Raw genomic sequence first — 288,358 nt, forward strand, 5'->3', positions numbered from 1 at the left:
TTATTTCTAGAGCCACAGCCATCAGGAGGAGGTATTTTCGATACTTTGCTCATTCTCGAATGTCGTCACTGTAATTGCAGTGATAAATATGTGGCTGGTTTCCTTGGACGACACCGTCTGGCATGCAAGGTGAGTGGCGGAGGTAGCCTGTGACTGGAACAAATGAGCATTTACGGCTTAAGGCTCCCATGAGCGCGGGTACAAAGAAACATTCCAGCTGGCCGGTTAATCGGTTCATGCCTGCAACTGAACGGGCAAGTCCTGGCGGAGGCGCGCTCTGGATAGCTGAAAATCAAACTATTACTCAGTATGCAATGGGCTGTCCCCACGAACGCGTTTTTGTATGTATTCTCGGTAGAAAATTCAGCAATTCAGTATGAATCACTGCCAAGTATTGGCGCTAGATGTGTTGATAACATCCTAATTCCTACCACACCAATCATTCCTGGATGCCCTACATGGCTGGGGGTGGTGCATTCTGACATACATGTGTGTACACTTAGGCAACTAGAGCTGTGTGACTCTCTGGCCTAGGGCGCTGTGTGTCGACATGGGGACGTGAGCGTGTGGTATGTACGAGTGTTTCAGCAATCTCCATCATCTACCCATGGCAACTGTTGCTACGGAATGGAATGAGTTTTAAGTGTGTGGTGTTTACTGCTTCTCAAAACAGTCCAGTGGACTCTGCCTTGAGGCAGAAAGGTGGCAATGGTATTTGTTGTTGGTACTGTCCCATCACATAGTACTTTTCTTTCTCCTCCTCCTCCTCCTACTCCTCCTCCTGCTCATTCTTCGCTGAAGCTGACAGAATTAACTTAGGAGTTATATAGTGCTCTGAAAACCTAATCGCAACATCAAATTTCCGAGTGATCAATTTTTCGTTTCTGATAGTGGTATTGCCAGCACACACACCAGTACAGCCCCTCCCACAAATTGTTTAAGGAGGTAGTTTGCAACTGAGCCGCAATTTGAAATTTTTAGCTACCTCTAGCGTAATGGACTTCCTAGTAACTGACATTACTGTGCCAGCCTCCATCAATAGGAGGCAAGTGAAAAAAATCCAGTAGGATAGTTGCAGGAATCCTACCAAATATTCCAGTCCTAGTATCCATCCATAGGATCCAAGAAGAAACTGTCTCACACAAATGATATCGATTTAATTAATTAGTCAATCAATCTAATAGAGTGAAGGAATATTTCCAAGGCATTCACAGCTAGGGAGGTTTACCAGGTATCCACTACATTGTTCAGATGGTGTTAGTGTGGAACACGACAAACGCTATCTACTTCTTGAATGTCTTTATTCCATCCACTACTGGTTTCCATAGCAGAGGTAATGTGAGAACTAAGGGATGTGCTGACTACCAACAACAGGTCCGCATGAGTAGCGAGGGGGACAAGGGAGAGGGATGGTAGGGTGTAGGGGTGGGGGGACATATTGATCTGTACATTGGTTCACAGAAACAGGGTGCAGGTACTTGTGAGGGAGAGGAGAAGAGAAAAGGAGAGAGGGAGAGCATGTATTTTGACAGGAAGTTGTCACGTATCAATATCCAAAAGTAGCCGCCACCTGGTGTTCTGTTTCTCAAGCGATTACCGCAGCTGGCTGCTGTGGTTGCAGTGCGCACAGGGCATGGATCCGGCAGTGATGTCCCGACAGTGGTGTCGACGCTCGTGTACGCCTCATGGTCCCACTGATGAAGGAGCTACTACAGGGACGAATGGCGCTTCTGGTCTTATGCCACAGGTGCAGCGCAAGTTTTTCTTTCCCAGGAGAAAGTAACCGCAACGTAATTACGTTTGGTGAATGTTTTATGTTGACGGCATTGCTTGTGCCATTGGAAAAAAAAGACGCGAATTGTTTAAATATTCCACACACCGCCTTCTATCCCACAAAATGTTTAAATAAACGATATACCACAGACTGCAATCAATTTCCCGACAAATTATTTAAATAAATAAATAAACTATATTCCATATAATGCCTTGTATCCCATAAATTGTTTAAATAAACAATATTCCACACATTGCCTTGTACAGCAGAAATTGGTTAAACGATATTCCTTACACTGTAACGATTTCCCGCCAAATTCTATAAATAAAGAAATAAACTATATTACATACACTGCCTGGTGTCCCATAAATTGTTTAAATAAACAATATTCCACACACTGTCTTTCCATCGGGCGCTGATAACCTCGTTGTTGTGCGCCCTAAAACGCTACTAATCATCTAATCTGTCTTTCCACCACAAACAGTTTAACATGGCACAGGGTAGGTTTCGGATAGGATTAGGATAGAGCTTGTAGGTGGATCCACCAGAGTGTAATTACGTATTAGAACATGTAGTTGCTGGATGTAAACTTTTCCCAGCAAATAAATGAGAGTTTCAACCCCTGAAAATTTAATTTTATAAATAAACAGTACATCCTCTGCTACGTAATTGAATTTCCTGTCATGAGATCCTTCCTCTTCATCACAGATTGAGTCCTTTTCCCACCAATTTCCGGATGGGGGAGGGGTGGGGTGTTGAGGGATTACTCAAGAGGGGATGGGTTAATTAATTGATCAAGTTAATTACTTAGTCAATTAATATGATATAAAAAGTATGCTTGTATCAGAGAGAGGGAGGGGGATTGGAGATTTCCCAGAGGGGTGAGGGGAGAAGGAGTGGGAGGGTGGTTCTCAGAAGGACAGATTATTCCCAATAGGTCATCAGTCAACCATCAGGGATCTCAAATCACTTAGCACAACAATAGGTTAAGGTCATGAATCAGCCAGGTTTATTCCTGAATGTGTGCTTACCCCTGATGTAGGCACCCCACAGTGTGGGTAAGAAGATACAGTTACCCTCCACTGTCGGTGTTTGCCAGAGCAGGATGAACTGATACCCCCAACCAAGTCATAAAACCCTGGTTACTCTTTTGAAATCCCGTCACGTTGCGACGGCACTGCTCCACAGTTAGAAGGCTGTCTAATCCTCAATCTGTTACTGACTAGGTAGAGAGCTCTCACATCGAGAAAAATAGCACAGTAACTTACAGAGGAAATTCACAACCATACAGAGTATACGCCGACTGCACGAAGAAATTCAGAAGCATAACACCTACAATTCATCGATGTCGAATGCCAGTCCGTGAATATCCTCCTGTACATGTCCAAATCTCCTTTATCGTATTCGTATGATTACACTGCAAGAAATACGAAAGTTTAATGGTGTCTGAGTCTTCATTGACAGTACTGTGTCTGTCTCCCTCTTCGCTATTTTTATAGCATCCAATGGAGTAAAACTATGAACTATACAAAATGCGCAAACGTCATCTGGTAGAGAACTCAATAAGATTTTACCGCTTCTCTCTCTTCGAATATATCGGAAACAAATATCGTCTATGTGTTGACATCGATCACAGTTGGTGGTCCAAAAGGTGGTGGTCCCATTAAATATGGACGTGCCTGTCCACTGAAGCAAGCGGTCAGTGATCGAAGTTACGTCCATGGACCTGTGTAAAATTTTATTCTCTGTAAGGGAACAAGACCCTATCGCACAGACTATCCATCACAAGAAGAGGGCTCTTGTGTTTTACTTTCAAAAACATTTTGATACGCGTTTTCTTGCCCTAACACAACGAACCAGTGTATGACTAGAGCTGTGTATACAGCCATACTTTTAGTTTTTCTACCATGACTTGGTTTCTGTGTCAGGGGCTAAACTGACATTAACTTGTTCCGAACCATTGGCTCTCAGAGGAAGCTCGACATCGCAAGGTGTAAACTATGATGCTCCCACAACACACAGGATGGTTAAAATAAAAGACAGAGGCGGTATTTCTTATTGACTAAACTGTGGATGACAACGTAACATATGGAAACTGGAAGAGTTTTTGGCACTGTGGAACGTTTCCAAACAGCTCTACAAAGGTGATTGAATCTCATCTTCTACAGTGATTGGGTAGCAGATGTTTTTGTGTTTCGTTTTAGAAGAGATCCAGAACGTTGATTCCTCATAGAGGTGCTGCTATTGCAACCCAAGTATACCGATCACTGTTTCAGTGTCCTAGGTGGTAGCCACCCTGACTTCCAAATCCTTGGACACTACGTCTTTCGTTTTTATGTCATACAATGCATAATCGCATGTGGAAGAAGGTGTTATTCTGCAAGTGTCAATTCCACCGGTAAAAGAGTGGAATGCTTTTCATACACCCGAGGGAGCACGTTAAGTACCGTTATCCCTCCACATTTTTGTTGTGGTTTCATCAATATTACGAGTTTTACATCAATTTCCCTAATATCACCAGGTTCTCCGTAATTTCAACGCATTTTTACCCAATTACTCGATGTCCATCCACCACTCTCGATGAGTTGTCACGTGAACAAAACATATCATCGGGTCGACCTCGTGACGCTATCAGCCAATGCCATTTCAGCATGGTTCTCAACTTCTGTGTCATTGCTAAACCACTACCTCCATTACTTTGCGGCCTTCATATACATGTAGATACATCGCGAACCCTGTTACGCTGCCTGCATCACAAGACGCAATACAGTTTGGTAAGGTTTTATTACGATTTGCCATCTCCCCCGTACGTGGATGGTAGTCACAAAGCACTCTCGCATTCATAGGATAAAGTCGGCGTTTGAAAGATCTAGTATTCTGCCCTCTATTTCGAAACGAGTCGCCCTTTCGGTCTCCGGATGTCACCATGGGTGTTGCGACGTTCTGCTCTCTGTAGATGCGTGCTTACTGAGAAGATTAGCATTCCCTGTTGGTGTATGGCAGATACGAGCCCGATACATTTGAGAGTGTTGTGGTGATATAATAGACAGTTAGAAGAAGAAGAAGAAGAAGAAGAAGAAGAAGAAGAAGAAGAAGAAGAAAAGTATGGTTGATGAATGATGGAGCTCCAGGCAGAAGGAGTCTGAAACATTTTACGTAAATCACGTGTGCTATCAGTTCTGTAATATTGTTCCAGTATTTGGGTTTCATACCAAGAAGGTACTGGAAAACGGCGGTGTCTGACATGTGGAATTACGCGGCATGCTGCACTAACTCCGTCAGCAGAACACAGTCTCTTCCACACACAACAACTGTCATACAAATGTATAAACAGCGTTTGCAGCAGCTCAAAATCCCCTGTCCCTAACAGAATTACTGCAGTTATGAAACTGAAGACTCGATTTATGGACAGAGCGCTGTGTGAATCGATCCATTCTATAGTTGTCATGGTTGAATGTCGGAGACCACATAGATCGCGGAAACACATTCGTAGGTCAACAGGGCACTCACACCCCAGCTGCCGGTTTGGGGGAGCCCAGCAGCTGCCCACGCCTTAATCCGGAAATGCCCATTCACTCCACTTGCGCCACGCCACAAGTCGCGGCCAACAAACTGGTCAATGTGCCTCGCTCTATCGACTCACCTTTCTCTGTATCGCCGTATTTAATGCAAGTGGTGATGACCATCGTTCGACACTCACAATCCATTGTTCCACATTGACTATCATTCAATCCCTGAGGCGTCACACTTTAAACAATTGTTCAGACCTCATGTTATTACTACGATTCCAAATTCGCATACAGTGTTGGATGCTGTCGATATGTCTCATGATCTCAGAGGCTGATTCTAGCCGTAGGCTGAAACAAAAACGTGATAAATAGTACTATGTTTCTTTTGGCCATCCGGCTGTAAGACACACCAGTTCTCTTAATAATTATATCCCCTCAACGTAGGAGGATGTATCTCACAGACTCAGTAACTCAACAGTGCCACCTCTAACGTCGTGAAATGATCTGACAGGACAACAACGAACAAATGTCAGTATAGCTGCACATGACTAAATGAAGTTACACATTAGACTTGTGTGAATATAAACTATTACCATTAAAACAACACACAAAACCTACGCAGTTAACAGTCATCTAACCTTGCATAGGGTGTAGTTGCTTGACTCACAAACATCTGTATCGTTCTGACCTCATCAGCTTGTGTGTGGTGGCATTACAATCGGAGCTACATGTGGGTGTTGGGAAAGAGTAAAATTCAATACAATCCACGTAACGCAAGATGAAACCGTCCCCATTACTACTCCGTAACAAGTCACAGGAGGTCACAAGTCCCTTATACGAAAATACTCAGAAAATATCCCTGAACAGCCTCCGTAATGTTGTCGGCAGAGTTCTGGTTCATAATGTACACAACGAAGTTTATCAGCTTCTAGACGGTCAATATGCTCTCTGGTGGACATGGCGCAGAACCAAAGCAGTCTAGTTAGAATAACTAGAAGTATCACCGAGGAGTTGCAAATATCAGCTTAATGCTACAGTATTCCTTAGTCTGAGCAATTCATAAATTCGATGAGAAATATATACAATCCAGCACATTTCCTATATTAAAAAGAGAAAGAACAACTCAAGTTAATTACAATCTCTCTCTCTCTCTCTCTCTCTCTCTCTGTCTCTCTCTCTAACGCAACAATTGTCAAGCAAACTCATACATGCTTAGAGCAGGTAGAAGCTCTTGCTACCGATTTAGAATCAGAATGATGATCAGATTAATCATACTTAAATTCCGCAAAGAGCCATTATTTCGCTATCCTCGTAACGCGTAATCTATTACATTTGGGTACAATATTTTCATTCTTTTTAAGCAGATCCAGATGGAGCTTTATACACAGATTTATCCTGTGTCCTTTAATGTAGTAAACGCACTCGCATCCGTCATTTCCGACATATAACTACCTACAAATGTTTAACAGTAAATGCTGGTATCTTATAATCCCCATTTGCAGCTAGGCTTCTCCATACACTATGTTTAAAGCAATATGAGAACCTTGCTCGTACATGTTCTTTTTCCTGTTGGGGTTTTGTATTCATCCCTAATGGCTGTTTATTTCACTAAATACCCAAGTTTTTGTTTCTTGACCTTGACCTGATCCGTTTTCTATTTTCTTCAGCGTGCGCTTAAAGGGTGGACTATTTGTTTAATGGGGAATGGTTTAAGCCTGCTCGACACACTGATTCTTTTTCTTAAGACTTGCAGTATAACAATGCTTTTGGGTACCAGCCCTAATTCAATGACATCTGTATTAGATAGTATTATGGGGAACAACGTCCTAGAGTGGGAAAATATGTTTCTCTTGCTTTAATGTAGCACTTACGTCGTATTTGTTGGCACCAGTGTTAAGAACTTCCACGTAGTTTACAGGTAGAAGGTTAAAACTGTATGCAGAGAGAATATAGCTTGTAAGCTTTTCTGACTTGGGTGAAGGTTTGACAGCTTGCACAATGCACAGACATCATTCCTTGTAACCACCGCGTCTAGAATGGGTAGTTGCTGGTCCTTTTCTACCTCCACAATAAATTTTTAGGCAGGTGTCGTAGGAGGTGACCGAGCTGATTCACACTATGAAAGTACCATTCATAAAGCAACTAGAACGAAGCCACTTTTTAAGACGGAAAGTTAATGTTCTGTCTCTTAGGAAACTGGTGAATTTTATACCCCTTTTAAGTCGGGAATGTTCACACCAACTGTCACACTTCCAGTGTAGACCGTGCTTAGTAGTAGTGGTAGGAGTAGTGTTGGTTTTAACGAATCTCATCCAGCTCCACTAGCAAACAGAGCAATGGAAAACGAGAGTGACATAACACACGTATTTCCCATCAAGAGATCGTCTGGGAAGGTATCAAAGCAATTTTGCTCATTATAGATCAGAGGTAGGTGGGTGCAAGGCCCCAACACTAGTGTCTATCGGCTCTTTTTTCATTTACTGAGCATGTCAAAGGATCTGGCTGGGTGGGGGACTTTGTCTGTTGGCTTCTGTCTCAGGTTTCTCGCCTACAGGCTCACGGCCAAGAGACCAGCTTACCATTTCCGTCGAGTGCTAACCTCCCCTGGGATAGACAGACACTTTCATGCCGACATAATTTACAATAGCTCTTGTAGTAGGTTTTCCAGACCTGTTAGCCAATGACAGCATCTTCTGAGAGACACCCCTACAGATCAAAACAGTCCAGTTCAGTTGGATTTGTGGAGTCACCTAGTGGTGATGGCCCCGAATATGGACTGGAGGAGATATTGTAATTATTCACATAACAACAGCAACAACACGTATACATACCTATGTAGGTCGATGAAGTTGACTGTTTTTCGTTCATCTTCTTTTCTAATTCCATGCAGACCAAGCGTGATTTACTTATGTGGGGTGGTGGTGTTAGTAAATGGCGGGATACCCTCTCAAATGCAGATACAGAAGAATTTCGATTCTTTCAAGGTTTGTGTGTATGTGTGTGTGTGTGCTATATAAATAACAGCTTTCATCTGTAGATGTAATTGTAATTTTGAGGTCTGATGTAATACAGAGTTTTGCTCTTGTCTGCAGGTTTGGGCAACATATTTAACGAGACAGATGACGTCCTCATGATGATGCGGGCGGACAATGCAGAGGATTCAGCACTAAATGAATACATGATTGTGTTTAGTAACTAAAATGCCTGTATAGTAATGAGTCTCTGTATACCAAAATCTGTTATTAATTTTTTAAGTAAGACTACAGTTTAGTTAATTTTGACTCCAGTTAAATTTTATTGTCTCAGAAACTGCTACAAGCTCGTCAAGTTACATGTCGAAAGCTACTGCACTCACTTTTTTCACGGATTACCAAATCACAACCCAAGCTCCGGGATATGCATGCATGAATTTACATACTGCAGGGCATATGGCATGGCTCAAATGTATATGATTCAGAAAATTGTATTTATTTTGTTAGTGTCTAACTAATAGTTAATATTATGTGTAATGTCACTATCTTGTACAAAAAATCTCGTAATAATTGTGAAAATCACTATAGTTCTTTGTCGAACATTGAAACAATTCATAGAAGTACGAAAAGGCGTTTACTATACCTTTGGCTACCTACTTTTCGATACTTTTCGTATAAGTAAGAAACGAAGGTTACTATACTTTCTACTACCTAGTTTCGACTACTTTTCCAGCACACATAACTAAACACTGCTTTGTAAGAGCACTTTGCCTTGCCAAAAATCCATAAACAGTCTCCTATGTAAGATAATCCATATGCGTATTTTGCATGGTTGTAGTACAAATCAGCAGAAAGCGGATAGTTGGGTGCGCTGGAGAAGTAGTCGAAACCAGGTAGTCGAAAGTATAACAACCCCATTTCTTACCTGTAGGAGGTCTGAACAATTCTTCAAAGTGTAGAGAGAAAGTTGAATCGTTACAGCGAGCCACATTGACCTGTTTGTTGGCCACGATCTGTAGCGAGGCGCGAGTGGAATGAGTGGACATTTCCAGATTAAGGCACAGGCTACCTCAAGGCTCCTGTGTGAGTGCCCTGTTGCCCTACGAATGTGTTTCCACGGTTTCTGAGGTCTCCGACTTTCAACCATGGCAACTATAGAATGGATCGATTTACAGAGCGCTCCGTCCATAAATCAAGTCTTCAGTTTCATAACTGCAGTGATCCTGTCAGTGACAAGGGCTTGTGAGGTACTGCAAACGCTGTGTATACATTTTCATGACGGTTGGTGTGTGTGGAAGAGACGGAATTAGTTCAACATGGCATCTAATTTCGCATGTCAAACACCGCAGTTTTCCAGTACCTTCTTGGTATGAACTCCAAACACTACAACAATATTACAGAATTGATAGCACACGTGGTTTACGTAAAATGTTTCAAATTCGTTCTGTCCATCGTGCATCAGTCATACATTTCTCCTTCTTCTTCTTCTTAATCGTCTGTTATATCACCACAACAGTCTCAAATGTATCGGACTCTTATCTGCCACACACCAATATGGAGTGCTAATCTCATCACACACGCATTTGCAGAGATCAGGTATGACACAGCACTCATGGTGAAATCTGGAGACCGAAAGGGTAGCTCGTTTCGAAATAGAGGCCAGAGTACTAGATCTCTCAAACTCAGACTTTATCCTACGAATGCGAGAGTACTTTGTGACTTCCATCTACATAGGGGAGAGATGGCAAATCGTAATAAAATCTTACCGAGTTTATAAAGCGTTTCGGCTAAGGAACGAAATGTTTTCGCTTCCTCTCTGCTGATGGCTATTTCCTACACCAAGGAACTGTATTTTGTCGTGTGATATACGCAGTGTAATAGATTCGCCATATGTCCACATGTATATGACCCTCGCAAAGCAATGGAGGGGGGTGGTTAGCAATGATACAAAAGTTGGGAACCGTGCTGCAATGTCACTGGCTGATAGCATAACGAGATCCACGCGATGACACGTTTTGTTGTCTTGACAACTCGTCGAGTGTGGTGTGGTGAAATTACGCAAAACCTAGTATATTACGGAAATTGATGGAAAATTCGTAAAATTGCTGAAAACACAAAAAATGTGGAGGGATAAGGGTACTTACATACTCGTCTGGATGTATGAAAATCATTCCACTACTTCACCGGTAGGACTGGCACATGTACAAATACACCTTGTTCCTCGTGCGATTATGCATTGTAAGTCATAAAAACGAAAGGCACAGTGTCCCAGGATTTGGAGACTATGATGGCTACCACCGAGGACACTGAAACAGTGATCATTCACCTGGGTTCAATGGGTCTCTTCTAAAACGAAACGCCGAGACATCTGCTACCCCATCACTGTGAAAGATGAGATTCCATGACCTTTGGACCGCTGTTTGGAAACGTTCCACAATGCCGAAAACACTTTCAGTTTCCATATGTTGCCATGTCATTCACATTTAGTCAATAAAAAACAGCGTCTCTGCCTTTTATTTCAACCATCTTGTGTGTTGTGGGAGCATCATAGTTTACACCTTGCGATGTCGAGTTTTCTCTGAGAGCCAACGGATTGGAATGTGTTAATATCAGTTTAGCCCTTGACACAGGAAAGATGTGATGGCAAGAAAACTAAAAGTATGGCTGTGTACGCAACTGCAGTCATACACTGGTTCATTGTGTCACACCAAGAAACATTGTATCAAACTGTTTGTGAAAGAACAACACAAGAGCCCTTTCCTTCGATTGATTGTATGTAGGTAGGGTCTGCCTCCGGTACAGACGATAAAACTTCACACAAGTCCGTTTACGCAACTTCGATCTCTGACCGTCTGCCCCAGTGGACCAATACGTGTTTATGAGGTCACCACATATGATCAATGTCAACAAGTAGACGGTATTTGTTTTGATGGATTCGAAAAGAGAGAAGCAGTATAATCTTATTAAGTTCTCTACCAGGTGACGTTTGCCCTGTTTCTATAGTTCGTAGTTTTACTCCGTTGGATATTATAGAAATAACGAAGAGGGAGACAGACACAGTGCTGTCAACGAAGACTTGGACACCATTACATTGTCATATTTCTAGAGTGATAATCATAGGACAACGGTAAAGGAGATTAGGACATGTGTAGGGAGATATTCAATATCGATGGATTTATGGTATTATGCTTCTGAATTTCTTTGTGGAGTCTGCATATACTGCATGGTTACGAATTTCCTTCTGTAAGTTAGTGTGCTATTTTTTTCGTTGTGTTGGCTCTCTGCATATCCAGTTACAAATGGAGGACTAGACCGCCTTCTAAGCACAGAACAGTGCTGCCGGAACGTGATACGATTTCGAAAGAGTTAGCAGGGGTCTGTGACATGGCTGAGGGTATCAATTCTTCCTCCTCTGTCAAACATCGAGTATCGCGCAGAAACATACGTAACACAAACAGAAGATGTGAGAACTTTTTAACTGTGCACTACTGGCCATTAAAATTGCTACTCCAAGAAGAAATGCAGATGATAAACGGGTATTCATTGGACAAATATATTATACTAGAACTGACATGTGATAACATTTTCACGCAATTTGGGTGCATAGATCGTGAGAAATCAGTACCCAGAACAACTACCTCCGGCCGTAATAACGGCCTTGATACGCCTGGGCATTGAGTCAAACAGAGCTTGCGTGGCGTGTACAGGTACAGCTGCCCATGCACGTTCAACACGATACCACAGTTCATCAAGAGTAGTGACTGGCGTATTGTGACGAGCCAGTTGCTCGGCCACCATTGACCGGACATTTTCAGTTGGTGAGAGATCTGGAGAATGTGCTGGCCAGGGCAGCAGTTGAACATTTTCTGTATCCAGAAAGGCCGGTACAGGACCTGCTGAAATGTAGGATTTCACGGGGATCGAATGAAGGGTAGAGCCACGGGTCGTAACACATCTGAAATGTAACGTCCACTGTTTAAAGTGTAGTCAATGCGAACAAGAGGTGACCGAGACGTGTAACCAATGACACCCCATACCATCACGCCGGGATTTACGCCAGTATGGCAATGACGAATACACGCTTCCAATGTGCCTTCACCACGGTGTCGCCAAAGACGGATGCGACCATCAAAATGCTGTAAACAGAATCTGGATTCATCCGAAATTATGACGTTTTGCCATTCGTGCACCCAGGTTCGTCGTTTGAGTACACCATCGCAGGCGCTCCTGTCTGTGATGCAGCGTCAAGGGTAACAGCAGCCATGGTCTCCGAGCTGATAGTCGATGCTGTTGCAAACGTCGTCGAACTGTTCGTGCAGATGGTTGTTGTCTTGCAAACGTCCCCATCTGTTGACTCAGGGATCAAGGCGTGGCTGCACGATCCGTTACAGCCATGTGGATAAGATGCCTATCGTCTCGACTGCTAGTGATACGAGGCCGTTGGGATCCAGCACGGCGTTCCGTATTACCCTCCTGAACCCACAGATTCCATATTCTGCTAACAGTCATTGGATCTCGACCAACGCGAGCAGCAAAGTCGCGATACGATAAACCGCAATCGCGATGGGCTACAATCCGACCTTTATCAAAGTCGGAAACGCGATGGTACGCATTTCTCCTCCTTACACGAGGCATCACAAGAACGCTTCACCGGGCAACGCCGGTCAACTGCTGTTTGTGTGTGAGAAATCGGTTGGAAACTTTCCTCATGTCAGCACGTTGTAGGTGTCGCCACCGGCGCCAACCTTGTGTGAATGCTCTGAAAAGCTAATCATTTGCATCTTCTTCCTGTCGGTTAAATTTCGCGTCTGCAGCTCGTCATCTTCGTGGTGTAGCAATTTTAATGGCCAGTAGTGTAATTACACCCTTTATTACTCGATGAATGTTCACAGCAGTGTCGATCTTTTTATTTGGGGTTTTCGTGACGTGCTAAATTCGTGAAATTCATCCCTGCATTAATATTTCATGAAGCAAACTACTGCGCAAGTGTATTGGAGCATCAGATTCTATTTATAAACTGTGTGAAGCACAACATTGTTAAATATTCCAACTACTGCTGTCACAGTGTTTTGGGTGCAAGTGCATTTCGAGTCGTTTTGTGATATATTCATTTACTGAAGCGAATTGTTTGATTAACATTCCCTGCGGCTCATCTTTTAAAGCAACATTTGCGGAGTTTTGTGACATCTTCAAGATATGTGTGTGACAGTATTCCACACACTGCCTAAATTGTTTAAACTCTAGATCTAATAACTCCTGAAGCAATTCATCTTCAACGACAAAGGGAAGGCTGGGATATTTCTCGAAAAAGCGCGTGAAGTGTGCCAGAAAGGAAGTGTGCCAGGGAGGAAGACTGGGATATTTCCAACAAAAAGTGTGCCACAAAGAAAGGTTGTGATATTTCCCACAAAAGCACTCGAAGTGTGCCAGGGTGGACGGGAGCGTGGCATTGGGTCTGCTGCTGCCTTATGCGGCTTGATCTGTGCACCAGCGGATGGGAAGACAAGATCACCGGATACATTTAGCGCGATCTTATGTGCAGTGAGTGTTTCACGACGGTATTCCTTTCGCTATTGGTGTAAAAAATTGCTGCAATTGTTTAAATAAACAATATTCCACACATTGTCTGTATTGTTCAAACAGTATACAGTATCCAGCATTGCCTTGGCCCCCATTTAAGCAATATCTACGCACATTGGTTAAACAATATTCCATTACTAACATCAATTACGAGGTATATCGTGATTTTAGAAATAAATATGTAAATTGTTTAAATAAACAAGGTTATGCGCTGTAAATAAACAATATCACCCATGAAAATTGTTTAAACTGCCTTATGCACGCTATATTAGCTTAGTGTCGTGGGATCCTCCCAGTCCAATGTCCAACACAGACATAGCGAGATTTCCCGCCGTATTTCTTTCTGGCTGGAGGAAGGGGAGGGGATTACCCAGAGAGGTGGTTGAGGTGGAAGGGCCACGTTTCAACCAGGGAAAAACCATGACATCAACAGTGGGTAGGGTTAATTAACTGATCAATTTAATTAATTTGATATCAAAAGTACGCCAGAAACCATGTTTCCCTCCTACTAAAATGGCTGGACGGAAGTTAAATATAGACCCTTGTTCACGACGCCCTTTGACTCTGTAGGGGTAATTTCACTACATAAAGGAAAACACTTGTGTGGAATTTATACTGTGAACGACCACCTTTATTGTACCGCACAAACACACTTGATACATACGTTAACACGGGAAAACGAACACTCCTCGTGTCCTCCAAAGAACCCCGCTCGTCAAGAGAATCTCTCAGTGTCTTGTCGACTATCGACTTGTCACTTCCACACAGCCCCCCACCCCCCCCGGAAGTGCGGAGCACCCGGTATGGTGGGGTACTTAAACTTCACCTCTCGGCCTGCCCGAGTGCGGATAGTGCGGGTGTGGGTGCTGCTTGCTGATTCTGTTGCTGCGTTAGGCCCCCTGGTGTGGGGCTCATGTGAGACACAGCTGTCTGGTTCTGCGTAAGGTGTGGGTTCGTTGCAAGTTGTGTCTGAAGTCGTCTGTGAGACTGTCGTCGGTGCTGGCATTGTCCAAGCGGGATTTATTCGCTCAATGGAAACTTTGGTCGACTTTCCCTGGAGGAGGATATCCATTGTGTGTTTGTCCCGTCCTAGCACTTGGTATGGTCCAGTGTACGGTGGCTGTAACGAATGACGTACCAGGTCTGTGTGGAGCATGATGTGGGAACAAGTATCGAGGGACTTGTGTATGAACACTGGATGCGTGCCGTGCTGAGACGTCGGGGCTGCACGTAGTGTCTCTGCCTGCTTCCTCATTTGTTGCAAGAGGTGGGGTAGTTGTGTGTCATCTGGGAGAGGAACTGGTGCAAGGAATTCTGCTGGAACTCGGAGTGGTTCTCCGTATACCTACTCTGCCGAGGAACAATTGATGTCTGTTTTTAATGCGGTCCGTAACCCCAACAAAACCAATGGCAACACTTGAGTCCATGAGTCCTCGTGGCACATCAGGGCAGCCTTTAAGGTCCGGTGCCACCTTTCCACCAAACCGTTGCTGGCCGGGTGGTAGCTAGTAGTACGGTTTCGTTGGAAGCAGCAGAGTTTTGACAGTTGTTGGAACAGTGTTGACTCGAACTGGCGTCCTTGGTCGGTGGTAACGAAAAATAGGCACCCAAAACGAGCCATCCAAGTTTCCAAGAATGCGCGTGCAGTAGTCTCTGCAGAAATGTCCCTGATTGGTGTAGCCTCTGCCCACCGCGTGCAACGATCCACTGCCGTAAACAAGTACCTGTAACCTTCTGAAGGGGGGAGGGGTCCAACCAAGTCAATGTGTACATGCCCAAAACGTGCCATTGGGTTTGGGAATTGTCCTACTGGAGCGTGAACATGGCGTCCCACTTTGCTACGTTGACACTGATAGCAGCTGCGGGCCCACTCCCGTGTATCTTTCTTGATTGAAGGCCACACAAAACGGTCCGTCACTAATTTCACTGAGGCATTGGTTCCCGGATGTGCCAGGTTGTGAATGCTGTCGAATACCTTTCGTCGGACTTGGGGGGTGATGTATGGGCGTGGTCTAACCGTGGAGGTGTCGCACCATACCTTACATGGGCTGCAAGGGACATCCACAAGTTGTAAATGTAGGCCAGTGGACGGGTCCACCAACAAGGACTGCAGCTGCGCATCTGAAGCCTGAGCCCTTGCCAATTCGGAATAATCTAACACTGGACTTATCCCATTAATACGTGAGAAATAGTCTGCCACAATGGTTTCGGCACCATGGTTGTGACGCACGTCTGTCGAAAACTGGCATATAAACTCTATATGGCGGGCCTGGCGGGGGGAACATGAATCGCTGACTTTGTAGAAAGCTGCCACGAGAGGTTTGTGGTCGGTGTATATGGTGAATTGCCTGCCCTCAACTAAGGGGTGGAAGTGCCTGACGCTTTCATACATTGCGAGGAGTTCCCTGTCATATGCACTCCAACGAGTTTGACTCATCTGTAGTTTTTGTGAGAAGAAACTTAGTGGCTGCCAATGACCCTTCACTCTCTGGTGCAGTGCTGCCCCGATTGCGACTTGGCTTGCGTCCACTACTATGGCTAGCTGAGCTCCTGGTGCAGAGTGTGCAAGCCCCACTGCGTTGTGAAGGCTATTTTGCAGTGCCTTGAAAGCCGAGTCCATCTCGGGTGTCCATGGGAGTGGGCGCTTGCCAATTTTGTTGTTCCGGCCAAGGCATTGTTCAGTGGCGTCTGGATTGCTGCTGTTCCGGGGAGGTGGCGACGACAGAAATTTATCATCCCTAGGAACCGTCGGAGATCGTGGTAGGTTTGAGGCCTTGGTAGGGTACGCAACAACTCCAGCTTCTCTGGCAGTTGGAAAATGCCCTGAGCTGACACTTTATAACCCAGGAAGGTTACAACGGGTTCCCCAAACACGCACTTGTCCTTGTTAAGTGTAATTCCATGAGCACTAAGCCTGCTTTGCACCTCGCTCACGTGTTTCTGATGGTCAGAAACATTCTCCGAAAACACCAGAATATCGTCTAAATAGGCGAAACAATATGGTAGTCCTCTTAGTACGCTGTCTAGGAACCGTTGCCATGTCTGGGCCGCATTTTTCAGCCCAAATGGCATCACCAAAAATTCAAACAGCCCGAATGGGGTTGTCACTGCAGTCTTTGGTATGTCCTGCTCTGCCATTGGGATCTGATTATAAGCCTTACGGCAATCCAAAACACTGAATATGGATGCTCCGGCCAGTGAATGGGTGAAATCCTGTGTATGTGGCACAGGGTATCTGTCTGGGGAACAGGGAGTGTGCTCTATCGGCTGCTTGCAGCAACTCGCTTAATGGCCGGCCCTCGTAAGCAATTAAGGTTAAGCCCACCTGCGGAGGTAACTGCTGTTGCCATATGTGCAAAAGTAATGTGTCTGAGAACACGGAAGGGTCCACCATAGCACGTAAATGCCGGTAAAAGTCTGAAGGTGACCTGTCACCGCGTTTCTCGTGGTACAGGAGCTGTGATATCCGCTGATCCACAGGTTTTGTACAACGCGAAATTAAAGCCGTCTTGAGAGTGGTGTAGGCTTGTTGTGGTGAGGGTTCCATAATTATATCCGATACCACTGACGACGCACGTTGGTCCAGGTTGCATATCACTAGCGTGAACTGTTCAAAATCGTTGACTATTTGTTGCTGCACGAAAATGTTCTCCATAATAGCGAACCAAATTTCCGGACGCTCGGGAACGAAAGGTGGGGGTCGAATTTGTAACCGAGACGCGGGTGTCCCACGATCACTGGCGAACGGAAAGTGCGAAACTCGTGGGAGCGTTACCGACGCGGGTGATGAAAACGGGAGCACTTTGGGTCTGATATCGGCGTGTCCTGCGCGCTGGTTGTGCGAGGCCATGTCCTGTGGCGGCGGCGCGGGACCCGCCGGCACACGCGGCGCGGTTGGAAACGTAACGTCGTGGGCGAAGTCGGTTTGAGATGTAGGCGTCCGTGGCACTGTGAACTGAGGGTTTTGCTGCATCGTGTCGAGCTCCTCTTTGGTGTTTTGGATGACGCCGTCGGTGTCGCGGAAGAGATTCTGTGCAGACGACATGTCGATACGAGACGTCGCGGAAAATATCTCAAGAAACTTGCCTAGTGTCACACTGCTTAGTTACGGGGTCACCACTTATGTAGGGGTAATTTCACTACATAAAGGAAAACACTTGTGTGGAATTTATACTGTGAACGACCACCTTTATTGTACCGCACAAACACACTTGATACATACGTTAACGCGGGAAAACGAACACTCCTCGTGTCCTCCAAAGAACCCCGCTCGTCAAGAGAATCTCTCAGTGTCTTGTCGACTATCGACTTGTCACTCCCACAACTCCTACTGACGATGCTCATGTCAAGAATGTCAACAATATTGTGCGTGCCAGTCAAAGAATGACTGTCGGAGAGATTGCAGAAGAATGTAACATTTCAGTTGGATCATTTCATGAAGTCCTGACACATCATCTTGGAGCGTATCAGTTTGCTGCCAAGTTTGTCCCATGGCTCATGAGTGAAGACTAGAAAGACTTTCACCTCCCAATCTATGAAGAGCTGTTGGATCGCGCAAACGAGAACGAGATGTTCCTTAAAAGAATCATAACTGGTGATGAAATGTGAGTCTACAGCTATGATGTTGAGACCAAGGTTCAATCTTCAGAGTGTGTCGGGAAACTTTCTCCAAGACCAAAAAAACTCGTCAGGTCATGTCAAATGTCAAAGCCATACTAATAGTTCTCTTTGACTTTGAACGATTAGTTCATCATGAATTCGTGCCACAGGGACAAACAGTTAGTCGGTGATACCATCGGGACGTGTTGCGACTCCTGCGAGAATATGTGAGAAGGAAACGACCTGAAATGTGGCGAGACAATTTGTGACTCTTGCATCACGATAACGTACCAGCACATTCACCCCTGTTGGTGCATAACTACTGCACAAAAAACGAAATCACTTTGCTGCCTTATCCGTCATACTCTCCAGACCTGACCCCTTCAGACTTTTTTTTATTTTCAAAGTTGAAACCCACGTTGAAAGGACAAAGGTTTGAAACGACAGGCAAGTTAAAAGAAGACTCGCAGACGACGCTTCGCGAGATCCATCAGGAGGTGTACCAAGACTGCTTCCGGAAGTGGAAACGGCGCTGGGAGCAGTATATGACTTGTGGAAGAGAGTATTTCAAAGGAGAGCATACAGAGTAAGTAAAAGGTAAGCGCGAAAAAATTTTGTCGACATGGTCCAGAAACTTTTTGAACAGGCCTCGTAAATAGTTTATTTTATTACTTTTCAAAAAATAATAATGTGTACTACTCAGCCACGAAAACCTGGCCCGTTGCCAGGGAATAGTAAACTCAGGGCTGGGGCGAACGCGCAGACACAGAAATGAGGAGAAGCGGGCTATTGTCAGTACCGACAACTCACTCTCAAAAAGATAGCTTACATTACTCGTAATAATAATTAAAACAGTGGTTGCTTGACAGTATTCTGATATCAGCCAGCTTCCTGTTCCTGGCACTATGTGGGCATTATTACAGTTTATAAATGAGGCAAATTCAGGGTACTTTCCATGGAAACTCCTGAGTACGTACTTAGTTTACTTGCATATCCAAGCAAGAGCATTGAAACTCTCTTCTTCCAAAACTCTGCAGCCTTGATAGTCTTGTCATTGTGTAAAAATAGAACTTCATATGTGCAAGCAAACTCCATCCTTGGGCACATGATGAGCAGATGTCCGTGTTTCTCTGCATTCTTACTGGTGGTCACCTTCAGAGCAGCCCCACTTAATAATGTTTATTTTACATTTTGTGACTCCTGTCCTTTGTCTATTCAAAGCTCTTCATCTACTATACTGTAGAGTCATATAATCAACCATTTCAGTTGTAAATAGTTTTTATTGGTTGAAATCATGACCGGTTTTGGACAGTTATAAGCCAATCTCCAGGTGTACAAGAACATGCTTATCTTTTCCTTCCAGTATTTTTGGGGGATTCTCCAGGATTATTTCGACTAAATTGCTGAATTCTGTGTTTGTTACAGTATGCTTCACAGATTGCTCCTAAGGATAGTACAATTTATTTAAGTTCTTTCTTCTTTGCACAGTTTTTCCTCCGTATTTCACTGGCTACTTTTTGTCTAATTCCCCAAAGAGGTAACCACACTAGGGCAACAAGTTGTGAGCTGTTATGGCTGATGATTGTAGCACGTGACAAATTCCACATAAACAAGTGTACACATACATGGAGACAGAGTTAGCACAGCAGGAGGGTCCAGTGGGGGCCGAACCGTACACCCTGGGTTTGGTGTGGGGTGACGGTGAGTTGGGTGGACTGCTGTGGCCTGTTGTGGGATTGTGAACCACTGAGGGCTACGGTGGGACGAAGCCTCTCTTAGATTGCACATGTTGTTAGAGCTATGATTTACACTCGGTAACAGTCAGTAACTATCGGAAGCAGGGGTCACGGTATCATGGTTGAGTAATAGTGACTGAAACGACTGTGAAAACATTTTAATTTTTTGGTAACTCAGAACAACAGTTTTGACTTTTAGTTCATGTTTTTCTAGTTGCGTGTAATGACAGGTTGTTTTCTTTATTTGTAATAGATGTAATACTGTGGTCGCGAAATAGAGCAGTGTCTACTCAGTAATTTGCCAGATTGTTAAATCATGCCAGGAGAGAGAAAAATAATTAAAAAAGGCTTTCTGGTTCAGAATATCTGAACAGAAAAGCTGAAAAAGAAAAAAGTTTTTGAAGAAACTAAAAAACACATGAGCACTCATAAATACCATAAAGGAGATTCTCATGCAAAGACTTCAGATACTGAATCAGAAGTTCATGTGTCAACCCATATTTATTTAGATTCTGAACAATTAGACACTAAAAATATACAATTATGTATTGAAGATGACCAATTGACCAGCCCATTAAATCGTTGCTGAACTCTCTGATATTTCTCCAAGTCAAAGGGAAAATATGACTTCTGTGGTTGATGAAAGTATCAACTTACATGGAATAAAAGAATACAATGTTTCTGATGTAGGTACATGCCAAAAGCACTTAATGTGAGAGATATAGATCACATGTAATTCTCACAAGCATATCTAAGATGAAAATGGGCGTCATTTCTTTTCAACACATTACCCAAGAAAACGAAGAAACTATCAGATGATGGTGGCTAGTTTATTCAGTATTAAACAATAGAATCTTTTGGTTTTGTTGTCAACTACTTCACTTAAAGTCAACTGCTAATTTCACTACCAATGAGGGTTTCAAAAATTGGAAACTTGTAAGTGAAGCTTTGAAAATGCATTTACAAAAGGGCTAAATATGAAATCAGGTTTAAAGCAGGATTGACTATTGACAAAGAAGAACAAAAGCTAATTAAGAAAATTTATGACAGAACAATGTGCTTCAAAAATTCATGCATGTAACTTTGACTTTGGCTGAAAATAATATGGCATTTAGAGGGTTTTGGATAAATTATTTACCCCCAAATAATGGAAAATTCTTAGGCCATGTACAATAATTGGCAAAATTTGATCCCGTCATGGAAGTGCTTGTGAAATTGGCAGTGAATAGTGATTTGGCTGACCATTACTGTGATAAAAATATACAAAATGAATTAATAGAACTCATGACACCAAAAGTTACATCTGCAATACTATCTGCATGTAGGGTTCAAAGTACTGAGCAATCATAGCTGATTATGTTCCTAATATGAGCCACAAAGATCAACTTTCAATAACTATAAGATGTGCCAACATAACAGAGGATTGGATAATTATAGAATAATATTTTATTTCTTTTTTGGAAGTGGATGATACAACTGGTGCAGGTCTCATAGAAAACATTTTAAAATCATTGAGTGATTTAGTCCTTAATGTTAATGACTGCAGAGGATAGAGTTATGATAATGGTGTGGACATGAAGGGGAAAAATGAAGGCCTTCAGAACAGAATTATGAAGTTAAATCTACTAGCCTTTTTTCGTACTATGTGGATGCCGTAGCTATAATTTGGTATTATGTGATGCATCAAAATCATCGGTAAAATCCATGACCCTGTTTGGAATGTTACGAAAAGTGTTTAATTTATTTGCAGAACAGGTAAATAGATGGCAAATTCGGACTAACTATTTGAAAATATACACCCTGAAATATTTCAGTGAAACCCACCGGGAAGCTCGAATTGAAGACATCAAAAGGGTTTGTTATCAATTATGTTAAATGCACAATGCTTTAGTTTCCTTGGGCAGTGTTACCAAACAAAGTGATGCTGCGATGTCACATGAAGTGATAACTTTAGGAGGACAATTAAAAGACTTCAGCTTCATTGTTTCTCTTGTGACATGCTATGATGTTCTGTTTCAAATTAACATTGTGAGCAAAGCAAGTCAGTCGCCTTAACTGAAATTTATCGAGTTTATCGAAATCCTTGATAAATGTTGCTCTTATTTGGAAACATACAGACAAACAGGTTTCGAATAAGCTATTGTAACAGCAACTGAATTAGCATCAGATCTTGATACACAGCCATTATTTAAACCACAAATGTGACAAAGATGTATTAAACACGGACTGGGTGAAGAGGCTGTTGATGATCAAATAATTGACCCAAATAATAAATTTGAATTAGAGTTTTCTAATGCTCTTGAACAGATGCATTGGAACAGATGCAAGATTTTTCTGCAAGAAGGAGTTCCTTGTTTAATATAAAAAGTCGAAATAAAGAACAGCTAATACAACGTTATTCTAAATTACAAGAAAAGTTAAGTGTCAACTTGGAATCAGATATTGATGGGGATTTGTTGTGCAATGAAAATTTAAGCTCGCAACATTTTCTCAAAGACTATCAGGCAATGCCTTTTGAAGCCTTAAACTTTATCAAAAAGCATAATCTCCAAGTATTATATCCCAACACCTCATAATGTTACATATTTTGTTAACAATATCAATGATTGCTGCAAGTTGGGAATGCAGTTTTTCCAACCTGAAATTGATAAAAATATACTTGCAATCCACCATGTCTCAAATAAGGTGGACCATCCACTGAAAATGAACTAGCAGAAAATGTAGATTTTGCTAATCTCATCAGAGTTTGCTGACAAGAAAACTAGAAAAGTAAAGTTTTAGCTGTTTTTTTAATATCTATTTTTCATTAAATTGTTTCCAGATGACTAAAACACAATGTAAGATCATTGCTTGGTTATACTAAAGCAATAAAAACATGGTACCAATTCAAAATTAGTATTTTTCATTACACATATTATTACATAATAAAGGGTACCCAATAAGTGACTCACCCAGGGCGCCTGGATGGTTAAGACTGATCCTGAGTGAGACGACACTGGATCTTACTAATAAGTCAGTCTCACTGAGTCAAAGTGACTTCAGTCTGTTAATAATGTCACCAGGGTTTGGATATCACGTGAGCACTTCCACCCATAAGGACTCAGTAAATAAACAAGATTTCCAGGTAAGATATATGTTAGAGAGCTGATATTGCTCATAATAGGGTGTAATGGATGATCTTCTTTGTGAATATTCTGAAGATCATGTAATCTTGGTGGAACAGAACTGTGAGGTCTTAATTTTTTCACAGCTTCTTGCCAAAGGGAACAAGAATCAGCAACAATGACATCTTTCCTTCTACTCTCTCTGTGGGGTCTTCGACGATCTTCCAGTGTGCTGGTTCATTCAACAAGCTGTAAATCTTCTGGTTGTAGATCTCATGTGGTAAAAGCACAGTGGTCTTTCGCTTATCTACTGGAAGCACCATCATGTGAGGATCTTCTCGTAGTTTGTGTAGTGCAGCCCTTTCCATGGAGGAAATGTTTCTCTTCTGAGGTGGAGCTCTCGTAAGTGCAGGACATGTTCCATGTACTATTTCTTCTGCAGAATCTTAAGTAAACATCATCTCAAAGTAATCTTCCAATCACCTACAAAGACTTAGGCTCTTCTCAGTTCGGCAGAGTATGTGTCTGTTGGCCCCGACTCACCAGGGCACATTCCCAGGTATAAATAAATGAATTGAAACTTGGTAGGTATGTAGAGGAGTCAAAATACTGCAATAAATATTTTTTCGTTTCTGTCCAGTGTCACTTGACCACCCCAAGAATCTAACAATAATAAAAAATTTTCTCTCGTACTGGGAAAGAAAACTTCTGTCAGATATCTTTTAACATGGTCCAATGTTAGTTTACAAGATTTTGATGTTGTCAGAACAACATTTAGGGTTTCAAAATGTCAATTGAGAATTCTTGGTCCAAGCTTTCCATTACCTTATTTTAATAGTTTGAAAAGGATCAGTGTTTAAAAAACCATTTTGATTGTTATACCTGAGGACAAGGAACTTGTTTACCTGATGATACCAAAAAGCTCGACAGGACAGCTACGGCCATTGGACATACATGGCTTATGGTGTTGGATATACTTTGCAAGAAGATTTTTCAAATGTAGTTCTGCTGAATGATTATGTTGTAAACCTCAACATGAGAAACAATATAATCAACCTGCAGTCATTAGTTCCCTTCGCTAAGGTTTTTCAGTGTATTGATATATGTATGATACAAATCAGGATATTTAGAGAACCTCTTGCCAAGGTTCCCGAATGCTGCTGAATTTTATTTTATGTCATGCTGTCTATCATTTGTATTATGTGAAGAAATTGCGTTTATTCTATGTGCATGGTGTAAAAAGAGCGTCATGTTTCCAGGATTTCTTTAAATGCAATCATTATTATAATGATTCTGAATCATAATAATGAGTTAATTACTATTTTCATTTAACAGAATACACATAAGTGAAAACATAAACTAAAAAGCAAAAAAATCATGAATTTAAAACGTAAAATAACAATTTAAAACATAAAACAAAAATAGGTAAACAAATAATTAGAATAATAATGCATATGTACAAATGTTAAGTAGAAAATACTCAAATAGCACACTGTATTCAGATTGTCTTCCAAAAACGGTATTCTAGAAACCAGCTTTATTACACATTAATAGAAATGGCATAAAAGCTCCTTTGATTTATGTTGTAACAAAAAGTTTTTGTTTTCCAAAATTAATTAATGGTAGTGGGGTATTTGGAAAATTTAAGATTCTTATGAAAGTTGATGATACAGGTTTCAAGAGTATTAATAACATTTCAGCTTTTACATGAGACATATTTTTTATATTTCATGGTTTCGAAGATATTCACTCTAAAGTTAATAGATCAAATTACTTTTCAGGGTTTGTTTTACCCCTTAAAAGTAAAATTGGACAAAAACTAAAAAATACGTGATGCATTATTTGACTGCTCAACACACTAACGTTTCATCAAGGTCGTTTATTTTCACCTGGGAACGTTTCGTAGTATGTGGGTGGGCGCCGTGTGATTGGAAGTGAAACAGCGTGATGCCGAGTGCGGAAAACTCATGGGTCTACAAAATACCTCCTCGGGAAAACTGCAGGTCACGTGCTTGCGCAAGGCGTGAGAAGCGACTGAGGAGGAGCGAGCGCTTCCCTACGCTGTTCGCCACGTAGTGTGCTAGAATTAAAAGGTAGTCTCAACCATCTGGAGCTACTGCAGTTCTTTTAGGACCCTTTATTGTGGAACAAGAATATCTCCAATTAAAGCACATCTATATTCACCAATATGACGCTTTTAGACATTTTATTACAACAAATTCTATCAAAACCTACTGGTTTTCCAGAGGTTTACAACGCGATGGTGTTTTGAAACAACATTTATTCACAGAAAGTGAGTTAAATGGGCTACCACTTTAATTCGTTTGCTAGAATGGCTATCTACCCTTTTAATTACATACCAATACCTGAAACTAATTTCGGGGTTTCTTAAATTAAACTTACCTTGTTGAGACAGATTAATGAACACTGTTCAATATATATGTTAAAAGGTTACATGGTTTGAGCTTGTTTTTTGCTTAAAAATCAGCAAGTCGTCCCATATTCAGGGTTGATGAAGACATATTAAGTAAAATCATTGTACCACTTTTTCAGTAGGCTCGGAATTAATTCTTGCAAACTCTTTGGTCTTCTCCATATCCACAGCCCAGTCCAGTGATGGATGCAGAACTTTATACATACTTGTAAACAACTTGACATCGAGGTTGATGTATCCTCCAATAACGAAAAAGCGAAATCTCGTGTTCTATATTGTTCTATATAACGGGCGAATGTTATTGTTTTGTATGTCATGTTCGTCTCACGTGTTGTGAACCGTATGATCACGAAAGTCGATAGAATGCTCTTCCCGTCTTCGATACTACACGATCATGTCGATGCAACGTATGACAACAATATGACGTCACGTTTGCCTGGAGTCATGTGTAATGAGTGTTTTCATCTTTGCTCAAATCCCAGTGATATCTTTCTCTCTAAAAGACTAGAATGCACTTTCCAAAGATGTTGACTAGTAATGGCAGATCGTCGACGGTGGGGGTTTGTTTACATACAAGGTGTTGACAGTACACTGTTGTAATACGGTAGGTTTTTGAAGCGCTAACAGTTGCAATGAAGAAAGAAAAGACAGCCGACAAATCAAGACCATTCAAATTATAAGTATACTTTACGCGTGCCCCTACATACAGTAATATTACTTCCGGTAGAACACTGTAAATAATCTTATTTCTACCTTTACAGCTCATCAAATTGTAAGCCTTACAGGTATCAACTTCCAGAGACAAAGTATTATTGTAAGTAGGAAAAAATAAATGACTTACGAATATCAATTCGGTATACTTAAACTCCAATAACAGTGTTGTTTGTTGTTGTACAGGGATTTTCGGAACTGACCATAGTTCCATCGAAAGATAATTTAAAGCATATTAAGTTGAATGCAAAACAATGTCGCATTTATCGCGTCCTCTTGAACGATTCCTTTGAAGCCCCTTTCCAGTATTTTGATCCATTTTTGGATATTTGTCAGGGGGATTCTAAACAGTAAGTTTGCTCTCCTTCATACCTCCAGTTCACTGTGCTCGTTTCACTCACACTAATTTACTGCACTGATGTTACAGGAGAAGCCTGGAATATTTTTCTACTGCTCACCTGGCAGCTGCACAACAGATTGATCCTGATAACAATGCAGGTGAACTTATTATTAGTATCCCTCCAGAGGCTAGTCAGTTGGTTGGTGAAGGGAGAGGCCTTAGGGTTGGCATTGAGTTTTCTCTGGAACAGCCACAGGGTGGAGTACATTTCGTCATCCCGGACACTGAAGGAACATTGGCGGAGGTCAGTTGTTTAAAAGACCGCTTCAAAATATTTTCTAAGCAATGAAACTCTAGTTCATGAAATAGAATTATAGGATACACTTCTGACATATGTCTGTCATTAATTTGTTTGTTTCTTAGCGAGCAGCTCATATGTTCACATATGGACATGAGAATTCATCCCGTCTGTGGTTTCCCTGTGTTGATAGTTATGCAGAACCTTGCACTTGGAAACTAGAATTCACAGTTGATGAAAGTATGACTGCAGTATCATGTGGTGATCTTATTGAAGTTGTATACACACCAGACATGCGGCGGAAGACATTTCACTATGTACTGTCCACTCCAGCTTGTGCACCCAACATTGCACTTGCTGTAGGGTATGTAAACCATACATAAAAAGATGAAAGTTGATGTAATATATCTTCTCTGTAGTGTCTTGTGTGTTGTTATATCTAGTTAGTTTATTTGTATATTTTGAGAAGGCCATTCATCTGTACGCAGCACTCCCATGTCACATTTTCCACTGTATCCTTTCATGCTGGGGTGTGATGTGATTTATATTGCATTAGTGACATACATTATGTGAAAAAGAACATTGTCTGGGTCATTTCTTGTGTTTTATTTAAATTTCTGTTTCCAACCCATGATACTTGACATCTACAAATCCGTATAACTATTCTGTGAAGTACAGCTTGTTAGCAGGTCAAGGAGTTACAATTTTTTTCCTCTGAATCCTAACGTGCTGCATTTGGCAGTGACAGTTACTTGGATTTGAACATGATGTGCGTTACAACTTGAAACCCGCAGTCGAAATGGAACATTGCAAGTGACCCAGATGGTGTCCTTTTTTTTTAAAAAAAAGTTCAAGTGCTCATGGTTCCCAGAGACATCATGTCTCAGATACGATATACATTTACTGCCTTAATCAGTAATAGGGTTCTTACACACTGAAACAGTTTCTTATATTTCAATATGACATATGATCTGTGAGCAGTAAGAAGGCCTGTAATTAGTAGTCATTATTGCCGTTCACTTATTTTTTCTCTGATTGCTGGTAAATTCTGTTACTCTTTGTGTGTTATAACACTGAATTCAAGCTTATGGAAACAGTTAACAAGCAATGTTCAAAGCTATAAAACAGAGCCTAAATAACTCTGACAGTGACATTTAAAATAATAATCTGTTTTTCAGGCCATTTGAAATATTTGTTGATCCCTACATGCATGAGGTTACACACTTCTGTTTACCTCAGCTGATGCCCTCGCTGAAAGTTTCAGCAAGATACATGCATGAAGCATTTGAATTTTATGAGGAAACACTGGCTAATCGTTACCCATATTCATGTTACAAGCAAGTGTTTGTTGATGAAGTTGATCAAGATGTTTCTGCATATGCTACGATGAGTATATTGAGGTAATGTTCAGTTAATATACTAAAATCATAATAATTTTAGGTTTCTCCTGTGTGCAATATGTTTACATACCTTGTCACTGAATGTGAATTAACATTCTCTCGTTTTTGCTTTATTTCAGTACAAATTTACTTCATTCACCTGCAATCATAGATCAAACATATATTACCCGTAAGGCTATGGCGCAGGCTATAGCAGAGCAATTCTTTGGGTGCTTTATTTCAATGCAAAATTGGTCTGACACTTGGTTGCCAAAAGGCATATCCACTTACTTATGCAGCCTTTACGCAAAAAAGTGTTTTGGAAACAATGAATATAGAGAATGGATACAGTCTGTAAGAGCCATTTTTCAAATTACTCCTGAAATTAATGTAGTTAACTTTACAGCTTCTTTAACTTGCCAGTCATTTTATAACAAATTAATTATTAAGGAATTAGTTAAATGAACCACAATCTTATTGATTGTAATGTAGTGGTATGTAGCTGAAGTCAAATACATGACACACCCTATACTACAAAAGATACATTTTGTTGTATCAGCCAGTGGTGTAATTTGTATTATTCCTTTTATGGTATAAAACAAAGAGGGCTAAAGTGCACTTACGTTGTTGGCGAATCTTGCATTGTTTGCAGATTTTAGCAATACGTTGACGTTGGTGGTAGCCACTTGGGTGATAGTATAAAGTAGGCAATGAGAATTGCTGAATGTGGTGATTTCTTTTGACAGAAGATACAGATTGATTACACTTGTGTTTGATAAGGAGAGCACCAGAATAATTTTTACAGATCTGTTTATTGTGAATTTTAAGATTGTGCGTTGATTTTCATATATCTTTGGTCGCTAAAAATACCAAGATATGTTCACAAACTGACTTGTAGCAAAGCTGGAGGCATGGTAATGTTGGAATGAGACAGTTTAGTTGTGAGTTGATAAATACAGTGAATGTGACAGCAAAGAGCCTGGTTGTTGTGCTGGACTGATCTGCAGTATAGCCCAAGGCTTTGGTTCGGTTGGGATGTGATAATTTCCTTGTGGGTTAACAGAGCCAATGAATCCCAATACAAAGGTAAGGTTGCCATGGGTAGCGTAGCTTGAGATACACAGTTGTCATTGCAATAACCTAGTTGTGTGTCTCATTTCTGATTGTGATGAAATTTAAGAACTGTAGGAAATTACAAATGAGAACATTGGTTACCTACATCTTAATCTACCTCAATGTACATCTCAGTCATGATCTGCCATGTTGACTTCCTGTGATTCATCTCATGAACCTGTACCAGCAGCAGCATACAAGGGAAAAGCTGCCAACACCATAAGTGTCATTTATACTGCACTCTGGCTGATCATGCATTTCTGATTCTTTTTTTTTTTTTTAATGGCACAGACAGTGTGATAAGATTATTGAAATAATTCATAGCATTATATTTATGCCAACACAAAAATTAATACAGCACAGTAGAGAAGCATAGAGTTGTTTAAAATTTTTGCTTAGTCCTTACCTTCCATCAGTATATGCTTTTCTATAATACAGTGTACATCCAGCAAATAGTGGAACTGTTGGTAAGTCCACATAAGTAATTCTTGTTTTATGGTCTTGTTGGTGTGATAATGCACAAATATGACACCAGTGTGCAGAAGATTTTGTTTGCAGTCAGTATCCAACCAGTCGACAGAATATCATCCAATACTTTATATTCACTGTAAGTTTTTTGAGTATCTCATGGTGGTGGATTTTATGTGATACCTACTGTTGCAATTTTATTAAACATGGCATCTGTTAAGCCAATTTTCAGTTTAAAATGTTGCTGGTTCTCTAGGTTTCTGAAGAACACGTAAATATGTACCCCATCTTGTTGCTGACGCAGACTTACCATTGGATATCCTATTAGCAGCACTTGTAGTGGCCCACTCAAATTGGGACAAAACACTCAGAACAATTTTCTGCAAGCTTTCTTCACTTACCTGGAATCACACTTAACTTTACTGATATTGCTTGAAGGAAGACTATATATTGCTTCTTAGAAGGCAATTCAATTTTGTCTCATTTTCAGAAAAAGACAAACTCCTCTTTATTAACGGTTGCCACTTACAATTTCTGTACTTGTGATGAATATTAAAAATATTTTTAATCAGAGAATACTTAAATAGCTTATTGATATGGGCTGTTCCAGTCTAAAAGAAATTTAAAAAAGTTGTTTTATTTATTAATTTGTTCGTCCTTTGTCCATTTGCCACAGCAATAAAGGACGTGTCGGATACATTATGGAAATAATATGCATATAGAAACATATACAAAGTAGGGTAAGATTATGTGAGAATAGGGTAAGAAGTCAGCCATGGCCCTGAAGGAACCATCCCAGCATTCACCATAACAACTTGGGAAAATCATGGAAAACCTGAGTCAGGGTAGCCAGGTGAAAACCCACAATTCTCGAATGCAGGTCCACTGCATACTGCCTTAGCCACCTAGCTCAATATATAATTTGGAAAGAAGACAACAACTAAGGAGCAAACATAATACAAAAATAGTAAAATCAATTGTATAATAAGAACATGAAACTTGTTAATCACTTCTAGAAAGTATAAACACATTATATTGCACTTCTAAAAAATATAAACACACAATTATCTGCCATCATCATATCCATCACAACTTTCTTGCAACGATTTTCTACTCTGAGGAGATGTGGTGTGCTGCATCTGAATCAGAGAAAACAGGAAACCAACAGCAGGAACATTTTTGAGCTCACATACAAAGCATGAATGTTACACCTGATGACAGATTAAAAAGCAAACGAGTGCATAGATTTCAACAAGCTAATGTGTTTACTGGCACTGTAGAAACACTTCACAGCAAGAAGTGCTTTTAACTCTGCTTTGAAAGCTTTCAATCTATTGCTTGGCTACAGCAAATATGGCTTTCAGCATAACATTTGAATCATTACACTTTTAGAACCATAAAACCATTGAACTTGATGCTTTGCAAATCTGTATACAACCAGTTTTAGTCCTGCCACCAGACATGGCATTTGGCAGGAGAAATTGTTTTCATTGTCTAAACAAAAGTATTGCAATATATGTATCCTACACTAACTGAATACACAGAATGCCTGGACAGGTGAAACCATGTGGGCTCATGTTTGGTACAGTTTGTGGAGTCTTATATAATGTTAATTAGCACATTTGTTGTTTGCTTCTCCTATGTGTATCAGATGAAGTGTGAGGCCAATTGCACTTCATGATTCAGGCATGAACACAGCTTTTTCCTTGGGTCTATAGCTGTATTCAGTTATTATTAGTGGCTTTTAGAATGGGTTATGCTAAGTTTTGTTTCTTAAAACTGTGATGTGTAAATGTGAGCAGAAGGTTAAATTTGTCATGCACTAAAATTGTTACATACATTTTTAGCTTGTTTGTGAACTTTCTACATTGTGATGTGCTGCTGAAGACGGAGTTAATATGTTAATGCCTGCATTGGCTAGTGGGAACATTCATATGTGCTGATGTTGAGATCTTTTGTAGAGCTCAACATAATGCAGGACAAGTTGTTACAAATCCAAGGAAATTATTAATACAAAACATTATTTTACAAATAGTTTTGTTGTTCACGTTTTATACTTCTTGTTTACTGTTTGCTGCCACTATCTTTGTTGTGTCAGTACGTATATAATCCTGATATGCAGTTACATTAGCCATGTGGGTAAATATGTCCCGAAGATGTAGTAATTAGGATCACATTGTGTTCTTAATGAAATGTGGGATACTGCATAATTCTATGAAGTATACTATTCCCACATCTATCTGTAGTCAGAGAAGAGTCTCTGTTGGGGATGAAACTTGACAGATTTTGCAGTTTGTAACATCTAAACTTTGCAGTAGAGAACAATAACTGGATTTCCAAAAAAATAGGTGCTATCGGGGGGAGGGGCTGATAAAAAAATAACTGAGCAACCAAGAACTTTCTACTTTTTACACTAACAAATTTTCGTTACCCTTTTGTCCCCTCCCGGAGAGTAGACGTATCTTTCATATTACTAAAGGTTCAGTCTGTCTATGTTCATTTCTGTGAACAGACCTATATAAAAATTAAAGTTTTATTATGTACTTTGGATCAGAGTGCCAAATGGTTAATCAGTACTCATAGTGAGTTCACAAAACTGATGTTTTAAGTGTATCTATATACTGAAAAAATATAACATGAGAAAAATATGGAGTCCAGTGTTCTCTAAACATTTTTTGTCATCTTCTTTTTGAAAGTTACATTATGAATAAATTAATGCATATAGTCTAATAGCCCGTCTGATCTCTTCTAGTTGTGTAGTATTTGAATTGTATTTCAGGAGCTGCAAGAAGTTGTAAAGTATGAGGAGAACTTTGGAGGCATTGTGCTTGACCCAAGTCAGGCTCCAGCTCCCATTCCATCAGTTGTTACTTCTCCAGCACCACCAGTTCGGACATTAAACAGTGATCAGGGCTTTTATTTTCCCATTCGTAATCTACATACCATGTCTCCAAGATATCTTGAAGTTCTGCGCAAGAAAGCACATCTTGTCATGAGGATGCTTGAACATCGTATTGGGCAGGAACTCCTTTTGCAGGTACATGGTTTCCATAATTATTCATTAAGAGAGAAAAATTGCGTAGCAAATAAAAGCTAACTGGTGTACTGTACATCTGGGATGATCTCATTTATTTATTTCTCTACACATATTTTTATTTAGCCTACCTATTAAACTGAAGGCCACCCTTTAATAACTCACAGTCATAATTTATTAGTAAACTAAAAATTGTAAGGGAATAGTAAGTTGTAGGAGTAGTAGTATCACTTTGCAGTTCTTACAGATATCTATTAGGTGTTGGCATTATTTGTGACAACTAATATGGCACATTTATGGCTTGCTTATTTGTATACAAAACTGATACAAAATCTTGGAGCAAGTAAATGAAACAATGAAGTACACTGTACCAAGTAATTTAAAACACACATCATCTTGTGCCATTGCATGACAAATTTTGTGTATCTAATTCAGTAATTAAACAATGGAATATCTGAGATGGAATGAAGTGAAATGATTGTGTGGCATTGATGGCCAGAAGGCCCCATCCATGGGATTTTGGCCACCGAGTTGCAAGTCTTATTTCAGGCAATGCCACATTGGGCAACTTGTGTGTTGGCAGTGGTGATGTTGATGATGATGATAAGAACAACACAACATCCAGTCCATGAGTGGAGCAATTCTCCATCCTGGCTGGGAATCGAACACGGGCTGCTTGATAGGCAAACACGTTACCTTTCAGCTGAGTGGGTGGACCTGAGATGGAATAACAACAATATAAATTAGGACAGATTGCTACTCACCATATAGAGGTGGTGCTGAGTGGCAGACACATTTAAAATTACATTTAAAAGCTCAGCCACAGATGGACCTCAGTGCCCAGAGACGACAAAAGCCATGTGTGTATAAGTTGTGCTTGTATGAATGTGTGAAGAAGGACTTTGTCTGGTAGCTTAGTCTGCTTTTAAATGCACCTATCTGTTGCTCAAATCATCATGTATACGGTGAGAGTAGCAGTCTATACTAATTCCTATACTTCAGTAATTTCATAATTATGTACAGTTTTTCATTGTAATTCCTTGTTACCATCTCCAGGCACTACTTATTAATAAGCCTGTTTCAGCATGTATATCGTATACATCTACATGATTACTCTGCTGTTCACTATAAAGTGCCTGGCAGAGGGCTCAATGGACCACCTTCAAGTTGTGTCTCTACCGTTCAACTCTCAAACAGCACGCAGGTAAAACGAGCACTTGAATGTTTCTGTGTGAGCCCTGATTCTGGTATTTTATCGTGATGATCGTTTCTCCCTATGTAGGTAGGTGCCAACAAAATGTTTACGCAATTGGATGGGAAAACTGGTGATTGACATTTCATGAGAAGATCCTGTCGCAACGAAAAATGCCTTTGTTTTAATGACTGCCACTCCAATTCATGTGTCATGCCTGTGGCACTAACTCCCCTATTTCGTGATAGTACAAAACTAGTCACCCTCCTTTGAACTTTTTCGATGTCATTCTTCAGTCCCACCTGATGTGGATCCCACACCGCACAGCAGTACTCCAGAACAGGGCGGACAAGCATGGTGTATGCAGTCTCTTTAGTAGATCTGTTGCACCTTCTAAGTGTTCTGCCATTGAATCGCAGTTTTTGGTTTGGTCTACCCATAACATTATCTGTGTGATTGTGCCAATTTAGTTTACTTGTAATTGTAATCTCTAAGTATTTAGTTGAATTTGAAGCCTTAAGATTTGTGTTACTTTTCACTTAATCGAAATTTGGTGGCTTTCTTTTAGCTCTCATGTAAATAACTTCACACTTTTCTTTATTCGGGGTCAGTTGCCACTTTTCGCACCACAGATATATTGTCTAAATCATTTTCCAGTATGTTTTGGTCATCTGATGACTTTACAAGACTGTAAATGTCAGCATCATCTGCAAACAATCTAATAGGACTACTCAGATTGTCTCCTACATTGTTAATATAGATCAGGAACAATAGAGAGCCTATAGCACTGTCTTGGGGAATGCTGGATATTACTTCTGTTTTACTCGATGACTTTCCATCTATTACTATGAACTGTGACCTTTCTGACAGGAAATCCAGTCGCACAACAGAGGCGACATTCCGTAGGCATGCAGTTTGGTTAGAAGACGCTTGTGAGGAATGGTGTCGAAAGCCTTCTGAAAATCTAAAAATATGGAATCAATCTGACATCCTCTGTTGAAAGCACGCATTACTTCAAGAGTATAAAGAGCTAGTTGTGTTTCACAAGAATGATGTTTTCTGAATCCGTACTGACTATGTGTTGTCAATAAATCATTTTCTTCGAGGTGATTCATAATGTTCGAACACAGTATATGTTCGGAAACCCTACTGCAAATCGATGTTAGTGTTAGTGTAATTCAGCAGATTACTCCTACTTCCCTTTTTTGGGTACTGGTGTGACTTGAGCAATTTTCCAGTCTTTAGGTATGGAACTTTCCGTGAGCGAACGTATATAATTGCTATATATGAGGCTATTGTATCACCATACTCTGGAAGGAACCTGACTGGTATACAATGTGGACCAGAGGCCTTGCCTTTATTATGTGATTTAAGCTGCTTTGCCACACCAAGGATATCTATTTCTATGTATCTCATCTTGACAGTTGTTCTTGATTGGAATTAGAAATATTTACTTCGTCTTCTTTGGTGAAGGAGTTTTGGAAAACTGTGTTTAATAACACTGCTTTAGTGGCACTGTCATCAGTGACTTCACCGTTGTTATTGCACATTGAGGGTATTGATTGTGTCTTGCCACTGGTGTGCTTTATGTATGACCAGAATCTCTGGGTTTTCTGCCAGATTCGGAGACAGATTTTCATTGTGGAAATTATTAAAAGCATCTCGCATTCAAGTACGTGCTATATTTTGAACTTCTGTAAAACTTTGTCAATCTTGGGGATTTTGCATTCTTTTAAATTTGACATGCTCTTCTTGTTGCTTCTACAACAGCGATCTGACCCATTTTGTGTACCGTTGGGGATCAGTACTATCACTTATTAATTTATGTGGTATATATGAGGCCTATCCACAAAGTACATTACATTTTGGAATTAAAAATAAATAAAGTATTGGAAACTTTTTTTATTATATACAGATGAAAGCCACACTTAAATACTACTTTTCTACATAGTTGCCATTTAAATTAAGGCACTTATCGTAGCAATGGACGAGCTTGGAAACTCCTTCGTCGTAAAATTCGGCCGCCTGCGCCTTCAACCACGTGTTTACCTCTTCTTTTGGGACAGAAAAGGTGTGATTTTTGTGGATTTCCTGGAAAGAGGCACTACAATAAACTCTCAAAGGTATTGCCAAACTCTGCACAACCTCAGAAGAGCAATACAACACAAGCGCAGGGGAAAGTTGGGCTCTAAAAGATCTTGCTGATTCATGACAACGCCCGGGCCCACACGGCAAATGCCACTCGTGAAGTTCTTGAATCTTTTAAGTGGGAGTTGTTTCCTCATCCGCCGTACAGTCCCGACCTGGCACCGAGCGACTTCCACTTATTCCCAGCAATGAAGAAGTGGTTGGCTATGCAGCATTTTGATGACGACGCACAACTTCAAGAAGAGGTAACCACGTGGTTAAAGGCGCAGGCGGCCGAATTTTACGCGGAAGGAATTTCCAAGCTCGTCCATCGCTACGATAAGTGCCTTAATTTAAATGGCAACTATGTAGAAAAGTAGTATTTAAATGTGGCTTTCATCTGTATAATAAAAAAAATTTCCAATACTTTATTTATTTTTAATTCCAAAACGTAATGTACTTTGTGGATAGCCCTTGTATCTCTCAATTGCCGTTGATGCTATCTCTTTGAAATCATTCCACATCTTTTCTATGCTTACGTGATCAGATCAGAAGGAGTGGAGACTGTCTCTTAAAAAGGTGTTAAGAGCATTTTTATCAGCTTTTTTAAATAGATGTACTGTGCGTTTCTTTTTGATGGTTGTAGGTGTTACAGTATTCAGCCTAGCAGCAACTGCCTTGTGTTGCTAATCCCTTTATTCATCGTGATACTCCATATTTGTCTAGGATTATTTGTTGCTAAGTGGTCAAGTATGCTTTCGCAACGCTTCAAGTGGGCTGATGAACTAATTGTTCAAAATAATTTTCTAAGAAATCGGGTACAATTTTGGATGATATTTTATGCCTGCCACCTGCTTTAAATATGTAATTTTTTCAGCATATCGAGGGTAGATTGAAGTCACCACCAACTATAATTGTATGAGTGGGGTACGGATTTGATTTGAGACTCAAGTTTCTTTGAACTGTTCAGCAACTATATCTTATGAGTCGGGGGGGGGGGGTCAGTAAAATGATTCAATTAATAGTTTAGTCCAATTGTCAAGTATAACCTCTACCCATACTATTTCGCATGAACTATGTACTTCAATTTCATTGCAACTGGTTCTGATAGCAATAAATACACCACCACCAACTGTATTTAATCTACCCTTTCTGAAAACTGTTAGATTGTTCGAAAAAATTTCGGCTGAACATATTTCTGGTTTTAGCCAGCTTTCCATACCTATAATTATTTGAGCTTCAGTGCTTTCGATTAGGGCTTGGAGCTCTGGTTCTTTACCATCACAGCTATGACAATTTACAACTATAATACCGATCGTTTCTACTACTGTGTTTTACCTGCCCCCTTTTAGACAGACGTCCTTTCTGTGGTTTCCTGCGATCATCTAACCTAAAAAACTACCCAGGTCCGTGCACACAGCCCCCGCTGCCTGTGTAGCCACTTCCTGTGTGTAGTGGACTCCTGACCTATTAAGCGGAACCCGGAAACCCACCACCCGATAGCGCAAGTCAAGGAATCTGCAGCCTACACAGTCACAGAACTGCCGGAGCCTCTGATTCAGACCCTCTCAGCTCTGCACCAAAGGACCACAGTCGGTTCTATCGACAATGCTGCAGATGGTGAGCTCCGCCTTAATCTCGCAAGTAAGACTGGCAGTCTTTACCATTTCCGCCAACCACCTGAAACTAGAGAGAATCTCCTCTGATCCAAAGTGACACATGTCATTGGTACCGACATGGGCCACCACCTGCAGTTGGCTGCACTCTGTACTCTTCATGACATCCAGAAACACGTTTCCACATCCAGATAACCCCCCCCCCCCCCCCTCCGGTATGCACAAGGAGTGAACGCTGGCTTCTTTCCCCTCCTTGGCAGCCATGTTCCTAAAGTTGGAGATACCAACTACCAGCAAACCCATCCTCTGTGAATGCCCAGACCTTGCAGGTCGAGAAGCTTCCTCAGGAACAGGGTGGACGACTGCATCCAGCTCAGAGACTTTGTCAGCCACAGATAACACCCAAAACCTGTTCGTCAAATGAACCGGGGAGGCCCTACGATCGGCCCCTTGGAAAGTCTTTCGCTGTCTGCCAGAGTTTGGAATGATCTCCCACACAACCACGGGTGAGGGATCAACCACAGTATAGGCAGTACCTGGGGCGACCATAGCAGTGGACCGATCGGGTGACACATGGGACGTGCTCGACCCCCTCTCATATCCGTGTCTGACCCCCCCCATTATGCTGCCCCTTGGCAGTGGCCTCAAGCTGTGTGATGGAAGCCAACATAGCATGGAGCTGTGAGTACAGGGTCAACAGCTTAGCTTGCATCTGTACACAGCAGTCACACTGTCTGCATTCATTTTTGGACACTACTGCTATTGAACTGATAATCTAAGTGTTAATTTTTCCATGTGCTGTTATGGAGCTCAAATAAGTGATGATAGATAGCTAGTTAGTGGGTTTTTCACATTGCCAGCATTTTCTTAAAGGCAAGGATCATAAATTTATTTTGCATAGTTATTAATATGTTGCTTGTCTGCATTAGTTACCATATTGCCATGCACTGCTGTACCCCTTGACCCATTCCTGAGAATATCCCTGTGTTTTGCCAGGTGAAGCATTTTCTTGTTTTGTGACATAAATTTCTGTAGCTTTCTATTTCCTTCTGCATCTACAGCCATTTGATAAGTAGATTTTTTATCTATCTGCTTAACTAGTTTCAGTAAAGTGTAATTTTTTCACACCATTTAAGATAGGCTTTTTTTGTCAATATGACAGGTGGCAGAAGCTGTCTATGAGAGCTCAAGGGAGGATTTTAAACTGGGAGGTTATCATATCATCCCATTCTATTTCAAAGATTATCATATCATTGCATGTTATGTCTTTGGTAAAAAGGCTAGGTAATGGAATATTACTGCAATATGGATAGGATTTTGTCTTTAATGATTTGCTTGATACAAATGGTTCATAACATCTTTTTGTTAATGAAATTTGGATGTTATTAATGTGAAATCACAGCGCTGCCAAGCCCCAGTCAGTATGGAATGATTAAGAATGCTTTAATCACCTGTCTGTCGCAGTCCAAGGCAACACAGAAGAGATGGGAGTTCATGACCCCTCGTAGTTGTTACACTGCCTGTGGACACTTATGAGCAGCACCTTCAATGAGGACATACTTCAGAATATATAGCTGCCATGCCTAAAACTTAATGCGCAGAAAATATTAACGGTGTGTGTCTTTGGAATATCTGGCTGTCATGCCTACAACTCAATGTGCAAAAAATATTAACGGTTTGCGTCAGCTATCTTGACTGCAGATTGCATTTCAGAAATGTATCATACTTCAAGCATTGCAGCTATAGACCCACAGATAGATGGCACTCCTGTAGTGATCCTCATGTCTTTCCTAGGACAAATTGCCAAGCTTATGGCACAAGTCACTACTTTGCAAATGTTGTGCTCCCGCCACCAACCACAGTGCCCCCAATTGGCGAGGAGGCACATTCCATTGCCATCAGCAACAAAGATCTGTTGGCATCACAAAAATGCAACCCTCCATATGAAATGGAAATGTGTGGGGGGGGGGGGGGGGGGGGGGAATCAGTGATGGTGGCGAATGGTTCTTCCAATGGCAGCTGTTGCCTATTTGTCATAGAGCAATATATGAAGTAGCAGTTTTTAGTAGACACTGGAACTGAGGTGTCGGTGTATCCAGCTACACATCTGCCATGTCACACCTGTGATGACCACTGTCTTTTCACCACCAGTGAATCTTCAATCCAAAACTTCTGTTGGGTAACACTATTACCAGTCTAGGTCTACAACCTTAGTTTGAGTGGCAGTTTATAGTGGAGGATATGGGATACACCATCCTATGGGCCAGTTTCTTGTCATTTTATGGTCTTTTATCAGAACACTGGTGTCACCATCTCCTTGATACTACTACTAATTTAACCAGCCAAGAAAAATTATGCTGTATCACAGGTACTACAGTACCTACTATCACAGATGAAAATCCATAGATAGAACCTTTCAAACAGTTCCCAGAATTTACCAAAGTATTTGTTTGAGTTGTAAATATTTGTCATATATTGTTGTTTTTCTCTCTCTGTGGTGTGTGTGTGTGTGTGTGTGTGTGTGTGTGTGTGTGTGTGTGTGTGCGTGTGTTTGTGTGTGTGTGTAAGTACAATCTAACTTCTGCACCATTTCAGTGCAGTAATGTGTTCATTGTAAATAAGTATTATAGTAGTTGTATTACATGTTTATTACCTTATAAATAAATAAAAAAACTTTTTTATTTTAAATTCAGTGCATTAGTATTTGTAAAAGATTCTTTCACATAGTGTTCATTAAAAAAATGACGATCATTCCACTTGGGACCTGTGGAATGGTACATTAGCTTATTTGTTTGAGTTGTAAATATTTGTCATGCATTTTGTTTTTCTGACATGTTCTACATCCTGGAGGACCTCCTCACTATGGATCAATTGGAATGAAAGTAAATCTAATCTAATCTAAAAAAATACACCCATGCTAAGGTATGCAGAACACACCACGATACATAGCGGACTCACTACCCTAGAACCATCGATCTTTGCACAGCTTCATCAATTAACACCTGAGAAGTGGAGGGTAGTGAAGCAAGAGTTTTTGTCCATGTTGACAAAAGATTTGACAACCTTCAAACAGTAGTTGGGATGCACCACTACAAGCCATACCAAAGAAGAGTAACATATTGCGTCCATGCAATGGCTACCAACAACTCAATCAGAGGACAGTCCCTGACATGTGGGACACATTGAACATATTGCACACAACATACACAGCAAACACATCTTTTCTTTTGTTGACTTAGTATGTGCATATCAACAATTACCTATTGCTCCTGAAGAAATAGCCAAAATTGCCATAACAAAGCCATTTGGCCTCTTTGTGTTTGTGAGAATGCCATTCAGATTATGCAGCACTGCTCAAACTCTCCAACATTCCTGCAATTGGTACCATGCATGATTTTATGAGAGGTCCCACAGAAAATGGCTTGCCACTAGTTGTTATAATGTGAGTGACTTTGAAGCTCACACGAACTGCTGCTTCAGTACCATTTTCTTCACTGCCATTTATCTGAAAAGTATAAACACATTACAGTACATGAACTATGCTACATGTTTCAATAACTTCTGTCCTGAGAATTCTTTTTTAAACTTAAATCTCTTGGCATGTCATTCTTAAGTGCGGCCACAAGGTCTTTGCAAGCTTTTCCTTCTATCTACTCGTAATGGGCTGCATGAAAATTTGTATAATGATGCTGTGTGTTGTAATTCTTAGTAGAATTAAATACTTTATGACATACAAGGCATTTCAGATGTCCATCCCTCTCAATAAATAGAAGTGTATCCTCCAATTGAGGACCTCCATGACTGACTATAGCTGCCATTGAACATGGCTTGTTGTGTCAGCTGTAGCTTAATGTGGCCAGCGAGCAGTGAATTTGCTTTCCCCCATCAGACGGGCTCCGATCTGCTGCAGTGAGTGCTCTGGAGCGTTCCTCCTCCCTGGGCCACTGTTGGAACTGCCTGGTCCAAGAAATCTGGCTGATTTATGAAACATATTATTTATGTTGGGGTTGGTTTGAATGTTCCAACAGGTGCTCTCTCTCAAACCAAAATCCTTACAGGTTCTCTCTCTCAAACCAAAATCCTTACAGCTGCAGTCCACAATCAACTGCAATCCGCAGTCAACTATGAAGCTCTTACTAAGTCACATCACCTCGATTCATAGCTATGCACATTAATGAAGCAACCAACCAGCCTGAACCTCCAACACGTTCCAGTACTACTGACAAACATATGGATGAATTGTGATGTTTCAGTGGTGAAGACATGGCCGTTTGCCCACCTGCAGTTAGAACTGTAAGCCATCACACCTATTACACAGTTTGGCACATTCAGGAGTCTGCGGTACACTGAACGTGTGAAGTGCATTTTTGTGTTGCTGAGTATGGACAAAGATTGTAAACTGTTTTTGCACCAGTGACTTGGCCTGCCAAAGGAATAAAATAACTTGACATATCAAAGTGCCACTTGGCACATTTCTGCCACCTAATCAATGATTTGAGCGTAACATAATTGGGCTGTTACCGCCATCAGAATGTTTCATGTACTGCCATATAGCCATCAATCACTTTTTGCATTGGCTAGAAGCCTTTCCTAAGAGTAATATGAGTGCTGAAACTGTGGCAATCACATTCATTTGATGATGGAGTGCCCATTTTGGCATGCCTGTTGACTTATTGATTCATATTTGTTTAAAGTTCTCGCCACCCTCATAGACACCTAAGCTGTATTGCATATCTGTGATACAGCTCATCACTCAGCAGCTAATGGACTTGTGGAACGACTGCACCGGCAGTTGAAGGGAGAATTAAGATGTCACAATTTGCAACATTGCACAGGAGCATTTGCAATTGTGCTTCTAGGCCTCAGCACATCCATGAAGAAAGCACATCCATGTTGCTGATCTTGTATACGGCCAAACAGTATGACTATCAAGTGAAGTCCTTGAGCATACATCTAATGACTGTGTCAGTACATCTGACTTTGTCTCCATGATGCCATGAGGCCTTATCAGAATAATAATAAGATCTGCCAATAAGATAGGTGTGATAAGCAGTCACATTACAAGAATCAAAACTCTCCTATCCAGCAGCTGGAGGAGTGCTACTACAAGTTCGTAACAAAAGTAACAGTAAACCAAATGTTACCACGACTGAAGGTATCATTATTAACAATACTAAAATTAAAATTACAACCTACAAATATGCATGATCCATCTAAAATAGATATAGGCACAACTCCTTTCAGTTTATTTTTGTGACACCTATTCCAGTGCAACTCTTGATTTCTGTGTTTCTGATGTACTTGGAAATAGCAGCACGATAACGCGCATATTGATGACACCTGTAGTGTGACATGGATCAGTAACTCCTTTCACCTGTGCAGCATCCCAGCCTAGTGCACACTGAATCACTTCCCTAGCAAACCAGTGCCTACATGTAGGGTTGGAGGGAGAGTGGTGGTAGAAGACAGTACACAATCAGCATGGGAAGGAGTGATGTAGACAGAAGAGAGAATGCAAAAGGTAAGGTGGGGCACTGGGAAACAAATTAGTGGAGGTTCAGGCCAGGGAGACTGCAAGAATATAGCATATCCTGAACTCTCACGGTCACCCTGATCTAAACCTCCTTATCTTTTCCCTTCTCTTTTCTGTCCATACCACTCCTTCCCCATGCAGATCATGTACTGTGTTCTCCCATCACTCTTCCTCACCCTCCATGCAATCCAGGCTTTCTCTCTCTCTGTCCCTCCCTTTCCCCATCCCCCACCCCCTCCTCCCTTTTTTCCTGTCCTCTCCCTTACTCTCTCCCTCGTTGCCTCCCTCTTCATAACCACTTCCTCTCTTTTCTTTCCTTCTCCCCCCCTCGCCCCTCTCTCTCTTATATGCTTGACCATCTTGTGCAGCTGTTGAGCCATTTGGGGAAAGACCTACTTTACACTACCCTGCTACCTCTTTGCATTGCGCATCTTTTCCTATCCCTTCCTCACATATGTCTACAAAGGCAACTGCTTTTAATTATTGATAATAATCAATCTTGCCCCTACCGTGAATGTGTATATTTGGGTACCACCACGGTTGTGTGTGTGTGAATGGGTATCCTCTCATTAGAAGAAGAGCAGGAGCTGTTTCTGTGCACCAAGTGCCAGTCCTAAATAGTAAGTAATTGCTTTTCCCTTATTTTATTAATATTGAAATCAACTGATGAGTCATTTCTGTCTTTCTTGTTTTGAGTTCACGGGCTTCTCTGTCATATTTGTTGTTTTGTATCACTTCACCAATGGACTAAAATTCTGTAGGCAACTGCAAACATTTTTCAGTGAAGGCATTGACTGTATTGTCTCACAGTGGGATAAATGTGTTAAGAGTTATGGCAATTACTTTTGAAATAGTAAACAATCTACTTACTTTTCTCCATTTGTGTCACTTTCATTTGACTGCCCTTTGTAACACTTTGAAACACAGTGAGACAAATAACACTCTGGCCTGTCACTTTGCTTTCTTTGTTTCAGGATAGCCATTGTTTTTGTTTATCAACAATATAAGGTAAAGGTAGATTGCTACTCACTGTAAAGATGACTCATGGAGTTGCAGACAGGCACAATGAAAAGACAGTTACACATTAGCTTTCAGCCAAAGCCTTCTTCAGAAATCAGAAAAGGACACACACACACACACACACACACACACACACACACACACACACACACACACAAAATATTCATTCATACAAGCAAGGATGCTTCACACACACATGATCCCCGTGTCCGACAGTTCGGATCAGAATGCAACTGTCACATAGAATGGAAGAAGCAGTCTGGAGGAGGGCAGGGAAGGGACAGCAGAGTACAGATGGGGAGAGAGAGTGCTGCCTGGCAGAGCTCACAGGGGCTAGTTTGCCAAAAGGTGCAGTGTTGGGGGGGGGGGAGGGGGGGAGGAGGTAGGGGGGCAAGGAGGTGGGGAGGGAGGGGGGAAATGGGGAGTGAAAAAGAAGAGGAGCAGGGGAAAGGAAAGACAGGCAAGTGCGTTGCCAGAGGGCAGCACACAAAAGGGATGAGGGGACGAGAATAGGGAGGAGGTAATAGGACAGAGGTGGGGGGGGGGGGGAATTGTTTAGTGGAGTGTGTGGGGACAGTAGGTTATTGTAGGTTGAGCTTGGGATAATTTCGGGAGCCGACAGAGAATGTGTTGTAAGGATAACCCCTATCTGCACAGTTCAGAAAAGCTGGTGGTGGAGGGGAGGATCCAGATGACTTGGATAGTGAAGCAGGCATTGAAATCAAGCGTGTTATGTTCAGCTGCATGTTGTGCCACCAAATGGTCTACTTTGTTCTTGAGCACTATTTGGCGGTGGCCATTCATACTGGTGGAAAGATGGTTTGCAGCCATACCCATACCTTTATAACGTACTATGCGGTGATTGCAGCAACTGCCAATGCTCCTGCCCATATTTCCCCTTCCTCACTCCTCTTCTTTTTCCCTCCCTTCTCCACCTCTGTGCCCCATAGCCTCTCAGTGCTGCACCTGTTGGCAGTCTAGTCCCTGCACGCTGTGCCAGACAAGCTCCTCTCTTACCACACCTGTTCCCTGCTATCCCTTCCCGCCCCCTCCAGATTGCTGCTTCTGTTCTGTATGACACCTGCATTCTGCTCCAAGCTGTGGGAGATGACGGTCATGTGTGCGTGAGATGTGCATGCTTTTGTGAATGAATTTGCGTGTGTGTGTGTGTGTGTGTGTGTGTGTGTGTGTGTGTGTGTTTGCTTTCCTGAAGAAGGCTTTGGTCAGAAGCTGATGTGTAACTGTTGTTGTATGTTTTTGCAACTTAGTATGTCGTCTTTATATTCAGTAACAATCTATCTTTTCCTTACCTGAGGTACCACATTACGCTCGAATTCATATTGTTTTAAGATTTTATGATAGATGGATGTCAGTGACATTGGTCAGTTGTTTTGTTCTGTTATCTTTCCTGTAGACAGATGTGACTTGTGCTTTCTTCTAAACTTTGGCCATAGTTCTTTTTTTTTCACACAGTAGAATTCTATAGAATTGTGAGCAACAGTGGTCTTATAACATACCCCTTGGCTACACCAGAAGCTACTTTATAGAAACTGGGCCCGGAAGTTTCTCTCCAATAAAAATGACATGCTGTGGTCTGTTCGCTAGGAAGTATTCAGCTGATCTGATATTCCATACACTCATATTTTGTTCAATAGCATGGCAGGAATTTATCAAACACCTCCCTGAAGTCAAGGAACCTGGTATCAACTTGAGTGCCAGTATCTGCTACCTTCTGAGTCTCATGAATTACCAAAGTGAGCTGGCTTTCATAAATTTTTTGTTTGAGGACTCCTTGTTAATTCCTACATAGGAGATTTTTGGTCTTCGGAAAGGTTTTAATATGTGAGTGGAATACATGTTCCAAACAAAACTCCACAACAGGTTGATGCCACTAATATAGACCTATAATTGTGTACATCTCCTTGTACAACTATCCTTGAAGATGGAAATAACCTGCATATTTTTTCAAGTACTTGAAACAATGTTCCTCCAGTGATTTATGATAAGACTGCTGTGCTAGAAGAGGAACAAGTTCTTTTGCATACTGTTCATAGAATTGTACAGTATCACAATGGATAACGTTGGTGTTTTGTTAATTTTCTGTCAGAAAATCACTTATTTTGATATAATTTTGGTGTTTGCATGACAACTGAAAGGAGTAAGTGCAATTCAATCATCCTTAGTGAAACAACTTCAAAAAATGGAATTTAATATTTTAGCCTTGTCATTCTTTGATTTGGTGCTAGCATGGTCACTGAGTGATTTAAAACTTTTTGTATTTTCTGGCAGTTTGGTTGATAGAATTTTACTTTCAGATATGTTGAGTATTTTATGCATTGCTCTTCTAACACTGATTTGGCTTCATTCACATGTTGTTTGTCCACAAGGCTTTGGCAGTACTTTAAGCTATGGTGTAGCACTTTTTGCTTTCCGAGCAGCTTTCTGACACAGCTGTCGAACCATTGCTATCACAAGTCTAGTGGACATATACTTCTCTAAAGCATTTTTCACAGTATTCTTTAACTTTATGCATTTATACCGAACATTTTGCCTCAGACATGAACATTTGATGTTGGCTGCTCAGATATTTGTATCTTTTTTTTTTTTTTTTTTTAATGCACTTACTAATAAGAAATAGCTATCTACTTCAAACACTTCTCTGACTCCCTCAGGTGTGATACTATATTGGCCTTGTGATCACTGATTCCCTGTTCTGCAATAGCAGAGTCAAAAATTTTGGGTGTGTTTGTAAGCAGGAAATCTAAGACATTACACTCATGAGTTGGTTCCATGATTAACTGTTGGATAAGGCATTTGGAATGCTATTACACAAATTCATGTCTCTATTGCCGACCCAGCTCACTTGAGTCTCCTAGTCTGTTGTAGATAAGTTTACCCCTAATGCTGTAACATTATTGGGAAGCTTATGATTAACCTTCTCAAAGGTTTATTTGAACTGTTCAGCCACGATGACTCCTGAGGCATATACTAGCACCGAATAACCATGTTTCATCCATCATCAACACTTATCTTCACCCACATTATTTCACATTCAGAATCCGTGCTAACCTCGCCAAGTTGGATGCATGAATGAAGGTGGTCTATGCAGGTAGAGGTATGTAAATGAATTACAGTGTCGACAGTTCCAGTTTTCTGCTTTACACTTGAAGAAAGCGAGTATCCTGTAAATTATGTCTCTCACTTGTTTATGTAGAATTGGTCGCACACCACAATCATTGACCATGACAGCCCGCAACAGGTGGAATAAACATTCACTAAATAAGTCATTACAGTCACATATAGTGCTCACTCTGGCTATGACATTCACAGTAGAGAGCTCAGAAGCTACTGAATGCTCATCAACTGCCAGATAATGTGTGATGTCAGTTGTGCGGACTAAGTCAAACTCAACTGTCTTCATTTGGGACTCCAACTGTAGATGTTATTTACAACTATATACACAACTTCACCATTGGTGTCTAGCCTACCTATGTGATATACAGACCAATCAGAATTTAAACTGACATTGCTATTAAATTCTGATATCAGCCAGCTTCCTGTTCCTGGCACTATGTGGGCATTATTACAGTTTATAAATGAGGCAAATTCAGGGTACTTTCCATGGAAACTCCTGAGTACGTACTTAGTTTACTTGCATATCCAAGCAAGAGCATTGAAACTCTCTTCTTCCAAAACTCTGCAGCCTTGATAGTCTTGTCATTGTGTAAAAATAGAACTTCATATGTGCAAGCAAACTCCATCCTTGGGCACATGATGAGCAGATGTCCGTGTTTCTCTGCATTCTTACTGGTGGTCACCTTCAGAGCAGCCCCACTTAATAATGTTTATTTTACATTTTGTGACTCCTGTCCTTTGTCTATTCAAAGCTCTTCATCTACTATACTGTAGAGTCATATAATCAACCATTTCAGTTGTAAATAGTTTTTATTGGTTGAAATCATGACCGGTTTTGGACAGTTATAAGCCAATCTCCAGGTGTACAAGAACAGTGAGGTGCATGGCTGCTGCACACTGGGCACATTAGGCTGTGGGCAGGTGACAGCCATCTTTGAAGACAAGGTAAAGAATGATACAGTGATGGAAGATAGGGTGTATCTCTAAATTATGTCTCTTACTTGTTTATGTGGAATTTGTCACGTGCTACAATCATCAGCCATAACAGCTCACAACTTGTTGCCCTAGTGTGGTTTCCTCTTTGGGGTGCATTTTGTAATTTGCAGAGTGTCTGACCATAAAGGTATGCAGTGCGTCTCAGGTCAGCCTTCTAGCAGTAATGTCTGTTGGATGAAATACTTCCTTGACTTAAAACGAGTTGGAACTGTTCGATGGTTATAGACAAAGTGCAGTGGGTCAGTTTGTTGTTTTCCTCCGTATTTCACTGGCTACTTTTTGTCTAATTCCTGGTGGTGCTATGGCCACAAGTGGGTAAATTTTGTGGCCAGATGTAGGCCTCAGACATCCAGTGGTAACCCTGACAGTCTCATTCAAAGTGACAGATACTTATATGAACTATTAAATGATGATAAAACATTAACATTTTCTTTCTGCAATCTGCCATATTAAATGCTACTCTCTGTAATTGAGGGGACTGATATTCTTCCCTGTCTCCAATTGGTTCTGGGATAGATCCTCACAAATGCTAGCTCAGCCTGAAGCCTGCAGAGCTTGCCTTTTGGACCAGCTCAGCCAGCCACTTATAGGAAATGATAATGGGCTCTGAACCTAGTGAGGAGCTGTCATTCATGCTGACATGTGGCCACCTGCGCCCAGTGTGCTCAGAAGTGGCTGGTAGAGCCCTATATCTTGGATGAGACGGCATGGCTAGTGCACCTGGTGGACACTGTGCTTCCTTTCTGATACTCCTGCTATTTCCCTAAGCGGCTCCTTTACCTACATAATACTGGAGCTCCGGTGAGCAACAAATCCGCCCTTGGCTCATTGGTACATTCAGTATAAGAACTGCTCTGAAGAGAGCTACCAAACCAATTTTCTGTTTAGATTGTAAATTAAAGGAAACAAATCTTTAACTAGGGGAGTCTGATTACATTTAGGTGTAGGACTAAAATGAGCCCATTATAGAATAGTGACAACGTATCAGGAAAGAGAGCCTGTGAAAACAGATGTATAGCACAGTATTGTTTCTGAGTGCTGTAATTCTGTGTCATCATAAGCATGAGTGAGGTTGGAGGCAGTGGGATGTTTTAGATCTTAGCCTATTTATGTTTGCATGAGAGAAGGGATTGCTGACAAAGGTGTTCAGGAGATCAATGAGACAGGTGAAAGAACATCACTGTTAATATAGACAAGGAGAAGGTCTAACAACTTTTTAAAGTGGTGTTTGTTCTGCTGTCACAGTTTGTGATTGAAATGATGGCTTAATAAAATTCAGGGAAATAATAGGGGCAGAAAATTGTGGAACTTTGTATAGGAACAGGAATTTATCTTTTTGGTAAGTGGCGGATAATATGTACAAATGACAACAAATAGGGTGATATCTAGATATAAATGGGATTTGGAATATTGAAAAGTCTGCCTGAGAGTTGGTTTGTATCCAGAGAGAAGGACTTGTAAAGTATTTGTCGAAGTACACTTTTGATGTCTTGTACCCTCCCTTGTCATGTCATCCTGTGTTTTATTATTTCTATCGTAAGTAGTTTTAGGTTCTCCAGTCCTTCCTCTGTCAGTTGAAGAATTCACTAATTTTGAAAGCTAACATTGATCTCATGTTTTGATCATGTGCTTGCCGTGTGCTGAGATTTCTGTTATATCTCAAATGACACAAAGTATAATAGACTAACAAAAGACACATATATTTATGGCTGTAATGATCAGACTAGTTATGTTGTCCTGGCACTGCAGCTTGACTGCAGTTGAGTTACATCACTAGGACATTGGAGTCGTGTTTATGTACATACATATTTTGTTACTCTGTTAGCTTTAAGGAAAGACCTTGTCTGGAAGCTAGCTCAGCCTGATAATAGCTTCATACTTCACCTATGCTGTGAGTAATTACATTCTCTCTTTTCATTATTTATATGTGTAATAAGCTGTCTCTGTATAGCAAAAGCTGATCTCTGACAACTAACAATGCTATTGTTAACTTCCAACTATGAAGTGATAATAGCTGCTGCAATACTGACTGATTGCCTTAGCTGCCTGCACTGTGGCAGTGCTGAAATGTTGCCATTTAAACGTAAACAAAATAGCATTATATGACTAGTCGTAGCAGTTGCACAAAACAACCATGGCAAGGCCGTTTTAATTGTAGGGATTTTCTCTTGTGTTATGTCTTATAGATGTAAGTGGCAAGTGTGCTGTTATTTAAATTTATTTTTGTCGCTATGTAAATGATATTTTTTATTTGTATGTTTTATAGGTCTTCAATAAGCAGCTCTCTCTTGCATCAAATGCAGCACAACAAAAAATTGGAAGTGGTCTTTGGAGTCATATGCTCATTAGCACAAATGTTTTTGCAAAAGCTATTTTTACGGTAACAGGGAAGGATATGGCTGTGTTCATTGACCAGTGGGTTCGCACAGGGGGTCATGCTAAATTCAGTCTCAGCTTTGTCTTTAATAGAAAAAGGTGAGTAATGATGTTTTTTTTTAATATGTTCATTGTTCATATTTGTACTACTTGTATTTCTAGATAGGTAGTCTTATAATGAAACATATTTTTATTAGTTTTAAAGTAGAAAACAGATCTGTGAAACAGTAAATACGTGAAGTATTTCACTTTTTATTTTTACTATTGGTGGCTGCAACTCATATATATCATTCCACTGTTATTGATGTGATGATATTTCATTATCATTGTTGACTCTGTCTACAAATAACTTGACACTTGTGGTTGGCATATTATATTAAAGTATCATGTAATTTCAGTTTTTCAGATTGAATTATGTTGCTGTCATATCTGTTTAATATTTGTCTCTGAGTCTGTGATTGCATGCTGAATGAGTAGTTAAATATGTAAGTGTAAAGAACAGCATATTTTTTACAGGAATACAGTGGAATTGGAAATAAGACAAGATTCGACACAGCAGCGTGGTATAAGGAAGTATGTGGGTCCACTGTTAGTTACAATTCAGGAACTTGATGGGACTTTCCGTCATACATTGCAAGTTGAAGGAACTGTAGCTAAGGCAGATATCACTTGTCACTCAAAGAGTCGAAGGAATAAGAAAAAGAAGATACCACTTGTTACAGGAGAGGAGGTTGACATGGATCTCAGTGCAATGGAGTATGACAGACATGATTATGACATAATTGCATTATGATACTCTTTTAATATTAATAAATGTAGGTCATAGTAACAGAACAAAAAATGATCTGTATAAGTGTGTCTTTCACATGTGTCAATGGATAAAAACGTGGTAGAAATTGTTTAATATCTATGTAATAACTTTTAATATACATTGTGTATGTATAGTTATAGTTACATTTGAGTTATACATTCACCAGTCTTTTTCTGAAGTGCTGGGTGGCTGGCTTCTGTTTCCACACTTCACTGAATGAAATTTGTGGTTTGGCTTGTTGCGTAGTTTACAGATGCAGTCCTCCTTGGGATTGTAATGTGGTCCCTTCTGGGACATCATCTCATGGAAACCATGGGTGGCAGAATGCATATAGAAGTGGTGCAGTTGGAAGTTTGGTTCTTCAGAATATGAATTCATTGCTTTTGTTTCCATTATTTTCTTTGCTATGTCTATAGCTTTGTGCTGTCTGCCTTCAATGATGGTTTTTTTTAAGCTAGCATCTCTGGAATATTGAAACTTTGTCTGATATCTTCTATGAAGAAAGATCTGGCTTTAGCATTCTCTAGTCTCTTGAGGTTTTTCATGATCAAGTAGATCCATATTAGTTGAATTTCACTTGTAGTAGGTGGCATAACTTTGAGCTTGTACAGCATTATCTCAGTTTACAGGGATAAATTTTATAGCTTAGGGATATTGTAAATGGCTTTTGTTGCAATTGTTGCTCACTCTTGTATGTACAGACAGAAAGTGGTTTCAGTCGTTTGTAGCTTTACTCCTAAGTATTTAAAGTTGGATACTAATTCTAATACTGATCCATCACATGTGATATGGTCTTACTTTAATATTCTTCCTTCTCATCTAAATTTCATTGTTTTCATCTTTGAGCTGCTGATTTACATCTATTTTCCTAGTGTCCATTTTCTGGTGCTATCCATGGCTGCTTGTAGGTCTTCTAGACTCCTGGAAAGGATGACCATGCCATCTGCATACATAAGCAGTTTTACATTTCTTGTGTTTATAGTCTGCCCGATGTTCGCTGTCATTATGGTAAAGAGTTTCAGACTCGTCAGAACTCCTTGTATGACCTCTCTTTTTTGGATGATGTCCTGCAACATCAGTATGTGATTGTATCTTGTCACATGATATGTGCCTAGAACTGATGATTATTTCTAGTTTGTGGCTTGATTTACCTAGTGTATTCTCTAGCTTCTGGATGAGTTTCTTCTTGTATACACCCGTACTATAAAGATTGCACCCAGTGGGGTAATGGGTTGCACTAGAGTCTTCATTATTTCTTGAATGAATCCTTGAACAGCATGCAAAGCTGATCTGTGTGGAAAAGCCGTATGGATTTGTTGGGATATTACCACATGGTCTTTGTTCAGCGTGCCTTAATAGGAGTTTAGAGCAGAGTTTAAATATAACACTCTCTAAGCATCTTTCTTCATCTGCGTACCTCAAAACTTGTGATTTAAGCTTTTTACCTGTGTGTTCCTGCATTTCTGTGTTAATTGGACTTTAGTCACTACTGGAAAGTGTTTCTTAATTGTGACTTTTTCTGTTGGTAGAACGGAGGGCTGTTTAGTGCTGGAATGGGAACAGGGAAGGGTCTGGATAGGTAAATGGGTAAGGACAATGACTAACAAAGTTTGAGGCCATGAGGGTTACAGGAACGTAGGCTGTATAGCAGGGAGAGTTCCCAACTGTGCAATTCAGAAATCTGGTGTTGGTGGGAAGGATCCAGATAGTACACTCTGTGAAGTAGTCATTGAAATGAAGAACTTCGAGTTGGGTGGTGTGCTCAGCAATGGGGTCCAGCTGTTTCTTGGCCACAGTTTGTCAGTGGTCTTCATGCGGACAGACAGCTTGTTGGTAGTCATGCCCACGAAGAAAGCAGCATGGTGGTTGCAGCTTAGCTTGTAGATCACATGACTGGTTTCTCAAGTATCCCTGCCTTTGATGAGCTAGATGATGCTTGTGACCAGACTGGAGTAGGTGGTGGTGGGAGGTTGTTTGGGAGAGATCTTGCCTCTAGGTCTATTACAGGGATATGAGCCATGAGGCAACGGGTTGGGAGCAGGGGTTGTGTAGGGATGGAAGAGGTTTCGTGGGCAGCTGAATACCACTGTGCTAGGGTGTGAAGATAGAACATGCCTCATTTTAGGGCACAATGAGAGGTAGTCGAAACCTTGGCAGAGAATGTGATTCAGTTGCTCCAGCCCAGGGTGATACTGAATCATGAAGGGAATGCCAGACAGTGGGACTCTGGGAGGTGGTGGATGACTAGAGAGGTAAGGCACATCAGATCTGTTTTTGTACAAGGTTGGGAGTGTAATTACAGTTCATGAAGGCCTCAGTCAGACTCTCGGTATCTTGGTATGGAATGGGTGGCAGCTGTTGAAGTGGAGGCTGGATAGATAACCCTACTCTGAGTACTTTATTTGTGCCTTTAGTTTGCAGTTGGTCAAAGCAGATTTTTTCTGAGATTCCATTTTCCTTGAGTAACTTAATCACATCTTCTTGTCTCATACTCAGGTGTAATTTACCCACAAAGAGCCACATTTTTCATTCACCATGGTTTAATTCACTGATTTCCACTGACTTCATTCCCTTTATTTCCTGCTCTCTGTTTCTTGGTCTCCTTGGTATTTCCAAGTAGTATAGGAGCCTGTTAATAACATTTGATTCTGCCTGTTGCTTTTCATTTTGTGATTTGTTTTCTTCTTCTCTCTCTTGTTTCCTCTCCTCTTACCAGTTCTGGCTTTTCCCAATTTGCTGATTTTCTGTGGTGTTTCTTTATTCACATAGTGGTTACTTTATAATGTGTAATGTAAAGAAACTATGGAATGCATTGAGTATGACTGTGTGTGTGTGTGTGTGTGTGTGTGTGTGTGTGTGTGTGTGTGTGTTCTCTCCACTGTCATTTACCTGTACCAAAATATCAATTCAAATGTCCCAAAGTTATATAATAGTTTTTGTACACACGTGTGACCTTGTCATTTTCACTGTGTGTTACACATTTTAGTAGCTCATAATGCCTTACCTGGCAGTTTGTTCAACAACATTGCATGTTATATTTCTTAATGTGGTTGGATACCATATAAAATAGCAGGAACTGTACATTTCTGTACTTATAACTACAAATTAATGTCTCACTCCACAAAAGCCAAAAACCTTTCATGACAAGACAGTTTTTTACCTTGGGCTGTTGAGTCGCAAGCATGGACCATCCAATCTGTTCTTTAAGTTGCTGCTGTGGGCTCTTGCAAGTGTTTACACTGCACAAAGCACTCTTGTAACAGTGTGTCTTTGGTTCTTCTCAATCTAATATCAATGATATTTCAGAAAATCCAGGAGAGTCACTCTTTCTTTTAATGTCTACCTGGAAATGAGGTTTACACTGATTGAAACGCATCATACATCTTGCGAGGTCCCAAAATAGAAGTAATGAATGATATGGCAAAGAAACTACCAGCAACTAATCAAATGCAGCATCCAAGTGCAATAAAAGTCACCCACGACTGAGAAAGCAATGGTACAATCATACAGTGATCGTATTTCAAAATTATTGTATTATTTTGTGCAGAAATAAATACAAACAGTTTAGAAACTGAACTTAGGTACAGTACAGCTGTTTTCATCCCTCTGCATATTCTGATGCAACAGTTTTGAGTCTGTGCTAGTTGGCCATGATTGCAACTGTATATTTTGTAAATAAACAGCAGATTGTCAATCTGGCTGTTTAATTAACAGAGATGTCATGATCTACATTTAATTTCTGACCTCCAACCATCAAGAGGGATTTAATGTAACAATATGGACTCAATATATACGACATTACAGATGATGATACAGGTAGCCAACTACATCAGTAAACTACAGGTGATGGGAATTGGCTATATCTTAAGACATGAAGGAGGATGACATTTCATTGGAGAACAGTGAGTGACTGCAAGACTTGCGATGTGTAGGGACCAGCATCTTCTATCGTTGATAGTCATGTTTTGTGATGTGAATTAAGTATAAATGAGGACTAATAGAGTGACAATAATGTCAAGGTCACAATTAACTTGTAACTTTTTGGAGGAGGTTAGTTATCAATGGAGATCTTGGCTGAGGTGATGGAGAGGTACAAATAGATAGTGATTAAGATATCCATGAAACTCTTAGTAATGCCATGTAACTTGCCTCAGACTCGGATTTCTTAGAAAGGAACTAAATATGTGAAATGAGTAATGTAGCCTAATAAAGCAGCTAGAAATGCCAAGGAAGTACAAGATGAGTCCCACAGGACTCTGATTGCCTTCTTCAGAGAATGTCAAAACAAGACATGGCAAGAACAAGAAAACATGCAGAAAAGAAACATAAAGAAACAACAAAAGGACATGACAGTACTGGAAAAAATCACTGGATCATTGCAAGGATTGAGTATAGGTGAATTTCAGGACAAAATGGGGCAGGTACAAGGAAAAATTACAAAACCATTAGACTGGAAGGTGGAAGAATTGTCACATTCTCTAGGGAAGACTGCTAAGGAAGTGTACACATTAAAATGGCAATTGCAGGAACAAAAGCCAAGTTTCTGGTAGATGACTGATGACCTCTTTGCACAGATACAACAGCTGACTGTAGAAGTTTAGAGCAGCCATGGGCAGACTTTGGTAGCCCAGATCCTGGTTGACATAGTTACTTAAGCTTGCAGTTCGGCTCATCGCATACTGATATGAATGACACCCCTTTTCTGACACATCATGGCAACAAATTGTGTCTCGAAACACGCATTTTTCGAAGTGCATTCATTTTATGTTCACCCCATTTTCAGATGTTTACACTTATTTACAAATTGTGAGTGCTGGTTTTTACTTAGGATGTTTTACAATAGCTTCCTTAAAAGCTTCCTTTGCAAAATTCTGCAACATCATTAGTAAAGAAATGATGTGCTCAGAACACATAAATAAATGTAAACATTTGTAGAGTGAATGCGAGGTATCTTGAAATATCATGATGGAAAAATAAACGCTTATAAAAGCAACTGGTTGCAGTTAATTCATTACAAATTACCTTCAGTTTCAACAGTTGCATTGTTCTAATATTTCAACAGTGGACAAGAATTATTTGCTAGTGTTAACATGAGAAAGAATATGAAAACAAAATACAGTGTAGAAATAGTGAATTCCATTCAGCAAGCAATTAGGAATAACTTTGCAATTTTTAGTCACAGGCAGCTCATTAGACTGTTTGAAACTTATTGTGTTAATATCCACAAACACTGTTAGCAAGCATTTTAAAAATATTTTTCTAAAAATACGTTTGATGGCTGATTGCAAAGGCACGAGTTGTTTCCTGTAAAAGTAAATAAATTAAGCCATCATTTCTTTGTTCATTTTAAAAAGTTGAAGCTTGAAGTTAGTGTAGACTGGCCGTATTATACAGGAGCCAACCAGGAATAATGTGAACAACAGAATGGCAAACATGAAAAAGAGCATCATGGGTGGAGTACAGTGCGAGAACTTCAATCTCTCTGCCATGCATTTTTTCTGTGGGCCAGAATGAAACCAGTCATGGGCTGTATTCAGCACATGGGCCGCCAGTTTCTCGCACATGGTATATAGGATAAAGGAGCATGTTTAACAGATGTACTCCATGTATACATCTGCCAAAAGAGGGTCAAAGCTCACGAGCTGAAGTAAGACTAATTGCAGAATAGCATTCACGGAATATGCTATTTGAGTTGCAAGATTTGCTGTCTGAAATTATATGAGGCAATAATGATCAATGTAAAAAAGGAACTTGTTACGTTGTCATCTGGGAGTGCAGCTTTGAGTTACCTTACAGTACAACACTTCTGTAATTCCATATGTCTGGTTACATTCATCCTTCAGCATCTGTAAAAAAGATTTGCAGTCCTTTTTTGAATTTATAGATAAGAAATGTGTATATCAGTTTCATTGCTGCAATGAAGTCAACAATATTGTATTCAACATTGTATTCATATACCTGTGAAATGTTATAGAAATAAACCAATGTTTGCGATACAATTGCATATCTGTAGGACGTGGTAAAGAGCAGACAGTTTATTGAGATTTTTGATTTCATTATTGCACCTAGCAATCAGAGAAAAACGGTTGGGGGTTCCACGTGGAGGTACTGAATACTTTTGTTTAACTGCTAGATAAAATTTAATTTATTTATCACGGAAGGAGAAGCTCCCAGTGAAATAATTGAGAGTGAGGAAAAAGTTGTTTGGTCATTGTTAATGAAACACTTAAATTCTGCAAGTTCTGTTTATTTATGAAATATAAATTGTGACTTGAGACCAGCTACCATAGAGTCAAAATTGTTGCATCAAATGGCACACACAGGGTGTAATGGAGCTGCGTAATACTGTTCTATACTGTCAGTTCATCATCCAAACTTATATTTGCATTTGCAGAAATTCTTATAGCTTTTTTACGAAATCCACTGTGCGACAGTATTGTCAGTTTGTCAGTAGTGGCTGGTCTTTTCAGCACTCGGATGCTACCCTTGAGAAGCTTCTGACAGTTGCTGTGCTGTATTGTTCATTAGCTACATGCTATGACCTCGTAACTTCTTAAGAAAGACTTTGCTCACAAAATCTGTTACAAACTACAGAGAGCCTAAGGCCCCTTAAGTTCAGTTCAGTTTCACTTTTCTGCATGAATGATTATACATGCTTGACAGATACTATTGTCAAACCTGTCTGATGTAGTGGCCTTTCAGTTTAGTTAATGTAACCTCCCATATTATATTGCAGTTAGCTACCCAGCAAAGTCTGTTCAATGTAGTATAATGGTGCAACAATTGCAAATCACAGTACTTGACTGGAAGCTGATAAAAAAAATAAAAAATAAAAAATAAAATAAAAAAAAAATCTGCTGAGAACCTAGAAAAGTTCTCCATCACTGAATAATTCCTGGCAATATTGTGATAGGAAAAAGCTAGCTGGTTTCATCAGTACTCAAGTTATTTAGGTTCCCTTCTCCAGAACTAGTACTAATGAGACTTGTGGATAAAAGCCACTTTTCAAATATATGCTGCTTTTTCTATCCACCTGGACTTAAGTTAGGCCTGTTTACTGTTTCTCCTGCTTTTATTTGTTTCTCTTCTTTTACTTCAGACCTCTTTCACATGTTTCCCTTATCACTGTACTTAGCTACTGTTTGCTTCTCTCTGTCATTGTGCCCAACTGTGTCTCCTTCCTATCTGTTTCTTTCTCTTTTTTTTCTAGACATGTTTTATTATCTCATTCTGTCCCCACTCCTCTCTCTCTCTCTCTCTCTCTCTCTCTCTCTCTCTCCCTCCCTCCCTCCCTCCCTCCCTCCCTCCCTCCCTCCCTCCCTCCCTCCCTCCCTCCCTCTCCCTCTCTTTTTTTCTCTCCCTCCCTCCCTATCCTTTCCTCCTGCCCCCCCCCCCCCCCCCCACCCACCTCTCCTGCTTTCCCCACTTCCACTCTGAAGTCTGATATATTTTAACCCTAGAAGTACCAACAGAGGGAGGGGAGAGGGGTGTGTGTTACTTTATGCTCACCTTTTGTAAATACTGTACTTTAGTCGTGTACTTGATATTTTAAAGAAAATATTTATTGTTTTAAATTAATGCTTCTATCAGATTCTTTAAATGTAATTTTTTCAGTTAAACTTAATCCAAATATCGAAGTCTAACTGGTATGTAGTAGTAGATGCAACTTTTCACAACGATTGTCATATTCAATATTTTCAGCTTTTTAACCCTTCATAGATATCAGTATCTCTCTAAAAAGTATGTTGTTAATAAAAGTCAACCACAATCAACAAAATTTGAATTTTTTGTGGTTATAAAGTAACACCCTGCACCCCCTGTTGGTAGCATATCTTATCGGAGATGTGTTGGTGTTGCTAAGACAGCACAAAAAGATATTCATGGCTCTGGACCCTACATATATATCAGTAAAACTTTTGAAAATATGTTAATAAAAGTGAAAAATAGATAACAACATTTGTATTTTTTTAACTTTTTTGCGGCATATATAAACTGACACCCCACCCAACCCCTTTGTTGGTAGTATACATTATGGAAAAGGCATTTGTATATCTGGGTTCAGGACTTTCTAAAGTCAAAAATCTTTACCACACCATTGGCTGGTCGATATAGGAACCATTACAAATTATTTAAAAAAAGAAAACAGTTTTGGTTGCAAAGTAATGATTATTTAATTATGTGTTTCATCCTTATGGGGTATCATCAGACTCTGTAGCATTCTACAGATAGCATTCATCAATCTTTGTGAGATAGTGTGTGCATGTTAAACACACTAGCCTCTGCAGATGTGGCAGCATGGTCCTCTCTCTTCAGTTCTGTATAAGCTGATGTTAGCTTGTTTAAGGTCCTTACTCTATCTTGCATAATGTGATGAAAGCTTATTTTCAGAATCCTACATAATCTGATGATGCTCCAAAAGGGAGAAATGCTTTATTAAAGAATCATTATTTTGCAACCAAGATATTGCTTTTTGGGAAAAAATCTACAATTACGTTTTTTATCTTCATGTGCATCCTGTGTGGGTCTCTCTCTTTTTAAATTTAGGAAGTTATTTTATTTTTTTTACTGTTAGGAGGCAAATGTATGTTTCATGTTTTGGGATAGGATTCATTTCCTCTTAGAAAGATATGAATTGAGTGTGTAATAGTAATTAATGTACTTACAGTGCTGACTCACCTGTGTTGTGGATAAGACTGGATCCAGACATGACATTGTTGCGCTCTTGTGCAATAGAACAGCCAGATTACCAGTGGCAATACCAACTCCGCCATGAAAGAGATGTTACTGCACAGATAGAAGCTATATCAGCTCTAGAAAGATTTCCCACTCCTCCTACTCGTCTTGCTCTCACAGATACTATAGAAAATGAACAGACATATTATAAAGTACGTTGCCGTGCAGCACATTGCCTTACAAAGGTATGTATATGAGTGATTGTGTATCCTGTTATTCTTTAAAAAATATTATCTGTTACCAGTTATTTTTAAAAACAGTGAATCAGTACAGTTCAATATGACTGGAAGGTAGTTACTGTTTTTCACAGTGCTTTCTAAAAAAATTACTGTCATCGCACATTTGACAGTACAGTAGAAAGAACTCATCATCTGGTTGCTATGATTCTGATTTTGAAGTTAAATGAGGGCATTTTGAATATTCTTGTAACACCACTGTATATTTCTTAAGTGAAGTAGATGAACTTGAAAATATGATGTTTTCTCCTCAGAAATGAACTTACCTTAAAATATACACATTTGGTGAATATTGATCATTTCAGAATGATGTGATTTTCACAGTCTTACGTATTATGTGATTTTCACTGTCTTACATATTATGCCCCCCCCCCCCTCCCCCATGAACCATTGACCTTGCCATTGGTGTGGAGGCTTGCGTGCCTCAGCAATACAGATAGCTGTACTGTAGGTGCAACCACAACGGAGGGGTATCTGTTGAGAGGCCAGACAACGTGTGGTTCTTGAAGAGGGGCAGCAGCCTTTTCAGTAGTTGCAGGGGCAACAGTCTGGATGATTGACTGATCTAGCTTGTAATACTAACCAAAACGGCCTTGCTGTGCTGGTACTGCGAACGGCTGAAAGCAAGGGGAAACTACAGCCGTAATTTTTCCCGAAGGCATGCAGCTTTACTGTATGGTTAAATGATGATGGCGTCCTCTTGGGTAAAATATTTCGGAGGTAAAATAGTCCCCCATTTGGATCTCCGGGCGGGGGACTACTCGAGGACATCGTTATCAGGAGAAAGAAAACTGGTGTTCTACGGATCGGAGTGTGGAATGTCACATCCCTTAATTGGGCAGGTAGGTTAGAAAATTTAAAAAGGGAAATGGATAGGTTAAAGTTAGATATAGTGGGAATTAGTGAAGTTCGGTGGCAGGAGGAACAAGACTTTTCGTCAGGCGAATACAGGGTTATAAATACAAAATCAAATAGGGGTAATGCAGGGGTAGGTTTAATAATGAATAAATAAACTGGAGAGCGGGTAAGCTACTACAAAGAGCATAGCGAATGCATTATTGTGGCCAAGATACACACGAAGCCCACGCCTACTACAGTAGGACAAGTTTATATGTCAACTAGCACTGCAGATGACGAATAAATTGAAGAAATTGAAGAAATGTATAATAGAAATTATTCAGGTAGTGAAGGGACACGAAAATTTAATAGTCGTGGGTAACTGGAATTCGGTAATAGGAAAAGGGAGAGAAGGAAACGTAGTAGGTGAATATGGATTAGGGGGAAGACATGAAAGAGGAAGCTGCCTGGTAGAATTTTGCACAGAGCACAACTTAATCATAGCTAACACTTGGTTCAAGAATCATAAAAGAAGGTTGTATACAAGGAAGAAGCCTGGAGATACTGCCAGGTTTCAGATAGATTATATAATGGTAAGACACAGATTTATGAACCAGTATTTAAATTGTAAGACATTTCCAGGGGCAGATGTGGACTCTGACCACAGTCTTTTGGTTATGAACTGTAGTTTAAAACTGAAGAAACTGCAAAAAGGTGGGAATTTAAGGAGATGGGTCCTGGTTAAACTGACTAAACCAGAGGTTGTACAGAGTTTCAGGGCGAGCATAAGGGAACAATTGACAGGAATGGGGGAAAGAAATACAGTAGAAAAAGAATGGATAGCTTTGAGGGATGAAGTAGTGAAGGCAGGAGAGGATAAACTAGGTAAAAAGATGAGGGGTACTAGAAATCCTTGGGTAACAGAAGAAATATTGAACATAACTGACGAAAGGAGAAAATATAAAAATGCAGTAAATGAAGCAGGCAAAAAGGAATACAAACGTCTCAAAACTGAGATTGACAGGAAGTGCAAAGTGGCTAAGCAGGCATGGCTAGAGGACAAATGTAAGGATGTAGAGGCTTATCTCACCAGGGATAAGATAGATACTGCCTACTGGAAAATTAAAGAGACCTTTGGAGATAAGAGAACCACTTGTATGAATATGAAGAGCTCAGATGGAATCCCAGTTCTAAGCAACGAAGGGAAAGCAGAAAGGTGGAAGGAGTATATAGAGGGTCTCTACAAGGACAATGTACTTGAGGATAATATTATGGAAATAGAAGAGGATGTAGATGAAGATGAAATGGGAGATATGATACTGTGTGAAGAGTTTAACAGAGCACTGAAAGACCTAAGTCAAAACAAGGCCCTGGGAGTAGACAACATTCCATTAGAACTACTGACAGCCTTGGGAGAGCCAATCCTGACAAAACTCTACCATCTGGTGAGCAAGATATATGAAACAGGCGAAATACCCTCAGACTTCAAGAAGAATATAATAATTCCAATCCCAAAGAAAGCAGGTGTTGACAAATGTGAAAATTACTGAACTATCAGTTTAATAAGTCACGGCTGCAAAATACTAATGCAAATTCTTTACAGACGAATGGAAAAACTAGTAGAGTCCGACCTCGGGGGAGATCAGTTTGGATTCCGTAGAAATATTGGAACATGTGAGGCAATACTGACCCTACGACTTATCTTAGAAGCTAGATTAAGAAAAGGCAAACCTACGTTTTTAGCATTTGTAGACTTAGAGAAAGCTTTTGACAATGTTGACTGGAACACTCTCTTTCAAATTCTTAAGGTGACAGGGGTAAAATACAGGGAGCGAAAGGCTATTTACAATTTGTACAGAAACCAGATGGCAGTTATAAGAGTCGAGGGGCATGAAAGGGAAGAGTGGTTGGGAAGGGAGTGAGACAGGGTTGTAGCCTCTCCCCGATGTTATGCAATCTGTATATTGAGCAGGCAGTGAAGGAAACAGAAGAAAAATTCGGAGTAGGTATTAAAATCCATGGAGAAGAAATAAAAACTCTGAGGTTCGCCAGTGACATTGTAATTCTGTCAGAGACAGCAAAGGACTTGCTAGAGCAGTTGAATGGAATGGACAGTGTCTTGAAAGGAGGATATAAGATGAACATCAACAAAAGCAAAACGAGGATAATGGAATGTAGTCCAATTAACTCAGGTGATGCTCAGGGAATTAGATTAGGAAATGAGACACTTAAAGTAGTAAAGGAGTTTTGCTATATGGGGAGCAAGATAACTGATGATGGTCAAAGTAGAGAGGATATAAAATGTAAACTGGCAATGACAAGGAAAGTGTTTCTGAAGAAGAGAAATTTGTTAACGTTGAGTATAGATTTAAGTGTCAGGAAGTCATTTTTGAAAGTATTTGTATGGAGTGTAGCCATGTGTGGAAGTGAAACATGGACGATAAATAGTTTGGACAAGAAGAGAATAGAAGCTTTCGAAATGTGGTGCTACAGAAGAATGCTGAAGATTAGATGGGTAGATCACATAACTAATGAGGAGGTATTGAATAGGATTGGGGAGAAGAAAAATTTGTGGCACAGCCTGAGTAGAAGAAGGGATCGGTTGGTAGGACATGTTCTGAGGCATCAAGGGATCACCAATTTAGTATTGGAGGGCAGCGTGGAGGGTAAAAATCGTAGAGGGAGACCAAGAGATGAATACACTAAGCAGATTCAGAAGGATGTAGGTTGCAGTAGTTACTGGGAGATGAAGAAGCTTGCACAGGATAGAGTAGCATGGAGAGCTGCATCAAACCAGTCTCCAGACTGAAGACCACTACACCAAACAACAATAACAACGTATTATGGTAGAGAGTCAGAAATAAATTGTGAAATTTTTCAACCATCTCACATAAAGAACAGACTGGAAAAAAATTGTGCTTCAGGTGGTATAATTCCAAGTATCGGTAAGGGAAACACTTAAAATAAAATTATACTTTTCATCATCAGAACTATACATCATCTTTTTTGAAGGAAAGCAAGATTTTTGGATGAGGTTGGAAAGAAGGCAGACAGGTGACAGGTTGCTCAGACTCTATGTCTGTTATGAGAAGGAAAGAAGGTAAAGACAAAGGAAAAGTGTCAGAATGTCAAATCAAAGATACTACATTGGTAAGCACTGTGCATGTTACAGTGAAGAAAGGACAGGAAGGACAGTCTGGGAAATATTGATGGAGGAAGAGAAAATGAAAAGTGGTAAGAGTAATGCAGTTAATAAAAAGGAAGAAAGGGTGAAAAAGCAGAGAGAAAGTGGCAGGGGAATGTGTGTGTTTGTTTGAGTGTGTGTGTGTGCGCGCATGTGTGTGTGAGAGAGAGAGAGAGAGAGAGAGAGAGAGAGAGAGAGAGAGAGAGAGAGAGAGATAGTTTGGGGGGGAGGTTGTTGCTTAGTGGATCCAGGTGGCTAGTATGATAGAGATATATAGCAGGCGTGCTGTAAAGAATGCTGAGTAACTGGATGTCCCTAAGTTAGACATTTCATCTGTGTATGTTAGACATTTCATCTGTGTATGTTGATGCATTCAATCAATTAGATGATGTATGTTTCGGTGTATCGACAAGCGCCGGCATGAAGATGAACACAAGAGCAGAGAAGGCTATGAGACAACGTCAGCCAATAGCTCCTGCCAGATTTGGGCACACAGTACTAGACCTACACTAGGAGAGCACTACGATAACAGTTATTAGTGATCCATATCCATTGCTTGTATAGACACAGTATATAGAGAAAGACATCGACTTTTTGAATGTCGTCTATCGCTTGTGACACATTCTTGTAATACAAAGTTAAGTATTGTCAATCTCCTTTATTGCAGTAAAAACTATTAATGTGATTTGCTTGAATTATTGAATAACTATCCGAGAATGCAGCATCCTTTAGGCACCCTGTAAGAGACTAGTGGACAGGGAATGGAGCATTTCTTAAAGCATGTGCCTCTTTGGTAAATATATCTGCTTCAACATCAAATCCCTCAACACCTATACTAATAACCTCTGTCAAGCTTTCCTACCACAGCCACCCTAGAGAGTTTGTGGAGAAACAAATCACCCAGGCAGTCTTTTCGTCCAACCTACATAGCTCTCATTTGTGAAAACATTAGCCTCCCCACCCCTCCACCATCTACACCCTCTCCCTTGTCACCCATTTCTACCAGGACCTTCAATACTTCAATAGATTACTCTGATAGAGTGTAGACTACCGCTTTACATACAGATGGCTTCAAATGTTGACACATTGACGGGGAGCATACTAAGTAACTAAATATATGAGCGTGTGGAAAGCCAAAAATGTTCAATAGCTTCAAGACCAAATGACTTTAAGGGCTACTCAGTATGATTACAGTCCATACTGTGTGCTGTGAAAAATTCTTGAAAAACAATGTGTACAAAAGGTATGTGTATGCAATTGTAAATTCGTGATCGCAGTGTGGGCAAGTGAAAGTTTCATACAGTCCACAAGAAAACATTAGTAGCAGCAATCACTCATGTGCTTTCTATGGCACTAGAGTTCAAGTTCTTGTTCCTCACTGTACCATGGCTTAACACTACCTTCATAGAAATGAAGCTATGAATCCAATTATGCATGTGCTCACCCACAGAGAAGATCACACAACATACCCTTTTTATGGTTTTCAGCCACACTGTTAGTAACTTTCTTGTTTCAGACAAGACCTTGTACTATTAATCTGCTTTACATGTAAATGATGAAGTGGGCATCTGCTAATATAACCTCTACACAAGATGCTTCAGAGCTACTGTACTAGCACTTTTTCCTAAAAGTGATACATCCAATCCTTTTGGCTAAAATCTCTTTTAGGCAAACCAATAAAGCCAGATAGAATGCTAAACCTTAAAAGCTCAGAAAACTACTGGAAAATGAAAAAAATGAGATAAGGAACTTTAGAATTTCAAATGGGAATATGAGGAAAAATTAGTGTTGTTGAGAAGAGCTATCAAAACTGATCACTTTTTGTCTAAGTTTTTCTGGATTTGCAATGGTGTGATCATATCATCAAAAAACACTTCTTGGAAACTTGCCAAGCCATGCCACATCATACCAATAAACTAAAGTGTTTGGGAACTGTGAACACTAGAAAGGGTAACTGGCATTTTCACTTCTAGTGTCATTACTGTGGTCTAACAGGAGCCATTTTGGTGACACATTGTCAAAGCATTCTGTGCTGGTATTCAGTTTGACTCATGCCATATTTTGACAAAGAGACATTTGATATGCTTATGCTACTCCAAGAATGTCATCATAAATGCACATACATGCTTAACAACTGTTGTGGCGTAACAAGACAGCCACGCCACTCGGAAGTAGCCGAAAGGCACGCGTTAAGCTTACGCAGATGGGCGTGAGGTCTGAAACAGGATACGTAATCAATGCTATAAAGAAAAGTACGTAGCTGCTGGAATACTTAACTTTAATCCATCATTGTGGTACATCGCTCGTGACGATACAAGTGAGACTCTTTAGATACATGCAATGTAATGCTAATGGCGCCTTGCTAGGTCGTAGCCATTGACTTAGCTGAAGGCTATTCTAACTATCTGCTCTACAAATGAGCGAGGCTTCGTCAGTGTGCATCGCTAGCTAAGTCGTCCGTACAACTGGGGCGAGTGCTAGTACGTCTCATCTAGACCTGCCGTGTGGTGGCGCTCGGTCTGCGATCACTGACAGTGGCGACACGCGGGTCCGACATGTACTAATGGACCGCGGCCGATTTAAAGCTACCACCTAGCAAGTGTGGTGTCTGGCGGTGACACCACAACAACAAAGTTGTGTGACACTTTATACTGAAAACAATAACAGAAATTCATGGATGGAAAAATATGTAAAATAAGGGGAAGGCCACTTTTCTGTAGAGGACTGGTGTGTGGTGCACAGAATCACACAATAGAAAACAATTACCACTCACTTTTGAGGTCTTGCTCTTTTGCTAGTAAGAATATGCACATTCAAGCACATGGTCACAGACACCCAAAGTCTTGACACTACCACAGGTTTGGGTGCTGTGTGAATATTTCTACTCTTACTAGAAAAAGAGCATGAACTTGAAACCTAGTGTTAACTGCTTTCTATTATGTATTTTTGCACACCACACACCAGTCTGCTGTAGGTAAATGGTTATCTTTCCCTTACTTAACATATTGTATAGGGATATTTGCGATACAGTTTATTGTGTCAGTCACTATACAGAGTCATTTATCTGCACCTAGGGATACAGTTGCACAACAGAAATAAGAATGTGACATCTCAAGAAATTGATTTCTGTGCATTTAATTTGTGCCTAACTAATTTAATATTGTTTAAAAAGAAGAAAGTAAATGTTATTGGATGTGAGCTCTACATTCAGGTGGTATTATTTTTGCTATGAATCTTCTCAAAAAATTGAAACTGTATGATGATATCAGTTTCATAATTGTTTAGGAATGTGGCCTGCCAGTTTCTAAATCCTTCTGCAGATGGTTGGAGAAAAGATTTCAAAATAGTACACTTTATGTAGAGAAGTTATTCCAGCCTCAGTCAAACTAGGTGTCACACTCTGGTTTCTTGCCAGTGGTGAATATTTCACCAGCGTGTTGTATATATTTAAAATTTCAAAATAAATTGTCTCAAGTGTAGTCCCAGATATGCATGAAGCCATAATTATTTCATTGAAAGGCTCTGTGAAGCTAAAGATAATACTATTTTTATTGACAGGATATTTTATTTTAATAATGATTCTTTAAAGAATACAACTTTATCAGCTACATTTATGCGTATTACTTAAATATGTCTAACAGTACTTGTACAATTTGGTTATGAGGGGCCTCTGAATTTCCGATGAGGGTTTCATGATGTTGCGACAAAAGAAAGGAAGAGTTAGGAGAGAATGAATGATTGCTATTTGTGCTTTAGGATGTTGATGGCGAAGAATGGTTTGGAGGTGCTGTTACCTCAAGTGGTGTGTTACTTGGAACATTTGAATCCATTATCCTTCTATAATATCTCATTTGTAGTTATAGAAAAACATCATTATTTTTTTGCTGAAGTTATTCGGAACATGCTCTCCGTAAACTGCAAATTCATCTCAATTTTGAAGTGCCTGTACTAATTCTTTCATGTAGTTTATAGTTTGCTTCTCAATAAAATTTTGATCTGAGCTTTTCCTCCTGTTGGGTATTGGTGCAATGAATACTAATGTGACTGTGCAAATGCAAGTGGCTAGTGTCAACTGCCATTTTTATGTTATTGGCCACCCTTTGTTTGATACATGAGTAAACAAACTGTTTTGCACATTCAGTCATTGGCAAACATTAAAAGAAACAGGTTATACCTTGGGTCAAGCAGCAAAGGTCAGATAAATAACAACAACGAGAGTACAGAAGGTTCTGTTATAACATGTGGTATTAATATGCTGGTGAGGAAATGCTAATTTAATCAATATTATGAATATGAAATTTAAAAGAATGCAAAATCCCCCAAGATCGTCAAAATTTCACAGAAGCCCAAAATTTAGCACAAACTTCAATGTGAGATGCTGTTAATAGTTTCCACAATGAAACTCTGCCTCAAAATCTGGCAGAAAACCCAAAGATTCTGGTCGTATGTAAAATACACCAGCGGCAAGACATAGTCAATACCTTCACTGCATAATAACAATGATGATGATATTGGTGACAGTGCCACTAAAGCAGAGTTACTAAACGTGGTTTTCCAAAATTCCTTCACAAAAGAAGATGAAGTAAATATTTCAGAATTTGAAACGAAAATAACTGCCAGCATGAGTAACATAGCATCCCGAAACATCTTAAACCACTTAAGAAAGACAAGGATTCTTGTCCACATTGTATACCAGTCAGGGTCCTTTCAGAGTATGCCGATATAATAGCAGTCATATACAACCACTCACTCATAGAAAGATCCACAAGTTTGCACAAGTCGCCCCAATACCTAAAGGCGGGTCCACACTAAGGACACCGCGCCGTGCTGTTGCACCTCACGCACCGCTGTAACAGAGAGGAGTGTGCCATCCGCGCCCCGCCGCGCCGCTCCGAGGCGCGCACTTTGTTCCAGTTGGATCGTGCGCATGGTCTGAAGATGGAGCGAGCCGAAGCCCTGTCTAAACTGAGCACGCGCAAACGCGCCACTTCCTTTGATGTACCGACAACAGCCGGAAAACTGCGCGGCGTGGCACGACGCAGTGCAGCGCAGTTCGCCGTCCACACTGAGTGCTCAGTGTGGACCTGCTTTAAGAAAAGAAACAGGAGAAATCCACAGAATTACAGACTCATATCACTAACATCAATTTGCAGTAGGGTTTTGGAAGATATACTGTGCTCAGACATTATGAATCACCTCAAAGAAAGTGATTTATTGACAAATAACCATCATGGATTCAGAAAATATTGTTCTTTTAAAACACAGTTAGGTTTTTATTCTCATGAAGTAATGAGTGCTATCAAGAGGACATGTTAAATTGATTCCATATTTTTAGATTTCCAGAAGGCTTTTGACACCATTCCTCACAAGTGACTTCTAATTAAATTGCATGCCTATGGAGTATCATCTCAATTGTGCGACTAGATTCATGATTTCCTGTCAGAAATGTTACAGTTCATAATAACTGATGGGAAGTCATTGAGTAAAACAGAAGTAATACCTGGCATTCCCCAAGGAAGTGTTATAGGCCCACTGTTATTCCTGATCTGTTGTGTCTCTGAGTAACTACAGCATCATACATCCTTCTGAATCTGCTTACTATAGTCATCTTTTGGTCTCCCTGTATGATTTTTGCCTCCTACACTTCCATCCAGTTATAAGTTGGTGATCCCTTGGTGTCTCAGGATGTGTCCCATCAAGCCATCCCTTCTTTTGGTCAAGTAGTACCACAAATTTCTTGTCTTCCCAATACTATTCAGTACCTCCTCATTAGTTATGTGACTACCCATCTAATCTTCAACATTCTTCTGTAGAACCATATTTTGAAAGCTTCTATTCTCGTTTTGTCTAAACTGTTATTGTCCATATTTCACTTCCATACATGGCAACACTCCAGACAAATACTTTCAGAAAAGACTTCCTAACTCTTAAATCTATATTTGATGTTAAAAATTTCTCATCTTCAGGAAGTCTTTTCTTGCCTTTTCAGGTCTACATCTTTTTGTTTTGCTGCCCAAATAGCAAAACTCGTCTACTGCTTTAAGTGTCTCGTTTCCTAGTCTGATTCCCAAAGCATGACCTGATCTAATTCCATTACCTTTGGTTTGGTTTTGCTGTTGATCATTTTATACCCACGTTTCAATACATTGCCCATTCCGCTCAATTGCCCTTCAAAGTCGTTTGCTGCATCTGACAGAACTACAATGTCATAGACAAAGCTCAAAGTTTTTATTTCTTTTCCCTGAACTTTAATACCTACTCCAAATTTTTCTTTGGTTTCCTTTACTACTTGTTCATGTACAGATTGAATAACACCAGGGATGGGCAGCAACCCTGTTTGACTCCTTTCTCAACCAATGCTTCCCTCTCAGGGCCCTCAACTCTTATTACAGCTGCCTGGTTTTTGCACAAATTGTAAAAAGTCTTCCGCTCTATGTATTTTACTCCTGCTAGATTCAGAATTTCAAACAGAGTATTCCAGTCAACATTGTCGAAAGCTTCTCTAAGACTACAAGTGCTATAAATGTAGGCTTACCTTTACTTACTCTATCTTCTAAGATAAGTCGTAAGGTCAGTATTGCCTTGTGTATTCCTACATTTCTCTGGAATCCAAACTTACCTTTCCTGAAGTCGACTTCTACACTACTGGCCATTAAAATTGCTACACCACGAAGATGACGTGCTACAGACGCAAAATTTAACCGACAGGAAGAAGATGCTGTGATATGCAAATGATTAGCTTTTCAGAGCATTCACACGAGGTTGGCGCCGGTGGCGACACCTATAATGTGCTGACATGAGGAAAGTTTCCAACCGATTTCTCATACACAAACAGCAGTTGACTGGCATTGCCTGATGAAACATTGTTGTGATGCCTCGTGTAAGGAGGAGAAATGCGTACCATCACGTTTCAGAGTTTTGATAAAGGTCAGATTGTAGCCTATCGCGATTGCGGTTTATTGTATTGCGACATTGCTGCTCGCGTTGGTCGAGGTCCAATGACTGTTAGCAGAATATGGAAAGGCTGGGTTCAGGAGGGTAATATGGATCGCTGTGCTGGATCCCAACGGCCTCATACCACTAGCAGTCGAGACGATAGGCATCTTATCCGCATGGCTGTAACGGATTGTGCAGCCACGCCTCGATCCCTGAGTCAACAGATGGGGACGTTTGCAAGACAACATCCATCTGCACGAACAGTTCGACGACTTTTGCAGCAGCATGGACTATCAGCTCGGAGACCATGGCTGCTGTTACCCTTGACGCTGCATCACAGACAGGAGCGCCTGCAATGGTGTACTCGACGACGAACCCGGGTGCATGAAGGCAAACATCAATTTTTCGGATGAATCCATGTTCTGTTTACAGCATCATGATGGCTGCATCCGTGTTTGGCGACATCGCGGTGAATGCACATTGGAAGCGTGTATTCGTCGTCGCCATACTGGCGTATCACCCGGCATGATGGTATGGGGTGTCATCGGTTACATGTCTTGGTCGCGTCTTGTTCGCATTGACGGCACTTTGAAATGTGGATGTTACATTTCAGATGTGTTACGACCCGTGGCTCTACCCTTCATTCGGTCCCTGCGAAACCTTACATTTCAGCAGGATAATACACAACCGCAGTTGCAGGTCCTGTACGGGCCTTTTCTGGATACAGAAAATGTTCGACTACTGTCCTGGCCAGCACATTCTCCAGATCTCTCACCAATTGAAAATGTCTGGTCAGTGGTGGCCGAGCAACTGGCTCGTCACAATACACCAGTCACTACTCTTGATGAACTGTGGTATTGTGTTGAAGCTGCATGGGCAGCTGTACCTGTACACGCCATCCAAGCTCTGTTTGACTCAATGCCCAGGCGTATCAAGGCCATTGTTGCGGCCAGAGGTGGTTGTTCTAGGTACTTATTTCTCAGGATCTATGCACTCAAATTGCGTGAAATTGTAATCACACCTCAGTTCTGGTATAATATATTTGTCCAGTGTATACCGGTTTATCATCTGCATTTCTTCCTGGTGTAGCAATTTTATTGGCCAGTTGTTGTTGTTGTTGTGGTCTTCAGTCCTGAGACTGGTTTGATGCAGCTCTCCATGCTACTCTATCCTGTGCAAGCTTCTTCATCTCCCAGTACCTACTGCAACCTACATCCTTCTGAATCTGCTTAGGGTATTCATCTCTTGGTCTCCCCCTACGATTTTTACCTTCCACGCTGCCCTCCAATACTAAATTGGTGATCCCTTGATGCCTCAGAACATGTCCTACCAACCGATCCCTTCTTCTTGTCAAGTTGTGCCACAAAATTCTCTTCTCCCCAATCCTATTCAATACTTCCTCATTAGTTATGTGATCTACCCATCTAATCTTCAGCATTCTTCTGTAGCACCACATTTCAAAAGCTTCTATTCTCTTCTTGTCCAAACTATTTATCGTCCATGTTTCATTTCCATACATGGCTACACTCCATACAAATACTTTCAGAAATGACTTCCTGACACTTAAATCTATACTCAATGTTAACAAATTTCTCTTCTTCAGAAACGCTTTCCTTGCCATTGCCAGTCTACATTTTATATCCTCTCTACTTTGACCATCATCAGTTATTTTGCTCCCCAAATAGCAAAACTCCTTTACTACTTAAAGTGTCTCATTTCCTAATCTAATTCCCTCAGCATCACCCGACTTAATTCGACTACATTCCATTATCCTCGTTTTGCTTTTGTTGATGTTGATCTTATATCCTCCTTTCAAGACACTGTCCATACCGTTCAACTGCTCTTCCAGGTCTTTTGCTGTCTCTGACAGAATTACAATGTCATCGGCAAACCTCAAAGTTTTTATTTCTTCTCCATGGATTTTAATACCTACTCCGAATTTTTCTTTTGTTTCCTTTACTGCTTGCTCAATATACAGATTGAATAACATCGGGGAGAGGCTACAACCCTGTCTCACTCCCTTCCCAACCACTGCTTCCCTTTCATGTCCCTCGACTCTTATAACTGCCATCTGGTTTCTGTACAAATTGTAAATAGCCTTTCGCTCCCTGTATTTTACACCTGCCACCTTTAGAATTTGAGAGTATTCGAGTCAACATTGTCAAAAGCTTTTTCTATGTCTACAAATGCTAGAAACGTAGGTTTGTCTTTCCTTAATCTTTCTTCTAAGTTAAGTCGTAAGGTCAGTATTGCCTCACGTGTTCCAGTATTTCTACGGAATCCAAACTGATCTTCCCCGAGGTCGGCTTCTACTAGTTTTTCCATTCGTCTGTAAAGAATTCGTGTTAGTATTTTGCAGCTGTGGCTTATTAAACTGATTGTTCGGTAATTTTCACATCTGTCAACACCTGCTTTCTTTGGGATTGGAATTATTATATACTTCTTGAAGTCTGAGGGTATTTCGCCTGTTTCATACATCTTGCTTACCAGATGGTAGAGTTTTGTCAGGACTGGCTCTCCCAAGGCCGTCAGTAGTTCCAATGGAATGTTGTCTACTCCGGGGGCCTTGTTTCGACTCAGGTCTTTCAGTGCTCTGTCAAACTCTTCACGCAGTATCGTATCTCCCATTTCATCTTCATCTACATCCTCTTCCATTTCCATACTATTGTCCTCAGGTACATCGCCCTTGTATAGACCCTCTATATACTCCTTCCACCTTTCTGCTTTCCCTTCGTTGCTTAGAACTGGGTTTCCATCTGAGCTCTTGATGTTCATACAAGTGGTTCTCTTTTCTCCAAAGGTCTGTTTAATTTTCCTGTAGGCAGTATCTATCTTACCCCTAGTGAGATAAGCATCTACATCCTTACATTTGTCCTCTAGCCATCCCTGCTTAGCCATTTTGCACTTCCTGTCGATCTCATTTTTGAGACGTTTGTATTCCTTTTTTCCTGCTTCATTTACTGCATTGTTATATTTTCTCCTTTCATCAATTAAATTCAATATTTCTTCTGTTAACCAAGGATTTCTAAGAGCCCTGGTCTTTTTACCTACTTGATCCTCTGCTGCCTTCACTACTTCATCCCTCAAAGCTACCCATTCTTCTTTTACTGTATTTCTTTCCCCCATTCCTGTCAATTGTTCCCTTATGCTCTCCCTAAAACTCTGTACAACCTCTGGTTTAGTCAGTTTATCCAGGTCCTATATCATTAAATTCCCACCTTTTTGCAGTTTCTTCAGTTTTAATCTACAGGTCATAACGAATAGATTGTGGTCAGAGTCCACGTCTGCCCCTGGAAATGTCTTACAATTTAAAACCTGGTTCCTAAATCTCTGTCTTACCATTATATAATCTATCTGATACCTTTTAGTATCTCCAGGGTTCTTCCATGTATACAACCTTCTATCATAATTCTTAAACCAAGTGTTAGCTATGATTAAGTTGTGCTCTGTGCAAAATTCTACCAGGCGGCTTCCTCTTTCATTTCTTAGCCCCAATCCATATTCACCTACTACGTTTCCTTCTCTCCCTTTTCCTACACTCGAATTCCAGTCACCCATGACTATTAAATTTTCGTCTCCCTTCACTATCTGAATAATTTCTTTTATATCATCATACATTTCTTCAATTTCTTCGTCATCTGCAGAGCTAGTTGGCCTATAAACTTGTACTACTGTAGTAGGCGTGGGCTTCGTTTCTATCTTGGCCACAATAATGCATTCACTATGCTGTTTGTAGTAGCTTACCCGCATTCCTATTTTCCTATTTATTATTAAACCTACTCCTGCATTACCCCTATTTGACTTTGTGTTTATAACCCTGTAGTCACCTGACCAGAAGTCTTGTTCCTCCTGCCACCGAACTTCACTAATTCCCACTATATCTAACTTTAACCTATCCATTTCCCTTTTTAAATTTTCTAACCTTCCTGCCCGATTAAGGGATCTGACATTCCACGCTCCGATCCGTAGGACGCCAGTTTTCTTTCTCCTGATAACGACATCCTCTTGAGTAGTCCCCACCCGGAGATCCATTTCCCTTTTTAAATTTTCTAACCTTCCTGCCCGATTAAGGTATCTGACATTCCACGCTCCGATCCGTAGGACGCCAGTTTTCTTTCTCCTGATAACGACATCCTCTTGAGTAGTCCCCACCCGGAGATCCGAATGGGGGACTATTTTACCTCCGGAATATTTTACCCAAGAGGACGCCATCATCATTTAATCATACAGTAAAGCTGCATGCCCTCGGGAAAATTACGGCCGTAGTTTCCCCTTGCTTTCAGCCGTTCGCAGTACCAGCACAGCAATGCCATTTTGGTTATTGTTACAAGGCCAGGTCAGTCAATCATCCAGACTGTTGCCCTTGCAACTACTGAAAAGGCTGCTGCCCCTCTTCAGGAACCACACGTTTGTCTGGCCTCTCAACAGATACCCCCCCATTGTGGTTGTACCTACGGTACGGCCATCTGTATCGCTGAGGCACGCAAGCCTCCCCACCAACAACGGCAAGGTCCATGGTTCATGGGGGGGATGGAAATGAAGTCCCATGCTTCTTTACAGAGCGTAGGGGAACGATGTGGGAGACCCGCACCGCCTTACTAGGCACGGTCCTAATGGAGGTGGTTTGCCCTTGCCTTCCTCCGACCGTAATGGGGATGAATGGTGATGATGAAGACGACACAACAACACCCAGTCATCTCGAGGCAGGAAAAATCCCTGACCCCGCCGGGAATCGAACCCGGGACCCCGTGCTCGGGAAGCGAGAACGCTACCGCGAGACCACGAGGGCCAGTAGTGTGTCAGTTTTTCCATTTTTCTGTACTTTACAGTACAGTATTTTTTTGTACTTTACAGTATTTTGCAACCATGAACTGATAGTTCACTAATTTTCACACCTGTAAGCACATGCTGACTTTGGAATTGGGATTATTACATTCTCCTTGAAGTCTGAGGATATTTCACCTGTCTCATACCTTTTTGCACACCAGATGGAAGGGTTCTGTCATGGCTGGCTCTCCGAAGGCTATCAGTAGCTCTAACAGAATATCGTCTACTCCCAGGGCCTCGTTTCAACTTAAATCTATCGGAGCTCTGTCAAATTCTTCCTGCAGTATCATATCTCCCCTCTCATCTTCATCCTCGTGCACTTCCTTTTATACAATATTGCCTTAAAATTTATCTCCCATGTACCGATCCTCCATAGACTCCTTCCACCTTTCAGCTTTCCCTTCTTTGCTTAGGGCTGGTTTCACATCTGAGCTCTTGATATTCATGCAGCTGATCTACAAAAACAATTTAGGAGATAATCTGTGCAGCCCTCTGAGATTGTTTGTAGATGATATTAATCGGAATGAATTGTAAAATGATTTAGATGAGATATCTGTAGGGCGCAAAAAGTGACAATTCATGAAAAGTGTGAAGTCATTGACATGAGCACTAAAAAGAATGTGCGAAATTGCAGTTATTCTACAACTCAAGCAAATCTAAAGACTGTAAATCAACTACATACTTAGGGATTGCAATTATAAATAACTTAAATTGGAAAAGTCACATAGATAATGTTGTGGGGGAAGCAGACTAAAGACTGATTTGTTGGCAGAACACTTAGAAAATGTAACAAATGTACTTAAGAGTCCACTTACACTACACTTGTCCCCCCTCTTCTGGAGTATCTTTGTGCAGTGTGGGATCTGCATCAGATGGGACTGACAGAGGACATCTCATTTAGTATTATCATGAAATAAGGGAGAGAGTGCCATGGATATGATACACAAATTTTGATGGCAGTCATCAAAACAAAGCCGTTTTTTGCCACAGCAGGACCTTCTTGTGAAATTTCAATCACCAACTTTCTCCTCAGAGTGTGAAAGTATTCTGTTGTTGTCCACCTACATAGGAAGAGGTGATGAGAATAATGAAACAAGAGAAATCAGACCTCACACAAAAAGATTTAAGTGTTCATTTTTCCTGCATGCTGTTTGATAGTGGAACGATAGGGGTTGCTGCACCCTCTGCCATGCATTTAATTGTGAATTGCAGAGTAATCATATAGATGCAGATGTAGATGTAGATGAGATATATACATGTAATTTTTAGTCAGAATTAGAAATAAAAATGGTACGAAAGGTTCTATTGTAATGTATAGTACTACTATGTGGATGAGGGAATATTAGTTTACTGAATATATATGCTTTAATTTTTGGTTAGAATTAGAAACAATCCTTACATATGTATTGTGTGTTTATTGTGTATTGACCAAGGGACCTAGAAACGACGGCGATGCTTCGTTCCGCCTTAGCCCTCAGTGGTCCACAACAGGTCACAGCAGTCCATCCACCTCACCGCCACCCCACATCAAACCCAGGGTTATTGTGTACTGTATGGTTTGGCCCCCAGGGCCCCTCCCCCCTCCCCCCTCCCCCCAGGAATGTTTCTTAGCAGACAAGTCCAACCGCAAATGTTTGTGTGGTAGGGAAATTATGTTGTATGCGTATGTGGAGACAGTGTTTGTGCAGCAATTGCCTACATAGTGTAACTGGGTAGGAATAAGGGGAATCAGCACACATTCACTGAGGCAGATGGAAAACAGCCTTAAAAACCATCCTCAGGCTGGCCGGCACACCAGACCTCGACACAAATCCGCTGGACAGATTCGTGCCAGTGACTGGCATGCCTTCCCGATCGGGAAGCAGTGTGTTAGGCTGTGCGGCTAGCCGGGCAGGCTTACATATTTATAAATGAATAATTAATATTTCTCATTGTAGTCCAGTTAAATCAGTGTACCACATTATATAAATTATGAAATAAAATAAAATACTTATTTTTATATCCTGCCTGGAAGGCGGAGTGTGGATCTGCTCCTGTAAACTGAAAGGTAGGCCGAATGTAGGAAGTGAGTAGGAGCATGTGAAGTAAAATCTCAGTACTGCTATTAAAGTAAAAGTGGTTTTACTATATATCAGCACACTAAAATGTGAGAATACATAACTTTGTACTGAGGAGCACGTAGGTGCGAAGCCGGATGTATCAGAGCTAACACAGGAAAAATCTGTAGTGGCTCGCCCACTATGAAAATGAAACAATGTTGGTTGGTCGTCTACTCGGAATCAAATCGGGAGAATCTGGAGCGGCACTTGTAGAGTTGCACAGTGCTGGCTAGAGGGTGCTGTCGTCAGTGTCAGTGTCATATTGCCAACCTAAGAACTTGTGCCTACTCTGCGGCATTGTAGCTATCGATACCATACTTACTTCATTGAGAGTCTGTCTATCTGCATCGCTTTCATTGCAGGTTGTATGCTGACTTCCTGTGAATTACATGTCTTGTAGTAAAAGCTGTAATGGGTGGAAACCAAACCAATTAGACTTTTTGGAGATGAATCACTTTCTTTGACAAACATAATTTCATATTATCTCTCCTGAACTGTGATTTTATAGGGCAGGCCTGTGCAGAGATATAGCAAGATTATCTATGCCGGTCACAGCACATTTTTCTGTGACTGGAGGCACTGATTCACAGTAGTGGCCTGGTAAAACCAATCCACACTCATAATAAACAAGTGAAGACATGTTAGAGATGGAACTTGACATGTAAATAAATAAATAAGCAATGAAAGTGCCAATATGCCTGCTGCAATAAATCTTGACCCACATCTCTCTAGAGGAAGAACACCATGGGATTCGGGGGCAAGCGGAAGTACTATCTGAAGACTTCTGCATGATAGTTCTTTATGTCTGTATCACTTCTGTGTATATAAAACGTTAAGTGAACATGATTTTCAGACAAGAAACATCTTTGTCACCTAGTTTAAATATCAAAACACAAACTGCCATGTTGTGGACTCATAAAACTACTTTCAAATCTAAAGGTGAGGTAAATATGAACAATGGTGACTATTGGTCAGAAAAAAACCCTCATTGGTTATGTCAGTAAAAAAACCAGCAAGTATGTAGCATAAACACCTTATTTTCTTGATGAACAAATGAGTGATTAGTGGTATTCTGAATTTCTTCAACATGAACGGAAAGGGTTGTTAGATGTTCCATTAGCATCATGGCTGGTAATGTGGTTGCAGCAAAATGAGTGTCTAGAATGTTTTCCCTTGTTAGCTAAGCATACTTTTATTAAATCATGAAAGACATTGTCTAGCAACAGTGTCCCACAAGGCATAGGAAAGGTAAAATTAAAAAAAAGCATGTCAGTTGTTTCACGATGCAGATATACTTTGGGATATTCAAATGCACAAAGAGAGGTGTGACAGTGCTTGAAACAAGGTGAAAAGCATTTTAAACACATTTTTCCTTAAACTTAAAACTGCAATGTTGTATAATAATCTGTTATAATTGTTACAGTAGCAAATAAAATTTATTCAAAGTAAAAAATGTAAAAAAAAGAAAAGATTGTCCTGGCCATGATATTAAATAGTACACACAACTTTATTTTTATTTCCTCAAATGTTGCTCAAACCATCAGCTCCATAAAGAATTATTGATGATGTCATCAAATGACTCTAAATCCAAAAATATCCCTTTTGACAAAAAATATTCAGTTTTGAGATATCTTTTCAATGGTACTAATTTTTTCCTTGTTCTTATTTGAAATACTGAAGTTGAGTTTATTTTCTCCATTTTCCAGCTGTTTCCAGGCATTGTAAGGTTCACCATCTGATCATCCTAATCGGATTTCCGAAAATGTGTTTTACTTAAAAAAAGATTGGTTGCACCATTTCTAAGAAAAAGTAAGGGGAAGATAGGTCTGAAGACCTTGCATATACCACAGTGGTTTGAAAAGTTCTCGGAATCACCATGACAGGTCAGCACTAGCGCAATGAGCTGTTCACGTGATATTCATTGGACAGTTGCCAGTAAACATGTACCACGTCAGTTCTCTTGGAAGAGAGGTGTGGCCGTGATGTGGCTCTGTTGTTCCCGTGCAGTGATTTGCAAAGATGGAAAAAATTGAGATCCGAGTAGTGATTAAGTACTTGAAAGGTATGAAAGCAAAGGACATTCATGCCGATTTCCAGAATACACTGGGGGACTCTGTTCCTTCCTGTTCAACTGTTGCCAAGTGGACAAATGCATTTAAATTTGGTCGGGATGGTGATCCATGCAGTGGTCGGCCAAGATGTCTCACTACTCCAGAAATCATTGCAAAAGAACACAAAATGGTCATGGAGGATCACAGATTGAAAGTGCATGAAATTGCTTGTGCTTTCCAGATGTCATCTGAAAGGGTATATCACATTTTAACTGAAGAATTAGAAATGTAAAAATTATCTGCAAGATGGGTGCCGCCACTCTTGATGCTGGATCAAAAACGCTTGAGAATGGACATATCAGAACAATGTTTGGCTCGTTTTAGGAGAAACGAACAAGATTTTTTGCGCCGGTTTGTGACCACACATGAAACTTGGGTGCACTACTATGCCCCAGAGACAAACAACAGTCAAAGCATTGGAAACATGCTGATTCTCCGCCACCAAAGAAAGCAAGGACAATTCCTTCATCGGGAAAGGTCATGGCATCAGTGCTCTGGGATGTGAATTGGATTCTGTTTGTAGATTATCTCCCCACTGGGCTAACAATTACCGGAGAATACTATGCTAACATTCTGGACAAATTGCAACAAAAGATATGCAAAAAAAAGGCCAGGTTTAGCAAGGAAGAAAGTCATCTTCCATCAAGACAATGTTCACCCACACACATGTGCCTTTACCGTGGCAAAATTACACTAACTAAGGTATGAATTGTTGCCACACCAACCTTATTCACCTGATATGGCTCTGTCAGACTTCCGTCTCTTCCCAAAACTGAAAATTTTTCTTGGTGGATGAATATTCACTTCAAATGAAGAATTGATAGCTGGAGTTGACAAGCTATTTTGCAGGCCTGAAGGAAACTCATTTTCGAGATGAGATCAAGGCATTGGAGCATCGTTGGACCAAGTGCATTAATCTACAAGGATACTATATTGAAAAATAAAAGAAATTTCAGTTATGTAAGTACTTTTTTTGTATTCCATTCTAAGAACTTTTCAAACCACCCTTGTATATGCAAGTGCGTGACATCTGCTCTTCAATAAGTGTTCTTGTTGTGGCCTCAGTTCCAAGCCTGTTTAGTGCACCTCTCTGTGCTAGCCTATCCTGTGGCAGTCTGTTCTATTCATGACTACAGTAAGCTACATCCAGTTGAACTTGTTTACTGTATTCAAGTCTTCGTCTCAATTTACAATTTCCCCTCGCTTCTCCCTCCCCCTACACCTCCATTACCAAACTGATGATTCCGAGATGCCATAGGATTTGTTCTAACAACCAATACTTCTAATCTTTCTGATTAATTTGGATTGTCTCTTTTTGTCACTGTCAGGAATGTTTTGTTATTGCCCTCTGTCTTATTGCTGTACCAATTGTTGTATGCATCTTGTTGAGATTGGGTTGCATGGTCTCATTCCTAATTCCATGAAGAGTGCTTTTTTCCTTTTCTGTAGCGGGATTAGTGTTCATGCTGTTTTGATCAATCTGCTTTTGAATTGTTGGCAATTGTTTCACAGCTTTTTCTTTGATTCTTCCAAGAGAATAGTTGGATCCTGCTAATGTCAAATTTGAGGATTTGAGCCTTCTTTTACTTTGTGAGCTTCTGAGGTTTTATATAAGGGACAATGGAGAAAAAGTAGGTAAACTGTTTATTATTTCAGAAGTAATCACCATAACTGTTGAAAGATTTCCTCAGCTTCTAAACCAAATTCCACTCCAAGAATTTGGCTGTTTCTGCCCTGATTTTCTTAGATTTCTAACTTAATTTCTGCAAACTGGATCTTCTTATTCTGAAGTTCATTTTTTAACTTGTTTCTTGCCCATTTAAAAGTTAGTTTAACTATCGGGTGTTCAGGATTCTTGCATGACTCATTTGAAAAATGTTATTTGTTTCCACTTTCTGGCAGTACAGTTCAGTTCACTTTGTTTCCAGTATTTGAGTGTACAAATTGTCTTTTAACTGTTTATGTGATTCACATATACTTTTATTCATTTCTTTAGTTTAACTGCCCGGTTGATCTTTGAATTCTCTGAGCGATTCATATAAGTTGTTATTTGTTTCTTTTAATTTACTATTCATCTTTGAGTGGTTCACTTATGTTTTTGTTATACATTTCTTTTAATTTACTGTACTATCTTCTACCAATCTATTTCCCCTTTTTAAACTCTGTAACCCACCTACCCAAGTAAGCGATGCAACAGTCCACATTCCGACCTATAGAATGCCAGTTTTGTCTTTCCTGATGATGAAATCCTGTGTACTGGTCCCGACCCAGACTATTTTATCTCCTAAATATTTTAATGAAGAGGATTCCATCATCTTTAAGCCATACAGTAGAGCTGCTACTCTCAGGCAAAATGACAGCTGTAGTTTCCTCTTGCTTTGGCACTTGCCACACCAACATAGAAAGGCCATGTTTGCTTATGTTAAAAGGTCAGATCACTCAATTAACTGGAGTTTTGCCCTGCCCATACTGAAAAAGCTGCTGCTCATCCTCAGGACTCGCAGGTATGTATGGCTTCTGGCCTATGTTGCAGTTTCAGTTGCAGTATGGCTGTCTGTATCATTGACTCATGCAAGTCATCCTACATTGCCCTTTGACTCATGCAAGTCACCCTACATTGCCAAGACCTACATTGCGGTGGGGCAGGTTGCTCTCTCACTACCCTTTTAACAGTCAGTCCACCTACCTGGATAGGTTTCAGGTTGTCTGCTCTTCACTCTGCGTTGACGAAAAGTTAGCTAAATACCCACCACGCAAAAGGCCACATAACTCCAGTCCGTGGGCAGCATTTAAAAGTTAGTTTAACTATCGGGTGTTCAGGATTCTTGCATGACTCATTTGAAAAATGTCTAAAATTTCCTGTAAGCTTGTTTATTGTCTTTGAAACACAGGAAATAGCTATCAAGTCCTTATTTAATATCCCGACAGTAATTATGCAATGTTACTGACTGTGCCTGTAACAAGTTCACACCCAAAAGCAGCCAGAAGATATTTCGTCCGACCCAGTATTTTAAATGTCCTAAACAGTCATTGACCCATGACTACTTGCAAGTTAACACTGTCAGTTGTTCAATAGTCTTCTTGTACAGAAGTGCTCGCCATAACGTCTCGTAATTTGCACGAAACACGCCACGCGTAGTTTATGTACGACTTGAAATATTCACATGCGAAATGTCCTAAAATAAGTCACTCACAAAGCTCAAACTTTCTCAAAATATACAACAGTGTAGTCACTTTTCATCAACTACACGAGAACAGATCATACGTGTGGATTTATTCATTTTGGTACAAATTTGATTAGGCGATTTAACACAGGTGTTTACCGGAAGACAGTTCCTGAACAACTATCTCAACTCATAGATCTGAAGCACAAAGCCCTATTCAAATGTGCAGGAAGCACTGAATTCCTATTGGCTAGTATGTTAAGCAGCAGGTCAGATCATCTGGAGAGCTTCTATACTCACGGTATTTCTAATGTCAGCCAATCAGATTACCACAAGTAATGTGGACTAAAAATTTCATAATTCTGAAACTAAATAAAATTTAATGCAAACAAAATATAATACCTTTCCACAAAATAAATTACTAATAAATTTAATAAATGCCCCTTCTGGCTGCCTTTTGCTAATTCAAGCTCACTCGGACATACGTCACAAATTCCCCTATTACACAACTTTCTCATGCTTACATTTACATAGTTTTAATAAAATATCACATTCCCACTTTACGTATATCCTCCATTCACTCTCTCAGTCTCTCCAAAACACTTACACAAACAGAACTCAATGAAATAATAATTTTCCAATGTACTGTTAATTACACTAGAAATCTGTGGCAATGAAACTAAAGAAAATTCCAGCAATTGGATTAGATGATCCTGTCCTCTTGGCTGTAGTTTCAGTTGATACTGTAGATGAATACATTACAGTCCCTAACTAGGATTCACAATGCCAGCACAGTTATTATGTGTTTTAGGTAAAAATTCATATCTCCGAAAGTATTGAAGTTATTGATATGAAATTTGAGCAGTATGGTTTTGTTATCCAAAGAATTTGGTACACTAAGTATGAAAAAGATCAATTAATATTTAATAGTACTTCTTCAGATTCATAGAGAGTATGTGTAACATATTGCATGCAGCATTTGTCAAGTACACTGCTTGCCCGGCCCAGTAGCCACTGTCAGCTGTACAAACACGAAAAAATGATCTCTCTCCTCCTGGCTCCACAGCAACCTATGTTCTCAATGCAAAGTGACAACTTGTAATAATTTTCTACATTACAACACTTTATAGATATCTTCAGGAGTATGGTTATGAAATAAATACCTCTCCACATGATGCATCTTTTGTCATGTGGCATATACCAGTTGTTGCTGAAATGAGTGCTTGTTGTACCAAGTGTGTGTGTGTGTGTGTGTGTGTGTGTGTGTGTGTGTGTGTGTGTGTGTGTGTGTACCTGAATGAGTTTCTGGAGGGGGCATGGGGTTATTTGAAAGGATGTTAAGTGTCAGACTGGAAGTGTATTTAATGGTTAGTTAAATGTGGACAGTCTTTCTTATGAAGCCATCAGATGATGATGATGATGATGATGATGTTTGGTTTGTGGGGCGCTCAACTGCGTGGTTATCAGCGCCCGTGCAATTACCCAATCTTTGCTCAGTCCAATTTCGCCACTTTCCTGGATGATGATGAAATGATGAGGACAACACAAACACCCAGTCATCTCGAGGCAGGTGAAAATCCCTGACCCCGCCGGGAATCGAACCCGGGACCCCGTGGAAGCCATCAGAGGACTGGAGTTTGGTTTCTAAGATATTGGTACCTTGAATAAAGGGGGCTGAGTGAACCAGAGCTCCTTTCCAGTGCATTCCACTTTGTGCTCCACTGCAAAATGTTCCCTCTTACAGTCTTCAGACGTGTGGACACATCTGTAGTAATAAGCAATTCCACACCTGATTTCCTAATGTCCTTGCAAAGACCTACAAAGATAGACACCTAAAAAGATGTGCCACATGCTCATTGTGAAGTACACAAACAACTGCCTTGCACATTTTTTTTGCTCACTGCATGTCACTGGACACAGAGGATAGCATGTGCTTAAGGAACAGTCTTTGTAGGCTTGCAGTGTAGGGAAAGGTCACGAGGACTGATGAGTCATGAAGCATGTTGATGCCAGCTAATAACACTCTACAAGCACATCACACACTATTTGAGGCAATGCAATTCACTTGCTGACAGACACTCAGTAGAAGTATGGTAAAGATATTCCTATGTGGAGCATATTTATTTGTTCTAGCCCATTCAGGAAGATAAAGCAATATTCGACTGCTCCCAGTTATTACCAGACTCATTTGAGGGGCATTCCATGTGTGTGAGTGCTTATGTGGCCCCTCCATGTCACCTGACCTTAATTCCATTAAGTTCATCTGTGCAACAGCCCTCACTGAGTATTGCACACTGAGTGATAGGGATCAGGGTGGCTCCCAATGTTGGCAGTTTCCTGTGAAGCCCATGCTGTGATTCAACACTGCCATCATCAGAGTGAATTGGGGTACTGCACACTACCGAGTGGGTGTTTCTAAATCAACTGCCGAGGAGTGCTTGCTGTGTACAAAAAGAGGACAGTCAGTCAGTCACCTGTAGATGAACAATGGATAATGTATAGGCAGGTACAAAGATCAGATAGCATCACATCTCTATGTCTGTGGCATCCACTGGCTCTTGATGAGTAATTGTCAGGGTAGATGGATTTTAGAGGGAGGACAGGTACAGCAATAGGGAGAGAGTATAGTGGGGCAGATGAGCAGGGGACGAAAAGACAGCAGGAAGCAAGAGTTAAATCTTAGAAGGTGTAAAAAGGGGGTGGCAGGTAACACTCAACAGTAATGACAAAATGTGGATTATTACATTATATAACAGGAGCTGTTATATAATTAGCCACCTTTAGTAGAAGACTTTTTTTTGTTCTACACTATGAATTTTGCTCCTTTCTTTGGCATCAACTGGTGCTACAGGCATCCTCTTTCTTCTGTTTCACTGATGAAGTCTTCCATTTGTAAGGTATGCGACCTCACAGACTTGGCATCCCATTGAAATGTCATGATCATTAAAAACTTTATTTCTGATACATTTTGAGTCATCATCATCAGATAACTGTGGGCGTGCAACTTTGCTTCCGCTGTTTGCCGATAGGTGGTGACAACGATAAGTATCGGTCGAAAGAAACAGATCGCAGATGTCAGGCAGCTAGTTTGGACCTCGGTCAACATTGTTGTTGTGGTCTTCAGTCCTGAGACTGGTTTGATGCAGCTCTCCGTGCTACCCTATCTTGTGCAAGCTTCTTCATCTCCCAGTACTTACTGCAACCCACATCCTTCTGAATCTGCTTAGTGTATTCATCTCTTGGTCTCCCTCTACGATTTTTACCCTCCACGCTGCCCTCCAATGCTAAATTTGTGATCCCGTGATGCCTCAGAACATGTCCTAATAACCGGTCCCTTCTTTTTGTCAAGTTGTGCCACATACTCCTCTTCTCCCCAATTCTATTCAATACTTCATCATTAGTTATGTGCTCTACCCATCTAATCTTCAGCATTCTTCTGTAGCACCACATTTCAAAAGCTTCTATTCTCTTCTTGTCCAAACTATTTATCGTCCATGTTTCACTTCCTTACATGGCTACACTCCATACAAATACTTTCAGAAACGACTTCCTGACGCTTAAATCTATACTCAATGTTAACAAATTTCTCTTCTTCAGAAACGCTTTCCTTGCCATTGCCAGTCTACATTTTATATCTTCTCTACTTCGACCATCATCAGTTATTTTGCTCCCCAAATAGCAAAACTCCTTTACTACTTAAAGTGTCTCATTTCCTAATCTAATTCCCTCAGCATCACCCGACTTAATTCGACCACATTCCATTATCCTCGTTTTGCTTTTGTTGATGTTCATCTTATATCCTCCTTTCAAGACACTGTCCATTCCATTCAACTGCTCTTCCAAGTCCTTTGTTGTCTCTGATAGAATTACAATGTCATCAGCGAACCTCAAAGTTCTCCATGGATTTTAATACCTTTTTGGTATTTTCTTTTGTTTCCTTTACTGCTTGTTCAATATACAGATTGAATAACATTGGGGATAGGCTACAACCCTGTCTCACTCCCTTCCCAACCACTGCTTCCCTTTCATGCCCCTCGACTCTTATAACTGCCATCTGGTTTCTGTACAAATTGTAAATAGCCTTTCGCTCCCTGTATTTTACCCCTGCCACCTTTAGAATTTGAAAGAGAGTATTCCAATCAACATTGTCAAAAGCTTTCTCTAAGTCTACAAGTGCAAGAAACGTAGGTTTTCCTTTCCTTAATCTTTCTTCTAAGATAAGTCGTTAGGTCAGTACTGCCTCACGTGTTCCAACATTTCTACGGAACCCAAACTGATCTTCCCCGAGGTCGGTTTCTACCAGTTTTTCCATTCGTCTGTAAAGAATTCGTGTTAGTATTTTGCAGCTGTGACTTATTAAACTGATAGTTCGGTAATTTTCACATCTGTCAACACCTGCTTTCTTTGGGATTGGAATTATTATATTCTTCTTGAAGTCTGAGGGTATTTCGCCTGTCTCATACATCTTGCTCACCAGATGGTAGAGTTTTGTCAGGACTGGCTCTTCCAAGGCCATCAGTAGTTCTAATGGAATGTTGTCTACTCCCGGGGCCTTGTTTCGACTCAGGTCTTTCAGTGTTCTGTCAAACTCTTCACGCAGTATCGTATCTCCCATTTCATTTTCATCTACATCCTCTTCCATTTCCATAATATTGTCAACATAACCTCATTCAAACACTAGCCAATTTGTGTCTGCATAATAAAGTTGTTCTTGATTGAAAATGTCAGTTTACGAGCCTGATTCTCGTCCTTTGCGGGAGGTGTTAATGTTGTGTTTCAGTATAAAGAAAACAGTGGCTGAGTCTCATCGAATGCTCTCAAGTACGTATGGTAAGGACATTATTAGTGCAAGAATATGTCGTGAGTGGTTTCAACACTTCAAGAATGGTGATTTTAATGTCGTAGACCGGCATAGTGGTGGAAGAGAGAATGTTTTTGAAGATGCAGAATTGGAGATATTGCTGAGTGAAGAATCGCAAGAATTAGCACGATTAGTGGGAGTGACACAGCAAGCCATTTCAAAATGTCTCAAGGCTATCGGCATGATTCAGAAACAAGGAACTTGTGTCCCATGTGAGCTGAAACCAAGAGACATTGACTGGTGTTTGTGTGTTTGTGAACAGTTGCTGCAGAGGCAAAAATGGAAGGGATTTCTGCATTGCATTGTGACTGGGGACAAAAAATGGGTTCATTACGATAACCCTAAATGCAAACAATTATGGGGATATCCTGGCCATGCTTCCACATTGACGGCCAAACTGAATATTCACGGCTCCAAGATCATGCTCTGCATTTGGTGGGACCAGCTTCGCCTCGTGTACTATGAGGTGTTAAAACCAAGTGAAACCATCACAGGTGCTTGTTATCAAACGCAATTAATGCATTTGAGTGGAGCATTAAAAGACAAATGGCTGCAATACAGCGAGAGGCACAGTAAAGTGATTTTGCAGCACGACAATGCTCAACCCCATGTTGCAAAAGAGGTCAAAACATACTTGGAAACGTTAAAATGGGAAGTCCTACCTCACTCGCCGTATTCTCCAGACATTGCTCTCTCTAACTATCACCTGTTTAGATCAATGGTGCATGGCCTGGTTGACTAACACTTCCAATCTCATGAAGAAGTCGCAAATTGGATTGATTTGTGGATCGTTTCAAAAGATGAACAGTTTTTTCGATGCAGGATTCGTAAACTGCTCGAAAGATGGGAGAAAGTAGTGGCCAGCAATGGAAAATAGTTTGAATGATACATGTGTAACCAATTTGTTTAATTAAAGCCTCAAATGTTGGGGAAAAAACGGCGGAAGCAAAGTTGTACACCTTATGCATAGTAGGTACAAGTACTTACAATATGCATATGAAACCTCATATACGTGAACAATATAAGAAAAATATACAGTCTCATATGCAATTGCCATTAGGCGATATTTACAAAAGATGTTATTTGGAGACTTCACATGCCAGCCCGTATTGTATTAACATGGTGCCAGAAGGTGTTGATGTTAAAGAGTGAGACAAACCAAGACATAGCTTTTGCAATAGACAAACTAATGTAAATATTCCTGCCACATTATATCTTTTTGTTTTTTTAATTCCAAAAATGTCATTACTACAAATTTGGGGTATTAGTCGGTTTGCTGTATCTTGAATTACACAAGCACCATTCCTTTTTAGAAATGTTTCAAACTGTGGAATTTTGTTTTGAGTGCTTTGTCATTTTTTCACTAGTGTTAAGTTGCATCCATGAGGGGCACTTCCATGGGTCTTGCTCTAACACTTTGGGGTCCCCTACAGCTATCTGGACTGGATACAAAGTTCAGAGAGAGCGAGAGAGAGAGAGAGAGCTATGAGCTCTTGTTCACTCAATAGAGATGTGTTTCACAGTAGCAGAGATGTACAAGAGCTCATAGCTACTCAAGTATGCATTTTAAAGCCCATGTGTACAGGCCTTTTTTTCTTGTTTTGGTCTGTACTACGACTCTGAAAGTTGTGTACCCTACAATCTTAGCAACACCAGTACCGATACATGTATTATACTGTCAGAGGTATCAGAATGATTTTTGCTTTCGAGTGGTTCATTTCCAGACCAGGATCCCTTAACTAAAATTGATACATTTACCCTCCTCCATCAACCATGAAAGTTTGCAACACCATTTCAGAATTACCCTGTGTATATACGTTCATACAAGATGCCAGTGCCTGTAATTTTGATGCGTTATAGTGATGTTGGATAACATTTTTGGACACGAGTTCCTATCGTGACTTTGTTCCTCAAGACACCTTCTACTTCCCCTCAAAGTTTGTCAGTGTAATTTTGAAACAGCATGTAGAGGGATTTTCAGCTAGTTCTGTAGAATTAACTTGTACATGTATATAAGAAGTATTTTCAGAAGAAACGTTTTTCAGTTAGTCTCTAATGGATTTTTACAGAAGACAAATAGTGATCACTGTTTTAATATATTTACTTGCAGGTTGCAAATGCTATGGTGGCTAACTGGGCTGGTCCTCCAGCAATGTTGGCAATATTCCGTAAACTATTTGGATCATTTTCATGTCCACACATCATCCGGCAAAATAATTTTGCAAATCTACAGCACTACTTTCTACAAAAGGTACTGTAATTATTTATATATATATATATATATATATATATAATAGAGGGAAACATTCCACGTGGGAAATGTCTGCTTGTGTCTGTGTATGTGTGGATGGATATGTGTGTGTGTGCGAGTGTAAACCTGTCCTTTTTTCCCCCTAAGGTAAGTCTTTCCGCTCCCGGGATTGGAATGACTCCTTACCCTCTCCCTTAAAACCCAATCCTTTTGTCTTTCCTTCTCCTTCCCTCTTTCCTGACGAGGCAACCGTTGGTTGCGAAAGCTATATATATATATATATATATATATATATATATGCGACTCATACTGTAGAGAAACTAACTATAGTCAGTGTGTTTTTGAATGTGTTGAGATTATATAAGCTTGTAATGTTGTTGAAGATCAGTGGTGGACATGCTCCAATCATCAAATGAATCTATTAAGTTTTGAAGGTTTTCCTTGCATTGAAAATAATTTAGCATAATTCACTATGAGCTGCTTCAGATATTTATTTCGCTTTGAATATAGTGACAAGGAACTGACATTCCAATGCTTTAGAATTTATGATACATTAATTCGATTAGTATGTTCATGTTTTAATGTGTTAAAGTCCTGTGGGTTATTTTTATTAACATGTATTCATTTTACTACTGTAAAATACTATACGGGCATGTGAACATTCTATTCACCTGCTGCCTTCAGAAAAACTGACCTGTTAAAAAAAGTTTTAACTCTGTGTGTGTCTTATACTCATATCAGCTTCTTTCAGACAATACCAGTGGCAATGGCTGGACTACGAAATGCTCATGGCATTTGCCCACCTGATGTCATTCGTTTTCTCTTGGATCTATTTAAGTACAATGACAACAGCAAAAACCGTTACTCAGACAATTATTACAGAGCTGCACTGGTAGAAGCTTTAGGAGCTACAGTCACACCTGTTATATCAGTTGTTCAACAAGGGTAAAGTTACTTTTTTTAGTTTTCATAAGTTAAATTTCTTCATTTTTCTTATTTTTGTTGTGTGTCATGTTTATTTTGTAATATTTATTACTGTGACTGACTGATTCATTCATTCATTCATTCATTCATTCATAGTATTCTCTAGATCACATCATCAAGGGAGAGCTTTCATTCAAGTTTTGCAAAGCAGTTGTTAGAAATTGCACTAACAATTAACTGTTGTTTACCAGCTAAAAAAACTATTTGTAGCTAATCAAGCTAAATTGAACATAATAAAATTATTTACAAGGGAAGCCACTACTTTAAAAGAAGCTGCTACTTCCTCAGTTATGTTTTCATGACTATTTTGTCTTCTGTTGTTAGTGCAATATCTGCATGGACACATTATTTATCATAGAACAGTAGTTGTCTTTTTGTCGTAAGAATAGATGCCTGATGAAATGTGCATTATAAGAGCAATTTCGCTAATGTAAGTACTGTGTGCCTACATATGATGACTTGTCTGGAGACTGAAGAACTTCTCTATAGAAAACAACATTGTTTCCAAGTCAGCTGCTTGTTTAAAAACCAAGGTTGCTTGATTTCTTCGTGTGATACAGAAGACAGGAGAGAGCAGAGCATTAAGAAATCCTTTGATACAGTTCTATACCATTGCCTAGCAAACAAAATGTATGCACATGGAATTTCTGGAAAGATGTGTGGCTGGACTAAAGACTCTTTGGGAACAGAACTGAATCCTCAACACACTATTCTTCATTGGAAGACATCATCAAAAGCAAAATCAGTGTCTAGGACATCTCAAGGTAGTTTGATAGGATGTAACTGGCAGATAAGGCTGTTTGCAGGTGACAGTACTGTACGGGAAGGTAAAATTGACTGGTCGCTTTTATTAAATACAGAGGAACTTATAAATTATCATTGCATGGTCCAAAGATTGGTAACTGACCCTCAACATAAATAAATGTAATGTAATGTGCACAAATAGACCTTAGGGGGAAAAAAAGGAAGAAGAAAAAGAAAACCACGCTAACTGTGCTTTTGAATTAATTTATCTTATGCTGTCTCCATTGTAGATTGTTATGCAGCTGGACCCCAATGAATGTTACATTTGATAATTCATTAGTGATTAATGTCTAATAGTAGAAGATCATTTTCATTTGTTCATAATTGCACAATATGGTTCTTTGTGAAAGAAAGACTTTGACTGTTTGTTGTGAACCAGTTGTATGTAGATATGCTCAGTAATCATCTTTGCCATGTGTCATATGAATCAGTTTGGGCCCTTGACTGCTGTGCTTGTGTCATCAGTTAACATGAGTTTTTTAACAGTCCTTTAAAGTCGTAGAAATGTCATTTATGTAATTAGGAACAAGAGCCAGTTCAGTACCAAACCTCATAGAGCTCCATGTTTTATGTTCCTCCATTCATGTGACAGCATTCTCCATCCATGCAAGAGGGATGTGATGAATACTATAACATTTTAGTTTGTCCAGTAGAATTGTGTTACTCTGCAGCTATGTCTTTTGTAAGAATTTGCCCCCAAAAAAGATCTGCTGAAAGCATGGGAAATCAGTAGTATAGGATTGGTAATTATTGTGGGCAGATTGGGTGCTGCTAGCAACTAGATGTGCAAGTAATCTGTTATTAGAAGCATTCAGGTACAGACAGTGCTATGTGTGATATGACAGAGTGACAGATGAAGCATCAGCCTTGTCCAGATTTGAACGCAGCTCTCAGCAGGGCAACTTTCCAAAACATTAGTATATTTCACAGACTGCTTCTCATACTAATCAGCTCAGGGGATATGCTTGATGCCATCCTTAGTTGTAACTGAGGCTGCACTCTATTGTTGCCTGCACCCCAACTGTAATTACATGACCACCTAGGTGAAAGACCTAAATATGAGTGACATCACTGAGATACACACTGGTGAAAAATACGAGCTACCTAGTGATTTCCACACGACTGACCTGTATTTTCAGCAAAAGCTTTTGTGGCCACCCAGCTTGTGGCCTCAGTCCTGTGCGGCACATCTGGGATGCCATCAAAATACTATGCATACCTCAGAACCAATTATAATCTATCTTTGTGGGTTGTGGATTGTCATTGCCTAGTCCCTGAAGTCAATTGAAAATGCATTACTCGCCATCCAGATGAAACTGGGTACTACACATTACTGCGTAGGTGTATCTAATTCAGTTGAAGACAATATCAAGTAGCAGAAACTAATAGTGAAATGTCAAACAACACAAAAATGTTGTCAATGACTTTTTGTTGATGAAAATAAGTGTAATCTGAAGTTGTGGAGTACCTTCAGTTATACAGGGTGTTACAGAAAGGTATGGCCAAACTTTCAGGAAACATTCCTCACGCAGAAATAAAGAAAAGATGTTATGTGGACATGTATCCGGAAACGCTTAATTTCCATGTTAGAGCTAATTTTAGTTTCGTCTACCTATGCTCAATGGAGCACGTTATCATGATTTCATACGGGATACTCTACCTGTGCTGCTAGAACATGTGCCTTTACAAATGTGGTTCATGCACAATGGAGCTCCTACACATTTCAGTCGAAGTGTTCGTACGCTTCTCAACAACAGATTCGGTGACCGATGGATTGGTAGAGGCGGACCAATTCCATGGCCTCCACGCTCTCCTGACCTCAACCCTCATGACTTTCATTTATGGGGGCATTTGAAAGCTCTTGTCTACGCAATCCCGGTACCAAATGTAGAGACTCTTCGTGCTCATATTGTGGACGGCTGTGATACAATACGCCATTCTCCAGGGCTGCATCAGCGCATCAGGGATTCCATGCGATGGAGGGTGGATGCATGTATCCTCGCTAACGGAGGACATTTTGAACATTTCCTGTAACAAAGTGTTTGAAGTCACGCTGGTACGTTCTGTTGCTGTGTGTTTCCATTCCATGATTAATGTGATATGACGAGAAGTAATAAAATGAGCTCTAACATGGAAAGTAAGCGTTTCCGGTCACATGTCCACATAACATATTTTCTTTCTTTGTGTGTGAGGAATGTTTCCTGAAAGTTTGGCCGTACGTTTTTGTAACACCTTGTATAATGGTGTGGTGTTGTTCATTTGTAAGAGTGCAGTTTTCTGAACTGAAGAAACTGCTCAGAGACATTTCTGTTGCCTGCATTACTAATAGATCATTTCTCATCAAAAGAAGCAACCCAAATGTTTAAAGCAGCTGGTAATTGGTTAAGAAACATTTTGCTGAGTGCATCTAGGTTACATTGAAACAAATCCAAGTAATAGACTATTTACATTACTGTGATGTTGCAACCAAACATTGAAACAAGCCATTACTCCCTGGAATATGTCAACAGAAATTGACACATTTATCTTTTTGGTCAGCTCATCCAGTGTTGGAGAAATGTTACTGAAAAATGTGTGTGCCCAAAATGAGTGATGCAGATGTCTAAGTATTTATCAAGAAGTGTGAAAATGACTAAGTGTAGTTGGGCTGTTCCTTGCATTAGTCACAACCTGTCTAATGGATCTGCCAACACTTGTAAATAGTGGTACATTGAATGAAAACCATTAATTTGGTTCAGTAGTAACAGTTCTTTTCTTCCTTGACGAAAGGTTCAGTAATGCCAGTTGCTAGATACTGCAGCCCAAATAGCGTTTATTAAACAATATAATGTCGTGGCTAGTTTTCATAGTACAGTACATGGACACACACACACACACACACACACACACACACACACACACAAATTAGATGCTCTGGCCCACATATCGTAATTCCTTTTATCACTCCTTTACTGCAAGGAAATGTGCTACACATCCTAATACAGATCCCTCTGTCAAATCACCAGGCAAGTGTGTATAAACAGGGTTGTCAGAAGCAGTCTGAAAAGAATAAGAGGAGGGAGGACAACTGGAAGAAGAAGAAGAAGAAGAAGAATAACCCAAATGTATGGCATTCCTGTCATATGCAGGGCTGCCAGTAGCCAATATCGTGAGAATAATGGAGAAACATTAAATAACGACCGTTTTGCATCCAATGCAGAAAATTAAGGATACGCTTGGCTTGACCAAAGACCAGCTGAGCCTGTATGGTGCTGGTTATTTATAGTATTGAATACAAAAGTGGGATGCAGTAGATTGGGCAGACACAACGATGTGTATCACAGCTCCATACAGAATGCCTCAGAAACACATTCATAGCATCAACGAGGAACACACTGGTGATTTTGAACAAATGAAGAAGCTATGCAGAGCCAGCGAGTTCCGGGACTCATTTGTCAAAGAGGCAGTAGAAATATATCTGTACAACAACGTAATAAACTGGAATAGTGGATTTCAACTCAGCACAACATGGGGTTCTGCAATTATGAAAGTACAACAGGAATGCTCCATTCTGAAAGCCGCAGAGTGTCTGCGGACAGAATGGACAGACACCAGGGTCCAACACCTGCACAAGGGCTACACCACGTTCCTCCACTGCCAGCCATGCTGTGTCCCCCCATTCCCAGTGCTGCACCTGCTTCTGGAGAGGTGTGGTAGGCCTGCTCACAGGAGATGTTAGTGGTCCACTTGCTGTATAGATATGCAGAACACAGCATCTTGGCATTTTGACTGAATCTGATGGGCATGATACTCATTGGAACATTTCTTTTATATCTTCAAATTTAACGCATATTTTGGACAACAACACATATAAGTCACTGAGTAAGTTGACCTGTGTACAAGTCGGCATTCGATTAAACACTGAGTCTCCGTCTAGCGGCCGCTGCTCGGCTGGCCGCTTAGGTGGCGCAGCTGCTGCGTGGCTGGCAGACAGCGCCGCAGGTAGAGGACGTGCGTAATTGCGCGGCGGCACTTTGAATAATCGGCGAGTCACAACAATTTCAACAAGATGACCCTACCATTTTGTTGATCACACGACAAGTTTTTATCAACCAATATTCACTTAAATTGTATTTTAGTGTACTGAAACAACAGAGAAGTGGTACAGTCTAATTATAATTTACAATGTTTTCTCAGTATTTTGGAATTAAGTTTTTTTTACCACTAGATGGGAAATTGTACAGTGAGAGGGGGACACAACAAAAAGCACATTTCATCTGCAGATCATAGATCAGGCAAGGTTACGCAGTGATGATGGAGGAAGGCAGTGCAGATCCCTCTCTGACCATCCAGATTTAGATTTTCTATGTTCCCTAAATTAGTTTAGGCATAAATTACTTTAGGCAAATGTCAAGAAGGTTTCTTTGAAAAGGAGGCAGCAAATTTCCTTCACCATCCTTCCCCAATTTAAGCCTGTGTTTCATCTTTAATGACCTCATCATTAAGGACATGTTAAACCTTAACCTTTTGAATTTCCTCCTTTGGTAAGCGCTGGCTACAGAAGCATATAGATAGCAACAGTAGATTAGGTATATTTTTGTGAAAAATACACAGGCTAGTAGTTGAAATATCACAGTATACCAAACAATACACAGTTAATATCTTATAGTAATGGGCAATGATATGGCATTTCAGCTTATCGAATATTCCATTATGTTCTGCAGCTTGTAAAAACCTATTTCTCTCCTGTCGCTGTGTGACTAGGGCCTCCCATTGGGTAGACCGTTCGCCAGGTGCAAGTCTTTTGATTTGATGCCACTTTGGTGACTTGCGCGTTGATGGGGATGAAATGATGTTGATTAGGACAACACAACACCCAATCCCTGAGCGGAGAAAATCTCTGACCGAGCTGGGAATTGAATCCAGGCCCTTAGGATTGACATTCTGTCATGCTGACCACTCAGCTATAGGGGGTGGACTCTTTCTCTCCTGATGTTCATGTTTCCAATTTCTTCCTTACCTTGTCTTTTTTCCTATCATGAAGCATCTCACCCTTCACCCTTGACTTGTCTTATGTGTGAAGGAGATCTGATAGGATATACACATGTCCATTTGTAGTAGTTGCTCTTTGCATACTTTGGAATAAGACTTCATTAATCATACTCATTACTGATTTTACCATATTTAAGTGTAGTTTTAGAATTCAGGTCTGCACCATAGTTGCACTAAAATCTTACAAATATTTTTACAGAGCTCCAATTACAGCTGATTCACTTTCTTCAGATACTAAACTTGTTTTGGAGGAGGTTACAAGATGTTTGAATCTTGAGAAACTTCTGCCATGTTATAAATATACTGTGACAGTTGCCTGCCTTCGTGCTATTAGAAAACTGCAAAAATTTGGACATCTGCCCAGTAATCCCTCACTCTTTCGAAGCTATGCTGCATATGGTCAGTTTATTGGTAAGTACCACAAAAACAAAACAAAAAATTAAAAATAATTAAGAGTAACAAAAGGACAGTGTACATAAAGGAACAGATATTTATTATAGAAGATGAGCAAGGGATCACATTCACATAAGCACAACTCATACACATATGACCATTGTCTCTGGTGACTGGTCCAGCCTCAGTGACCAGAGACAGTTGTCATGTATGTGTGAGTTATGGTCGTGTGAATGTGTGTTTCTAATTGAGAAGATGGCCTTTTGACCTAAAACCTAACTCTATAGCAGTCTTTTTGTTGCACCTGCCTGTGATTCAGCATCTGTTCTATATAGTAAACAGCAATCCGTCCTTTTCATAATATTGTCATTATTCTATCCTGGATTTTCCAAATGCAGAATAAATGTGTATAAACTGTGGCCATGATAAGTATGTAAAAGTAAAGTAATAAAAAATGGAAAAAAACCACATTGGTTTAACATCAGAACAGTGAAAAGGCCAAAAGACATCTTTCAACTTTTATTTCCACAACAATGAATTATTTATTTAACTTTTTTTTCCAGCAGACATAATGACTTTTCCTCATTTCTTCTGCTTTTGACAATAGTGTACTAAAATTTGCTGAAATATCTTGATTTCATGGAAATTTCATGAAGAATATCTAGAACAGCATGAGGGGTCAGTTCACCTCTGGTGCACTTCATGTTTAGAATAATTTAGTTCTCATAATTCCAAAGGTTCTTGCATTGCATTTTGCTTTGATCATTAGTTGTTGTCCTGAATGATGTTAGGTTTATTGTCAGAAAAGTTCTATGCTGGACATTGTGATGTAACTTTTCAATTGTTTCTAATATGTTCCTGTAGTTTCTCTCCTCATTGGTTAGATAGTGTTTTTTGGCCTGTAACAGACATTTTCAATCATGTTTCGTCAGTGCATTCCAAAGAACTTGGATATTGAATCAAAAAGTGTGTTGCTAGATTCAGGTGGTGATTATCTGCCAGAATCAATTGATGATGAAAGTAGCAAGACTAAGGAGAAGGTATACCATCAGTAGGTGTCTCCCCATCTCAGTTCTTTCCAGAACATTCTCAGGCATCAACTTGTGCAGCAGTGAACATGGCAGAGAGATGGAATCGAGGTGAAGGTTGCTAACATGTACCATTGCCTGGAAAAGGGCTGCTTTGAATTTTTTGAAGGAAAGAGGATGGCTCACTGCATATGTCTTCCACTGCATGGATGAATCCGACATGAGTATTTTCCAACTTCTTTTTGATGAACCAATGCTTTGTATCATAAAGAAACAGACAGAATCAAATGCTCATAATGAAATAAAAAGTATCACTTATCATTGGAGGAATTGGAGATAGCGATTGGTATCATGTAAGCCAGAGGTGGTTTTTGTGCTAAAGGTATGTTGTTAGCAGTGGCAGATTTATATGTAGGCCCACTAGGCACGGTCCTAGGGGCGGCACCTTAAGGGGGCAGCATTTTGAGCTCCGTACTCATTTTAACCTTTTATGTTTTAAAATGACTGTGCTTACAAATGACAAAAATTTTTAATATTGTTAAACAACTTGCTAGTTTAAATAAACCTTAAGAACAAAATTCGACAATACAAGCTTGGAAATATACCTAGGTTACTTGGTGACTGAATGGAATTTTAAGATTGGGTTTCTGTCTGGTGTTATCTTCGTGATTGTTCAAAATATTTTGAAGTAAGCTGTCAGGACAGCAATCTACAATACAATGTTTCAAACATTATTATTTTGAGAATGTCGGCTTCTGCTTAACCCCACCATATTTTCCCTGTGAAAATACCAGGACCCCTCAAAAGCTGTGATAAACTAATCAGGAGTTTCTTGAATACTGAAACATGTGCGGGCCTCAGTATGTAAAACCAGATTTTACTTAAATTTCTTGTAGGAATTATGGGGAAGTATCAAGTCAACCCTCCATTACTGTAATTAATTTGAAAGCTCTGTGGTCTTCAATATCTGAGCTTTGATTTAATACACCCATTTAACAAAACGTGTTGATACTGGGAATGTTTTACATTTTTAAATACATGTTTGTACGAAAAGAACATAAGCAGAATATCTAATAATGTGTGAAATACACTTCACAACAGTTTAAAAATTTATTTATTTATTTACTTAGTTACTTGTTTTGGTGAAAAAAGAAGAAGAAACCAACTTTCGTTTGTCTCATTTACTGTGCTGCAGCCTGCACGATATCGAAGTTCCCACTCTGTGCAATCAAATAGTACATGGCATTGCAAATTTTATATTAAACTTCTAAACTAAGCTTTTTTCTTCAAGGAAAGGTTATTTTTATTTTATGTTGGAACAAAAGGTGCATTTGCATGTAGACATAACAGCAGTGTTCACACAAATGAGAACATATTGCATCAACTGCCAACAAGACTACGTAAACTTTGTAGTCTGTCGTCTCTGCCGACAGAAACCTCTAAAATGTTATAAGAATAAGTGGGATAAGAGTTGATCCAGCACACCTCACTGCAAGAAACTGCAAAAGTTATTTGCTTTTTAAATTAGAAAGACAACGTCAAGAATATTCAAAACATATTTGCGTCCTGGCTAAAATTCCGGCAACGCGGGAAACAGAAGCCCAAAAAGGGACTCCCATTTTCTTTACAAGATATTTGAACAAAAATGTATTTTACCATAAACTTTTAAATGGTGAATCAACTATGTGTGATTTTCTTGTATACTCCTGTAGCACCAGTGCTGTTTTTTGTGCACCATGTAAATTGTTCAGAGGTAAGGCCACAATTGCTACTAATGGTGTTGCAGATTGGAAAAATATTTCTAATATCTTATCTCATAATGAGAATTCACTTGAATGCAAAAATTCGGAGTTATCACTCGTAACAAGAAAAAAGTCACTTGGAACACTAGATAATCATTTCTAGTCATATGTTGAGACAGAAAAAATGTACTAGCACAGTGTGTTGGAAAGGTTGTTTGTGGTAGTGAAGAAGCTAACAAGTTGTGGACTTCCCCTACGGGGACACATTGAAAGATTCCATTCATTACATAATGGTGAATTTATGATGTCTCTTATAGCTGAGTTTGATCCTTTTCTCACAAAGCACATTGAACGATATGGAAATCCAGGGCAGGAACATACTAGTTATCTTTCTTCAGCATTCTGTGATGAAATAATAGAGCTTCTTTCTGAACAAATAAAGAGAATTATCATAAGTGAAATAAAACAGGCCAAATATTTCTCTATAATAGTAGATTCTACTGTAGACATTTCACATATTGATCAGTTTCAGTATCTTTCATATTAAGATATGTGAACGAGAATGGTGAATGAATCTGTTGAACGTTTCCTTCTGATTTTACCAAACTCGGTACACAAATCCGAAAACTTAGCTGTCCGGTCTACAAATTCTATTGATTTTACTGAGTGTAGAGGCCAATCATATGACAACGCAAGCAAAATGTCAGGAACCTACACTGGTTTGCAGGCACGCATTAAAGAACAAAACTCGAAAGCGCATTTTGTGCCTTGTGCAGCACATTCTTTGAATTTAGTCGGCACTAGTGCTGTAAGCTGTTGTCAGGAAGCATGTTCATTTTTCAGTGTAGTTGCAAAACCTTTATAATTTTTTCTCTGCTTCTACACAACACTGGGATAAACTTCTTTCTTTCATCAAACCAGGAAGCAAAACGGTAAAAAGTTTATCAAAAACACATTCGTCAGCAAGAGAGGAAACGTGTGTAAGTCTGTATGAAAACTGGGAGGGTGTTATCAATGCCCTCACACATATTGCTAGTAATACGTTTGAAAAACCAATTGTGCGAAATGAGGATTCAGCTTTATTGAATCAACTCAGCAGTCTAGAAACAGTATTCGTGATGACAGTCTGGAAGGACATAGTCCAGAGATTTAATTGCGTAAATCTGAAATTGCAAAGTGTGAATATTGATACCAAAATAGTGCATGAATTATATGAATCACTTGTAGGATGTACTGCATCTATTAGTGGCATGTTTGACTATTATGAAAATAAATCCATGGAGATTGTGGCTGATATAGACTATGAATGCACCTATAAAAGGTCACGAAAATGCAAACTTCATGACGATGAAGAAGAGTTTTTCTGACTGGAAGGGAAAAATTTAGAGTCGAAACATTTCTCCCAGTACTTTACAACTTGTATGCTGAATTAGTGGAGAGGAAGGAAAGATATAGAACACTGTTGGACTCCTTCACAGTTTTTGGTAACCTTAAGAACAGTTCACCTGACAATATTGCTGAATGTGCAACAAACTCCAAGTGTTATATGACACAGATTTAGAGCCTTCCTTCCCTAGTGAAAGTGTACATTTTGTGGTACTTTTGAAATCTTCTGATATTATTGATACATCAGTCAAAATGAGTAAATTTTTACAAAAAGGGAGGTTACAGTCGGTGTTTCCAAATGTTGACATTGCTCTTAGAATATTTCTATGTATGGCACTTACAAATTGTTCACCAGAATGCTCATTTTCGGGTCTTAAAAGAATGAAATCATACCTACGTTCTACGGTGTCTGAGGAGAGATTGAACGCTTTGTCGACTCTTCTCATTGAAGCCGACCTCCTAACTGATAACTGCCTGAACTATGAAGATATGATCAATGAATTTTCTGCCATTAAAGCCAGACGCAAACTTTGCTGACTGGTGAGTTTGTTTATTTATTCATATTTGTTTTAAAAATTTAAGATTATAATTTGATTTTTGTTATAACTTAGAGCACGTTCATTGGATTTACAAACTATGTATTACCTGTTTATTTTACAATTGCCGATGACAGAATGTGGGGATAAACCTCGTTTACATGCAGACGTGACCGAAGGCATTCGACAATACTGAATAATACTCAAATGACTCAGGCCGCTCGGCTCTCTACAGTCAAGTCAAACTGATACTGTAGTATATTACAACTGATGTGTGTTCTTGGCGTCTGCTGAAATGTGTAGTTATCATAGAAATATACATTATCGGAGAGTACGCTCACATGAAAAAGTGTTAATAAATAACGTAGTTCAGTTCTGTCGATAAATATGTAAAAGCTTTGCTAATACCTTTAGAAAGAGCTATAGTGAGAGCAGTAGCTGCAGTACAAAACTGCTCAGCCGTTATATGGATTAAAGGTATTGTGTACACTTATTATGCAGCATCTAGCTACACAGATGCAAATGCTTTACACGTTAACTATTAGATTATAAAACAAATTTGATTTTTCCACCCTAGTATGTAAAATTATGTAATAGCAAATCCAGTTCTGTGTTGTTCATCTGTATTTAGTTATTAGTTCACGCACCGAAATCTCCATTTCATTTTCATTCCTTATGCTTTCTTATAGATTCACCTATTAATACCGAATGTGTTTTTTTTATCTGCTACACATTCAAGTTATTAGAGTGTAAAATGACAGTTTAATTTTAATTTTGTACGCATCTCTGTAAAAGTACGTATTAATTTCTAATGTATGACATGTTCGCTTCAATTTTTAGATTGTAACACAACTTATTTATTTTCGTTTTCAACAGTTTTGTGTAAAAGAACATACTAAAAGTTAATGTATAACAAAAATCCGTTGTCTCCTACATTCTCTGCTGAATGTTTAGGCCATAAAAGAAAAGTTATTTTCCTTGCATTCATTTCTGTTGTCTTCCGACAGAAGAATGTGCTAACACAATGCAGTTTTAAGTTTGTTTTATCCGCTACTGTACACCAAGTACAGTTCAGGAACCATATTACTTAGTGATTGAGCACGGCTAGACCGCTGACGCATCCTTCAAAATGACTAATAGCAGAGTTCAGAAACAGCTCACAGCACTCCCACCCAAAACAGCAATTGTGAAGTGATCAGGTAATAGTTATTATTTAAAACATGTTTTTTTGCCCGCATCTCGTGGTCGTGCGGTAGCGTTCTCGCTTCCCGCGCCCGGGTTCCCGGGTTCGATTCCCGGCGGCGTCAGGGATTTTCTCTGCCTCGTGATGGCTGGGTGTTGTGTGCTGTCCTTAGGTTAGTTAGGTTTAAGTAGTTCTAAGTTCTAGGGGACTTATGACCACAGCAGTTGAGTCCCATAGTGCTCAGAGCCATTTGAGCCATTTGAGCCATGTTTTTTTTTTGGGTGGCTGGGGAGGGGGGGAGGGCGCATATAATATGGTGTGTCCAGGAGGGGCGCAAAATTTTTAAATCCACTGCTGGTCGTTAGATGACCTTTGATTGCATTCTTTGAATTCCCATTTTATCAGAGATAAAATGCGGAGAGAGAGATTCTGTGAACTTTTCAGATTCCTACTCTTTGATGAGAAATCATCCTGAATTCAAAACACTCCTTCACTTTTATTTCTGAAATACGGGACAAGGGTGTGTGTGTGTGTGTGTGTGTGTGTGTGTGTGTGTGTGTGTGTGTGTGTGTGTGTGTGTGTTGAGAGGCCAGTGTCAGAATACCAAGACAAATGAACAGGGGGCGACAAGAGGTTCGCGAACTTATACCAGTTATTTCTGAGCCAAAAGTATCCTTTGAGAATGGGAAGAGTTACCCCAAAATATAATACCATATGTCATAAAATAGAGAGAGAGAGAGTCTGTGAACTTGTCAGATTCCTACTCTTTGATGAGAAATCATCCCGAACTCAAAACATCCCTTCACTTTTATTTCTGAAATATGAGATAAGGGTGTGTGACCAAATAGAGGAGCAAATCTCTGAGGTCATGGAACATGTCAGCACATGAAATTACAACGTAAAATAATAACAGATAAAATAAAATGTTTATGAACCCAAAAAAAAAAAAAGACAAGCCATAAGTTTATGTAAATACAATGAATAATAAGCTTAACTTTCCGAGGGACTCCTCAGTGGAGTAGAAGGAGTGACCCAAGAGGAAACTCTTCAGTTTGGATTTGAAAATGCATGGATTACGACTAAGATTTTTGAATTCTTGCGGTAATTTATTGAAAATTGATGCAGCAGTATACTGCACATCTTTCTACGCAAGAGTCAAGGAAATGCGCTCCAAATGCAGAGTGGATTTCTGCCTAGTATTGACTGAGTGAAAGCTGCTATTTCTTTGGAATAAGCTGATATTGTTAACAAGAAATGACAGTAAAATATATATACGTTGAGAGGCCAATGTCAGAATACCAAGACAAATGAACGGGGGTCGACAAGAGGTACGCGAAGTTACACCACTTATTGCACGAACCACCTGTTTCTGAGCCAAAAATATCCCTTTAGAATGGGAAGAGTTACCCCAAAATATAATACCATACATCATAAGTGAATGAAAATAAGCAAAGTAGACTACTTTTTGTGTCAAACTGTCACTTACTTCATCTACCATTCAAATAGTAGAAATGGCAACTTTAAGTCTTTGAACAAGATCCTGAATGTGGGCTTTCCACAGCAGTTTACTATCTATCTGAGCACCTAGAAATTTTTACTGCTCAGTTTCATTACTCATCTGTCCATTCTGTGACATTAGAATGTTGGGTTTTGTTGAATTGTGGGTCAGAAACTGTAAAAACTGAGTCTTTCTGTGATTTAGCATTAGTTTATTTTATAGAAGCTATGAACTTATGTCATGAACTGCACTATTTGAAATAGTGCCCAGCAAACATAAATATTTTAGAATCGCCTATAATACTAGAGGGCATATCATTTATATAAATAAGGAACAGGAGTGGCACCAGCACTGATCCATTGGGAACATCCACCCCTCCCCTCCCCTCCCCATTCAGCTGTGCCCCACTCTGACTCTCCATTGTTGCCATTCTCATCACTGCAGATAATGACCTTTTGCCGTGTGGTGTTAAAGTAAGAGGTGAACCAATTGTGTCCTACTCCCTGTATTCCCTAATCGTCCAACTTCTGGGGAAATATTTTGTGATCAACACAATCAAACGCCTTAGTTAAATAAAAAAAAAAAGGTGCATAGCATTCAAAATCTTTAGTTTAATCAATCCAATACCTCACAGAGAAAAGAGAATATAGCATTTTCAGCTGTTAAACCACTTCTAAAATCGAACTGTACATTTGATATCATATTATGTGAAAGAAAATGATAAATTATCCTTACTACATACACAGACAACTTTTTTACATCCCTCCAGCTTACCAAGAAAAGTCAACAGAAGAAAATGTCATTAGTGGAAACGATGTACCAGAGTCACCAAGAAATCCCCAACTGCACGAAGAACAGTTCTGATTTATTTTCCACAATCTGATGAACCAGAGTGCACCCTAACAGTGTACCGGGGATGAGCAATAAGAATGTTATTCTGAGCACACTACCTTTTCAAGTACCAATGAATGGAGAAGGAAAGAAGAAACAAAAATTGTTACCTTCTATAACGCCACAAATTGTGGTGTGCATGTTGTTGATCAAATGGTTCATAAATATTCAACAATGTTTGCTTGCAAAAGATGGCTGATGCATGTCTTATATACAGTATTCTAGACATGGCAACAATAAATGTGGGATCATCTACAATCAAATAACCAAAAATAAGCTGAAGAGAAAAGCATTCATTTTCCAGCTACTGAATTAACTCGTGAACGGGAAACAACATAGGTTGGGACAGGAACAAGAAAACCAATCGAACAAAGAAGCAGCTGTACGACTGGACATATGAAAACAGCAAAAGAAGTGTCAAATTTGTATGTGCTAAGGAAACAAGATCAATGACATCTGTCTGTAATGGAAAAAGTCACGTGCAGAAAAATTGTACAGAAAACACCAATAATTTGCACAAGTGTGATTTCAGTGTTTGGAAATGAACAACTGAAGTAATGAAGAAATGTTAGAAACTTTAGAAGTAGATCACAAATATCGGTAGAAATGCTATTTTTGTATCCAAATCTGTAATCTAAAATTGTTAGAACTGTGAGGTAACGCTTTGATTGAAACATGCAGATGACATACAAGTAAATGGAAAAATAAAGGTCTTACTTTGACGATGTTGTGGATTTCTAATGCAGGTCCCATTAGTGATTAAATGACACTTTTCCACTGTTCTAGGGGTGTCGCATTTTCTACTAGTCCAGTGGTAATGATACCACTCACAGAAGGTTGATAAAACAGAGACTGCTACAGCCACATTAAAAAGCAGATTGCAGGAAAACTGATACAGAAAATTTGATAGCGACATCTATATGCATAGACAGGACCCTGGTTAAAGCCTACATTAGTTTTCACAGTCAAATCCTAGTGAAAGATCGATCAGAAAATCCTAGGAAGTCCTGGTCATATAGATATATCAAAAAAAGTTTTGCATCATCCTGGTTCCCAGAACTCCTGAAGATAGACGCTGACTGTGGATATTGCATCATAGACACAGTCCCTTTAACTGTTCAGAGACGTCACTAAACCCGCCCAAAGATGTAAACAACCATGCATGAGCAGTGCCTATTAGACAGAGGGGGTCCGACAGCCAATCAGTTCCATTCATTTCACCAGGAAGGAGGAGAACGGCATGTTGTCTGTAGTTCAACCATGCCCAGATGGTCAATACTGCAGTTTGATCGTGCCTGCATTGTTACTTCGTGCCAGGAGGGGCTCTCAACAAGGGAAATGTCCAGGAGTCTCGGAGTGAACCAAAGCGATGTTGTTTGGACATGGAGGAGGTACAGAGAGACAGGAACTGTCACTCAGGCTGCCCAAGGGCTACTACTGCAGTGGATGATAGCTACCTACAGATTAAGGCTTGGAGGAACTCTGACAGCAATGTCACCATGTTGAATAATGCTTTTCGTGCAGCCACAGGATGTTGTGTTATGACTCAAATTGTGCGCAATAGGCTGCATGATGCACAGCTTCACTCCCGACATCCATGGCGAGGTCCACCTTTGCAACCATGACACCATACAGCGTCATACAGATGGGCCCAACAACATGCCGAAGGGACCGCTCAGGACGTGTATCACTTTCTCTTCAGCGGTGAGTGTTGCATATGCCTTCAACCAGACAATCGTCGGAGATGCGTTTGGAGGGAACCCGGTCAGGCTGAACACCTTAGACACACTATCCAGCCAGTGTAGCCAGGTGGAGGTTCACTGCTGCTTTGGGGTGGCATTATGCGGGGCTGACGTATACCGCTGGTGGTCGTGGAAGGCACTGTAACGGCTGTGCAATATGTGAATGCCATCCTCCGACTGATAGTGCAACCATATCAGCAGCATATTGGCGAGGCATCTGTCTTCATGGACGACAGTTCGTGCCCCCATTGTGCACATCTTCTGAATGACTTCCTTCATGATAACGACATCGCTCAACTGGGGTGGCCAGCCTGATCTCCAGACACAAACCCTATCGAACATGCCAGGGATAGATTGGAAAGGGGTGTTTATGGATGAGGTGACCCACCAACTCCTCTGAGGGATTTACACCGAATCGCCGTTGAGGAGTGGGACAATCTGGACCAACAGTGCCTTGATGAACTTGTGGATATTATGCCACGACAAATACAGGCACGCATCAGTGCAAGGGGACATGCTACTGGGTATTAGAGGTACCGGTGTGTACAGCAATCTGGACCACCACCTCTGAAGGTCACCCTATATGGTGGTACAACATGCAGTGTGTGATTTTCAAGAGCAATAAAAATGGTGGAAATGATGTTTATGTTGATCTCTATTCCAATTTTCTGTACAGGTTCCGGAACTCTCATAACCAAGATGATGCAAAACTTTTTTTGATGTCTGTACAAAGCCACTCAGTCTGTTGTGGGTCAGTGCTGTCTTTAAACTGAAGACAGCAGACAGAAAACTGGACTGTTAAATTCTGCGTTTAGAAATGTATTCACCCAAGAGCGTGCTGCAGTACCATAGACTCACAAATAGGAGATACTGATGTTACCACTCCCGACGTTGAGAAACAAAAGTCTACTTACAGTGAAAAAGCCTTGACAGAATTCCAGTTGAATTTTACATTGAATGTGCTGTAGAATTAGCTCCTTTTGTAGTTCATTTTTATTGAGAATCTCTTGCACAGCAAATAGCCCATTGTGACTGGAGGAGAGCTCAGGTTGTTCCTGTTTCAGTAAGGATAAGGACTGGATTCACAGAATTACAGACCATCTGTTGTAGGATACTAGAGCATATTCTAAGCTTAACTATTATGAAGTTCATGGGGAGAAAAACAAACTTCTCTCAAGGAATCAGAACAGATTTAGGAAAAGCCACTTCTGTGAAACACAGCTTGCATTATTCATACGCAACATGGCTGACAAAGTAAAGTCAGCTGAACAGGTACCGTCATCATCTTACAAAAGGTGTTCAACACTGTACCACTTTCTCAAGTCGTAATCAAGATATGATCATATGGAGCATCTTCACAAATATGTGATTGGTTTGATGAATATTTGAGTAATAGAACCCATTATATTATATCGGCTTGTGATAATCTTTATCACGTGTGAAATCAGACAATGGGCAACAAAATAAAAGGCTGGTATTTTGTGTAGTCTTTTGTAACTGTGGAACAAATATTATTCCAAATTATACAGAAACAGTTATTCTTGACATAAATGAAAATTTTTTCTTTTGTTTTACAGATGTGAGGTTAGCTGCATTGGATGCTCTGGTAGACTTCACTCGTGTTGATGGACGATGGGAAGATCTAGTCTTCCTTCTTGACATGATTGAGAATGACCCAGATCCTGCTGTTCGCCATCAGTTAGTTAGGATGTTAGCTGAGAATCCACCCTTTGATCGTGCTCATAGGCATAGGCTTGATAAGGAAGAACTTGTTGAGAGATTGTGGACACTAATGAAGTAAGCTAACTACTTTCTTTTTATTTATGTATCATATTTTTTTATTGCTCTCTCTTATATCTAACCAGGCATGCTTTATATTTATCATTACAATTATGAAACAAATGTTATAAGATTTATTACATGTAGCATGGAATCCAACACTTCAAAATAGTTATACAATAAAATTAATGGTGAACAACAGTAGCTACAGCAGAAAAAATGTGTAACTCATATTTCTTTGAGGAAAGTAATATGACAAAGACACATTACAGGCAGATAGACATAGGCTGTGAACTGTAGCAGCAGTGGATGTTTGGGAAAGGGGAGCAGAGTGTGATGTAATATACCACTTCAATAAAGTGACATGTTACCCAATGTTTACCTAACCAACAATCGATAACTGTGGCTGTTAAAAGTATTTTTGTTGGTTAAGTAGTTTAGAATTGCAATCTGTTTGGAAGTTTTGTTATTATGTATGCATGTAAATGGATATGGATGGATGCCACATGTCTTAAATACGGGATAATGAGGGCAGTTTTACTATGTTTCACGATACCTGCTGGCTTGGCAGTTATTCCATGCTATGGTGTCAATGCGTGGACTGTAGCGTGGTTTTCTGGCTCTGAGACACTGATGATTATACTACTGAAAGATTACATTGCCGTCGGGGAAGACATCAAGCATGAAGGGATGCAGATGGTTTGCAGCTGTCAGCGTGTCTTCGATTGCTACCACAAGACCCATGCAAGTGCAGGAGAACTTCTCCCATAGCATAATACTGCTCCCACCAGCCTGTGTCCATGGCATGCTGCACATTTTGAGCTGCCATTCACTTCGATGATGGCATTTTTCGAGACAACCATCTACCTAGTGTTGCAAAAATGTGATTTATCTAAAGAGCTGACACATTTACATTGATCAACTGTCAAATCCTAATGGTCCGGTGCCCACTGTGGTTGTAATTGATGATGTCATTGGGACAACATGCGAACATGTACGGGTGGTGTGCTGCGAAGCTCTATTTTCAATAATGTATGATAAACGATGTGTTCTGAAACTCTTGTGCTTGCACGAGCATTGTGCTCTTTTTGCAGAGATGCCACAATCACCATCTATCGTACTTTGCAGAACAGACAAGCCTCTGAATCACACATTCTGTGAAGAGTCATAGATGTCCACCTATTTAGCGCCTAGTGGTAGTTCCACTGCCCTTCTGTCTCTCTCCATATTTGAGATACTTGTTCACAGGCTTTGTGTAATAATTATCTATCCTTTGTCAAAGTCAATTTTCTCAATAGATGTCCCATTTGCAGCCTTCGTTTGTATGATCACCCGTTCATGTCTGATCCACTTATGTACTTTTGTTACTGTGTCATGTGCTCACAATGCCACCAGGTGGGCAGTGGCCGTAATGTTCTGTCTGTGTCTGTATATGTGCAGATGGATATGTGTGTGTTTACGAGTGTATACCTGTCCTTTTTTTCCTCCTAAGGTAAGTCTTTCCGCTCCCGGGATTGGAATGACTCCTTACCCTCTCCCTTAAAACCCATCCTTCCCTCTTTCCTGGTGAAGCAACCTTGGGTTGCGAAAGCTTGAAATTTGTGTGTGTGTTTGTGTGTTTTTTATTTTGTCTACCTAGCAACGCTTTCTCGTTTGGTAAGTCACAGCATCTTTGTTTTTTATATATATTTTTTCCCATGTGGAATGTTTCCCTCTATTATATACATTAGGTACTGTGGTAGAAATGACAGACAAAAATTATAAGATTTAGTGAAAGTGCAGAATAGCAACAGTTATATTCAAATGTGGTATGTATTAATAGTACTGAATATGAAATTAAGTTAAGAATGTTGTAACAATGACAGATTATGAAGGTGGACAGTGGTTGGGCTACTGCACAAATTTTTCAAACTTTCACCAACATGTAGACCTAATGATTTCAACTCTAGCTTGTAAAAATTTAATTGGCACTTTTGTCCCCCTTTTTCTAATCGGTACTTTTTGGTAGAAGCCGGCCGGTGTGGCCGAGCAGTTCTAGGCGCTTCAGTCTGGAACCACGCGACCACTACGGTCGCAGGTTCGAATCCTGCCTCGGGCATGGATGTGTGTGATGTTCTTAGGTTAGTTAGGTTTAAGTAGTTCTAAGTTCTAGGGGACTGATGACCTCAGATGTTAAGTCCCATAGTGCTCAGAACCATTTGAACCATTTTTTGTAGAAATCAGAAGTCGTCATGCATTATCGATCAACTGAATAATTAGAACAGGATTAATTTAATTTCATCCTCATTACTACAGATAAGCACCACATTTGAATGTGAATGTATCTGTAATGCCCTTTCATGAAACATTGTTACTTTCTTGCCTTCCATACTACATCAGGAATTGAGTTTTTTGCCTTTTGATAAACACTTGTTTTCATCACCATAAAATGTGCAGTATCTGAGAATTGGCCAATTGAATGAAAAAATTTCTAGTTGAAAAGTTATAGTGCATTAAAATGTGTTTTCAGAAAGTCAGAGAAAGCACTGAAAAACTTAATTATTTAGTAAATATCACCATTATCAGTTGTATGGAAATTGCATGGTTTGTGACTGTCAAATTTTTGATTTACATTCAATTTTTTTCCCAGTGTTCACTCTTGTTGCTTTAATTATTTATCACTACAATCATTCTCTGGATTTTGTTGCTCCATTATTGAAAACGTATTCTTTCTACCAGGTCTCTTATTAACCACTGCCAAATACGGCAGTGGAGGAGGCATCAGTCATCATCTCATCAGTGTTTAGTTATGTTTATCAGTAAAAGTCAGCTTGATGTCTGAATGTTTAATTCTGGTGAAAGTGTTGTGGTCGGTCTGTACATGACACAGCAAAGGAAAAAAAGGCAAACCAACATTTATTGAGAGGATTAAGATGGGAAAGGATAGTAAATATCTTGTTTTGGTGTACTGCACCACTGTTGTTGTTCATGAGAAGTGCAGGAAATCTTATTGGAAGAATTGTTATACCATAATGAGTACAGTCAAAAATGAATACTACATTTATTGATTGTCAGTTCAGAGATCTTGCCTTGAAACAGCTTATTTTGTGGGGAACATGTGTCACAAGATTATACAAAGAACAAGATGAAAAACTGATTTAAAAACAAATGACAGTATTATTGAAAGGATATATTACTGCTCAGCATATAGAGGAGATGTTGAGTTGCAGACAGACACAACAAAAAGGCTGCTATACATTAACCTTTTGCCCAAAAGGCCTCCTTCTAAGGTAGAAAACAATCACATACACACATTCATAGAGCCACAACTTACACACATATGACCACTGTTTCTGGCCACTAAGGCCACTGTGTGTGTGATGCATGTTCTCACTGGAATAAGTGAAATAGAGATTAGACCAAGAGTTTCAAACTGTTTGTGGTGACCCCCAGGGGCATCATAGCGTTACAGAGGGGCGTCATTGTTGTTTCATAAAAATAATAATTTTCATTTATTTACTTTCTGAGTAGAGGAACAACATGTGAGCTAGTAGTGATATCTAGTGGGCCGGTAAGTAAGTGTTGTTACTATAGCAGTGTCGTAGATGGCAGTCGAACCTTTTTAATTCAATAACAATCAGTTGGAAATAAGTACAAAATGTGATATTTTAAATGTATCAGGCTGTTCAAAAGATATGAATAGATGAAAATGCAGAAAGTGTGACAACAATTAGTTTACAATATAGCAGTGCCCATGCTGTTAAGAAGAATGATGCAATCTTTCTTCAGACATGTATATGAGTACAGGTTGTGACACAGGAAAGATATGTGAAAGTTTGGACCTGATTGTTAGTTGGGCATTGATAGCTAATGCAGTTTAGATGACCGCTTATGTTAAGTGGGAAACCTGGGTTTGAGTCTGAGTACTGCACATATTTTCATTGTTGTCATTCCCTTATACAGCTGATGATTGTATGTACTCGCAGTTGCAAATAACTTCATAATGGCTGTAGTCACCACGGTACCTGTGTCTTTGGATAGGCGTGCTTGACTACAGGAATGCTGCATCGGTCTTCTTAACAGCAAGGGCTGATACTGGGCAACGACTTTTAATTAAAATATCCTCCCCTGTGCAGGAATAACATAGTATGTGCACAATTGCAGGTTGAGATGCAAGAACAACAACGTATGGAAGTTTGGGCTCTGGCCATAAGTCATGCATAGATAGCCAGTGCAGTTAAGGCAACTGTTCATTTAAAGCAGAAAACTTGGGTTTGAATCCTGGTCTGGCACAAATTTTCATTGTTGTAATTCTCTTAAAAAGTTGATGATTGTACAAATTTGCAACTGTGAATACGTTTTATGTACAGTGACTTTAATTTCGGTTTTATATGTACTACTGTTGGAAATAAAGAACGACCACGGTGTTTTGTTTGTTTTAGAGTCCTAAGCACTGTAAGCACGCTTCCTAATAAAACAAAATGTTTGGAGCATATTGAGGTAGTCTTGCAAAAAAACCATAAGAATACTTTTCTCATTAGTTAAAATAAATGACCGAGTAAAAAACGAACTATAATTTTTACAAAGGCTCTTCTTTCATCTTACTAAGTTGTCTGCTGTGTACCAAAAAGCAAGAAATGTTACACCATAGCTGAAGACCTCTTTTTACCAACTGCTCTGGACATGGTGTTTTATGATAGGTTAGTCAGCTGTCATGCTACTGAGAAGTGTGCCTTTGTGACAATTAGTCATTGAATACTTGATATGGCTGATGACATTAATAATTAGTTAATTGAAAAACTCAAAGGTGAAGATTATTTCACTGCTTGTTTGGCTGAAGCTATAGACAATCACCTTGATGTACAACTATTTGTTACTAGCTCTTTTGCAAGGCAACAAATGTAATGAAGGTCTTCCTTCCTGCAGGAAAATAATTCTTGGAACAAAAGCAACAGATCTTTTTGAAATACTGCATTCCTTTATGGAAAAAACAATATTAATTGGGAATATTGTATAGTTGTGTGTACTGACTGGAGTCATTTTATGGCACATTGTTGCACCAGGTGGCAATCTCTGATCTGTAAATAGGCTCCTCATCCTATTTAGACATTCTGTTTTGTTCAGCGAGAAGCACTGGCATCAAAAGGCATAAGCCCTGTGTCAAAATTGATTAAAATTCAGCCACTTCAAAGACAATATGTTTTCAACACATGTTAATATGTGGGCTGTGAACACATTTCATCATGTTACACAGTAGGCTAATTCTCACTGGCCATCATGTGAGAACGTCTTGAAAAGGGTGTATGAACTTATAAAACTGTATTCTTATCTTGTTCAAGAGAAACATTTGATATCCAAGAAATTAATAGGCAGTGATCTTGTCCTGAAGCTGTCACATCTTTGTGACATCATTTAAAAATACCGCGCATAAAACGTACCCCTTCAAGGTAAGAGACCAAAATTTCTGCAACGGCCAGATAATGTTTCAGTCTTCAGAAAGAAATTGCTATTCTGGAAGAAAAATGTGAAGAACACCTATGTCCCACGTAAGTGTGCAATAACTACCCACAGGAAACAGGTGGCGACACTAACAGTGGAGGCTATATGAAGCATATCAGTGGGACACAATAATGCAGAAATGGAGTGGTTTATCTGATGTCCAAAAGTTCATGATCATTGACCTTTGGCCCAAGGGTGGAAGCATTTCCGAAATGGCTAATTTTCTAAACTGTTCACACGCTGCTGTGATTAAAGTATATGCAGGGCAAAATGGCGATATCCTAAACTGACATTGGGGCAACTGTGGTGCACCATAGATCATAGATAAGGGTGAACAACAGCTGTGGAGAGGTGTGAAGGCGAATAGACGTGCAGATGTTGAGCGACTGACACCACCCTGATGAACCGAGAGGCAACCAACATTATCTCCTCAATGACCATTCAGCGATAATTGCTGTGTATGGGCCCTTGCAGCAGACACCTGGTTCATGCAGTCTTGCTGACCGCTGTTCATTGGCAACAAAGGCTGAGGAATGCTTTGCGGCATTTCCTGTGTGATCTCATCATTGTGGAAGGCGTAGTGGATCAAAACAAGTATCCATCTTTCCTTGGAGACCATGTCCAGCTCTGCAGGCAGTTTGTTTTTCCTTGGCATGATGACATCTGCCAGTAAGACAATGCAATGTGTCACACAGCTCACTGTGTACATGCAGGCTTCAAAGAGAACCAGTATGAGGTTACCATACTCCCCTGCCCACAAAACTTCTTGGATTTAAACCATATCGAGAACATGTGGAACCATCTTGATGCGGTTGTTCTCATGATGGATACTCGATCGAGAAACCTAGTGCACTTAGCCACAGCACTGCATTTGGCCTTGCTCCACATCCCTCTTGGTATCTTCCAGAACCCCATTGACTCCTTCCTGCATGTCTCACAGGAGTCTGTGCTGCAAAAGATGGTCATTCAGGCAGTTGACAGGTGATCACATTAATGTGACTGGAGAGTATATTACATTTTCCCTGCTCTTCACATTGTTCTAGGAAACAGTGACCTCCAGTTGAGTGAAGAATTAAAGTCTGTGTTTGTGGCTCTTTTAATTGAACTCATTAATTACTTTCTGTGTTACTTTCCAGAAGAAGTTGATCAACATAATTAGATGAAAAATCCTTTCAGTACAGAACTTCCATCAACACTTACCACTGAAGTGCAATTTATTGATATTTCTTCTGACTTCACATTGAAATCACAGTTCGTTTTCTCATCACCGCCTGAATTTTGGAGTTTGATGAAACAAGAGTATTCGCAATTAGGTAACAAGGCCCTATAGATTTTGACGCATTTTGCAGCATCCTACTTATGTGAGGTAGGTTTTCACAGCATTGGTAGGCAACACGAAATATAGACCGCGAATGAATGTGGAGAAAGAGATGCAACCAGCAGTTTCCAATTTTGTGCCAAGATTTGAAGAACTGATGATGAAGAAAAAAGCTCATCCTTTCCATTGATTTCATTTCACGAATAAGCTGTAGTAACATTAAAAGTCAATTAAAATGTGATAGAGGAACATGGTAGATTTAAGAGGATATTAGTAAGTGCAGTGGAAGTAACTCGTGGGAGGACAAACAGCAAAAAAGATGGAAGGAAACATGTGGTGGAATGAAGAAATGAAAGATAAAGCACAGAAGAAGAATCGAGCATTTTAGGTATGATTCCAGAAAAAGGACAGACAAGAAAGAAATAGGCAAAAAGAGTGGTGACAGAGGAGAGAAGAATGTCAGTGGAAGAGCAAACTAGAATGATTGAGGAGGATAGTTAGGGCTCAGAAAAGGTCTTATACATAGTTGTTAAAAGTAATAGGTGGAATGATATGACGGACTATGTTGGAATAGTGAATAAAAGTGGACAAGATGTAGAAAATAAGGAGGTGGAACACAAGATCATGTGGAGGGAGTTTTGAAGAACTCTTAAACCCAAATGTAGATCTGGATGTGGAGGATGAAATTTAGGACAAAGAAGAAGAACTCCAAACACAAAAGGACTTGGCATGGTGAGAAGTAGAAAATGCAATGAGAAACTTGAAAGAAAGGAAGGGATCTGGTTTGGATGAGCTGAGTGTAGAGATGGTGAGAGCAGCAGCAGAGGGGGGGATGCAGTGGTTCTATTGAGTGATGAAAATTGTGTGGAAAGAGAGGACATCTTCAATATACTGGAAGAAAGGAATGATTGACCTGATCTTCAAAAAAGAGAATAGAAAACAGTGCAAAAACTGTCAGAGAATCACATTGGTGAGCCATTGTGCAAAGATATTTGAGAAAGTTGTGGAAACACAAATTCAAATTCAGACAAAAAGAGGGAAGGATGAGAGAGCAACAACGTGGGTACAGAGCAGGGAGATCTGCAGTAGATCTAGTCTACTCTGTAAGACAGCTACAGGAACACCAGTACGAATATGGAATAGATCTACTGACGGCTTCCTAGATATTTTAAAAGCATATGATAGTTCTACAGATCGGAGCACGGGCTGTCAGATCCCTTAATCGGGTGGTTAGGTTAGATAATTTAAAAAGGGAAATGGGTAGGTTAAAGTTAGATGTAGTGGGAATTAGTGAAGTTTGGTGGCAGGAGGAACAAGACCTCTGATAAGAAAAATACAAGGTTATAAATACAAAATTAAATAGTGGTAATACAGGAGTAGGTTAAATAATGAATAAAAAATAGGAGTGCAGGTAAGCTTCTACAAACAGCATAGTGAAGGCATTATTGTGACCAAGATAGACACAAAGCCCACACCTACCACAGTAGTACAAGTTCATATGCCAACCAGCTCTGCAGATGATGAAGAGATTAATGAAATGTATGATGAGATAAAAGAAATTATTCAGGTAGTGAAGGGAGATGAAAATTTAATTGTCATGGTTGACGTAGTAGGTGAATATGGAAAGGGGGTAAGGAATGAAAGAGGAAGCCGCCTGGTAGAATTTTGCACAGAGCATAAATTAATCATAACTAACACTGGTTGCAAGAATCATGAAAGAAGGTTGTGTACATGGAAGAGGCCTGGAGGTACTGGAAGGTTTCAGATAGATTATATAATGGTAAGACAGAGATTTAGGAACCCAGTTTTAAATTGTAAGACATTTCCAGGGGCAGATGTGGAACCTGACCACATTCTATTGGTTATGAACTGAAGATTAAAACTGAGGAAACTGCAAAAAGATGGGAATTTGCGGAGATGGGACCTGGATAAACTGCCACTGCCACTGCCACAACAGCAGAAAGCTCCGAGCATATCTGTCCTAAAAATTCTGATCCTGTGAGGTCAACTGATACTGTGCTTCAACTGTCTGGAAAGTCAGAAAGCAGAATGAGTTACAAATATAGCTTGTTAGGAACAAATTCTCCACCAAACAATGCAAACCACAGAAAAAACCAAATTAGCTGAACTGAAGTTGAAATAGATCCTACATTTTTACATAGTGCAAATAATTAAGCTGTGTAATTATGAAGCAGAAGGTGTCCTCTCTCTCTCTCTCTCTGTGTGTGTGTGTGTGTGTGTGTGTGTGTGTGTAAAATGTAAATGTTGAGGAAGAGCAGCTTTGGTCACATGTGAATGTGTAAAATGTGTACAACTGAAACTTCCTAGCAGATTAAAACTGTGTGCCCGACCGAGTTCGAGTCTCGGTCAGGCACACAGTTTTAATCTGCTAGGAAGTTTCATATCAGCGTGCACTTTGCTGCAGAGTGAAAATCTCATTCTGTGTACAACTGTTTTTACACTTTGCGTTTTATGAAAGGAGACCAGCCACACAAAGAAAAATTCCACTAAGGTTCCAGGTCCTCCTAACTTGAGCAGAGTAGTTAAGGAAAGAATCTTTGTTAGGAAAGCTACTTATCATTTGAAGACTACTTTTTGTACTAACTGTCCTTCAGAAAACATTCACAATGCATATTCTTCTGAAGTCTATGTTAATTGTGATCTTAGAATTGACTGTGTTTTCTTACTTTTTAAAAATTCTAGAACTTCAAAAATTTAAAATCTGATAACATTTTATTTGTGCTTATGCTTTTCAGACATTATTTTAAAAACTTGCATACAGTAAACACATAGTAAGTTGTTATCCACTCCGCTTCACAATGGCCTTAGTACCCCCCCCTCCCCCCCCCCCCCTTTTCCTCATTTCCTGTAACCCTCTCTTCCATAATCCGTATATAAATAGCACGTGGCAGAATTTTAATTTTAGTCTCACTTAATATGTGCTGATGTGATGGATTCATTCACATTTTATCAGATTTTATAATGTTTCAGAATGCTTAACTGGAATTGTTATGTATCTTGACAAAGCTTTTAATGAATTAATCACATCTAAAGGTGGCAGTCAAGTGCTGAAAATGGTAATATGGACATAGTAAATTTTAAGCTGTCTTGGACATAGTAAATTATTATATAGATGTTTTAAAGGTCACATACCTTGATCTGGCAACAAGTTAATTTTTAAAAAAATTCTCTCATGCATCGCATTCCTCTTTCTCCACTGTACAGTATGTTTCTAAATTCACATTTGCTCTTTGAGATCTGTAATATGGACAAGTACATATTATTTTGAATACAAACTCTTGTCCTATAACATATGGTTTCCATCCTGCAGTAACAAAAGGGTAAAATAATGTATTCTACTCTCTCACATCTACTTTGTTATTCTGCAATATTAATTCATTGTGAATTTCTTAATTGTCACATATACAACCAGTTGATGTGATAACAATGCCCATTACTAAAGGACAGTCGAAGCAGACAGTATAACTGTGTGACCTTTTATACTTGCTATTGTATCGTTTACTGACTTTCAACATCCTCTTCTACTGCTATACCTGGATGAGAATAACAAACTAAGAAAGACTAGTTGTATATGAGACAGCTGTCATAGCAACTTCCAGTCAGAGACTGTACTGCATTCCTACTCTTATTCTGTTTACGGTTGATGTATGACTCTGCTTCCTCAGGTAGTGGTTAATGCAGTCAATTGTAGACAACACTTGCAGCTGGGAAAGTAAATGTTGTGATTCATTTTCATTGTGTAATTCATTTTTTTGTCCAACATATTCATTATGCACAGCAGATTGTTGGAAGTTAACAGCGAAAGTGTGCAGAAAAATGTTGTGGTTATTACAAACACGAAAAGTGAACATAATAATGCATATTAACAGGAACCAATTGAAAATATTCGGTATGGAACTGTGTACCTATTGATGCCACAGCCTTCTTCTGTGTGTGAGTAATGAAGAAGCAACAGTGTCATCTTTTTCTGTTCTCGACTGCTCCAGTATCAAACACTTTGTTATTCTAATTCAGCTGTACAGAGGTCATTATAGTGGCATGCACATAAGAAGGTGCATGGTGGGACTGCATGCAGTGGAAAGGAGCATTGTACCACGTGACAATACAGTCATTACTGCCATTCTGCTTCTTACACAAATTACATGACTTGTGTGTAGACATGTAATGCTGCATACAAAAGTATTATATTAAAAAGCAGCAGCGATAGTTTTCTGAGCATATAAATTGTGCAAGGGGGAATCAGAAGCAGAAATAGCGACTCAGTCCAGCATTCACTGCCGCGTTGCCGGTTACCAGGGTAGCCAGTGGCTGGAGTGTGAAGCATGGGACAGTGACAGAGAGTACACTGGGAGTACTGTGAAGTATTCTTCATCTCTTTCTGTGCAGAGTGTATCATGCAGTCACTTTCTTCCATGTACACAACTTTAGAATGGGGCATTGCTACCAAGTTAGCTTAATGGTTGTAATTGTAATGATTACCAGAGTTGAAATTATTGTTACTCTTTCATCCAAAAGAAGAGTGAGATAAATTACTTCATTTGTTCCTGTAGCATGGAAATGATCCTTTCCAGACATGAGTTTCTGTTCAAAATGATATATTCTCAGCCTCCAGTAGAAGCCCTCAAAATGTGTAATGAGAATTAATGAAGGCATCTTGCATTCTTACTGTATTTCTTTTCAAACCATTCCCAATCACACATACCCAACCATCCAAAGATTTTCTTTGATTTTTCATGTATTTTGTACATAACATGAGCAGCCTTTGGCTACAGAAGAGTGTACAAGCCAAGTCGTCCACATTTAATCTGTATGTGTAAATGGGTGTTAGAAAGCAAAAACTCAGAGAAAAAGATTAAGAATAATTAAGAATAAAAAATATTGTGTTATTACTTAATTTACATTGTTTATGACAAAGTACAGTTTTAAATTTATTTATATTCTAGCATGCATATCTCATCTTACTTTCCATTGTTTCAACATTATTATTGGGTTTTATTTGCCTGTGAACTGCTTTATGTGTTTGTAAAATATACTGATAAGCCAAAACATTATGACTGCTACTCACTGCGACTTTGGATGCAGCCTGGTGGTGTTGCAGGCACGTGACACGATAACAAAAGTACGCAAGTGGAGCAGACACGGACAAGGGATCACCCTAGCAAAAGATATGGGCTGCAAATGGGGAAATCCATTGAGATAAGCAACTTTGACAAATGGCAGATTATTATTATGCAGAGTTTGTGAATGAGTATCTTGAAAATGACAAATCTGGTCAAATGTTCACATACTAGTATTGTGAGTATTTATGGAAAGAGATAGAAGAACAGTGAAACTACCACTAGGTGCTAAATGCTTGGACATCCATGACTCTTCACAGAACATGGGTTGTCTGCCCTGTAAAATAGGATAGATGATGATCTGTGGCATCTCTGCTGAAAGAGCACAATTCTAGTGCACACACACAAGTGTTTTGGAGCACGCCATTCATCATACATTGTTAACGTGGGGCTCCGCAGCAGACCACGCATATGTATTCACAAGTTGACCTTATTACATTGTCAGTTATGATTGCAGTGGGCGTGGGACCATTGGGATTCGACTGTCAATCAATGGAAATGTGTTGGCTCTTCAGGTGAATCATATATTTACTATATTAGGTCAACGGTTGTCTCCACAAATGCCATCATTGAAATGAACAGCAGCCTGAAATATGCAGTGTACCATGGACTCGGGCTAATGGGAGCAGTATTATGCTATGGGAGACATTCTCCTGCCCTTGCATGGGACCTGTGGTAGTAATCGAAGACATGCTGATGACTGCAAACACCTGCACCCCTTTGTGTTTGATGTCTTCTCTGACTGTGATGTCCTCTTTCAGCAGTATAATTGTCCATGTCTTGGAGCCCGAAACATGCTACAACAGTTTTAGGAGCACTGTAGTGAACTCACATTGATGTCTCGGTGACCAAATTTGCATGGCGTAAATCCTACGGAACCTATGTTGGTTGTATCGGGCAACATTACCATGTACACAAATTAGAGGCCCATTATTTACACGAATTACTTGACTTGTGTGTAGATATGTAATGCTGCATACCTCCCCAAACCTACCAACAAACTGTTGAATCCCTGATACACAGGATCAGTGATGTATTTTGTTCCAAAGCAGACAAACAAGCTATTAAGCAGATGGATGCAATGCTTTGGCTCATCAGTGTATATTTGTTTATTCTTATGAACGTGTGTAAAGTGATTCTGTTTTTTTGTGTGTGTATTCTGGTGTTTCATGTTTTCTGTGTGTAAAACAAGGGATACTCACTGATAAACAGGTGGTATTCATTCAAATATACTGGTAAAGATTTACACGAAATGCTGGAATTATATACAGAAAACAGAACAACTTGCATACATAAGAGTAAAAGTAATGTATTTTCCAAACAACTTGCCCATTGTATTATGTATACATATTTTTTTCTTTTTTTTTAAGCCCACTTGTGTTCTTCCAGTTGAGCATATTTTTATTTATTCTTCTTCCATTATACCCTGTAAACATCTATATTTGTATCTAATAAATTTACTTTATTAGTTGCATGCTGTCACATGATTCAAAACTGCGCTGCGATATTGTGGACCTTTATTACACTCTTTATGGAACTCGTCGGCCTGTGTGCCTGCCCATACCTGAGCTTGCCTCGGTCCTCACAGTAAAGCCTGAAAAAAAAAGTAGTCCTGTTATGGAGAAAGAGGTAAAACCCATTTTCTGCCAATGCTTTTTATATTTTGTGTGGCTTGTATTATAAGGATATCTTGTTTCAAAATGAGCACTCTGTGTATCTTTTTTAAGATCATTAATTTGCCTGTTGTCAGTTCATTCAGTAAAATTCTGATACTAAGTATGGCTATTGTACTTTGAAATTGTGTTTGCCAATAAATTTACCTGTTGTTTGGTTACCATGGTGCACAGAATATATGGATGTTTAAACAGGTAAAACTACCAATACAGACTGTACCATTTGTGATGGGAGGTGTACTAGAAACGCCACACCCTACTGGAGTGAAACGCAAAAGTTCATCTCCTATGAGAGAAACAGAGGTATTGACAGATGATAATCTTGGATTGGTCACTGTAGAAATTGTTTCTGGAGAAGAAGGGAGCAAAGTTCGAGTAAAGGTAATAGTAAAAGATTCATGTATTTTCTTTTATTTAAAACATTAAGGACATATCTAAGCATTTCTTTCTTTTATCTAAAGCTTTATAAAGAAATTTAATTAAAATAATTTTATGGTTCTGCAAGAGTTGGGTAGCAACCTATCATGCAATGAACACTCCATTCCAGACCTCACATGCTAGCTTTTATGTTCCTATTGTAGGGATACAAATGTTATTTAGAAACCAGTTTAAAAAAAATGCTCATTGGGGGAACATGACGCTAAGTGCATGACAGCTATTTCCACATAAAAGCTTACAGTAAGTTATATAACCTTGTAAGGCATGTACTGCCTCACAAATTGTAAGATGAATCTTTGGTGAAACCATAGTGTCTTGCTAATTGTCACCCTACTGCATTATCATTTTTGCCTTATTGAAAAGCAACTTGATGCGTCTCAGTTATGATTTCTAAGCATCAAAGTATAGAGATGCGGAACTCTTTTTGAATAAGTTGCCTCTGCTCGATTATGTTCTCCATCTGGGTGACCAGGAAAAATTCACCCTGGGAGAAGATGTATAGTCCTTGGTAGTCACTTTGCATTTCTGTGAACTCTGAAGCAAACTTTCGGTTCTCTTTCGTACCTGTATGCAAACAGTTTCTTTTTTGGTGCATGTTTATGATGAATCTCTGTTTGCAAATTGTGAACGTATTTTGGCACTCTTTTAGCATTCCTATAGGCCTGTTGTTTGTTGCTGTAGCAAACTCGTTTAATTGCATGATTTCCACCATCATACAACTAATTACTACCCCACTAGCAGCAGGATAGTGTAACACTGGCACAATATGATAAGAGCAGCACTTATGTGCCACAATACAATCTGAACAGCGGCACAACTGTTAATGTCATTTGGTCTCCATACCACAGTCTTGCAGGATATTGGTACATCATCTGCTGAAATGGTCTACAGGGAAACACTATGGCTTCTGTCAGAATTTTTGACACTACGACAATTCCCCTCTGCACAGGAACTGCAGTTTCTACTGTAATAGGTGAAACATCTAATCTCCAAGCTTCACCCTACACTGACATCCCGCCACAGAGAAAGCAACGTTTTTCTCCATGAAGACTTACAAAAGTGTTCAGATATAATGTTGAAGAAAGATGTTATTCACACCCACTTCAATTGCCTTACACCTGCTCTTACCAAGTTTTAGCATGCAATGAGCATATTCTAAAAATCCTGTACAGCAGTGAACTGACACCCATGTTGCTTGAAAGGGTAAAACTGGTGTACCTTTTACCTGCTGGCAACCTGCCAGTTCAGTCCTATTCCCATTCACCTCCTTATGTAACGAGCGACATCATTGAACTGCAGACAGCAACAGTGGTAATGCCAACATCACCTAGCCAGGCCAGCCTTCAAGTTCCACAACTTCTGATGGGTGTTGGTGCAAGTGTTGGTGAACACATTGCATGTCATTGACTTGTGAGGCAGACTTTTAGTTTCCTTTGGTACATGTATGCAAACAGTCTCTTGTTTGGTGCGAGTTAATGACAAATCTATGTTGGCAGGTTTGAATAAATTTTGGTTCTCATTTAGCATTCTTATATATGTGCTGTTTATTATTGTAACATTACTCACATATGATCACAAAATTGAATATTTTAAGTACTTAATTGAGTGGTCTGTTCTTCTGCCATTCTTATTCACTTTTAAACATATCAAAATAGTTTGAAATCACAATAAGCATTGCCACAACCTCCGCTTCTGCAACCAACAGTGCTATCTTCACCACCAGCAAGTGAGAGAGAACAAAAACAACAATAATCTTTCATGAATCCAACATAATCCATATTTAAAAGTAATCATAATGCATATATGCTGGCATATACCAAATTCCCTGTGAGTGTGGGAAGACTTATATCGGACAAACAGTATGTACCATCGAAGATCGTTGCTGAGAACATCAAAGACACACTCGACTGAAATATCCAAATAAGTCGGCGGTAGCAGAGAACTGTTTGTCCGAGAAACACGAGATGGATTATGAGCGTACCAAGATCCTGGCTCAGACCTCTAAATATTGGGACAGCGTTATAAGGGAGGCTATCGAAATTCGCACCAGGGAAGATCTTATCAACCGTGATTGTGGCTACAATCTTAGCAAGGCTTGGGACATGGCATCAAATGTAATTAAGAAGACTCTCAGCAAGAAGTACGAACTGGCGGCCAGGGCGGATGTAGCAAGCACATCGATGCTATGACAGATTCCGACGCCCACGTCTTTGCGACCGCCGGCGCCCGGGCGCGGACGGCGAAGAGAGCGGCCCGCAGGGGGAGGGGATTTAAATCGGCCGCCTGCCCTCAGGAGCTCAGTTCGTCAGCGCACCTGATGATGGCGACATGCCTGATCACCGAAATATTGTGCCCGTTGAACACTATGAACCGGCAGTATACCTGTGGACAGTTCAAGCGTGAAATTTGTTGTTAACAATCCATTTCAATTTGAGGGTAACAGAGATATTTACAAATACAACACTAGAACAAAAAATAATCAGCACATTCCAGTCATTCATTAGTATGATTCATAGAACTGGCTAGATAACATCAGGTTTGTTAATAATCTATTCATCACTCATCTCTCCCTTTACAATCAGATATTACAGTCTAACACGTTTTTGCAATGACCCCAAATAAATGATAACATTGCACAAAATTAACAAAATTATTTTTACATTTAGTACACAACTTTATCCTCAGAATAAATCAGATATTTTTATGTTCAAGTATATATTTTGGTGTTATGTAACTTTGAAAATGTATTCCAAGCTTTAGGTAGTTGAATGGCTTTCATTGTTGTTATAAACTGTTTATCAGTTCTATTGTATTTTACGTATTATTTGCCTATATCTAATCCTCTTTTGTATCATAAACCAGAAAATTCCCTAGAAATTTATCTGAAAATGATTCCATGTTTAGAACTGACGTAGGAATAACAGCTGTCAATACAATGCATGTTTGATATTTCTATGAAACAACACTAATGAATAGTTTTCTTTGATACTTTGTTGTCTGTACCCTGAGAATAATTTTTTGAATCATAATACTAAACAGATGTCATGACAGTGTGTGGTAATTTTTATGTCACTGAAAGAGGAACTCTCCAATCTTGTATCTCTGTATGATGTAGTTTGTTGGCAGAAAGTAAGAGAAAATATTGCATGTAATTCATGTAGAAACTCATTTCACATTTTTCAGTTTGCAAAAATCCTGTATGGTATGACTGCAGCAATTCTTTTGAGCAGAATTCTTGAAGATTCAAATTGTTTATACAAGTACACTTGCATTTTGTGTGCCCATCTTTTAGTAGATCATCTCATGGTAAATTACAATTGAAACAATAAGGGCTGTTGACTTTAGGTAGTTAGAAAATAACTGATTTAACTTTGCCTGGCAAGCTCGAACTCACGTAGTTCAGCGGCCTCCTTCATTGGCTGTGGAATGTGTCCCAATATTAGTCAGCTGTGCCCAATAAATTATTTATGGTGCAACAGATGTTACCAGTGATGTGTGGTTGTTGGTACTGTCGCTGCTGTCATCATTGTCTTCTGTCTTACGATTGCTTTGATGCATTTGAGCCTCCTTACTGCAGTCAAGCTGTGGTCTTTCTCTGTAATTTGTGCCCTCACACTACAGTACATTACAACATTGATGACTCCTTAATGCCTCAGGACATGTTCTATAAAACAATCCTGTCTTTTAGTAAAATTGTACCATAAATTTCTTTTATTTCCTGTTTGATTTGGTATCCCCTCATTATTTATCTGATCTACTCATCTATTCATCAGCATTGTTGTGTAGCTCACATGTCAAAAGATTCTGTTCTCTTCTTGACTGAACTGTTGTATCACCTACATTTCCTTCTACACAATGCTACACTTCAAACAAATAACTTCAGAAAACCCCTCCTAACTCTTAAATTTATATTTGATATTAACAGATTTCTCATTTTCAGAACATTTCATTGCTGTTGCCAGTCTGCATTTTGTATCCTCTCTACCTCGGCCATCTTCAGGTGTTTTGCTGTGCCAATAACAAAACTTATCTACTCCTTTTAGTGACTTTATTTAATCTTTATTGATATTCATCTTACAATCCAGTTTTGTAAAATTGTGTTATAAACCTGTGGTAATATGCGGTCGATAGCAGCGCTTCTGTCGAATCTGACTGAAAAGTGGTTTCTGAAGTAGGCTACTTTAAATAATAGGATCTGCACCAGTTTGCAGTTCAAACACTTTAATTGAACTGTGATGTTGAATAACCTACACATTATGGTCAGATATTGTGTCATCAAACATAGTTTATGCACAGATGAAATTAATCACACACTGCACTTGGTTGATGTCCTATAATGACAGTAGTTTGAGAGCAGTAGACTAACATAGACATAATTGAACACAATAATTAACATGTAGTCAATAAATCATTAACATACTGCCTAATTACACTGTCCTTCCAAGTAGGTTGTAATATCATAGCGAATGCACTATGCACAGTAAGTATAATTTGAAAATAACACAGTTCACAGTCCATGACTATTGTCACAGTTTGCAGAATGCATTATTGAAGATTAACAAAGTTCATGGGATTAATTGAAAGTTCACAATCAGTCATTAAAAACAGTCACTGAATTACAGAATGATCTGGATGCAAAAGTTAGATAAAACTCTGCACCTTCTGCAGACTGACTAAAATTACTTCTGAAATTTTCCTTTTATAAGTTTGCAATAATTAAAATTACATTCAGCTATTGTTACTTGCTGTATTTCCATTTGTTACAGTTAAAGATTTCCATTTCTGAATAACTGAATAGTGAAATAAGATTTGTTTTGACTGTGGACTTTTAGATAAAATAATAATTTCCATTAAATTATGTTAGCTATCTTTGCGAAAATATGGAATTCTATTTCAGAAACAATGCTTTAACTGTGAATGCTAATTACTCTGTAACTAAATGTGTTCAAAAGTTACTATGATATTTTCAACACTAGGTATGTAATTGCTTCATTTGTGTTCATATATTTTTGATTTACTTTATCAGGATGTTTGTTATTGGGTGTGTGTTTACACATGAACAATGATAATGAAGTGTATGTTACTGGTATTCGTGATCATCACGGTTTTGGCAAAAGGAATGTAATAAATACTAAAGTTAAGTTAGAAAAGCCTGTGGCAATATTTGAGATTTTTGGTACTGTATGCATCATAAAAATAACACTGTCAAAGATAAAAATGGTGGTAGGAAGAAAAACATAACGGGGAGAAAGAATCCCATGTTGAGTTACAGTTTCAAGATGGCATCCATTCTGACCAAATGCTCTTGCAAGTCCTTTACCATCTGTGACAGAATTATAATGTGATTGGAAAACCACAAAATTTTAATTTCTTCTGCCTGAACTTTAATCCTCTCTCCAAATTTCTCCTTGGTTTCCTTTATTTCTTGCTCAGTCTACAGATTGGATAATATCAGCTATGCAGGCTATAACCCTGTCTCATTATCTTGTCAATTAGTGCTTCTCTTTCATGTTCTTTGACTTTGATAACTGCGATGGACTTGTCTACAGATCGTAGATAACCTTCTCCTTCCTGTATTTTATCCTTGCTACCCTCTGAACTTCAAAAAGTCATTCCAGTTAACACTGTTAAAAGCCGCCTACAAATGCTCTGAACTGAGGTTTACATTTTTTCAGTGTGTCTTGTATGATAAGCATTCCCTCACATTTTCCTACAATCCTCCAGAACCCAAACTGATCTTCTCTGGGGTCAGGTTTTACCAGTTTTTTCAGTCTTTTGTAAGTAATGTGTGTCATTATTTTGCAACCATAACTTATTAAACTGATGGTTTAGTAATATTCACAATGGTCAGCACCTGCTTTCTTTGAAACTGGAATTATTACATTCCTCTTGAAGTTTGATGATATTTCACCTTGCTTATATACACTCCTGGAAATGGAAAAAAGAACACATTGACACCGGTGTGTCAGACCCACCATACTTGCTCCGGACACTGCGAGAGGGCTGTACAAGCAATGATCACACGCACGGCACAGCGGACACACCAGGAACCGCGGTGTTGGCCGTCGAATGGCGCTAGCTGCGCAGCATTTGTGCACCGCCGCCGTCAGTGTCAGCCAGTTTGCCGTGGCATACGGAGCTCCATCGCAGTCTTTAACACTGGTAGCATGCCGCGACAGCGTGGACGCGAACCGTATGTGCAGTTGACGGACTTTGAGCGAGGGCGTATAGTGGGCATGCGGGAGGCCGGGTGGACGTACCGCCGAATTGCTCAACACGTGGGGCGTGAGGTCTCCACAGTACATCGATGTTGTCGCCAGTGGTCGGCGGAAGGTGCACGTGCCCGTCGACCTGGGACCGGACCGCAGCGACGCACGGATGCACGCCAAGACCGTAGGATCCTACGCAGTGCCGTAGGGGACCGCACCGCCACTTCCCAGCAAATTAGGGACACTGTTGTTCCTGGGGTATCAGCGAGGACCATTCGCAACCGTCTCCATGAAGCTGGGCTACGGTCCCGCACACCGTTAGGCCGTCTTCCGCTCACGCCCCAACATCGTGCAGCCCGCCTCCAGTGGTGTCGCGACAGGCGTGAATGGAGGGACGAATGGAGACGTGTCGTCTTCAGCGATGAGAGTCGCTTCTGCCTTGGTGCCAATGATGGTCGTATGCGTGTTTGGCGCCGTGCAGGTGAGCGCCACAATCAGGACTGCATACGACCGAGGCACACAGGGCCAACACCCGGCATCATGGTGTGGGGAGCGATCTCCTACACTGGCCGTACACCACTGGTGATCGTCGAGGGGACACTGAAAGTGCACGGTACATCCAAACCGTCATCGAACCCATCGTTCTACCATTCCTAGACCGGCAAGGGAACTTGCTGTTCCAACAGGACAATGCACGTCCGCATGTATCCCGTGCCACCCAACGTGCTCTAGAAGGTGTAAGTCAACTACCCTGGGCAGCAAGATCTCCGGATCTGTCTCCCATTGAGCATGTTTGGGACTGGATGAAGCGTCGTCTCACGCGGTCTGCACGTCCAGCACGAACGCTGGTCCAACTGAGGCGCCAGGTGGAAATGGCATGGCAAGCCGTTCCACAGGACTACATCCAGCATCTCTACGATCGTCTCCATGGGAGAATAGCAGCCTGCATTGCTGCGAAAGGTGGATATACACTGTACTAGTGCCGACATTGTGCATGCTCTGTTGCCTGTGTCTATGTGCCTGTGGTTCTGTCAGTGTGATCATGTGATGTATCTGACCCCAGGAATGTGTCCATAAAGTTTCCCCTTCCTGGGACAATGAATTCACGGTGTTCTTATTTCAATTTCCAGGAGTGTATTTTGCATACTAGGTGGATTATTGGATTATTTTTACCAGGAATCTTACTGATTCTGAGACAATGTCTTCTGTTCTAGGTGCTTTTTTTTTCAGCTTAAAACTTAAGTGCTCTGTTAAATTCTTCTCATAACATCGGATCTCTTATCTCACCTTAATTTACTTTCTTTTTTGTTTACATAATGTTGTCTTCAAGTTCATTTCCTTTGTGTAGCTCTTCTACATGTTCATTATTTCCACTTTCATTCTTCACTTCTTCACTGCTACTGCCTTGCCATCTGCCCTCTTAATGTTCATACAGATACATCTTTTTCCCCAAAATTTTCTTTAATTTTCCTGCAGGCAGCATCTAACTTCCCTTGGGTCATTCATTGTTCTACAAATTTGTATCTCTTTGCTAGCCTTAACTGCTGTGCAATTTTGTAGTTCCTGCCAATCTCTTCTTTTAGATGTCTTTATTCCCATTTCTTGCTTCATATGCTGTGTTTTTGTATTTCTACTTTTTTTACTTAAATTCAGTTCACCATGTGTTATCTAAGATTTTTACTAGCTGTTGTCCTTTTACATATTTGATTCTCTGCAACCTTCACTATTTCATCCCTCAAATCCACCCATCTGTCTTGCATTGTTCTCCTGTTCCTTGTTCTAGTAAATCATTGTCTAATGCTTAAACTGAACTGCATACAACTTCTGTTCTTTTAACTTATCTGGATCCCATCTCCCCAATTTCCTAACTTTCTGAAACTTCTTCAGTTTCAATCTGCAGTTCATAACCAATAAACTATGGTCATAGTCCACATTTACCAGTGGAAATGCTCTGTACTGTAGATGTTGTATTGAATCCTCTGTCTTACTCTTTTATAATCTGTCGGAAATCTTTTGGTATATCCAACCTTTTCTTCATAGACAATCTTCTTTCATAATTCTTCAACCCAGTCTTAATCATGATTAAACTGTGCTATGTGCAAAATTCTACCAGGCACTTTCCCTTTTCATTTGTTTACCCTGTTCTCAGACTTCAAAAAGAATTTAGTAATTCCAGTTTCAAAGAAAGCAGGTGATGACAGGTGTGAATATTACCAAACTGTCAATTTAGTAAATCACAGTTGCAAAATACTAACATGAATTCTTTAAAGAAAAATGGAAAAACTGGCAGAAACCAAGCTTGGGTGATATCAGTTTGTATTCCAGAGAAATGTAGGAACACATAAGGCAATACTTATACACATAAGGAAATAATTATCTTAGAAAATACTAATGCAAATTCTTTACAGACGAATGGAAAAACTGGTAGAAGCTGACCTCAAGGAAGATCAGTTTGGATTCCGTAGAAATATTGGAACACTTCAGGCAATACTGACCCTATGACTTAGCTTAGAGCTAGATTAAGGAAAGGCAAACCTACATTTCTAGCATTTGTAAACTTAGAGTAAGCTTTTGACAACGTTGACTGGCATACTCTATTTCAAATTCTGAAGGTGGCAGGGGTAAAATACAGGGAGCAAAAGGCTATTTACAATTTGCACAGAAACCAGATGGCAGTTATAAGAGTCGAGGGACACGAAAGGGAAGCAGTGGTTGGGAAGGGAGTGAGACAGAGTTGTAGCCTCTCCCCGATGTTATTCAATCTGTATATTGAGCAAGCAGTGAAGGAAACAAAAGAAAAATTTGGAGTAGGTATTAAAATCCATGGAGAAGAAATAAAAACTTTGAGGTCCGCCGATGACATTGTAATTCTGTCAGAGACAGCAAAGGACTTGGAAGATCAGTTGAACGGAATGGGTAGTGTCTTGAAAGGAGGATATAAGATGAACATAAACAAAAGCAAAATGAGGGTAATCGAATGTAGTCGAATTAAGTCGGGTGATGCTGAGAAAATTAGATTAGGAAATGAGACACTTAAATTAGTAAATGAGTTTTGCTATTTGGGGAGCAAAATAACTGATGATGGTCGACGTAGAGAGGATATAAAATGTAGACTGGCAATGGCAAGGAAAGCGTTTCTGAAGAAGTGAAATTAGTTAACATCGAGTATAGATTTAAGTGTCAGGAAGCCGTTTCTGAAAGTATTTGTATGGAGTGTAGCCATGTATGGAAGTTAAACATGGACAATAAATAGTTTGGATAAGAAGAGAATAGAAGCTTTTGAAATGTGGTGCTACAGAAGAATGCTGAAGATTAGATGGGTAGATCACATAACTAATGAAGAGGTATTGAATAGGATTGGGGAGAAGAGAAGTTTGTGGCACAACTTGACTAGAAGAAGGGACCGGTTGGTAGGACATGTTCTGAGGCCTCAAGGGATCACCAATTTAGTATTGGAGGGCAGCGTGGAAGGTAAAAATCGCAGAGGGAGACCAAGAGATGAATACACTAAGCAGATTCAGAAGGATGTAGGTTGCAGTAGTTACTAGGAGATGAAGAAGCTTGCACAGGATAGAGTAGCACGGAGAGCTACATCAAACCAGTCTCAGGACTGAAGACCACAACAACAACAACAGAAGATAGGTCAAGAAAAGGTAATCTGACATCTCTAGCATTTGTAGGCTCAGTGAAAGGTTGTTGAATGGAATACTCTTTTTGAAATTCTGAAGATAGCAGGGATAAAATACAGTGAGTGAAAGACTATTTACAACTTTTACAGAAACCAGACAGCAATTATGAGAATCGAGGGATGTGAAGGGGAAGCAATGGTTGAGAAGGGGGGTGAGACACGGTTGTAGCCTAGCATTGATGTATATTGAGGAAGCAGTGAAGGAAAGAAAAGAAGAATTTGAAGTAGGAATTTTAAAGTTTAGGGAGAAGAAATAAAAATTTTGAGGTTAGCCAATGACATTGTAATTCTGTCAGACACAGCAAAGGACTTGGAAGAGCAGTTGAACAGAATGGACACTGTTTTGAAAGGAGGATGTAAGATGAAAATCAACAAAAGTGAAACAATGGTAATGGAATGTGGTCGAATCAAATCAGGTGATGCTGAGGGAATTAGATTAGGAGACAAGACACTTGAAGTAGTAGATGATTTTTGTTAATTGGGCAGAAAAACAACTGATGATGGCCAAAGTAGAGAGGATATAAAATGTAGACTGGCAATGGCAAGAAAAATAGATACAAGTTTTAGGAAGTCTTTTCTGAAAGTATTTATATGGAGCGCAGCCATGCATGGAAGTGAAACATGAATGATAAACAGCTTACACAAAAGAAAAATAGTAGCTTTCGAAATGTAGCGCTACAGAAGAATGCTGAAGATGAGGTGGGTAGGCCACATAACTAATGGGGAGGTAGTAAACAGGATTGCGGAGAAAAGAAATTTGTGGCACAACCTGACTAGGAGGAGGAATTAGTTCATAGGACACATTCTGAGAAATCAAGGGATCATCAATTTAGTATTAGAGGAAAGTGTGGGGGGTAAAAATTGTAGAGGGAGGCCAAGAGATGAATACAGTAAGCAGATTCAGAAGGATGTAAGTTGCATAGTTATTCAGAGATGGAGAGACTTGCACACGATAGAGTAACATGCAGAGCTGCACCAAACCAGTCATCAGAGTGAAGCCCATAACACTCACCCTAGTCCATGTTCTCCTCCTATTTTTACCTTTCTACTATTGAATTCCAATTGCTCATCACAGATTTTCATCTCCTTTAATGATCTGAATATTTTGTATCATAATACATTCTTTCAACCTTTTCATCATCTGCAGAGGTAGTATTATGTGAACCTATTACTGTGGTAGTCATTGGCTTTGTATCTATCTCTGCTACCATAATGCCCCCACTATGCTGTTAATAGTAGGTCGTACACATTAATATTTATTTTTCCAATTATTTGACTTACTCCTGTTTGATTTTGTGTGGGTAAATCTGTACTCGTGTGTCCTTAAGTCTTGTTGTTCCTGCCAACACACTCTGGTAATTCTCATTATATCAAACTTCACCTTATCTGTTTCTGTTTTTAAATTTTGTAACCTTCCTAACCAATTAAGGGAGCTAACTTTCTCCCCAATAATACCCAAAACATCAAATCTTTTCTTCCTGATGACAACATGTTTTTGAGTTGTCCATGCTTGAAGATCAGAATGAAGACTATTTTCCTGCAGAACATTTTATCCAGAAGGATACCATCATCATTAAACCATGCAGAGATATGTGTTATAAGAAAATAGAATAGCTGTAGTTTCCACTACTTTCACCCATTCACAGCAACAACATTGCAAGGTCATGTTGTCCGAATATTACAAGGCCCTACATCAGTCAATTATCCAGAGTGTTGCGCCTACAGCTACTGAAAAGTCTGCTGTCCCTATTCAGGAACCACATGTTAGCCAGGCCTCTCAACAGATATCCATCTGGTGTGGTTGCATCTATGGTACTGTTATTTGTTTTAGTGAGGCATGCAGTCCATCCGATCATGGTGAGAAATCATAAAATATCACGTATACTTTTACTGTAGAATACTATTGTGGGTTAATAATAGCATCAAATGTGACCTATTTAGCTCAGTAAATAATATAATGACTATAAATAACCATTTTCCACATAGCCTAACCACCTCACTGTTGCTATAGTTGTGGTAAGTTATAATATATCCACATATGAGATGAAGTTAGTCACCATTAGATATGTATAACAACACCAAGTGTGGCTACATTGAGTGTTTGTAAAGTATTTATAAAAAAATTTGTTGGAATAAGCCTTCCAAAATGTTTTGTACAGTTATATTTTTTCTGTGTTCTTACTTTCAAACATTCACTTCAGATTTGTGCATAACACCAAACAAAACAGACGTATGATGTTACTTTGTTAGCAGCCTGTGCAAGAAGTTTTATAAGGAAGCACTGCCCCTCCTGTACAATTTTCAACCCCCCTCCCCCCCCCCCTTTCCAGATACTTCTCTCTGTTACCAAATTAACTATTCCGTGATGCTTCAGGGTGTGCCCTATCAATGAAGCCATTCTTTTAGTCAAGTTTGAAAGCTTCTGTTCTCTTTCTGTCCGTACTGTTTATTATCCATGTTTCACTTCCACATACCTCAACAACATAGAAAAATACGGTGGAACCTTGCATGACGAGCATAATTTGTTCCAGAATCTTACACATAGTGTGAAGCAGTCGCTAAGTGAAACAGTTTATCCCATGTAAATTAACATAAAATACAATAATGTGGTCCACGTGGGCAAAGTACTGAAAGTTTTATCTTATTTATGACATTCATTCAAAGAAAGTTATACATACATTATCATGTACTTTATTATTATAATGTACTTGCTGCTTTGCTGTTACTGCCTCCTCTTGCTCCTGCTCCTCCCACCCTCCTCCCCCCTGAAGAACTCCTGTCCACAACTTGCTGCTGTGAAACACATTGGAACGCCATAAGCTATTCAGTGGTCATTTCTTGGCTGTGATCTTCCACAAGATCATCAGTATCCTTGTTATCCACTTGTAGTCCAGTGCTCATGGCCAAAGACACAATCTTGTTGACTACAGGCTCCACAGGTACTGACTCAAATGCCCCAGAGTCATATTTGACAACACACTCGGCCAAAGCTTCTTCCAAGCAGAAGTGAGAGTTCTCTTGGTAAACCCTTTCCATGCCTTTTCAATCATCTTGATGCGGACAACAAAGTTGAAGTGATACTTCCAAAACTCTCTGAGAGTGAGATTGGTAGCTCAGTCAACTCAAAGCAATGCTCAAAGAGAGCTTTGGTGTAGAGCTTCTTAAAGTTAGAAATAATATGCTGGTCCTTAGGCTGGAATAATGGAATGGTTTTGGGAGGCTGAAATTCGATCTTGATGAATTGAAATTCTACAATGAGGTGGTCATATAGACCTGGAGAATGGGCAGGAGTGTTGTCCATAACAAGCAAGACATGGAGTGGCAGACCCATCTCCATCAAATATTTTTTTGCCAAAGAACCACTTCATTGATCCAATCACAAAAAAGATCCCGTGTCCCCCAGCCCTTGTTGATGGGCCTCCACATCACGTTTAACCTGCTCTTCTGGCCTTTATGCTTCTTGGAGGGTCATGGAGTTTTTGACTGGTAAACAAGCAGTGCTTTCATGCACTTGAATTGCCACAGAATAGGAGTGTGACACAGCCTTTCATTGGCTTGTGACTGGACAACGCATTCTCCTCTGCTGTTACGAAGGTACGCTTCGGCATCTTTTACCGGTATAGACCTGTCTCATCACAATTAAAAACTACCAGAATCTACAAGCATCTTGAAGGTGCTGATGAAGTTCTCTGCTCCATTTGTGTTGGACATGGCTGCTTTGTCATGCCTCTCAATGCTGTGGATGCCGGTTCTTCTTTTCAACTTCTCGAACCACCCACGACCTCACTTAAACACACACTTCATCCACTGATGATCCAGGTGTCTTCTTAAAAGTGTTGGCAAAAATCATTCTCGCCTTCTCACAAATGATGTTTTCATTAATAGTGTCACCTTGCAATTGTCCATATAAAGAGCAACCTTTCGACATCATCCAGAGTACAGAACCGGTGTTTAGATACTCTTGTCACTCCCTTTGAAACATCTGTCTCCTTAATCTTGTCCTTGTTCTTGAAGATAATTCAAATAGTTGATGAAGACAGATTGTATGTGCAATGCTCACACCACATATGTGTTTTTCAATTATTTCTCTTTCAATTCTAAGGTCATTGTCTTTCTCTTATGGTTATCTTCTGGCTTTATCTTCAGGGACATTTCTATGAAGGTTATTAAAATTTGAACACAAGAAAAAACAGGGTGTGTAAGCACAAGTTTAGAAAAATGTGTGATGACAAGCTGCACTAACATGGTAGCAGAAACTGTGCTATACCCAGATTGCAGTACATGCTAAAGACATTGTACGATGCTGCTGCCGATAATGAAAGGTGTTCATATTGTTGAATGTTTCCCCTGCCACATGCGAACGGCTGGTGACGTAACACTAAATTATTGCCACTCATTATGCAAAACATCGATTGTTAAGTGAGTCTCTTTTTTTTTTTTCAATTTGTTTTGGCTGTTACGCGAACTGCGCATTATGGGAGGTGCTCATTAAGCGAAGCTCCACTGTACTGTCAGAAAAGACACTTACATTTATATTTTTTAGAAAATATGTTCTTGCTATTGCCACGCTGCATTTTACATCCTCATTACTTCTGTGGTCAGTTATTTTGCTGCCCAAATAGCAAAACTCACCCATCAATTCTGCATCTAATTCCCCATCATCATCTGACTTTATTTAGCTACTCTCTAAACACTCTTATTTTATTTTTATTCATCTTATAACCTCTTTCCAAGGCTCTACCCAGTATGTTCAACTGAGCTTTCAAGTGCTTTTGTATCTCAGCCAGAAGTATGTTATCAGAAAATTGCTAAGTTTTTGTTTCTTCTCTGAACTGTAATTCATTTTTCAAATCTCTCCTACTGTTGTGCTTGAATAGATTTCAGAAAATAATGGTTAAGCAATGTATAATAATCTTTTTTTATTCTCTTTCATTCATTCATTCAGAGTGTTTGTTTTTAGTTTATGGGTCCTCAGCAAGTCATTCATTCTTTGTGTTCCATAGAGCCCATTACAAAGGAGAACCTCCAGAGATGTGGAACTTGTCAGGGTATACATGAACAGAAGACAAGAAATTTATGTACAGGAATACCCCACACTTATGTAATAGGTGGGATGGTGGGATGTAAATGGGGGTCCAATTTTGCATATAAATACATACAAATTATGTTCGGTTGGGACCAGATACCAAAGAAAACAGTATACTGTAAAAGAAAAATGTTTAATAAAAAGTTCAACATTACAACAAATTATATTACAGTGCAGTATTATACATTGCAACAATATAAAATGAATTTATTATGCACTTGAAAGATCAGTTGAAGATACTGGGTAGTGCCTTCCAAAGAGGTTATAAGATGAATATAAATGAAATAAGAGTATAAAAGTGTAGGTCCATAAAATCTAAGTCTCATCTGATGAGAATTTTGTTTTCTTTCCATGCAAAATTTCCTCATGGCATGCTAACAAATATTTTTATTCCCCATTTTTAGCAGAAATTTGCTTTTCATTGGAGTCTATTTTGTTTAAAATTTGTAACCTATTTGCAATTTAACTGAGGCCCCTTGTCAAGTTTGCAACCATCATTTGATCTTATGATTATTGAACTGGGTCTAAAGTAGTAGATTGTTTAGTGTATTGCCATTGCTCATGCATTTCCATAAGCTTATCAATTGTCAACTGCCGATTATGTGATTCCAGCAGTTCTTGAACGTCATCACCGTACTCTAAATTTGTCTCTGCAAGATTGACCACTTCTTCAATCACATTATAAATTTGGATTTGGTGCTGATTTCCCCTGATTTTCAGTGGTGAAAAAATGTGTACACAGTTTTTTACAGTCACTATTTAAAGTTATTTGTGAAATTTCATTCCAAGATTTCCAATAATTCTCAGAGTGTCTACAATATTGAATTGCTTCCAAAAGCCTTTAACACAGAGCTCATTGTTTTATCTCAAAGCTACATATAGATGTTCAAACCATCATCTGTAGTAAACTGTAAATGTTATAATGACTCCCTGATCCATCGTTTGAAGCAAGCTGGTTGTATCGTTGTTGTTGTGGTCTTCAGTCCTGAGACTGGTTTGATGCAGCTCTCCATGCTACTCTATCCTGTGCAAGCTTCTTCATCTCCCAGTAACTACTGCAACCTACATCCTTCTGAGTCTGCTTAGTGTATTCATCTCTTAGTCTCCCTCTACGATTTTTACCCTCCACGCTGCCCTCCAATACTAAATTGGTGATCCCTTGATGCCTCAGAACATGTCCTACCAACCAATCCCTTCTAGTCAAGTTGTGCCACAAACTTCTCTTCTCCCCAGTCCTGTTCAGTACCTCCTCATTAGTTATGTGATATACCCATCTAATCTTCAGCATTCTTCTGTAGCACCACATTTTGAAAGCTTCTATTCTCTTCTTGTCCAAACTAATTATCGTCCATGTTTAACTTCCATACATGGCTACACTCCATACAAATACTTTCAGAAACGGCTTCCTGACACTTAAATCTATACTCGATGTTAACAAATATCGCTTCTTCAGAAACGCCTTTCTTGCCATTGCCAGTCTACATTTTATATCCTCTCTACGTCGACCATCATCAGTTATTTTGCTCCCCAAATAGCAAAACTGATTTACTACTTTAAGTGTCTCATTTCCTAATCTAATTCTCTGAGCATCACCCAACTTGATTAGACTACATTCCATTATCCTCGTTTTGCTTTTGTTGGTGTTCATCTTATATCCTCCTTTCAAGACACTACCCATTCCGTTCAACTGCTCATCCAAGTCTGTTGCTGTCTCTGACAGAATTACAGTCTCATCGGCGAACCTCAAAGTTTTTATTTCTTCTACATGGATTTTAATACCTACTCCGAATTTTTCTCTTGTTTCCTTTACTGCTTGCTCAATATACAGATTGAATAACATCGGGGATAGGCCACAACCCTTCCCAACCACTGCTTCCCTTTCATGTCCCTCAACTCTTATAACTGCCATCTGGTTTCTGTACGAATTGTAAATAGCCATTCTCTCCCTGTATTTTACCCCAGCCACCTACAGAATTTGAAAGAGAGTATGCCAGTCAACATTGTCAAAAGCTTTCTCTAAGTCTACAAGTGCTAGAAACGTAGGTTTGCCTTTCCTTAATCTAGCTTCTAATATAAGTCGTAGGGTCAGTATTGCCTCATGTGTTCCAATATTTCTATGGAATCCTAACTGATCTTCCCCGAGGTTGGTTTCTACTAGTTTTTCCATTCGTCTGTAAAGAATTCGCATTACTATTTTACAGCCGTGACTTATTAAACTGATAGTTCAATAATTTTCGCATCTGTCAACACCTGCTTTCTTTGGGATTGGGATTATTACAATCTTCTTGAAGTCTGAGGGTATTTTGACTGTCTCATATATCTTGCTCACCAGATGGTAGAGTTTTGTCAGGACTGGCTCTCCCAAGGCTGTCAGTAGTTCTAATGGAATGTTGTCTACACCCGGGGGCCTTGTTTCAACTCACATCTTTCAGTGCTCTGTCAAACTCTTCACGCAGTATCCTATCTCCCATTTCATCTTCATCTACATCCTATTCCATTGTATCAAGGGACAAAAATACAACTTTCATACATGGGTCAAAATTAGATTAACGGGAAGATGACCTGATGTTTTGTTGTGTAGCAGCATCATTTTACATGGGATTTGTTTTAATTGGCAATAATGTTTGTCTTCCGATATGAGGTAATGATGAAACCAATGCTCAGAAGGAGAAGCTGTACCCAAGACCTAGTCTTTGACTTCCATTTCTGGGTGTAAGCTTCTCTTTCTGATCATTCATTTGGACATCCCTTCATATGTGAAGTTGAAAGTTATTGCCAATTAAAACAAATCCCATTTAAAGTAATGCTATTAATCAACAATGCACCGTATCATCCTCCCGTTACTCTAATTTTGACCTATGTGTAAAAGTTGTATTTTTGCTACCGGATACAACCTGCTTGCTGAGGCCAGATTGTGAGCACCTGCACATAATGAGAGAAGCATTCTGGGTGGTGGGGGTAAGGAGGAGGTAGTGGCAGGGAGGGGAAGGGACGGAATGGTAGGGGTGGGGGACTGTAAAGTGCTGCTTATGGGGGGTGGGGGACTGTAAAGTGCTGCTTATGGGAGTGTACAGGGACAAGGTGGAGAGAGGATAGGGCAGCTAGGTGCAGCGGGGAGTTAGACGGAGGGCAGGGCAACTCAGATTTAGATGTATTTTTTAAAGCTCTTGGATTTTCTGAGTGATAAACTAAGAGGGGTTTTGATATACAATCACTAGCTGCATTCTCACCATCCATCGCTCTCAGCTAGCTTTAAAATCTGGAAAGTTTTTCTCTTCAGGCATGATAAAAGTTCTTTTAGGCAGCTTCTTCCAGAACAGACAAGTTTCATCTAAGTTGAATATGGTTTGGTTCATATAGCCACTTTCTTCTGTCACTGCTGTGAGTTTTTCTAGGTATAGCAATGCAGTCTGTTTATCAGCACTGGCCACCTCTCTACCTTCTGTGATGCTGTGCCAGTTATGATGACTTTTGAACTGGCTAAACCAATGATTACTAGCTTTAAGTACAGGGTGTACATAAAGTCCGGGAACACTTTCAATTATTTATTGCACAAGAACCAAACATTGTACACATATCATACATTTTCAGGAGAAACCCTGAAAGTTTTTTCTTTTTTTGTATACCGCCATAGTGTAGTTTGGTAATTTGCCGATAGTCAGCGCTAGTTGCAAACATGGTGAGTTCAGGTGTGGAGTGAGCTTTCTGTGTGTTGGAGTTCAACAAAAACAGGTGTGCTCCAGCTGTTCAACAGATGTTAGGAACCAAGTACGATAGGAAGCCACCAACAAGGAAGGCCATTTACCACCAGCACAACAAATTTGTTATGATTGGTTGCTTGTGCCTGACAAAGAAAAATGGACATCCCAGTGTGAGTGAAATGAATGTGGAGCACGTAAGAGAGACATTCATAAGGAGTCCAAAGAAATCAGTGTGTTGTGCATCCTGCAAACTCAAAATGGCTCCAATGATAGTGTGGAAAGTCCTACAACAGAAGCTGTCTATGAAACCATTCAAATTGCAGCTTGTGCAGAAGCTCAGTGATGACGACAAAGACAAGTGTCTTGTGTTTTGTTTGTAGTTGCAGCAACTGAATAGGGATGGTGATGGCATTGTTGATCACTTAATTTTTAGCGACAAAGCCACTTTTCACATTAATGGGAATGTGAACAGGCTTAATTGTCAAATCTGGGGTACAAAGCATCCACATGAATCCATTAAATTTGAGTGTGATTCCCCAAAGGTAAATATTTTTCTTGCCTTGTCACGTCGATAACTGTACGGGCCATTCTTATTCGCCAAGAGCACTGTCACTGGATATTCCTACTTAGACCGAGCAAGGTGGCGCAGTGGTTAGCACACTGGACTCGCATTCGGGAGGACGACAGTTCAATCCCGTCTCCGGCCATCCTGATTTAGGTTTTCCGTGATTTCCCTAAATCGCTTCAGGCAAATGCCGGGATGGTTCCTTTGAAAGGGCACGGCCGATTTCCTTCCCCATCCTTTCCTCACCCGAGCTTGCACTCCGTCTCTAATGACCTCGTTGTCGACGGGACATTAAACACTAATCTCCTCCTCCTCCTCCTCCTACTTAGACATGTTGCAGCAATGGCTGATGCCTCAAATGCAATCGGACTCTTCGTTCATCTTTCAGCAGGATGGGGCTCAACCTAATTTTCATTATGAAGGTCATGGGTACCTGAACACAGAGTTGTCGCGTCAATGGATCGGCCGTGCTACATAAGGGGACAGCTGTTTCATTAAATGGCCATCACAATCACCAGTTCTCACTCCGTGTGACTTTTTTCTGTGGGGACACATTAAAAAACTGGTGCATGTACCGCCTCCACCACATGATTTTGCAGAGCTCCGGGGGAGAGTACAGGAAGCGACTGCCAGAGTCAATGATGCCATGCTGGGACAGGTATGGCAAGAACTCGATTATCGTATTGACGTCTGCCGGGTCACTCATGGTTCACATATCAAATGTTTGTAAAAAAAACTTTGAGTTTCTCTTCAAAATGCAATATGTGTGTCATCTGTACAATGTTTTGTTCTTGCACAATAAATAATTGAAAGTGTTCCTGGACATCTTTGGCTGCCTTCTCAGCTTCTTCTTTCAGTCCCTCAAAAATGAGCTTACTGTGAGAACACACCATATTCTGATCAGGACACTTTTTCATTCTTACTTGATTATCACACCATAATTTTAACATTGTTTCCATTTGCATGATAATAACATGACATTTATGAATGATACTTGAATTCCAAGATTGAGCAATTTTCACAGCTTTGAGAGTCTTTTCATTGCCTTTTATAACTGTTCTGATTTTTGATTCCAGGAGATCAAACTTCTTTGTCAATTCACAGATTTTAATTTTTGCATCAAATTCTTTGATAATATTAAGTTTACATTCCAAAGAGAGTGATTTTCTTTTCTTGTTTGAGGCAAATGAATTGATTCGCTTAGTTTGAATGACATAGAACCTATCAATGACACCAGTTCCGTAGATAAGATGAGTCTGCTCAAAGCATGTCTGAACCTGTCGTAAACTGATCACTTTGTGGCCGGAGTGGGGGAATAGAGGTGTGCGACACTCAAACATGTGAATCACATAATTCCGGATTTGTGTAAAATAGGGTAGCGTGAGTCAGTGTTTAGTACTATGCTGTTCATGCTTATGCTATCTAAATTTAACCGAATAAATTAGAAATAAATCTCCTGCTTCTTCTATTGTATTACGCTGCCCAGCAAAAGAAATTAAGCACCCAGAAGACATGGTCAACATAACTTCATACACATACACACCATCAGTGGGTGTGTAAATGATTTAGAGTTGCAATTCTCAGTGAAAAGTAGAACGGCTACCAGAGTACATTACTGTTGTTCATGTTTAGTGTTGTTACTAGGCTTTGTAGGACATAAGAGGCACGAATGGCGTCAGATCTGGAGTGATCGCTGTGAAGGATATAGAAATGCTGTGTACTCGTGTGAGACAGAGTTATCAGCACCTGACAGTATTTGAAAGAGGCCTTGGGTCTCCATTTGGCTGGCTGATCGAATTATGCAATATCCAGATTTGTGGGGCATTCAGATGTGACAGTGGCCTGATGGTGAAATGCATGGAAACAACGGAGCAGGCATACTCATTGTCAAATTTCTGTTCTATCATGTTTGACCATTCCAAGGGAGGATCGCTGTATTGCACACCAAGAACTTCGAAACCCGTTCGACATATGCCTGCCATCAAGAACAAGAAATGGACTCCCCATAACGTTCTTTGTCATCCGGTACCATTGGTCAGAGTCTAGAAAAAGCATGATTAGGTTATTATTGTCCCATGGATAAGCTTCCAATAACACAACAGAAATGGCTGTGTTTGGGGTGGTGCTTTGACAGGAAGGCATGAACTATTGATGAATGAAGTCAATATCATTCAGTGGGGAATCACAGTTCTGCACTAGCCAGATGACCGTTGCCAACAAGTATGGCAGTGAACTGAGGAGAGGTCCTATTCTTCAAATGTTTTTGAGAGGCACAGCAGTGTTACTCTTGGTGTCCTTGTGTGGGGAGCCATCGAGTAGACTTCAGATCATGGCTAGTGGCCATTGAGAGAACTCTGACAGCACAATGCTGTGCCACGGGCACGCTGGCTCCTCATGTGTTGCCTCTTATGTGACAGTACCGTAGTGCCATTTTCCAACAGTACAATGCATGTCTCCACAAGGACCGTGTCTCCATAAACTACCTCCATGTGGAAGTGCTCCCATCGCTGGCAAAATTCCCAGGCCGGTCCCCAGTAGAGCACGTGTGGGACCAGATCAGTCGTCATCTCCATCCCAATACCATCATTCAGGATTCTAGGCCACCTTGCCTCAGGGCAGGATACAACAGCTTTATGATACCCTTCCCAACTGAATCAGTGAATGTATCCAGGCAAGAGGGTTCGGAACATTACAGTGATAATGGGCTCATATTGCCAAGTTCTCTGTAAATTTGGCTCAATATTATGATCATTGAAATAAAATCAAAAACCTTATCAACTCTTGAACTCTCGAAGTTTCATTTTGTTACCTGCTCCCCTTCTGGGTGCATCAATATTTTTTGTCAGGCAATGTATATAGCTGGAGTTTATCTGCTATTAGTAGCTTCATATTTACTTGATTACAATGGTACTCTTGAAAGAAAATATACACCTACACCTACATCTGCAAATACAGTCATATTCACAGCACATTACTACTTATCATAGAGGTTCACAGTGAATACTGCTACTTGCTGTGTAGCTAAAAGAATTTTTAAACCTCTGAATTTAAATATTAAAATAATTTGTAGAAAAGAGTTGCCAATGTAATACGTTTTTAATTGGTAGAGATTCGCAGTTTATTGCTTCATGTTTGACAGGAGGTTCTTGAATACTTTCCCAAAAGTACGTAATTCCATCCTGAACCTAGACAAAGAAGTGAAGTCTACATGAAAATTATTTTTGTCTTTTATTGTGACTTTATGTATCACAGTTCAGCTGAAACTGATTTTTGTCATCTGCGGCAAAAACCATTAAGGAGTAAGTTATTGGAAAGTGAGTGCAAGAATTCCAAGATTTTTTTTAAAAAAAGCTTTTGCATGTTGTATGGTTATCTATTTCACACACTATTTGTAGTGCTCATTTTTGCTGAGTAAACACTTCATTTACTGTAGGTACGCTGCCCAAGAACATTATTCCATAAGATATGTGACTCCCATTATGTGATTGTTTTTATTACTTTGTTTATTTCTGAAATACCACTTTATCTTTGAGCAGGAGTCAACACCAGTACCAAATGCTCCAGTACCTGGTACATCTAGAGCATCAGTGCCAGCACCAGGGCAAGATTCAGTCCAAGAAGGAGAAGTGAAAACAGAATATTTCTCAGATAACTCACAATCTCTTCCTGGCATCATGGGAACCCAAGGACCAGTTGGATTTGAACCAGGGATGTTCCGGAAGGAAGGAACAGAAGGTGAAAGCAAGCATCATAAATCGGATGCTGTGTCTAAGGTATGTGCCAGCTATTCTACATGTATGTAAAACTGTCATGAGAGAGAGGAGCTCACATTGGTTTGATAAATGCAACAATATGTTTTAGAAAACAGTCTGGTTTTTGATAAATTGTAATTGAAAAATACTAAAGTGCCCAAGTATTACTGGTAATAGGCAGAGGAATTGTGGAGGAGAAAATAGATTAACAGAACTTCTGAGGGGAACTTAAAAAGTGTCTAAGGAAAACACTGATAGGATTGATGTGTTAAGTTCACATCCATAACTTAGAGCGTACCTACAATTTGAGCTGGAAGGGAGAGGGAGGCCCGCAACTCATATTACAGTGCTTGCAATTAAAACTGCAACACCATGAAGGTGACACGCAAGAAACATCATATTGGCATGAAGTATACCACATGGTTGCATGTTGTTTGGTAGTGCTTTATGCCTCCTGTCAGAAATAAAAACTTTTCTCAGCATATGATGGATTTGACAGTAGTAGGGTCATGGCTTATCAGCACTGTGGTTAAAATTATATCATTGCTGCTTGCATTGGGAAGGCTGCCAGACTATCACACACATATGGAATCCAGTGGATTCAGGAGGGCCATACTCAATGGCAACCTGAATCTCAATTGCTGCACACAGCTAGTTCTCAACAGGGCAGATTTGTCCACTTGGCTGTGCAGGATCTTACAGCCACAATACATTCCTTGATTTAGGAAATGGCGTCATTTTGCAGCAAGACAAGTATCTACATGAACAGTGTGGTGAAACCTGGAGCACCAGGGATTGTCAGCATGGCTACCATCCTCACAGCTTTCCTTGGTGCACCAACAACAGCCAGTGACAGACTGGACACGTCTAGTCCAATGCCATCATTTCTGACAAGCCTGGGTCAGTGTGCATCATCATGATGGGCATATCGCTGTGTGTAAGTCCTGAGGAGAAGGAATGTTGCCAGGTTGCATGCATCATCATCATATGAGCTTAGCACATGGCCTGATGGCATGGGTTGCCATTTGGCACATAATATGATCACCTTTGATTACATAGCTGGTAACTTGGGCAGCAGGCACTCAATGCGAGTGTAGGGTGTTGTACATGGGTAGACTATTAGAACAGCCTAGGAGAGATGGAAGGAACATCAGTGACACACCAATCTAAAACAATGAAATAGGTCATCAGCCGTGTAGTGCCTTGAATATAATCAAGAAATACTGTACGACAAGATCAGCATTGTGGTGCAGATGACAAGTTTCAGGGACACTGTAATTAATGAGTCTGTCAGAACAAAGGCATCAGAAAACCTAATAAATAGGACAAAGGTTTCAAATTAACAAAGGCAGTCCAGGCAGTGAGTACACTTAAAAGCAAAACTGGCAGTAACTGAAGAAGGTGACTGGGTCAGTCACCAACTATTGTACATACAATGGAAACAACAACTTGACTGAACACTTAAAAGTATACTATTTGCACATATTACTTTGCTGTCTGCTATATGACATTCAGACATTTATAAAATACTTTCTATACTTGCATTTTTGGAGGAAAAAATTGTGAATTGAAGCTGCAGTACTCCTCAAGATTTTAGAACCTGAGTCATTAGGCATTATCAGTTTCAAAAATAATAGCAGCAAACAATCAAAAAGTTTAGAGATTTCATGACAGATGGTTGTTGGTACAGCTGCTACTAGTCATTGCCATGTCCTGGCTTTCTTGAAATTGATATTGAAATGATACTACATATGGGTGGTGGAGAAGAATGTAAGTTAAGTTTGTGAAAATCATACATAGCTCATAAAATTAAGTGCGTGTAAGTGCGTGTTGTCTGTAAGGTGAGAAGAAATGTGTGTGTGTGTGTGTGTGTGTGTGTGTGTGAATTTGCACATGCGTGTGTGCGTGTGTGTGCGTGTGTGTGCTTTAATTCATAAAAGATTTCGTGCAAGATTTAGCTAAGTTCTTAATCTTGTTTACATGCCTTTCAGTGACTCAACACCTCTACAGTTCAGTGAGTTGTTACCTTTACTCCTTGAATTATTTACATTCCATTGTGACTGCCCAGTAATGGATTTATATTTGTAGAAATGTTGACTATTGGGAATACATCATTACATGTAGGTTAGATTTCAGCCCACAGCCACATTCCATATACACTCCTGGAAATGGAAAAAAGAACACATTGACACCGGTGTGTCAGACCCACCATACTTGCTCTGGACACTACGAGAGGGCTGTACAAGCAATGATCACACGCACGGCACAGCGGACACACCAGGAACCGCGGTGTTGGCCGTCGAATGGCGCTAGCTGCGCAGCATTTGTGCACCGCCGCCGTCAGTGTCAGCCAGTTTGCCGTCGCATACGGAGCTCCATCGCAGTCTTTAACACTGGTAGCATGCCGCGACAGCGTGGACGTGAACCGTATGTGCAGTTGACGGACTTTGAGCGAGGGCGTATAGTGGGCATGCGGGAGTCCGGGTGGACGTACCGCCGAATTGCTCAACACGTGGGGCGTGAGGTCTCCACAGTACATCGATGTTGTCGCCAGTGGTCGGCGGAAGGTGCACGTGCCCGTCGACCTGGGACCGGACCGCAGCGACGCACGGATGCACGCCAAGACCGTAGGATCCTACGCAGTGCCGTAGGGGACCGCACCACCACTTCCCAGCAAATTAGAGACACTGTTGCTCCTGGGGTATCGGCGAGGACCATTCGCAACCGTCTCCATGAAGCTGGGCTACGGTCCCGCACACTGTTAGGCCGTCTTCTGCTCACGCCCCAACATCGTGCAGCCCGCCTCCAGTGGTGTCGCAACAGGCGTGAATGGAGGGACAAATAGAGACGTGTCGTCTTCAGCGATGAGATTCGCTTCTGCCTTGGTGCCAATGATGGTTGTATGCGTGTTTGGTGCCATGCAGGTGAGCGCCACAATCAGGACTGCATACGACCGAGGCACACAGGGCCAACACCCGGCATCATGGTGTGGGGAGCGATCTCCTACACTGGCCGTACACCACTGGTGATCATCGAGGGGACACTGAATAGTGCACGGTACATCCAAACCGTCATCGAACCCATCGTTCTACCATTCCTAGACCGGCAAGGGAACTTGCTGTTCCAACAGGACAATGCACATCCGCATGTATCCCGTGCCACCCAACGTGCTCTAGAAGGTGTAAGTCAACTACCCTGGCCAGCAAGATCTCCGGATCTGTCCCCCATTGAGCATGTTTGGGACTGGATGAAGCGTCGTCTCACGCGGTCTGCACGTCCAGCACGAACGCTGGTCCAACTGAGGCGCCAGGTGGAAATGGCATGGCAAGCCGTTCCACAGGACTACATCCAGCATCTCTACGATCGTCTCCATGGGAGAATAGCAGCCTGCATTGCTGCGAAATGTGGATATACACTGTACTAGTGCCGACATTGTGCATGCTCTGTTGCCTGTGTCTATGTGCCTGTGGTTCTGTCAGTGTGATCATGTGATGTATCTGACCCCAGGAATGTGTCAATAAAGTTTCCCCTTCCTGGGACAATGAATTCACGGTGTTCTTATTTCAATTTCCAGGAGTGTATATCACATAAATTAGCACTTAATCAGCCTTGTACACATCTTGAGAAAATATTACATTTGAATAGCTCAAGATTGAAGAGTGTGTGAGGAAAGAAACATATTTCTACAGACAAGAAGTGACAGGTAGCCATGCCCTTGATGTAGCCAACTTGGAGTGTCTGTGTTTCAAATAAATATTTATCATGTGTCTATGGACACTCAAACATGACATTATTTTTATGTAATCTTTTTCTTTACATGGCATTTCTGTTTCAGCTTAAGAAGAAGAAGAAAGACAAGAAAAAGCATAAGCATAAACATAAACACAAACATGATCATAAACATGGAAAAGAGAAGGATAAAGATAAAGATAAAGATAAGGACAAAGACAAGGAGAAAGACAAAGACAAAGACAAAGATAAGGATAAGGATAAAGATAAGGAAAAAGAAAAGGAAAAAGAAAAGGATTCCAAAGAAAAGAAAGAACCTAGCAAACTGAAACTTAAAGAAGAGACACTAAGTTCAGGGAGTTCAAGTCCCAGTCCTTCTGCATCAGCATCACGTGAATTCACCTTCTGAAAGCATAATATTTACATTTATACAGCTCTGATTTGTAATCTATGTTTCTCTTTGTCTCTCAGTTTTAAAGAGGTGTCTCCAGGTTTCTAAAGCAAATGTAAGAAATCTTTTAGTACCAAAGTTTTGGACTGTAACTGTATAAGATGCAGCGTTTCTTTTTTTGTTTGTTATTGTACGTACTGAATAAACAGAATTTTATCTAGATGACTAGTAATTATAGTTGCAAGTTTTATAACTTGCATATCAGGATTATCATAGTAACCTTTCTGCTGAAGTTGTGGTTGCAGACAGAACTCAGTAGACAAGGTGAGTTGTTTTTCAGAAGCTGAATTGAATGTAACAGCTGTAAACATCTCACAGTTAAACCATTCTCCCTCACCGTTATGAGCAGTCATATTGGTTTTGTATCTGAAGAGTTAAACACTTTTTTAAAAAAGTAAACAGGAAGTGAGCATCTTAAAATTTGGTGCAATCTTCTCAGTGAAATACTGATCTCAGTGAAATACTAGCTTGTAAAGAAACGTTTTAACATTTCAAAAATTTTATTTGACAGATAATGCACTTGTCTATCTCAGTCTCGCTATCAAATTCACCTGAATACAGAAAATCAAGTGATTAAATAAAGGATTTTCACATTATATTGGGCATCATATGGCTAGTAATGATGATAGTGATGGAAGCCTTACAAACCACAATAAACATAAAATTACACTACACATTCTGCTCGATACACAGGTAGGAAAAAACGCATTTCCAGTGATATCTAATAAGCCTGAATCACCTTTAAAAGAAATACAAGTTGTGGTGTCACCGCCAGACACCACACTTGCTAGGTGGTAGCTTAAATCGGCCGCGGTCCATTAGTACATGTCGGACCCGCGTGTCGCCGCCATCAGTACTTGAAGACCTAGCGCCACCACATGGCAGGTCTAGAAAGACGGACTAGCACTCGCCCCAGTTGTACGGACGACATTGCTAGCGACTAGACGTACGAAGCCTTCCTCTCATTTGCCGAGAGACAGTTAGAATAGCCTTCAGCTAAGTCCATAGCTACGACCTAGCAAGGCGCAGTTAACCATATCTGGAGAGAGTCTTACTTGTATTCACCATAGAGATGTACCACACAAGAGAATTAAAGTTAAGTATTAAAGGAGCTGCATACTTTTCTTATAGCATTAATTAGGTATCCTGTTTCAGACTTAACGCAGGACGGCGTGAGTTGACGCGTGCCCTATTCGGCCCCTTCATAATAACACTGTGTCGGCACTTCTGTCGACACACATAACATTGGCGACGAGGATGGGATCCGAACCCACGCGTGCATAGCACATTGGATAGGCAAGACACACTTGACTGTGCTCAGGAATCTTTTGAAGCTTCGCCAGCAGTGTGTCACATTAACCGGCCCGCTGGACGCGCTGCGCGGCCCGGTAACCGGCCCTCGCGCACTTCGACGCAGCTGACGCCGCGCTCTAAACCAGGTGTGCCTCGCCAGCCCACAAATGCAGTGAAATCATGCCCGCGGTGTGCTACTAGACATTCGCGTGAAAATTGCCCGTCACGCCAAGCTATTTGCTTTTACTGTCACAAGAAAGGACATGTTCAAAGTGTTTGCCAGAAAAAGCTCAGATCAGACAATCACAACCGTTCCAGGCCCTTTGCTTCGCACCGGAATCGAACCACGGACACTCAGGCTCGGGAACCTTCGCCCATGGACATTCACGTAGTTAATGCCACTCCGCCCAGTGTTACTCTTTCTAACAGTGACTGTGTTCGTCCCACAAAAAGTGTGCGTCGACGTCGACGGCAATCCCGTCACGTCGCAAGTGATTCTGTACCAGTGTCTGTTCACGTTGCACAAAACAGTCGCTCTTGTCGTCAGCAGGACAATAAACTTTTTGTAGATTTGGACTTTGCCGGACAAGTGATACCATTCCAGCTCGATACCGGAGCTGCAGTTTCATTGCTCAATCACGCCACGTACAAACAACTGGGCGCACCGCCGTTGCGTGCCGCAAAAGTTCAGCTCACTAGTTATTCAGGACAGCATATCCCTGTGTTAGGACAGTGCAGCCTTCTTGCAACATACAAGGGACAAACAAAACTTGTGTCGTTTTACGTTCTTCGTTCTTCTGCTGCAGTGAACTTGTTTGGTTTAGATTTATTTAAATTGTTTAACTTGTCTATTGTGAATCAGGTTCTCTCAGTGAACCAGACTGTGCCTTCAGCCAGTGTTTCTAGTCTATGTGAGGAATTTGCAGACATTTTTGCACCGGGCCTTGGTTGCGCTAAGAACTATGAAGCACATTTGGAACTAAAAGTCAACGCGCAACCGAAATTTTTCAGAGCGCGCAATGTTCCCCACGCATTGCGTGATGAGGTCGCAAGAACATTAAAAGATTTAGAATCGCAAGGTGTCATTGAACGTGTGCAGGCTTCTCTCTGGGCCTCACCCTTAGTGATTTTGCAAAAACCTTCCGGCAAATTGAGACTTTGCATGGACTTCAAAGCAACAGTGAATCCACAACTAGTGACTGCTACTTTTCCTTTGCCCCGCCCGGAAGATCTTTTTGACAAACTGTGCCCGGGAAAATATTTTTCAAAGTTGGACCTAGCAGATGCGTACTTGCAAATACCGGTGGACGAAGAATCCCAGCGCGTATTGGTGGTTAACACGCATCTTGGACTATACAGATTCAAAAGACTGCCATTCGGGTGTGCATCCGCCCCTGCATTGTTTCAGCAATATTTACAAACTCTTTGTGCGTCGGTCCCTACTGCAGCTAACTATCTGGACGATATAGTGATCTCAGGAAAGACAGAAGCAGAACATTTACAAAATCTCAGAACACTATTTCAGGTCTTGCGACAGAATGGTCTTCGCTTGCGGAAGGACAAATGTGTGTTTTTTGCTCGTGACTTGCCGTATCTGGGACATGTCATAAATGCCCAAGGCATCCATCCGAGTCCAGAGCACCTCAGTGCCATACAGGACTTGCCTTCACCGCAAACTTTGAAGCAGCTACAGAGTGTGTTGGGAAAAATAAATTACTACCATAACTTTATTCCGCATGCCTCTTCCCTTTCAGCTCCGCTTCATCGCTTACGCCGTAAGGGTGTTCCGTTCGTCTGGTCGACGGAATGCGAACGCGCCTTTCGCCAATTGAAATCGGCGTTGCTTTCACATACTTGCCTTACGCCATTCGATCCCCAGAAACCCCTTTTGTTGATGGTAGATGCATCGGATTTCGGGATCGGTGCTGTGCTTGCGCACAAAGATGGTTCGCATGATCGCCCTATTGCCTTTGCGTCCAAATTGCTCTCGTCAGCGCAAAGAAATTATTCCCAGATAGAGAAAGAAGCTTTGGCTCTCGTGTTTGGTGTTACGAAGTTTCACGATTTCTTGTATGGTCGTCACTTTACCATCATTACAGACCACAAACCTTTGACATCGCTTTTTCATCCGAACAAGCCTGTACCTCCACGTACAGCGCAGAAATTCATTCGCTGGTCTCTTTTCCTCTCGCAGTACCGCTACGATATCTTGTACCGGTCCACTGCTAAGCACGGAAACGCAGATGCGTTGTCCCGTTTGCCTGTTGCCGAGGATAAAGCATTCGATTCTTCCGAACTTGCTTGCATGTTCATTGATGCGGACACTGATGACGTGGTCGAATCGTTTCCGATTGATTTTCGTCGTGTAGCTACAGCCACAGCTGCAGACCCTGTCCTTGCTACCGTTTTGCGTTTTGTTACTACGCAATGGCCCTTGTCGAAGTCACGGATCGAGGATCCGATGGTTCGCAGATTTTTTGCTCACAAGGAGAGACTTTTTGTACGACGTGGTGTTTTGTTGTTGCGTTCTGATAATGATCAGTCTAGGGTCGTGGTCCCACGTTCGTTACAGTCATCTGTCTTAAAGCTTCTCCACCAAGGACATTGGGGTATAGTGCGTACGAAACAACTTGCTCGTCAGCACTGTACTTGGTTCGGAATCGATGCTGCGATTACGAATATGTGCTCTTCTTGCATGGCGTGTGCCGAACAACAATCCGCACCGCCGCGGAAATTCTTTGCTTGGCCGAAAGCCGCTTCCCCTTGGCAACGCTTACACATAGATTTTGCTGGTCCATTCTGGAATGCTCGATGGTTGGTTGTTGTCGATTCCTTCAGTAATTTTCCTTTTGTTGTCCGGATGTCTTCCACGACGTCCTCTGCCACCATCCAAGCGTTGTCTGCTATCTTTTGCATTGAAGGTCTTCCGCAGACTATTGTTTCTGACAATGGTCCACAATTCATGTCCGCAGAATTTCAGTCATTCTGCAAGGCCAATGGTATTCAACATCTGACATCCGCGCCGTTTTCGCCTCAGTCAAACGGTGCCGCTGAACGCTTGGTCCGGACTTTCAAGTCACAGATGTTGAAGTTGAAAGAGTCGCATTCTCGGGAGGACGCGTTGTTGCTCTTTTTGTCTTCGTATCGCTCTCAGCCCCGCGATGGTCGCTCGCCGGCTGAGTTGCTTCACGGTCGTCCTCATCGAACCTTGATGTCTTTGCTGCATCCGCCGCATCCGGTTCCTGTGCAGCGGCAGACTCCTGCTTTTGCTCCTGGCGACGCTGTCTTATATCGCAACTATCGCGGTTCAAGGCGTTGGCTCGCAGGGCGCATTCTTCGCTGCCTCGGCCGCGCGATGTATTTGGTTATGGGGGCCTCTGGTGAGGTGCGTCGGCATCTCAATCAGCTGCGCCTCTGTCGTCGCCTGGGTTCTGCCGCTCCCCGTCTGCTTTCAGCGACGGAGCCGTCCGGTCAGCGCCCTGGGGACCCATCTACTGGCTCGCCTCATCCCCGGGTGTTACCGACGATGCCTTCCATTCTGCCCCATGGCGTCGCGCCGCCGCAGCCGCCGCTGCAGCCGCCGCCACTGCCGCCCGCAGAGGACGCTTCGCTGCGGCCGCCAACCGCCTCCCTGGGTCACGCGCCGCCGATCGCTTCCCGTGACCAGCTGTCGTCCGCCCTGGACCTCTGGCCCGCTCCGGACCACATGGCGTCATCGCGTGTCGGATACCCCGACGCAATGGAGGTCGACCCTGTCTCATTACGGGCGCATACGCCGCATGTTGACGTGCACCCTGGAGTAGGTTTCCAGGCGTTTCCTAGCTCCCCTCGGACCGAATGGCCGGGTGCGGGTGGCACAGCCTCGCCTGTTGTTAGGCTCCCCACCTCATCGCATACGTCAACATGGGGCCCTCCCCACGGCGGGCGGAACCCTTATAACACGACCGTTCGCCGATTTGCGGGGGAGGAATGTGGTGTCACCGCCAGACACCACACTTGCTAGGTGGTAGCTTAAATCGGCCGCGGTCCATTAGTACATGTCGGACCCGCGTGTCGCCGCCATCAGTACTTGCAGACCTAGCGCCACCACATGGCAGGTCTAGAAAGACGGACTAGCACTCGCCCCAGTTGTACGGACGACATTGCTAGCGACTAGACGTACGAAGCCTTCCTCTCATTTGCCGAGAGACAGTTAGAATAGCCTTCAGCTAAGTCCATAGCTACGACCTAGCAAGGCGCAGTTAACCATATCTGGAGAGAGTCTTACTTGTATTCACCATAGAGATGTACCACACAAGAGAATTAAAGTTAAGTATTAAAGGAGCTGCATACTTTTCTTATAGCATTAATTAGGTATCCTGTTTCAGACTTAACGCAGGACGGCGTGAGTTGACGCGTGCCCTATTCGGCCCCTTCATAATAACACTGTGTCGGCACTTCTGTCGACACACATAACACAAGTCATTAGTGTAATCAGTAGTAAATAAAATTTAATAATAATAAGTTTATTGGAGACAAATAGCTATACGAGTTCAAAGTACAATGATGATAACACATGAAATTAGAAATTTTATGTATTGTGGTTTTCATATTCACTTATTGACCATGTCCTTTTGTTACAGTGTTCTATAAGGTAAGTTTTGCATATTTGATGACACAGTTGACACTCATGCATTACATTTGCTTCATGATCAACATGTTGCAAATAAGGTGGTGGAAACCAAAAATTGTCATTCTGGTGATCACATGTCTCATTTCATGGTTTTCCTTTGTCCATTTTTAGTCAGTCATGGTGCCTATGCATTAAAATTCTGGAGGTACGTCTTCCCTTTTTTTTCCCTTCAATGTAGACTTTCCAAAGCGCTGGTGTTGGGTAGCATCAGGTTTGTCCGTAGATCTTCAGTGAATAATGGTACCCTCGGTGGCAGATATACAAGTCTGGATCATGTTGTTTTGTACACTCCATTTTTTTCTGTATGTAGGTTGCCTTTGCTCTTTCTAATGTTGTTAGGTGTATCACTGTAAGATGTGGTCCAATAATATCTATGCTGTATGTCAGTATTGGGGAGATTTTGGCTCTGAATAGAGCCATTTCTGTCTCTAGACTGAGGGATGTAATGTATTCTGTTTCATAGATTGCCATTATTGCTTGCATTGCATTATCTTCTACATGTTTTGTGAAAGATTTTGCACTTGTTTGCATTGTGGTCCCTAGATACTTGCAGTCTGGAACAATTTTCAGTTTTTGCTCCCATATTACAATATCGTCTGCATATGCATATGAGATTACACTCTCCCTTTGGGGTATTATTACAGTTTCTTCCACTGCAAGGATAAATAACAGAGGACTCAGTGGGTCTCCCTAAGTACTCTGTTTGATCGGAATATTGGCTCTGGTAGGGTGAGGTTGTCCGAGATCCTTATTTGGTTCCGTCACAGTCTTGCGCTTACGATTCGTATCCATATGTTGTCTTCACTTAGGGTTTCTTAAGCCTTTTGTGAAGTTTATAAATACTACATAAAACTTTTCACTGTCTTCAAGGGCTCTCCATACTCTTTTTAGCAGGACTTCTATTGCAGTCACAGTTGGTCTTCCTGTCCTGAATCCCATTTGGCTCTCAGGGAGGTGTTTACTTTATTTATTCTGTTATTATTTTTGTGAATACTTTGAAAGGTAAGTTTTCTAGGACAGTGCCTCTGTATTTGTTAGGATTCTTGGGGTCTCCTTTTCCTGTATATTGCACTTTTACTATCGACAGTCTCTGCTGTTCTGGAATAGAGGCTGTTTCTATGCACTTAATGTAGAGTTTTGTCTGCATTGGTGTTAGTATTTGGGCAGTGTCTTTTAAATATTCGCTATAAAGTCTGTCAGGGTCTGCAACTTTTTTTGTTCTTGGTGCTGTTAATGGCATCTTTGACATCTTCTGTGGCCAATGGGACCCATTCCGTAGTCGTTTGTTTCATTGTGTGCTATCTGCCCTCTGGTCTGCCCTTTAGTCCTTCCTTATTCAGTATGTTGTTGAAGTGCATCTCCCATTCTTACATATCAGTATAACATGTTTCAGCTTGTTTTCTGGGGCACAGCACAATATATTGCCACAGAGGAAGACCGCACTGCAGTTCCTTCTCTAAATCCTCGCACAAACGAAAAAATGGCTGACATCGAAATAAGTGTCCAAGGAATAGAAAAGCAACTGGAATCACTCAACAGAGGAAAGTCCACTGGACCTGACGGGATACCAATTCGATTCTACACAGAGTACGCGAAAGAACTTGCCCCCCTTCTAACAGCCGTGTACCGCAAATCTCTAGAGGAACGGAAGGTTCCAAGTGATTGGAAAAGAGCACAGGTAGTCCCAGTCTTCAAGAAGGATCGTCGAGCAAATGCGCAAAACTATAGACCTATATCTCTGACGTCGATCTGTTGTAGAATTTTAGAACATGTTTTTTGCTCGAGTATCATGTCGTTTTTGGAAACTCAGAATCTACTGTGTAGGAATCAACGTGGATTCCGGAAACAGCGATCGTGTGAGACCCAACTCGCTTTATTTGTTCATGAGACCCAGAAAATATTAGATACAGGCTCCCAGGTAGATGCTATTTTTCTTGACTTCCGGAAGGCGTTTGATACAGTTCCGCACTGTCGCCTGATAAACAAAGTAAGAGCCTACGGAATATCAGACCAGCTGTGTGGCTGGATTGAAGAGTTTTTAGCAAACAGAACACAGCATGTTGTTATCAACGGAGAGACGTCTACAGACGTTAAAGTAACCTCTGGCGTGCCACAGGGGAGTGTTATGGGACCATTGCTTTTCACTATATATATAAATGACCTAGTAGATAGTGTCGGAGGTTTCATGCGGCTTTTCGCGTATGATGCTGTAGTATACAGAGAAGTTGCAGCATTAGAAAATTGTAGCGAAATGCAGGAATATCTGCAGCGGATAGGCACTTGGTGCAGGGAGTGGCAACTGACCCTTAACATAGACAAATGTAATGTATTGCGAATACATAGAAAGAAGGATCCTTTATTGTATGATTATATGATAACGGAACAAACACTGGTTGCAGTTACTTCTGTAAAATATCTGGGAGTATGCGTGCGGAATGATTTGAAGTGGAATTGTTGGTAAGGCGGGTACCAGGTTGAGATTCATTGGGAGAGTCCTTAGAAAATGTAGTCCATCAACAAAGGAGGTGGCTTACAAAACACTCGTTCGACCTATACTTGAGTATTGCTCATCAGTGTGGGATGCGTACCAGATCGGGTTGACGGAGGAGATAGAGAAGATCCAAAGGAGAGCGGCGCGTTTCGTCACAGGGTTATTTGGTAACCGTGATAGCGTTACGGAGATGTTTAACAAACTCAAGTGGCAGACTCTGCAAGAGAGGCGCTCTGCATCGCGGTGTAGCTTGCTCGCCAGGTTTCGAGAGGGTGCCTTTCTGGATGAGGTATCGAATATATTGCTTCCCCCTACTTATACCTCCTGAGGAGATCACGAATGTGAAATTAGAGAGATTAGAGCGCGCACGGAGGCTTTCAGACAGTCGTTCTTCCCGCGAACCATACGCGACTGGAACAGGAAAGGGAGGTAATGACAGTGGCATGTAAAGTGCCCTCTGCCACACACCGTTGGGTGGCTTGCGGAGTATAAATGTAGATGTAGATGTAGATATGGGTCTTGTTGCTTCCTCCACTAATTTCTTTCTTCTCTTGTCCAGAATGTTCTCTTCTTTTCTTGTAGAGTTTTCTTATAGGTATATTGTTCTTCTGTGTTTAGTCCTGAGGAGTGCAGGGTTCCCTGTGCACTATTTTAGTTGATGTATGCTTTCTAATACATACACTCCTGGAAATTGAAATAAGAACACCGTGAATTCATTGTCCCAGGAAGGGGAAACTTTATTGACACATTCCTGGGGTCAGATACATCACATTATCACACTGACAGAACCACAGGCACATAGACACAGGCAACAGAGCATGCACAATGTCGGCACTAGTACAGTGTATATCCACATTTCGCAGCAATGCAGGCTGCTATTCTCCCATGGAGACGATCGTAGAGATGCTGGATGTAGTCCTGTGGAACGGCTTGCCATGCCATTTCCACCTGGCGCCTCAGTTGGACCAGCGTTCGTGCTGGATGTGCAGACCGCGTGAGACGACGCTTCATCCAGTCCCAAACATGCTCAATGGGGGACAGATCCGGAGATCTTGCTGGCCAGGGTAGTTGACTTACACCTTCTAGAGCACGTTGGGTGGCACGGGATACATGCGGACGTGCATTGTCCTGTTGGAACAGCAAGTTCCCTTGCCGGTCTAGGAATGGTAGAACGATGGGTTCGATGACGGTTTGGATGTACCGTGCACTATTCAGTGTCCCCTCGACGATCACCAGTGGTGTACGGCCAGTGTAGGAGATCGCTCCCCACACCATGATGCCGGGTGTTGGCCCTGTGTGCCTCGGTCGTATGCAGTCCTGATTGTGGCGCTCACCTGCACGGCGCCAAACACGCATACGACCATCATTGGCACCAAGGCAGAAGCGACTCTCATCGCTGAAGACGACACGTCTCCATTCGTCCCTCCATTCACGCCTGTCGCGACACCACTGGAGGCGGGCTGCACGATGTTGGGGCGTGAGCGGAAGACGGCCTAACGGTGTGCGGGACCGTAGCCCAGCTTCATGGAGACGGTTGCGAATGGTCCTCGCCGATACCCCAGGAGCAACAGTGTCTCTAATTTGCTGGGCAGTGGCGGTGCGGTCCCCTACGGCACTGCGTAGGATACTACGGTCTTGGCGTGCATCCGTGCGTCGCTGCGGTCCGGTCCCAGGTCGACGGGCACGTGCACCTTCCGCCGACCACTGGCGACAACATCGATGTACTGTGGAGACCTCACGCCCCACGTGTTGAGCAATTCGGCGGTACGTCCACCCGGCCTCCCGCATGCCCACTATACGCCCTCGCTCAAAGTCCGTCATACGGTTCACGTCCACGCTGTCGCGGCATGCTACCAGTGTTAAAGACTGCGATGGAGCTCCGTATGCGACGGCAAACTGGCTGACACTGACGGCGGCGGTGCACAAATGCTGCGCAGCTAGCGCCATTCGACGGCCAACACCGCGGTTCCTGGTGTGTCCGCTGTGCCGTGCGTGTGATCATTGCTTGTACAGCCCTCTCGCAGTGTCCGGAGCAAGTATGGTGGGTCTGACACACCGGTGTCAATGTGTTCTTTTTTCCATTTCCAGGAGTGTATTTTCTTAGACTGTGTTGAACCATTATTTTTCTCTTCTTTTGTACATGTGATTGGCAGCTTATCTTAGGAGTTCTACAATCACTTCTGTTGCTTTCTATATTCGCAAATTGTCTATATTACCATTTCAATTTGTTTTATATCATCTTATTTTATTTCCCCTTTCCCAATGTCTGTTATTCGTGAAAGTGCTTCTTCCTCTTTTTTCTTGTGCTTTTTGCCATTCTCCTTGGAAATTTATTTCCAGAGGGATTTGTTTCTGATGTGGTGTGTGGTTTGGAGTTCAGAGAGGTGACATATTACCCCTGGATGAATGCAATGTCTATTGTGCTTTTACCATTGTGGGAAATATCGATATATATGTTGGGATTGTTTAATAGGATAAAGCCTTCTTCCAGTGGCTTTTCCACTATTATTTTTGGTTTGTAGTTTTGTATATTCATTCTGCAGTGTCAGTCTCCAGCAATAAGTAGTTGTTTATTACTGGCCTGTTTCATCTGTTATGTCAGTGGCTTTTTTTTTTTTTTGTTGGAAGTACGCTGATATTATTGTAATGTGTTTCGTTTCTGTCAGGAGTGTTTGTTCCTGTTTGATAATTGTAGTTATTGGTAATTCAGATTTTGTGAGGGCAGTTATTCCTCCACTGGGTCTTCCTATGTCACCTTGTTTTGCATGGAGATGAGTGCAGTAAAATTCTGTGTGTTGCCAGTTTCCGGTTAAAAATGTTTCTGTTAGGATTGCTATGCCATATCCTCGCAGAAAGTCTTTTGGAACTATGTTCATTGCACTTCTTAGACCTTCTATATTCCACAAGAGGATTTTTAAGGTTCCTACCCCTTTCAGCTTTGTTCACCAACTCTAAGTTGTGAAAAAGGATGCCAACTTTAAAGGATTTCGTATTAACTTCATTTGCCAGTTCTTCACATTTCACATTTTATTTGATTCCTTTTTTATTGAGGAATTATTTTATTGGATGAGGTGTTGTCTCAGGTTTGAACCATCCTATGTAGAGCCAAGCTGTCTTATCTGCAGCTTGTAAATTTGCATCTCGTGGTCCAACACCAGTCAGTCACCCAGGGTGCTTAGCTGGTCTCCTCTCTCTTTTATAGGTAACTTCAGTTCAGTATTCTTCATTAACAAACTTTTTCTGAGATTTTTGCCTCTAATATTGTGTCGTGGCCAAGAGGCCAGTTGTCGGAGTTACAAGTAGTCCCACTAGGTGTCGATATGTGATGGTTACCACTTTTGGTTTCTTGTATTGAGTCAACAGATGGTACCACTTGTCCCATAAAGCTGTGGTCCTCTCCCTCTGTCGCAGGGTTGTCATAGTTGCAAGTAGTCCCACTATGTGTCGGTATGTGATGGTTGCTGCTTTCAGTTTCTTGTATTAGGTCAACAGATGATGCCACTTGTCCCACAATGCTTCAGTCCTCTCCCTCTATCTGGGGGGTCGCTAAACTAACTTTCCAAAATCAAATTGTCTTTATTTTTAGCATCTTCCATGCTCATGTCCAATTTTATTACACTGAAACATTCTCTCAAGGTACTAACTGCCTTTAAGATGTCATCTTTCATCTCTTTCTTTGAGATACTTCCAATTTCCAATATATTTATCAAACTTTGTAGAGCCAATTTAACACATTTGTCTACTATGTTCGCCATATTACATCTTCCCTCTTAAATAGTTCAATAAAATTTAAATACATAAATAGAAACTACATTTTTTAATTATTTTGTCATTTCATTGTCCTTCAAACCGTAATGTTTTTCCCATAAACTAACAGTATCAAGTGATATAGTATTATTTTGCAAGAAAAGGATAATAAGAAAACACTGATCAATAAATCACAATGCCTCTCACAGTTGTGACTGAGATTCAGTTGCATATCTGTAACAACTTAAAAGAAACCCTATGAGGATGGGACCCACGGGGCTGTCAGCAGTGAATCACTGAGCGTGAACAGAAAAAGACGATGAGGAAACGGACATAGGTAGACAGTATTACAGATAAACAAAACACAATGAGTTGTACAAAGAGAGAGAGCCTGAGCCGTAACAAAGCCAAGATCAAGAATCAATGGTGTGTTATGTCAGTGAGATGATAGCATAGCAAATACAGCACTAAGTTCCATGTCACTGTGTGGCAGAACTTGCAGGGCAGCTGCGAGCTGTAATTCGCCCAGCAGAATATTATGCATCACTGCGTCGAAGTGATGCTAGTGCCGGCAGGTACAACAGCTCCACCTAGCAGCTGTGGTCAAGTTCAAAGCTCTCCAGCAGGCCTTGAAAGTTGTCTGACCAGTATAGCGAAGTCATCAATTTAAAAACTTGATGTCCATTAAATATACTCCACTTCAAAATTGGTGCTGTTTTCTCACACTTCTTGTTTTAAATTAATTAAATCACTACAGCGGAAGAATTGCAATATTTTGATAACACACTGTTGAGTACAGCTGTACCACTGTTTTTAATTCAGTGTCAGTATAATGGATTAATACCAAGAACATTAGGATTTTTCTCATGGTGTAGGTGAATGATCCTCACAATATTTTCTCGCTGGGCCATGGACTAGCAACACAAGGTCAGTGGGACACTAACAGTAAAAATCCTTTCATTTATGTTTTGTGCAATTACTTGGCTCTGACAACACTCTCCATTTATGATGTATCTCTTTAAACATTCAGTTTGAAGCATACTAATTGAAGACAATTCACAATAAGGGGACACAACAAACAGCTCAAACAGACTTTTAATGCAATTTAGAAAAACACATATTTTGATTATAGTTTCATGTTTATCCTGGGCTGACACTAAATATGTAGGTGCTCTTAGGTAGAAATTATTATGGTCTATGGGAAGCATATTTGGCTAGTAATCAAAATGTCCTGAGTCCCAGCTCTGATCCCTACCTCTCCTTAACTTTTGAATAAAAATTGTCTGTAATAGTGACAGAAGACTTACAGCACAAAGAGTAACCCTTATTCTGCCAGTGGCATTGTCAAAGAGGGTGAGTGAGTGGGCACAGGCTTGGAGCATCCTATTGCCTTTTGGGTGGGAAAACTGTCCCTGAAAGGTGGAAGAATCAGCAGTGATCACTGGCTGAGGATTCAGAGACAATGGAAACACTGTGTTAAAACACGTAATGGGTAGCCACAGAATGTGAGGTATATAATTGAAAATATGTCACACCATTTGTAAATCAGAAGAGGTCTTCCATAAACAGATCTCCTGTGCCATCTCCTCCTTTGAAATCAGTTAAACCTGTTAACCAGCCACTGATCAGCACTCCTCTGATCACCCAGTTTCACCCTGGCCTTGGAGAAGCTCAACACATCCTTCACCAGGGCTTCAACTACCTCTCTTTGTGCCCTGAGATGATATCCTGCCCACATCAGTCAAAGTTGTGTTCCACCTCCCACCCACCTTACAGAATATTCTTGTTCACCCCTGTTTCAACCCTGCTTATAATCCTGCATCCTGTGGGTCATTTCCTTGTGGTTGACCCAGGAGCAAGACTTGTCCCATACCCCCACACACCACCTCGTATCCCATTCCAGTCACAGGTATTTCATATCCCATAAAAAGCAGGGCCACATGTGAAAGCAGTCATGTTATATACAGTATTAGCTACACCGCAGTTATTGTGCATTCTATGTGGGAATGACAAGTAACCAACTGTTCAGTCACATAAATAGCCACCAGCAAACTGTGACAAACTGCAAATTTGACCATCCAGTTGCTTAACACACTGCACACCACAACACAAATGATTTCAACAGCTGCTTTGCTACAGGGGCAATTGGGATACTCTCTTCCAGCACAAGTTTCTGTGAGCTATGCAGGTGAGAATCCTCTCTCCAGCATTCCTGTGCTCTCACAATCCCTTTGGCCTCTACCTCTGCTAACCAGTTTCCCATTGCCTCACCTTAGCTTTCCCTTTCTCTTTTCTGTTCACACAAGTCCTCCCTCAACTACATCATTACCACCTTCTTCCATCACTCCCCCCCCCCCCCGCCCTCCATCTGCTTTCCCATGTGCTCTCTCTCTCTCTCTCTCTCTCTCTCTCTCTCTCTCTCTCTCTCTCTCTCTCTCTCTCCCCCCCCCCCCTCCCCCCCCCCACACACCTGTTCCCCCATCTCCAACCCTCTCCCTTTCTCCCTGTCTCCCTCTTCATCTCCACTTTCCTTCCCCTCCCCCTCCCTTCTCTCTCTTATTTGCTCTACCTTCTGAACTACTTTCATCTTGTTGTGCAACATCTGAGACATCTGCAAACCATCTGACTCACTCTATCCTATTAACCCCTCATTGCCTTGTGTGTCCTTCCCTACCACCACCTGACAGCCATCTACCCAAGCGACTGCTTGCAATGATCAGTGTCACTGTGACCCCAAGTGTGTGTGTTTTGTCACCTGTGTGATTCTGTGCGTGAAAGTGTGTATTTTTACTGGTGAAAGAGCAAGAACCCTAAAGCTAGTGTGAATACTGTTTCCTATTGCATGTTTTTGTGCACCACACATTGGTCCTCCATTGTGACTGATTCCCTTTCCCTTATTTTACATAAAAGAGGAGGAGGTATATTTGGGAAAAGGCCTGGAGACAGAAGAGACTCCAGTTGTGTTACTTAATGGTCAGACAAAGGTTCCAAAATCAGACATTGTATTGCAAAGCAAACCCAGGAGCAAATAGAGATTCAGATCACCATTTAATATGAGGTGCCATCCAAAAGTTCCCAGAATGTATGTGTACCTGGTGAAGTTTAACCAGCACACTGAAATGATGTCAGGTGGTGTCTCATACATCCTTTGAGAGTTAGTGGCTCAAATGGCTTTGTGCTAGGTTGTTGCATTTAGTCTTTATGCACATTTTCCAGTTCTTGTGTGTTGTATGTCTTGTGAAATTGATGACAGTGGTTGTCTGAGAACAACATGTGTACCTAAACTTTTTGTTTCAGATTAGAAAATCGTTATGTAAGCAAATAGCAAAACTCATCTTCTGCTTTAAATGTCTCATTTCCTAATCTAATTTCCTCAGCATCACCTGATTTATTTGACTACATTCCATTATCCTTGTTTTGCTTTTGTTGATGTTCATCGTATATCCTCCTTTCAAGATACTGCCCATTCCATTCAGCTGCTCTTCTAAGTCCTTGGCTGTCTCTGATACAATTACAATGTCATTGGCAAACCTCAAAGTTTTTATTTCTTCTCCTTGACCTTTAATTGCTACTCCAAATTTTTCTTTGGTTTCCTTTACTGCTTGTTCATTGTACAGATTGAATAACATCAGAGATAGGCTACAACCCTGCCTCACTCCCTTCTCAACCAGTGAGTCCCTTTCAGGCCCTTGACTCTTGTAATTGCCATCTGTTTTCTGTACAAGTTGTAAATAGTATTTTGCTCCCTGTATTTTACTCCTGCTAACCTCAGAATTTCAAACTGAGTGTTCCAGCCAGCATTGTCAAAAGCTTTATCTATGTCTACAAATGCTAGAAACATAATTTTGCCTTTCCTTAACTTACCTTGTAAGATAAGTCGTAGAGTCAGTATTGCCTTGTGTATTCCTGTACTTCTCTGAAACTGAAGTTAGCTTCCACCAGTTTTTCCATTCTTCTGTAATAAATTTGTGTTAGTAATGTGCAAGTATGACTTACACTTGACAGGATGCTCTCTTACAAGGAGCATGTGAAAAAGACTGTGGGCAAACTGAGGACAAGAAACATCATCATCCATAAATTGTGTGGCACTACTTAGGGCTCCACAGAAGATACGCTCTGCACATCGGCAGTTAGGCCTGTCTACTCAGTGGTAGAATACTGCGCTCCAGTATGGATTAATAGCCCGTACACAAACAGAATTGATGTGGTATTAAATGACACCATGCACATCATCAGTGGCACAATAAAATCTACCCCTACCGTATGGCTGCCAACCCTGAGCGAAATGCCACCACCACCAGGGATACGGCGAAAAAATTCTTTCTTCAAAGAATACAGTGAGATAATTAATAACCCTTAGCTGCCCATATATAATGTTACAGCTGATCTGGAGCACAGAAAACTTAAATCGAGAAGACCACCACTACTCACTACTAAAGAGATGACAACCCCCAACTTTGACATCCACAATCTCCGGAAACAACACTGGTGAGAACACTGCCCACCAAAATGCAAGGCTTCATGAAAAATGAGAAGCTGCTCAACTTCAATCAGTCACACAAAATGTGGACAACTGTAAACTGTGTGTGCATTGGCCACAGAAGAAGTGTTGACATCCTCTACAAATGGGGAAGGAAAGCAATTCCAAATAGCGACTGCACTGCTGAAAAACAAACAATCCAGCACATAGTAGAAGATTGCCCAGTTCGAGCTTACAAGGGAACCTTCATTGGCTTCCTAAAATGACTTATTAAATTGACAGCTAGATAGTTTTCACACCTGTCAGCAACTGCTTTTTCTGGAATTGGAATTGTTACATCCTAGATGGAACAGAGTTGTCATATCTGGCTCTCCCAAGGCAGAATGTCGTCTACTCCTGAGGCATTGTTTCAGCTTAGGTCTTTCAGTGCTTTATCAAATTCTTCCCACAGTATCATGTTTCCCACATCATCTGCATCTACATATATTTCCTTCAAGTTCATATTTCTTGTACATGCAATCTAAGCTTTCTCATATTTGCTTAGCACTGGTTTTCCATCTGAGGTCCTGATATTCGAGTAGCCACTTCTCTTTTCTCCTAAGGCTTCTTTAATTTTCCTTAGGTCGTATTTATCTTTCCACCAGTGAAATATGCTTCTAAATCCGTACATTTGTCCTCCAGCCATTTCTACTTAGCCATTTTTTACTTCCTGTCAGTCTTATTTTTTAGACGTTTTTATTCCCTTTTGCCTGCTTCGTTTTTATATTTTCTCCTTTCATCAGTTAAATTCAATATATCCTGTGTTATCCAAGGATTTCTACTAGCCCTTGTCTTTTTACCTGTTTGATTCTGTGCTACCTTCATTATTTCATCTTTCAAAGCTACCCACTTGTCTTGTACTTTTCCCATTCCCCAGTAGTCAATTGTTGCCTAATGCCCCCTCTGAAACTCTCAACTACTTCTGGCTCTTTCAAGTTATCCAGATCCCATCTTCTTAATTTCCTGCCTGTTTGCAATTTCTTGTTTTAATTTAGGGTTCATAACCAATAAATTGTGGTCAGAGTTCACATCTGCTCCTGCTCCCCCCCCCCCCCCCTCGCCCCTCCCCCACCCAGACAATATGATTCCTTCTGGAGTCTCCAGGTCTCTTCCACACACACACATCTTTCTTTCATGATTCTTAAACCAAGTGTTAGCAATGAGTAAATTATGTTCTGTGCAAAATTCTACCAGGCAGCTTCCTCTTTCATTCCTTTACCCCAGCCAGTCAATAGTCACACACCCCCCCCCCCCCCCCTCTACTATCAAATTCCAGTCCCCCATCAGAATTAAACATTCATCTCCCTTATCTATCTGAATAATTTATTTTACCTCATCACACATTTCTTCAGTCTCTTCATCATCTGCAGAACTAGTTGGCATATAAACTTGTGCTACTGTGGTAGGTATGGACTTTGTGACTATCTTGGCTAGGATAATGTGTTTTCTATGCTGTTCATAGTAGCTTTCTGTTTTCTTATTCATTATTAAAACCACTCCCGCATAACCCCTTTTTGACTCTGTACTTATAATCCTGTATTCATGTGGACAGAAGTCCTGTTCCTCCCAATGCTGAACTTCATAAATTACCACTATATCTAAATTCAACCTATCTCTTTCCAATGTTAAATTTTCTAACCTACCTACCCAATTAAGGGATTTAACATTCCACGCTCCGATCCATAGAACACCAGTTTTGTTTACCCAGATGATGACATTCTCCTGAGTTGCCCCCGCCTGGAGATCCAAACGAGGAACCATTTTACCTGTGGAGTATTTTACCCAAGAGGATGCCATCATCATTTAACCATACAGTAGAGCTGCATGCCAAAGAGAAAAATTACAGCTGGAGTTACCTCTTGCTTCCAGCCATTCCCAGCACCAGCACAGCGAGGCTGTTTTGGTCAGTGTTAAAAGGCCAGATCAGTCAGTCATCCAGACTGTAGTCCCTGCAACTACTGAAAGGCTGCTGCCCCTCTTCAGAAACCACACTTTTGTCTGGCCTCTTAACAGATACCTCTCCAATGTGGTTGTACTTGTGGTAACGCTACCTGTATCATTGAGTCATACAAGCCACCCAACCGATGGCGAGCTCCATGGTTCACGGCGGGGGGATCACAAAAGATAAACAGACAGATGTAGCTACGGGGAAGATAACTGCAAAGGAACTTAAGGTAACAGAAGAAGTACACTAGACACTTGCAGATCTGGCCATTCCTTTCACGTACATGTTTGTCGAATTAGGGGAAGTGCCAGATTATTGAGAGTGTCTTTAGTGTAGTGTAAACACACAAGGATTATACTTTATTAAATCCAAAGATACATTCATTTTCATAGAAAAATTAGTCCTCGTGTGTGCATATACAGTACTATCTTGCACTATGAAACACAATCCACATTTTTAGTTGTTGCAGTGATGACATGTGATGGCAATATGCTTTATCATACAATGGCTTTACAAGCATTACATCAGTACTGCATGTTTGTGATTGTTGAATAATGTACTCCAGGAAGATATCTGCAGCTTCAGCACCAGGAGTGAGAGATATCCTCATGTTCTCTCCTCCTGTGACCTCTTCTTCATCACTTTCTTCTTAACTTTTCTGTGAGGTTTTAATTATCTCTTCATCTCTTAGTGTTTGGTCATAAATAGTTGCTCAACCAACACTTTACTCAACAGCAATGGCTTTCTGCGAAGAATCTCAGTTCAACTTATCTGTAATTTCGAGTTTCTGCCCGAGTTGTAGCATGAGGTATTTCCTTTTAGAAGCCAAAGTACTGAACTGTAAAGGTGGCCACAATTTCAAACGTGTAGTGTTGTTTAACATTATAATTAACTAACAGCATTGTTGCACATGAGAATTCATTATTGTATTCATCATTTCTTCTTGAACAACTAGAGGCTGGGTATCGGCCGGATTACTGAGAGTCCAGACTACTGAGGGCTATATTAGTGAGAGTTTAGTGTACTTCAATTTACCAACAGAAGACGGAACTACAAAAATTTTAAGGAAAAGAGATGAATACGGTCATATAGGTCCCTTATGAATGAAATAAATACAAACAGCAGGGAAGCCAAGTCCACAGAAAGAATGCGAAGAAACTGCAAAAGACATGGTGCTTGGCAGAACTGTTTCAACATTCAAAAAAGCTAAACTCCTTTGGTTAAATTAAAAGCAGAGGTGTAAACACTAAGAGTTCAAGGGGAATTCCAGTATTAAATGCAGATGAGATAGCAGGTAGGGGGAAAAGGTACACTGGAAGCTTCTACAAGATAAAAACTATATGATGACATGATAGGAAAAGAAATGGGATTCAGTGTTCGTGACATAGGTGATCCAGTATTGAGGGTAAGAGTTTAACAGAGCTTTGGAAGATTTTCAATCAAGTAAGGCAGAATGTGTACACAACATTCCTTTGGAATTTCTAAATTCATTGGAGGAAGTGGTATGCAAAGAATATTCAAGTTTGTTTATAAAATTTGTAAGTATGGAGACAGACAGAGCACATGACACAATAGTCATTACAGCTCATGAATCTAAGTTGCTGACAAGAATAATATGCAGAAGAATAAAAAAGAAAATCAAGGCTCTCTAAGGTGATGATCAGTTTGACCTTAGGGAAGATAAAGGCACCAGAGGAACAGTTCCTTGTACTTGATGAGAAACAGTTCCATCATTGTACTTGATAATGGAAGCAAAACTCGTAGTATTTGTTTACCTAAGAAAAGTGCCTGAAGAAGTAAAATGGAGTGAGATGTTCTAAATTCTCAGGAAAGTAGTTGTCAACTGTAGGAAAAGATGGGTGGGCCTAATAAACAATATGTAGAAGAACCAAGAGAAGAAAAATAAGAATGGAAGACCAAGAATAAAGCACTTAGATACAAAAGGATATAAGATGGTGTTGTAATCTTTTGCCTGTACTGTTCAATGGTGCATCAAAGAAAGACTGACAAATGACATTGATGTCCTCAGTGAAAGTGAAGAAGTATTACAAAACAGATACAAAGCAGTGCAGCATGAAGTGAAGTTCGGTGGCAGGAGGAACAAGACTTTTGGTCAGGTGAATACGGGGTTATAAATACAAAATCAAATAGGGCAAATGCAGGAGTAGGTTTAATAATGAATAACAAATAGGAGTGGGGGTAAGCTACTGCAAACAGCATAGTGAACCCATTATTGTGGCCAAGATAGACACAAAGCCCACGCCTACCACAGTAGTACAAGTTTATATGCCAACTAGCTGCGCAGATGATGAAGAGATTGATGTTATTCAGATAGAGAAGGGAGACGAAAATTTAATAGTCATGGGTGACTGGAACTTGATAGTAGGAAAAGGAAGAGAAGGAAACGTAGTAGGTGAATATGGATTGGGGGTAAGAAATTAAAGAGGAAGCTGCCTGGTAGAATTTTGCACAGAGCATAACTTAATCATAGCTAACACTTGGTTCAAGAATCATGAAAGAAGGTTGTATACATGGAAGAAGCCTGGAGATACTAGAAGGTATCAGATAGATTATATAATGGTAAGACAAAGATTTTGGAACCAGGTTTTAAATTGTAAGACATTTCCAGGGGCAGATGTGGACTCTGACCACAGTCTATTGGTTATGAACTGTAGATTAAAACTGAAGAAACTGCAAAAAGGTGGGAATTTAAGGAGATGGGCCTGGATAAACTGAAAGAACCAGAGTTTGTACAGAGTTTCAGGAAGAGCATAAGGGAACAATTGACAGGAATGGGGGAAAGAAATACAGTAGAAGAAGAATGGGTAGCTCTGAGGGTTGAAGTAGTGAAGGCAGCAGAGGCTCAAGTAGGTAAAAAGACGAGGGCTAGTAGAAATCCTTGGGTAACAGAAGAAATATTGAATTTAATTGATGAAAGGAGAAAATATAAAACTGCAGTAAATGAAGCAGGCAAAAGGGAATACAAACGTCTCAAAAATGAGATCGACAGGAAGTGCAAAATGGCTAAGCGGGAATGGCTAGAGCAAATGTAAGGATGTAGAGACTTATCTCACTAGGGGTAAGATTGATACTGCCTACAGGAAAATTAAAGAGACCTTTGGAGAAAAGAGAACCACTTGTATGAATATCAAGAGCTCAGATGGAAACCCAGTTCTAACCAAAGAAGAGAAAGCAGAAAGATGGAAGGAGTATAAAGAGGGTCTATACAAGGGTGATGTAATTGAGGGCAATAGTATGGAAATGGAAGAGGATGTAGATGAAGATGAAATGGGAGACATGATACTGCATGAAGAGTTTGACAGAGTACTGAAAGACCTAAGTCGAAATGAGGTCCTGGGAGAAGACAACATTCCCTCAGACTTCAAGAAGATTGTAATAATCCCAATCCCAAAGAAAGCAGGTGTTGACAGATGCGAAAATTATTGAACTATCAGTTTAATAAGCCACGGCTGCAAAATACTAACACGAATTCTTTACAGATGAATGGAAAACCTGGTAGAAGCCGACGTCGTGTAAGATCAGTTTGGATTTTGTAGAAATGTTGGAACACTTGAGGCAATACTGACACTACGACTTGTCTTCGAAGGTAGATTAAGGAAAGGCAAACCTACATTTCTAGCATTTGTAGACTTAGAGAAAGTTTTAGACAATGTTGACTGGAATACTCTCTTTCAAATTCTGAAGGAGGCAGGGGTAAAATACAGGGAGCGAAAGGCTATTTACAATTTATACAGAAACCAGATGGCAGTTATAAGAGTCGAGGGACATGAATGGGAAGCAGTGGTTGGGAAGGGAGTGAGACAGGGTTGTGGCCTATCCTCGATGTTATTCAATCTGTATATTGAGCAAGTGGTAAAGGAAACAAAAGAAAAATTCGGAGTAGGTATTAAAATCCATGGAGAAGAAATAAAAACTTTGAGGTTCGCCGATGAGACTGTAATTCTGTCAGAGACGCTGGCCGCGGTGGTCTAGCGGTTCTAGGCGCTCAGTCCGGAACCGCGCAACTGCTACGGTCGCAGGTTCGAATCCTGCCTCGGGCATGGATGTGTGTGATGTCCTTAGGTTAGTTAGGTTTAAGTAGTTCTAAGTTCTAGGGGACTGATGACCACAGATGTTTAGTCCTATAGTGCTCAGAGCCATTTGAAGCATTTTTTTCTGTCAGAGACAGCAAAGGACTTGGAAGAGCAGTTGAGTGGAATGGGCAGTGTCTTGAAAGGAGGATATAAGATGAACATCAATAAAAGCAAAACGAGGATAATGGAATGTAGTCTAATTAAATGTGGTGATGCTGAGGGAATTAGATTAGGAAATGAGACACTTTAAGTAGTAAAGGAGTTTTGCTATGTGGGGAGCAAAATAACTGATGATGGTCGAAGTAGAGAGGATATAAAATGTAGACTGGCAATGGCAAGGAAAGCGTTTCTGAAGAAGAGAAATTTGTTGTAGATTGTAGATTGTATTTTATTGGTCCTGTTGTCTACATAGCAGCTTATGCATAAGACATTGGACAAGTCAAGTTATAAATATACAGGCTGAAAGTAATTTCAAGGCATACATATTTAAGCTTACAATAAAACACTTTACACACAAGTATTTATATAACACATTTCATAAATTTAAATATTCTTCAATGGAATAAAAGCAGTGATGCTGTAAATATGACTTTAGAGATTTTCCAAATGTATTGACCTCAGTGATAGCTTTTATGTTTTCAGGAAGTTTGTTATAGAGCTTAACTCCCATGTGAAAAGTACCTTTTTGGCACAGTGCTGTGCTGATTTGAGTCATATGTAAGTTCCTGTTTTGTCTGGTAAAGTGCTCATGTATATCACAGTTTTTTTGTAGCCTCTGGTCCTTGCCTATTACATTTAATTTAAAGAACAAAAGGGTTTCCATAATGTATACACACGGTAATGGGGGAATACCAGATTTCTTAAACAGGGGTTTACAAGAGTCTCTAGGCTTGCACCCAAACAAGATTCTAATGGCCCTTTTTTGTAGTTTAAAAGTGCTATTAGCTATTTTAGAGTTTCCCCAGAAGGTGACCCCATATCTAAGACGAGAATGAAAGTACGCATGATATGCATTCAATACTGTTTTCTCACTACAGCATGATTTTAATGAACAAAGAAGATAACATGTTTTGCTCAGTTCTGCATTGAGACATTCAATATGCTTATTCCATCTGATGTTACTCTGCAGCCAAAGTCCTAAGAATTTGGCTTCAGTACTGTTACCAACTGGTTCGTCATTGATAGAGACTGATGGGATAAACATATCCTTGTTAGGAACATTGTGGAATTTTAGAGCAACGGTTTTCTTACTGTTTATTACAAGCTGATTACTCTGTGCCCAGCTGCTAAGTTGTTTCGTGACCGTGTTTACTGTTTGCTGTAACTGTTCATCGTCGTCTCCTTTTAGTAGAATCGTGGTGTCATCTGCAAATATGATTGATTTGTGTGCATCAATATTTAAGCTTAGATCATTTATGTACAGAAGAAACAGAAGGGGTCCCAATACGGATCCTTGGGGTACACCACATTTTATTTGTTTATAGTCAGATAAGTGATTAGATACAGTTTTTAGTTTAATATTTGTGTGCTTGACGCACACTGCCTGCATACGATTTGTCAGGAAGGAACTGATCCACTTGTTGGACAGACCTCGAATACCCTATCTTTCTAGCTTTGATAGCAGAATTTTATGGTCCACCATGTCAAAAGCTTTTGACAAGTCAATAAAGACTCCTATTGTTTCCTGTTTTTTGTCCAACAGGTTTAGGATGGAATTGATGCACTCATAGACAGCAGTTGTCGTTGACCTCTTATTTCTGAATCCATGTTGTTCATTACATAGGATGCTGTTTTTATTTATAAATTTCATAAGTTTCTCATACATAACTTTTTCCAGTACTTTAGAGATGCAGGAGGAAATTGTGATGGGTCTGTAGTTATTTACATTGTCTTTATCCCCTTTTTTAAATACAGGAATAACTTTTGATGTTTTTAACACATCGGGGAAAGTGCCTGCCTGAAGTGAGCAGTCGCATAAATGTGTGAGTACTTCAATTAGGTTTGATGCGCTCTTCTTTAACATTGTTGCAGGTATACCATCAATACCTGCCGATTTGGAATTTTTTAGTCCTTTTATTGCTTTAGCTACTTCATCTTGTGAAACAGAACTGATGTACATTGATCCTCTACATGTACTTATTTTATATTCATTTGCCTGGATGCTCTTAAAGTTTGATTGTAACATATTTTCAGCAACACCTGTGAAAAAGTTGTTAAATGTGTTAGCTACTTCTAAGGGGTTTGTTACTTTTTTATTTTTATGTGATAGTGTTATATTTTTCCAAGGTTGTCTGTATTCTCCACATTCTTTTTTTATAACACTCCACATAGACTTTGATTTATTAGCTGAATTATAAATGATTTCATCATTATGCATTATTTTTGCTGCTTTTATTACTTTTCTTAATATTTTGGAGTATTTTTTATAGTATGCGCGTACTACAGGTGAGGAATTTTTTGAGTTACATATTTCATGAAGTAGTCTTTTCTTCTGGCATGAAACCCTTATTCCCTTTGTGATCCAGCTGTTTGTTCTAGAGTTTCCCTGTATGGTTAATGTTTTCAGTGGGAATGCAAGTTCAAAGAAATGGGTTAATGTATCAATGAAAGTGTCGAATTTTTCATTTATATCGTTCATTTTGTACACTCCTAGCCATTTTTCTTTCTGTAATAAGTTGTTGAAGTAGTTCACATTATGCTGATTATAGCTTCGATATGCTGTTCTAAAAGACATGTTGTTAATAATACTGCCTTGTACTTTTATGCTTAATATTTGAGCAAGATGATCACTAAAACCTGCATTGAAAATTTTTAGTGAGGTGTTGTGTAAACTCTTCTTTACTAGAAACTGATCAAGAGCTGTTTGACAAGTTTCTGATACTCGGGTAGCAGCTTTTACTTCAGCCTTTAAATTGTAGGCGTTGCAAGGTTCAAAATGGTCTCCCTATTTCCACTATTCGTGAGGAAGTCAATATTGAAGTCACCACAGATTATCAATTCACAATCCATTTTATTTACTTTATTTATCAATGACTCCATTTTGTTTAAGAAAAGTTCAAAATTCCCGGACGGTGATCGGTAAACTGTAGCAATAACCAGGTTGAACTGAGTAATTTTTATAGCTGCAATTTCATAATCCTTTTCGACATTTGCCCTAGTTAAGTCAGGTACTGTAATAAAATCTACATTATCCTTTGTGTAAATTGCTACCCCACCCTGTTTGCTGTTATTCCTGCAGTAGTAAGCAGCCAAGACAAATTTGTTTATTTTCGTATTCTGGATTAATTCTGGGTTAAGCCAGTGCTCTGAAATGCATAACACTGAGATATCATTAAGTTCATGTGTTAATAGAACGTTAATTTCATTGATCTTATTACGCAGGGATTGCACATTATGGTGATAAATTTTTAGTTCGGGTGTATTCACGATTTGGTAATTGGGAATCATATTTACAGCATCACATACCTCTAGTTTAAATTAGGAACGTCAGCAGCGTTGCATTTTCGTTCTTCTTTCTTGTTTATTTTGTTTTCCTCGCTGTTGGAAGGATGTTCAGGAAGCTGATAAATTGTTCTATCCCTTACAAGTCTGTCTTTGATTATTTCACTAACACGATCACAAACAAATCTTTTCCCATCATAGTTCAAATGCATTCCATGCTTCGTGTGCAGATTTCCATGTAGCTTGCTTATATCCAGTACATCGCACTTAGTGTATTGAGAACACAGTTTCCTTATTTTGATGTTTGTTTTCCGAATTTCTTTGTTTACACACGAATTATAAATCAGATCATGCCTATGAGGAAGTGTGGCAACTACTGTGTTTCTGCATTTATTGGCTTGTAAAAAATTCTGTAGCGTTTTCACGCAAACCTCTGCTTCATTTTTTGCCACATCGTTTGAACCCATTATACAGACGATAAAGTCATTTTCTTGCATTAATTTCGTCTGAGAGTTAATGTCTACAACATTTTTACATCCCGCTCCCGGTTTCACTACACTAGTCACTGCTATGTCGCGATTTTTCTCACGGAGCATGCTGGATAGATTCCTGCCATGACTGTCTGTTAGTAATAGTACACTACTCTTTTTCCCTGATGATCTGTGTTTGTTGTTGACATTATTTGAAAAAACGCTATTCATTTTCAGTTCACTGTCTTTTTCAAGTTCACGATCATTTGGAGAGTCGTTATCACAGTCACTTGTTTGCAAAACATGATATTTGTTTTTCTCCGAAAATGTGACATTTTTAGCAGATTTTGTTGTTCTTTTTGTAGTTGGAACACTATTTTTGTACGGCACTTTTACCCACTCGGACGATATATTACTTTTGTCTTGCATCACTTCACTTAGTGTTGGCTTCGATCGCAGATCCCGATTTTCTTTCTTGAGTGAGTCAATATCGCTTCTTAAGGAACTGACTATGAATTGTAAGCTAGCAATTCGTTCTTTTAGCGTTGTTATTGCAGTGTTACAATTCTTACAAACACCCTTTTTAACAGCATAACTATAACTATTTCTCAAGTTAGATTCACACACTTCTACACTCGCGGCCCTCTTGCAACCTAAAATAACATTTAAATCATCGAGTATAGATTTAAGTGTCAGGAAGTCATTTCTGAAAGTATTTGTATGGAGTGTAGCCATGTATGGAAGTGAAACATGGACGATAAATAGTTTGGACAAGAAGAGAATAGAAGCTTTTGAAATGTGGTGCTACAGAAGAATGCTGAAGATTAGATGGGTAGATCACATAACTAATGAGGAGGTATTGAATAGAATTGGGGAGAAGAGGAGTTTGGGGCACAACTTGACTAGAAGAAGGGATCAGTTGGTAGGACATGTTCTGAGGCATCAAGGGATCACCAATTTAGTATTGAAGGGCAGCGTGGAGGGTAAAAATCGAAGAGGGAGACCAAGAGATGAATACACTAAGCAGATTCAGAAGGATGTAGGTTGCAGTAGGTACTGGGAGAAGAAAAAGCTTGCACAGGATGGAGTAGCATGGAGACCTGCATCAAACCAGTCTCAGGACTGAAGACAACAGCAACAACAAAATGCCCCCCCCCCCCCCCTCCTCCCTCCTATAATCCGTAGTGCCTCTTCTTACATTTCTCTCCGACAAAGCTTTTTTCTGTAAGTGTTACATTATTCCTAGAGCATGGAAGATGGAAATTTACTTGCAGTCATACTGGTGGGCCAGTCCAGTCATATAGATACAACTGATTGGTTTCCTTAAAAAAAAAAATACTACCTGACATGGACAACTTCTGGCCTTCTGCTAGCCCAGCAAGAGCATGCTATCCTAGAATCTCTAAAACAGTTATAGAAATAATATATGAGAATGTTTTGTCTCCTTTTGGTAAGGTTCCCTCTCTTAATTATCGTTGTAAGCAACTTCCAGTTCATAGTACATTTTTTGTAAATGGAATTAGTCTATTACTTCACAAATTTTGAGTTAAACTATTGCCTCATGAAGTTTGCTCAGCATAGACTTCATTAGTCTGTAGCTAGTCTATGCTAAAAAAAAAAACATTTCATATGCTGCAGAAAGCACACAACCAATTATACTTTGGAAAACAATACATGCCATTATCACCTGGCAGATTTGGTGCCCAGTGGCTTTTTTATCAATAGCAGCTGTAAAAGATGATTCTTTAAAGGAAAGATTGACCTTTAATTAACTTGCTTATTCTTTAAGAGAATTAGTCTGAATGACAAAATAACTAACGTACCACTGCTAAACTACTGAAGAATTTCACTATCAACACTCATAACTGTCAAAAAGGTTAGTAACTTTCAGCAATGGGCAAATCTTCAAAAAACTCATGTTTGATGTCTTCTGTGCAGTGCATCATTCTCAGCCGGTTGCTGATTTCTTTCTTATGTGGTGATATTTTCAATGCTGGGTGACATATCCCATTGATGACTAACTGAAACCCTCAGCTGCCGACAGGTGTTGTTGGTATACCTCGATGTGGACAGCTGAAAATGTGTGCCCCGACCGGGACTCGATCCCGGGATCTCCTGCTTACATGGCAGATGCTCTATCCATCTGAGCCACCGAGGACACAGATGACTAGTGCGACTGCAGGGACTTATCCCATGCACGCTTCCCGTGAGACTCACATTCCCAACTGTCCACAATTCTACATATGTAAAGTACCTTATAGACATTTGCCCATCCACTCATTACTCGCGCACGCATTGGCGATTCCCGTAAGAGTTTGGGCAACCTGTATGCATTCGCACAGACGAAGGTCAATGGCTGGGTAGCCTTTTAACTATATATATGAAGACAGTAACTGTTCTTGAAAGAACAGATACTGTTGATGACCGTGCAGCTTTTCCCTGGAAAAAATTCATCATTTATTCCAGGGAAAAGCTGCACAGTCATCAATAGTATCTGTTCTTTCAAGAACAGTTACTGTCTTCATATATACGTATCCCATTAATTTGAAATCAAGAAATCCAAGATAAAATACATTTTTGGTTTGAAGAAATGAAGGCATTAACAGAGAAGGAGTTTGTTCATCCCTTCTTGATATATTAATGTTGTGCATGGGGTTCTCTACCGAGTTGCTGTTTTTGTTTACGCACAATATTTCGATGAGTGACTCTTCTTCAGGTGCTGTGAGTTTTGCTATTATGTGTAATCACTGCCTGGACCCGAAAAAGACTGAGCTATTGTTGAGCTTGCACCACTATTTATAGCAGAGTTTGGCTCCCCGTGCCCATGATGTCCTTTGATGCTATTTTACTTTTGCAGAGCTCACAATGATACTGTGTGAAACCCAAGTTCTGTCACCATTTTCCAGTTCTGGTGGATATGGTGACTTGTGAGATCTTAATAAATTGAGTGCCAGGCCCCAAGCCTTGGTTAAATTAAATCCTCTGTCCCTGTTTATCAGTTTTTCTGGTATATTTGTACCCCTACATATCAGCTGACAAAATACCTGAAACACATTCTCAGCGACTATGTGGGGAAGTGTGAACAGCACATTCATAACTTCACTGACTTTGTATACCACCTCAGTCAATTGTAGCTCCAAGATATGGATATTATGGTCAGTTTCGATGTAGTCTCTCTCTTTACAAGAATCCCATTATCTAATCATGAAAAGTTCAATGATTGTTTTGTACAACTCCTTATGCATGTTCTGGCATCAACTTATTACCTGTTCAACAGAAAATGTTGTGAACAAACTGATGGTGTGGTAGTAGGTAGACATTATCACCTGTTGTAGTGAACCTGTACATGGAATACATAGATGCAAAGGCAATAGAATTGGCCAAGTTGAAACCAACCCGTTTCCATCAGAGGGGATGACACATTTGTGGTCATAGCATGGTGTGGAAAAACTTGTATAATTCCTAGAACAAGTTTCTTTGCATGGCTATCACTCAAAAAAATAAAAATAAAAAACAGAACTACACTCCTGGAAATGAAAAAAAGAACACATTGACGCCGGTGTGTCAGACCCACCATACTTGCTCCGGACACTGCGAGAGGGCTGTACAAGCAATGATCACACGCACGGCACAGCGGACACACCAGGAACCGCGGTGTTGGCCGTCGAATGGCGCTAGCTGCGCAGCATTTGTGCACCGCCGCCATCAGTGTCAGCCAGTTTGCCGTGCCATACGGAGCTCCATCGCAGTCTTTAACACTGGTAGCATGCCGCGACAGTGTGGACGTGAACCGTATGTGCAGTTGACGGACTTTGAGCGAGGGCGTATAGTGGGCATGCGGGAGGCCGGGTGGACGTACCGCCGAATTGCTCAACACGTGGGGCGTGAGGTCTCCACAGTACATCGATGTTGTCGCCAGTGGTCGGCGGAAGGTGCACGTGCCCGTCGACCTGGGACCGGACCGCAGCGACGCACGGATGCACGCCAAGACCGTAGGATCCTATGCAGTGCCGTAGGGGACCGCACCGCCACTTCCCAGCAAATTAGGGACACTGTTGCTCCTGGGGTATCGGCGAGGACCATTCGCAACCGTCTCCATGAAGCTGGGCTACGGTCCCGCACACCGTTAGGCCGTCTTCCGCTCACGCCCCAACATCGTGCAGCCCGCCTCCAGTGGTGTCGCGACAGGCGTGAATGGAGGGACGAATGGAGACGTGTCGTCTTCAGCGATGAGAGTCGCTTCTGCCTTGGTGCCAATGATGGTTGTATGCGTGTTTGTCGCCGTGCAGGTGAGCGCCACAATCAGGACTGCATACGACCGAGGCACACAGGGCCAACACCCGGCATCATGGTGTGGGGAGCGATCTCCTACACTGGCCGTACACCACTGGTGATCGTCGAGGGGACACTGAATAGTGCACGGTACATCCAAACCGTCATCGAACCCATCGTTCTACCATTCCTAGACGGGCAAGGGAACTTGCTGTTCCAACAGGACAATGCACATCCGCATGTATCCTGTGCCACCCAACGTGCTCTAGAAGGTGTAAGTCAACTACCCTGGCCAGCAAGATCTCCGGATCTGTCCCCCATTGAGCATGTTTGGGACTGGATGAAGCGTCGTCTCACGCGGTCTGCACATCCAGCACGAACGCTGGTCCAACTGAGGCGCCAGGTGCAAATGGCATGGCAAGCCATTCCACAGGACTACATCCAGCATCTCTACGATCGTCTCCATGGGAGAATAGCAGCCTGCATTGCTGCGAAAGGTGGATACACTCTGTACTAGTGCCGACATTGTGCATGCTCTGTTGCCTGTGTCTATGTGCCTGTGGTTCTGTCAGTGTGATCATGTGATGTATCTGACCCCAGGAATGTGTCAATAAAGTTTCCCCTTCCTGGGACAATGAATTCACGGTGTTCTTATTTCAATTTCCAGGAGTGTATTTGTTTTGTAAATAAAAATCACCTTTCTTGCTGCAATTTATTTTATTTCTCTCAGACGTGTTTCGCCTTTTATGTTAAGGTATTAAAGCAAAAGGTGAAATGCATCTGGAAGAAATAATGAAAGCCTTAAAGTAAAAGGCAAAATGTGTCTGGGATAAATAAAATACATTGCAGCAAGAAAAGGTAGTTTTTATTTACAAAACAAATAATTACTAGAACATTTAAACTCTATCTGTACTAATATGAAATTCATGATGGAACTTGTAAATGAGGGCCACCCACCTTTCCTCAGTGTGTTAATTAAGAGAAGAATGGATGGATCCCAGTATTACAGTGTATATAGAAAACCTATGCACACTGATCTCTGTCTTCATGCCTCAAGCCATTGCTGTCCATCACAGAGAAATTTGTTGTAAAAGACTCTAGTTCATAGAGATTGAACACTTTCAGACAAGGAGAGTCTGACCAGAGAATTAAGACACCTACAAATAGCGATCCCAAGGAATGGGTACTCAGATGATCGAATTAAACAAGTGATGTAGTCAAAATCATGAACACCTGAGAAAGAGGCAGAGACTGAGGAAGAAAAGCCAAAAATATTTATCTACTTTATCCTGGCCCAGATCCATAGGCTTCTTTGGAAATGTACCATCCAGTGCATTTCACCCCGCATCGACTAATATAAAAATTTTCTTTGTAATGGTAAAAGTCTCTGAAAGGCAGGTATGTGACATGTATTATGTGGGGCAGACTGTCAGAATAGTCAAGGAGAGATGCTGGAAATACAGCATCAAACCTGACTGCAACAGCGAAGCAAATCATCTGTCACTGAGCACTTCCTTGGATATAATCATGAAACAAAATATGATGAAGCCACTATTGTGGTGCAAATGCCAAGTTTCTGGGATAATTTAATTAAGGAGTCTGTTGAAATAAAGATCTCAGAAAACAATGGAAATGCCAGGTTGGAAGACCAACAATATAAGGAAAAATATAGATTGTTACTGACTGTAGAGTTGATATGTTGAGTTGCAGACAGGCGCAACAAAAGGACTGCTAACACATTTAGCCTGACTGCCATCTCCAGTATTCTGGTCTGAGCTGTTGAGCACGGTGGTCATGTGTGCATGAGGTATGTTTACTTTGTGAATCAATGTGCATGTGTGTGTTTCCTTTTCTGAAGAAGTCTGACTGTGTAACAGTCTTTTTGTTGTGACTGTCTGCAACTCCATGTGTCGCCTTTACAGTGAGTAGCAATCTTTTTCCTTATATTGTGGATGTCAGAAAACCCAACAAACAGGGATGGAGGTTTAAACTGAAACAAGGCCTGGGTTCCCACTCTTAATTTACTAAGGTTTCACTGGCTGCAACATCCTTCAAGGCTGAAAAATGTAGAAAGAATTTAATGTTTCACACAATATCAGTGTGAGCTCTGAAAACCAAAAGAGCATCAAAGGATGTAGTGGACATCAGGAGTCAAACTTAGCTATAAGTAGTGGTGTGAGGGTCCAGCAGCAGGTACATGTAACAGCAAAACTTGCAGCATCTGAAGAACATGGCTTGGTTGCTCGTCGAAATATTGTGTGTAAATGGAAACAAAAACTAGGCAGAATGTCTAAAAGCACATTAAACAACTGACACTGAAAAAGCTGGGAGATCACATCACCTGTCTCATGCAGACTGGATGAAGAACTAGCAAATGGCCAAGTGAGGCTCACGGTCAAGCTCAGTGCCCATACTGAGTTACTTGTACCAAAATATTGCAACTGTGAAGCAATATGGTGGCCACATTGATCCATTTTACAACAACATACTGTAATCTATCACCACAAATTTTTGCAGCTTGTCCTGTAATTAACATAGACAACCATTTTGTTATTACAAGTCCAGGATTATGGAACCCAGAACCACTGACCAACACTGTCATAAACACATCAAAATATAGCACACCTGTCTGCCAGTATAGCTTTGGCAGTGACACACATACGTATGTCATGCTGCCCACTACTGTTTTTCTTTAAGGGGACTTCACCACCATGTGGTAAGAAGAAGCCACTATTCCACTGACTGAATAGTGTTTTGTTACATACTCTTTGATATTATGGTTAGTTACTAGAACTCCCATGCCAGTCTTGGCTCATAAACAAATATCATAAAGTTGTAGGCCTACATGAATTTCTCTTTTGTTTTTATTTAAAAATTGCAGATATTGTAATCAGTACATCCATTCAAAAATTCACACTTCCAAGTGTTTAAAATAGCCTTCCTTGTTTTTATATCTTCAAATTTAACACATATTTCGGACAACAACACATATAAGTCACTGAGTAAGTTGACCTGTGTACAAGTCGGCATTCGATTAAACACTGAGTCTCAGTCTAGCGGCCGCTGCTCGGCTGGCCACTTAGGTGGCGCAGTTGCTGCGTGGCTGGCAGACAGCGCCGCACGTAGAGGACGTGCGTAATTGCGCGGCGGCACTTTGAATAATCGGCGAGTCACAACACTTTTCCCCCCTTCGAAATTGTTGCACTGGTCTTGATGGAGGTGTCCTGGAGATGGCTAACGTCCATAGGCGTTGTTTGACTCGCCGTAAAGTCTCGAGGAGGAGGCTTCCCGTACGGACGGAAGTGTCCCCCATGATAACGGGTTGAGATGACAGGAGACGTAGGTGTTGAATCTGCTGGGGCCCCCTGCACCAATCTGCCCGTTGCGGCAAGTCCAGTTGATATGACAGGAGACATGGGCGATGTGTCGGCGTCTGTTGGAGGAGGAGGAGAGTAGATGTACTCTGACAGAGGACGGTCCTCCGGTTCCTGCATGGGCACGTCTCCTGGTGGCGTCCGTTCTGGTGCTGGCATCGCGATGATGGTGAGAGGGCTGCGTTGTGAGTATTGAGAGATGCCAAGATCCAGAGCATCAGGTAGAGCCAAAGGTGGTGTGGCGGCATTCGGAACAGGCGTTGCTGGCACCCGAGGCCGAAGCTGGTCTGAATGACGCACTGCAACGCCCGTGTCCGTCTGGATTTCATACAGGCGTCTGCCACGGTGTCGTAAGATGCGGCCCGGGCTCCATTTTGGCCGCCTGCCATATCCCTGCACCCAGACGAGGTCGTCGGCGGTGAACCGGCCAAGTGAAGGCACCCGCGGCCATGAGGTGGGAGGCCGCAGAAGATGAAGTAGCGTGCGGGGCTGTCGGCCATGTAAGAGCTCAGCCGGGCTGTGATCGCCCATGGGGGTGAAACGGTAAGACGCCAGGAACTGGAGAAGCGCATCATCAGCAGCAGAAGAAGTCAGAAGTTTCCGCATCTGAGCCTTAAATGTGCGGACCAGTCGTTCAGCCTCACCGTTGGATTGTGGATGGAACGGCGGGGCCGTGACATGCGTAACGCCGTGACGAGCACAAAAATCCGCAAAGTCGGAAGAGGCAAATTGAGGACCATTATCAGTAACAAGAGTAGAGGGGAGGCCTTCCAAAGAAAAAATGCGGGCCAGAGCACTGGTGGTTGCCGCGGTGGTAGGTGACGTGCAACGGACAATGAAAGGAAAGTTAGAATAGGCGTCAATTACGAGGAGCCAGTAAGTACCTATAAAGGGTCCCGCAAAGTCAGCATGAATGCGCTCCCAGGGCTTCTCAGCCGAAGGCCACAGTGACAAAGATGACTTCGGGGCAGCGGCCTGTGACGCACAAGGCCCGCAGGCAGCGACCATGTGTGCGATGTCAGAGTCGATGCCAGGCCAGTACACATGACGGCGTGCCAGAGATTTTGTGCGAGACACACCCCAGTGCCCCTGGTGAAGGAGGCGCAAGACCAAAGCACGCAAAGACGCAGGTACCACAACACGCGGCGAAGCATTGTCAGTGGAGAGGAGGATAACACCATCCCTAGCCGTGAGGCGGTAGCGCAAAGTGTAGTAGTTCCGCAACGGATCAGAAGTCTTAGCGGACGGGCTGAATACAGCGTAAAACCCGGGAGAGGGTAGGGTCAGAACCCGTAGCAGCCGCCAGCCTGTCCCCAGTGATGGGGAACCCGTCCACAACCTGCTGCTCGGCAACATCCAGGTGGAAACACAGAAGTTCGTCCCTATCGAATGCCTGATCAGGACCAATGGGAAGGCGAGACAAAGCATCTGCATTCGCATGTTGAGCCGTTGGCCGGAAATGAATCTGATAATTGAAACGGGACAAGTAAAGAGCCCAACGCTGGAGGCGGTGTGCAGCCTTGTCGGGAAGTGATGTTGATGGATGAAACAAGGAAACAAGCGGTTTGTGATCCGTAACAAGATGAAATTTTGAGCCATAGAGAAAAACACCAAACTTATGAAGAGCATAAATGATGGCCAAAGCTTCTTTCTCAATTTGAGAATACTTTTGTTGGGCATCCGTGAGCGTTTTGGAGGCATAAGCGATGGGTTGTTCCGAACCGTCAATAAAACAGTGCGCAAGGACTGCACCGACCCCGTATTGAGAGGCGTCTGTGGCAAGAACAAGATGTTGGCCAGGTCGATAAGTAGCCAGGCACGGGGCCTGTTTCAGCATAGCCTTTAATTTCCGGAAAGCCGCGTCACATGACGCGGACCAGTGAAAAGGCACGTTTTTATGCAACAGGCGATGCAACGGCTGAGCCACCGACGCCGCAGACGGTAAAAACTTGTGATAGTATGCTATTTTCCCCAAGAAAGCCTGCAGTTCCTTAACAGATGTAGGGCGAGGAAGGGCATCGATCGCAGCAACAGTGTGTTGAAGCGGACGCATACCATCCCGAGAGAGTTGAAACCCCAAGTACGTTATAGATGCCTGAAAAAATTGTGATTTCTGAAGATTACACTTAAGACCAGCAGTCTGTAAGACATTAAAAAGTGTGCGGAGATTTTGAAGATGTTCTGCAGTGGTGGAGCCAGTGACAACAATGTCGTCCATGTAATTGATACACCCAGGGACAGGGAGCAATAATTGTTCCAAGAATCGCTGAAAGAGGGCAGGGGCGCTAGCAAACCCGAATGGCAAGCGTTGGTATTGATAGAGGCCGAATGGCGTGTTAAGGACCAGAAACTGCCGGGAAGCAGCGTCGAGAGGAAGTTGATGATAAGCCTCTGACAGGTCAATTTTAGAAAAATACTGTCCTCCAGCGAGTTTAGTGAACAGTTCTTCAGGACGGGGCATAGAGTAAGTGACATGAAATGCCAAGAAATGCTGTCGAAGACGTTTTCATAATCAGACCAGTCTTCCGCCGTCTCGTCGTAAGGAGGAAAGGAGGTATAGCCAACAACGAGAAACGCCCCGCATTTGACACTGCGACGAAATCGCGAATTGCCGCTGTTAGAAGCGTTTGCTGTTCAAGGAGATTTTGCAATAGTTGCTTGACAGTAGTCATGGAACCCTGTGAGTCAACGGTGAAAAGGAAAAATCCCACCCTCGTCGCCAATTGTTAGAACTTCAAGTTTAACACATATATTTCGGAACGACACAACAACACGTATAAGTCAGAGAGTAAGTTGACAAGTAAGACATCTGTACACATTAGCATTCAAATGAGTACCGAGTCCCAGTCTAGCGGCCGCTGCTCAGCTGGCCGCTTAGGTGGCGCAGCTGCTGCATGGCTGGCAGACAGCGCCGCACGTAGAGGATGCACGTAATTGTGCGGCGACACTTTGAATGATCGGCGAGTCACAACATTTTCTTCCTTAACAACTTTTCAGTTACATTGTGTATGATGTTGGGCAGGTAAGCATTCAGTATTTGCTGGAGGTTAACTTCAAGTACAAATTTTAAATTTCCTATGCCTGAATATAACAAAATATGTGATGTCCCTTGTATACAAAGGATGAAGAAATGTACTATTATTATTTTTATATGTCTGTTTTGTTGTATTACTTTAGCACTTCTATACAGTTGTTCCGTTTGCTTAGTCCTCCAGTCCTAGATGGTAATTATTGGTACTGCTGGTAATTATTGGGTCTGGGTTTTGCATAAATACACTCTCTATCATTTAAGACTGAATATAATGCCTGAATACTTTGACCGCTCATTTTATACATGCAGTGTGTTTTCTGACAGCTTAAAATTTGTTTGAATTGTACACAAAAGGACTGAAAGTGTCGCCTAATTTTCTGAAAATTACTGAATTTTACGTATTGTAACTCCTAATGAAAATGCAAAACTTCTGTTTAGTTCTCATTTAATCATATGATTGTCAGAACTTCAGACATAAAAGCAGTTTTAACAAACTTCAGATTTGTTGTTAATTTTAATCTGATGTACAGTTTTCTGTTCATATTAAATTCTTGCACTGTGAATCAAACAATTTGTATGGTGATTTGAATGCCATCACATATTTTTAAAAGGTGTGATTCCACAGAAAATATGTTTTATCTTTAAAAGCATTGACAGAAACTATGGTCTTAATATAAACACCTTAAAATCAAAGTATTCAACATGAGGTATGAGACTGTAGAGTGATAAATTGTAATTAAATATTGGATTCTGCCATAAAATTTTTTTTTAAATTATGATTTCATAATATGTCACTGTTATAGCTATTAGATGAAAAACAATTTTAACCAATTAAAATTTTCTGTAATTCTTTGCTTTGCTAAATCAGTGTTTGTGAGAAAACATCATAACAGAAGAGTCAATGTGTGTCAATATTTGTCTGCATTTGAAGAGGACTGATATTTCTGTAGCGTTTTTACCTGAGTGTTTTACAATGTAATGTTCGCCACCTGTGTATTTAAAAATTGAACAAAGCAACTAAAAAGTAAGCTAACAGGAACAGAAGAAAATCTCTTGAATAAAATGTTTTTTTTTATTATTATTTATTTTTTATTTAGTGTCAGCAATTACAGGATTGCTGTTAATTCAAAGTTATAGTTAACTCGTTAGTAGAAACAGAAATTCCTCATCTAAAAATGGCTTTCATTTACACAACTTACCTGTTTACTTACGCTTCAAAGCATAAATCATGTAAAGGAGACAACTTGCTGTTCATTCAAAACTAGAGGGTTATTAACACATCATCATCATCATCATCATCATCATCATCTCAGCCTTTTCCCACGTCATGTGGGGTAGGCGTTGCTTTGCTGGATCCTTCTCTTCCATAAATGTCCATACAATGCATCTTCTCTGAGCCATCCTTTCTCCCATAGGTCCTCTGCAACCTTGTCCTTCCATCTCAGTTTCGATCTTCCTCTTCTCCTTGGTCCTTCGATTTCTAGGTCTTCAATTCTTCTCCCCACATAGTAGTCCCTTCTTCTCTGCACATGTCCATACCATCTTAGCCTACTTTCTTGGATCTTCTTTCCTATGGGCCCCACTTTCACTGTTCCCCTGATGTACTCATTCTTTAGTTTATCCTTTCGTGTCACTCCACTCATCCACCTTAACATTCTCATTTCTGTCACTTCCATCTTTTTCTCTCGGGCTTTTGTAATTTGCCCAGTTTCTGCGCTATACGGCATCGCAAGCCTCACCACAGACTTGTAAAGCTTTCCTTTCATTCTGCAGCTAACCTTCTTATCACACAGTACTCCACTCAGTTTCTTCCAGATCATAAATGGTTAAAAATGTCAGCACTGTTCATTGACTTAACCTCTTCATATGGCAGTGTGGCCAGACACAAGTTACTTGTGAACATCTACTTTTAAAAATGCACCTATACCACAACACAAATCCTATGAGAGTGCTGAATATTAGCAAGCTCTTGTACAGTTACTACCAAATTCTGAACTAGAAATAACATCCTGCCTAAATTATGCAGTAAATACTGGGTTTCTTTTATGTCCACATTCTGTTCTGCCTTATGCTTTGTCTATTTGATTGCTGAGTACTGTTCTGGAAAGCTCAACAACACACACACAGTACTAGTTGACAGACATCTCGGTGCACATAAGATAAAGACTGACACAGCTCTTTTTTTTTTCCTGTCTCATATTCTACCATTTAAGACACACAGTAAACTACATTCTGAGGTAGTGTAACATTCGGCCTCAGGCTAGAATATTTTTCTCTGTGTGCAGGACAATATATATATTTTTTTGCTTTAGTTGACATGGGCCTGCCATTTTCAGAACCAAATGAGGCATGAGTATTGCTTTATGTTGCCTGAAACACAAACTGGAAAAAAATCTCTGGTTATTCGAATTACAAGTGTTGTGACTCACCAATTATTCAAAGTGCCGCCGCGCAATTACGCACGTCCTCTACGTGCGGCGCTGTCTGCCAGCCACGCAGAAGCTGCGCCACCTAAGCGGCCAGCCGAGCAGCGGCCGCTAGACTGAGACTCAGTGTTTAATCGAATGCCGACTTGTACACAGGTCAACTTACTCAGTGACTTATATGTGTTGTTGTCCGAAATATGTGTTAAATTTGAAGATATAAAAATTGGCGACAAGGATGGGATTTTTCCTTTTCACCGTTGACTCACAGGGTTCCATGGCTACTGTCGAGCAGCTCTTGCAAAATCTCCTTGAACAGCAAACGCTTCTAACGACGGTGATTCGCGATCAGCAAACGCTTCTAACAACGGCGATTCGCGATCAGCAAATGCTTCTAACAACGGCGATTCGTGATTTCGTCGCGGCATCAAATGCGGGGCGTTTCTCGTAGTTGGCTGTACCTCCTTTTCCACCTTACGACGAGACGGCGGAAGACTGGTCTGATTATGAAAAAAGTCTTCGACAGCACTTCTTGGCATTTCATGTCACGGACGAACAACCATGTAAGTCTCTGTTCCTTTCTTGGATTTCACCTCAAATGTATCGGTTGTTGTCACAATTGGCTCCTTTGAAGGATTCTGCATCTTTTTCCTTTGCTGAAATGTGCTCACTTCTGTCTGTCTATTTTCAAAAGCAAATGCATGTGGTAGACTCTCGTGTTGCCTTTTGTCGTTGTCAAAAACAGCCACATCAATCCTATCGCACTTGGGCTGCTGAACATCACGGCCTCAGTCGAAAGTGTCAATTTGTTACTGACGTTCACAAAGAATCCTATGCCGATTCCATGGTATGGGATGCTATTATCCGGTCGGCGCCCGACAAAGAAGTTCGGCAACGTGCCCTTCAGTTGGTGAATTCGACTCTAGATGAAGTTCTCTCCATTGTGCAGTCTTTTGAAATTTCTTGCGCCGCTGGGGCACAAATAGAGGCATGGGGTGATGTCGGGGAAATACAACCTCTGTGCGCTGTTGACGACGCGTGCGGCGCGTCCCCGCCGGCCGACGTGGCCGCAGTGCGCTCCCACGCGCAGCCTCGGCCTAGCTGTAAATAAACCCACTAAGAAACTGCAGCAAAACCCTCGGCAACTTCCTTCATGTCCGCGGTGTTTTACGAAACATTCACGCGATGATTGTCCCCAGCGTTGGGCTGTGTGTCGCAATTGCAAAAAGAAAGGTCATGTGTCTTCCGTTCGCAAATCCGACCGCATACATGATGTTCCCGAACATGACGCTGATTCTGATTCTGTGTTGTCTGGCAATTGCACTTCTTCCCTTTCAGGGAAGTTATTCCTCACTGTCCAAATCCTGGGTCGAGATGTTCGCATGCAAGTGGATACCGGTTCTGCTGCCACTATAATTAATTCTCAGGCGTATCTTCAGCTGGGTTCTCCACTCCTGTCCCCTGTCACTCGGTAATTACGGACGTACAATAAACAGAAGATTTCTCTCTTGGGACAGTTTAATGCTGAGGTATCTTACAAATCCGTCGTTCGCACTGTTCCCATATTTGTGGTCGACCAGAGCACCGCAGAAAATCTTTTTGGTTTCGATGCCTTTCGCGTTTTTGGGTTCTCCATAGATGACTCTGTCAATATTGTCTCTGACGCTATTCCTTATGCTCAACTGGATTCCTTGTCGACGACATTTTCGTCCCTTGTTTCTCCCGGGTTAGGCCGTGCAAACGACTTTGAAGCTCATATCACACTCAAACCCACTGCTCGGCCTAAGTTTTTTCGGGCCCGGCCCATTCCTGTGGCCCTTCGTGATCGGGTAAAACGGGAGTTGGATCGTCTCACTGCTTCAGGGGTCTTGGTTCCTGTCACTTCCAGTGAGTGGTCCTCTCCTGTCGTTGTAGTTGCTAAGCCCAATGGTGATATTCGTCTCTGTGGCGATTTCAAAGCCACTGTAAATGCTCAATGACTCATCGACACTTACCCTATGCCCCGTCCTGAAGAACTGTTCACTAAACTTGCTGGAGGCCAGTATTTTTCTAAAATTGACCTGTCAGAAGCTTATCATCAACTTCCTCCCAAAGCTGCTTCCCGGCAGTTTCTGGTCCTTAACACGCCTTTCGGCCTCTATGAATACCAGTGCTTGCCATTCGGGGTTGCTAGCAGCCCTGCTCTCTTTTAGCGATTCTTGGAACAATTGTTGCTCCCTGTCCCTGGGTGTATCAGTTACATGGACGACATTGTTGTCACTGGCTCCACCACTGAAGAACATCTTCAGAATCTCCGCACACTTTTTCATGTCTTACAGACTGCCGGTCTTAAGTGTAATCTTCAGAAATCACAATTTTTTTCATCTATCACGTACTTGGGGTTTCAACTCTCTCGGGATGGTATTCGTCCGCTTCAACAAACTGTCGCTGCGATCGATGCCCTTCCTTGCCCTACGTCTGTTAAGGAACTGCAGGCCTTCTTGGGGAAAATAGCATACTATCACAAGTTTTTACCATCTGCGGCTTCGGTGGCTCAGCCGTTGCATCGCCTGTTGCATAAAAACGTGCCTTTTCACTGGTCCGTATCATGTGAAGTGGCTTTCCAGAAATTGAAGACTATGCTGAAACAGGCCCCGTGCCTGGCTACGTATCGACCTGGCCAGCATCTTGTTCTTGCCACAGACGCCTCTCAATACGGGGTCGGTGCAGTCCTTGCGCACCGTTTTTCTGACGGTTCGGAACAACCCATTGCTTATGCCTCCAAAACGCTCACGGATGCCCAACAAAAGTATTCTCAAATTGAGAAAGAAGCTTTGGCCATCATTTATGCTCTTCATAAGTTTGGTGTTTTTCTCTATGGCTCAAAATTTCATCTTGTTATGGATCACAAACCACTTGTTTCCTTGTTTCATCCATCAACATCACTTCCCGACAAGGCTGCACACCGCCTCCAGCGTTGGGCTCTTTTCTTGTCTCGTTTCAATTATGAGATTCATTTCCGGCCAACGGCTCAACATGCAAATGCTGGTGCTCTGTCTCGCCTTCCCATGGGTCCTGATCAGGCATTCGATAGGGACGAACTTCTGTGTTTCCACCTGGATGTTGCCGAGCAGTGGGTTGTGGATGGGTTCCCCATCACTGGGGACAGGCTGGCGGCTGCTACGGGTTCTGACCCTACCCTCTCCTGGGTTTTACGCTGTATTCAGAAGGGTTGGCCAGATCGCCCATCCGCTAAGACTTCTGATCCGTTGCGGAGCTACTACACTTTGCGCTACTGCCTCACGGCTAGGGATGGTGTTATCCTCCTCTCCACTGACAATGCTTCGCTGCGTGTTGTGGCACCTGCGTCTTTGTGTACTTCTGTCTTGTGTGCCTCCTTCACCAAGGGCACTGGGGTGTGTCTCGCACAAAATCTCTGGCGCGCCATTATGTGTACTGGCCTGGCATCGACTCTGAAATAGCACACATGGTCGCTGCCTGCGGCCCTTGTGCGTCACAGGCCGCTGCCCAAGTCATCCTTGTCACCGTGGCCTTCGCCTGAGAAGCCCTGGGAGCGCATTCATGCTGACTTTGTGGGACCCTTTTTAGGTACTTATTGGCTCCTTGTAATTGACTCCTACTCTAACTTTCCTTTCATTGTCCGTTACACGTCACCTACCACTGCGGCAACCACCAGTGCTCTCGCCCACATTTTTTCTTTGGAAGGCCTCCCCTCTACTCTTGTTACTGATAATGGTCCGCAATTTGCCTCTTCCGAATTTGCGGATTTTTGTGCTCGTCACGGCGTTATGCATGTCACGGCCCCGCCATTCCATCCACGATCCAACGGTGAGGCTGAACGACTGGTCCGCACATTTAAGGCTCAGATGCGGAAGCTTCTGACTTCTTCTGCTGTTGATGATGTGCTTCTCCAGTTTCTGGCATCTTACCGTTTCACCCTCATGGGCGACCACAGCCCGGCTGAGCTCTTACATGGCCGACAGTCCCGCACGCTACTTCATCTTCCACCTCACGGCCGTGGGTGCCTTCACTTGGCCGGTTCACCGCCGATGACCTCGTCTGGGTACAGGGATATGGCAGGCGGCCAAAATGGAGCCCGGGCCGCATCTTAAGACACCGTGGCAGACACCTGTATGAAATCCAGACAGACACGGGTGTTGCAGTGCGTCATTCGGACCCGCTTCGGCCTCAGGTGCCAGCAACGCCTGTTCCGAATGCTGCCACACCACCTTTGGCTCTACCTGACGCTCGGGATCTTGGCATCTCTCAATACTCACAACGCAGCCCTCTCACTGTCATCGCGATGCCAGCACCAGAACGGACGCCACCAGGAGACGTGCCCATACAGGAACCGGAGGACCATCATCTGTCAAAGCAAATCTACTCGTCTCCTCCTCCAACGGACACCGACACATCGCCCACATCTCTTGTCATATCAACTGGACTTGCCGCAACGGGCAGATTGGTGCATGGGGCCCCAGCAGATTCGACCCCTACATCTCCTGTCATCTCGACCCGTTATCATGGGGGACACTTCCGTCCGTACGGGAAGCCTCCTCCTCGAGACTTTACGGCGAGTCAAACAACTCCTATGGACATTAGCCATCTCCAGGACACCTCCATCAAGACCAGTGCAACAATTTCAAAGGGGGGAAAAGTGTTGTGACTCGCCGATCATTCAAAGTGCTGCCGTGCAATTACGCGCGTCCTCTACATCCGGCGCGCTGTCTGCCAGCCATGCAGCAGCTGCGCCACCTAAGCGGCCAGCCGAGCAGTGGCCGCTAGACTGGGACTCAGTGCTCATTCAAATGCTAACGTGTACACATGTCTTACTTGTCAACTTACTCTGTGACATATATGTGTTGTTGTGTCGTTCCGAAATATATGTATTAAACTTGAAGTTCTAACAGAAAATAAGAATTTTTAACAACAGTTCAACTCATAACTACAGTACACATCCTCATAACACTTGGTGTAAATGGCAATTCACCTGAACATTAACAATATTGATTTACTAATATATTGTTTTTAAGTTTGGTCTCACACGATATAAGCCATCCTTGAAATGATGAGCTGAGGACAAATGTTGCTTCAGAGATGACATCAAAAACTATACTTTAGTATACATCTTTCTTTCCACAGAGGATTATCAGGTGTCACACACCATCCTGACAGATTAGAAGGGTCTGTTTGGTTGCATAGAACTCCAACTGAATTTCAAAACCTGAGGTAGGTACTGACAGACTGAAGAGGTGATGTGGGTAATGACACGTCTGAAAAGGCTGTGAAGTAAGATGTTCATCCACAAAATGGTTGTGAGTCTCTTTCACAACTGATGGAAATGGAGTAACAAATGTTTTAAGATACATTGCTTGAAATACTTTTTGGCATCAGTTTGTGTCATACATTTTGTAACCAATTTCCTTATGAATTTTCTTTTCATTGTGTGCTGTGTACATCTGCCACATAAGCTGCTTGACCATTATTTCACTATGGATTGTTATGGGCTGTGTGCTATGGCACTAAATATTACAAGTGAGTTTGGAAAAAATGGACACAAACTAGTGTGTATAAAACTTGTATTCATATCCTGACAAGCTTGCCAACTGAACATCAAAATGTAGACAGAGGTCTTTTCAATCACCATTTTCATTATGTTTCATACTTCATCCTACCATATAGGATTTATGAACCTTCCAGGGAAGATAATGCATCAGAACAGACAACTATAAAAGAAATATGTTGTATAATATAACATTAAAATTTAAAACATAAGAACATCATATTTAGTGAGTTTTCTCTGCCAGATAATAATACTGTGTATTTTGTCAAACAAACAATTCAAATCAATCAATGAAAACCAATTACAACACCTTTGTGAGAGAAATGATATCTTCATCAATTCCACTCAGTACAGAGGCTCTTTTGGCCAATATCCGTAACTTTTTGGCCTCCAATTCTTTAATTTGCTGGATGATGGAGCTTTCCCATGTAGCTCTTTCGGCTTCATCTTCTTCGCGTTGCTTCTGCTTTAAAGCGTCACCATACCAATCTCAAGCATTGTGATTGTCCAGAGTCATTCTCTTGTTAACATCAAACTTGAAGACACCACCAGCTGATTTCAGACATGTCTCTGCAACGTTTCTGGATCTTTCAAAGGCATTTGACACCACTGACCATGAAATGCTGATACAAAAATTAAGCAACTATGGCATTTGAGGGCAACCAGGTGAATGGATAAAATCATACTTGTGCAACCGCAAGCAGTATGTATCATTAGGAAACTCATACCAATCAGAAACCAAACATCAAATATGGAGTGCCGCAGGGTTCGGTAATGGGGCCATTGTTATTTAATGTGTTTGTTAATGATATAGGTGTTGAGGAGGAAGAAAAGAAAATATTGTATGCTGATGACATGACAATACTAAATAGTGACCAAAATATGGAACATCTTGAGAGAAGAGCATACATATCTGCAAATGTCACAGTTCAATGGCTGTTGGAAAAAGAACTGGCTATAAATCTAAAAAAGACTATGTATGCAGTGTTTAAAAACAAGGAAAAGGCTGTAGACATGGATTTAGAAGTTGATGGAACAAGGCTGGAAGAAGTAGAATCTGCTAGATTCTTAGGTATTCTTGTGGATAATGAACTGAAATGAAAAAAAAAAACATATTAATAATGTCTGTAAGAAACTGAGCTCTGTCATACTCTTAATGATGCAGCTATCACAGTATTCAGACAAGAACCTTCTGTGTACAGTGTATCATGGACTTTTCGAACCGTACTTACAGTATGGAGTAACTGTGTGGGGAAACTCAAACAAACAAGAGACAAAACGAGTGTTCACATTACAAAAAAAAAGCAATTAGGACCATTTTAAGAAGAAAGACCTCTGAAACGTGCAGAAACTGTTTCAAGAATTTATGTATCTTAACTTTTTCATCGTTGTATATATACTAAACAATAATGTACATCACAAAAGGTAGTGAGGACTGGATTACAAATGCTGGTGTACACACCCACAATACAAGAAGGAAGAATGAAGTACGGAGCATACCCCACTGACTGGCAATGCTAGAAAAAGGACCCCAGTACTCTGGTATCAGACTACTAAGAAGTCTGCCTAAAAACCTGAAAAATAGCGTACTTCACAATGACTTTCCAAAGAAACTTAAAGACTATCTCATTGAAAAAGAGTTTTACAGTGTTGCAGAATACTTATGCCATTAAATTTGTATATTTTGTTATTCATTATCAATGATGTAAAAATGTAAGCTAAAGGTGTAGAAAAATAAGTGATAATGAATGTTAATATTTTGACATTTCCTATATTACACACACATTTACTGTACACAATGTAATCTTACAGGATCAAATAAAATTCAGTTCAATTCAATTCAATATTTGATGTATGGCTACCAATGAGTTGGTTCCTTGGTTGACTTGATAATACACTCTCTATTAATGGAAGAACCTAGCTCTACAAAGGCTTGACCATAGCTCAGAATGAGAACCTTTTGAAGAAAGCTATACAAATACTGACAGATGGTATCATCATCTAATAAGCCTCCCCAAAAGTGATCGATTCTTGTCTCAGTCCTCCTGTATCCAAAAAATACCTCCTTACCAAGAAGTTAGATGAATTATTTCTCAACTTTATCACAGTCCTTAGCACTTATCCAATTCTGTGAAGAGAATTTCTGCAAGTCATTCAACATTCTAGCCTTGCCAGTTCATGAGCTGCTATTTATCACAACTGGATCACAAAAGCTTATGTATCTACAAATGCTGTACTTCGAAGGTGACTTTAGAAGGAGGGTTGAGCACATTTTGATCAGTGTGTCCCTACTCTCAGCCCTGAAAGTTAATATATCTTTGGCAGTCATGCTTAATTTTCTGAGCTCAGATTGTACAGCATGACCTAAGTTCATGTCTATTGCAGGAATAACACCAGCTTTATTTTCAATTTTTATGACACACACTGATTTTGTGGCAGATAATACTTCAGCATTAACAACTAAGGACATCATATCAGCAAGTAGAGATGACAAACCATTGAACTGAAAGGGGCCATGGAGACCACACATTGGAATTCCCTCCAACAGGATGTGATTTGTCCTGAAACAAAGCTAAAAAAAGACACCTTATCTGGCAGTAGAGGATCTTTGAGGTATTTCAACATTGTTTGCCACCTGTAAGTATCTGTTTTAATCTTGTGCTCCTTTACTTTGTACACGTAAGTCTTTAGAAAGGAGATGATGTTTACACCCCGGTCGGTGGCATCCTTGCTTTCCAGCCAGCGCACGGAGCAAAATTTTTTAGGAAGGGCGGATTTTCAGGTTTATTAAATCATTTGTAATCAGCTCTTCTTGCAGGTACATTCTTCAACAAATTATAAATCAATCTCAGAAAAGGTACAATGCCCCAGTTAGTCTTTAAGGCTACTGTCTTGAAATTCCGATAAATTGTATGAAGACCACAAGATCCCATATCAATAAAAGTTGATTGACTGTCTTCAGATCAAGACACGAATCCTTCGAATTCCCAATTGGCATTAGGTCCAGCCATTGATACCAGAAGTATATTGGTAAGATTAAGATAAGAAGTTTCTGTCTTAAAACCATCCAATATATTGGCAGCAGTGATATGGCTTAAAAATGCAGATGCATTTCAACTTGTTTATTAACACACACAAACAGACCCAGCCTGCAGGCATGTTGGTGAGACTAGATCCGACAGGCAGAGCCCGCACTTTAGTGGTTTTGGCCAGTCGCGGAATCTGCTCGTTTGGCCAGCTACTCGCGAGTCACAGACAGCATATTGATGAAATGAAGCAGTGGTGATCAGTCCATGCAACAGCTAACTTGTGCAAGTATTCTGAGGATCAATAATAATGAGGATAGGTAGCAACTCATGGTAAAGATGACCGCTGAGCCACAGACATGCACTTGGTAAAGACAATCATACTCTCAGAATTAAATTTTCGGCCATAGCCTTTGCCAGAAAATGAAAGCACATGCAATTTCACACAATCACTCAGACACATGTCCTCCATCTTCAGCCACTGTGTCTACAGTCTCTGAGAATCAGATCCAAACAAACCATTCCTCACCTTTGCCTGCCTCTCGTCAGCAGCTGCTAGGCTAGCAGAAAGAAGTGATGTCAGCACTGAGGAGAGTGGTAGGAAGGGGAGAAGCAGTAGGAATGAGGGAGTAGGAAAGCAGTGCACTTACTCAGCTGCGTCCAGCCAGCAATAATGCATGACACCTGAGTAAACAAACCATTTCATCTACTGAGACAAAAATCAAGTTTTTCCAGCATTTTTTTTTTCCTTTTTTTCCAAATTTCCCCACCACATTTGAAATTCCTTGATTTCCAGAACTTGTGGTAACCCTGATCACTTGGTCTACCCAGATCTGTTTAAGGCAGAATTCACCCTGTTCAGTGGGGATTTTCTTTAACAATTTTGAGCTAATCCTGTTACTGAAAGGCGCCTTTGAGAGATTATGAGCGAGTAACTGTAAGGACTTAGCATGTTTATATGGTGTAGTGTTGCAAAAATTTTAATATTAAATATTGGTGAAGGAATAGAGCCTTGTATCATTATAACATGCATTTCAAAGGGTACTTTTCATTGTAGAACACTGCTATGAGAAACAAGAAGTTACAGGGCAACATTTATTGAAATATATGAAGAAAATGTAAATTAATTACAAACTATGGAATACACACACTTTATTCAACATGTAAATGTCACTACAGATACTTAGATTCAGATTATGACATGTTCGATATGCCTGCCATCGCTGACGATTTGGTGCAGACGAATAGTGAAATTCTGCATGACTCACTGAAGCATCGGAACATCAGTGCTGTCAATGATCTCCTGAATGACTGTTTTCAGCTCTCCAATGGTTTTGGGGTTATTGCTGTACACCTTGACTTTAATATAGCCCCACAAAAAGGAGTCACATGTGTTCAGATCTGGATAATATGGCGGCCAATCGAGGCCCACACCAGTTTTCGCTGGGTACCCTAAAGTGCTCCTCCAGGACATCAAACACTCTCCTGCTTCGATGGGATCAAGCTCTGTCTTGAATGAACCACATATTGTTGAAATCTGGGTTACTTTGGATAATGGGAATGAAGTCATCTTCGTGCACCATTTGGTAGTCACCGTGCCATCAAGGAATATCGCACCGATTATTCCGTGACTGGACATTACACATCATACAGTCACCCACTGAGGATGAAGAGACTTCTCGATAGCAAAATGCTGATTCTCAGTCCCCCACATGCACCAAATTTGCTTTTTGACAAACCCATCCAAATCAAAGTGGGCTTCGTTGCTAAACCAAACCATAGTCACATCAAAGTCCTGTTTGTAAATTCCGTGGACAATAGTGCTGGCTAAAAACAGCTGCTGTTCCATGGCCCTGGGGCTTAAAGGCAGACGGGTTTGAATTTTGAATGGGGAGAGCTGCCTTCAACAACAATTTGTCACAGTGTCTCCAGCGTTTCTCGATGTTTTCACCCTTTTTGGAAAATTCACATTGCCAATGCTGTCATCACGAACATTACCTGTTCTCTCAAACTTGTGAATCAATTTCTTAATTGTTAGCACACTTGGAGCAGTTGTCTTCAGCTTGAACTTGGTGACAAACTTCCTTTGAGCCACAGTTGGGCTGTTATTGCTCACATAGTAGGCCTTCACAAATGCTGTATGCTATATCGTAATATTTTTATGTGCAAATGGCTGACAAGAACAGGGTGTGTGTGCATGCACATACTAATTCCCATCATGCCCCACAGCCAACCACGCAGTTTGAACATCCTAACGCAAACCATTCAGAAGTTATGACGATTTTATTTCATATACTTTAATAATTGTCACCCTGTATTTTGTCAAAGCATATTGGTGGAGGACTGTGTTCTTACACTGTGCAATGTTTCATAAAAACTGACAAACTCTGTGGCAGCAGGCAAAAAGTTTACTATAGGTGTGTTCATGTGCGAGGTCTGACACAAAGAAAATGAGACCAGTAGTGCAGATCTATGTATTCAGCAAATATGTTTAATTAATAGTGGCTACCTTCACAGTAGGGCATTTCTGCAGGTCATTTTTCACAAGGCCACACACACACACACACACACACCACCACCACCACCACCACCACCAATAATAATAATGCAGGTGACCACACAACACAACATGGATACAGTGTCACACAAAATAGTCTACCCATTTCTTTCAGTTAACACAATGCACTGTCCTTTAACATTTAACTACAAAGCAATTATTACTGAGGGGATCTTTAGATAACCCATGCATAAGCACAACAGGACATACTTTTACCTGCAAGGTAACAACTGCTGCGGATATTCAAATGTACACATCTATCAGTCAAAATGTGAATTTTGTTTGGTCTGCAAAATAATGAGTGGCTACAAATTATTTACAGTGGCAACACACAACATTGTTGCTGAATAAGACAAACCAGTAAGCACTCTCTTGCTTATTGTGTAACTTGAAGCACCCTTCCACTTTTCATCAACCATTAAGGGAGGCTGACAAATGCCAGTCTTAGTAATTAATTCAAGCTTCCTGTGGTTTAGTTAAATCACTCCAGGTATATTCTAGGTTGGGTCTTCAAATGTAGTGGTTAGCACATTGGACTTGCATTCAGGAGGACGATGGTTTAAATCTCCACCCGAACATCAAGATTTAGGCTTTTCATGATTTTCCACAATCACTTAAGGCAAATGCCAGCCAATTTCCTTCCCTAATTTGAGCGTGTGCTCCATCTCTAATAACTTCATTGTCAACAGGTCGATAAGCACTTGAGCTTCCTCGAAATACTCCACAGCTGTTTCCTTCCCCTCATTTCCAAAATAAACTAGTTCTCTGTTTCAGTAACAATGCCAATGAGGTTGCCGTAAATTAGTGAGGGAAATTGCATAAAGCCAAAATCTCAATATCCAGGTGGGGATTTAAACCGTTATTCTCTCGAATGCAAGTCCAATGTGCTAACCATTGTACTGCTTTGCTTGGTTTGTATTTAAAGACCTAACCTAGCATACAACTGCAGTGATTTAACTAAATCACAGAAAACTTCAATTAGGTTGCTAAGACTGGTATTTGAATCAAACATCACAAATATGGCTCTAGTGCCCTAATATGATACCTCTTGTAATGGTGATGGAAAGTGGAAGGGTACTTCAAGTTACGTAGTAAGCAGTCAGTTAAATGTTTCCCTTGTAGTATATTTCTTAAATTTTGTGTGTGTTTTCCTGTTTCGAGGTTCAATCCATCATTTTTTGAAGGGCAGATGCATTCAGTCTGGAGTGCAGTGGTTGCTCACTGGACAGTCAGTTACATGGATCATTAATGCACTGGCATCTGCTGGTGCCTCATCAGGAGGATAGCAAGATGCATATCTGGGATTCTGTCTGCTTTTATAGTTTACTTCCTTAGTCTTGCTAGGATTGTGTGGATGCAGGAGAAGCTGGCCACATTTTGTGAGCAGCTGAATGCATTTTTGGCTATGGTCAGTCACTTTCAGGCTGCTGCCTCAAGACATAGTAGTGGCAGAGAATCTCGTGTGTCACAAGGGACACCTCAGATGTGACTTGCTTGGCTTTGCTCTCGAGGCACCTCCTAGAATACCTGACACGTTGGGATCTGCTCTCACTGCAGGGTGAGTGGCAGGTGATAAGGTGTTTGCGTCATTTGAGGCAGAGGTCCAATGCACAAACTGGCCGTCTAACCTCGCCCATCCACCTCGTAAGTGGATATGTGGCCCCAGCTTCAGCAGGCACAGAGAGGGGAGGGGTTTACTGGTTATTGGGTGCTCCAACATCATGTGTGTTATGGAGTGCCTTAGACTGATGGCATTCAGTGCAGGAAAGAAAGCCAATGTGCACTTGGTGCATCTGCTGGGGGCCTCATCTGAGATGTGTGGGCAGCCCTGCCTGCAGCTATCAAGCATGCAGGTTACAGTCACCTGCAAGTTGTGGCTCATGCCGACACCGACACCTGTTGAATCGGTTCTGAGGCCATCCTCAGTTCATATTGGTGGCTAGCAGAGGTGGGGAAGACTGCTGTCATTGCGTGCAGGGTGTAAACAGAGCTCACAATTTGCAGCATTGTTCCCACAGTTGATTGAGGTTCTTTGGTTAGCAGGCAAGGGGAGGGTTTCAACCAAAGACTTCATTGACTTTGTGATGGCCTTGGCTGCATATTTCTAGAACCACGTTATTGGATGGGGATTTGTACCACTCTCCTTGTTAGGTCAGGGACACACTACATGAAGGAAACAGCTTCTCGGGTAACAGAGTATTTGTGGAATTCACACGAGGGTTTTTTAGGTTAGACAGTAGTTTGAGGTACTTTGATAAACACTCGCCACTCAGTAGGCAGCAAGGGGAGTCTGACTGCATTCAGAGTAAAGACTTTTTGACTGCCAAAATTTTATCAGAAGTATTTGTAACAAAGTTCTCAAATTTTTTTGCCCTCCAGGAAAGCTCTCACATTCAAATTATTCTCGGAAACAAGAGCTGCCTGAGACCCAAAGTGGAAAGCTCTGAGATATTTAATGAGTTGTGAAATATATATTGGAAAGGCAGATTAGAGATCATGGGAGGGGGAGTATTCACTGCAGTTGCCAAAAATATTTTCTCTACTGAGGTCGGAGAAGAGTGCAACAGTAAAGTCATCTGATCACACATAACAGGTGAAGGTGAAACCAAGTTAATTGTTGGATGTTTTAACCGGCCACCTGGTTCTGCTGTGACAATTGCAGACACACTCAAAGAAAGTCTACAGTCAGTAGCACATAAATATCCAGATCATGCAATACTACTTGGAGGCAACTTTAACCCTTTCAGACCTGGTGGTCACAAATGTGTACATAAAGTTTGTTCACTAATATTTCGCTGACAAGAAATGTCAGGTGCATCCAAACCCACTGCGCACATTTGTGTATGTTTCTTTTAGCCATGCTCCAGCAGCTGCTGCTCTCTTGTGAGCAGTCTGCGAACCACTTAGTAAAATATACTCTCTGGTGTTGTCTCTCTGTGGCAAGCCATTACTTGTTGACTTTATTGCTATAATAGTCACGTTGTGGGTTTTGTTTATGAATGTTTTATGTGGTTTCCTTCTTTTGGTAACATTAGACACTCTTTCAGTGGAATTTTCAGCAATTTCATTCAGTTCTTATTTGTGTTATGTATCAGGTAAGATTAATGTACACATTTGTGTACAAGAGGTCCTTAACAGTGTAAAATAGGAAAAATAACCTAAATGTGTCTCAGGTATATTTGCATGGCTATGGTAGTTATGTGTGGTAATTTTTCCATTAATTTCAGTACCAGCAGCAAGGAGGAGAATAACTGACCTGCACATATGATTTTATTTTATATTTCTGGCTTTTGACTTACAAATATGGATAAGGAATATCTTTCTGTGGAGAAAGATTGGGACTTGATTATGGACGTAATTGAAAATGGTGGCGTTTCTGACATTAGTTTGAGTGCAGATGAGGATGACAGTGTACCACTTATTGAAAGGCAAGCTCCACAGATAGTAAAACGTGTTGGAGGAAATAAAGTGGGTGTGCGTGATGTGTGTAGAGACACCATATCTGAAGATGAAGATGATGGAGAGGTGGTGGATATGAAATGAACTTTTTATCCAATAAAAACAACTCAGAATTGAATAACCTGTGTGACAACATAATGGTCACACCTAAAGAATCCATATAATGGAAGCGCAAGCCTCCAAGTACCAATGCAGAAACATACACAGCTCCAAATTTTGAAGAATCTCTCGTGTTCTCCAATGCAATACTTCAAAAGATGTATACCAGATGATTTGTTCACTAACATGGAAGCACACACTCATATTTATGCATTACGACGACGCAAATCCTCATTCAAGCAGACAACTCCTCAAGCACTAGAGATGCTATTTGGTTTGCATATATTGACTGGCACCTTGAAATTTCCCAGATTATGAATGTATTGGAATACAGGCCTGAAGGTAAATGTGTTCTGGGAAAACATGTAACGAGACAGATTTCTAGAATTACTAACAAATTTACACTTGGTGAACGATGTGGAAAAGCCACCTGAAAATAAAGATAAATTTTACGTCAGGCCAATTTACTCAGCCACTCGAAAACGCTGCTGTGAACTTTCTATAGAAGAGAATGTTTGTGTCAGTGAAAGAATTATTCCTTTCACTGGGAAGTTTTCTGCAAAGTAGAATGTCAAGGGGAATCAAAGTCTTCAGTGAAATGAGTGGAATAGTGCATGATTTCCTTTTGTATCAAGGTGCTACAACTGAAAAAAATTTGATTAGGTCCTGCTGTTGGTTTAGAATTTTCTGTTCCACTCTCAAAAGGTAAAGGTCATAAATTATACTTTGACAACTTCTTTTCACCTTATCATCTGTTTCAAGTTCTGAAATCTCAAGGCACCAATGCAGCAGTACTGTCCGTCAAAATAGATTTGGAAAGAACTTGCCTTTTTCAGATGATAAAACAATAATGAAACAAACCAGAGGTTACTGTGGAGAAATCACTAGTACTGATGACATTACCATGTGTAAATGGTTAGACTATAGGCCAGTTGTATTGTGTTCAAACTTTGTTGGTAAAGGCTCAGTGGATGAAGTTGAGTGTTGGGACAAAAAACACTATAAATACATGAAAGTAGGAAGACCTGAAATAGTGGGAAGATATAATCATGCAATGGATGGTGTGGAACAATTTGATCAATTGATAAGCTACTACAGGGTTTTCATCAGATCTCGAAAATGGGCTTTCCGTATGATTTTTCATGCTGTTGACTTTGCCATGGTGCTAAGTTGGTTGGCATACAGATGAGATGTGGACAACCTGTCTATCCCAAAGCAGAAACAAATGAACCTTCTTTCTTTTCATATCAGGGTAGCAGATGGATTGATACTGTGCTAGAAGAAAGTGGCTGAAAAGAAGAGGGGGGCATCTGTCTGATGAAGGACTGGCTTCAGACATGAGAGTCATACCAAGAAACAGAGGAGAATTATGACCCAACTACAGAGATACAGTTTGATTCCATTGACCATTTGCCTTTGCATGATGTAGGAGCTCCAAGTCACTGCAAATTTCCAAAATGTACAGGGCGTTCTAGAATTCAGTGCAGAAAATGTAAAGTACATTTATGTCTCCAAAAGGACAGAAATTTTTTTTTTGCAGTTTCATACGAAAACTTAAAATCAGTGTTTTGACCATTGTTGTTTAAATAAGAACTGTAATTTCGCATTATTTTTATTGATTCTTCTGTTTTAAAGTGAAATAAAGAATGGCATACCTGATCCATAGAGTTAACCTCCGTAATTCATGACATGAAGCTCGAGACCTGATGAACACAATTGTTTACATTAAATATCTAGAAAACTAGAGATCGTACGAAATTATTTCTTAGAAAAATGTTGTCAGGATACTCAACCAAATGTAAAAATGATGTCTGATATTGTTTTAATAAGTAAATAAAAAATTGGGTCTGAAAGGGTTAACTACCAAGTATAGACTGGGATGTCTATGGGTTCACTGTGGGGGGACAGACACTGTCATGCGAAATGCTTTTGAACACATTTTCTGAACAGTCTTGAGCTGCTAGCTTAGCAGCCCACACATAATGGAAATATCTTGGACCTAGTAGCTACAGATAGGCCAGATATTATTGACAATGTCAGTATAGAGACAGGGATTCACAATAATGATGTCATTATAGCAAACATGGTCACAAAAGTTAATAAATCAATCAAGAAGGCTAAGAGGGTGGTGGTACTGCTAGATAGAGTGCAGACAAGCAGTCTTTAGCATCTCACCTAGAGAGTGAACTGACATTACTTAGTTCAAGTAAGATGGATGTGTATGGATTATGGGTAAAGTTCAAGCAGATCATAAATCGTGGTCTGGAGAATTATGTGCCTAATAAGTTGATAAAGGATGGAAAAGACCAACCGTGGTTTAATAATGAAATATGGAAGAGGCGAGGGAGCAGAAGCTGTTGCCAATCTCAGATCAAAAGAGAACATACAAATGACGATGAGCAAAGGTTAATAGAGATTCATGTGTCTGTGAAAAGGTCTGTACATGAAGCATACAACTATAAATGTCATACCTTAGCAAAAGATCGGACAAAGAACCCAAGAAAATACTGGTCCTATGAAAAATGCTAAGTGGGTCTAACACTTCAATTGTCCCTTGTTGACTAGTCTGGTAAGGTAGAAAACGAAAGCCAAAGCTTTAAATTTCGCGTTCAAGAAATCGATAACACAGGAGAATCTTACAAACGTACTGTCATTTGACCATTAGACAGATTCCCATATGGACGATATAGTAATAAGAATCCTTGGCATTGGAAACCAACTGAAAGTAAATAAGTCACCAGGTCTGGATGGAATCCCGATTTGATTTTACAAAGAGTACTCTACAGCACTAAACCATCACCTAGTTTGCCTTTAATATTAATCTCTTGCCCAGTGCAAAGTCCCAAGCAGCTGAAAAAAGCACAGGTGACTTCTCTCTATAAGAAGGGATAAAAGGAACGGACACGCAAAATTACAGACCAATATCCGTAACATCAGTTTGCTGCAGACTGCTTCAACATATTCTCAGTTTGAATATAATAAATTTTCTTGAGACTGAGAAGTTTATGTTCACCAATCTGCATGGCTTTAGAAAGCATCACTCATGCGAAACTCAGCTTGCCTTTTTCTTGTATGACGTACTGCGAACTATGGATGAATGGTGATGGACAGTTCCCATATTTCTACATTTCCAGAAACTATTGGACATGGTGACCCATGGCAGGCTGTTAACAAAAGTACAAATTTATGCAATAAGCTCACAGATATGCGAGTGGCTTGAAGACTTTTTAAGTACAGAACCCAGTATGTTGTCCTGGACAGTGAATGCTCATCAGAGACAAAGGTACCATCAGGAGTGCCTCAGGGAAGTGTGATAGGACTGCTGTCATTTTTCTATATACGTAAATGACTTGGCAGATGCAGTGGGCAGCAATCTGTGGTTGTTTGCTGATGATGCTTTGGTGTCGAAGTTAAGTGACTGCAGGTAGATGCAAGATGACTTGGACAATATTTCTAGTTGGTGTGGTTAATGGCAACTAGCTATAAATATGGAAAAAAGTAGGTTAATGTGGATGAGTACGAAAAACAGACCTGTTTTGTTCAGATACAGCATTAGTAGTGTACTGCTTGATAAAGTCATGTCGTTTAAATATCTGGGTGTAACATTCCAAAGTGACATTAAATGAAATGACTGTGGTAGGGAAGGTGAATGGTTGACTTCAGGCTTTTGGGAGAATTTATCGAAGTGTGGTTCATCTGTAAAGGAGACTACACATAGGACACTGATGTGACCTATTTTTTAATACTGTTCTAGTGGTTGGGACCCATACCAGGTGAGATTGAAGGACGTTGGAATATTTCAGAGGCAAGCTGCTAGATTTGTCACTGGCAGGTTCAAACAATACTAAGTGTTGTGGGGATGCTTCGGGAAGTCAAATGGGAATACGTCGACTTATTTCTTATTGCGTTGACTTCACTTCAGTTTTTTGCGGAAGAATTTGTTGTGCTAAATTTGTTTTAATAGCACCACAATTGAAGTGATGGGGGACACGAGAGAAGCCTCCACGTAGGGTGTGTTTCGCTTACTAATTTCTACACATCCGGGCGTCTACAAAAGTGTAGACGGCTAATTCTCTCATACCAGGAGAAACACATACTAAATTGATGATCTCTATCACAGTCAATCTTAAAAATGCGCATTTGAAGTAAATATATCAAATGAATCCAGTTTCCTTTTTGCTTCTTAAGAATTTGCATTTTGGAATCCGAATTTTTCCTGAATACAGTGGATTTGTTGCTTGTTTGAACTGTATTTTTTGTTACATTATCAACAAATTACGAACATTTGAATGACGCCTGTGACCCCTATAGGTGTCACACAGCAGACTTTAAAACATGATCACAATACAATCGAAGCTTATTTGAAGTAATACATCTAAGGTGGCATCATTAAGTCAGTATAGACCATGATCCTACAAATCTTACAAGGTCTTGACGTCAGGCTGTAGCTCAGGTGTGCTTAGGAGCGTCGGCTCCGAGCGGTACCTGCCGTTTCAGTGTTACCAGCCCGCACTGGAGAGGTGCCCACCTGCACCGATGCCGCAGTGAAAGTGTTAAACTTATGGACTGACTAAGGTTCGTGGACATTTATTTTTATCTGTTATTACTCTTATGTTGCAATTTCATGTACTGACGTGTTCCATGACCTTGGACATTTGCTCCTACGGAACTTGACGTGTAAATAAAAATTAAGGGGGAAAATCCCTTTTGTGGCAAAAATATTTAATTGACCTCACAAAACCTGGAAGAAATAGCAAAGAATGATTTTTTTAACATTTCATTTGAAACACTTCTTAACCTGTTGCAGACCTTATCTCATTGCTTTTGTTGGTCTTTTGGCCTGGACATAATATGTCTTTCATGACAACAATAGGACAGTTGCTATAATCAGATTCCTCCCAGAAGAATCAATGGCACCTCTGATAAAGAGGTTTTTTCAACTGCAGAAAATATTTTTAAGGATACAGAGATTGTATAATTTCTGATAGTTCTGTGCCATTGAGGTTTATCAGGGAAACAGTATTCTTAAATTTGTCATTTCTGCATCGGCACATTTTCCAAAGTGCTCGAGTATGCTCATATGCAGCACAATAAGCAGAGCAATGGCCAAGACAGTTTCTTGTAACTTCACTTCAGTTCTGTCTAAATAAAACTTGCAAATTACTGTGACATGTTGGAAAGCATTAATTTTTTTTCATCAGATGTGCTTGCTGCAAGGAAAATGTTTGTTTTCAGTTTTCAGATACCGTATTTGCAAGAATCTTGTGCGCACTTTTTTTTTACCATATAAAGTATGCACAAGATTCAATAGTGCATTAGATTTGAGTATGAACTTTAATTGTTCACTGGTATTTCTTACCTTATGTGATCTGAAATAGCAGAACATTTTTTAAACTCTAGCAAGAAAATATGGGTACAGTATCTATGAATTAAAGAAAGGAGGACGTAAATCAGCTATGAGGTTATAGAGTTAAAAGAGCTGGTATGTATTTCCAGTTCTGAATTCTGTTCGCAGGTGTCAGAACAAAACCAATTACTGCCAGGAGAGGAAATTTTCTTTAGTTGACAGTTCAAATAGAACATGAAGTTTTTGGTTTGTTTTTATTTGCTTGTTAAAATTTAGGTACTGTCAGTACATTACAATGTATTTTTGTACTTCTCGACTATGTTTCATTACTGTTGGCCTACTACAGTACTCCACATTGTGTTTGAATTAGGTAGTCACAAAATGGAAGGCAAGCAGAGAAGATTATTGTATGAAGCCAAGATTTTAATTTTTAAAATTGAGGTGCGCGCCTTACATTTGATGGTGCATTAGATTCGCGTTTTGTCATGATGGCTATGGGGAATAAACAAAGAACTGTGTCATTACTAAAAACACACGTTATACAGAAATTATTATAAGAACTGGGCTACTGGAACTGTTATAAAACGATGTATGTGTGAGAAACATTTCAATAAATTACAGTCCCAGTGATGGAAGTCTGCAATTTAACATCCAACACTGACTAAATTTATTTTCCTCTGCTAGTCACCTACTTAAGAATTACGTACGCCACTTAGCTGTTGATACGAACTGCCTCTTATTCAAAACAATGACACGTGACAATTTCTGTATGGCTTAGGTGCTTCAAATTCACGTGTGTCACTTAGGATGTTAGCAATATGCTGCACTATACTCTTGTCAAGGCCTATCAATTGAGGCAGGAAGGGCTGTACAAGCTGCTGTCATATGCATTTCTTCACGCGACAAAAATGAATAACTTTAACAATTTTTAAGAAATCTTTTTGGTGTGTGATGATGTTTGGTTTGTGGGGCGCTCAACTGCGTGGTTATCAGCGCCCGTACAATTTCCCAACCTGTGCTCAGTCCAATTTCGTCACTTTTCTGGATGATGATGAAATGATGAGGACAACACAAACACCCAGTCATCTCGAGGCAGGTGAAAATCCCTGACCCCGCCGGGAATCGAACCCGGGACCCCGTGCTCGGGAAGCGAGAACGCTACCGCGAGACCACGAGCGGCGGACAAAATCTTTTTGGTGTTGCTTAGTAGCTAAAATTTTGATAGTACATTTCTGTCATTGCATTCTTCCTGCATAAAGAATCTCAGGCTTGGTTTCAAAATAAAGGGTGATTCAAAAAGAATACCACAACTTTAAAAATGTGTATTTAATGAAAGAAACATAATATAACCTTCTGTTATACATCACTACGAAGATTATTTAAAAAGGTTTTTTTTTTTTCACTCAAAAACAAGTTCAGAGATGTTCAATATGGCCCCCTCCAGACACTCGAGCAATATCAACCCGATACTCCAACTCGTTCCACACTCTCTGTAGCATATCAGGCGTAACAGTTTGGATAGCTGCTGTTATTTCTCGTTTCAAATCATCAATGGTGGCTGGGAGAGGTGGCCGAAACACCATATCCTTAACATACCCCCATAAGAAAAAATCACAGGGGGTAAGATCAGGGCTTCTTGGAGGCCAGTGATGAAGTGCTCTGTCACGGGCTGCCTGGCGGCCGATCCATCGCCTCGGGTAGTTGACGTTCAGGTTTCATAACTAACCTTTTTCGTAGGACTCTCCATACAGTTGATTGTGGAATTTGCAGCTCTCTGCTAGCTCTGCGAGTCGATTTTCCTAGGCTGCGAACAAATGCTTGCTGGATGCGTGCTACATTTTCATCACTCATTCTCGGCCGTCCAGAACTTTTCCCTTTGCACAAACACCCATTCTCTGTAAACTGTTTATACCAACGTTTAATACACCACCTATCAGGAGGTTTAACACCATACTTCGTTCGAAATGCACGCTGAACAACTGTCGTCGATTCACTTCTGCCATACTCAATAACACAAAAAGCTTTCTGTTGAGCGGTCGCCATCTTAGCATCAACTGACGCTGACGCCTAGTCAACAGCGCCTCAAGCGAACAAATGTACAACTAAATGAAACTTTATAGCTCCCTTAATTCGCCGACAGATAGTGCTTAGCTCTGCCTTTTGTCGTTGCAGAGTTTTAAATTCCTAAAGATGTGGTATTCTTTTTGAATCACCCTGTATTAGATTGGACCATTTGCTTGTTAGACAACTGGAGAGTTACAAAAATATAAAAGCATGTTTCACATGTTTTAAACCTACCATGCACACCGCTCCATGCCAAAATAATATAGTGAATGATATTACGCCACAAATCACTTTCATTCATGTCACACGACATTCATTCATGTTATGCCTGACAACATACCTGTGTAAAATTAGGGTACAGGGTGTAAAGGTGAGTACTTTTCAATGGTATGTTGCTTGATAAAGCTTTACTTCAGTACATATTAGAAAACTATACTAAAACTTTGTACAATATACACAAGCTGCCACACAGTGCTTTATACATAACATACTTCTGACAAAAGTATATGTCACATAAATATTCACAAAAATTTAAAAACAAACTCTTCATAGCATGATCATTTGAGTGTTCACAAACAGCAAAAATAAAAAATATATTGTACAAGAAGAATACTTTTCTTACAACTGTTTCACACAACAAAGGAATGTATAAATATAAATTTATATTCACAATATGCCACTTAAGCATGGTGACATAACGGTCAATAACAGTTTCATAATTGAGTTGCAACTGCTTGTATGGAGGAACTATTCACATAGAAATCAATGGAACATCAAACAAGTCACAAACTCCTTCTGAATCACTGAGATTGAAGCAGTAGTCCTTGTCACTTGGAGGAGGACTCAATCTCACAAAAGGCCCGAAAACTGTAAAATAAACAACACACATTAGTGAGATGACATTTTTACACAGAAATGTTACATCAATTCTAAAGTTCAAAAAATCTTGTACCTTACTACAATGGATTTAATTTAAGTCTGACGGGACTTAAGACTTTAGCAATAATATTACAGACCTTTAACTGCCATATAAGAATAGTTGGCCATTGCAATATAGCTTTCCTAAAATTTATTAACTATACAATTAAACCATTTGTACTTCATACTCATAATTCAGTGACATACTAATGCATCCCCTATTGATGTAAATTATACTTCCAGTTTTTGAATGGTACACTTCTGATGAAGTTTTGGTAAAGTACATCTTAATGCTAAAGTAATAACCAGGAAACTATCACAATTACCTTACTCCAACACTATCCACAGATTGCTGCTTAGTTGTATTATCTACATAATTTTGATACTGGTTGTCAATGACAAGGCTCTAGTTCAACAAAATTAAACTTCAGAACAGAAGCAGCCTGTGAGACTGCTGAATTCTTGTTCACATGCTAGAACAGTCTGGCTCAATCCCTATAAGCAAATCCTCATAGAAGCAACTTAAAGAATGTTATTTCTGCATGCTCACTGTACATTGCAAAGCAGTGAGTAAAAAGCATATCTATCAATGTCACTTTTAGCACTGGTCACTGAGTCACAGTCATAATTTTTCTCTGAATGTACCATCTAAAAACAAACCGATAGGAATGCTGTGGGCACTCAAAGCAACATCTTGTATAAATCTGTTGTCACATCATATAGTGTACTACTTCCAAACCACAAAGAATCTTAAAACCTTGATCTCGTTCAGATTCATATCGTCATCTTAATGATTTAGACACAGGCTAAGCAAATTTTATCAACAATCCGGTGACCTCACAACATTTCATCCCTTCTTTTCATGAGTTCATCCATATCTCAGCAAACAACCTTCCTGGATATCACTCATTCCACTGTTCATTTCTGATCCCCAACGATACCTTCAATATGGCATCTACTACTACCCATTCCACAAACCCCCTCCAACGGCCATGTTAGCCATGGACATTGTATCTGTAGTCAATGAAGAATGTGCATTCTTTTTTGCACCTCCTTAAACCATATATTCTGCTGTCCAACTTCTCTATGCAGTATATTTCCAGCCACCAATCCCCAGCTCCATATGCCAAATCCCTGGGAACCAGATGCACAACTTGTCCCAAGTAGCTGCCACCATCTACTCCAGCCTTGCCACTGATGTTTCCTAAACAGCCAAAGGCAACACGATCTGTAAAGCAGACATCTAACAACTTTCCTGTAAGCACAGCAGGAAATTCTTTACATATTTTACCACAAATAACTTATTCAGCAGGACTGCTGGTCAGTGTTACACGATCAGACCACAGTGTTGTGTGACATGCTTCCCTTCATAATCACTATCACTGCTGAAGTGTCTCCTCTTTATTCATTATGGCAATTATCTTCCAGAAAGCAGTACTAACATTATTGATACGGGCCAAAAAATTCGACAAAAGATATGCTGTTTTCGCAAAATGTCATAAAATTCAGCATTTTCCCATGAAAAATGTAAACCTGAGGATGACAGTTTACCACATTTCCAACTGATAGATACTTGATGCTGAAATTGGATTTTGATTCCGCCCTTATCCCCCGTTGCTAAGATTCGCATATAATCTTCATGTGACAATTCATTTCCCACATAATGAATTATGGTTCTTGATGTGACATCAAACGAAAATACCGTACTTCTGATGAACTTGCCAGTAACAGTTTTAATCGTCGACTTTACATTTCCAGACACTTTTGCACAACTAATTGTACCAAAAATAATTCATTTTTAGAGCTCATTAATGTGGTACTCCATCAAACTGTGTACTTACATAATACAAGTATAAATGCAAAAACAGCCAAACACAAGCACTTTAGTTTTTCAAACATGTAAATCAATATAGTGTCTGCTTGATTTGCTTCTATCAGCTGACCAGTGCACAGGATACTTGACACCAAGTAATAATCACAGTTGTCGCATATAACTGACAGCAGAAATTATATCAAGTTGTGTGAGTAATATGGTTGATAGATTTTTATGAAACCATGTTCACTGGTTTTGGGGACTCTGAACCACCTCTGAATTCGGAACTCTGAACCACCTCTGAACCGAACTAAGAACTCTGGCCACAAAACTGATCAAAGAACTCTGGCCACAAAACTGACCAATCTGCCATCAGAAACTGAATTAACAAAAATGGTAAAAATAATAATGAAGCAAAATTCAAATAAATATTCTCAGTGATTTGTTTTACCACCAGAAACATGGACCCTGAGCTGTGACAGGCCTACAGAAGCAAACTGAGTAGGTGCCATGTTGATTTACGTGTTTGTGATGCGAAGGTACCATATTTATACTTCTGTACTACAAAAATATTCTGTTAAATTAATGTATCATCACATTATTAAATGTTTCGAAACGGAATATTTCTGGAAAGATTAGTTGTGAAAAAATATTGGGAAATGTAACGTCAGATAAAACTATTACCTCTATTCCAAATTTAAAGATAATTGTGGGAAAAGGAATTTTTGGTAATGAAACAGGCAAGCTTTTAAAAAAGTGAATTAACAAATATTTCAGGCAAAGGTGAAGGAAACAACACACTGGATTGCACCTTCAAGGTATGCTAACTCCTATAGTCACAGATACCCATTCAAGGCTGTGTTCACAGCCACAGATCCACAGATTTCTTTTTAACAGCCATAGGATGATCAATGACAAACTCTTAATGCTGACCTGGCACAGAATATGTTGTGTAGTAATTTCTTCATAATTCAGTGGGAAAGCAACTTTGCCAGCAGAAAATGTAAATGCTGTCAAATGCCTCATGTTGTACACTCATGCTCATAAATTAAGGATAATGCTGATACATGGTGAAACAACACAACAACAGTTTGCGGTTTAAATCACCTCGGACTATGACCATGCGGTGCATTTGACCTGCGGTCGTCGCACAGTGGCGCTGGCAGCAGTCCACATTCGCAGAGGTGTGTTGGTGCATGTCAGAGTACGGTGCAGTAAGGAAGCGTGTAGATGTGCTAATGGTGACTGTGTGTTGAAAATGGCTCAAAGAACACATGTTGATGACATTATGAGGGGTAGAACAATAGGGCGACTTAGAGGCTGGTCAAACACAGCAGGCCGAAGCGTGGGCCCTCCGTGTGCCACAAAGTGTTATCTCAAGAATATGGCAACAATTCCAGCAGAAAGGAAACGTGTCCAGGCGCTACAGTGTGAGACGTCCGGTGTACGACACCACAAGAAGAGCGATATCTCACCATCAGTGCCTGCAGATGGCCACGGAGTACTGCAGGTAGCCTTCCTCAGGACCTCACCGCAGCCACTGGAACAGCTGTCTCCAGACACACAGTCTACAGACGACTGAACAGACATGATTTACTCACCTGGAAACCTGCAAGGTGCATTCCACTGACCCCTGCTCACGGAAGAGCCCGTAAAGCCTGGTGTCAAGAACACAGTACATGGTCATTGGAACAGTGATCCCAGGTTATGTTCAGGGATGAGTCCAGGTACAGTCTGAACAGTGATTCTCGCTGGGTTTTCATCTGGTGTGAACCACGAACCAGATACCACCTCCTTAATGTCCTTGAAAGGGACCTGTATGGAGGTAGTGGTTTGATGGTGTGGGGTGGGATTATGATTGGTGTACTTACACCCCTGCATGTCTTTGACAGAGAAACTGTAACAGGTCAGTTGTATAGGGACATTATTTTGCACCAGTATGTCCGCCTTTTCAGGGGTGCAGTGGTTCCACCTTCCTTCTAAAGGATGATAATGCATGGCCCCACCGAGCTGCCATCTTGAAGGCGTACCTTGGAACGGCCTTCCTGTTCTCCAGACGTAAACCCCATCGAGCACATCTGGGATGCTCTAGGTCGATGTATCGCTGCACGTCTTCAAACCCCTAGGACACTTCAGGAGCTCCAACGGGCACTGGTGCAAGAATGGGAGGCTATACCCCAGCAGCTGTTCGACCATCTGATCCAGAGTATGCCAACCCATTGTGCAGCCTGTGTACGTGTGCATGGTGATCATATCCCGTATTGATGTTGGGGTACATGCGCAGGAAACAGTGGCATTTTGTAACACGTGTTTCGGGATGGTTTTCTCAACTTATCACCAATACCATGGACTTACAGATCTGTGTTGTGTGTTTTCCATATGTGCCTATGCTATTAGTGACAGTTTTGTGTAGTGCCACGTCGTATGGCACCACACTGCTGCAATTATCCTTCATTTATGAGCATGAATGTAGATGGCTGCTTCCACTAATTGGTAGCATAATGTTTCCAGAGATAACAGTTTTGAGTAGAGAATGACCACTGAGATACTTTTTCTTTAATGGTTTATGTTTAATGGGCTCAATATATTTTTTCCTTCAATGATTTAAACCATCAATAACGCCAATAAATAAAAATGTAACTGATAGGTATACTTTCAACACAAAAACTGGTCATAAAATAAAACCAATATTTCTTGTTCCCAATTATCAATAGTGACATGGTGTATTCACTGTAAACAGTATCCCATAGTAGTCACCACTACCACCAACCACCACCACCACCACCACCACCACCACCACCACCACACAAACACTATGTTATGAGAAAGATTATGACTTATTAAGGGAAACCCAACACCGTAATGTCAAATCATTAAATTACTCTTGGCTTTATATAAGATGATGTATGATAGAGTTGCTGATTAACCTGTAACTTATTTATGAACTTACATACCAACTGGGACTGGACATCTTTTGTGTTTGAATACAGTCTTGATATATTCCCAAATAATTTACGATATTATAAAATTAGGATACACCATACAATCAAAATTACACTGCTTTATACCAGAAAATAAACTTATTTTGATGAGGACACTAATTTGAGGTAATTCACACACTTTCTCACTTTGATCATTTCTTTTGTTTCATCACTAAGAATGACGACATTGTTCAGGTAGTTCCTGCACTTTTTTATTTGCCGCTAAATCATAATGGTTACAGTTTTGATATAGGAAATTAAATATCACCACAAATAACATAATAACAGCATTATCAGTTTCTGACGCATGGTTATTTTTCCAATCGAAATGCAACAAAATACAATACATTCAAATAATTTGTTGGAGAGTGAAATTCTATTTCCTTACAATGGCAGCTTAATATGAGAAATGGAGTATGCAGGGTTTCTATCTTTGAGGATGCATCAGAAGGTCTCAAATTCACAGCAATTTTCAGAAGTTGAATAGAACTGGCCTTTACAATCAGGATATTTTATATTGCCAGTACTGTCTTTAAACTATTTCATTTTCATTTCCTAGTGTCCAATGGAGATAATACATATGGCAACTCAGTTCAAGAACAAAGGATCTGTTTAGTCAAAACTTGACCGTCTAGTCACATATGCGCCGAGTTTATCATAATCATGAGCTGAGTTTATCGTGATCAATTAGAAAATGTTGTTGTTGTTGTTGTTGTGGTCTTCAGTCCTGAGACTGGTTTGATGCAGCTCTCCATGCTACTCTATCCTGTGCAAGCTGCTTCATCTCCCAGTACCTACTGCAACCTACATCCTTCTGAATCTGCTTAGTGTATTCATCTCTTGGTCTCCCTCTATGATTTTTACCCTCCACGCTGCCCTCCAATACTAAATTGGTGATCCCTCGATGCCTCAGAACATGTCCTACCAACCGATCCCTTCTTCTGGTCAAGTTGTGCCACAAACTTCTCTTCTCCCCAATCCTATTCAATACTTCCTCATTAGTTATGTGATCTACCCATCTAATCTTCAGCATTCTTCTGTAGCACCACATTTCAAAGCTTCTATTCTCTCCTTGTCCAAACTATTTATCGTCCATGTTTCACTTCCATACATGGCTACGCTCCATACAAATACTTTCAGAAATGACTTCCTGACACTTAAATCTATACCCGATGTTAAATTTCTCTTCTTCAGAAACGCTTTCCTTGCCATTGCCAGTCTATATTTTATATCCTCTCTATTTCAACCATCGTCAGTTATTTCGCTACCCAAATAGCAAAACTCCTTTACTACTTAGTGTCTCATTTCCTAATCTAATTCCCTCAGCATCACCCGACTTACTTCGACTACATTCCATTATCCTCGTTTTGCTTTTGTTGATGTTCATCTTATATCCTCCTTTCAAGACACTGTCCATTCCATTCAACTGCTCTTCCAAGTCCTCTGCTGTCTCTGACAGAATTACAATGTCATCGGCGAACCTCAAAGTTTTTATTTCTTCTCCATGGATTTTAATACCTACTCCGAATTTTTCTTTCGTTTCCTTTACTGCTAGCTTAATATACACATCGAATAACATCAGGGAGAGGCTACAGCCCTGTCTTACTCCCTTCCCAACCACTGCTTCCCTTTCATGTCCCTCGACTCTTATAACTGCCATCTGGTTTCTGTACAAATTGTAAATAGCCTTTCGCTCCCTGTATTTTACCCCTGCCACCTTTAGCATTTGAAAGAGAGTATTCCAGTCAACATTGTCAAAAGCTTTCTCTAAGTCTACAATTGCTAGAAACGTAGGTTTGCCTTTCCTTAATCTTTCTTCTAAGGTAAGTCGTAAGGTCAGTATTGCCTCACGTGTTCCAGTATTTCTACGGAATCCAAACTGATCTTCCCCGAGGTCGGCTCCTAGTAGTTTTTCCATTTGTCTGTAAAGAATTTGTGTTACTATTTTGCAGCTGTGGCTTATCAATCTGATTGTTCAGTAATTTTCACATCTGTCAACACCTGCTTTCTTTGGGATTGGAATTATTATATTCTTCTTGAAGTCTGAGGGTATTTCGCCTGTTTCATAAATCTTGCTCACCAAATGGTAGAGTTTGGTCAGGACTGGCTCTCCCAAGGCCATCAGTAGTTCCAATGGAATGTTGTCAACTCGGGTGGCCTTGCTTCGACTCAGGTCTTTCAGTGCTCTGTCAAACTCTTCACGCAGTATCATATCTCCCATTTCATCTTCATCTACATCCTCTTCCATTTCCATAATATTGTCCTCAAGTACATCGCCCTTGTATAGACCCTCTATATACTCCTTCCACCTTTGTGCTTTCCCTTCTTTGCTTAGAACTGGGTTTCCATCTGAGCTCTTGATATTCATACAAGTGGTTCTCTTATCTCCAAAGGTCTCTTTAATTTTCTTGTAGGCAGTATCTATCTTACCCCTAGTGAGATAAGCCTCTACATCCTTACATTTGTCCTCTAGCCACCATCCCTGCTTAGCCACTTTGCACTTCCTGTCAATCTCAGTTTTGAGACGTTTGTATTCCTTTTTGCCTGCTTCATTTACTGCATTTTTATATTTTCTCCTTTCATCAATTAAATTCAATATTTCTTCTGTTACCCAAGGATTTCTACTAGCCCTCGTCTTTTTACCTACTTGATCCTCTGCTGCCTTCACTACTTCATCCCCTAAAGCTACCCATTCTTCTTCTACTGTATTTCTTTCCCCCATTCCAGTCAATAGTTCCCTTATGCTCTCCCTGAAACTCTGTACAACCTCTGGTTCTTTCAGTTTATCCAGGTCCCATCTCCTTAAATTCCCACCTTTTTGTAGTTTCTTCAGTTTTAATCTACAGGTCATAACCAATACATTGTGGTCAGAGTCCATATCTTCCCCTGGAAATGTCTTACAATTTAAAACCTGGTTCCTAAATCTCTGTCTTACCATTATATAATCTATCTGATACCTCTTAGTATCTCCAGGGTTCTTCCACGTATACAACCTCCTTTCATGATTCTTAAACCAAGTGTTAGCTATGATTAAGTTGTGTTCTGTGCAAAATTCTAACAGGCGGCTTCCTCTTTCATTTCTTAGCCCCAATCCATATTCACCTACTACGTTTCCTTCTCTCCCTTTTCCTACTACCGAATTCCAGTCACCCATGACTATTAAATTTTTGTCACCCTTCACTATCTGAATAATTTCTTTTATTTCATCATACATTTCATCAATTTCTTCGTCATCTGCAGAGCTAGTTGGCATATAAACTTGTCCTACTGTAGTAGGTGTGGGCTTCGTATCTATCTTGGCCACAATAATGCGTTCACTATACTGTTTGTAGTAGCTTACCCGCATTCCTATTTTCCTATTCATTATTAAACCTACTCCTGCGTTACCCCTATTTGATTTTGTGTTTGTAACCCTGTAGTAACCTGACCAGATGTCTTGTTCCTCCTGCGCCACCGAACTTCACTAATTCCCACTATATCTAACATTAACCTATCCATTTCCCTTTTTAAATTTTCTAACCTACCTGCCCGATTAAGTGATCCGACATTCCACGCTCCGATCCGTAGAACGCTAGTTTTCTTTCTCCTGATAACGACATCCTATTGAGTAGTCCCCGCCCGGAGATCCGAATGGGGGACTATTTTACCTCCGGAATATTTTACCCAAGGACGCAATCATCATTTAATCATACAGTAAAGCTGCATGCCCTCGGGAAAAATTACGGTCGTAGTATCCCCTATTTTCATGCCAAAGTGAAATGTTTTTCTCTCACCCATTCTCAGCGAGAATACCTGTATTCAGTCAAGAAAATAGAAACCTTTGAAGTGTGGTACTCTGAGGATTGCTGAAGAATTTGGTGGGTAGACAGGGGAGGGGATGCTGGCGGGAAGTTTGGTGGGTCATAGTTATCCAGAGATGGCTAAGCTTCCAATGGGCACGGTGATGCCTATTAGAATATTAGGCACCAGACTGAGCCCGACAACAAGCTCAAAATGCGAGGTGAAGATAACCTAGGCATCAGACTAAGCCCATCAACAATGAACTCTAAATGCGAGGTGAGATTTGGGTAATCCCAGGTTTTCCCAAAGTATTCTAGATAAGTACCAGGACAACTCTCACCCTCAAATTTCTAATGATTATTAGTAATGAATTAATATTATTACTTCTGGGGTTCTTTCACAATGAGTGACAATACTGGCAGTCCATTGTAGTTCAAAAAACAAATGAAATAAAACAGAATAAATACAGGGCTATTACAAATGATTGAAGCGATTTCATAAATTCACTGTAGTTCCATTCATTGACATATGGTCACGACACACTACAGATACGTAGAAAAACTCATAAAGTTTTGTTCGGCTGAAGCCGCACTTCAGGTTTCTGCCACCAGAGCGCTCAAGAGCGCAGTGAGACAAAATGGCGACAGGAGCCGAGAAAGTGTATGTCGTGCTTGAAATTCACTCACATCAGTCAGTAATAACAGTGCAACGACACTTCAGGACGAAGTTCAACAAAGATCCACCAACTGCTAACTCCATTCGGCGATGGTATGCACAGTTTAAAGCTTCTGGATGCCTCTGTAAGGGGAAATCAACGGGTCGGCCTGCAGTGAGCGAAGAAATGGTTGAACACGTGCGGGCAAGTTTCACACGTAGCCAGCGGAAGTCGACGAATAAAGCAAGCAGGGAGCTAAACGTACCACAGCCGACAGTTTGGAAAATCTTACAGAAAAAGCTAAAGCAGAAGCCTTACCGTTTACAATTGCTACAAGCCCTGACACCCGATGACAAAGTCAAAACGCTTTGAATTTTCGGCGCGGTTGCAACAGCTCATGGAAGAGGATGCGTTCAGTGCGAAACTTGTTTTCAGTGATGAAGCAACATTTTTTCTTAATGGTGAAGTGAACAGACACAATGCGCGAATCTGGGCGGTAGAGAATCCTCACGCATTCAGGCAGCAAATTTGAAATTCACCAAAAGTTAACGTGTTTTGTGCAATCTAACGGTTTAAAGTTTACGGCCCCTTTTTCTTCTGCGAAAAAAACGTTACAGGACACGTGTATATGGACAGGCTGGAAAATTGGCTCATGCCACAACTGGAGACTGACAGCGCCGACTTCATCTTTCAACAGGATGGTGCTCCACCACACTTCCATCATGATGTTCGGCATTTCTTAAACAGGAGATTGGAAAACCGACGGATCGGTCGTGGTGGAGATCATGATCAGCAATTCATGTCATGGCCTCCACGCTCTCCCGACTTAACCCCATGCGATTTCTTTCTGTGGGGTTATGTGAAAGATTCAGTGTTTAAACCTCCTCTACTAAGAAACGTGCCAGAACTGCGAGCTCGCATCAACGATGCTTTCGAACTCATTGATGGGGACATGCTGGGCTGAGTGTGGGAGGAACTTGGTTATCGGCTTGATGTCTGCCGAATCACTAAAGGGGCACATATCGAACATTTGTGAATGCCTAAAAAAACTTTGAGTTTTTGTATGTGCGTGCAAAGCATTGTGTAAAATATCTCAAATAATAAAGTTATTGTAGAGCTGTGAAATCGCTTCAATCATTTGTAATAACCCTGTACTTGTATGCCACACATCAAAGAAAATTTTGCCCACTGGAAAAGAATTGTGGGCCATACATTTGCAACGACGAGTTCTCTAATGAACACCTAATGAGAAAATCATCATGTGCTGTTACACTTTTTGAAAACTATGTTTAACACCAAAACTTCACTAAAAACTTACAGGCTTTCCTTATGGTGAGGCTTGAGGCTTTTAAACACATGCCAGCAAAAGAACAATGTACCACAAAATTAGAACAATACTTGGTGCCTCTATGCAGAACAGGTTGCCAATCTGGAAGTCTTCCCCTGAAGTACAGAGGTAGAAGTGTTGATGAATATGTTTTTACTATCAGCCCCCCCCCCCCCCCCCCCCATCACAATATGAGGACTTTTGTGATGGACTAAATGTGGTTTGTTATTATCCACTTTTTGATTTCTTCTTTATTCATTTTCTCGTTCTACAGTTTAATATGATTATACTCTCCATCTTAACAGTGTATTCTTAACAGCCGGGGGGGGGGGGGGGGGGGGGGGGGGGGGAGGAAAGAAAAGAAAATTCACACACAACAATGCTGTAATACTAAAACTGAATACCAGCTGGTCATTTACAAGGTTTCACTTCAGTCCATCAGTCTTAAGTTGTAGCCAACACTGCTTAATAAAATAAACTCACAAACAAATGAGCTCTGTCTGGTCATTGTGGCAAGACTTAATTGAAACTGTGCCTCATAGTAGCAGAGTAGCAGTACAGTGATGAGGGTAAGGAAGTGACATGGGGTGTGGATGGGAGATAGAAAGATGGCATGCAGAAGGGGTAGTGCTGCTTGAGGGCGTGTGAAGGGATGAGGTGGGGACATGCTAGTATGTGTTAAAAGAAAATCATAACATGTTCAGAAGAAACAGCCAAATATTTGTGACAACGAAGATGTAAGTTTCACAGCTGCCCTGTTCGGATGATGATTAAAAATGGTGGTATCACTGGGGGACAGCCCAAACTAAAGAGGCAGTAGAGATAAAAATTAATGTAAGCAGTTTCTTTTTGTTTATTTCTCATTGTATTATCAAAATGTAGACTACCAATAAATGGCGTAAGTTTAGAATAGGTGTAATGGTAATGTTTTAGGCAGATACCCTAAGTCAACGAAAATGATTTTGAATAGTCAGAACATGTTAAAAAATAAAGTTTTCTCAAGGAGCCTCTTAAAAAGAAAGGGGGTTCATCCTATAATCAGGGTTGTCTATACTCGGGTAGATGCGGTATTTCCATAGGCTTTCATCATGGCACATTTTCAATTTCACTTAAAGTGCATAACATATTTTGATTCTGCTTATCCTACATGTACCATACCATTCCATCTCCCCCCCCCCCCCCCCCCCCTCAAATTGTGGACATGTTCATCTCTGCATCACCTTGTCACTTATTTTTTAAAAAAGGAGGGGGCCACATTGAACATCATCATTTATGTTAAGCGTATGAAACTACGAGGCAGCGATTTTGAATAATCAGAACTTGTTCCAATGAAGGCCAAAAAGAACAATTATCAATTCTGATAGATTTCATAACCATATTTTTATAATTTGTAACAACACAGGAAACAACTGTCCTTCACTACTTCGATTACCTGATGGCAATGAAGTGCCACAATCCTACTTGTCAGTTGTATATTGGAGCTACAAGTTTTGCCAGCCCACAATATCTTTTCCAGTGTAAAATATCAGCACTGTCCCTCTAACACATACTGTCAATGTTTGCCTCACAAGATCTGATGCTAAAATTACCCACTGACTTTACAAAGAAGGCACAGAAACAGCTTGCCAATCACCATCATGGGATACTAACATCCTTGATTGTATCAAAAGGAAAATTCACTTCAGGAAACTATAATTTAAGGCAAATTACTGACCAGTACTTACCTTCAACAGGAGACACAAATTAAAGTACAAGGAACTGTCCTAGCTTTTTGAACTATTAGTTATTGAATTTGGAGGAAAGACAGATGGGTTGGGGAAGGTTAAAATGGAAGGACTGGTCATTCAGACCATAGGATAACGGTGTTTTAATTCACAATCCTCAAACTGTTCATCATTGCTACTAATACTGCCAGTCCTCAATATCTGTATCAAAATAAACTGACAAGAAGCAAGCACGTTGAACAGATCTTTTGCATTATACCTTTAACAAAACTACTAGGGTCACATGGAAAAGCAAGGAAAACTATTTGTAGCTTTCAAAATTATTGGTTCCTTCCTCAGGAAAATTAGAAAGGAGGGGTTGTCACTCAGATGGTACCTTCCCCTATTGTGAGGGTGAAGATAGATCTCTCTCCTCATCCTCTAACAAGTGGGTCCCTCTCATCCTGAAGTCTGAAAAACAAAGCCATCATTTCTGGCTTTGCAAATCTACCCCTCTTTTTACCCTAATGAAAGCTAAGAAGAGTTTTTTCACTTTCAAACGTGTCTATTAACTGTACTGGAATTCTGCCTCCTGATGTAAGAACTGGTCAGTCATTGTCAATTATATTGGTTGTGAAGTAAACACGTTTACTTACGTTCTGATGATATCAGATCTTCAAGGAACTCTCCATCAAAACCCATTGGCACATCTGAAACAATGGAATACATTTAGAAGCCTTAGAGAGAGAGAGAGAGAGAGAGAGAGAGAGAGAGAGAGAGAGAGGGGGGGGGGGGGGGATTTCTGAGAAAGTAATTTTTATGGGATACACATATACTTCACAGGGAAAGTTGTGCTAAGTGACACTTTGGTTGTCAAAGATCACTTAAAAGAGGTAGCCTCACCAGATATGATATGGGAACTTAGTTCAGCTAACCAAGAAAAAGTTAAGCTGTTCACATTCTGTTTTACTTCCAACAATGACGGTGCAGTCCATTTATGTTCTTGATTCATATAAAAACGATTAAAGATGTCAATGGGTTTTAAAAATGGCAATATTTATCTAATTGAAGAAAAACTCAATAACATGGATATTCATCGTAATAAAAGTCGCATCACTTAATAACAAACTATCCACAGGATGATACCTTTTTAGTTCGTTGTTTCATTTGGAATTATTTTCAGTGCAAAACAATGAAACTACATCCTTTAAATAATACCACACACAAGGAGATTAGAAGCATAGAGAAGCCAGTTTCTCTGTATAAACAACTTGCTTTATTCACCACACATTGCCGAAGTTTCTCTAATACAAATGGAACAGAAATACATCGTTTGTTGGATGCTACAAGTTTTAAACATAATCTAATGTAATGTTGAAGCCAGAATAACTGTGAAGTCACAAATTTCCTTACTAAACCATAATGTAGAATAAATATGTTGTTGGTAGAGTTACCACTAGACCAGCAGGATAGTGAGAAATTCAGAATGGAAAGAAAGATTTCCATATCATCAAATCTAATGGTAAGGAGAGAGGGAAGATGGGGCAACATCCAACCTTCGGACAATGAATCACAAATATAGATTAATTAAGAATAAGGAGGTATGCCAAATTAAATTAAGTAGCAAGAGAAGTAAGTTTATTCAGCTAGGGGCAATTACTTAACAAAGGTATATAGGCAAACAGCAAAATGTGTTTCATGCACTGAGAAGGCAAAAGAGAAACTAAATAAAAGTATTTGGAAATGTCTTCAAAGCATGTGAGAAGACAATGAAAATTTGAGGGTCGAAAAAAATGAGAACAATATGACATGGAGGAAACAAAACCACATTGGATGAACACCAGAATTAATCAGTTAAGATTACATCACCAATGTCTAGAGGTTAGTGTCCTAGTTACTGAAGTAGAGGACTAACTTTAATTCCTAGTTAATGTATTAAATTTTTCTACATGCGAAATATCTGGAACAGGGTCCGCTCATCCTCACACAGCCCAACAACAATCTGCATTATGAAACTGTGCAGATCATAAAATTAAATAATGGGTTTTCACACCATGCAGGGAGTCCCATAAGTGTTTTCTTCAGTCAAGATGGAAGATGGCACAATAGCTAACAAGACACAGAACATTCTACAAGAATATGGGTATTTCTTTAAATGTTTATATCATTCAAGAGATTAATAAGAAACACAGCAAGTTAACAATAACAGTCTGGAAGTAACACCAGACGAGATGAATAAAGCCATTTTGGCGTATGAACAATGGAATGGCACTGGAAAATTGTAAGTGTTTAGTGGTAATACTTTAAACTGAAGGAAAAATAACACAAAACAAAAATTCTTTACAGAATCTTTGCAAAGACAATTCACCAAAATTGGAACAAAGTCTATTAACTATGTTATTTCGCAAGAAAGGAGGTAAGTCACAAAAAACTACAGACCTATCAGTATTCTCACTGTTATACACAAGATATTCGCTAAAACTACCTCCAACCACATAGGGGGAACTAGAAGGCAGAGAAACAGCAGAATTTAAAAGCTGATATAGCAAGTCAACAATTCCATTACCACATTTATATCACCACTTGGCTCCATTCTGCCCTCTACCACATACCACCCATCCTTTGTTGCCGTCGTGTGTTTTATCACCTCCTCTTGTCCAGCCACATATTTCTCTACATTTCTCCACTTTTTCCTTTTCTTATCCACACATATTACCAACTCAGCCCAGTGTGGTCAAAATTACCCACCTGGCTGCTGCAGCACACATTCCACCCGCATACAGCTATAAGATCATATCCCATGTACCTGCTGCCTCTCCTTGCCCCAACACCCTCTCACTACTTGCCAACCCTTCACCCCAATCGAGATGCAGTGCTGTCACATGAGAGAGAGAGAGAGAGAGAGAGAGAGAGAGAGAGAGAGAGAGAGAGAGAGAAGGGGGGAAGCTTCGTAGAACAAAATTAAAGGAATGAGCCAAAAGCTGGCAGAGTTCCCACTTGTTTATGTGCTGTTCAACATTTCAATGCATTTACTATTTATCTTTATTTGTTATATTACTTACATTTCACCAGTGCTAAACATTACCAATGTAACAGTTTAACACAGCAACTGCAAAACTAGGCCTGATGTTTTGGTTTGTTTGTGGGGCGCTCAACTGCGTGGTTATCAGCGCCCGTACAATTACCCAATCTTTGCTCAGTCCAATTTCGCCACTTTCCTGGATGATGATGAAATGATGAGGACAACACAAACACCCAGTCATCTCGAGGCAGGGAAAATCCCTGACCCCGCCGGGAATCGAACCCGGGACCCCGTGCTCGGGAAGCGAGAACGCTACCGCGAGACCACGAGCGGCGGACCGCAAAACTAGGCCTGAATATCACTATACTACGACTAACATGCTTTCTTAGAAAATTTTATTTTTCAATATTACCAACTGTTTTATTGATATACAGTGAAGATCTGGCTAAAAACGTTATCAAACCTCGCATAAACTTGCGTCATTTATTGATTGTCCATATTTTGGTAATACAAGGAAGATTTAAAATAAACCAAAAGAATTAATACACATTAATTTTTATTTACACATTTTTTTTGCATACGACATACAGTATCACTATTTCATCATCTAAAATCCTACTGTCATTTCTTCCTTCATGGCACTCCTCCCATAATACGTCATGTTACCCTTTCGTGGCATCATATATGCCAGCATTTTTTAAATCCTTTCACTATAATTCAATTGATATTGCGTTCCAAGTAGCAAGGATCTATTGGCCCAGCATGAATGCTTAGAATTTCTTTGGATTCCCTCCTGGAGTGAAGAAATGGTCTCCTTAAAGCCACTCGCTACAAAGCAGTCACTGGTGACCCTTGAAAGTGCTATTCGCAGTTATGAGGTCATAGGTCATGCCACCAGAAATTACCCAGTCTGTGTTGTTCTTTGACACCACAACCTTAACTTTCTAGGTGAGATGTTCCCTGAAAGAATCCACCTAGAACATTTTCGTCCTATTCAGTAAAGAGAATTTAATGACTCAAAACTTTTATTCTTGGTTATTTATTCATTTTTATTTGTATTTATGCTAGTTTTGTTAAACTAGATGTTCTTTCTCCTATTTTGTTTCCAACAACCTTCAAGCAATCTAAGCATCAGGTCAATATGGCACTGTGGGTCCACCTGGATGCAAACAATTGGCCCATAGTTACTTTGTTTTATGCAGAGACAGACCAACAGAACAGAAAGTTACAGAAGCACCAAATCATTTGCCACCCACCCATTTTCTCAATGCCTACAGAAATATCTTGCAGGCAGTTTGTCTTTTGGTATGGTTTTCCTGTGAAGAACAACATGGGGGCAGCTTCCATCTGCCAGCACACACACTATTCCTGTTACTCTGGCGTTTTCATTGCTGGAACTTCTTAACGTAACATTTAACATCCTTAACACTATGTTGTTTGGTGACACCACAGTGGTGTCGTGTGCGTAATATCGCTCAGTGGTTGGCGAAACCACAGTGGTATTGTGAGCATAGTATCGCGCAGTGGCCAACGACAGCACTTTAGTATTTTTTGCATTCTGTTGGTGTTTTGTTTGGGTAACAATAGTAACACACGTCAACAAGTTTTTTGTTTTTATAATTACTTGTGCCCTTTCATCAAGGCAGACAAAAGAGACGATATAATTAATTATGATGAATGCATGGACATCTTGTCTGATGTTCTGGATAACTTAACTGACTGGGAAGAACACATTTGATATCAAAAAATGAAAGTGAAGCAGAAATCATAGGAAGATAGTGAAATAAGCCAAGAAGAATTCAGCGAACGCTACGGTTGCCAACTGATTTGGATGAATCCGATGCAGAAGACCGTGCACAGTGGTCAGACTGATTTACCGAGTACCAATAATAAATTTGAAGGGCTCCGAGTCAAAACATATTTCCCAAAGATACACAGAGCGTTGAGGGTATTGTAGAATTATATATTGGGCACAATCTATATGAATATATTAGCAACAAAATCAACAAGTACGATAGTCAACAGTGCAATAGAAGGAAACTGGGACCCAAACTTAGAAAATAGTTTGGGCTCGCTATACTTATGGTAATTGTAAAAAAAGCAAGGATCGATGATTATTGGTCAACGAATCCGTTGATACACACCAACATTTCCCAAAACGATGTCCCACAATCGATTCAGACAAATATTATCATTTTTACATTTTTCCGACAACAACAATAAACCAAATAAAGCCGACTAGCCTTTCAAAGAACAATTTGTAATTTATTATTTTTCCAAAAAGTTTAAAGAAACTCTTAATCTAAGTCAAAACATCAAAACTGATGAAGAAATGATACCGTGGCATGGATGATTAAAATTTAAAGTTTACAGTCTGTCGAAAATTACGAAACATGGCATACTCATTCGGATGTTGTGCGATTTGAGTATGGGATACATTTCCTCATTCGAGATATATTCTTGTGCTGAGCAGCCTTTAGCAAAAACAGTGATGGAATTATTGACACCTTCTTATGGAAAGTGGCATCACATCGATATGGATAATTATTAGAACAGAGTAGAACTCACAGAGAAGTTACTTGAAATGAAAATTCGAGTTTGTGGGACAATATGGCAAAAAAGAGGATTTCCGGAAAAATTAAAGTGTGCGAAAGTCAATGTGTTCGAAGCTTGTCATCAGCGGAAAGGTGAAGTACTTGCACAGGAATGGAGAGCTTAGAAAACTAAAATAATATGAATGATCTCTACAATACATAATGCCACTTTGATTGACACTCAAAGAAAATGTAGAAATACAATTACTCAATAAAAAACCTGAAAGTGTATTACACTACAACAAATACATTAAAGAAGTGGATCAGGCAGACCAATGTTTGAGTTATTACCCTATACTCAGAAAAACTATAAAATGGTCAAAAAAAGGTTTGCATGTACCTCTAATTTTGCCTTATTTAATGCATTCTGTACAGGGCAATATAAGAGTCTCTGAGTTCATCATTTTTTATTGAAAGTGTCCAGTTTGTGGATAAAAGATCATGTAGCTGCTTCTGAGCAAAACTTGGAGGTTGCCACTACATCGCGTACGTCTCATGATCCGGTTGACAGACTTTCCGGTCACATAAAGCAACACCGACTTATACTTATTTCCTAAATGAATAAACGAAAACGAAGAAACTGCCATGTATGTTCTATATATACAGGCTGAGTCACCTAACGTTACCGCTGGATATGTTTCGTAAACCACATCAAATACTGACGAACCGATTCCACAGACCGAACGTGAGGAGAGGGGCTAGTGTAATTGTTTAATACAAACCATACAAAAATGCACGGAAGTATGGTTTTTAACACAAACTTACGTTTTTTTAAAAATGGAACCACGTTAGTTTTGTTAGCACATCTGAACATATAAACAAATACGTAATCAGTGCAGTTTGTTGCATTGTAAATTGTTAATTACATCCAGAGATATTGTAACCTAAAGTGGACGCTTGAAACCTCTGACGTTCAGTTGCGTGTTGTAACAAACACGGGCCATGGTCGGCGAGCAGCATCTGCAGGGACATGTTTACAATGACGACCGTGTCCGCATGTAGCGCTTGCTGCTATTGTTATTCTGCATTCGTCTCCGCACGCAGACCAAATGTAGTACACCATGTTACCAGATGTCTGTAATAGTGTAGTGTTGTAGGAACTGTGACCATGGTGTATTCGAACTCTGAAAAGGCGGAGATGATACTCTTCTATGGCGAGTGTCGACAAAATGCAGCTGAAGCCTGCAGGGTGTATGCAGAACGGTACCTGGACAGAGAGCATCCAACGTGCCGTACATTGCAAAACATCTAATGCCAACTGTATGCAACAGGTATGGTCGTAGCACGCAAACGGGTCCGTAACAGGCCCGTCACAGGAGAAGCGGGTGCACTTGGTGTGTTAGCTGCTGCTGCCATGAACCCACACATGAGTACACGGAACATTGCGAGAGCCGGTGGACTGAGTCAAAGTAGTGTCATGCGCATACTGCATCGTCACCGCTTTCACCCGTTTCATGTGTAGCTACATCAGCAATTACATGGTGATGACTTTAATCATCGAGTGCAATTCTGTCAACGGGCATTAACAGAGAACTCGTTGCAGTTCTACCTGTTTACCAATGAAGTGGGTTTCACAAACCACGGGGCAGTGAATCTACGGAACATGCATTACTGGTCTGTGGATAATCCTTGCTGGCTCAGACAGGTAGAGCGACAGCGACCGTGGACTGTAAATGTATGGTGCGGAATCATTGGCAACTACCTCATTGGTCCTCACTTCATTGCAGGGGCCCAAACAGCTGCAACATACATCGCGTTTCTACAGAATGATCTGCCAACGTTACTCGAAAATGTCGCACTGGAAACGCGTCGACGTATGTGGTATCAGCATGATGGTGCACCTGCACATTCCGCAATTAACACTAGGCTGACCCTTGCAGGGTGTCTACGTGGACAAAAAAAAAATTATCCCGGATTTTTCCCGGTTAAAAACACAATTTCTCCCGGATGAAATTACGTATAAAGCGGGTGAAAATACAATTTCTCCTGGATGAAATTACGTATAAAGCGGGTGAAAATACATCCGTGTTAAGCAACAGTATACTTTCCCTCGGGCTGTAAAACCTATCAATCCTTTGAATAGTGAAGGTCTTATACCGGCTGAGGACGTCCCAGCACTTAAGGAAACAGGAAAAACAATGCGTTTGGAAATATGTTTGATGCGAGACAATATACACAGATTTTATTTTCGTAATGCAAAAGTATATACAAAAATTCCACAAGTTACAGCATGGTAGCTTCCGAAGCCTTAAAAAAGAGATTGCGTTGAGCGATGCACTTTTGCCAGCCAGTCATAACTTATATGACGCGATCTCGCTAGCGAATGACGGCATTTATTCAGAGCACGAGAGAGACAGGCCACGGCGCGTACGTTATGAACGTGGGCCGAGCTCGCTCAACTCAGCAAAGTGCGTTTCTACACCGGTTAACGTAACTAAATGTGTATGTACGAATGTGAATTGCATCGACTATTGGAATCCACTATTCTTAGTCCTACAATGATAGGAAGTCCAGAGGCCTACTAAAAGGCTCTAATTTGGCAATTAAAATCATACCAAAATGATTATCAGTTGCGTAAAGCACCACATCTTCTATGAAAGGAGAACTGTTACGAAGAAGAGACTAAATGCTGTAAACGAACGGTTATACCATTTCTATCGAGAATTTATTTTAAATTTTGTTGTACGAAGGTAATCAGTAAGACTTCATAATAACGGATTCCGGTACAAGACGAAATTCTTGTTAGTATGCACACACCCAGTTGCGAGTTAACAGATCTAAATACACATTTTGCCCGCTGAGTTACGGGAACGAGTGAGCTCAGGCCATTCTTCATGACGTACGCGCCGTTGCCTGTCTTTCTCATGGGCCTCAATCAGTGCATAATACATGTTATGAATTCAACCACTAGCAGCATCATTGTTAAGTAGCACAACCATACAAAGACAAAAGGTTAATTGGTTGAAGTAATGTAAGTATCTTCACGAAAAGCTGAACTTTCACATATAATATTGGGCATTAACAATGTTTTGCTGCTTTTTCTCGAAGGGCGTGGTTAGGCAGGAACCTAAGAATGCTTCGGAAACTAAACTGTTGTATTTGATGTATTTCATACATATACTTTCGTATTACGCAAACATGCAGTCCAAATGCCGATGCGAATCAAAGATCTTTCCAAAACGCGTTGTTTTTTTGCTGGATTTTGTTTCCTAAAGTGCACGGAAGTATAAAACCCCTAAACTTTCCATAAGCCATTTTCCAATAACACTATTTAGTTTTTATTTCGTGATTATAGCTGCAGCGACTTAGGAGAACCATTACAAAGTGAAGTTTATACTTAGCTGTAGTCCGTGTCATGTTTTCTCGACGAGTGATGCATCAACTTTTACATTGTTTTTATTCGAAACACTGAATATACTGCACAACATTTAAACACCCACTGACGTAAGGCTGCGAGCACTCACAACAAGGTCTAGGGATCTTTGACAGCATTCTGCGTTCTGCCTGACTGGGACTGGAGTGGCAATGAAGGACGGGGCAGAATAGGAGTCACTATGGCGTCAGTTGGTCAATGCAAAGCGATCCAGTGACTGCATGAAGTGGGAAGAGACATCGCTGCGAGCTGAGGAGGCGAGGTGAGATGACCAAGCCAGCAATCTATCACACGAAAGACGAGCCATCACTTTCAGCAGCTAACATCGTTACATGCCTATTCAAAATCCCAATTCCGTGAAATGCCGTAATAATACAGCCGCTGTTACCATGATTAAATACAAATAAAACAATTGCCGTTTATACATTCAATGCCAAAAACTATAACTTGGTATATGTAAAGAGGAAAAAAACGTCGAGACAGTATTACAGGAAAATACTAGCTGGCAAATAAGTGGTAAAGAAAACATTATGTAAGTTGGTCAATAATTAAAGAAGAAAAGTCTGGAGCAAGAGTCTTGAAATACGAGTTTATTGAGCCTAGTAGCATGTTCTTCAGATGATCTTAGACTACCGTGTAGCTAGCACGTTTCGGTTTTTTTTTTGTGCTCTATCTTTGCAACAAACATTGGCAAATACAGAAGCAGTTACTAGAGCGCACTCCGCAACCTCAACCTCAAAGTTCTCCAGCCATCAGATCACGCAAATCTTCAAGGACAAACGTTCCGATTCAATGGTCCAAATATACAGAACTAGTCTGGAATGGAAATCCTTAAATAGGTTTTACAGGGCATGTACAAACTGAATTATCATCCAGAGTGTTTCCTTTACTGCGGACTTGATTAGCAGAAAAATATGGAGAGGGGGCTTGCAAGTACGTCAAAGAACAGAAAGAAAACATAACGTGAAGACAACAATAACAGCTGAACAGGGTTTATTACGTTTCTAGGTACGGAGGGATGCATAAAAAGCGACATTATCAATGTACTGGAAGTCAAGTAAAACCATATTTTAAAATTAAGCGGGTAAATCATTCCTCTACAAGTAATTCAACATGTACGCTGCTACAGAATCTAGACTTTAAATTAAAATCGGTATATGTACAACAGAAGGTGTACCAAGTCCTAAAGCACTTCGGAAATTTTACACACAGTAGAGCATCTCAGCTGTAAAATAACTGGGAGGCCAAGTCGTTCGTAACCGGCAGACTTCATAACTTAGTAATTGTGGATGGGAGATGAGAGCAAGCAACCAATAGCAGCCGATAGAAAGAGAGAGAGAAAGAGAAAGAGAAAGAGAGAGAGAGAGAGAGAGAGAGAGAGAGAGGGGGGGGGGGGGGGGGGGGGAGGAGAAGCCTCATGGTAAGAAATAAACTAGAGCGAAAAGGTGGCGAAGCCTTCAGAATTTTGGTCGATGAGCGCGGTGCCCTTAATATCTTTCGTCTTTATAATTGAGGTGCTGTTCTGTACATGTAAAATTAGCTAGAAACTTGCAACAGGTTACTGGAGTAAAACTGGTTGATACGTCTTGTCATTCATAGTTTCTTAAAGGGTCAACAACGCAGCGCTACTAATAATATCGTAATTAACGCCGATTGTTGCTTGGCAGAGACAGTGTTGTCAAATGTGCCTCGTTCGATTTTCAAATCACACTAGTCAGTGTGCTCGGGTCACCTGTTGAATTCAGTTCTGCGCACGTGCGGGGCAAAATTTTATAAACTGACAAGGTAGGTGTCACTGTGTCATATTTCATTATGCATAATAATGAGGCACAGCCTTATTTACATCCACCGTTGTTCTTTCTCCAATAAAGGTTGCCCACCAACAACCACTGCGACTGCGCCATGTCTATTGGTTTTCAAGATAGCTGGCTGTCAGATCCAGCATTCAAGGACTGGTTGGTGAAAGTACCTACAGACCTTTATAGTGCTAAATGTGGATTATGTTCAGGGACCCTCATTAACATCCGTACTATGGGAAGATAGGCTCTTACAAGTCACATGACAAAATCCAAGAAGCACGTCGCAAAAGCAGCTGCCATGAGAAGCACAGCAAGTTTGTACATCTACACCCGACCGGCGGCGACCACTTCAACCCAGCAGACAGATTCTACTTCCACTACCACATCTGCGGATTCAGCTGGGTCAACAACAGTGGCGTTGGCCGCTGGAATTGTTGCGCCTCTACAGAAGGATGTCACTGCAATGTCAAAACCCGTGGAATACTGTGGTGTTCGGAGTGCATCGTTTCACACAAGTCACTGCGTAGTGTTGCTTTTCCCCGCAATGTTCCCCGACAGTGAAGTAGCCAAGAGCATGCGTTTACAAAAGGACAAAATCGGTTATATCGTGCAATATGGACTAGCTCCCTTCTTTGAGTCTGAAATTAAATCTGACCTTGTAAACGCATCAAGGATTGTTGTTTGTTTTGACGAATCCTTGAACAAGGTGTGCAAAAGAATCCAGATGGACATTTTAGTGCGTTATTGGGACACTAAAAAAAGTCTAGTGTGCACCCGTTACTATGCATCGGCTTTTCTAGGTAGTTCGACGGCAGCTAAACTACTCAAGTCCTTCAAGAAAAAAATTCCCGGCGAAGCAATGAAAAAACTTTTACAAGTATCGATGGACGGCCCTAACGTCAACTTCGCGTTCTTAAGGGAACTTAAAAATTTTTTGAAAGAAAATGAAGGAGTAGACACCGTTTTACTGGGAATTGGAACGTGTGGGCTTCACATTGTTCACGGCGCCTTCAAGTCCGCAATTCAAGAAACACAGTGGATGATAATTCAGTTTTTACGTGCCTTGTAAAATCTTTTTAAGGATGTCCCTGCCAGAAGAGCTCTGTATATTTCGACAACGGAATGGGAACTGTTTCCCTTAAAGTTTTGCGCGATCCGATGGCTGGAGAATGTGGAAGTTGCTGAGCGAGCTCTAGTAATGCTTCCGTTTCTGCGAATATTTGTTGGAAAACTGGAAGAAAAAAACAAACCAAAATGTGCTAGCTACAGAGTAGTGGAGGATCACCTCAAGCACAAGCTACTTGGTCTGAAAATTGCCTTTTTCAAGACTCTTGCTGGAGACTTGACACCTTTCCTAACGGATTTCCAATCTGATTGGCCGCTAGCACCATTCCTCCACTCTGCTTTCACAGAGATAATGGAGACAACGATGACACGATTTGTCCAGCCGACGAAGATCTCGCTGTCAGTTAATTTGAACAAAGAATCCAATCTTTTGGGTGTGAACTACGTCAAGATTGGGTTCACCATCAAGAATGAATTCAGAAAGTACAGGTCTCTCACAGCTCTTGAAATCGCTAAGTTCCGGAGCGAATGCAGAAGAGGAATGATCAAGCTCGTGTCAAAGTTGATGGAGAAATCTCCCTTACACTTTAGGTCGACAAAAGCTGTAAGCTGCTTTGATCCCACAATAGCGTGCAGGGAGGCTGGTCCCAAACGATTTCATTCCTTTCTACAGATTTTGGTGGAGAGCAATTTGATGAACGGCGTAAGTGCCGATAAAGCAGAAGCGCAATACGCTTCTGTTGTAAAGAAGAACTGCAAAACAAAATTCGAAACATTCAACAAAAAGGAGCAATGGCTAGATGAGTTCTGGATGAAATGTCTCAAGAACCAGAATGCAACGTGCCACGAGCTGCAGAAGGCAATGGAAATCGCGCTCACAGTCAAGCAGCTGCGGAGCGAGGATTCTTGGTGAACAAATAGTGCCTCTTCGAGAATATGAGGAAAATCTGTAGTGAGTAGAAGACTGGTGTTTGAAGTCGAAGGAGTGCCTGTAACAAAGTCCCTTATACACTCTGTAAGAAACTCACGAGATCGACATGCTGAAGACCTCAAAAATCGAAACGATGAGTCATCCAGGAAAAAGGATCATCTGACTAAAAGGAAGATTATTGATGCTGAAATAAGACAGCTTAAAGAGAAGAAGGCAAAACTTGAGGGGACCATTCAAAACGCTCAGATAGAGCGACAATCCATCACAGAACAAATCAATGCTCTCACACACAGCTCCAAGTGAGTTATTCTCCAAGGTCAATTCCTAAATTACAGTATTTGTTGTTAAACATGGTACTTCCTTCTAAATTATTTGTTTTATTGTCTAATAATAATTAAAATGTTTCTTTAATAAAATGCTTTTAAAACAAATGAATATGATAGCATTATTTATTTTAAACTGCTAACTCCCACAGATGTTCAAATATACATTTCAAACAATAACTTTCATGATTAAAAAATATTTGAAAAATAAACCTAATTTAAGAAATTAAGTATTAAAATAAAGACCGGAGCAAAAATTTAGCACCACGAAAATCCGAAAAGAAAGGACTGTACAAATGCACAAAATATTTTACGGAAAAAATCTCTTATTATTCTAAAATGAAAGACAGTAATTAAAGGTCTTTAACAACGATTAAACCGCAAGCTTTTGTATTTAAATAAGAAATAATAAAATCAGAAAAAATGAGGAATGGAAGAGGTAAAAGACATACTTGTCCTTACTGAAAGCAAATTTTAGAGCGGGGAATATAGTAGCTGCGCTTGACACAGGTTTTCGCTCTAAAACTGGACTAATTTTGTACGAGAGCAAGGTACAGATGTCCCGCTACCTGTCGCGTGACTGGTGCTGCCTTCTGTTGTCCATTTATAGTATTAGTAGCGAACGTTCGGAGACGAAGATCCAATTCACCGGCAAAAAAGTAGAAAAGAAGTGAACTGATATTGCTCTGCATGCCAGAACACTTCATCTTTTCTATACTACAGAAAAGTCGAAGTGCTCTGGCATGAAGAGACTTGTGACATTGCTCAGTAACATATTATTCACTTGTTTTGAAGGTCAATTATACTATTTGCCATCGATTGCATAATTTTTTTATCTATGAAAGAACAACATTAAATATGAAAACTAAAATGACGCTCTGTCTTTTTTTAACGTGTGTTACACGTTAAGTCATATCAAATACAAATGTGCGGTAAAATTTTAAATAGTGGCATAAATTACTTATCTTCTGGGCCCGAAATTTTTCAAATGGCTGATCCTCAAGTGTTACCGGTATGTTTTGAATGAGAGTTATAACGCCCTGTGATTTAAGAAATTCACTGCAGATTCTCACACGTAACATACATCATCTTGCGTGGAAATTTACTTTCAAAGTAACGCTTCTCAAGTCACTATTCATAATATTTTCCAGTGATCTGTTAGAAATGTAGACAATTGCGAAGCAAGCACATCGAATGCACGTTAGTTGTTACGGACATAGTGCATAATCTTCGACCTAAAGCCTTTGACACTTTTCAGTGTCGGCAAACTGGTCTGTGCATTGTGTAAATTACTCATATTCTACGCAACTAAACTTTTATTTTGGTGTTATTCTCTGATTAATGTTTCATTGCTGCAGTATTATTCAGCAGTAGTGGGCTAAAGTTCTTTGTCAGTGTATCAGATCTTACACCTCAAACCTACAAAAATTTAACTGAAATCTAAAAGAATGAAAAATCCCGGAATTCTAAAAAATTCCCGGGTTTTTCCCGGATCTCCCGGGCCGTATACACCCTGCCTTGACAGGATGTTCGACGGGCATTTCATAGGACATGAGGACGCATAAATTGGCCAGCTCGTTCTCCTGATCTTACACCTCTGGACTTCTTTCTGTGGGGTACGTTAAAGGAGAATGTGTACCGTGATGTGCCTACAACCCCAGAGGATATGAAACAATGTATTGTGGCAGCCTGCGGCGACATTACACCAGATGTACTGCGGCGTGTACGACATTCATTACGCCAGAGATTGCAATTGTGTGCAGCAAATGATGGCCACCACATTGAACATCTATTGGCCTGACATGTCGGGACACACACTATTCCACTCCGTAATTGAAAACGGAAACCACGTGTGTACGTGTATCTCACCCCTCATGGTAATGTACATGTGCGTCAGTGAAAAAGACCAATAAAAAGGTGTTAGCATGTGGACGTAATGTGCTGTTCCAGTCTCTTCTGTACCTAAGGTCCATCACCGTTCCCTTTGGATCCCTACGTAATTCGGTGCTCTCCGATACACACAATCAAACAGCAGAGGAGTGGTACTCAAGCGTCAACTTTAGGTTACAATATCTCCGGATGTAATAAACATTTTACAATTCAACAAACGGCACTGATTACGTATTTGTTTATATGTTCAGATGTGCTAACAAAACTAACAGGGTTCCATTTAAAAAAACGTAGGTTTGTGTTAAAAAACATACTTCCGTGCATTTTTGTATGGTTTGTATTAAACAATTACACTAGCCCCTCTCCTCACGTTCGGTCTGTGGAATCTATTCGTTAGTATTTGATGTGCAGGCATATGATTGGTGATGCCCATACGGCCTAGCAAATAGTATTGCTGTTTTCTTAGAGTGAACATACAAGACACTGATATGCACGTACCTTTTCATCAAATGCCATGAGAAGGCTCTAAGGAAGCAGTTTTGCTGAATAACTTAAATCCCACCCTCTTCATCAACTTCAAGCACCAGACCATGCTTGCTTTGAATTCTGCAACACATACAGTGCCTTCATTTGAATAATTTATCAAGTATTCCGGAGACTTCATTGTGTTTCTCTTGTATATACTGAAAACCAACTGCTCCAACTGATGAAACCTTCCCTGCTTGGGTCCCCTGAAAGGCTGGTATGTAGAAATGGAATTCTTTAATTTATTCTTAATCTGATGAACATTCACTTCTGCAACACCAAGTTTTCTTCTTACTGCATGGTTCTTTGTGGCCTTTGCTTCATGTATCACCATCAACTTAAACTTATCATAATGTTGTCAACATTAACCAATTGTAAACTGAGAAATCTTAGATCCATGTTTATCAACAGAATCACAGCTGTGATATGCATCCATTATAAACTACTAAAATTTATTGTTTTTTTACAGCCCTGACAATCTAAGCAAATTGAATGACAATTGTGTGTTGTCCTTTCTGTTCCCTACTGCTGAATCCACAGAAATTTATCACTTTGCACTAACAGTGCACTTCATCACTGGCAGCCTTTAAAATCAACAGTGTTGTGAAGCAGTGGCACCTTTAGTCCCAATGTTGAAGCTAGCTGTCCATTTGTGGTGTTATACTTTGAACATTCTATGCGAACAGTTGTAATCAATTTGTCTCCTGTAGACATTTATACTATTGATGTCTCCCTGTAAGGTCAGTTCAATTCAGACTATAATTGGATTCGGGCATACTGCAGTTTAAGTGTGGTAGATGCTCATAAAATACAAAGTATGTGGCATGCATTCTCATGGTTGACACAAAGACGAAATCTGCTGCTCAGTTACCACTGCCTCCCTTATTCGTCCTAGTACTCGGCCAGGCTAGTGCCTTTCAAAATGCCTGTACCTGGACTACATGAGGGAGGTGGTGGGTGGGTATACGAAACGGGTCTTGCACCTGGGCCGACCACAAGGAACAACCCATAGGGTGCCGACTGGGAATAAAATTGGAATAAGAATGGTCATGGATATTTTATAGGTTGGGTGGGCAATGAAACACTACTCTGGGGGATGTAGACAGGATTTTGGGATGATATCCCTCATTTCAGTGCATCACGCAATGTAGTTGAAGCCCTGGAGGAGGATGTGGTTGAACTTTTCAAGGGTAGGTTGATACTGGGTAATCACAGGAGTACTGGCTAGTGGCCAGTTAACAGGTTTACCGGTGTCAGAGGAGCAGATAGCATGGGTACTTACTGGATAGTGCACTGTCTGTATGCAAAGGCTCTGGTAAGTTGCCATAAGATGATGCCATGTGCGTACCCATGGCAGGACCACAGATTTGTTTGTACATATGGCCTTTGAAGTAATTACATAATTATGGTAATGAGACTAATAAAGAAGAGGTGCAGCAGGGGTGTATTTAGCCAGACTAAGATGAAATCCCAGGGAAGTTCTGGATTCCAAGTCATATGGAAAAGATGGACAGTGGCTTAAGGGATGGTGAGTGAATGACGACTGAAAACATGCAGCAGAAATATGGATGCGTATACCTGAAGGTCATAATAAATGGGAAAATCTAGAGGCAGTCTTCATCCTGCAGTGGACATCTATCAGCTGATGATCATTAAAGGAACTTGTGGAAAGGACAATGTTAACCACCCACATTTTGTGGTACTTCATGTAAGCAATGATGGCATTATTGAAAAAGTGACACTTTAATTAACCAGATGATTAGTGTGAAAACAACAGTATCTGTATTGCTCCCACTGGAGGTTATGCCCCTGCCTTCCTTGACCTATGAAATGACCACGACAGTTTTAAGAGGACTGGAAGCTTCCTTATGAAACTGTAAGTTGGAGCAACTTGGTATTTTCGTATTTACAGAGGACATACTGTAAATCAAAGCAGGGACTGACTGATTCTTAGCTAAGCCCCAAGTTTGTAGCCCACTATTCATCACATTGATACATCGCAACAGTGTTTCAAATTACACCTACACATACATCACTAACTAAATTACAAAACGATTCTGTTGTCCTAAATGCACTGAAATCTCGCTCTGCGACTAACTGATGGTTGAAATTAACTTTCCTAGTCAATTAAAACTGTGTCATTTGTGGACTAACACACAATATCTACCTTCCATCAACTTTATGAGATGCTGCCAATGACAATCCCTAAAAGCTTCTTAGACTGTGATGCAAATCAAACAACAGACAGAATTTTTGAACACCACAGTGTGCTACAGACTTTCACTGCTGGGTACATCCACTAAACCTGCAAAGACACAGCAAATACAAACTTGCTCAGATCACATTCCTAGATACAGCACACCCTTTTTACTATGTACAAAGGTGATTATTGTGGCTTTACAGGAACCTCAGCGACATACAACAGATGCTTTATGTTTCCATCAAAAAAGTTTTCATCATGTTACGTGGTTATGTAGAAATGTATGAAAACAGTAGTAACTTTGTGGCAGGCAGTGATGGTCTTCAGCCTTAACAATCAGAGAATTAAAATGTCTAGATGCATTCCCAACCAAATTACTGGCACACTATAAAATAGTCTCAAGCTGTTGCAGATACAACCTGGAGAGAGTTACTCTCAAGCAGAGTCTGGTCATGAATAACGATGATTGAAAATGGTTTCTTTCACTTTTGAATACAGAAAAATCAGAATAGGGAAGGCCTACAAGAGAAATGCAGAAGTGCATGTTTCAGGCATTCTTCAGGACAGACCTACATTTTAATGAATTTGTGGACCGGTGTATTACGATAAAGAAGGCAATCAAGGTTTTTCTTTTACTGGAATTTCTATATTCTTTTGAGAAGCTTATGACATACAAAAAGGAATACAAACGTCTCAAAAATGAGATCGACAGGAAGTGCAAAATGGCTAAGCAGGGATGGCTAGAGGACAAACGTAAGGATGTAGAGGCTTATCTCACTAGGGGTAAGATAGATACTGATTACAGGAAAATTAAAGAGACCTTTGGAGATAACAGAACCACTTGTATGAACATCAAGAGCTCAGATGGAAACCCAGTTCTAAGCAAAGAAGGGAAAGCACAAAGGTGGAAGGAGTATATAGAGGGTCTATACAAGGGCGATGTACTTGAGGACAATATTATGGAAATGGAAGAGGATGTAGATGAAGATGAAATGGGAGATACGATACTGCGTGAAGAGTTTGACAGAGCACTGAAAGACCTGTCGAAACAAGGCCCCCAGAGTAGACAACATTCCATTGGAACTACTGACGGCCTTGGGAGAGCAAGTCCTGACAAAACTCTACCATCTGGTGAGCAAGATGTATGAAACAGGCAGAATACCCTCAGACTTCAAGAAGAATATAATAATTCCAATCCCAAAGAAAGCAGGTGTTGACAGCTGTGAAAATTACCGAACAATCAGTTTAATAAGCCACAGCTGCAAAATACTAACACGAATTCTTTACAGACAAATGGAAAAACTACTAGGAGCCGACCTCGGGGAAGATCAGTTTGGATTCCGTAGAAATACTGGAACACGTGAGGCAATACTGACCTTACGACTTATCTTAGAAGAAAGATTAAGGAAAGGCAAACCTACGCTTCTAGCATTTGTAGACTTAGAGAAAGCTTTTGACAATGTTGACTGGAATATTCTCTTTCAAATTCTAAAGGTGGCAGGGGTAAAATACAGGGAGCGAAAGGCTATTTACAATTTGTACAGAAACCAGATGGCAGTTATAAGAGTCGAGGGACATGAAAGGGAAGCAGTGGTTGGGAAGGGAGTGAGACAGGGTTGTAGCCTCTCCCCGATGTTATTCAATCTGTATATTGAGCAAGCAGTAAAGGAAACAAAAGAAAAATTCGGAGTAGGTATTAAAATCCATGGAGAAGAAATAAAATCCTTGAGGTTTGCCGATGACATTGTAATTCTGTCAGAGACAGCAAAGGACCTGGAAAGCAGTTGAACGGAATGGACAGTGTCTTGAAAGGAGGATATAAGATGAACATCAACAAAAGCAAAACGAGGATAATGGAACGTAGTCGAATTAAGTCGGGTGATGCTGAGGGAATTAGATTAGGAAATGAGACACTTAAAGTAGTAAAGGAGTTTTGCTATTTGGCAAAATGTAGACTGGCAATGGCAAGGAAAGCGTTTCTGAAGAAGAGAAATTTGTTAACATCGAGTATAGATTTAAGTGTCAGGAAGTAATTTTTTCTGAAAGTATTTAAGTGAAACATGGACGGTAAATAGTTTGGACAAGAAGAGAATAGAAGCTTTCGAAATGTGGTGCTACAGAAGAATGCTGAAGATTAGATGGGTAGATCACATAACTAATGAGGAAGTATTGAACAGGATTGGGGAGAAGAGAAGTTTGTGGCACAACTTGACCAGAAGAAGGGATCGGTTGGTAGGACATGTTCTGAGGCATCAAGGGATCACCAATTTAATATTGGAGGGCAGCGTGGAGGGTAAAAATCGCAGGGGGAGACCAAGAGATGAATACACTAAGCAGATTCAGAAGGATGTAGGTTGCAGTAGGTACTGGGAGATGAAGAAGCTTGCACAGGATAGAGTAGCATGGAGAGCTGCATCAAACCAGTCTCAGGACTGAAGACCACCACAACAACAACAACAACAACAACATGACATTATAACAGCCTGGTGTTAGTATACTGCCTTCTTAAAGTGGGTTTGTTGTACTGCCTCCACGCCTTGCAAGTTGGACAAGCGCTTTGCAGATCTAGACACATGGCCACTGCTTTGTCACAAAAACAAAATGGTACAGCTTTGTTGGGTACTATTATGACATTAAATATTGGTAAATGGAAAAGTCCCATCGGGTAGACCGTTCACCTGGTGCAAGTCTTTCGAGTTAACGCCACTTCGGCGACTTGCGTGTCGATGGGGATGAAATGATAAGGACAACACAATACCCGGTCCATGAGTGGAGAAAATCTCCAACCCAGCCGGGAATTGAACCCAGGCCGTTAGGCATGACACACTGTCGTGCTGACCACTCAGCTACAAGGGGCAGACATTTAATATTGGTGGTGAACTAGCACAATCCATTTGTTGCCAGTTTATAACTGCAAATTCTGGTTATCTTTTCCACTGTTGGATTTAGTATCTGCAAACCTTTTTAATATGATGGTTCTCAGCCAGCTGTTCTATTTTTGAGTCTTCCCCATCTATGGTCAATACAAAATGTCTAGTTCCATAATGGTATTGCAATGACAATATCAGAGATTGCAAAAGAGGTGCCCTTAGCATAAAATCTGAAAATGGTATATAAATAGAATCAGTTTCAATGAAACACAATGTTGGCTTTTGCAGAGTACAAATGTAAACTGTCTCACACAATATTCAATCTTAAGTCCATGCAAAATCCTGTGAAACATTAATAATAAAAACAATTCATCATCTGAAATCAACAGTGCAGAGATAAAGCATTAACAGATATGTGTAAGATGGACAGTCTCTAAGAAAATTACTTTCTTTGCAACTACTCTCCCATGACAACGAGGCAAATAGAAAGATAAAAAAGAGGCATTTCGAAAGAGCGTTGAACCACTCAAAGTTTCCCTATATCTACGGGTCTGCAAAAACATTAAGTTTACCGTGAAGTAGTATCACTACAATAATGTAATTGAAGCAGTTTTTGAGCCTCACCAGTGCCATCACCAGATACAACATCACTGAGAATGATATCGGGCTCCAACAATTCCATATCCAATTCTACGTCTAGGTCTAGTTTTGGATGTTTGGGTGGTCGCCCTGGACCTCTACGACGTTTAGGGCTTGATGGTGACTGAGATACTTGTTCCTCCTGTAAATTAGTTATGCATATTTAAATACCACAGATAACTTAATTCTTTGTCTTATGTAACTAAAAAATTAAGTTTACAAACACAAGTTACTTTGAAAAATAAAATTATAGAAAAAGCAAAAGCATTGAGAACTGTCAAGAGCAAGGAGAGATAGCAACAGAACAAATTTTTGAATATTTCAAATAAACAGAGCCCTGTGTAAGTTATTCAGAATTAAAGGCACAAGGCACATGTATTATTTCAGATGCACAACAGTTCACATCCCATTCAATATGGTTTATAAAAGACTGTTCAAAGAGACTAAAATGATTGGTTCTATGTAGTTGAACATACATTTGTAAGTCTACGTAGTTATTTATTACGCTTTAGAGAAAATTATAATTACCTGTGTAGTGGCTGCCTGCCTAACAGGAACTTTGGCCATTGTTGTTGGCAATGTGCCCTTCTGCGGTGAACTGCGCAATCTTGTTGTACGAGAAGCAAGAGCAGTACCAGCTAATGTTTCTGGTGGTGCTTTCATAGCTGCTTTGTATGCTTCTAACTTTTCACAGGCATCTGTCAATACCTGCTCTTCAGTCATTGTCCCACTGGTGCCCTAATTGTTAAAAATTTTAAACAAACTCTTAAAACACATCTGACATGAGCTCGTGATACAAAAACTTATCTAACAGCCAATTTGGCAATTTGATACTGGAATGGAAAAATGACAAAAAATATCCCGAGTAAGACTAGAAACAAAAATGAAGTAAGTGAAATGTCATAAGGATGATCATTACATAAAACACACAGCCAACTACAAGTTTCAGAAGAAGGGAAATGTTTCAGAGGCAGCTGCCAGTCCTTTCTCATCCAGCATTTTTCAAAATTTTTTAGTTAGCATTTTCCTCATCCACCTAGTAAGTTATACCATACATGTTTGAAGAAAGAAAAATCTAAGTAATTGTTATAGATACTTTTCAACAAAGGCAAACCAAATGAAAACACAGTTCTATTAAAATCCACAGCATTTTATCAATATGCTGTAAGCTAACAATACTGTATAAATCCCGAGTGTCCAAAGGGTGGGATAGATTAGAATTCTAATTAGTATCACAACAAAAGTTTAAATATGACAATTGACCAAGCATGGAACAGGGCATGGGCATTTACACCCCACTCCCCTCCCCCCTTACACAACAAAGAAGCCCAAAAACCATTCTCCATATGAAATTGATTGCATGAGCACAACAATCTTGGATTCCACACAGACTAAAGATACTGCACCCTTACTTTAAAATTCCTGTGCCCCATATTATGCAAATATCCTAAAAAAGCTAATAGTTATAGGGACCTCATCCCATTTTAAGTTTTTAAGTAATAAGAAACTACTGTACATGTAATCTTTGTAAACACCAGTAACAAGTAGGCTTTTTCCAATCTCAATTTAATTGAGGATACTTGTTAGTATAAAAATTTAAATTACTTCTAACATTCCATCCTGGATTTTCCATTGTTTCATTAAATTACTTCTAAACTAGTTATACTGACTCAATGAGCTATACTAACAGCTCCTGTCATTACTTGCAAGTATATTGTTCACAGCCACAAAGTTACCTGTTCCACATTGTCCATGCTTTCTTCTTTAATGTTCGGCTCCTCAATCTTCCTGTCAACCAGAAGAACCGATATAGGTCCTATAGAAGATTTAAGGTGTATTTGATATACGGGTTTACCAAGTGGATCCTGCAAAAGATTGCAATGTTTCCTCTTTAAATTTCTCTCATTACATCAAATAAGTTACAACAGAAGAAACGGGTAGGTCCTCAGAAGAGAGGGAAAATTCAGAGGAAGTGGTGGTTACAAAAGAAATATTGCATTACAGAATACTGAAAAGTCAAAGCAGAACACCTGGGCAATTTCATCTCAAGTCATACAGGTCAAGAGTGAATGCGTCACACCACTATTTCAAAGTTTGCTGAAAGAAAAAAAATATATGTTGAAGTTCCACATGATACCTCTCCAAAACTACAATATTTCGGTTTTCTGACGATTTCTTGAACTCTACAGACCTCTAAGTGAGAGTATTTGTGAAAATGTTTTAATGAAAGGGAAAATTGGAAAACTGTAATAAAGAAACCAAATATGATTAATACATACATACTTCTGAGCCTTCTCCCCCCCCCCCCTTTTTGGAAAAATAAAGTATGAAAATTTGTAACTTTCTGCAAACTTCAAAATTATGGTTTAAAAATATGAACAGTCAAAGGATGTCAACTGCCTTGAGAAATGATGAAGTGGAAGGACTGCTAACTGTCAGCTATGATAATTAATGTATGAAATTCTTAAACTGTCAAAATTTATGATTATTTAGGAACCATTTTCTCAAAAAGCCCCACCCTAAACTTTCTAAAAATTTCATGGAATGTTAGTTGATCATTGTACTTCGGGGATGTACAATCAGAGCAGTCAATACTTGCCTGCACAAAATGCGAGATTTTTTTTTACAGATATCTAGCTCTATTCTCAAGGTCAAAAAGTCACGGACACTTAAATATTTAAATTGATTGCTGATTTTAAATAAATGTCATCCAAAACTGGTATTTCTGAATCAAAATAATTACTTTACAACATTATAATGGAGTGGGAAAACAATCCATAAATTTATTCAAAAGCATTTTATAACAAAAATGAGATGGAATACTTATACCAATTTTTCTTTTTATGATATTATTCACAAATTATTATTGTCTTCTGTCATGATTTTACTTCATGACTCCCCATAAATTAAAATTGCCTACAATGTAACGATCAACACTTCACTGTTGAAGAATTCATTTGTTTTTCTCTCTTCTTTATCTGCTTCTCACTGAACTTTTATAGCCAAGCTGAAGTTGCACGCGGATAAGGATGATCCAACAAGAGCAGTACTTGGGAAATGGGAACTGCACACTGATCTTTTGATGATGGCCATTTGAAAGCATTAGCAGGACCATGAGGTATCATGGAGGAGACAGTTATCTCGCAGCTCAAGAGAGACACTTATTATCTGTCCCACCCACAACTGATAGTCACACACACACAAGAAATGAAAAGTCTTCTAATGTAAACTGTGGTCACTGCATTTCATGCACAATAATAGACTGCATTTCAAGGAGAGCCATTCTTGCAATGTGTGTGCTACTTCGGGATGCAACCCAGTAGTGACTTGACTGAATTCCTACCATAGGCTTCATAGCAGACCACGGAATTCCCTTAAGGTATTTTCATTTAGAATTAAGAGTTTCATATTTGTTACCAAGGCTGATATGGTGTGTACAAATCCAGGAGCATCTCTTATACACTGAAGAACCAAAGAAACTGCTACACCTGCCTAATATCGTGTAGAGGCCCCGCAAGCACGCAGAAGTGCTGCAACACGACGTGGCATAAACTCGACTAATGTCTGAAGTAGTGATGGAAGGAATTGACTATGAATCCTGTAGGGCTGTCCATAAATACACAAGAGTACAAGGGGGTGGAGATCTCTTCTAAATAGCACATTGCAAGGCATCCCAGATATGTTCAATAATGTTCATGTTTAGGGAGTTGGGTGGCCAGTGGATGAGTTTAAACTCAGAAGAGTGTTCTTGGAGCCACCCTAGCAATTCTGGACATGGGGGTGGGTGGGGGGGGGGGGGGGTGCAGTGTCCTGATGGAATTGCCCGAGTCTATCATAATGCACAATGGACAAGAATGGGTGCAGGTGATCAAACAGGATGGTTACGTATGTGTGTCAAATCGTATCTATAAGCATCAGGGGTCCCACATCACTCCAACTGCACACACCCCACACCTTTACAGAGCCTCCACTAGCTTGAACAGCCCCCTGCTGACATGCAGGGTCCATGGATTCATGAGGATGTCTCCTTACCCGTAAACATCCATCCACTTGATGGTATTTGAAACAAGACTCGTCCGACCAGTCAACATGTTTCCAGTCATCAACAGTCCAATGTCGGTGTTGACAGTTTCAGCGAGGCGTAAAACTTTGTGTCGTGTAGTCATCAAGTGTACACGAGTGCACCTTTGGCTCCGAGAGCGCATACTGATGATGTTTCGTTGAATGGTTTGTGCGCTAACACTTGGTGATGGCCAAGCATTGATATCTGCAGCAACTTGCGGAAGGGTTGCACTTGTCACGTTGAAAGATTTTCTTAAGTTGTCATTGGTCCCATTCTTGTAGGATCTTTTTTGGGCCGCAGCGATGTTGGAGATTTGATGTTTTACGGGATTCCTAATATTCACAGCACACTCTTGACATGATTATATGGGAAAATCCCCACTTCATCGCTACCTTAGAGATGCTGTGTCCCACTGATTATGCACAGACTTTAATACCACAGTCAAACTCACTCAACTTGATAGCTTGCCATTGTAGCAGCAGTAACCGATTTAACAACTGCGCCAGACACTTGATGTCTTTTATAGGCACTGCCAACTGCAGCGCTGTATTCTGCCTGTTTACATATCTCTGTATTTCAATATGCATGCCTATACCAGTGTAGCATCAACAGCTTCATGCTGAAGATTAAACCTTATTGCAAGATGTTTACAGAGAACTGTTACCCCATCACATTCACTTTTTCCATGAACTGTTGCTGAAAATATCCATTTATCTGTCTAATTCCTGTACTGCAGTATTGACCAAGCTCAAAGCTGAAAGCGGTTTTTAAAATGAGATGCTACACCATCAGTCACATACACATGCTTAGGAAATGCTTGGCCTCTAGCTGCTATGTCATCAATTATCAATACTGACAGCATAGTGTGCATGTGCACTCTCATGAATGAGATAATCACCGACAACAGCAAAACAGAGCAATGTTCTAAGGAAGTGTGCAACACGTGTGAATATTGATACCTGTGATGTGTGCCAATGGTAACTTTGAATTTTCTTCTGCAAGGCAACAGACCAAAATGAAGAACTGATGTGTCAGTATTCTGGGATGCAGCCTCTTTCCTTCTGCTATGACCTGTCTCTGAATTCTACAGATATGATGGTGAGCTATTCCTTTCAGGAGCTAATGCCTAACCTCTGTAACAAACTTCTCTGGCTCTAGTGTCTTCTTCACCAACTCTCCACCCTCCCACAGTACATAGGTTACATTGTTGTCAGTATCCTGAAGGTGTAATGCTTCTTCAATAGTCGTCACTTCAGCACCAGGACACACTGCACACTCCTGCAACCAGGATTTATCTTGTGGCTCTTGACATACACACAAAAACATCACATCCATCTCCGTGTACTTCTTTCCGTAACACTGCTTATGGCGAAACAAACAAGTTTCAAATTAGTGCAGTAAATACTGTGCACAAGTTCCATCACTGGCTGGCATTTTACCCATTTTGAACGTAAGGAGTACAATTTTGTGAGACCAGTTACCGGTAATTTGGGTTCTCCTGTTTCTTTAGGAGATTCTTCTGTTATTGATCTCATATATCTTTTACCTTTTTAACTTTTTCATCACTTTCACTAACACAGATAACATCACCCTGGTTAGGACTTTGCCTGCTGCAATGTTTGCCATCACTTAGGTAATATTCCAGAGTAACAGTAAGCATATCATCTTGCAAAGAATCCCCACAGTAAAATCTGGGCATGCCCAAATTCCTTTGTAATTCTTTATTTTACGAGCATTTGAAATCAAATAATGTAGGAAGTGGGTATGTATTTCTGTATCTGCTGCTTAGAATAGCTGATATCAGTGCCGGGAACTGTACCTTCTCAGTAATGGTGGCTGCTGAGATAGTAGTATTTAGGTTTTGAAACCACACATCACGTTTCGTGCACATATCACTATCTTCAGGTTCAGTACCATGTGCATCTATATTACACAATTCACAAAGTTTTGAAGATGTTGCTTGTGTAAAAATTGTTTCAATTTCTCCCCTTTTCTTTGCATACTGTTTTCTTCTTGGGCTTCTTACCATTCCTGGACGTTTATGGGGGGATATAGTAGGGGCTACAGCAGAAATGCTAATGTTCAATGCATCAACAACTTCGCACCCAGGAATATGAACATCTGCACTGTTCTCCAGTTTCACATTCAGATGATAGTGATTGTTCAGATGGGTTGTCAATAAATTTCTTCTTGTAGTGACTGTAGCAATTCCTGCACAATGGATACCGTTACTTGAAGACCATGATATTTCTGCAATACTTCTGACAGATTTCCAACAACTGTGAAGTTTTTCTCACTCTTCTTAAACACCACCTTCTTGCATCTTTTTTATAGTCCACACACCTCACTCTTTGACTACTGTATTTCCTCACTGACGTATCAAACAAAAAGTTCAACCCAAACACAAATCTTGATGCAGAATGGTTTATGTGCAAGTTCTTACTTGTTTGTTACAAACAGAAGAGCACTGGAAACAGTGCTGCCAAAATGCATATTTTAAACTAGAAATTCAGTGATGTGAAATATGCAGAACATTGAAAAACTTTTTCCAGTTTACACAGAAAAATATTGCCCACACACAGAAAAATATCGCCCAATGTGTTCTGACTACTAACATATGAATCAAATAATATTTTGTTTAATTCTCAAAAGTTTTTGAGTAAATAACTTGTAAAAATGCATTTTTTTTACATTTTTGGTAATGAATATTTACATAATACAGATAGCTGGAGCCGAGAAGATACTGTTTATAATTACAACAGTAGTATCTGGTAATATGACAGAAAAGATAGTAGTGTTCTGTGACTTCCCAAACTTAAAAAAAGTGGAAAAATTAACTTAAATTTTTAAGTTAAAGGAAGCCCATAAGTGTGCGGGTGTATACTGAATTTCAACACACTAAGATGGGAGCTTTAATGCGAAACATCTGCCAGGTCTCCAGAACGTTTGGTTTATTAGTTATATATTTTTGTTATCTACTGTTTTAAGAGTTATTTACAAAATATGCATTTTTCAAAGGACTGTACGATTTACAGAAATGAAGATAACACGAAAATACTTTATTTCTGAACAGTTATGATATGGAGGTCCAATAGATATTTTTTCCAGAGAAATTCATGACCATGAGTTGACATGATCTGTGTGATTTGAGATGAATTCACCCAACTGACATAATGACTGTACCTGTGCCTTATGTTTATTGTCCTGGATAGTGTGATACCCTTCTGCTAAGTACGATATTACTGCAATCCCTAGTGTCCAATTCTGACAACACAGTGAGAACACTACAATTGTAAAGTGCACATTATGAGATGCAAATCCAACAGAGGTGCAGTAACAAACCACGACACACTCCAGAAGAGAACCCGCTATTTGTGGCTGCCTCTTAGGCCACATGCTATGTGAGCGACAGATGTGGCCAACAGCTTCAGACAACAAAACATGACCACTGGTATAGCTATGGAAGTGGCCTAGGTTGGTGGTGTCCAGCTCACTGCTTGTCATCCGCTACAACAGGCAATGTCTGAGTTCAAATGTTTTTGAATCTTGTTGCTGCAGCACGAGTGATAGTGACAGCACCAACTTCAGCTAGGAGTCTTCTCTGCAAAGCACTGAAGCGGACTTGGCGGCTGCTATGAAATACTTATAATTCAATTTAAAAACTATCAGCTGAAAAAATTTGATTCTTTCGCAACTTACAGCTTGATATCTTTGCTTGATAAACAAATGAATTTCTTTATGTTATTTGTCATAGTTATTGTGCTGCATGAAACTTGAGTAAATGACTGCACGGAATTTGCAGATGCACGAAATGCACTGTGTAGACTTTGCATATAGTTCAATTAGGGTCACAAATTTCTGCAAATGGAACGTAGTCAACATATCAAAATTGTACTTAAAGTTGGGAACAGAATGATACCTCTCTCATTTCTCAAGATTTTGGATGGTATATGTGGTGGATGGGTCACACATGCTGTACGGAATACCATTCCTGTACATCACAAATCATGTGGTCCTAAAAATAGTCAAATTTCATGAATAGTTCATACTGAAACGAGTTTTTTTGAAAATGGCAGCACACAAAGGGGATGTATTTAGTCATATGATTAACACTCTAAATGTTTCGGTCAAACGTCTGAGTGGATCAAAAACAAGACCCCCCCCCCCACACACACACACACGGTAATTAAGAAAAACTTAATTTGTCATTCGAGAAAAAAAAATTAAGTATTTTATGAACAGCTACTGCTAGCTATGTAGATGAACTGTCAAACAGTTCACCTCTTCAAGGCCTATCCATTTTGTGAATAGAAAGATCCATTAGTACGAGGTTTAACTGTCAAGAAAAGCTTTCTTCAAATCAAGTACTACATTTAGGACAGTGAGAACAGATGACTTTAGAAGGCAAATGATATGTCAATAAAACAATGCTTCCTGAATAATACTTGAAAATGAAACAAATTGACCAAAGGTTTTGTGTAATGGTTTGTCTGATAGGAAAAGCCTCCCAGTGCTGGGATTGACTTTTTGAAATCACCTACATGGTTGTGTACGTGAAGATCCCAGCTATCACACACATCAGCCATTCGCCCTGGTGGGCTCTCACTTCTAAGCAACTGACAAGAAAATTTGGTATTTTGCTTGATGCTAAGTAGTGTTACAAAAGCAGTAATACATAGACTGGTTGCTGCTGTAATGGATAACATCTTCACATGCAGAAGGTTGTGGGTTTGAATTCCATCATGTGCATTAATTTTGTTATATTTTATAATCTTTACTGAAATGACTTTGATCATTATTTTTTTTCATTGTCACATTTTAACCACCATATGATTTTTTTCCATTTTTCTCATTTTTTCTTTGTATCAATTATTTTTACACTCAGAATTTATGTAAACGCAGATTTAGTTGTATTATCTATTATAATATTCAATTATTTGAAAATGCTGACCAATTGGTTAAAAAACAAAAGATGAAATAATTATTTATATTGACTGTGTAGTGGTGTGAAAAATGTATTTTTCATTACAAGACGTGCATTTTTTGGCATGGTAATCATCGTACAAGCATTTAAAAAAAACACACACAGCCTAATTCCTATTGCTCTATGGACAAAATAACGCAGATGAAGATTTAAATGACATAAGGAATAAAAAGTTATTAAAATTCAAGCAAAATAAGGAATAGAAATAATTAATGCAATAACATGGCTGAAAAAAAGGGATGATAAAATGGAAGAAATTAAATCAAAATTAATACATATAATCATTCAAATAACATGAACAACGATTTTAAGCAGAACAAGCATCATATGAAGAAAAATGAAAGCAAATGAAGAAGTTGATATGATGATCAAAATGATGTAACATAGGAATAGAAATTTAAAAAATACATTTACACCAATTAAATGAATAAAAACAGTGATCAAAGTCATTTCAATAAAATGATAATTAAATCTAAACACTCACCTGCCGACAGGTGGTGTTGATGTACATCTGAGCTCAGATGGATAGTGTGTCTGCCATGCAAGCAGCAGATCCCGGGTTCGAGTCCTGGTCGGGGCACACATTTTCAGCTGTCCCCATTGATGTATATCAACAACACCTGTCAGCAGCTAAGAGTTCCGATTTAATCATCACTTGATTGTAGAGAAGCTGCACAGTCAACAATGGTATCAGTTCTTTCGGGAACATACCATCTCATGCCATCTTCATACATTTCAATAAAGATTTAAAAATAAAATTTAAAGCACCTGCCAGGTTTCAAACCCAGACATGCATGCGATTGCACCATGCAACCAGTCTATGTAATACTACTTTGACGATACAGAGAGCCAAGCAAAATTGCAATTACCTCCCCCAATCAATTCTCGCAAGCAAGGGCCAACTTGAGTGTGTGTGTCTAGGTGTTCGTGTTTTATTAGGAAATTAATGTGTGTCCTATGTTTTATTAGGCATTTAATGTGTCAGAGTACTTTGGCACGACAATCTCAGTAGATGTCTCAGATTGTTTGCTGATGATGCTGTCATTTACCGTCTTGTAAAGTCATCAAAGGACCAAAACGAATTGAAAATGATTTATGTAAGATATCTGCATGGTGCGAAAAGTGGCAATTGACTCTGAATAAAGAAAATTGTGAAGTTATTCACATGAGTACTAAAAGAAATCTGCTAAATTTCGATTATGCGGTAATTCACACAAATTTGAAGGCAGTAAATTCAACTAAATACTTAGAGATTACAATTACAAATACCCTAAATTGAAATGATCACATAGGTAATGTTGTGGGTAGAGCAAACCAAAGACTGCGATTCATTGGCAGAACACTTAGAAGGTGCAACAGGTCTACTAAAGAGACTGCTTACACCACACTTGTCCGCCCTATTCTGGAGTATTGCTGTGCTGTGTGGGATCCGCAACAGATGGACTGACGGATGACATCGAAAAAGTACAAAGAAGGGCAACTTGTTTTGTATTATTGCGAAGTAGGGGAGATAGTGCCACAGACATGACACGTGAATTGGAGTGGCAATCATTAAAACAAAGGCGTTTTTCATTGGACGGGATCTTCTCGTGAAATTTCAATCACCAGTTTTCTCCTCCGATTGCGAAAACATTTTGTTGGCACCCATCTACACAGGGAGAAATAATCATCACGATAAAATAAGTGAAATCTGGGCTCGCACAGAAAAATTTAAGTGCTCGTTTTTCTCGCGCACCGTTCGAGAGCGGAACGGTAGTGAGACAGCTTGAAGGTGGTTCACTGAACCCTCTGACAGGCACTTTATTGTGAATAGCAGAGTAATCATGTAGATGTAGAGGCTGAGACCTTAAAATGTATTCTTTGCGATGCCATGTAAAGAGTGTAGATACAACTTAGTACATCTAACAGGTGACACGACTGTAACTGTGTCAGTTAAAATTAAGAAATTGCCAGGTCCGAACCCGCAACCCAGAAGACTTCAGATTACTAGTCAAAGATACTACCACTGAGCCATATACATCTCCATAACAGGAATAGTCATTCTTCTGTATTTTCGATCGTCATTCTACGTACTTATCAGCTGCTGAAAGTTCTGGTCCACATAAGAAAAAATGTATCTAATTCAAAGATGATATATAGTTGAACGTATACAAGCTCACGCTCATACATTTGAAGAAATTGGCTGGCGATCTTTGTAGCAGATGATATAAAAGACGAAATTCACCATAAAGATTAATCCCTTTGTAATCTTAATACATGTTGCTCCTTTTGCCGTAAGTGTGTAAGTAAAGTTAATTTTATCGCCTTATTTTCAAGCTACAACATACTGCAGATTAAGGGCACCATTTTTTTTAAGAAACTGTCTGGCTACAGACATCTAGCTGGGGTCAGTTGCTCACATGCACGACACCAGACAATGCAGCCCCATGCTGCTACTTGTATCAGGAATGTTGTGCATCCAGCTGTCACACAGCAACCTTATTTTAATGAGAGAGCTTTGTAATAACTGTGCATATTTTTTACAAGCATTAGCTTTTGTGTGACCAGAGTTTCTAGTGAAAATTAACCACTGAGTCATCTGTTTTCAGTAGTGTAATTTATTTCTGTTTCAATTGCTTGAAAATTTTTATTACATTAGGGAAAAATGAGAACTTTGTAGAACAGATTTTAGTGTTCGTTTATTCTTCTCCTTTATAATTTAGTGTACATCCTAATTTCAGTAATACAACTGTCAAGTAATTTTCTCTGTTGATGAGGTCCGTTTGTTCTTTCTCAATTACTCTGGAGTGCTTTGTATTTTTGGGATGTTATACATGTTGTTACACAATAAGATCGGATATGGACCGTGCTTCTTGTGTGCAGACACAAGGAGAACTGGCTGCTGTATATTAGCAGCTGGAAGCTGTGTTGGCCAGTCGACAGGCTTCACACTACTGTTCAAAGCTGTAGTAACACCTGGGCACAAACTATCAGACCTATGAACCATCGAAAGCATTGGTGTCCAGTTGCTGTGTCTTCTGATACACCAAATCTGAACACCCTCTCTCCGCTCTATGAGTTGGTGGTGGGTTCGCATATCTCTTGGTGGAGGATGAAGGTGGGAACTGACTGCATGGCTGGCTTCTTAACCCATAGGAATAGGTATGAGGTGCCACCCAGTTCTGATACATCTGAGCCAGCAGGGGATGCCTCTCCTGGTGGGCCAGTGGCCAATTTTCCTGCACAATCAGGACAACTGCAGAGGATGGGTTTGGCTGTCATTGGGATTTCCAATATAGGCAGGTGATGGAGCCAGTGAGGGAAATAGCAGACAGGTTGTAAAAGAATGCCTTTGTACACTCTTTATGTTACCTGGGTGGTCTCATAAAAGATGTGGACAAGGTTGTCGGCAGCTATCAAGGATGCCATGTTCAACCAACTGCCATTTGGGTTCTGAACTATACTCAGTTCCTTTCAGCAGATGGCTGATTTCGTGAAGGCAGCTAGCATTGCACACGGGGGTGCAGGCTAAGCTCACTATTTATACCATCATACCCAACACAGACTGGGTTCCTCTGTTTGCAACACAGTGGAAGGTCTAAAAAACATAGGCTCAAACGATTCTGTGACAATATCTGATATCAGTATATCAACCTGTGTACTCGGGTAGAGTAGCTTGGGTCCAGATCAGTTCTGTTGGGCTCATATTGTAATGGTAAAGTAGCAAATGTAAAAATGCAGCATTTGTTTGATGTGCTCAATGCTGTGAAAATGACTGTTTTTCATGTTTCTACGATACTTATCTACCTCTGTGGTATAAAACAATGGACATAGTCCAAATAAAGAGGATTTGGCCTTTCATTTTTGCCTTAAAAATTAAATTGCTATGTTTTCTTAATTTAAACAACTTTTATGAACAGTCTTTCATAAAATATTGATAATTATGAATTTATATTTGAAATGGGAACAAGAATTGTGTCCAATACGTAATTAGAAACAAGAAGTCGTGCATTATTCATAAAAATGATGAGTTTTATAATTACGAGATGTAGGTATTCCAAATTGAATGAGGGGGGGGGGGGGGGGATTATACTGGAGAGTTCTGAACCAATGCACGTTTAAACATTTTGTTTACATCCCATTACACTACCGACAGCACTACAAACTATGTTGTTTTGTCACTCAACAGCATTGTATATAAAACTGGAAAAACTTCAAAGCCGATTGTCTTCGTAAATTTATGAAAAACATTAAGAACAGCCTATTTCTCGGCACTTTTTAACAGTGTTCCACATGCGTGTTTCACTACGAAACAGCAAGCAGCCTCAGCCATTTTTATACTGCGCATTAACAGCATGACAATCTAGAGTACAACGCTGCAGAGGCTGTGACTCTACACGATTTTTGAAATGAAAACTACGTAGCCAAAGCGTTATTAAGAAAAATGTTGATGACCGTTAATACATTTGAAATCTTAAAAGTTTCATTTAACATAACTTAGTAATAAGATATCTACTACTTCAAAGAGCCTAACACCACCAGTGTACATGTGCTACAGCTTCTGGCCAATCATCGTGTTTGTGTTTGTTTACATCAGGTTTATTCTTATGATGAATGGATTACAGCTTAGTGGAATCTGTGTGGTGTGTACATTTTTGTGGAATCTGTGTGGTGTGTACATTTTTTTTATTTATTTATCATTTCTTTTTTTCCAAGGAGTCTGCCCTTGGGATCAATGATGAACTGCAGAAATCCAAGATACACAAATCATATTATTCTCAGAGAATGCTCATCCCTGCAGATCAGAAATACATCTCTTGTAGCTTCTGCCACTGTAGTTCGTTGAGCATGGTAATAACATTCTTGCAAGGAGCAAACAATCCCGTGACTAAACAAGCTACTCTTTGTTGGATCTTGCCTGTCTTCTACTAAACCAATGCACTTCTTTCATAGATGAATTAATTTCCTTCGGATTCTTCCTATGAATCTCAGTATGGTATCCGATTTTCTTACTATTTGTTTTATGTGGTTATGCCAGTTAAGACTGCTCAAAACGTTGCTACCTTTTTATAGACCACTACATCACCTGCAAACAGCCTTACGGAGCTTCTGAAGTTGTCAACTATGTCATTTATTTATATTAAAATCTGCAAATGTCCTATACCACACTTCCTTGAGGTGCTCTCGAAATTACCTTTGTGTCTATTGATTTCACTCCATTAAGAATGACGTGTTGAATTCTTTCAGGAAGGAAGACTTGAATCCAGTTACAAATCTTCTCTGATGTTCAGTAAGCTCCCTTTCTTCTTCCCACTAAACGGCAGTGCAGGACTGTGTCAAATGTCTTTCTGAAGACGACAGAGCGTCCACACGAGTGCCGTGGATCTCATGGAGGAACAGAGCAAGCAGAGGGCTGCAGGTTCTCTGTTTGCGGAATTTATATTGATTTTTACAGAGATTTTCATTCTCCAAAAATGTTGTAGTACATGGGAATAAAATAAGATCCACAATTCTGTGATAGACTCACATCACACTATAATAATGAGTGTCTGTCCTTCAATCCTTCTTGAAAACACGATTTACCTGCACATTTTACCAGCTGCTAGGTACCCTTCATTGCTACAGCATCCTACGATGAACTGCTGCTAGAAGGGGAGCACGATTTTCGCATAATCTCTGTTTAATCTCACAAACACCTTATCTGTCCCAGATGCCTTTCCACTATTACAATTGCTCTTCTATTCTGTGAGGGCTTATCTCAATCTCTGTCATTTCGGCATATTTACGATTATTGAATGGATGGACTGTATTATGATTTAGCACACAGAAACAGTTTTGGAACACTACATTCAGTATTTAGGCTCTGTCATCTCCCGTTTTGCAGTCAGTATGGTCAGTAAACCTCTCAAAGCTTTTAATCAGATTGGCTGGCAAAATTTTACTTTCACATTCATTGAAAATTTCTCTTTTTGTTCTCCTTACCCCCATTTACACTTCTTTCAGCTTTCCTTTGTCATCTAGGTTTCGGCTTCTCTTAAATCTGTGATGAAGCTCTCTTTGTATAAGTAGCAGTTTTCTAACAAGGCTATTAAACCAAAGTGGACAATTCCCATCCCTTAAAGCCTTGGTTGGAACATCATTGTGTAAGTTGCTGACGATGCTTTTGAATTTTATCCATTTTTGCTCCATCTTCATTGTCAGCACTGGATATTTGACGTCACGTACTCATATACTTAGCAAATTGTATCCAATCCCTCTGCTAATAAAAAAAAAAAAAAATAAAAAAATAAAAAAAAAATTCGTTTTTTAAGAATCCTTACAAAACCTGCTGTCACTGATTCTATCCAAGCTTTATGATCACAGATTCCCTCTCTACATTAACCGATTCAAAAAGTTCAGGTCTGTTGTTAGGAAATCTAAGGCATTATCCTCACAAACAGAAAATATGAAAACAGTCGTGTTATATGCCAACTTTGCTGCAACTTCATGAAACCAGCAAAGAGCAGAGATGACCACCCAATGGGCAGAGTACTGCTGAGAATAGCATATTCAACTACAAATGTTGCTTTGCAACCTCTGACAAATGTACCACTCCTCCAAACATCATCTCAATATCTGCTAGTTCCCATTCCACATCCACTTCCACCCTGTCCCTGTGGATTTGATTCTTCCTCCAACTCTTTTCAGTCTATCTTGAGCTATACCACTCCCACACTGCTCTTATCGGTGCTCTCCCTCTTCCAATATTCTACCTTGCCCAACATTCCCAAAAAATATTAGAATAATACTCCACTTTACTGTGTGTCATATGCAGCTTCCCCAGTCTGCAGCTTGGGAAGCTCAATGGTGCCACAGTCATAGCCTATGTCCTTATTCCCATTCCCTCCCCCATCCATTACACCCTCACCTCACTTCCTTATGCTCCCCCTTAACTTTCTCTTCTCTCAGACATTCCTCCCAATAACACCTTACCTCAATTACGCTGCGGAATCCAGATAATGTAGTCATATGTGCCAATATATATTTCATCTATTCTCTTACTTTCAAGGCAGGACACAGTCAAAGCTTAGTGACAATTTCAATCTTGTTCATGAATCCGTTGAAGTCTCACTTATATGGTGAGTGGTTATCTTTAAATTATTACTTCCATTAATTGTGTAACGTCAAGAACTTTCCAGTATGATGTAAAATTATTACCAACGGATTTCAAGGTATAACAAACAGGCTAAAGAACTGAATCATGCTCTTTCTGCCAAAATATTTCATGGTTAGCATTTCTGTGCCTCTACTGTGAACACCTACATATATGTTGCTAAACAATACATTAACTCCATTACTGCCTTACATGCAAAGAGACAAGTTATTTCTTAATTTCAATGTACAGTTCTGAAACCAATATATGTACCACAAATTGGAAGTACTATATTAAATCACAGTTTACTCACTTTATCATTTCCAGGCGGTACAGCAAGCTCTGATCCATTGGGTGCCTGAATGGCAAGCATTGTGTCGTTGTCAAAACAACTGCAGATGTCAGCATGAGTTACATACGACAGACGACAATTTTCCACATCATCTGTGATGTTCCTAATACTCTGCTGCACCCACTGAAACAATTTAAATGTTTTATTCTAAAAGTTAGTCAACATTGAGTAAATGTTGCCATAAATAATACTCTTTACGACATTGTACCTCCTGATTTCCACGTTTCAAAAGTAATACTTATATTGGAATTCTGCCTTATACAAGGAAGTATAGCATCATCCATTACATAAATTTAGATACGAATTATTACAATGGCGGTGATGGGAAGCCCTCAATTTTGTGTAATGTGGATTACGCGAAATTAAGACAACTATCCTGGGAATGGGGGCAGGAACATGGTAGGAGGATTGGTTGGTCAGTTTAAAAGAGGGAGGACGGGACCAAACCGCTTGGTCATCGGTCCCAAGTTCCAAATAAAACAATGCCACAGGGGGAGAATAAAACAAACGAGACATACAACACAAAACGGAAAGAAGGGAAAAACCACAAGAATGAAGAAAAGGTAAGAAACACTAATATGAACAAAAGAGGACAAGTAAACAACAGACACACGCAAGAAACAGTTAAAAGAGAGTAAAACAAGAAAGCAGATTACAGTGGCTGGCCAACCACGAGAATAAAATGACACAGAGGGACAAAAGACATGTGCAAAAACTTAGATCAAATGATAAAACCCACCCTCACGAATAAAACATGGAACTAAAATGGCTGTTGTGGCACTGTTGCCCAATACCAAAGTTAAAAGTCCGCCACAGAGCGGCTAAAAGTGGGAAGTCCAGCAAGAGATGAACGACCGTCATTTGTGAGCCACAGCAACACCGAGATGGGTCCTCGAAACGGAGGAGGTAACCATGTGTTAGCCATTTTGTATGGCCAACGCAGAACCGGCAGAGAACAACTGATTCCCTGCGAGAGGCCCACATGGAAGACTTTCATGCATTCATAGTCTCCTTAATGACATGCAGTTTGCTGTGCGTAATGTTATGCCATTCCCTCTCCCAAAGCCAAAAACCTCTGCGGCGTAACACAGAACGCAGCTCAAGTTCAGAGAATCCCATCTCCATAAACGTTTCCTACATAGCCTGTTAGGCCAGCCTGTCGGCAATTTCGTTACCTGGGATTCCGACATGACCTGGAGTCCAGACAAACACCACTGAACGACTGGACCATTCCAGGGCCAAGATGGGCTACTGGATGGTCGCTACCAAAGGAGGCCGAGGGTAGCATTGGTTGATAGCTTGTACGCTACTCAAGGAGTCAGTACACAGAAGAAATGACTCCCCAGGGCATGAACAGATGTGCTTAAGAGCACGAGATATAGCCACAAGCTCTGCAGTGAATACACTGCAGCCACTGCGCAATGAATGCTGTTCAATATGTCCTCCATGGAGATACGCGGAGCTGATATGACCATCAACCATCGAGCCGTCGCTGTAAACCACTTAATGGTCCTCGTACATGGCAAGAATCGACAGGAAGTGGCAGAGGAGAGCCGCAGGTTTAACTGAGTCCTTAGGGCCAAGCGATAGGTCCAGGCAAAGCCGCGGCCTGGTTGTACACCATGGAGGTGTGTGTGAATGGGTATCAAGTATAGGTGGTAAAGGCAAGTTCTCCAGTTCAGAAAGAAGGGATCGGACACAAACTGCAATTGTAAGCCCTTAACTGGGCCGCTGATGCGGGAAATGAACCGATACGGGTGGGAAAAGTAGACAGTAATTTGGAAGCGCAGGAGAACTACGAACGTGTGCAACACAACTGGCAAGCAGTTGTGCATGTCTAACCTTCAATAGAGGGACCTCAGCCTCTACCAGGACACTGGTAACCGGACTCGTCCTAAAAGCTCCTGTCACTAGTCTCGCCACAGTGGTTCGCTGGGTCGAGTAAACCCAATGCTGAGGGTGCCGCCGAACCCTAAACCACTCTCCCATAGTCAAGGCGAGATTGAACAAGGGCTCTGTAAAGCTACAGCAGTGTAAAGCGATCTGCACCCCAACTGGTGTTGTTCAGGCAACGGAGGGCATTGTGGTGCTGCCAGCAGGTCCGCTTAAGCTGATGAAGGTGAGGAAGCCATGTCAATCGGGTGTAAAAAACCAGCACTAAGAGTCAATATGCCTCCACTACAGTGAGTGGATCATCATTAAGGCAAAGTTCTGGTTCTGGATGAACGGTACGATGCCGGCAGAAGTGAATTACACATGACTTTGCGGCCGAAAACTGGATACCGTGGGCTAGAGCCCATGACTGCGCCTTGTGGATGGTTCCATGTACGTGCCACTGAGCAACACCAGTACTGGAGCAGCAGTCCAAAACGCAGAAGTCATCCACATACAGTGAAGGTGAGACCGATGGCCCTACAGCTGCTGCTAGACTGTTAATGGTGACTAAAAATAGAGATACACTCAATACAGAGCCCTGCGGGACCCTATTCTCCTGGATATGGCGGGAACTATGGGAGGCACCAACTTGGACACGGAAAGTACGAAGAGACAGGAAATTTTGGATAAAAATCGGGAGCGGGCCACGGAGACCCCACTCGTGTAATGTGGAAGGGATATGCCGTCGCCAGGTCGTGTCATATGCTTTTTGTAAATAAAAAAAGACGGCAACCAGGTGTTGGCATCTGGAAAAAGCTGTTCGGATGGCAGACTCGAGGGACTCAAGATTATCAGTGATAGAGTGACCCTGGTGGAAACCGCCCTGCCATGGAGCCAGTAAATCACGACTCCAGGACCCAACCTAACCACCGACACACCATACGGTCTAGCAACTTACAAAAAACGTTGGTGAGGTTGATGGGCCGTTAGCTATCCAGATCAAGTGGGTTTTTGCCAGGTTAGGGCTCTGGTACGATGGTGCTCTCCCGCCATTGTGATGGAAAGACACCATCGCACCAGATCCGGCTGCAGATGATAAGGAGATGTCACTTGCAGTCAGATGAGAGATGTTTAAGCATCTGACTGTGGATCCGATCTGGCCCAGGCACTGTGTCGGGGCAATGTGCAAGGGCACTAAGGAACTCCCATTCTGTAAATGGGGTGTTACGGGGTTCACTGTGGCGTGCAGTGAACGAGAGGACTTTCCACCCATCCGCCGTTTGAGAATGCGAAAGGCTGGGGGGTAATAATCCGATGCAGATGCTTGAGCACAGTGCTCAGCGAAGTGCTTGGCAATTGTGTTTGCGTCGGTAGATAACAAACCATCGATGGTAACGCCAGGGACACCTGTTGGGGTCTGGTACCCAAAAACACTTCTGATCTTCATCCAGTCTTAAGGTGATGTATGGCACCCAATAGTCAAGACATACCTCTCCCAACACTCCTGTTTCCGCCTTTTGGTAAGGCTGGCGAACACGGGCATGGAACCGTTTAAAGGCTATTAAGTGCTTTAGGGAAGGGTGCTACTTATGTGGCTGTGGAGCGCGCCAACACTCTATAATTGCCTCAGCGACTTCTGGCAACCACCAAGGTACAGACTTTCACCGAGGGCACCCCAAAGATCAAGGGATCGCATTTTCTGCCGCAGAAACGATAGTTGTAATTACCTGCTCACCACCGATGGCACCATGTGGGGGAGATTCAACGGTGACAGCAGATGTGAAGGCTTCCCAGTCTGCCTTGTTAAAAGCCCATTTGGGTAGGCATCCATGTGCATGACGTCGTAGGAGTAACAGGAAGATGAGGAAATGGTCACTACCACACAGGTCGTCATGTGCTCTCCAGTGGATACATGGGAGAAGCCCTGAGCTGCAAAGTGATAAATCAATGGGCGAGTAACTTCCATTAGCCACACTGAAATGTGTGGCGGCCCCAGTATTTAAGAGGCAGAGATCGAACAGAGACAGTAAAGTTTCGACATCTCTGCCTCGGCCAGTAAGCACGGTGACATCCCACAAGGGGTTACGAGTGTTAAAATCTCCCAAAAGTACGAAAGGTTTAGGGAGTTGATCAACCAGTGCAGCCAATGCAAGTCAGGAGTACTGCACCATCTGGAGGAAGATATACATTGCAGACAGTTATTTCCTGCGTTGTCCGTATCCTGACAGTCACAGCCTCAAGAGGGGTTTGAAGGGGCACAGGCTCACTACACACCAAGTTCAGGACGTAGATGCTAACTCCACCTTACACTATTATATTCGCTATGGTTCTTGTAATATCCCTTGTAGCCACAAAGGACAGGGGTCCACATAGCTGGGAACCAGGTTTCGTTGAGAGCAACGCAGAGAGCAGATAACTGTTGTAGCTCAGCCAGGTGGTGGAAAAAACCGCTGTAATTCCACTCGAGGATAATGTGATCGTGAGGCTGGGAAAGCACGAAACATTCAATGAGGCAGTTTACGCCTCAGGGTCACCTGCCGCCACCAACTTCTTTTCCTGAGCGGTCTATATCCATTGTGTCTGAGGATCCGCTGAGATCTAGGTCCTCAGCAGACGCCAGAATCTCCACCCCATCCTCAGACGCAGAGCTTTTAGGTAGCAGTGGTGTGGGTGCCATCACAATTCCCTTGGTCTTGGGGGTCATCTTTTTGGGTTCCTCTCGCTGCTCCTTGGGTTTCTCTGGCTGAGAGGGCTTCACTAATTCAGTCACCAGGACTGAGGATGATCATGAAGCCCTACTACCAGCTGCTTTTGGGCTTTTCAGCCACCCACTAGCAGAATCCTGGGAAGGGACCCCTTCCTAGTGAGAGGAGCTGAAGAAGACATACACTTCTCCAACTGAGAAGTGGGGACTGGTGTCCCCATTTCCCCATTAGTTGGCGGGGGGGGGGGGGGGGGGGGGCAGTGCTCCCGAGGTAGGTGGTACGGGAGCAACAGGGAGGGAAGTGCCCCCCACTGGAAGCAGGACAGTACTGCTGGATTGAAGAATGTCCTGAAGAGGCAACTATCACCTGTGTACTTAATGAATTCTGTATTTCTAGTGCCTTAACAACTCTCATATAAAAATCCATTTAGTGAGTGCATTGGAGCTAATGTATGACATGGGTGTTACTGCAGGTGGTCCTATCTTCAGTGGGATGGGATATAACAGTGACAACTAGAACTTTCTGCACAGATGGGATATGCACCTCATTTATCTGATGCATGTGGATGTAGGGGTGGCAAAAGACTGGGTTTAGTTACTTCATAGATTGGGCAAGTGTCATGTTGTTGTGATGATAATTGGTTTGTGGGGTGCTCAACTGTGCGGTCATCAGCACCCGTACAAAGTCCCACTTTTTACACAGTCCATTTTCTTTTCACAATCCAATCCAATCACACTCACAAATGACGATGATGAAATGAGGAGGACAACACAAACATCCAGTCCCCGGGCAGATAAAATCCCCAACTTGGTCGGGAATCAAACCTGAGACTCCATCATCCAGAGGCAGCAAAGCTAGCCCCCTAGACCACAAGCTGCGTACACAAGCTGCATGTGTCATATCTGTGCACTATGAATGAGAGTGCAAGTCTGAAAGCCAAAATACACTGCTGAACTTTTTATTGGCACTTCTACCTAATGTTCAGCACCTCTTATACATGGATTCTCCAGACAGCATGTTTCTTTTCAGCAGTGAAGCAAAGGAAAACAGTTGTCTAGAATAGTTATTAAAACAGATACAATAATAACAATAATAGTAGTGGTACATCAACACATTAGCCTGGATTCTATAACATGTCCTTTGCGTTTGACAGGAACCTGTATATGACAGCTGACTGCACCATGAAAATATTAACAGGATATATACTCATAAGTAAAAAGAAAGAACTTAATAGGAACAAGACAGACCATAACATGGATAGTAAACACCTACCAAACCCATACTTGCATTAAATGGATAACAATGAGTCATATGTGGATGAGCATTATTATAGATCAGCACATCTCTTATTGTGCCTGGTGGTCTATCAGTAAAGTGCATGCCTGCAAACTGAAAGGTCGTGGGGTTGAATCCCAGTGCACCACAGATTTTTCAGTCTGCCTTTTAACCCAATATTCAACTCTCAATGATATGGAGGTTCAAGAGAAATGACAGGTGGTCCAGATTCCACCTTAAACTGTAGGTTCCCTTTCTCCAATTTGATAACTGGAGTAGGTTAGGTACATCTAACCCCCAAAGAGGCAATAACTGGAAAACTGGCACCAAGCCACTGACACAAAAGAAATATATATAGTACAACATTTGCACAGAGTACCTCGTGCTTCTTGTCCTGAGCAGCCTAGTACAATTTCCACAAAAAAAGTCAGAATTGAACTTTGAACAAGAAGTCAATGAGCAGAATATCCTTCAAGCCATTAACACCATTAATATCTAGTACACAGACACAGTGCTTGAATTTAGTCTTACATGGAAACCAATGGTAAGGCCGATGACTATTCTGCTTGGTTTGTGAAATAAAATGTGTACCCTGTTTCATCGTCTACGACTGTCCTATCACAAACCAAGCACTGCCATTATGGAACTACTGCAGAAATGTCAGTGCAAGCACCATATATTTGGATGTGTGTTTATGTGTCAGATTCCCGGCATCCATCTGGCATATAACTTCTGGAAAAGATTCTCCATGCAATTCCATACAACAGGAGTAAATATATATCACAATGTCTGCTGTGTCCCATAATTTTAAAGCAATGATTCTCTATAATATGATGTGTATCTACTCATTCCTGAGAAAGAGTTGCCCACTGGGTTTTGCATTATCTAAATTTTGACAAGCTTCAGAAAGCTGCCTAGTTGCTGATGAAAAAGTCCAAATAGTACTATGCTGTGTGTCCAAGAATAATATCACAATCATAACTTTGCAATTGGCAGGAGGATGAATTAGTGTCACTATAATGGTAATACAATGACTGAAAGCACTAATTGTGCAATTGTATATAAACAGTTTCTTACACAGAGGAAGTTATTTTTTGGTGGTGTGGAAAACTGTTCCTGAGTAACTTAAACCGAGTGGTCAGGTTGTCTCTACTCAATTCCATAGTCTCTTATATGTTGGGTAAAATCAACAAACCTTGGAAAAGAGCACCACAGGAAAGATGAAATTCAGATGCATCATCATCATCATCATCATCATTTAAGACCGATTATGCCTTTCAGCGTTCAGTCTGGAGCATACGCCCCCTTATACAGTTCCTCCACGATCCCCTATTCAGTGCTAACATTGGTGTCTCTTCTGATGTTAAACCTATTACTTCAAAATCATTCTTAACCGAATCCAGGTACCTTCTCCTTGGTCTGCACCGACTCCTCCTACACTCTACTGCTGAATCCATGAGTCTCTTGGGTAACCTTGCTTCTCTCATGCTTGTAACATGACCCCACCATCTAAGCCTGTTCGCCCTGACTGCTACATCTATAGAGTTCATTCCCAGTTTTTCTTTGATTTCCTCATTGTGGACACCCTCCTGCCATTGTTCCCATCTACTAGTATCTGCAATCATCCTAGCTACTTTCATATCCGTAACCCCAACCTTGTTGATAAGGTAACCTGAATCCACCCAGCTTTCGCTCCCATACAACAAAGTTGGCCGAAAGATTGAACGGTGCACAGATAACTTAGTCTTGGTACTGACTTCCTTCTTGCAGAAGAGAGTAGATCGTAGCTGAGCGCTCACTGCATTAGCTTTGCTACACCTCGCTTCCATTTCTTTCACTATGTTGCCATCCTGTGAGAATATGCATCCTAAGTACTTGAAACCGTCCACCTGTTCTAACTTTGTTCCTCCTATTTGGCACTCAATCCGTTTATATTTCTTTCCCACTGACATTACTTTCGTTTTGGAGATGCTAATCTTCATACCTTACATTTCTGATCTAGCTCTGAAATATTACTTTGCAAACTTTCAATCGAATCTGCCATCACAACTAAGTCATCCGCATATGCAAGACTGCTTATTTTGTGTTCACATATCTTAATCTCACCCAGACAGTCTATTGTTTTCAACATATGATCCATAAATAATATGAACAGCAGTGGAGACAGGTTGCAGCCTTGTCTTACCCCTGAAACTACTCTGAACCATGAACTCAATTTACCGGCAACTCTAACTGCTGCCTGACTATCCATGTAAAGACCTTTAATTGCTTGCAAAAGTTTGCCTCCTATTCCATAATCTTGTAGAACAGACAATAACTTCCTCCTAAGAACCCGGTCATATGCCTTTTCTAGGTCTATAAAGCATAGATACAATTCCCTGTTCCACTCATAACACTTCTCCATTATTTGCCATTAGCTAAAGATCTGGTCCTGACAACCTCTAAGAGGCCTAAACCCACACTGATTTTCATCCAATTGGTCCTCAACTAATACTCGCACTTTCCTTTCAACAATACCTGCGAAGATTTTACCCACAACCCTGATTAAAGAGATACCTCTAGTTGTTACAATCTTTTCTGTTTCCATGTTTAAAGATTGGTGTGATTACTGCTTTTGTCCAGTCTGATGGAACCTGTCTCAACTCCCAGGCCATTTCAATTATCCTGTGTAGCCATTTAAGACCTGACATTCCACTGTATTTGATGAGTTCCGACTTAATTTCATCCACCCCAGCCGCTTTATTGCACTGCAATCTATTGACCATTTTTTCCACTTCCTCAAATGTGATCCTATTTCCATCATCATTCCTATCCCATTCTACCTCGAAATCTGAAACATTACTGATCGCATTTTCACCTACATTGAGCAACTCTTCAAAATATTCCCTCCATCTGCCCAAGGCATCCACAGGATTCACCAGCAGTTTTCCTGACCTGTCCAAAATACTTGTCATTTCCTTCTTACCTCCCTTTCAAAGACTGCTAATTACACTCCAGAATGGTTTTCCAGCAGCTTGACCCATAGTCTCCAACCTGTTTCCAAAGTCTTCCCACGATTTCTTCTTCGATGCTGCAATTATCTGTTTGGCTTTGTTTCTTTCTTCAACATAACTTTCTCTATCTACCTGGGTTCTGGTATGTAGCCATTTTTGATACGCCTTCTTTTTCCTTTTACAAGCTGCCTTGACTGTATCATTCCACCAAGCTGTTTGCTTCATCCTACTTTTACACACTACTGTTCCAAGACATTCTTTAGCCACTTCTAGTACTGTGTCCCTGTACCTTGTCCATTCCTTTTCCAAAGACTGTAATTGACTACATTCAACTAACTGGTACCTTTCTGAGATCGCTATTATGTACTTGTGCCTGATTTCCTTATCCTGAAGTTTCTCCATTCTTATCCTCCTACATATGGACCTGACCTCCTGCACTTTCGGCCTCACAATCCCAATTTCACTGCAGATTAAATAATGATCAGTGTACCGGTGAATGTTCTTATGTTTAAAAAAGGAGTTTGTGATGCATGACATTAAAAATGTTCTCACTTGCAGTAACTTATTTTCATACTGGTTTTAATCTATTTTACATACTGCAAAGAGTAATATAAATCCATACACTCAAGGAAAAAATCTTTCACACACAATGTGGCCAATGATGATTCAACAGCACGGTCATCAGCCCCCTTATGAAGGGTTCAGCATGCCATTCGCTTGGGGCAGAAGGGGGCTAAGGAGGCTGTCCCCACAGGTGGAGGTGTGCTTACAACACATGAAAGTCCACTCGGCAATTATAAAAAACTACCGTCATGATGCACAAAACTTTTATCCTAAAAACCAATTAATAAAAATTCCAAACTGCCAGGGCAACTCACCCATCCAGAGCACCAACACTTTAGGGATGAGGTGCAGCAGTTCACAATGTTTCAAAATCCGTGTTACACTTATGTCGGCATCAGGATCGTGGGCAGATCTCCAGCAAAACTGTGAGTTGCCCTAATGCCTATTTAGTCACATCGAAATGAAAGTGGCACACCACAAACCTCACAGAGTGGTAAATCATACTGCCAGAGGAGGCAACCAAGCATTACTGGGCAATGTTCAATGCACAGTCTGGTGAGCAGTGCTTCCTTCCATTGGTGTGGCTGGCACAAAGTCCACCATACCCGTGTGGTCAATTTGAGTGACCGCAGTTTGTTGTTCGCCACTTCCAACCATTTGGTTTCCCAATGATGCATGCTGCTTCAGCTGTGGCATATCCCAGTATATCGACATGTCCAGGCACCTAGCAAAAGAGCACCTCCTTGCATCCGTGTTGGATCTGCTGTAAGGTGTCATGGATGATATGAATCAACTAGTCCACTGTTTACATTTGGTAGCTCAGCTGTATTGCAATGAGTCTGAGCAGACAAGAAATTTCACACTGTGAAGCCTCTGAACCTACTCCAGTGCTATCATTATGGCATGTAACTCCACATCATACTTTGCGAAGTGCTCGAGAAGGCATACATGGAAAACCCTTTCAGCAAAAATAGTTGCTGCTGCTGCTGATGGCAGGTTGTTGTTGCTGTTGTTGGTTTAAAGCGCTTAAACTAATTGGTTATCAAGCCCTAAATTTAAATAAAAATTATGTGAAAAGATATGAAACAAGAAAAGAACTGCCAGTTCCAAATGTCAGAAATGTATGTGATACTAACTTTAGCCAGATAGTTAAAAGTGAGATAAAACCCAGGCAGCTAAAACCTGTAGGTGGTCACCGAAGTATACACCATGAGGCGTGACCACAGTAGAACTAAAATGGGGCAAGAAACTAAAAAGGGATGAGAAAATGCAGACTGAATGGACTAGAGAGCTAGTCACCTGAAACAGTTGGATATATAAAATGCATACATAAAATTTTTTAAATGCACAACAGCAGGGAGAAAGTAGCCTGAGGCCACTCAGGGCACCCCCACCCCCCCAGCAAGAGGAAGCTGTGGAGGTGCATTAAATTTTGTTATAAAATTCTCTTTCACTCAGGAAATGTAGGTCTTTGGTAGCTGCTAGCCCACTGTCTGCGAGTATCTGAGGTAGACAGTGAGCCATGGCACAGTTGACTTTGTCTCTATGTCTGTAGTGATCTTTGTTTGATATCTCGAGCTAGTTTTGGAGCTCTGACTACTAGGACTCTGGCACAGTTAGTTAAAAGGTAAAGCAGAGTGGCGCTAGAAGAGATAGTGAGACCAGTTTCCTGGAGGGATACAGAGAGTGTAAGGGTTTGGAGTTCACCTGGCATGATTAGAGTGAATGCTCTTCCTTCCTGAGAATAGAGGAGGAGCCACTGACTAGCAGTACGCCAGAGAGCTGTGTGTTGTATATGTTGTTGTTGGGCTCTGCCAGCTGTGATGAAATTCATAGTATCTCCATATAACGCACTTGCTGTGTGTTACCTCAGCCTAGTTCGAAGGGAGGAGCACAGTTCCCAGTAAATGTAATTACTGTTTGTTCCCTATTAAAGGCTTGTGGAACAAGTTACTGCCCATAGGGGGTGTAACATGGCCAGCTTTGGATGGGCCTCTAAGGGTGCTGACATCTACGGGAACAGAATCACAGCACTGATGGTGAAGAACACACCAAGAGTTTGGTTACTGTTAAGCACTTATCCTGTTCTAAATATATATGTTGCAGTAAACCTATGCAAGAATTGCCAGCCTGGTTACCAGACATAGATACTTTTGAATTAAGTGATTCTTCCTGTGTTTGCATAGTAAGACAACAGAAGGTGTTTGCATAGTAACACAACAGAAAGACCATTCATTAATTTTAAAGATGGCAGTGCATAAAGTGATTTAGGAGCTATTTAAAAACACTTAAATTTGCTAGTTGTTATTGTTGTTCAGGTCTGAACTGACCCAATTTCTTACAGGTAGTAAGCTGTGGTGTCAGCTGTCTGTTATTGGTGACACATTATTTGTTACTGCTGTAGCTATTTGGCGCAACTGTTGATTAAAGCAGTGATAACACACAAGGTACTTCTGGTGATCAGCTTGATCATTATACTCAATACTTTATAAATATTCTTGGTGACAAATTCTTTGTCTGAAATTACACAAAGTAAGCATCAGTTAATTATGTCCAAGCCCTGGTGGCTTTAAGTATTGAAAGAGTATATTCTCATTTAGGTTTCCATAAGGTTTAACAGCTTTTATGTTGCAGTAGCTATTGCTATGTACTGGAAGTTGTTCTATAAAATTTATGTAAGGACCAGCTGGCAGTCATAGCAGTATGTGTAAGTGATGTGAGCAGGGTGGGGGGATCAATCTTAACATTAATGCTGTCATGTAAATGAGCATTTCGGATACAAGGTGCCTTACTTCCACTTACTGTCAAAGTGGTTGGCCTGGTTTTGAGATTTTATTGCTAATCTTTCTAGTGATTTTATTCTTTTAAATTTTGAAATGTCTTGGTGTATTTTTATTTATTTATTGTAAAGTGTTACTTAAAGAATTTTATAGTTACGAAAGCTTTTAATGTTTCGATTCATTGCAAGGTTTTGCTTAAACTTAAAAAGGTTAATTAAACTGTAATGGTTTTATAGTAAAAGTGAATGAACACACTGCCTAAATTACAAGAGATTTCAGGAAATTGCAATATTGAAATTCATGGTCTATGGTGTTTAGCACCACAAACTGCTGGTATCCTGGATTGTTCTCAGCTTGTTGAGGGTCACGATAGCCCGCCATTCCATATCTCAGGTTTTCAAAATTTGATGTTGCAGTTGCAATATTAAGTCTGTGCCTGGTACCCCAGTTCAAGTTTGTCTCCTCTTGTTGGTTCTTAAGCTAATTTGTCAGAGAGTTTATTTTCCAGAATACCTACGTGGCTCGGTGTCCGGGTGAACATTACTGTTGTTCCAGAGCTGTGGAGATGAAATAATAGGTCTTTGATTTTAGCAACCAAATGGTTAGCACCAAGATATGCCTTGTAAGCAGCCCATGGAGTCACTAAAACCAGGGAGTTCTCTGTGGTGAAAGTTTTAATATACTGCAGAGCCTGCGATGAGGCCACTAACTCTGCAGTAAACTGCATGCATCTGGCAGAGAACATTTCTCGTGCCCATCAGGATGCAAAAGCAAAACAAACCTTGTTATTGATTTTTGATCCATCTACGTAGATGTGTCTAATTTGGATAGTGGTGGAAAACTTAACTAAGCCATCATCAGAATGGTGGGATCAACATTCTTCTTAGTCGTGAAAGAGATCCACCCAAATCATAAGACTGGGTAAATACTTTACATGGTGCATAATCTGTCCACTGTGATTTTCTGGACATAATATTACAGAGGATTTATTTTTGTACCCATGCAGCACATTCAGTATGGCCCCATGACCTCAGGTCAATCTGCAGCTCAAGCATCTCACTCTTCATCCACAGACACATCCATGGTGACCTCAGTGACAGTGATCTCTTTCCTAATCACTCTCTCTCTCTCTCAACCAATGGAACAAGCACCACACTGGACACTTCAAAAAGCCACTGGTACGCTTTCACCTCCAAAGCAACTTTTGAAACCAGTCAAGATAAGGATATCTAAGGAGGTTCTGAGTGGGAACTATATGAACACAGACAAGAGGTAGCAGCTGGAGGTCCTTGCATAGAGTCAATTGTATACCAGCTGTGCATAGGTTGCCAAGAGTTAGTTGCTGGCGGGGCACGAGCTTCCTCCAGGAAGCTGTCTACAGAGCTCTTACAAGAGGTTCCAGCACTGTGGTGGACCATATCTAACAAGTTCAACACTGATGGTTCTGCCAACCCACAGGCAACACATCCTTAGTCCAATCAGAATAAAATCAAAGCAGATGTATCAGTGACTTTAAAATGAGTTTCTTGCAAGCAGATGCAGAAAGGCCTCTCCTGTGTCAGGAGCTGCATTTCTTCCAAATGCGATTGGCGTCCCAATTGTTGCCCTTGTCCTCCTCCCTCAGCTATGGTGATTTACCCGAGAGATCAGAGGGAATGTAAGACAGTGCCGTACTTTCCAGTTTCTCCATGTGGACATCTATATCCTCAACAGCAAAATCACAAGCAAAAAGGGAGAGCACTCACTGATCTGACAGTTTAGTAGCCACTTTCTTCTATTTCAAGCTACTTTTTCCTTACTTATAGGAGCTGTTGGCTGTATAGGTAGAGGAGATGGCTTAGTAGGCCTCTGATAATGTGCAGTGGTATGTGACAACTTCCAAGACCATTGCTGACAGACTTCTGAAAGGGTTTGGGGTCAAGTCTGGTGTTTCTTCCATAGGTAGTGCATGCACTTGTACTGTGGAACCTCACATAATGAGCATAATTCGTTCCAGAAGCTTGCTCATAATGCGAAACACTCGTTAAGTGAAACAATTTACCCCGTATCAATTAATGTAAAATACGATAATATATTCCGGGCAGAAAAAGTACTAAAAGTTTTATCTAATTCATGCCATTTATTAAAATAAATTACAGATAAGAGTATTGTGTACTTTATTATTCAGAATACATAACTAATTCTTTTTTACTAGGAAGCTATCTATAGTTATTTGTTTCTGCTGATGCTTTAACACTTGGCAAAATGCAACAGAGCACTATCTTCAAGTAAATTTTTAATGTGCATGGTCACTGCTTTATTGGGATGATTTTAAATGTATGATGCAACCGATTCCCAGGTTTTCAACGTTTCACTTATTACGCCAGAAGATTGCTGCTTTTCTGTGCTGCTTCTCCTCTTCTGAAGAACTCCTCTGAGGAGCTTCCTGCTGTGAAACACAAGCTCTTCAGTGGTCATTTACTGGTCGTTATCTTCCACAAGCTAATCAATTTCATTGTTACCCACTTCTAGTCCCATGCATTTGTCCAAAGACCAAATCTCGTTGACTATAGGCTCCACAGGAACTGACTCAAATGCCTCAGAATCACATTTGACAACGCACTCTGGCCAAAGCTTCTTACAAGCAGAAGTGAGAGTTCTCTTGGTGAACCCTTCTCATGCCCTTTTTGATCATCTTGATGCAGGCAATAATGGTGAAGTGACATTTCCAGAGTGAACTGGTAGCTTCAGTCACCTCAAAGCAAAGCTTCAGTCAACTCAGTTTAGAGCTTCTTAAAGTTAGAAATAATCTGCTGGTCCACAGGCTGGAGAAGCGGTGTGGTGTTGGGAGGCAGAAATCCGATCTTGATGAATTGATGTTCTTTAGTATCCTTTTCCAGAACAGACTAGTCTCTTCACAATTAAAAACCTGTTATGGCAGATAACCCTCAGAATCTACAAGCATCTTGAAGTTGCTGATGAAGTTCTCTGCTGCCTTTGTGTTGGAACTGGCTGCTTTGCTCTGCTTCACAATGCTGTGGATGCCGGTTCTTCCCTTGAACTTCTCAAACCACCCATGGGTTCCGTTGAACACATCTTTGGTCATCGATGATCCAGGTGTCTTCTTACCGAGGTTGGCGAAAATCATACTCGACTTTTCACATATGATGTTCTCATTAATAGCATCACCTTCCAATTACTTTTCATTTATCCATATAAGAAGCAACTTTTTGACAGCTTCCAGAATACGAAACTACTGTTTAGACACTCTTGTCACTCCCTTTGACACATCTCTCCCCTTAATCTTGTCCTTGTTCTTGAGGATAATGCAAATAGTTAATGTAGACCGATTGTCTGTGCATCCTAAATCAGGAACACTCACACCACATTCGCGTTTTTCAATGATTTTATGTTTCATTTGTAAGTAATTTTCTTTCTCTTATGGTCATCATCTTGAGGCTTTATCTTCAGGGACATTTCTATGAAGGTTATTAAAATATGCACACAAAAAACAGTGAGAACAGAAGATTAGAAAAATGTGTGCTCACAAGTTGCACAAAGATAGTAGCAGAAAGAGCACTAAATCCAGACTGCAGTATATTGTAAAGACATTGCTCATATGTTGCTGCCAACAATGAAAGGTGTTCATATTGTTGAATATTTCCCCCACCACACACTAACAGCTAGTGACACTACACTAAATTGTCGTCACTCACTCATTACGTGAAACATCGGTCGTTAAGCGAGTTACTTCTTTTACAATTCTTTTGCTCGTTATGCAAATTTTGCATTATTGGCAGTGTTCATTAAGTGAGATTCCACTGTACTTTAATCTATAGTCTAGGTTTGTGTGGAAGCAACCAACTTAGCAACTCGCTTCTTAGCTTCACCACAATGTATACATTTCTTAACTTTGAACTCCAGAATTATCCTTTCCTTATTATAAACCCCACACTTCCTGCTTCAGACTGGATGAACCTCTGAGCACTTTATACATTTTAGAGGAAGTGTACAAGACTTGCCTGGTTGTAAGCAGTGCCTCCACAGTTTATTTCCTCTCTTAGCCCTCCCATTATATGCCTTGGTATGATCAAATGTTTGGCATTTAAAACATCACTTTGGATTGGGAAAAAGACAGATAGAACCTGCAAGAATACATTCAAATAATTCTGGAATATTGAAGGTTAGAATAAATGATGCAGGTTTCTTCCAAATGTGTCATCAACTATCCCAATATTGTTCTGCACCTCTGTGACACTCATGTTTTAAATTCATCTACTTGCTTAGGGTCCATATTCATTACATGGGAGCAGCCTTTATGGAAATTAAAGGAGTTACACTATTCAGTGACAACATGGTAGTCACCTTAGGTCTTGCACCTCAGAAGTTTAGGTTTAGGTACATGTTGTGATGGGCCAGTTTCAACTAAAAGTGTACCATACGAAGTCATTTAACACTTTGTAAGCACCCAAAAATACACTTCAACCCACTGCGAATATAGAGAGAGATTTTCTCAAAGGTTCCATCTACTCTCCTGATTATGATGGAAGTGTTAACGCAGTCTGTTGCTGTAAATCTGAGACTACTATTCAGGTAGACTGACCATCTGTGCCTTCGTTGTTGGATGGATGGATGTAGAAACAACCTGGAAATACACCTGCCCATCAGTAGTAGATGCGAGTTGAGGTCGCTTCACAGGGACTCCAGAAGCCTTTAGAAAAACAAATATCAACCCAGGCAAAGCCTCTTGCGCCTGAGTATGTCTTGTACAACCAGGCGGCACGGTTGGGGGGGGGGGGGGGGGGGGGGGGTTGCCCCAGACAATGCCTGCTAGAATGTTTTACAACTGTCAATCACCTCATTAGCATGTAACAAACCTTATTATTGAGTTTTTGTTTATAGGTGTGTACCCTCCTTGCAGCCCATGCAGTGAAGCCAATGCCCTGCTTCTCTAAAACTCCCAATGTTCCACTTCCACACCTAATGATCGACCCTAGAGGACAGGAAGAATTTGCAGTTGAAAATGCCTGGAGGCACTCGCCAATCTCCAACTTGGGAAACTAGGGCCACCATGCCCATACCCTACGAAGAAAAAGCAGCTCTCCTGTCCTTATATTGTGGACACACTTTGTCAGGCCCTTCTGCTGTGGCCTGTCCGGGTTGAGTGATCCTCCCAGCAGTTATGCTGCAACCAGCATAGCCTTCAGCATCATTGAGGCATGCAAACCCACTCACCCAGCACTGGAGGTGCCTATGATAAGCCAGTGTCTCCTGGAAGGGGCAAAGTGGTCAAGTATACACCAAAAAATGTGAGTAAATAAAAGTCATAATTTACAAATTAAAATGTTTTAATTGGATATTGAAATAGTAGCATATGACAAAATGTGAAACAGCTAAATACCATCCAGTAGGATGAGCTGTCATCTAACATGTAAAAAAATAAACCTTTTTTGTTACCACTTGGCAAAATATCTTTCCTCACATGATCCAATCACAGCCAGTTTCTTTAACGTACCTGCTTGTGTGTGTCAAGCTTCTGTTCATGTTCATCCAGCATTGCAATTTCTTTCTTCAATACTGACAGCCGTTCAGCTGTTTCCTGTGTGTTGCAGCCAGGACCAGCACCCCTATTGATAAAGCAAGCACAACATTTGAACACACATTTGTCTTCATATACAACAATGTTAGATAATTACATGTGAAAGTTCATAACACCCAACTGCTGAATTTCAATGTGCAAAGCCATATTTCGACCAGCAACAAATGTGACTCCACTCAAATTGTGTAACCCAAGTTGCAAATAAAACACCTATATTCCCAATAATGTAGCAAATATCTTTTTACATCAATTCTTCCCAGCAAACTGTATTGTTAGTGACGAGGATGACATCGATGAAGTATTGTGGATGTACCGCTAATATGCATTGGCTCAATGACAGGCTACTGCAGGAAACAAGCACCACTACACTAGCAACCTGCCATGATGCAAGAGAACCGAATTCGAAAAATTTCACACTAGTGACACACTATACATCATTACTCGAGTTCATCACGAACAGGTTCACAGATACATTATGAAAATGTAAAAACAGTGGCCAAAGTTGAGTAAATTGCAATCTAAAAAGCTCATTTATCTCTCACTACAAGTAAAAGGACAGAAAGTAATTGCACATGCTCTTGGTACGTATTGTGAATTCATCATTGATGGCTGTGTGTGCTATTTGGTTTCCTATAATACCAAATAGAGTATTACTTGCTTTCCTAAATGGGAAGGACTGGGAATTTTATTAATGGTGAGTGGATGGAGTACTGTGCAGCAGTTCAGTCTGGTGTAGTGAGCAGTTTCTGCGAGCAAATAAACAAACCAACGCCTTAACACCAGATATGCGGCTGGGTCACTTGTGACCTCACTACTTAATTCTTTCGTTTGCCACTCTTTTGGATTATTGCCTAGAGCGCTGAATTTCTGAGAGTTTTTGTGAAACAAGGCAATTAGCGATTATATTTACTTTTACATTTTATGGGGAAACTTTAAAAGAGAAACATGAAGATTCACCTACAACTGAGGGCGTATCAGTTCTGGCCTCTGCTGCAGCTGCTATAACCATTTCATTTTTCGTGTAGCTTTATGCTTATTGTTTGGTCAACAATCAAAACTTTCTGCCTAATGACATTGCAGTTTTCCAGCATGGGAGGAGTGGGAGAGCAGTTTGAAACAAATCTGTCTGTGTATGCAAGTATGCGCAGCCAGCCCTTTGTCTCTCGAAATATGGTTTCAGTAGTGCATTCTAACTGTGTAAATAGTGCTTGCAATATACAAATCTATTATAGCCAAATGTCTACAAACAGAAGAGAACATTATAAATGCACTAAATGAGATTTTGGATCACGAATCTGAGGGAGAGCTGCTGGAGTCTTAATCTGAGTAACAATTAACACCAGCTGCAACACCAGATTTTTTTAAAATCAGAAGATGATGTTACTACTCAGGATGTTCTTCACTACTGAATATTGATGAAGGTACGTATGCTTGTATGTTTGTTTTTATAATAATTCTTGTTTATGTATGTTCTGTTTTAGGGTGCGAAACAATGGGACCATATGTGCCCAAGTTAACACTATAGAACAAGACACAGATGAGGTAAAAATAACTATATACCAATCCCAATTGACATAAGAGAAGGCAAATAAGAACAGCCCCCCCTCCCCCGCCATACTGCTGTGACGGATAAAAAGTAAAACACAGTCAATAGCCTGCAGGTGTTATTCGGGTCATTCCATGTCAAGTCACCCAGGCCTTGACACCAACCATGTCAGATTTTGACGAAACTTGGTACAATTACTTCTTTTATCAAGTTTTTAGATTTGGCGTTGTTTCAGCAGTCGGAAATCTTAACTTAAACGTGTCCTCACAACTAAAAAAATTTGTATATTAAAGAATACTCGAGATATCAGTATGAAATTTTGGAATAAGTTTGTGTATTACATCTAAATGTTAAAAAATTACCATAAAGATATATTTAAATCTTCCAAATGAAAAAAAAAAAAAAAAAAAATTTACAAGTTTTTTTTTTTGTTTTTTTTTTTTAGCTAACAGATGTTTAGCTTTACAAAAACTGCAATATCTAGAGTCTCAGACCTAGTAGAAAACTCAAATTTGTTTTAAAATACTAATTGTATAGGCTATTAGATAAAAGAAAAATTATGTTGGCTTTTTAACCTGTTTAATAGTTATCTAATTTTTAAAATAATATTAATTATATTTTAAAAGTAAAAAGTACCAAGTGACTTAGACACCGAAAATTAGTTTTTGTCTTCTTGGAGTAACAATGTACGCTTGGATAGTATTTTATTAGGTTTATTCCAACTTTCAGTAAGTACTGTTACTCAGTTTACAGGGAATCTTTTCCAATATCCTATAAAAGTAACCAGAACAGTAATCAGACCAAAAGTGAAATCAGTATGTCAGATATTCAAACCTGTAGCGTAGGGTTACTTAAAAAATCTGACTGTTTCCAAACAACCTACACACCTTCAAAAAAGTTACAACCGGTATCTGAATTGAGTGAGGAAGAAAAAGATTTGATCCACTTACAATCTGGAATTAATCTGTGTGAATTTAAGAATATACGTTCACACCACAGCTACTACTTTTTAAATGTTTTTGAAAAGTATCAAACAACATGTATAGACCCACTAAAAAAACACAAAAAGCCCATCAAAAAATCGTTGAGAAGTGTAGGCTTGGATCTTTATAAACAATTACTGACAAAAAATATTAGCATAAAACCTGGACAAAAGCTTTGCTCAACATGATGTAACTTTTGTGAGGAACAATTAAGAGTTGAATTCAATGAAAGTGAAACAGATGATGAAGTCATGGCTGAATTAGAGTCATTGAAATCCAGAAATGAATCCCTTGTACAAACAAACATTGCTCTTGATAATTTAGGTTTCACACCAATAAAGCTTCGTGGCTTGTCAGGACAAAGTAAAGGGTCTTATTTTAAAAGGAAGGTTAGCAGTGTTGAAAAGACTGCAAAAAAGGCGGTTTCAAAAGCATTAAAATATGATGCACCAAGTTCTGATGATGAAGAAGATACAAGTGTGGTTGAGAAAGCAAAGGATTTTGATGTAATGATTTCTCTTATGAAAGAGAAGATTTCATCTGTTGGGAGGTCTAGAAAAATCCAGATTCTGACCTTGGCTCCAGATTCTTGGAGTCAAAATAAAGTGATGAAAGAATTTAATGTAAGTGAGTACATGGTGCGACAAGCTAGAAAGCTAAAATCTGAAAAGGGTATTTTGGAAACTCCTGGTACAAAAAAAAGGTAAAACTCTTTCTGAAAATACAGTAAGACTTAACAGATTTTTATGAAAAGGATAAAAGTTCCAGAGTGGTACCTGGAACAAAAGACAAAGTAAGTTTTTACATCCATGACATATTGAGAACTGCAACAGAGATAAAACATGTAGCTTTTACTGGCCCATGTGGCTTCCACAGCACTAGTAACTTCAGTTTCAATACAATGAAGTAGTCATAGAGACGAGATGAACTTGCTATGAATACAACAAAACATAACGAACGGATGCATCAAAGTGGCATTCAGCAAACAGTGTGAAGTGCAAAGTAATTTAAGTACACTGCCCACAATCTGTGCTCACCTCAAATTACATCAATTTTCCAAATGGTTGGCAATTACGTAACAGAAATTTTAATATACTCGAAAAGTTAACACAACAGCTGCAGATTATGGCTGCAGTAAGTTGTTATGGAGTTAACACTGTGGCAGAAAAAGCATGTGATAGAGCACTGGGACAGTTTCACACACGCATTTTGAAAATGTTCATACAATAACTACATATTTTGGGAGGAAATGAGGAAGTATTGGAAGAATAGAAAACAACAACAACAATGGAAGAAGAGGAACTGAAGTTGTTAATAATGTGATCCTAGTTGGTCAATACAATTGTAAAAAAAAGAAAAATCACCTACATATCTAAGTTATGAAAATAAAAGACAAGGCTTACTTCCACTGAATGCTGTTCTTGCTTTTCTTCTCAATGAGACCAATGCCCTCAAGAACATTTGTGATGTCATATATCCTCCTCTTCTGCCTCACAGCCAATATATCTGCTGCCTAGAATAAACATATGACAAAAATCACAATCCAACAATCTTTTGACTAAATAGGTAGATCATTAAGTCAATAAATAGTGCAACTATGATGTAACAAAATGCTGCTTATGCCAATCTTTTCTCTGAAGTACAATACGTGTAGTCACACAAACTAGTAAATAGAAGTCTAAGTCCTTTGAAGAGTGGCTAGGCAATCAAGTGTCAAACAAATCGAAAGTCCTTGAATCTACAGATGGCCCTAGGATTGTTTTCTGTAATTTACTGTTTCTTCCACCTCAACTCAAGTAGATGGAAAACACCAACCTGTACTTAAGGTTCAAAACTCATGATAAATTCATATTGATGACTGATTTTCCTTTTGTTACTCTACAAATTTCAAAATTTGTCAACATTAATAAGTGAAATTAGTAGTCTCCTAAACAGATAGCGACTAGTACATATTTATATTATTAGTTAATCAAACAAATGAACATTTGGACTAATGTTTACAATGACTAAGCTCTATGTTTCAAAAGCTTACACAATATGTGTCTAAATTACACACACATTTACAGCATGGGGAAATTAGAATATTATTGGTAATTTGTGAACTTCATGCCCCTAAATAGGTCTTTGGTATTACAACACACAATCACATCCAAGTAGCAAGCAGGCTACCACACAAAGCAAACTGCAAAATTTCCCTGTTGTGATAGGTGGTGTGTATCACACAACTATTGATCACAGACACAAAAACTCTAAAGACAGGAGACAATAATACTATACCGTCAATATAGTTTCAAGACTAGAAAATGATTACGGTAAACAGACTGGTTATGTTACTAATGAATCACCACAAGAAAAACAGCTCGTGCACACAGAATTCCATCAGTTGATTGCTACTCTTCAATGCAAATATCAAACATTAAGAGGGCAAGTTCCCGTTTCCCTTCTGCCAAAAAACTTACACACACTGAAGTAACATACATACTAGTTTCCCAATAGTGATTACTCAAACAAAACCTAATACACAACGTAACGTAAACAGAAAGAGATCTACCCATGTCTCGATCATTAAGAAAGGACAGTATTATACATCTTCCATGACTCGAATATGTACATGCCCCAGCTCCTGGCGAACATAAATTAGGACGGTATTTATCTCTAGGAATTTAAATTGTTAAAATGAAGAAAAAAGAACTCCAGCCCGTTTTTCGTTCACTGTCAGTTTCACGGTGGGCCACTGTTTACAGGTATAACCTACACACCTCAAACAATTAGGAAGAGCAAGTGTATATTACACTCATCACATACTTACAACTTTCAAATCAAGGACACCATCCCTCGCCTGTTGCAACAATGAGACGAATCTTGTGGTCAGTAAACCCAATGACTTTTCAAACCTACTTTGTTGTATGTCTGCCATCCCTCACAACCGTTGTCAAAATTCAAACAAACGAATATATTTGAACTTCGTACGGATACAAACACAAAACCAAAGAAACTAGCATACGTACTGGCATTTATTATCTTTGGATGCATTTCAAATGGAAGTCGACTTTCCTAACTATCCGTGTGGATACGTCATACCAAAGAGATGAAACAGCCTATCTCTTTGCAAAACGCAGCGGATAATGAAATTGTCAGATAATATTGCAGCGATAATCTGGGTCCATAATTAACCAAAAGAGTCAGTTTGATCTAATTCCGATCGCGACAATCTGTCTCGTTTTTGTTACGAACAGCGATAGCAGCGCGCCAACGGCCAGATCACTTCTGAATACGAAATCGGATGAGTGGTAATACTAGCGTTTACACTGATACGTAACATAGTTTTGGCAGTAGGGAGTGTATAGAGTGCCATAAAAACGACAATAATTAAAAAAGCGACACCACATTTGTATTCTTTAGTTTCCTAAGTCACTGGGGGATACGATATAGTGCATTACAGGACAGTTTATTTACGATTCTCTTGAAACGCTCGGACATTTACTGAATAATATCGTTTTCTTTTAACAACAAAAAACTGCTACTAAACTCCAGAAGACCTAATCGTTTACAGAAAGATGTCATACATCTAGCCAGCAAAGCAGAGTTTTGTTCGCTATTCTTAGAGCCAAATCAGTGAATGTGGTATATACGAAACCTGTATGAAAAGTAATACCTTCACTATTTTAAGTATAAAATAAGCCGCCACAACTGTAGCTGTAGGGAAGACCACAAAGAAGTGACAATAAATCATCAAAAGCAATAAAACTGTTTCCCAACGCAGGAGAAAACAATTGCATGGCTGTTACTAAACGTGAGCCACTAACAGCAATAATCTTCAATACAACCATCTTTGAAAAAAAATTACATTTACAAAAATACAGTAATGGACATCCCAGAGCAAACAAACAAAGAACAACACACATCAATTAAACAATCAGAGGAAAACTAAATCT

At 40.5% G+C, this 288,358-nt stretch overlaps 2 protein-coding genes across 2 annotated transcripts; one reads left to right on the forward strand and one right to left on the reverse strand.

Annotated features, from left to right (window-relative positions):
- Positions 1–26,159: 26,159 nt before the first annotated feature.
- On the forward strand, positions 26,160–151,479 carry LOC126188974 (transcription initiation factor TFIID subunit 2). The gene is made up of 19 exons (XM_049930751.1): positions 26,160–26,384; positions 26,468–26,522; positions 26,606–26,769; positions 26,847–27,063; positions 27,183–27,421; positions 28,236–28,457; positions 28,577–28,790; positions 32,797–33,054; positions 50,937–51,145; positions 51,563–51,802; positions 60,523–60,775; positions 90,956–91,096; positions 91,848–92,041; positions 98,115–98,326; positions 109,892–110,111; positions 123,497–123,656; positions 123,896–124,081; positions 146,924–147,160; positions 150,975–151,479. Exons 1-19 carry the CDS (start codon positions 26,341–26,343, stop codon positions 151,275–151,277), a joined length of 3,768 nt encoding a protein of 1,255 aa, XP_049786708.1. The 5' UTR covers positions 26,160–26,340; the 3' UTR covers positions 151,278–151,479.
- Positions 151,480–213,760: 62,281 nt separating this feature from the next.
- On the reverse strand, positions 213,761–287,427 carry LOC126162461 (transcription factor E2F5-like). Its single transcript, XM_049918991.1, has 9 exons — positions 287,233–287,427; positions 285,827–285,936; positions 281,811–281,922; positions 264,086–264,247; positions 249,351–249,479; positions 248,143–248,352; positions 247,600–247,756; positions 227,040–227,093; positions 213,761–214,073 (listed from the first exon to the last, which is right to left on the reverse strand). The coding sequence occupies exons 1-9, from the start codon at positions 287,338–287,340 to the stop codon at positions 213,958–213,960; spliced, it is 1,158 nt and encodes a 385-aa protein (XP_049774948.1). The 5' UTR covers positions 287,341–287,427; the 3' UTR covers positions 213,761–213,957.
- Positions 287,428–288,358: the final 931 nt, after the last annotated feature.

The sequence above is a fragment of the Schistocerca cancellata genome, chromosome 1 (assembly GCF_023864275.1).
Source record: "Schistocerca cancellata isolate TAMUIC-IGC-003103 chromosome 1, iqSchCanc2.1, whole genome shotgun sequence".
In the NCBI taxonomy this organism is placed as follows: Eukaryota; Metazoa; Arthropoda; class Insecta; order Orthoptera; family Acrididae; genus Schistocerca; species Schistocerca cancellata.

What these genes read in the sequence shown, in the direction of transcription:
- LOC126188974 (XM_049930751.1), top strand. Translation starts at nt 26,341, where the DNA reads ATGAAGAAAGAAAAGACAGCCGACAAATCAAGACCATTCAAATT. An exon ending in AAATCAAGACCATTCAAATT is followed by an intron (nt 26,385 to 26,467) that starts ATAAGTATACTT and finishes TTCTACCTTTAC; the next exon opens with AGCTCATCAAATTGTAAGCC. An exon ending in GGCAGGAACTCCTTTTGCAG is followed by an intron (nt 33,055 to 50,936) that starts GTACATGGTTTC and finishes TATGTTTTATAG; the next exon opens with GTCTTCAATAAGCAGCTCTC.
- LOC126162461 (XM_049918991.1), bottom strand. Translation starts at nt 287,340, where the DNA reads ATGGCAGACATACAACAAAGTAGGTTTGAAAAGTCATTGGGTTTACTG. An exon ending in GTGTCCTTGATTTGAAAGTT is followed by an intron (nt 285,937 to 287,232) that starts GTAAGTATGTGA and finishes TGTTTATTCTAG; the next exon opens with GCAGCAGATATATTGGCTGT. An exon ending in GGCAGGCAGCCACTACACAG is followed by an intron (nt 247,757 to 248,142) that starts GTAATTATAATT and finishes ACTAATTTACAG; the next exon opens with GAGGAACAAGTATCTCAGTC.